Source organism: Suncus etruscus, chromosome 15 (assembly GCF_024139225.1).
Source record: "Suncus etruscus isolate mSunEtr1 chromosome 15, mSunEtr1.pri.cur, whole genome shotgun sequence".
Taxonomy (NCBI): Eukaryota; Metazoa; Chordata; class Mammalia; order Eulipotyphla; family Soricidae; genus Suncus; species Suncus etruscus.
Window position 1 is genome coordinate 77533353 of NC_064862.1, and position 274035 is coordinate 77807387.

At 49.1% G+C, this 274035-nt stretch overlaps 9 protein-coding genes across 9 annotated transcripts; 5 read left to right on the forward strand and 4 right to left on the reverse strand.

Annotated features, from left to right (window-relative positions):
• Nucleotides 1-20466: 20466 nt before the first annotated feature.
• ZNF12 (zinc finger protein 12) lies at nt 20467-29871 on the reverse strand. Its single transcript, XM_049788193.1, has 7 exons — nt 29692-29871; nt 27437-27513; nt 27238-27379; nt 26376-26438; nt 25267-25393; nt 24733-24819; nt 20467-22389 (listed from the first exon to the last, which is right to left on the reverse strand). The coding sequence occupies exons 1-7, from the start codon at nt 29869-29871 to the stop codon at nt 20546-20548; spliced, it is 2520 nt and encodes an 839-aa protein (XP_049644150.1). The 3' UTR covers nt 20467-20545.
• An 815-nt stretch (nt 29872-30686) lies between these two features.
• On the reverse strand, nt 30687-32589 carry LOC126029973 (speedy protein E4-like). Its single transcript, XM_049788194.1, has 6 exons — nt 32487-32589; nt 31839-32135; nt 31623-31681; nt 31154-31239; nt 30841-31009; nt 30687-30746 (listed from the first exon to the last, which is right to left on the reverse strand). Exons 1-6 carry the CDS (start codon nt 32587-32589, stop codon nt 30687-30689), a joined length of 774 nt encoding a protein of 257 aa, XP_049644151.1.
• Nucleotides 32590-34196: 1607 nt separating this feature from the next.
• RBAK (RB associated KRAB zinc finger) lies at nt 34197-45495 on the forward strand. Its single transcript, XM_049788595.1, has 5 exons — nt 34197-34372; nt 35542-35602; nt 41417-41543; nt 41822-41914; nt 43467-45495. The coding sequence occupies exons 2-5, from the start codon at nt 35588-35590 to the stop codon at nt 45362-45364; spliced, it is 2133 nt and encodes a 710-aa protein (XP_049644552.1). The 5' UTR covers nt 34197-34372; nt 35542-35587; the 3' UTR covers nt 45365-45495.
• Nucleotides 45496-72561: 27066 nt separating this feature from the next.
• Nucleotides 72562-76364, reverse strand: LOC126029975 (ATP synthase F(0) complex subunit B1, mitochondrial-like). Its single transcript, XM_049788195.1, is given in 4 exon segments — nt 72562-73310; nt 73313-73388; nt 74100-74227; nt 76280-76364. Coding segments are annotated over 4 exon segments (750 nt in total). The 3' UTR covers nt 72562-72849.
• A 3083-nt stretch (nt 76365-79447) lies between these two features.
• Nucleotides 79448-80416, forward strand: LOC126029976 (olfactory receptor 10AC1-like). Its single transcript, XM_049788196.1, has one exon. The coding sequence runs from the start codon at nt 79448-79450 to the stop codon at nt 80414-80416; it is 969 nt and encodes a 322-aa protein (XP_049644153.1).
• Nucleotides 80417-95152: 14736 nt separating this feature from the next.
• Nucleotides 95153-191770, forward strand: RNF216 (ring finger protein 216). Its single transcript, XM_049788722.1, has 17 exons — nt 95153-95266; nt 95595-95704; nt 102618-102757; nt 103218-103838; nt 107847-107923; nt 111250-111352; nt 114680-114844; nt 119372-119486; nt 122609-122748; nt 125235-125285; nt 126546-126683; nt 128079-128227; nt 129418-129496; nt 173994-174091; nt 179107-179329; nt 189954-190023; nt 191395-191770. Exons 2-17 carry the CDS (start codon nt 95641-95643, stop codon nt 191718-191720), a joined length of 2559 nt encoding a protein of 852 aa, XP_049644679.1. The 5' UTR covers nt 95153-95266; nt 95595-95640; the 3' UTR covers nt 191721-191770.
• Nucleotides 191771-198731: 6961 nt separating this feature from the next.
• Nucleotides 198732-204944, reverse strand: FSCN1 (fascin actin-bundling protein 1). Its single transcript, XM_049788727.1, has 5 exons — nt 204067-204944; nt 200380-200536; nt 200162-200283; nt 199860-200027; nt 198732-199755 (listed from the first exon to the last, which is right to left on the reverse strand). The coding sequence occupies exons 1-5, from the start codon at nt 204893-204895 to the stop codon at nt 199553-199555; spliced, it is 1479 nt and encodes a 492-aa protein (XP_049644684.1). The 5' UTR covers nt 204896-204944; the 3' UTR covers nt 198732-199552.
• Nucleotides 204945-238538: 33594 nt separating this feature from the next.
• On the forward strand, nt 238539-241789 carry ACTB (actin beta). The gene is made up of 6 exons (XM_049788660.1): nt 238539-238615; nt 239406-239534; nt 239629-239868; nt 240276-240714; nt 240805-240986; nt 241077-241789. Exons 2-6 carry the CDS (start codon nt 239412-239414, stop codon nt 241218-241220), a joined length of 1128 nt encoding a protein of 375 aa, XP_049644617.1. The 5' UTR covers nt 238539-238615; nt 239406-239411; the 3' UTR covers nt 241221-241789.
• Nucleotides 241790-246476: 4687 nt separating this feature from the next.
• FBXL18 (F-box and leucine rich repeat protein 18) lies at nt 246477-259791 on the forward strand. Its single transcript, XM_049788596.1, has 5 exons — nt 246477-246568; nt 249341-249523; nt 250265-251817; nt 254967-255185; nt 259278-259791. Exons 1-5 carry the CDS (start codon nt 246551-246553, stop codon nt 259432-259434), a joined length of 2130 nt encoding a protein of 709 aa, XP_049644553.1. The 5' UTR covers nt 246477-246550; the 3' UTR covers nt 259435-259791.
• The last annotated feature ends 14244 nt before the right edge of the window (nt 259792-274035 follow it).

Below are 274035 nucleotides of genomic sequence, written 5' to 3' on the forward strand. Positions count from 1 at the left end.
ATGATGGCGTTGGGCTGTGGGGCACTTTTTTTGGTGGGGGTTACACCTGGCAGCGCTCAGGGGTCACTCCTGGCAGGCTCGGGGGACCATATGGGATGCCAAGATTCGAAACACCATCCGTCTGCATGCAAGGCAAATGCCCTACCTCCAATCTATCTCTCTGGCCCTGTGGAGCACTTTTACTGGCATGTTCGAGGCTCTGAGTTCCATTCCCAGTGCCATGTGGCCCCCAACACCACATTAATAATAGCATCAAGGAGATCAGCATCCTTGCCCAGCTGAGAGTAGCTGCTGCACCCCATATTTCACTTTTGGGAGTACTCTATATTTTTAGTTTTGGGGTCACACCCAGCAATGCCTAGGGCTTCCCCTGGCGATGCTTGGGGGACCCTATGGGATGCTGGGATTGGCCATATATAAATCAAATGCCCCCTACCTGCTGTGCTATCGCTCCAGCTCATTCTCTCCATATTTTGAGGGGCCACACTCCTGGCTCTGCACTTACGATCACTTTTTTTTTTTTTTTTTTTTTTTGGTTTGTTTTTGGGCCACACCTGGCAGCAATCAGGAGTTACTCCTGGCTCTGTGTTCAGAAATCGCTCCAGGCACCATAATGAATGCTGAGGATCAAACCAGGGTCTGTTCTGGTTGGCAACATGCAAGGCAAACATCCTACCGCTGTGCTATAACTCTGGCTCCATGCACTCTGGATCACTTCTGGCAGGCTCAGAGGATCATATATCCATTGAGGATGGAAACTGGGTTGGCCACTTGCAAGGCAAGTGTTTTCCTTACCCCACACATCCAGCACATCCTCTTTCTGTTTCAGTGGTCCACATTTCTGGCACAGAAAGCCCAGAAGCCCAGAAGCCTTTGTTAAAGAGCTACAAAAGGGGGAAAGGCTTTATGCCCTTTTCTGAAATCCTTCTTTGTGGAATACTCTCTAGAAGACTCCTCACATAATCTGGAACTTCTTGCACTCCTGTCTTAAATAGTCTCTTGACTATTTAAGAAGACTGTTAAATAGTCTTGACTGCTGGTGGACAAGAAGCAGAAACCTTCAACCTGAATCTCTGTCCCCATGACGACAACACTCTGGCTCCTTTATTTCAGTTTCATCCGGCTAGCAAAACCCTCCTGAGGCCCTGGAGCCCACATTCCGCACCACTGTGAGCCTAGTTCGAGCTCCAGCACGTAAACAAGACAAAATCCACTGCTCTGGGCTAATTTGGCGAAATTGTTCCTGCGGATTCCAGCTCCTCTGTTGCTTGGCGACTGCCAGGAGGGCCCTCCACCTTCCAGCAGGAGCTGCCCAGAGCTGGGGAGGGGTATAGGGGAAGTAGTGAGCAGGAGTGTAGAGGGAGAAGCTAGGGAGAGGGTAATATAGGTGGGGCAGAGGAGATGGAGTAGCAGGTAGTTGTAGAAAATGGGATGTGGAAAATTGGGGTGAGAGTGCGGTGTCTGGGGTTGGCTAGAGGCGCTGAAGTCTGGATTATGGTGGGTTCCTTAGGCTTGGGCCAGTCGGGACGAGGGTCGCGGCCACTCCTCGGGGAGCCTGGGCAGATTGTGGCCTGTGCAGCAGTGAGGATCAATTCAGTTCTCGCTTCTCCGAGGACACGACGGCCGACGGTGAGCGGGCGGGGAGGAGACCCGGGATCCCGCGCTGTCCGACCCCGGTATCCTGGAACTGTCTCGGCGCCCCACGAGCCCCGGGGCAAGGGGTTGAAGAGGGGTCCCCGGCCGGGCCGCTTGGGCCGCTCCGTCCTGTCCGTGTTGCAAAGGCTAAGCGGAAAGTGCGGGTGAGGGAGCGGCCAGGCGCACGGGCAGCGCGACCCCAGCAGGTGCAGGAGCTGTGAGACACGGGTGTGGGCCGAGAGGAGAGGTGGCGGGGACGCGCCTTCCGTCCGCACCCCCGTGCACCCCGCATCCCCGAGCGCAGGTTCCTTTTTTTCAGAAGTCGATCTGGGAATGGAGGATCAGCTTTTCTGGTCTTCCTCACTCGGGAACGTTGTCCCGGGTAATGTATTTTGTGGCCTTTGGCAGGAGAAACAGCAGCACTCAGGACGGGAGTGGCTTGTCCAGCAGGAAGAGGGAGAGTAAATTGGGCTGGCAGCTCCTGGCCTGGCTCTGTCTACGTTTCCAAGAGCCTTTTGGTTAGAACTTCCTGAGTTGCTGTTCGGGTGGTGGCTTGTTGCATGTACTGTGTGTTGCGATTTTCTCACATGTGCTGATGTGTGTGTGTGTGTGTGTGTGTGTCTGTGTGTGTCTGTGTGTGTGTGGCGCGCATGCACTTCTAATTGAGGCTTACAGTTAAAAGTTGGGGTGCTGGGCCCGGAGAGATAGCACAGCGGTGTTTGCCTTGCAAGCAGCTGATCCAGGACCAAAGGTGGTTGGTTCGAATCCCGGTGTCCCATATGGTCCCCCGTGCCTGCCAGGAGCTATTTCTGAGCAGACAGCCAGGAGTAACCCCTGAGCATCGCCGGGTGTGGCCCAAAAACAAAAAAAAAGTTGGGGTGCTTCTACTGCTGGGGGTTGTGGGCAGCAGCTGGTGGGGCCCAAACAGCAGAGTTCTAGGGACTGACCCTTGGGGCACTTGAGATTGTGTATCTGCTCTTCTTCAGGCAGAAAAGACCCTTTTGAGAAACAGCAGCCACATGGGGTGCAACCGTTTCCTCAAAGCTGAAGCCACCTCTCCAGAGGCATCTGTCCCCTTTCTTAAAGCTCTTTGAGGGGCCGGGCGGTGGCGCTAGAGGTAAGGTGCCTGCCTTGCCTGCGCTAGCCTTGGACGGACCGCGGTTCGATCCCCCGGTGTCCCATATGGTCCCCCGAGCCAGGAGCAACTTCTGAGCACATAGCCAGGAGTAACCCCTGAGCGTTACCGGGTGTGGCCCAAAAACCAAAAAAAAAAAAAAAAAAGCTCTTTGAGGGTTCTCTGATAAGGTCACTAGGGACAACAAAGTGACCCTCTGGGCTGGCTAGCAACATCAGCTTTAATCAACTAACTCTGAAGGGGCCTTGGACATTCCAACAGGGGAAGCATTGCTGGCTCAAGCTTTGGGGGGCACAAAAGGTTTGGGGTGTCCTCCTTCTCTGGGATCAGATGTCACTGTCGGGGTGGGCAGCCACCCTCTCTTGACTGTCCCCCTTTCCTCTCAGGTGTGGCTCACATGTGACCACATTCTTCCATTAGGACAGAAAACAAGTGACTCCCAGGTAAGTCGCTTCCCCACTGTGTCCATTTGCTGTCTGTTCTCTGGACTTTGGTGTCGCTGAGGCCATGGAAGTGGTCCAGGTGCCACCTGAGGGCAATGAAGCACTCACTATGTCCTTGGCCATCAGGTGGAGATGACCATGGGCATGTTTGACCCCACTGGGTTGTCACTAATTACACTAATTACAGCCAACCAGCCAGTGGATCTGGGGGCAGAAAGGCTTGCAGAGGTGCTGGAGCTATAGTAGAGTGGAGAGGGCATTTGCTTCTTTATGTAACCTTCATTCAGCACTGGTAGTAATACCCTTATTTTAATTCTTGCTTTAGGCCGCTCTGGTCATTTTTCTTATTTAAGTAAAGGGTCATCAGTTGTCTGGAGGGAGAATGGCCACAGGGGCCGCTCCTGGTTCCAAGTCAGGAGTGACCTCCAGTGGGACGAGGACTATATGTTATTGCTCTGGAGATTCAGACCTAGGCTGGCTGTGTGCAGGTGTTTTTCTACCTCCTTATTGGCTGTATTTTCCCCTTACCTCCTTCTCCTCCTCCCTCCCAAGGATCATACCCAGAGAGGTGGTATATAAGATAGATGCTGGGGATTGAACCTGGGTCAGCTGCATACAAGGCAAACGCCTTCCGCACTGTGCTATCTCTCAGGTCCCTCATCAAACACTTAACTGACAGTATGATGTGCCCCTTGCTTGCTCAGATTTCAGCTTCCTTGGCCAGAAGACACCTTATTTAGTCTCATGTTCCTAGCAGACTGGGAAGGTGGGTGTATTTTCTGTGACTGCTGCCTTTTCTAATCTCATCTCCCTTGATCCCGCACAGCCATATATTAAACAAGGGCTGGAAGAGGTTCCTATAGCAGATTCATGGTAACTTCCTAACAGCACATCTAGAGCTTCCCTTACTTCCCTTTGTCCTTGGCTCACATAGGAATGTGTTGGTCAGGGACATGTGTACTTCAAGGACGTGGTTGTGGACTTCTGGATGAGTGGCTGTGTCTGAGCAGCCCCTCAGTGGACCCTTTACTGATATGTGATGCTGGGAGAAATTATTAGCATCTGGTCTCCATGGGGGAGGTGGACTTACCTGGTCTCTGTGGAATGAAACCACAACATAGGGTCTTCCACAATCTGGAGGGTGGGTGGTCCATCGAGTCTGCAAGCTTATGGGTCCCTAGATGGTGTTCTGTGGGGTCTTTGTCTCACTTCAGAGCAAAGTGGCACAAAACTCCCAAAAGCAGCATCCCAAGGCCCATTGTCCAGGTTGCTGTCGGAAGTCCTGTCCCTGTGTCTCCCTCACAAGGTGCTAGCAACTACAAAGCCCAAGGTGATCGGCAGACCTGGGAGGAAGGGGGGGAAGAGCCATGGGCAGTGCCCCTAGTGCATGTGTGGCTCAGGTAGTCTGCATAGGAACCTGGGGAAGCCAGGCAGGACCTGAGTTAAAGGTTGCTCCACCCTCCTGTGCACCTTTTCTAGTTCCTCTAACGCTACTGTTTTGTTTCCATCATGCTCCACTCTTTTTTTTTGGTTTTTGAGTACCACCTGTTAGTACTCAGCAGGTTACTCTTGGCTCTGCATTCAGAAATCAAACCTGGAAAGTTCGGGGGCACCGATTAGGATGCCAGAGACTGAACTTGGGTTGGCTGCATGCAAAACAACCTTTGCCATCACTCTGGTCCCCTCTGCTTTCTTTTTGGTCTCTACCCCTCTCCTTGGCATTCAATCACTCATCTATTCATGTACTCTGCCATTATTCAATTTACCTGCCATTTTTATTCTTTTTTTGGGGGGTGTGGGTGTTGGGCCACACCTGGCCTTGTGGTCAGGGGTTTACTCCCAGCTCTAAGCTCAGAGGTCATCCAGCCAGGACTCAGGGACCCACTAGGGTGCCTGGTATGAAACTAGGGATGGTTGTGTGTCAAGAACAGTAGCCCTACTGTCCCCTGTCCTCTCTGCGGTCCTACTTCTGTTCTTGGTGTGGGTAGATGCCACACCACCATCCCAGATCATGTATGCAGGGGAGGAGTTAGATGGACATACGCAGGAAGAACTTGGATGAAACTTAAACTAGGCTAACAGAAACTGGGGGCTATGTGCTTGGAAAGGTCATCAGAACACCTTTGTGCTGCATGGACACTAAATAAAGTGATATGGGTTGTGGATTTGGTGGCTCCAATACAACAGAGCTAAGAAATGTTCCTTGTGGGCCAGTAACTGCAATTGGCAGTGTTTGGTTTTTTCTTTTTTTTTTGGTTTTTCGGCCACACCCGTTTGATGCTCAGGGGTTACTCCTGGCTAAGCGCTCAGAAATTGCCCCTGGCTTGGGGGGACCATATGGGACGCCGGGGGATTGAACTGAGGTCCTTCCTTGGCTAGCGCTTGCAAGGCAGACACCTTACCTCTAGCGCCACCTCGCTGGCCCCCTGGCAGTGTGTTGGTTTGTGCATTGCTGGGAATGAACTCAGGATCAGCACCCTGAAGACAGGTACACTTGCTGTGTGAGAGTATGGGGGTGACACCCAAGAAGAGCTAGGATGCAGAATATCTTTGGATCCAAAGGCAGGAAGCCCCTTTCCTTTCCGTTTCATCATGGTGGAGCCATGGAGGACTCTCAGAGTTTCTCTGGCTGATGGGCAAGGACAGATTTGATAGCAGGTCCTGGCATGAGGGTGGAATTAGTTGCTCTCCACTCTGAGGGCTGAACCCTGAGGATGCTAAAAGGACCCCATGATGCTACAACCGGAGACACTTTCTTTTCATTCACTTGTAGGTTTCTGGGAGGTGGTGGCTGTGTTTTTTTGTTTTGTTTTTGGACCACACTTGGTGTTCAGGAATTTTCCTGGCTCTGCACTCAGAAATTACTCTTAGCTGTGCTCAAGGGATCATATGCAGTACTGGGGATCATACCTGGTTGACCATGGGCAAGGCAAGCACACTACTTGCTCTGGCCCCATGAAATAAAAATTAAGTTTTATAACTTAATCAGCGCTGAATATCTCAGGGTTTTGTTTTTTGGTTTGTTTGCTTTTTTTATTTTTTTTTTTTGCTTTTTTTTTTTTAGAAATCATTAACAAGATAAGTCACTAACAGAGATTTCTGCATTCTTTCTTGTGCATTCAGATTATCTGAAGTGTGAATACAGTGCATGAAGACCTAATGTGGTCTGTGGCCTCATCCCCCCATTCTTCCCTGGTAACTTGATCTTACCTGCAAGACCCCGCCCATTCTGGGAGGAGTCTTGGAAAGGTTAGATAAGGCTTTGACCAGAGAGGATGAAGGTCTTTGGCCTTTTGGTCTTTGGCCAGGATGGAGGTAGGAGGGAACATGGATGAAAGGAGTTAAGATGCACGGCTAGCTAATGTAGCATGCGTAAATGGTTAGCAGCCACATCTGTTGGCTAGGGCTGTACAAAGCTGTGATCTCGGGCCCGGAGAGATAGCACAGCGGCGTTTGCCTTGCAGCAGCCGATCCAGGACCAAAGGTGGTTGGTTCGAATCCCGGTGTCCCATATGGTCCCCTGTGCCTGCCAGGAACTATTTCTGAGCAGACAGCCAGGAGTAACCCCTGAGCATCGCCGGGTGTGGCCCAAAAACCAAAAACAAAAAACAAAAAACAAAAAAAAAAGATGTGATCTCTCTGGAAGCCTGCCTGTGAGTGAGTTCTATACCCATTGCTTTCCTGGACCCAGACTCACCGGTTAATGGGGGATGGAGCCACGTGGCCAGGGCCTAAGAACAAAGGCTTCCATCCACCATCCTAGGCCATCCTAAGAGCTGTTTCGCAACAACTGGCGCCCAAACAGGGACCTGAATCCTGGACCCAAGAAAACAGCAATGATGGTGAGATTTCTGCTTTTCAGTTTGATTTTGGCTCTTTTCAGTTGTAGTCAGTCCAAAGCAGTGGGCCACGTGGAACCATATTCAAATATGGCTGTGACCCCTTCCAAGGGCACATGGCCATTAAAACAGAAGAGGGGAAAACTTGGATCACCCACATCCGTGGCCCAGAACTGAAACTTTGTTGCTGAAAATCCTTTTTCCAGGGGCCGGAGAGATAGCATGGAGGTAAGGCGCTTGCCTTTCATGCAGGAGGTCATCGGTTCGAATCCCGGCGTCCCATATGGTCCCCTGTGCCTGCCAGGAGCAATTTCTGAGCCTGGAGCCAGGAATAACCCCTGAGCACTGCCGGGTGTGACCCAAAAACCACAAAAAAAAAAAAAAAAAAAAAGAAAATCTTTTTTCCAAAGATTTCAGCCTCCTCAGAGACTAATAAAAGGCTTTGGTTGGAAAAGTACCAGGAAGAAAAATCTTCCCTAAACAGACTGACTCCTGACTATGACCTTCAGCCTGAATTTGGATGTCGACTTTGAAAATTTCGACTGGACATTTAACTTGAATAACTTCAAATTTGAACACTCAAACGTGCCCGGTGAAGCTGTGGCCGAGAGCGGCGGCAGTGAAATCTGTTTCCAAAATGCCAAAGCTGCAATCAGCCAACAACACACCAACAACGCGGCAAAGAGCTACACTTCCAAATGTTGCCCGCTTGCAGAGCAGCTGTAGCTGTAGCTACATCACATGTAGCTGTAGCTGGCATCACTCTTCAGCAATTCAGGCTGCTTTCACTGTAGCCTGTGGCAAAGAAAAGCAGCGTGCAGCTCGGCTCCATTCGGCTCTGCTCTGTTCTGCTCCGGTCTGGTAAAGCCACGTGAAAAAAGCAGCATGGAAAAGGCAAAAACTGCGAGCTTGGGACCCGCCCTCCATATCAGGAGAATAAAACGGCTCAAGTCAACCCAGCTGAAACCCCATGGAAGAAGCCACGTGGTAAGAGCAGCGTGGGACAAACCAGCATGGGACAAACCAGTGTCTGGACTTACGGTTTTAGGTGAAGGGTAGTTTACACATAGTTGGTGATGAGATAAGTTTTAGTTAGTTAGTGGCTAAAAAATTTTAAAAAGGGGAGTTATACAGCTTAGCCCAACTGAAAGATCTGATTTCTAACCACCTGCATCTAACTTTAATCTAAGTCATGTTCTTGCCAATTCAATGTACTTTATTGTTTTCCATAGTTTGTTTCCATTGGTATAATGTTCTACTCTGTGTATTTTTATGTATTGAGTCTGTTTTTAAAATGTATGTTATGCATTTATGCTGTAGTACTTGTGTTTAGGGAAGGTTAATAGGAACAGAAAGTTCCCCCAAAATAGTTTAAAAATATAGGAACATGAAAGTTCTGGGATAGTGCTTGGTAAAAAGCATTAACAGAATTTTAAGTTACAAATGTATGGCATATTTTGCAGAAATGTTATTTTTTTTTTAGTTTTTGGAGCACACCCAGCGGTGCTCAGGGGTTACTCCTGGCTGTCTGCTCAGAAATAGCTCCTGGCAGGCACGGGGGACCATATGGGACACCGGGATTCGAACCAACCACCTTTGGTCCTGGATCGGCTGCTTGCAAGGCAAATGCCCCCGTGTTATCTCTCCGGGCCCAGAAATGTTATTTTTAAGATAGGCTAATATATTAATTTTACACTTTAAAGATTGTTGCTATGGAAATATTACCTGTCTTTGGCTACAGGCAAAAGCCACATAACTTATGCCTTTTGTCTTTATGTAAAAAAAAAAGGGCAGAGAAGGATATTGCATTAAGCCCTTAGGATGAAGCTGGATGGTGGATGGAGGCCTTTGTTCTTAGGCCCCGGCCACGTGGCTCCATCCCCCATTAACTGGAGGGTCTGGGTCCAGGAAAGCGAAGGGTATAGCACTCACTCACAAGCAGGCTTCCAGAGAGATAACATCTTTATTGCCCTGGCCATCAGATGTGGTTGCTAACCATTTATGTATTCAGCCCTGCATTCTCGCTTCTCCCTCAGCCATAGCTCTCCATCCAGGTAAATGCCAATTCCTCTCCATCCTGGCCAAAGACCTAAAGGCCAAAGACTTTAATTCTCTCTGGTCAAAGCCTTATCTAACCTTTCCAAGACTCCTTCCAGGAATGGGCGGGGTCTTGCAGGTAAGATCAAGTTACCAGGGAAGAATGGGGGGATGAGGCCACAGTGGTCTTCTTTCTTTTTCTTTTTATTGGAGGCAGGGAACCCATTGTATCATGAATTTACCAGGGGGAAATATATTATTTACCAGTATACTTTTTTTTGGTTTATTTCTTCCTCACACCTCCAAACTTTTCTTCTCTAGTAACTTCAGTCTTATTGTCAATGTTTCCTGGTTTATCTTTTTTTTCCTGTTATCATTTTTATATCCTTATTATATACATGTGTTTAAAAAAAACAGGCCAGAGGAGCTGGAGAGATAGCATGGTGGTGGGGCATTTGCCTTGCATGCAGGATGGTGGTTCGAATCCTGGCATCCCATATGGTCCCCGAGCCTTCCAGGAGCAATTTTTTTTGGTTTTTGGGTCACACCCAGCAGCGCTCTGGAGTTACTCCTCGCTCTACGCTCAGAAATCACTCCTGGCAGGCTCAGGGGACCATATGGGATGCCGGAATTTGAACCACCATCCTTCTGCTTCTAAGGCAAACACCTTACCGCTGTGCTATCTCTCTGGCTCCCAGGAGCAATTTCTGAGCATAGAGCCAGGAGTAATGCCTGAGCGATGCTGGGTGTGACCCAAAAACAAAAACAAACAAACAAAAATAGGCCAGAGAGATAGTACAGTGTGCAGGACATTTGCCTTGCATTTGGCTGAATGGAATTCAATCCCAGGCTCCCAATCCCCAAGCCTTCCAGAAGTGACCCCTGTGTGCTGAGCCAGGAATAAGCCCTGAGCACCACTGGAGTGGCCCCAAACAAATCAAATCCATTAGCTGTGTTTTTTCTTTCTATTTTCCTTCCTTCCTTCCTTCCTTCCTTCCTTCCTTCCTTCCTTCCTTCCTTCCTTCCTTCCTTCCTTCCTTCCTTTACTTTCTTTCTTTTTTTGTTTTTTGTTTTTGTTTTGTTTTGTTTTTTGGGGTTACACCTGGCAGCACTCAGGGGCTACTCCTGGTTCTATGCTCAGAAATCGCTCCTGGCAGGCTCAGGGGACCATATGGGATGCCAGGATTCAAACCACTGTCCTTCTGCACACAAAGTAAACGCCCTTCATGCTATCTCTCTGGCCCTATAGTTGTGTTTTTTTTTATTCTCATTTTAACATTCTGGAGGCTTCATCATGCTCAGAAACTGAAACTGAAACTTCATGACAAAATAATTAAATCATTGTGCTAGTTTATTTGTTTTGGGGACATACTCAGAGGTGCTCAGGTCTTACTCCTGGTTCTGGTGGCCCTGGGGACAATATGAGATGCGGAGGATTGAACCTGTATTGGCCATATACAAGGCAAGTGCCTTATTAATGGTATTATCTCCTCAGAATAAGTATGCTAATTTTAATGCTTATATTTTCTTATTCCTAGATGTTAGGAAGCTTAATAACCTCAAATAAAGAAATCATGAAACCCAAGAGGAGAAACACTGGTGGTGAGTTTCATTCATAAACAAAATAATACTGGCAAAGAAGAGAGAAAATTTCTTAGGAAAATATCTAATTTAGACATAAACCAGGTTTCTATAGGGAAAACACTGTCAGGATGACTTGAGAGAAACAAGTTTGAAACATACCTCAGAATCAGTTATTAGTAATGAGTATCATCTAAGTAAGAACACAGCTGAAATCAGTACATGTGGGGAGTCACCTCTTCCTGATAGGGAAGGAGAGACTAACAGAGGGAGGAAACCCAGTGGAGGTAGCCAGAATAGGAAGCCCCCAAGTCATGACAGAAGACTTAGTGAGCTACAGAAAAAAGCAGATTTTGGGAGCCTCTCTTGAAGGTACTGAGTGTGGAAAAGCCCCCCACCCTATGGCAGCCCTTATCACCTCCAGGTGGCATCAAACAGAAGAGACTGTGGCTAAGCATAAGGCACAAGAAAGAAATATGATGAGTTGAAAGTTAACCTTCAGAGGCCCTCACGGGTTCCTCACACAAGAAAGTCTACTGAGAGTGAGAAGTCAGTCCTCTTCAAATAGGACAGGCACACGATGAGGACACTCATGAATTGACCAAAAACAAGAACACTATTAGCAAGAAGTCACCTCTCACTTATCCCCCTACAAGAGGAGATAGAACCTTTGCCTGTGGCCACTGTGAGAACTCTTCCAATTAGAAATACCACCTAACACTGTGTCAGGAGAAACACAAATGAAAGAAGCCATGATGAAAATAGTACTGTGGGAAGAATGCACAGAAACCACTCCCTGAGCCCCCTTGGACAGGAGAAAACCGAGGAAAACCAGGAAGAGAGCAGAGACCCTGTGTCCTCAGCCCTTCCTGAGCAGTAGAGTAAGTGCCCCAGAAGAGACCTATATATGTGATGAGTACAAAGTCCATCAGAGAATCCACACTGGGAAGAAACCCTATCAGTGTGCTGAGTGTGGGAATCATCAGCATATCCATAAGTTCAAAAACCCTATGAATTTAAGGATTGAAAAGTCCTTCTGTGTGAAATCAAACCTGACGAAACACCAGAAATCTCACACTGGTGAAAGCTCTTCAGATGTGAAGAAATGTGGGAAAATATTCTTCCAGAAGTCACAGTTCGCTGAGCACCAGTGAACCCACACAGGGGGGAAAGCTCTATGGGTGCAGCAAATGCGCTAAATCCTACTACAAGTCAGCTCTACATATACATTAAGCACATGAAGGACAAGCCCTACAAATGCACAGACTGAAAAATCCTTCTAGTACAAGTCTGCCCTGACAATACACCATGTGCCTTACACAAAAAAGAAACCCTACAACTGTAGTGAATGTGGGAAAGCCATCTGTGTTGTCAAATATCACCAATCCGTGGGGAGAAATTCTACAGCTGCGGAGTGTGGCAAATATTTCCCCATGAATTCATTGCTGGTTGTGTACAAAAATGCAAATAGAGGCCCTATGTGTGCACTGAATTTAAGCAGCCCTTTTATAAGATATTAGCCCTTACCAAACACCAGAAGACCCACATAGGGGAGAAGTCACACAAGTGTGAATGTGGGAAAGCCTTTTTACATGAAGTCAACTGTCTTTTTACACCAGAGGATGTACACCGGGGAGAAGCCTTTCAAGTGCACCAACTGTAAAAAGGTCTTCTATGAAAGTTACTTTCTCAACATCCACTAGAGAAACCCAAAAGGGAAAAGACCCATGTATTCAGTGAGTTGCAGCAAAAACTTTTTCCTTGAGGTCTAACCAGTGAACACCACTCAGAAGAGAAATCCTATGAATGTACAGAATGTCTGAAAACTTTATGCCACAAGTACATCCTGATGGCGTACCAGAGAACCCACACTGGGGAGAAACCTTACATGTGTGCTGAATGCGGGAAGGCTTTTTACATTAAATGAAAAGAATCCACCAGAGAATCCACACGGGGGAGAAGCTGTATACATGTAAGAGGTGTGAGAAAAAAATTTCCCCAGAAGTCCCACTGCACTAAACATCAGCGAATGCACACAGGGGAGAAGTTGTATGAAAGTCAGGAACACCAGTAAACCTCCCAGAAGTCACACTTATTGAACACTAGAGAACACATGAGGGAGAATCCCTATGCATTCACTGAACGTGGGAAATCCTTCTGCTATAAGGCAGCCCTAACCATCCACCAAAGGACCCACATAGAGGACAAACTCCATAAGCTAAAGAATGTGATAAGTCTTTTTGCATGAAATTGCACCTCACCATTCCTTTATTTTTTTTGGGGGGGGGTTAGATCATACCCGGAAACACTCAGGAGTTATTTCTGGCTCTGCACTCAGAAATTGCTCCTGTCAGGCTCGGGGGACCATATGAGATGCTAAGAATCGAACCAGGGTCCGTCCAGGGTTGGCCATATGCGAGGCAAATGCTCTACTGCTATGCTATCACTCTGGCCCTGCACCTCATTGTTAATCAGAGAATTCACACTAGAAATAACCCTTCTGAGTGTAAATAATGTGAAAAATCATTTTACGTGAAGTCCAATCTTGTGAATCACCAGAGAACTCACACTGTCAAGAAGCCACACACTTGTAAGCAATGTGAGAAATCCTGTATAGCACACACACACACACACACACACACACACTCAGGAGAGAAGCCCTATGAATGCAATGATTGTGGGAAGTCCTTCTGCAAGAAGTCAACTTTCAACAAACATCAAGTCATCACACAAGAGCAACATCTTAAATTGCAACAAATGGAGGAGTGCCTGTGGAAATTCGAATGTTGGCACAGCAGATAATTCACAGGAAATAGCTTAGGCATATAGAATATGGCAAAATGACTCATTAGCATCAGAAAACACCTATAAAGTAGGGGTCAGAGGGCTTGCCCAGAAAGAATATGAAAGAAGATATTTTTCTACAGTCCTTACTATCGGAGAAATCATGGATTCACTTGTGAACCTGATATGTAATTTAAGTAAGTCATAAGAGAAAAACAGTTCACAATAAATGTGTAAAAGCTTTGTAAAATAATCCTAAAGCATGTGTAACATCATAATTCATTGGATAGAAATATTGGAATGAAACTAAATAGATGTTTAATAACAAAAATTGTCAAGGAGGGTCAGAGAAAGTATAGCGGAGAGAATGTTTGCCTTGCATGTGGCTGACCTGAATTTGATCCCTAATATCTTATATGGTCCCCTCAGGAATAATTTCTGAGTGCAGGGCCAATAGTAATCCTTGAGCATCATTGGATGTTGCTCAAAACAAAAATGTATGGTTTTAGATCTATTTTCTGCAAATAGCATAGGAATAAAACAGGGCATTGTTAGTAACTTAAGTACATTTAGGAAATGATCATAAAGATACAACAACTTATGTAAAACTCCTATGATAAACATGAAATAGCTAGCTACTATTTTAATGAAATTTTTACAAGTTTCCTATTTTTTTACAGAAAGGACAGCACATATGGGTGATTAGCAGATTCTTTCCCTCAACAACAGGCAGGGGAGAAAATGGGCCTCAGAAAATCAGAACTTTAGGAGATTATGAAGTATCCATAGTGAGTCTGAAACCTGTATCAGAAATTAAGGAAGGATTCAAAGATCAATGCAGATATGTCAAAGGTCACAGAGCTAACACAAGGGTCTCCTGACAGCCATATTCCAGGGGACTGATTGGTCCAGCAATCAGAAATCTGGTGGAGGTAAAAATGTGAAAAGTGCCTCCTCACCACTACAGGCAGATATGACACAAATTCCCTACTCTACAGAGGTTTGAGCTTGGCACTCAGTCTGCTTACAGGAGTGGTCATTTCTGTTGGTTACTACAGGGAATCAGCTGCAGAGAAGTCAGGCTCCTATAAACTGGCAACCATTGCTGCCTCCAGGCAAAGACTGTGGTGGCAGCAATCATTTTGCTGCAGAGGAAACTGGTCTGTATAGACACCTCGATGGTGAACCTATGGCATGAGTGCTAGCAGTGGCACGAGGGAAGGGATCTGTAATTAAGATAAGCAGCACGGTGGGAGGCAAGTGTGCCAGTGTCTGCTTTGCAGCTCACCTGGCAACAGGGACAGACTGGCCATTGGAAGGACCGGGCATTGTGCAGCAGTTTGGGCACTCGGGCTCAAAAAGGTTAGCCATCACTGGATAGAGGTAGCGAATCACTCATGGATTAACTGGCTGAAATTGGAACAGAAGTACCTTGGTCAGGATTACTGCTCTAACCAGTCCACAAGTATTTCTCAAATACATTGTCCTCGGATGCGGCCTTAGGTTGTATTGTGAAATATTCGTGCCTACACACTGAATATGAATTTGATGGCATTTTAGTTTACAGAAAATTCAGGACATGAGGAAACAATTTCCCAGAGTTTGAAAATGACAAGTCTAGAAGGGGTCACAAGACAGCTGGCCTGGTCTCCCTGACAAAGACAGAGTCATCTTTTTACAGAGATATTGGGAGGGAACTTTTTGATTTGAAGAGAAGGAAAAGTTATAAGACACGTGCAATGGATGACCCCTAGCTCTGAAAGATCCCCAGAGACTTGGGGGCGATGGGAGGCATGTTCTTCTAAACAGTGCATTAGAGGTCACTTTAGACCTGTGGCTAAGACTCAGCACTTGTCGAGGACTTGCAGGTGGAAGGCCTGCTAAGAAGGAAGGCCCTGCCAAGAGAAGCCACAACTACAACTTGACTCAGGAAATGCCTCCGTGAGCAGAGGAAGAAAGATCAGAATCTTAGCCAGTGTTACACTTAGTGATGGGCACAGGCATGGGTGAAGGGTAGTCTCTCTCTCTCTCTCTCTTCTCTCTCTCTCCCTCTCTCTCTCTCTCTCTCTCTCTCTCCTCTCTCTCTCTCTCTCTATATATAATATATATATATATATATATATTATATATTTGGTTTTTGGGTCACATCCAGCAGCGCTCAAGAGGTTACTCCTGGTTCTACACTCAGAAATCGCTCCTGGCAGGCTCAGGGGACCATATGGGATGCCGGGATTTGAACCACTGTCCTTCTGTGTCTAAAGCAAACGCCCTATCACTGTACTATCTCTCTGGCCCCCATCAATATATATATATATTGGTTTTTGGGCCACACCAGTGACGCTCAGGGGTTACTTCTGGCTATGCGCTCAGAAGTCACTCCTGGTTTGGGGGACCATATGGGACACCGGGGGGATTGAACCGCGGTCTGTCCTAGGCTAGCGCTGGCAAGGCAGACACCTTACCTCTAGCGCCACTGCCCGGCCCCATATATATTTTTTTTTCTTAAAAAATATTTTTTAGGGGCCGGGCGGTGGCGCTCGAGGTAAGGTGCCTGCCTTACCTGCGCTAGCCTAGGAGACGAACCGCGGTTCGATCCCCCGGCGTCCCATATGGTCCCCCAAGCCAGGAGCGACTTCTGAGCGCATAGCCAGGAGTAACCCCTGAGCGTCACCGGGTGTGGCCCAAAAACCAAAAAAAAAAAATATTTTTTAAAAAAATTTTAGAGGGCCCGGATAGCACAGCGGCCTTTGCCTTGCAAGCAGCCAATCCAGGACCAAAGGTGGTTGGTTCGAATCCTGGTGTCCCATATGGTCCCGAATCACCGAATGTGGCCCCCCCAAAAAAAAAGCAAGCAAAAAAATTATATGCAGTCTATCCCTGACATCAGTATATACTTTCATGATCCATTCAGGGTTAGGTTCATGAGTATGAGAACAATACTGATTGTTTCCTGACATAGTTACTCATTTCATGTCCACTACTTATTTGAAGCAGCACAAGAAATTTTTTGGGGATCCAGAGCGGTGGCACAGCAATAGGGCATTTGCCTTGCATGCGGCTGACCTAGAATGAACTGCAGTTTGATCCCTGGGAGTCCAATATGGTTCACAAGCCAGAGGCGATTTCTGAGTGCATAGCCAAGGAGTAATCCCTGAGCATCACTGGGTGTAGCCCAACCCCCACCCCAAAAAAAGAAATTACTTTTGGAAACTATATCTATTGATATAGTTTAAGAGTAAAATTGGGGCCGGTGAGGTGGCACTAGAGGTAAGGTGTCTGCCTTGCAAGCGCTAGCCAAGGAAGGACCGAGATTCGATCCCCAGGTGTCCCATATGGTCCCCCCAAGCCAGGGGCAATTTCTGAGCACTTAGCCAGGAGTAACCCTTGAGCATCAAATGGGTGTGGCCCAAAAAAAAACAAAAAAAAAAGTAAAATGATTTATTTACTAATCTTTTTCTGCACTAGATGTGGCTTGAAGGTTTTGTTTTTGTTTTTGTTTTTCGGCCACACCCGTTTGATGCTCAGGGGTTACTCCTGACTAAGCGCTCAGAAATTGCCCCTGGCTTGGGGGGAACCAAATGGGATGCAGGGGGATCGAACCGAGGTCCTTCCTTGGCTAGCGCTTGCAAGGCAGACACCTTACCTTTAGCGCCACCTTGCCGGCCCTTTGAAGGAGTTTTTAATCTTTCTAACAAATTGCTAGATATCCGGCCCAGAGAGATAGCACAGCAGCGTTTGCCTTGCAAGCAGCCGATCCAGGTGTCCCATATGGTCCCCTCGTGCCTGCCAGGAGCTATTTCTGACCTGATAGCCAGGAGTAACCCCTGAGCACTGCCGGGTGTGGCCCAGAAATCAAAAAAAAAAAAAAGTACAAATTGCAAGATATCTTTATACCATTTTTGCTTTGATTCAGCTAAAAATACAGCTGGCTCTTAAGTAATTCAGGAATTAGAAATTTTGAGCATAATTTTGGACTTCCCTAATTTAAAGTAAAAGCCTTTAACAAGGGGCTGGAGAGATAGCATGGAGGTAAGGTGTTTGCCTTTCATGCAGAAGGTCATCAGTTCGAATCCGGCGTCCCATATGGTCCCCTGTGCATGCTAGGAGCAATTTCTGAGCATGGAGCCAGGAGTTTCCCCTGAGCACTGCTGGGTGTGACCCAAAAACCACACACAAACAAAAAAGCCTTTCACAAATCTTTCACACAACCTAACCTGCATATTCACCCTTAAATGGAAGTGGATTATCATCTAATCAAGAACACACATACCTAGAATACTCTTTGTGCAGTTTACTAAAAAAAAAAAACAAAACACTAATAAGCCAAGACTGATGAAGCTTATCAAAGACTTTACTTAAAGCATACTATTTAAGCTACACTGCACACTAGCCTGGGTAACTTTGAGAGATATCGTTTCAACAAATATTCTATGAATGTAATTTCAGCACAAAACTATACAATCCAACAGATTGCTCTTAACAGACACAACATCTAGAAGAGTATGGAAGGGAAGTGCCACATAAGCAAAACAGGAGGCATAATTTAAAGAAAAACAAGGTTATTTGATTTGATGAAATGAAAAGGTGTGGGAACTCAATTATTCAGTGGAAAATAACTATTGGGCTAATCACTGAAGAAAAAAACCCATATCTTTAGCTTATATAATGTTAGCTACTGTAATAATGTAATATAAGTTAACCTAAACAAAATATACAACATGTCAGGGCCAGAGAGATAGCATGGAGGTAAGGTTGCCTTGCATGCAGAAGGACGTTGGTTCGAATCCCAGCATCCCATATGGTTTCCCAACCCTGCCAGGAACGATTTTTTTTTTTTTTTGGTTTTTGGGCCATACCCGGCGGTGCTCAGGGGTTACTCCTGGCTGTCTGCTCAGAAATAGCTTCCGGCAGGCACGGGGGACCATATGGGACACCGGGATTCGAACCAACCACCTTTGGTCCTGGATCGGTTGCTTGCAAGGCAAAAGCTGCTGTGCTATCTCTCCGGGCCCCCAGGAATGATTTCTAAGCGTAGAGCCAGGAGTAATCCCTGAGCACTGCTGGGTGTGACCCAAAAAACAAAAAAAAAAAAATAAAAATAAAAAAAATATATATATAACATGTATAAAGCTCTGCCCGACAAATCAGGTCAAATTAATTATTCTTGGATCCGTAGTAGAACGTGAGCATACATAGGTTACAAGTTGTTGATATCTAATGCTCAAACTATTTACATGATATTTTACAAAAAACATGAGACAAATGCCTACAGAAACACTACAAAGTAAATGACTTTACCTGAAACCCAATTCTGAATATAGAATTCCTGCAAAAGTACTTTATTATCAGTTGTTATCAACAGAACACCCTACAGTCACTGATTTTAACTTGAGCATTTAGATCAGTCGAGGAATGGAACAGCTACAAGGCTGGTTGATTCAATGGCTTAATATCATATCATCATTCATGCCCCAGTTCTTCCTATCTTTATACTTTTATCTTTATACTGTCATGATTATGACTTAAATAATGATCCAATGTGAAAAACACAATCAGACATCATATTTAGACAGGAAATGGCCAAGCCCCACTCCATTCTGCAGGGTCTCTAATGTCTGAGGACACACTTCCCTACATACAACCCAAAATTTACTATGTCCTTGCTAGAATCTTGGCTGTGGCCATTGTACACAAATTATTGGCAATGAAAAAGAAGCTTTTCATGACTAGCTGAAATACCAGGATCTACCCCTTATTATCAGGAGCAGATACAAACTGGCAAAAATAATGAAAAAGCATGAACCCATGCTCTGGAAAACCATGTGTGTTCTTAACATGTAGAACTAGGAAAGAATAGAGCCTAAAGTTTAAAAATATCAAATAAAAAACACAGACTACACCCATGTTACAAAGTCTGAATGCAATGCACACTTAATCTATGCATTCAACTAAAAAGAGTGAATAGAAAGGATCAGAGTGGAATATTTCATTTTTAATTTGTACAGATTCCAATGAGTCCTGACTCACTAATGGAGACCCCTAGCATTAACAACTACAAATCATCCATGTAGATGTCCTGATTCTATGCATAGAATTCTATCTCTTGCTTACTCAGATACATCTGGAAACATTATTTTAAAACCACTGGCTTCTTATTGGAAGACTTAACTTATTAATAATAATAAAATGCATTTGTAAGCACCAGGCAAGAGTACAAGAAAAAGAAAGCATATACTACACTTAACACTGGTTAGTACAATATATATTAAGCCACTAAAATAGTTTCTTTAGAACAGATAATCTTACTATATGTTTAAAAATTATTCTAGTATGGATACTATGCCCTTTCAAACATGACTCAAGCCAAACATACAATTCTTTTTAATGTAGCATCCTAAAAAAATAAAACAAACAAACAAAAAACCCACCAGCAAAATAAAAACAAAAAACACATCCCATTCATATATAAATCATATATTCTCAGGAATCATATAAATTAGTTTAATTCTTCTTTAGTATTTAATTATCTTGATCTTACAGCTTCTATTTACAAGGATTATTCACAATTACCCTCTTTTTTTTGTTCTATAGTTTGATATTGTATCAGAAATAGCTTATTATTGGGGCTGGAGTGGTAGCACAAGGGGTAAGGCGTCTGCCTTGTGTGTGCTAGCCTAGGACAGACAACAGTTTGATCCCCCGGCGTCCCATATGGTCCCCCAAGCCAGGGGTGATTTCTGAGCACATAGCCAGAAGTAACTCCTGAGCATCACCAGTTGTGGCCAAAAAACTAAAAGAAATAAAGAAATAGCTTATTATTGATCATTTTCAAAGGTGGATTTTTTTTACATTCGTTATATTAAAAAAAAATACCCTTGGTTAATTCCCTGTCAAGTAAAAGCCACATGTATTTAAATTTTTACTCCTGTGAAGTCCAACATCCAAACCAGTAGCTGAGTGATAACTGCAGTCTCTTGCCTTTTAACTTCCAGAACACCAGCAGTCTGATGGATGAGCAAACTTTGCCCACACTGCCAAGTGAACCCTCTGACATCAGTTTAACTCAGGTAAAACTCATTTGAGGCTGGGCCTCAGAGAAGTCTCTCCACATCATGCAAATTCACATTATCTCTCCCATGAATCCTCTGATGGCTATTAAAGGCCGATTTATGGTAGAACTTTTTTCCACATTCCTTACATTCATAGGGTTTTTCTCCTGAATGAGTCCTATAGTGCACAGTAAGATAGGACATCCGAGAGAAAGCTTTTCCACATTCGTTACATTCAAAGGGCTTCTCTCCTGAATGTATCCGATGATGGATAGTGAGATATGACATCTGAGAGAAGAATTTTCCGCATTCGTAACATTCATAGGCTTTCTCTCCTGTGTGTGTTCTCTGGTGTCGATTAAGGGCTGAATTCTGGCAGAAAGTTTTCCCACATTCACTACATTCATAGGGCTTCTCTCCTGAATGAATTCTATGATGTATAGTGAGGTATGACATCTGAGAGAAGAACTTTCCACATATATAACATTCATAGGGCTTCTCCCCCTTATGTATTCGTCGATGTCTACAAAGGGCTGAATTCTGATAGAAGGTTTTTCCACACTCAAGACATTCGTAGGGTTTCACTCCTGAATGAGTTCTATGATGAATGGTGAGGTATGACAACTGAGAAAATAATTTCCCACACTCGTTACATTCGTAAGGTTTCTCTCCGGTGTGCACTCTCTGATGCCGAATGAGGGCTGAATTTAGGTAGAAGGTTTTCCCACATTCAGTACATTCGTAGGGCTTCTCCCCTGAATGGGTTCTGTAGTGCACAGTAAGATAGGAGAGTCGAGAGAAGAACTTCCCACATTCGTTGCACTCGTAAGGTTTCTCTCCAGTGTGTGTTCTCTGGTGTGTGGTGAGAGTTGACTTTCGGCAGAAGCATTTCCCACACTCGGTACACTTGTAGAGTTTCACACCTGTGTGAATTTTCTGGTGGTCATTGAGCGCTGATTTCTGGGAGAAAGTTTTTCCACAGTCGTGACAGACATAGGGTCGCTCTCCCGAATGTGTCCTCTGGTGTTGGGTGAGGTGTGTCTTCTGGCAAAAAGATTTGCCACAGTAACTACATTCGTACGGCTTCTCTCCTGAGTGAGTTCTCTGGTGTTGAATGAGGTGCAGCTTCTGATAGAAGGTCTTCCCACATTCACCACATTCATAGGGTTTCTCCCCTGTGTGTGTGCGCTGGTGCACAGTAAGCGTGCCCTTCTGGCAGAAGGACTTTCCACACTGATTACATTCATAGGGTTTCTCTCCTGTGTGAGTCCTCTGGTGAATGATGAACTTGGACTTTTTACAGAAGGATTTCCCACATGCAGTGCACTCATAGGGCTTCATTTCGATCTGAGCACTCTGATGCACAGTGAGGTCTGACATCTGGATAAAGGCTAGTTCAGATTCATTCCATTTGTAGGGCTTCTCCTTCATGTGGCTAATAAAATCTGCATCTTTCTGAAAGGCTTTCTGGCATTCAAGATATTGACAGGGTTTCTTCAAAATATTAATGCTTTGATATAGATTTTTTCCACTAAGAGTATATGCTTCCCCATTCTGAATTAATTCATCTGATTTACTTGGTGGATTAGGCTTCTTTAAATGGAGAAGTGATTTCCCACATGCACAACATTCATCAGGTTTGATTCTTGCATAGCTTCCATCACTACTAATAAATTCTGAGGCAGATTTGAAACCCTTTCCACATGTGCTGCATTTAAAAGATGTTTTTCTTGCAAGTGCAGGGGTTGATTCTACATTAAATGTTTTACCATGAACATTACCATTCTCTTCAGTCATGGTTTTGTTGCTGATTAATAGAGTCTGCCTTGAATGTTTGTCTCCATTTTCCTGTCTCTCTCTCAGATCATCAACTTTCCAGACTTTTTCTAAAAAAAAAGAGGCAAAAAGAGCAAGGTTTATGTACATTTTCCTATATGGAAAATGACAGACACAGAAACTTCATTCATAGACAGATGACAATAATGTTATATATATTTTGCCCTGTTGTTTCGGTTTGGGGCAAGAATGTGAGTGTACCTCCAGAGATGAGAGGTAAAGGAGAAATAAACTTATAAAAAAACACAAGCATCTTTGCATTTTTCTTCTTTGCAGTATTTTGTTTGAAACTGGGTATAGACAATAAAAGCACAAAATAAATAAGACATAGGATGTTGAGTACATGCTGACAAAGCAGCTATAAAGAAACTCAAGGCACAGAGCATACATAGATAGACAACATGGAAAGTACCAAGGGAACAAGGAAGCTAGAAGATTCTGGGATCTGCTTTGGAGATGGTCTGCACCTGGCGCATCATTTCAAATTGTTCAGTCATATGACCTTTTGTGCTAACTATGCTAAGTATGATATTATGCCTTTTGTGCTAACAAATGACCTAATTCGAGATTCTTCTTTTAGCAGAGTCCACAGAGCAATACCTAGTAAGCTTATACCTAAACTTCACCATGGTTGGAGCTGAGTCCTACAAACAGGATTCAGCAATGGTTTCACTGGGAAGACTGTTCCAGAAAGAGATCTGTCCAACAGAAAGTACATATAGAACAAAGGTGACCTTTCTAAAGCTTCATATTTCTTCAACTTTCCAATGATATTGTTTTTTTTTTTTTTTTTTTTTTTTGGGGCCACACCCGGTAACGCTCAGGGGTTACTCCTGGCTATGTGCTCAGAAGTTGCTCCTGGCTTGGGGGACCATATGGGACACCGGGGGATCGAACCGCGGTCCGTCCAAGGCTAGCACAGGCAAGGCAGGCACCTTACCTTTAGCGCCACTGCCCGGGCCCCTCCAATGATATTATGATTTACACTGATCTCATTCAGGCTATGAAATGCTACCTAGACTCTATTGCACAATGGGGGGCCAGATGGCCTGGGTAAGTGTTCCCTGTACAGAGGTTCAACCTCCAATAAAATGGGGATTAAACTGCCTCAGAAGCTGCTTTGGAATCACAGCACAATAAAGAGAAGTACTCTTTATATTTCAATCAACTGACAATTTCTTTATACCAGTCCTGTCTTTGGCACACTCCCCTGAGTGCGGTCAAAAGTAACCCCTAAGCATTGCCAAGTTTGGTCCCCAAATCAAGTTAAATTAAAACAAAAACCTCAATTATTTTCTATTTCAATCAACTAACAATATCTTTAAACTAGTTCTGTCCTTGACATGTCACTGCGCACCCCCCAACATCCCATTCTGACTGTATAGATACTTACTTCTGACGCCCTATAGTGTACACACTATAGGTTCACCAAACCTGTTCCAAAAGTAGTGGCACAGTATAACCTAAAGCCAGATGGAGGACTCTGCTGAGGCACCCAATATTGCTGCAATCAATTTCAACCAGTTGTTTCACTCAGATGACTGATTTCCACACCTGAGTAGCTCAAAGCTGATTTTGCATAATATTGCCATACCAACAGCAAAATACCTCTAACAATCTTTTTTTACTCCAAATTAGCTCCTTTCCCCTTAAAATTGAAAATAGTCTCTTCAATCCCCTGCAGATTTGGAGGGCAGGGGCTCCAGAAAGGGTTCAGGAACAATGAAATGAGCTGAGTTTAGGAAGGATGCTCTAGAGAGGTGGGAGGATCAATGAGGTATAGTGATTTCTCTCCAAGGTCAGCTGGAGCCCCTTGGCCACAGGCCAAGCACTCAAGGTGCTTGGAAGAAGTAAACAAGAGAGAGGAACATGTGCAAGTGAGGGGCATACCACAGAACTGAAGTGGGGTCAGCTCCAGAGACCAGGACAGCAAGGACCCCAAAATGTCCTGACTTAGGCAAGAGAGAGATCTGAACCAGAATTCTGAAGGAGAGAAAAGGAAAATGAAGACTAGAAATAAGTCAAAGGTGCCTCATGGAAAGGACCAGGGGAAAGACAGCAATAGCGCAGGCAGGCAGGTGACTTAAGAACAGACCTGGGCTCACCAAGCAGAAAGGATCCGGTGACACCAGACAGTGATGTTCATGTTTGGTTATCACCGAGGCAACATTATGGAAAATGAAGGAAGAGGAACTGAACCATTCATGGTTTAAGAGGAGAAGGAAGCAATTGGATTTGGGTTCTGGGTAGCCTTGAGCATAGTAAAGCTCTATAGACTCATTTTCATTTGGAAGAAAGAAGACAGAGGAAGGAGACCCAAGAGTCAAGTGGCCCCTAAATTTGGGGACTCTGAAACAACACCAGCAATGACCAGTCTCTCCCCCAAAACACACCTAGAGAGCTGGGAGGCAGGAAGGCGCCATATGGTTCTTCTCCTTGCTCTAATTTGAGGATCACTTCCGGCTTGAGGATGTGACAGCCTGTTAATGAAAACAAGAGAATCTGAGCCTTGGAGCCAGAGAGATAGCATGAAGGTAGGGCATTTGCCTTGCATGCAAAAGGACGGTGGTTCGAATCCCGGCCTCCCATATGGTCCCCTGAGCCTGCCAGAAGCGATTTCTGAGTGTAGAGCTAGGAGTAATCCCTGAGCACAGCCAGGTGTGGCTCAAAAGCTCAAAAAAAGAGAATCTGAGCCTGGCTGCTGGGTTTCTGTATCCTTTCAGGGGGAGGTTGCTCACAAACTCCCCAGAGAAGGCCCCACTTGTATGTACTGAATGACATCATAGAACCTTGGGGATTCACCAGATGCCCATCAGTTGACCAAATTACAGCACTCCCAATATTCTAAGGAGACTCACTGGAATTCAAACAAGTAAACATGGACCTTCAAAAACATGAGCTTCTGGGGACTCAAGAACTCCACTCACCCACAGAGATAAGGTGGTTGTAGTTCTCCAGCATCACGTCCCTGAAGATCAGCTTCTGCTCAGTGTCCAGCTGCCACCATTCCTCTTGGGTGAAGTCCACAGCCACATCCCAGAATGACATGGGCCCCTGTGACACCAGGAACAGAACTGGGTGATGTGGATAAGACATATGGGATGCAGAGTGGAACAAGCTAAACGTCCAAGCCCATAAAAAAAGCAGTGGCTCCTTCCTTCTATGCTGTCCATGCACTACTGATGGAACTCCAGCAACCTCCTGGCACTGAGTAGCTGCCACCTATATCAACTTTCCCCTGGATCCTGTCACAAGTTCATTTATATCACTCCTGAACTCCCGACATATGTGGAGAGTTTACAAGCTTCAACTCCAGCAGCCTTTTCCATCCAAGCTCCTCCTTCTCCTCATACTTGTGATGTGATATACCACTATCACAAAAGCAGCAAGTGGGCAGGCAGTCACCTGGAGCCATGTTTTCTCATGGGCAGCTAGTCTAGGGCCTGCCCCAGTCCACAAAACTGCAAGTGACAGCATAGTGTGGTACACCTATATCTCCACCAGGGAACCCTGAATTCTTTCTTCCTATCAACCCTCTGTTTGGGAGGAGGGTAATTGCTGGAGAACATGTAAAGCCTCCCTTTAAAAGTGCCCCCTGGAATTAAATCAGTGGCTGGAACTAGCCCTTCATAGCCCACATGGCTACCCCTGAGCTGCTAAGGCACTGGGAACTGTGCAGAGAATGACATGGTCATGTGCAGTTTGGGGTTCACTAGACACAGAACACACTCTCCAATCTGCCCACTACTGTCCCTGATCCCAACTGAGTGTCTGTCCCATGTTCCAGACTACAACAAATACGAGCATCATACAGAGACCATCAACCATAAGGCTGGGGTGTACTTGAAAGAGGAGTTAAGAGGAGGGAGCAGATAACAAAACCAATGAGACAACAAAATCTGGCCACTCAGGCTCCCTAAAACTGGGCTGTTTTCTTCCAAAACATGAAAGAAAAAAAGCTTTCCCTTCCAAAATTTCACCTCGTCCAACACCTCCTAATGTAGAGTCTGTGACAACAAAGCCAAAGGAAACTCACCATGATCTGACTCATTTTCTGACGCTCCTGGAAAGACAGGAAGGCGGGAAGGTAGAGAGGGACCTGTGGAAGGAAAACAGGGCCATGAGACCTTCCACCTTCTGGCAAAGATCCCTGCTACTGTGAAGAAGTAGCCTAGAAATTTCCAGGAGACCAACTATAGGGAAGTTAAGGGCGTGCCTCCTCAACCTTCCAGGACCCACAGGTGACAATAAGGTGGTGCTATTCCACATCAGACAAGGCAAATGCTACTGGCCTAGCAAGCATCCACGAGTGTAAGACAATCGGGGGTAGCGGGGGGAGAATTTTAGGTTCACAGACCCACAAGATGCTGGAGGCCAGGGTCAGCGAGTATTGGCAAATTTACAAATTTACAGATTTGAAGTGCAAATTTACAGATTTTGAGGTGCAGCACAGACCTCGGTGGGTCACAGAAGGGGGTTCAGGTCCCACTCATGACACCTGCAACAAACACGACCCCTTTCCCCGCCGCGGGGTCCAGACGCATCCCAGTTCCAGGGCCGGGAGCTCGGGACCGCATTCACTCCAGGGTCACCCAGGACCCCAGCGCGGTGCGGCTGCACGGCGGGGACTGAAACACGGGGAGCTCGGGACAGCAAACCCCAACCTACCCCGGCGCCGGCCTTGGGGCCCCGACAGGGCGGTCAGACCTGCCCTCAGGGTCGGTCTCTGGACGTCTGACAGGCGAAGTGCCTACGGGGTCCTGCCTTCCCCTAGCATGCGAAGCAGCGGCCGCGAGCTACCTGATCCAATCGCGCCTGCGCGGTTACCATGGCACCGAGCGGAAGCCGGAGGGGACGCAGGCGCAGCACACACTGGGACGCCGACTTCCGGCACTTACCCAGCAGCCTCCAACGGCGGACTCATTTCCCAGCAGCCAACGCGCCCCGCCTAAGGGAAGGTCTGCGAAGTCCGTTTCCGCGTGCTCCACGTTGGCCTCCTGGATTACGCGCGTCGGCTGTTCGCGGGCGGGCTTCCAGTTCCTCGCGGATGGAAGGGATAAACGCGCGAACTGCTGAGCAGGATCCCGACAAGCTTACGCGTCCTCCGTGTTGATGCTGAACTGCAACAGGGCCCCGCGCTGGCTGCGGTGGAGGCTGGAAAAGCCTGATAGTCTCTATGAGGATGCGTCAGTCAAGGCGCAGGGGTCCTCAAACTTTTTCAACAGGGGGCTAGTTCACTGTCCCTCAGACCATTGGAGGGTCTGACTATAGTAAAAACAAAACTTATGAACGAATTCTTATGCACACTGCATAGATCTTATTTTACAATGAAGAAACAAAACATACAAATACAACATGTGGCCCGCGGGCCATAGTTTGAGGACCACTGGGGGGGGGGGGTTTCTTGAAGGAAGGCCCAAGCTATGTAGGAGCGCGGGATGCGCGTCTGCCCGCGCAAGAGAGACCTTCTTCTTCTGGGATGTTTCCCACACACACACCCTAAAATCACCCGGAGTGATCCCTGAGCACAGAACGGGAATAACTGGGAGAGAAATTAAGGAAAACTGGCTGTGGAAGTCTGAGTGTGAAGAACAGCTGAAAAGAGAAAAGATGGGGATGAAGATTGTCACAAGAAGAGGAGAAAACAAAGGGAAGAAGATTTGGGCATAAATATATATATATATATGGAGGTGCTCCGAATCACTAGACCACAGAAACCAACCTAAAGGATAATTAGTTGAGTGCAAAACTCTTTGCTCTTCAAAGCCATACCAACCTTCACTGCAGTTTTGCTTGTGGAAAGCCGCTCGCTTCTTTGCTTCCTCTTTGGAAGATGTAATATGGAGTGGACCCTCCTTGCTCAGGACCGGGCGTTTCTGAAGGCACCTGAACTATGGTCCCCTTGAATAAACTTCTTTCGCTTTCACCCACATAAACTGCAATTTCGATTGTCAGACTTTCCCTGACAATAAGCCCTGAGCATCCAAGGCTTGTGCCCACCCTCCCAAAATGCCTTTTATAAGAGTGTTGGGAAGGTCCTCGCATTCCAGACCCTCAGTCCCATAAATCGAAGTAATGAAGGTTAGGCATTGCTGAAACAACTCTAAAGCCTGCAAACAGTGGAGATTTGCTTGGACAGTGAGGGACCTGATGGGTCACATGTCTGAGTGTGCCCCGAACTTGAGAGGCAGGGGGAACTCATCATGGCTCCCCTCTGGTCTCAGGCTTCTCTCCTAAGACAGTGCTTCCCAGGATGTCATCCCTATCTCCCTCAATATATGATTTTGGGCCACACCTGGCTGTGGTCAGAAGTTACTCCTGGCTATGCACTCAGAAGCCCACTAGCAGATTTGGGGGACTCTATGGGATGCTGGTAATCAAACCCGGGTCTATCTCAAGTCAGCTGCATACAAAGCATATGCCCTACTGCTGTGCTCTCTCTCCAGACCAAACCCCCAACAATATTACTCATGCCCTCAGAAAAAAGATTATTTGCAATAAATAAATAAACTTTGCAATAAAAACTCAAAGACTCTCATGAACATAGAACCAAAATTATCTTCACTCTATAAAAAGATATAAAACAGTCATATGCATTGCACAACTATAATAGTGGCAATTTTTTACATCTATAGATGAGGAAAGGTGGTGTGAATTAAACTTATGAATTGCTACAAAATTACATAGAAAACTTTTTCAAAAATCAATCTCAAACGAAAACCAGCAGGCCTACAGGAATACTGTGGAAAGAAAGTTTGCCCAGATTCTCCCAGTAACTACCTTGTTCAGCAACTTCATCTTCCTAGCAAAAGCCGCTTGAAACAAGCCTCATCTCACACATGACAGAACGAAAAGTAAAATAAGGGAACTTGAAACGGGAAACGTCCAAGTGATTGAACACAAAAAAAAAAAAATGGAGTAAAAATCGCTCCGTGAGCATTATCATGATCCTCTCCCAAACATGAAGCTGCTTAGCCTGAATTCCAGAGCTGGGGCCTCACCTGCTCCCTGCTGAGCCCAGACTGCTCCACAGGACGGAACTTTCCAGGACTCAGCTCTCAGGGGGATGGAGGTTGGTCCCATCCCTGACCGCCCCCAGCAACCCCTTCTCTGAAAGAGCACCCAAAGTGTCTAGAAGCAGGTTCCCTTGACATAGCCCAATGAAAACGCAGACTCTTGTAAACAAGGAAACACAATGAACTTTACTGGAGCAACAAGCTCTCGAACACTCCTGTACATTAGAGAACTAGAATCATGGCATTCTTCACAGCTGTGGCCCTTGAAGGGTGACTCAAATAGTCAAGTGTCCGTGAGGAAACCACATTTTAACAAAAACTTTTTCTCAACTCCACAGTGAAAGCAACAGCGTTTGTCAGGGCCAGCGCAGCAGGACCCGCGGCAAGTGCACCTGGATTAGGCCCGGATTGGGCCCGTTGACCCTGCCCCGCTGGCAGCTTCCTCCTCTTCCCACGGGGCTCGATGGTGTGGGTAGGTGCGTAGCCCTGGCGTTGCTCTCTCACGTGACGCAACATGGACTTCCACCTCCATGCAGGACCTGAAACTGGGCAACTTTCCAAGTCATGGAAGTCCAAGGAAATGGATGTGTGTTGCCCTTGCACAGCCTCCAGAAGTGTCCCAGACTAGCATACCCCCTAACAGGGGTCCTCAAACTTTTTAAACAGGGGGCCAGTTCACTGTCCATCTGACTATAGTAAAAACAAAACTTATGAACGAATTCTTATGCACACTGCATAGATCTTATTTTGCAATTGAAGAAACAAAACAGATACAAATACAATAAGTGGCCCAAGGGCCATAGTTTGAGGACCACTGCACGTGATGGTACTTCTGGGAGTCCCAGGAGGCTGCTGTTGGACAGAGTCTGGGGAACTTGGTGTTGGGCATCCCTGATCGTGATCTGGAGGGACCAGAAGGGGGGTTGTGGGGGGAGGGGACAGCGCTCACACGGGGCCCAGGGACGAATGACAGTCCTTGGTGAGGACTCTGTCTTGGGCAGGCCCCAGAGGGGTCCCCCAGTCTTCGGATACGAGCTTCCCCTGCCTGGGGCGAGCCCTGCACACACCCCCCAGATCTGCCACCCAAGTCGAGTGGATCCACTGGATCTGAGGATGAGCCCAGGGACAGGACCTCATGGGGCAGGGGGCCCCGAAACCCCATCATTCCAGGGAAGCAACACGAGGGTATCGGGGCCCAGAGCTGGGCTGAGGTGGGTGCCTGTTGAGATCTGAGAGGTTGAGCCCCAGCTCAGGGGTCCCCAGGACAGAAGCTGAGGAGCACCAAGGGCCCCACTAACCTCCCCAGGCTCTGGCCTGCTCTGGGCGTGGCTCTAGGTCAGGCGCGCATGGTCCCGGCCCCAAACCCACAGATCGGGATCGAAGGCCTGGATCTGGGGACACAGGAGATGCGGGGTGAGTCCCTGGGCCCCTGCAGCTGGGTCAGCTCCCTTCCCCCCTGCACAACCCAGCCCCGCGGGCACCCACCTCTTCGCATTCGTCCCGGCTCACTAGGGTCCTCCAGCGCATGGAGCGCAGCAGCATCAGGCGCAGGCGGTGGAATTGGGGCCGCTGCAGGTGGCTGTGGCTGTCCTCCATCAAGGAGAATAGGGTCTCTCTGGCCTCCTGGTGGTTCTCTATGTTGCCAGCCAGGTACCTGCACACGGGGCTGGCCGTAAGGGGCAGGAGCGGCCCCACCTCTCTGTCTCCCCAAGACCCTTGAGGCTACCCAGGCCAGGGGCCAGGCTGAAGGGTGCAGGTCCCAGGGTGGGTGCGAGGGCTCCCCGGGGCGCGGACTCACAGCGCTAGGAAAAAGTGGATGCGCTGCAGCTGCCAGCCGAAGAGCCCGAAGCGGCTAAAGTAGGCCACAACCATGGCCAGCTGGTACTGGGGGGACACGGGACAGTCAGGAGGGCCGGGGAGAAGGACCCGTGTGGGGTAGGGGAAGGAGGCGGGACGTGGGATAGAACACTGGGGTCCTACTGACCAGAGGAAGGAACCCACCCAGACTCAGCCCAGGGAGGGTGGGGGTGCCCAGGCCCAGGCCCGGGAGGGGGGGTAGAGCTGGCTCTGTGCCTGGGATCAGGCCAGGGCCCAGATTCGGAGACTGTGACCCGCCTCACCCCAGCCCCTGTTCTCCAAGTTTCACTCAGCAGCCCCTAAAAGAGCAGAGCAAGTCCCAGGACCTTGGGCCAGCAGGCGCGGTCCGGACCCCAGGGTGAGGGAGTTGGGGTGGGGGTTCCCGAGCAGGGAGAGACCCCAGCAGACACCTTGTCGGACACCTCCAGGTGTTGGTCCCAAGCCAGGAACCTCCTCACCACCGGGTCACCTGCAGAAAGACCGGGTTGTGGGACCCCAGTGAGGAGTGCAGGTCCCCAGGGAGGCCTGCAGAGCCCGGGCCAGGCCCTCCCCCAACGAAGCAGTCCGGGATCGCCCAGGGACGTGCCCTCCACCAGCTGTCCCGGTCAGGGCTCAGGAGCTCCTACTTAGCAGCCTGGCGAAGGCGATATGGTGCTCTGGGAGAACCTCCCTGTCCTGTAGCCGCAGCCGCTTCCTGGGGCACCTGCAGGGACCCTCCTCATCTTCCTGCTGCTGCTCCTCTGAGAATAATGCACGGGTGAGGATGGCAAATAATCCAGGGCGGGAGTTGTCCTCTTCGTCATCATCCTCATCTCTCTCCTCCTCCTCCTCTTCCTCAGTTTCTTCCTGCTCCCAGCACAGCCGGGCCCTCCTCCTCTTGCGGCCCTGAGCAGGGAACCAGGGTCTGTGGACCCACCAGTGCTCTGAGGGAGAGACCAGGCACTGTTTGTGAGTTTGCATCAGCCCCTTCCCCAGCCCATGGTCTCAGGGGAATCCCAGCCCCCAGGCTTCTTCTTCCTGCACAGCCACCAGGTCCTGGTTAACCCCCCTCCCACGCCCTGCCATCCACCTCTTAAGCCTCCTCAGGGTAGACTTTCTCTGACTTCTCGGCCCCGCCCCCATTCTCTTCCCCCTCCGTGTCCCGAATGTCCACTTGTCCCCCCACCCACCGGCCCCCGACCTCCTGGCTGTGCCCATCCGCCTTCCGCCCTCTCAGACTCCCACTTCTGCCCTGCTCCAGGCTCAGCCCCCAGCCCTGTGACCCCAGCATGTACCTGGAGGGTCCAGCATCTCTTGCTCCAGGCCTAGGGGGATCCCCGAACTGCTTATCTTGGGGCTCTGGGGCTCAGGGCCCGGCGCCTGCCCCCTGTTGGCCATGTAGCTCCTGTTTTCCCGAGGCCTAGTGCTCCTTTGGCTGTAGCTCAAGGCTCAAGGCTCCTTCCACTAGATGAGTGTTGGAGGCTGTTTGGTCTGAGACCAGAGGCTCCTGTTGTCCTGCAGCAACTGCCAGGTTCCAGAGACCTGGGCCCCTCCAATCGGGGCCACCTGAAGCCCTGATGTCATCGGAACCCACCCCACCCCCGCACCCGACCCAGCCCAAAGTTTGAAAATAAGCAACTGTAAAAAAAGGGGGGGGTGGCCCGGAGAGATAGCACAGCGATGTTTGCCTTGCAATCAGCCGATCCAGGACCTAAGTTGGTTGGTTGGAATCCCGGTGTCCCATTCCCGTGCCTGCCAGGAGCTATTTCTGAATAGACAGCCAGGAGTAACCCCTGAGCACCGCCGGGTGTGGCCCAAAAACCAAAAAAAAAGGGGGGGGCGGTGAGGTGGCGCTAGAGGAAGGACCGCGTCCCATATGGTCCCCCCAAGCCAGGGACAATTTCTGAGCGCTTAGCCAGGAGTAACTCCTGAGCATCAAACGGGTGTGGCCCAAAAAACAAAAAAAGAAAATAAGCAACTGTGTGTGCAGGGTTGGGGACCCAAGTTGGGGTACACATGGTTGCCCTGGGTGACTCCCAAATCAGTGTCCATGCGGATACTTTATCACCCACGTGGGCTATAACACGCCCAAGCCCACAAACTCATGCCTTATTGCTGAAATGAGAGGACAGCACATGGTCTTTGCCAGGTGTGATTACGTGACTGTACTCTGTACCCCCTTTGGTCCCCCAAGTCTCCCTTAAGAGGATATTCAGAGTATTTTATGGTGTGGAGATGGAGCACTGAGCACCCACAATCCTTGTACTGCAGCCTCCTCCCATCTGCAAGAATGTGGGGGGGAGGGAGGAAGGGAGGGAGGGAGAGAGAGAGAGAGAGAGAGAGAGAGAGAGAGAGAGAGAGAGAGAGAGAGAGAGAGAGAGAGAGAGAGAGAGAGAGAGAGAGAGAGAGAGAGAGATTCTATGAGGATGCAAGACTGAAGTTTATGAAGCTGTTTATGATGTGACTGCAAAATTAGGACCAAGAACAGAACTTCCCATTCCAGGCTGCCCTTGAAGCGGTGCTTTTTCACCTGCACTTCTGCAGAATTAGGACAGGAGCCTGTCTGCCAGTCTCATTTCTCATGCACACAAGATGCTTCGCTTCAGTGACTCTATTCTCTTGTAGAATTTTCTTTCTTTTGGAGCCACACCTAATAGTGCTCAGAGATTATTCCTTGCAGTCCTCGGAGGCCCGGGTATCGAACCTATGTCAACTGAGTGCTAGGCAAACACTCTACCTTTTTTTTTTTTTTTTTTTTTTTTGACTAACGCTCCATCCCCTTTGGCCAGCAAATTTTTTCGCCTGCGTTTGGCTTGGCTGACAGACTTTTCAGACGCTCCCTAATTTGCGGCGAGGTGCCTGTTGGGAAATGAAGTCCGGAGGTTGGTGCCGTTCATTTCCGGGGCGCCCTATCCTGGCACTGCGCGTACGTGCAGCGTGTTCACGCACGCGCACAACCGACTCATGGTCCCTCTTCCTGTGTGTGCCCAGGTCAGGGCGCTCAGGGCTCCCAGGCTGTGGCCTCTTGGTGCTTTGGGGCTGAAAAGCGTCCCGCGAGGCTGTGCGGGCTCGCTGTTGCGTGCATCGGGCCAAGCTCGATCGGGCCCCCCCGCCCTGGGTGCGAGCAGGGGCCGGCGAGCGCCCCAACCTGTGAGGCCCCCAAGGGCAGGTCTGCACCGGGGTATGTTCAGGTTCGCGGGCCCGTGGCCACATTCCACCTCCGCGGCCCTTTCCCTCCCGCCCCCTGTTGCTGCGGACGCATCCCTGTGCCTGGGGGCCCTGGGGCGGGAAGGGGATTTGTGCTGGCCCCAGGGGTAGTGAATGCAACCGTGCAAGGATTTCACGGCCGTGGTTTCAGCGCTGCATCGCGAGTTTCTTTGCAAACCTGATGTACCACGTTTTCCAAGTGGACCCAGATGCCCTAAAAGCCAAATCCTGCTGTTCCCATTGTTGCCACTTTTCAAGAGCTCCTATCTGTCATGCATGTGTTCTGGATTGGAAGGAAGATAAAGAGGTTAAGAAAATACAATGGTGTTTAACAGGATTTTAAAACATTGTTGGGGCCGGAGAGATAGCATGGAGGTAAGGCATTTGCCTTTCATGCAGGAGGTCATCGGTTCGAATCCCGGTGCCCCATATGGTCCCCCGTGCCTGCCAGGAGCAATTTCTGAGCCTGGAGCCAGGAATAACCCCTGAGCACTGCCGGGTATGACCCAAAAACCACACAAAAAACAAAACAAAAAAAAAACCATTGTTGGGGCCGGAGAGATAGCATGGAGGTAGGGCGTTTGCCTTTCATGCAGAAGGAGTGTGGTTCGAATCCCGGCATCCCATATGGTCCCCTGTGCCTGCCAGGGTCAATTTCTGAGCCCAGAGCCAGGAGTAACCCCTGAGCGCTGCCGGGTGTGGCCCAAAAACAAAAACAAAAAACATTCTTACAACTTTTTGTTTAAGGGCCACACTCTGTGTTGCTCAGAGTTGCTCCTGTTTCTGCACTCAGGGATCGCTCCTGGAGTGCTTTGGGGACCCTATTGGATGCCTGAAACCTCAATCCCACTTGGCTGAATGCTAGGCAAAGGCCCTACCCACTGATCAATCACTTTGGCCCCTACAACTTCTGTGTACCTGACAGACGCTTTGAAAAAAGGACAGTAATCGCACTCACTTGCCAGCAGCCACTCAAAGCCTGGGTTGCGTTGGAGTTAGGAAGGAGAAATGTGTGTCTTTTCACATCACTCTTACCCTCCCTCGGTGTTGTGCCCAGGATGTCATCTTTTGGGGGCCCTAGGGGAGTGAGATACCTCCAGACACGCCTAATGTTCACGAACTTTTCCTTTGCTTCTCTCTCAGGTACAGTCAGTGAGGGTCAATCTCGACTTCCCCAGAGCTGCGGAAAATGAATCAATCTCAGGTGCGTTTTTTTGTTGATGTACCTAGCTCCGTTCTGTGGTAGTTGAGATGACTTGGATTTCCTTATTTATTTTGGTTTTTGGGTCACACCCAGCGCTCAGGGGTTCCTCCTGTGACTCTACACTCAGAAATCGCTCCTGGCAGGCTCGGGGGACCATATGGGATGCCGGGATTCGAACCACCGTCCTTCTGCATGCAAGGCAAATGCCTTTCCTCCATGCTATCTCTCCAGCCCCTGTATTTATATTTTATTGTTGAATATTTTTGGCTTTTAGGGACAGGTTTGGCCCTTAATTGCTGTACATCTGACCTGCCCCTTTTGTGGTTTTTTTGAAGGTTTTTTGTTTGTTTATTTTTGTTTTGTTTTGACACCACCAGTGGTGGATCTCCGGACTTACTCCTGAGTCTGCTCTGGGATCTCCTGGCAGCTTAGAGAACTAAGTGTGGTGCTGAGAATCAAATATTGGTCAGCTGTGTGCAAGGCAGTGGCTTCCCCCTGTACTGTCTTTCCTACCCAAGGAGTAGGAACCTTGTTTCGTGAAAGCGTGATTGTGGAAAATCTGGTTTGAGGGGTAACTCAGCAGGAGTCTTTCACAGTCATACATGCATCCTTATTTGTGGCACGTGTGTTTATCTGTGTCATGTGATGCCTAATGGGAGGCTGTTTGATTATTACTGTGATGAAAATGGGACCTGTCCATGAGAGGATTCTTTTTGTCACATGAGGACACATATTTGGTAACTGAATTTTAGAGATTTCGTGGGACTTGGAACCTTCAAAGTTGATAGACCCGGGCCAACTTTTTTGACCACCATGCGACTTGTGCTCATAGTTGCTCTGGAGAACTCAGTGTTTGTCCTGGCACCCAACACAATTAATCAGGCAGAGGAAGGCATTTCCAGATTGACTGACTGTAGGGGTGAAAATCCACACCTATATTTAGGAATACAGAGTTTGGAGGCTGTATTTAATTGTTTTCTTGATATTTTCTCCCATTTTTAGCTTTATTTCACAGGGATTGTGTCCCTCGATTCTGTGCTGGAGGCTGGAAGAGGTGTAGAACTAGCCCCCTGATGTGTCAGGTGCCACCTGGGCTTCACCTTTTTGTGCTCAGCCGTCCATGCAGTTATGGTGTTGGAGTTCAGGGGTCAAACTCAGGCCTTCCATGTGCGAGGAAAATGTTCTGTCTCTTGAGATATCTTGTAGGCCTGTTAGCACTCTTTCTTATTTAACATTTTATTTTGAAAAAATTCCTAATTTGCAGGAAACTTGGAAAGGTCCTGAAAATAATCCTTTCTTTTTCTTCCCTTTTTTGCCTTTGATTTTGAGGCTATACCTGACAGTGCTCAGGGTATAGTCCAGGCTCTGTGCTCAAAAGTGACTGCTGGTGGTGCTACGAGGGCCATGTGCAGTGCTCAGAGGAATGCAAGGCAAATTCCTTACCCCCTCTGCTCTCTCATCAGTCTCCTTTGCTTTACCTTATCCCACGCTTGTTTTATCACAATCAGAATGGAAATACTTTTTTTTTTTTTCTTTGAATCATTTAAGAACAGATGTCAAGTTCCCCCTGGAGTGTTTCGGATTGTGCCTCATGAGATTCAGAAGAATTCTTTTTTTTTTTTTTTTTTTTTTGGGTTTTTGGGCCACACCCGGTAACGCTCAGGGGTTACTCCTGGCTATGTGCTCAGAAGTTGCTCCTGGCTTGGGGGACCATATGGGACACCGGGGGATCGAACCGCGGTCCGTCCAAGGCTAGCGCAGGCAAGGCAGGCACCTTACCTTCAGCGCCACCACCCGGCCCCTCAGAAGAATTCTTATCTGTATTCGTGGCACAATTACTTCATGTTCTGTACTAATTTACAGCCATGGGGCTGGAGTGATAGCATAGCGGTAGGACGTTTGCCTTGCATGCTGCTGATGTGCAATGGACCCGAGTTCGACCCAGCATCCCATATGATCCCCCGAGAATGCCAGGAGCGATTTCTGAAAGCAGAGCCAGGAGTAATCCCTGTAATCCCTGAGTGCTGCCAGGTGTGGCTAAAAAAAAAAAAAACCTATGACAACTTTCAACTTTGCTAATGTTCTTGGTAACTTTCTGTTTTTGTTATTAAAGTGGGTGGGTCAATGCAAGGAGCTAAGGATAAGGCACTTCCATTCTTGCCACGCTGAGCATGCTCTGGGCTTCCTCAGTGAGTCCTGGGGTCCTTCTTGGCTGTACCTGAATGCTTGGAAATTCAACACTTGATGCTTGTGGTTCAAGGGATTGAACTGGAGTCAGCCATTAGCAAGACAAACTTTCTTTCTTTTTTTTTTAGTTTTTGGGTCACACCCAGTAGTGCTCAGGGATCACTCCTGGCTTTGCACTCAGAAATCGCTCCTGGCAGGCTTCGGGGATCATATGGGATGGCAGGATTCAAACTACCATGGGTCCTGGATTAGCTGTGTGCAAGGCAAATGCCCTACTACTGTGCTATATCTCCGGCCCCCAAGACAAACATTTTGTTGTTGTTGTTGTTGTTGTTTTTGGGCCACACCCGGCAGTGCTCAGGGGTTACTCCTGGCTGTCTGCTCAGAAATAGCTCCTGGCAGGCATGGGGGACCATATGGGACACCAGGATTCGAACCAACCACCTTTGGTCCTGGATCGGCTGCTTGCAAGGCAAACGCCGCTGTGCTATCTCTCCGGGCCCAAGACAAACACTTTTAACCACTGTATTATCTCTCTGTTCTCTGGCCTCTCTAATAATAAAAAATAATTCTAGGGACCTCCATCACTGTCTTTTTTTTTTTCTTTTGTGTCACCTGTGGCTTGGGAAACTATCTGGGTGCCAGGGATCATACCCAGTTCGGCCTTATGCAAGTACTTTAGTGTCTGGTGGCCCCTGACAGTTTGATGTTCAGGCCTGGTGATGTAGTACTATGTGGTCCTCAGGTTCTGGGGTTCTGGGTTTCACTTCATCCCTCTGGCCCCTGTAATAGTGTTTAATCCTGGTAGAAGATCCTGCCTCTCATGAAAACAAATGGCATTTATCCTGCATGTTTTCATAATCTGTTTAATGCAGGAAAGTTTCTCAGTGTCCTCACAAATTTCACAGCCTATCATTCAGAGGACCCAGGCAGATTATTTCAGTTGCCTGTGAATAAGCGCCCTCTGGTGATTTCTCATAGTTTGCTTCAGTCTGTAATTTGTGCACAGCAATGCTGCCTGAGGGAAGAATCCCTTTAACTGGGGCCTGGAATATCATCTTTGTCAGGAAAGTGTTGGTGCATGGAAGAGAGCCAGTGCTCTAGTATGTGGGATAGTCTAGAATTGTTCATCTGGTGGAACTGTTTGGAGTGTAATTTTTTTTTTTTTTTTTTTTTTGGTTTTTGGGCCACACCCGGTGACGCTCAGGGGTTACTCCTGGCTATGCGCTCAGAAGTCGCTCCTGGCTTGGGGGACCATATGGGACGCCGGGGGATCGAACCTCGGTCCATCCTAGGCTAGTGCAGGCAAGGCAGGCACCTTACCTCTTGCGCCACCGCCCAGCCCCTTGGAGTGTAATTTAAGGGTGTCCTAGCCTTGCCCTTTTTTCCAGCACAGGTCCCTATCTAATCAATTGTAACAGCAAATCGAGCAAATTTGAAAATGGTTGTTTTTTTTCTTGGTCTGGATCTGGTTGGAGTGTGATTTAGGGGTACCCTAGCTGACTTAGGTTTAGTCCCTGTCATACCCTAACTGCCAGGAATGATCCCTGAGCACAACTGGATATGACCTAAAAACCAAAAAAGAAAATGTTTTTGCTGTCCTGATGAATCAGCTCCTCTGCCCTTAGTAGTGGCCTCTTCCTCCCTGGGACTGCTCTGCATGTGGAATGCCCATCCCAGGCATGATGCTCACCCGTAAGGTGCTTCACCTTATCCTTTCACTTCACTGTCTTTAAAGCACATTTGTTGTGAGCAGCACCTCCTAGTTGCTTATTTGGCCCGACAGTTTCTGCCTCTTTACTGTAATGTTGAGACAGTCAACTTAGCTGTAATGCAATAATTGATCTCCCAGTCAGTCAGAATCTATTCTGGGATTTCTGTATGCCCTCTGACTTTCTTCTGATGTTAGGTTTTGTTTTGTTTTGTTTTTGTTATTGAAACCACAGCTTCACATGTCCATCAGCTTAACCACTTCCCTATTTTGCACCCTTATTAGGATCGGTCCCACTAACCTGAACTCGTCACAGTCTATAGTTTCCTGGGGTGTGGTACCAAGTGTCCTTCCATCGCTCTCTTCAGTGCTGTTTCTGGAACAGATGTATTTCCTCCTTGGCGCAGTCTTTGGTTCTTGACTAGTTTCAATTTTGTGTAAGCCTCCTGTGACTGTCTGGGACAGTTCTGCCATTCTCCCTCAATGTTTTCTCTGTATCTTGAGGCTACACCCAGCTCAGTGTGGTGTGTTCACTTCTGGAAGTGCTGGGGAACCGTAAAGCGCCAAAGGTCAAACCTATGACTACTACCTGCAGAGCATGTGACCCTTTGAGCCAACTCCTTTGCTCCCATATTCTTTTTTTTTTTGTTTTCTTTTTTGTTTTGTTTTTGGGCCACACCCAGCGGTGCTCAGGGGTTACTCCTGGCTGCCTGCTCAGAAATAGCTCCTGGCAGGCACGGGGGACCATATGGGACACCAGGATTCGAACCAACCACCTTAGGTCCTGGATCGGCTGCCTGCAAGGCAAACACCGCTGTGCTATCTCTCTGGGTCCTTGCTCCCATATTCTCTGAAAATGTTGAGACAGCTGGTCTTGTTCAGTATCGTTTCCATTTTCTGAGAAGCCTACTAAATTATATAGTCTATTGCATTTGTAATTAAGACTTGCTTGAGTGTGTTTTAAAATTTAATTCAGCCTTTAGTTTTTTCCCTGGCTATTTTATAGCAGAATGTCCTTTTTTATGAAAGGACTATTCTGCTTAATTTATTAAGTAAGGAAGGGGAAAATGGTTGTGAGTTTGGTTTTATGGTGAATTGATCATCCTGTTCCTTATCTTTTAATACTGTTCTTCTCAATCAATAATTCTTGAATTCTGTTTCAATTTGAATTGCATGACTAGAGGATTGGGGGATTGGGGAATGCAGGTCTGGAAGCAACACCAAAACAGAAAATAATCCACACAAGGTTAGGAAGATTTAAAAAAAAAAAAAGGTTCAGGAACTTCCACTATAAGCTATCTGCAAACAGGCAAAGGGTACCAGCAGGCAGAGAGGCTGACTGTAGGACTAAAACTGGAAGAAATCTCTGACCCAAGATCTTTATTAGGAAGAGAAGGACTACCTCCATGGGTGGAGAAAAAGTAGAGATAGGGTTCCAACTTTCTTTTTTTTTTTTTTTTGGTTTTTGGGCCACACCTGGTGATGCTCAGGGGTTACTCCTGGCTGTCTGCTCAGAAATAGCTCCTGGCAGGCACTGGGGACCATATGGGACACCGGGATTTGAACCAACAACCTTAGGTCCTGGATTGGCTGCTTGCAAGGCAAACACTGCTGTGCTATCTCTCCGGGCCTGGGTTCCAACTTTCAGTTGGAGTACTTTCAGTCCAGTTGGGATAAGAACATGCAAAGAAGAGTTATCCTAAATAAAGTAAGACCTAGTTACTCCAACACTCTTGTGTTTGTGTAGCGGATGGTGTCAGACCTGTTAGTCCAAGGGTGGAATTCCATTCTCCAGTTATATATGTGCTATTTAGCAGAGGCACATGGGGCTCATGGTCAACTAGCCCAGGAGCTCAGTCCGCTTTGTATTTCATATGTCTTGTCCACATCACTCTGTTCTGTTCCTGGTGTCACAGGGGGCTGTGTCGTTCTGTGATGTGGTCGTTGACTTCACCCAGGAGGAGTGGCAGCAGCTGGATGCCGAGCAGAAGCTGATCTACAGGGACGTGATGCTGGAGAACTATAACCACCTCATCTCATTGGGTGAGAGGATTACTCAGAGGTTTAAGATTGAGGCCTTCCATGAGAATACTCCCATCACAAGTTGAAATAAAGAATTAATCATGCCATGTACTGCCTTTCATCCATCTAGGTGTAGATTTTTATGATACCTTGAGTTACTGTCAGTGGTTCTAATTCTGATAAGGTGAACAACAGGGAAGTCAAGCCTTACATCATTTCCGCCTCTGCTTCCATGATGTGTGGAGATTCTGATGTTGCTTCTGCTGCTCTGAGATCCTAAAGCTCTGTTTTTCATGCAGGATATGACAGCACCAAACCAAATGTGATTGTCAAGTTGGAGCAGGGAGAGGAACCCTGGGTAGAAGGTGAATTTGTTTGTCTGAATCATGCAGGTAAGTTAGTGGCTATCACATTATAAAAATGTTTGGGGGACCAGAAAGATAGCATGGAGGTTAGGCATTTGCCTTGCATGCAGAAGGACAGTGGTTCGAATCCCAGCATCTCATATGGTCCCCCGAGCCTGCCAGGATCGATTTCTGTGCATAGAGCCAGGAGTAACCCCTGAGCGCTGCTGGGTGTGACCCCTCCCCCCACAAAAATGGAGATGGTGGAAGAGACAGACACACTTGCCTCCATTTACATTGCAAGTTTATATTGAAGTATTCTGGCTCTCATACTATGTATTTCTCCTCTTTCTCATATTACTATTTATCAGTCTAATCCACCTTGTTTCCACATTAAGTTTTATTTCAACATGAAAAAGTCTGATGAAACATTGACTTTCCTTTTCATCATCTTTTATCATCCATTTTCTTTTCTTTCTTTTTTTTTTTTTTTTTTTTTTTTTTTTGGTTTTTGGTTTTTGGGTCACACCCGGCAGTGCTCAGGGGTTACTCCTGGCTGTCTGCTCAGAAATAGCTCCTGGCAGGCACGGGGGACCATATGGGACACCGGGATTCGAACCAACCACCTTTGGTCCTGGATTGGCTGCTTGCAAGGCAAACACTGCTGTGCTATCTCTCCGGGCCCTTCTTTTCTTTCTTGCCATGAGGTGCTTCTAGTGCCCCTTGCCCTCCCTTCCCCTCCTCATTCCCCCCACCCAGGCATCAGTCAGCTGGTGTGTGTGTGTGTGTGTGTGTGTGTGTCTGTGTGTGTGTGTGTGTGTGTGTCTGAGTGTGTGTGTGTGATATCACAAATAAAAAAATGAGGGGTCCTGAAAGATAGCACAACAGGAGGGTGTTTGCCTTGTACACAGCCAATCCAGGACAGACTGTGGTTTGAATCCTGGCATCCCATATGGTCCCTCATGCCTGCCAGGAGCGACTTCTGACTTTTTTTTTTTTTTTTTTTTTTTGGTTTTTGGGCCACACCCGTTTGACGCTCAGGGGTTACTCCTGGCTATGTGCTCAGAAATCGCCCCTGGCTTGGGGGGACCATATGGGACGCCGGGGGATCGAACTGCGGTCCTTCCTTGGCTAGCGCTTGCAAGGCAGACACCTTACCTCCAGCGCCACCTACCCGGCCCCTCGATTTCTGACTTTTTTTTTTTTTTTTTGGGTCACACCCAGCGGTGCTCAGGGGTTACTCCTGGCTGTCTGCTCAGAAATAGCTCCTGGCAGGCACGGGGGACCATATGGGACACCGGAATTCGAACCAACCACCTTTGGTCCTGGATCGGCTGCTTGCAAGGCAAACACCACTGTGCTATCTCTCCGGGCCCTAGGAGCGATTTCTGAGCATCACCAGGAGTAACCTCTGAGCACCATGGGGTGTGACCCCCCCAAATAAAAAAAGAAAATGAAGGTATATGTATACTAGTAAGTGTATTTGTGGAGCTAAGACCTAAAATATGAATCATCTCCACTTTAGGACCCTGAGCTAGTCTTTGATCTTGTGTATTCTGATTTACAAGGTTTAATTTGATTTTTCTTTCTTTTCTTTCAGGAAAAATCTGGGGAGTTGATGACTTGATAGAGAGGACCCAATATAATGAAGACAAACACTCAAGGCAAGCTGTTGCTACCCACAGCAAAATCCCAACTGGAAGGATAGGGCCTGCAGTTGACAAAACATATGTGGAAAGTTCTGTTTCCTCCAGCATAATATCTTATAATTGTGTGACTTGTGGAAAGAACCTAGATTCTACTTCAGCATTAATTATTGGCGACAGAAGCTATGCAAGGAAAAAACCCAGCGAGTGTAGTGAATGTGGGAAGGCGTGTAGAGAGAAATCATATGAATGTGCTCCAAATGGAAAAGCTTGTTCTCCAAGTGAGGAAAACCTTCTCCAGAAAATTAGCATTTTGGAGAGGCCCCTTGACTACAAATGCATAGAAGCCTTAGACAACAAAACTGTTTTCATTACTCGCAAGAGCCCATTTACAAGGAAGTCAGCCTGTGAGTGGAATGGTTCCAGCGCAGACTTCATCCAGATGTCAGATTTTAATGTTTACCAGAGAGCCCAAACAGAAATGAAGCCCTTTGAATGTAGTGAATGTGGAAAGTCCTTCTGTAAAAAGTCGAAATTTATTATACACCAGAGAGCTCACACAGGAGAGAAACCTTATGAATGTAACATATGTGGGAAATCCTTCAGCCAAAAGGGAACCCTCACTGTACACCGGAGATCACATTTAGAGGAGAAACCCTATAAATGTAATGAGTGTGGAAAGACTTTCTGTCAGAAGCTACATCTAACTCAACATCTGAGGACTCATTCAGGGGAAAAACCCTATGAATGTAGTGACTGTGGGAAAACCTTCTGCCAGAAGACGCATCTCACCCTGCACCAGAGAAATCATTCTGGAGAGAGGCCTTACCCATGCTCGGAATGTGGGAAATCCTTCTCCCGAAAGTCTGCCCTCAGTGACCATCAGAGAACACACACGGGAGAGAAGCTCTATAAGTGTAATGAGTGTGGGAAATCCTACTACCGGAAATCAACCCTCATCACACATCAGAGAATACATACAGGAGAGAAACCCTATCAGTGTAGTGAATGTGGGAAGTTTTTTTCTCGGGTATCATACCTCACGATTCATTATAGAAGTCATTTAGAGGAAAAGCCGTATGAATGTAATGAATGTGGAAAAACTTTTCATTTAAATTCTGCCTTCATTAGACATCGGAAAGTCCACACGGATGAGAAATCCCATGAATGTAGTGAATGTGGAAAGTTCTCTCAGTTTTCCTATCTCCCTGATCATCACACCACTCCTTTAGGAGAGAAACCTTATGAATGTAATAAATGTGGGAAAACCTTCCTGGGAAATTCAGCCTTCCCATCAGTTCCAAAGGGAGAGAAATCCTATGAATGTAATGTATGTGGAAAACTGTTCTCTGACTTGACCTACTATACCGTGCATTATAGAACTCACTCAGAAGAGAAGCCCTATGGCTGTAGTGACTGTGGGAAAACCTTCTCCCATAATTCCTCCCTCTTTAGACATCAGAGAGTGCACACAGGCGAGAAACCCTATGAGTGTTGTGAGTGTGGAAAGTTCTTCTCTCAGAAATCTTATCTTAAAATCCATCATAGGATTCATTCAGGAGAGAAACCCTATGAATGTAGTAAATGCAGAAAAGTCTTCTCTCGAATGTCAAATCTTACTGTGCACTATAGAAGCCATTCGGGAGAGAAGCCCTATGAATGTAATGAGTGTGGGAAAGTATTTTCTCAGAAGTCATACCTCACTGTACATTATAGAACTCATTCAGGAGAAAAACCCTACGAATGTAATGAGTGTGGGAAAAAATTCCACCACAGATCAGCTTTTAACAGCCATCAAAGAATCCACAGTAGAGGAAGCATTAATGTGCTTGATGTGGAAAATCTCCTATGAAATTAAATATCACTTTAGAAACCTCTAATGTTAATATGTGAAATCTGGTAGGAAATTGGATATTGTTTGGGAAGGAGATGAGGTATTTGTAGAAATAAAAGGCATTGGGCTCATTTGATTCAATTATCACAGCAAAGCATCCTTAATAATGCAAGAATCAGCTAGATGGTTTGTTTTTTTTTTTTTTTTTTAGCAAGATCCTTCAACTTATTGAGCGAGCACTTGATAACTTAAACAGGAGCTGAAACGTTTATTTTGGAATCAAATTGTATTTATAAATCAGGGAATTGTACCAATCAGAAGTCAAGCGGTAAATGTGGAAAATATGTCTTAAAAATTACAATATCAAAAGCCATATTTCTGTTCAAAAATATTTCTAGGAAATATACCAGATGCTATCAGCTCTGAATAAACCATTGTGTAAAGTTAAGTTTCCAATGCATCAGAAACTGGTATTGAGGACTGTTGCATTAATTAAGTGGGGCAGTTTCTATGAAGTGTTTTTAAAATACAATCTCAACATAGTTCTATGTAATTCTCTGAATTTAAGAAATAGGTGAAAAGCCATTCTACTCATTGACTGTTAAGGTGACGGTTGGATTAACAGCTTATATTATTGGTGAGGTGTTTTCTAGCATACAGTTTTCCATCCTTTAAGAGCATGTGCAAATGGAACTTTAATAAATATCTCAGGGCCCGGAGAGATAGCACAGCAGCGTTTGCCTTGCAAGCAGCCGATCCAGAACCAAAGGTGGTTGGTTCGAACCCCGGTGTCCCATATGGTCCCCGTGCCTGCCAGGAGCTATTTCTGAGCAGACAGCCAGGAGTAACCCCTGAGCACTGCCGGGTGTGGCCCAAAAACCAAAAAAGAAAAAAAAAAAAAAATTAAAAAAAAAATATCTCAGCAATAGAGGAGCCAGTGGTTTTAATAAATGTTTCAACAGAGCAGGAAAAAATAAGTTTGAGGATAATTTTGTAAACCAGGTGATTGGGAATCAGTGGAAGAGGATAGCTGGGCTGCTCTTACCCTATGTGCTTTGCCCATACATTACCCCCTCTAGCCTTTAATGGTGATGCAGTGTGCCTGTTAAGAATCCAGATTGTTTCTGGGGCTGGAGAGATAGCACCGCGGTAAGGCGTTTGCCTTAGACGCAGAAGGATGGTGGTTCGAATCCTGGCAGCCCATGTGGTCCCTCGAGCCTGCCAGGATCGATTTCTGAGTATGGAGCCAGGAGTAACCCCTGAGCACTGCCGGGTGTGACCCCCCCCCCCAAAAAAAATTCAGATTGTTTTTATTTTGGTAGTAAAATACTATCATAACTTATTCCCAGTTTTTTTTAACTGATTAATGTGTTTCCAGCACGTTTGGTTAATTGTTTTCCCCTTCTTTCTGTCTGAAAGAGTTTGGGTATCTGCGTTCACAAAACAGGATGCATTCTAATTAGCCTCGACCACTCAGGACAAATCAATTCTAATTTCAGCAACTTGTTCATAGTAATCTCGTATTTTAATCTTGGGCAGACAGAATGGAGATGGGTATGCTCAGGAAAAGAACTGAAAATAGTTGAGAGCTCATTCAGGAGAGAAGCCCTCTGAATGTAACAAATGTTAAACATTTTGCCAGAAGACACACCTGACCTTAAAGAAATCAAGAGAAGAGGCGGGAGAGATAACATGGAGGTAAAGCATTTGCCTTTCATGCAGAAGGTCATCGGTTCAAATCCCAGCATCCCATATGGTCCCCTGTGCTTGCCAAGAGCAATTTCTGAGCATAGAACCAGGAATAACCCCTGAGCATTGCCGGGTGTGACAAACACACACACAAAAAAAAAAATCAAGAGAAACCATATTTGTGTAATGAAAGTAAAAAGTTCTTTTCAGTTTTTAATATCTGAAGGTCAGTCCCTGTAAATTATGTAGCAACCAACATCTATCTGTGTTCTTTGCAAGCCATAGATAGAAGGAAAGTTATTTGCTTGCATAAAGAATTTTACAAATTGACAGTTGATATCTAATGGGAAATGTTGAAAATTCTCTCCCACCACCACCCCAAGGGAAAAAAAAGGATATTTGTCAACTTTATTTAGTATCATCCATCTCAAAAAATAAATAAAATAAAGAATCAGAAGGCAAGAGGATTAGTTAGGAATGATATTTGCAGACAACATTTTGTACATCGAAGTTCCTGGGCAGTACACATAATTAAAATCACTGGGAGGATGTGTTAAAGTTCTAGCACATACCTGGGTGAAAAAAATCTAAAATTGACATAAAAATTCAAGAGCCCAGTAATAGGAAAAACTACCTTCTATAATAGAGTTTTTATATTTCACATAAAAATATTGACCTGTAACATCATGAAAGCTCAGGTGGAATAAAAGATTCTGACAGACTCATGCACTAAATATTCAGACTTCATTGTAAAAATGCACTGTAGGGCCTGACGAGATAGCACAGTGGTGTTTGCCTTGCAAGCAGCCGATCCAGGACCAAAGGTGGTAGGTTCGAATCCCAGTGTCCCACATGGTTCCCCGTGCCTGCTATTTCTGAGCAGACAGCCAGGAGTAATCCCTGAGCAACGCTGGGTGTGGCCCAAAAACCAAAAAAAAAAATGCACTGTAATGGATGTCCTTTCCAATAACCGCTTTGTTGGGTTCCATGATTTCCTGAAAGCTAAAAATTTATTGAGATGAATTGTATATCTGAATAGAAAAAAATAAAGCTCTGAGATAGTTTCCTGGGGTCAGAGAGTACAGTGGATAAGGCATTTGTCTTGCATGCAGTTGCCCCAGGTTTGATCCCTAGCATCCCATATGACCCTCTGAGCACTGTCAGGAGTGAACCAACTCCTCAAAATATGTACTGTACCCTTATAATAAGAAAAGTTCAGGAGACACCTGGCGATGCCCCGGAGTTACTCATGACTGCACTCCTAGTAGTGCTCTGAAATACCATATAGGATGCTGAGACTTGAACTTGGGTTGGCCACATTCAAGGCAAACGCCCCATGATCTGTGCTACTGCAGCCCCAAGAAATATTTCCTAAGACCCAAAATCACTAAATTGTAACATGTTATTTTGGATATATTTTTAATTAAAAATATACTAAGTTCAGAGAAGTTATGGGCAAAAAAATATTGATGAATTTGTCAGCACTCTAGATTGCAGATTGAGGGTGGTAAGGACCCAGGTGGGACTTAAGACTTCATGAGTCCAGCAGTTGTCAGACATGCAGCTTGGCTTTTGGGCCCAGAAGTATCCTTGCATGATAGTGTAGATGAATAGTGTTGTGTCCCTATGTTCATATGCACAGGCTCCATGTATGGATATGACCAGCCATGCCAACCCCTGATCTAAAACATTTAACGTGAGATCAGTGCAATAGCACAGTGGGGAGAGTGTCTTACAACACAGCCAACCTAGATTCAATCTCCAGCATCCCATAGGGTCCCCTGAGCATTGCCAGGAGTGATTCTTAGAACGCAGAGCCAGAAGTAACCCCTGAGCACTGCCAGGTGTGCACCCCCCCCCAAAATACAAATCAGGAAAGAAAATACATGAGATGCTTGAGCTTTCATTTCATAAAAGAGTATATGGAGATGGCCAGAAAACATGAAGAAAAGTTGACTTTGTCCATTAATCAGGAATAGACATTTGAAACTGGCTAATACCATATAGCCACTGAACAGACTAAAATGGAGGGGTGTGTTGTTTCTCATTTTTTGGGCCACACAGTTGGCTTACTCTTTTTTTTGTTTGTTTTGTTTTGTTTGTTTTTATTTTTTTGGTCACACCAGCGGTGCTCAGGGTTTACTCCTGGCTCTACGCTCAGAAATCAATCCTGGCAGGCTCGGGGGACCATATGGGATGCCGGAATTTGAACCACACTCCTGCATGTAAGGCAACCGCCTTACCTCCATGCTATCTCTCTGGCCCCAGTTGACTTACTCTTGACTGTACTCAGGGATCACTTCTTGCCCTGCTCGGGACCATCTGTAGTGCCAGGAATTAAACCTGGATCATGCATGCAAGACAAACACCTGACCTGCTGTATGATATCTTTCTAGGCCATGGAAGCTAATTTCGGCAAGGATGTCAGCAGTGTGTTCATGACAGTTATTCTGGAAACTGGCACTTAAAGGTGAACCTGTCTAGCAGATGTATATATTGAAGGTGCAGGGACAAGTCCTTCAGTAAACTAGAAATTTTATGGCATAAGATTGAAAAAATGAAATTGAGCTCTAGTGCAGATCAGCACTAGAATGTACTGAAGCTTATATTGGAATCACAGAATGCCGTAAAGCCAGGAGAAGGGGCTAGAAATACATAAATGTGCAACTCAGGTTTATAAAAGTGAATGAATTCAGATAAAAATGTGTGATTCTAGGGGCCAGAGCAATAGCGCAGTGGTACGACATTTGCCTTGCACACTGCTGACTCAGGATGGACCAGGCCTCCATCCCTGGTGTCTCATATGGTCCCCCAAGACAGGAGCGATTTCTGAGCACCTAGCCAGAAGTAACCCCTGCATCACCGGGTGTGGCCCAAAAACAAACAAACAGGATGATTCCAAGTCTGCAAAGTATAGAAAAGGCTAAAACTTGTTCATATGAAGTCAGAAATCTGGCAAGCGGCTAGCATAGGCCAAGAGTGGCTATTGACCTTGTGCTGCTCAGATTCGATTTAACTCTGGGTGCTGGCTGTTGGAGAGTTATGTACATTGAAGAAATTGACCTCTCTGCATGTGCATTAGGAACTATCAAAACTTTTAAAAGTAACGGGGCTGGAGAGACAGCAATCAGGTAAGGCATTTGCCTTTTATGCAGGAGGTCATCGGTTCTAATCCCGGCATCCCATATGGTCCGCCGTGCCTGCCAGGAGCAATTTCTGAGCCTGGAGCCAGGAATAACCCCTGAGCACTGCCGGGTGTGACCCAAAAACCACACACACACACACAAAAAAAACTTTTAAAAGAAAAATGTATCATCTTTGTACACCATGTCTGCCCTATTTCTGTAGGTGTCTGAATGTGCTGCTGAATATATATGCCCCTACTTTTATGTAAGAGATACTTGGGAGCAGTAATTGCTAACAGCAGGTGGGAAGAGGCGGGAAGCCATTACTTTTGAGCACAGCTGTGCAGCACTGAAAGTTTGAGTCAATGATGGGCCATGTATGCTCTGGTGGTGGGCCCAGTGGACCATACCAAATGGCTTGGGTGAATGGCTGTGTAGTACAGTCAGTGCTATTTATGACTGTGTTTATACTCATAACATTCACACAATGCAAAAGGCATCTAGTGACACATTTCTCAGAACATTTTAAATGAATTATGTCCTGTTTTTATGGCAAGTAGGATTTCCTGCACTGTAACCTTCAAATGTAATGTATATTGTAAGTCCTTTTTTTTTTTAAATGTGACACAATTCTAATAATAGAACTGGATCATCCTCCCTTTTTGCATATTGAAATGAGCCTGGGACACTCAATGAGTCTGCCTCTTTGATAAAAAACGGATGTAGAAACATTTCGTTCGTTCAGGTTTTTTTGCATTGCTGCATTTAAGGAGCATCTTATCCTATCATGTCAGCTAATAACTATGAGATTGAGCTAGCAACATTGAATTTCCAAAGTTTTCAGCTCAATCTCTCGTCACCTGTGAAACACCCAGTTAGTAACAGCAGGAGTAATAGGTTATTACGGCTGCACCGTGAAACTTTGAAGCACTCAGCATGAAGAGAGGAAAGAGTGGATGGTTTTCAGTACTGCAAGGATGGATTAGACTCCTTGGTAGATGAGATTTTTTTTTGGGGGTCACACCCGGCAGTGCTCAGGGGTTACTCCTGGCTGTTTGCTCAGAAATAGCTCCTGGCAGGCACGGGGGACCATATGGGACACCGGGATTCGAACCAACCACCTTTGGTCCTGGATCGGCTGCTTGCAAGGCAAACACCGCTGTGCTATCTCTCCAGGCCCAGATGAGATTTTTTTTAATGGAATTGGTTCCTTTGCCCTAGTTTGGATTGAACTGAGTCAGTCTTGCTTAAAGAAATGGGTAGAGTTGGAGGTTTATTTGATCTACTGGATGCTTGTTGTGATGAGGTCAAGCAAGGCTCTGGAGAACACAGGCAGCCAATTCTGCTAGCAAACTCCTCAAACAAGAAGAGAGGTGACATATACATAAGACCCTAAAGAAGAGGAATAGTCACTCTTAACACAATTCAATGGATTAGATCTGCCATAATTAATGAGTCGGGAGTTAATGGTTCACCAAGAGCCTTTACAGATGGCTTCAGTTAGCATAAAGGGAATGGAGCACAAAAAGGGTCAAAGTGGTGATTTCAACAGACCCAGGAGATCTCAACATAAGGAAAGTAGGAAGTGACATGTAGGAAAAGTAACATATTCAACATGTGAAAAATAAAGTCAAAAGAAGTACCGCTATTCCTAACAGGAAAGAAATGGAATTATTTATATATTATGAAAGTAAATGTAAGGGAGCCGAAGAGAGAAAACACAGTGGTAGGGCATTTGCCTTGTATGCAGCCAATCCAGGCATCCCATATTGTCTGTCCCCCCTGCCCAGCCTACCAGGAGCAATTTCTAAGCGCAGAGCCAGGAGTAACCCCTGAGCGCCACTGGGTGTAACCCAAAAATAAAACAAAACAAAAAAAGCAAATGTAAGACTTTTTTTTTTTTTTTTTTTTTTTTTTGTGGTTTTTGGGTCACACCCGGCAGTGCTCAGGGGTTACAACTCCTGGCTCCATGCTCAGAAATTGCTCCTGGCAGGCACAGGGGACCATATGGGACGCTGGGATTCGAACCGATGACCTCTTGCATGAAAGGCAAACGCTTTACCTCCATGCTATCTCTCCAGCCCCAAATGTAAGACTTTTGAAGATAAAAGTTGAAAACTGGCTCAGCTAGAACAGTGGTGAGGGCATTTGCCTTGCATGCAGCAAACTTGGGTTCTAATCCCTGGCACCTTTAATGGTCTCCTGAGCCCACCAAGAATTATCCTTGAATGCGGAGCCAGGCATAAACCTTGAATAGGGGCCGGAGTGATAGCACAGCGGTAGAGCTTGTGCCTGGCACACACCGACCTAGGACGGACCCGGGTTCGATCCCTGGTATCCTATATGGTTCCCCGAGCCTTCCAGGAGTGATTTCTGAGCACAAAAACAAGAGTAACCCTTGAGCGCTGCTGTGTGTGACCCCAAAACAAAAATAAACGTAAACCCTGAACACGGCCAGGTGTGACCCCAAAACAGCAACACATTCTTGAAGGCTTCTCCAAGGAAGCAATCACTCCTATAATGGAATTTCCCATTTGATTTTAGCCAGCAAGAAACTTTGATCGGGAGAGGCGTGGCCACTTGGCCTGGGGGCGTGGTCTATTGTGATGGGCGTGCTAGGTAGGTGGGAAGGTGGTTTTGGGAGTGGGCGTGGCTTATTCTGGACACAGCCGTTTTGTCGGTAGTGGGCGTAGCCCCGTGAGGGCGTGCTCATTGTGACAGTTGTGGGCGTGGTTAGGGAGAGGGGCGTGGTCTGCGGTGGATCTTGGCTAGAGCTAGAGAAACTTCCATTCTCTGGCCGGCCGTGTGTCTTCGCTAACGGTCCTTCAGGTGCTGAGGTTGCGCCGTCGGTCCGTAGGCAGACACAGGGGTGAGATACCGCACATCTGAGAGGTGAGGAGTGACATAACCCAAGTGTGTGTGGAGGAAGCCGAAGGGGGGCACAGGCAGGGGGAGAAATCCCAGTGGAGATCCTTTCTAACCTGCCCTTTCTTGCCCGTGCCCCCCACCCCCCCAGCTGCCCACCTGTCAGGCATGGGCCCAATTTTGGTCCTGCTGCTGCTGCTGCTCCCTGCCAGGCCTCTGCCCTCGGTAACCGCCACACCCATCCGGGATGCCAGATTCCAGGACAACCCCGAGAACCTCATCCAAGGTTGCTACCTCCACCCACTTTGGAAATGGAGAGGGAGGGAGGGAAGAAGGGAGAACGAGGGGGCGTAATCCGAAAAGAGAAGTCAGAGACGTTCCCAAAAAATGGGGCCCCCACTCGGGGACAGACAGCAAAATGAAGGGAGTGGGAATAGAGACAAGGCAGAGGGGACCCCAAAGGACAAATTGTGTGTGTGTCTGTGTGTGTGTGTGTGATAGAGACAAGGCAGAGGGGACCCCAAAGGACAAATTGTGTGTGTGTGTGTGTGTGATAGAGACAAGGCAGAGGGGACCCCAGAGGACAAAGTGTTTGTGTGTGTGTGTGTGTGTGTGTGTGTGTGTGATAGAGACAAGGCAGAGGGGACCCCAGAGGACAAAGTGTTTGTGTGTGTGTGTGTGTGATAGAGACAAGGCAGAGGGGACCCCAAAGGACAAATTGTGTGTGTGTGTGATAGAGACAAGGCAGAGGGGACCCCAGAGGACAAAGTGTTTGTGTGTGTGTGTGTGTGTGATAGAGACAAGGCAGAGGGGACCCCAAAGGACAAATTGTGTGTGTGTGTGTGATAGACAAGGCAGAGGGGACCCCAAAGGACAAAGTGTGTGTGTGTGTGTGTGTGTGTGTAGAGACAAGGCAGAGGGAACCCCAAAGGACAATTTTTGTGTGTGTGTTTGTGTTTGTGTGTGTGTGTGTGTGTGTGTGTTCTCTTGCACCAGGATGCCATTCCTGGGGCCTACATTGGTTTTCCTCCCCAGGGGCTCAAACTGTAGAAGACTCCAGCCTGTTGGGGGTTGACCATCAGCCCACTCACTCTGGCTGCCCGCCCGGGTCCTAACATGGCTGCCGGACCAACGCAGCCCAGAAGCTGGACAGGAGGACCAGATGCTCCGTGAGAAGCACCAAGGCCACAGGCTCTTTATTCCCAGCAGATCAGCCCCGGCCTACTGCACCCATGCCTGCCTGTCTGCTCCAACCCTTTCCCGTCCCTTCCCTCTTCCGAGAAAAATAGGGCTAGGACCCAGAGCACTGGCCCAGCTCCAACCTTCACCCCGCTCAGTTTGGAAATAAAGCTATTCTAAAATAATGGTGCCATTTCATTATCATTAGGGGGGACCCCAAGCCTGGCCCGTGAGGGTGCTTCCCTTAGGACCTAATCCTCTCCAAGCTCCAGGGCAGGAAGGCTCCCACTGACCTCTTCAGATCTTGTTACCCCACACCTGGGGGAGACTCAGGGGGTTCAGTCTCCCCTGGCTGCCTTGTAGCTGTTGCTAAAACTGGAGATCGCCAGGGATTATTTAAATAGTGCTGCCCAGGAGGAAATGAGATTGCTCCAGGGAATAGTGCAGGGGCTCCACTGGGGGCAGTTTCTAGCACGTGCAGGCTCTGCGATCAGGACTGAGTAGAGTCTGGGTGCCCCCCAAATATGGCTAAACTCACCAATTGGGTTTCCTAACCTCTCCAGAAAGGATTTGGAGGCTTTGGGGTGCGAGGAAGTGATGTTCCAAACCACTAGGATAGATTTAGTTATCTATGATTTGACATCTAGGGATCTCCAGCGCACGTTTACATCTGCTTTCTGGTTTTCAGCACATTTTGTTGTTTTTGTTTTTAGGCCATAATTAGGTTATGCTTATGGCTGATTCTGCACTCGGGGAATACCCCTAGTAGTGCTCAGGGACCACATGGGATGCTGGAGTGTTTTTCTATACTGGTAAAATTAGGGTCGTGTTAATTCAAGCTGGTTAACCTTGTGTACAGGCATAATTGCAATCAATTCCAGGAAACACTCCCTAAAACTAGTAAAGGGACAATAAGGGAATTATAGAAAAGATCTTCTGCCCCACTAGAAAAGATCTAGTTGGGCTAGAGAGAGCACAGCAGGGAAGGCAATTACTTGTAAGGCATCTGCTCCATAGACTGCCCAACTCTGTCAGTACCTGGGTTTTAGATCTGTCCTGGAGAAACTGAGGGAAAGTTGCTGAGAAGTACAGAAAACAAAGATCAAATCGGTGGAAAGTTATTTATCAGTAACTACTTTTAAATACAAATAGAGTAAAAACCTCATTAAGAGGTATCAAATGAGGCCAGAAATGTGACTCAGTTCTGTGATACATTGGTTGATGCCTAGAGCAGAAAGAAAAAGAAAGGGGAGAAAGAGAAGGAAAGAAAAAAGGGAGAAAGGGGAAAGAATAAAAGGGGGAAAAAGCAGTGATTGGCATAGATATTTTTTGGCATAGATATTTTAATAGAAAAATTAATTATATGTCTATTATATGTCTCAGGTTAGTAAACACGTGAATCTAAATATTCATTTTAGGTTAAAAGTTAAAGAATGCGGGACCGGAGAGAGAGGGTACAGTAGTAGGGCATTTGCCTTGCGCACAGTGGATCTACGACAGAAGGTGGCTTGAATCCCAGCATCCCATATGGTCTCCGAGCCAGCCAGGAGCAATTTCTGAGCACAGAGCCAGGAGAAACCCCTGAGTGCCACCAGGTGTGACAAAGAAGAAGGAAAGGAGAAAAAGAAGAGAGAGAAAGAAGAGAAGGAAAAAGAAAACTGGGCTGGAGTGATAGCACAGCAGTAGGGCAATTTGCCTTGCACACCTGGACAGATGCCAGTTCTATTCCCGGCATCCCATATAGTCAAATGAGCCTGCCAGGAGCGATTTCTGAGCATAGAGCCAGGTGTAACCCCAGAACACCACCGGGTGTGACCCAAAAAAGAAAGGATGCACATGTAACCATTAACCAAGAGATTGGTGACTATACAATTATTAGGAAAAAATTAATTTTAAGACAAAATTTAAATTATTTTGGTTCTGTTTTGGAGCCACACCTCTGTGCTCAGAATAAATCTTGGTGAGGCTTAGTACCATATGGGATGCCAAAGATCAAACCTGGACTCATGATTTACAAGGTAAGTACCTTACCTACTGCACTATTGCTTCAGCCCTAACAACACTAATTATAATAAAAACCAACTCATTGTGAGTGTACACAATTACAAATATACATCAAGTAACAGAAGCATCAAAGAACATAGAAAAAAAGAAATGAAGCTAACTTAATAAAAATAAAACAATAGCAAAAGTTCTGGTCTACCATAGCAAAACAATATTTAGAATGAAATGACTACAATAGAAAGAACAATATTCTTTCCATATATTGTGTTAGGAAAATCAAATTCACCAAAAGTAAGAAATTAGTCATCAGACTAAGAGAATACATAACTTATCAACATTCAGGAAAGCAATTGATGTAACAAGATTTGATAGATATCAAAATATATGAACAATGTTAGATGTCAATACACTAGATATTATAGACAACTACTAGAAAGAACCAGAGGGTCTGAAGCCATAGTACAGTGTGGGTAAAAAGTAGCTTGCATGTTGCCAATCTAGGTTCGATACCCAGCATCTCATATGGTCTCCTGAGCCCATCTGGGAGGGAAAGAGGGAAGGAAGAAGGGAGGAAAAAAGAAAGGAAGAAGGAAAAGGAGGGAGGGATCAAGGGAAGAGGGAAGGAGGAAGGGAGGAAGAGGAAGGAAGGACGAGAAGGAAGAAAAGGAGGGAAGGAAGGAAAGAAGGGAGGGAAAAAGGAATGCGAAAAGGAAGGGAGGGAAGGAAGGAGGGAGGAAAAAAGGAGGGAAGAGGAATGAGGGAAGGAGAGAAGAAAGGTGGAAGGAAGAGGGAAGGGTGGGAGGAAGAGGGAGGGAAGAGGAAGGAAAGAGAGAAGGAAGACAAAGGGAGGGAGGAGGGAGGAAGAGAAAGAAAGGAAAGGGAAGGAAGAGAGGAGTGAGGAAAGGAGGAAGGAAAGGTAGGGAGGGAAGGACAGAGGAAGAGGAAGGAAGGAAAGGGAAGGAAAGAAGGGAGGGAGGAAGGAAGAAGGAGGGAAGAGGAAAAAGGAAGAAGGAGGGAAGAGGAAGAAGGAAGGAAAGGGAAGGAAGAGGAGGAAGGAAGAGGAAGAAAGGGAGGGAGGAAGGAAGAGAGAAAATATTAAAAATACAATTTTGTTTAGAGTCATATCCAGTGACCTCGAAGTGCCTTGGGGAACCAAAAGGGATGCTGAGAATTAAACCTGGTCGGCTGTGTGCAAGGCAAATGCTCTCCCTGTTCTACTATACTTGACCTTCATCTCATTTCTCTTTCCTAAAGGATAAACATTGTTTATTTAATTTTTTTATCTTTCTATTGCCTATTTTTTTTACTTTTTTTTCCTATTGCCTATTAAGTTTTTTCGTGAGATTTTGTGATTTATAATGCTATTAGTGGATGGTTTCTCATGCTTTGTATTACCTGTTTTGGTGGTTTCTGATCAGAACTCTGTATCTCACTTTTTTTTGTTGTTGTTGTTGTTTTTGGGTTTTTCCTGGCTCCGTGCTCAGAAATTGCTTCTGGAAGGCACTGGGGACCATATGGGACGCCAGGATTCAAACCAAGGTAAACGCCTTACCTCCATGCTATCTCTCCGGCCCCTGTATCTCACTTCTATTTGGTATTTAGTTCATCACTCCTGGCAGGCTTGGGAAGCCATATAGGATGCTGGGGATAGAATCCAAGTAGGCTGCATGCAAGGTGAGTGCTCTAACCACTGTACCATCTCTCTCTGGACCAAAAATATTTAAAAAAAAAAAACAAAAAAAAAAAACAACAAGAGGGGCCGAAGTGATAGCACAGTGGTAAGGCATTTGCCTTGCATGCAGCCAACACAGGATGGACCCCGATTTGAACCCAGCATCCAATATGGTCCCCTGAGCCTGCCCGGAGTGACTTCTAAGTGCAGGGCCAGGAGTAACCTTAGTACTGCTGGATGTGACCCAAAAACAAAAATGAAAAAGAAAAACAATATAAAGAAAAAAATATCAAGAATAAAAAGATAGGGGCCGGGCGGTGGCGCTGGAGGTAAGGTGCCTGCCTTGCCTGCGCTAGCCTAGGACGGACCGCGGTTCGATCCCCCGGCGTCCCATATGGTCCCCCAAGAAGCCAGGAGCAACTTCTGAGCGCATAGCCAGGAGTAACCCCTGAGCGTCACAGGGTGTGGCCCAAAAACCAAAAAAAAAAAAAAAAAAAGAATAAAAAGATACAAGTCAAGTCCTAAGATAGTCATGAACTGTTTGTAGTAACACGACAACTGTCTGATTCAATAAATACTAAACGGAAACCCATGATCAGTAATCTATTCTACACATTGGTATGGAGAGCACCGAAGGTTTGTGATCGTACTTTGGTTGTTTAGCATTTTCAAGAAATTTCCAGTGCTGCTGGTGATGGCAATGATAAAGATCGTGGTGGTGGAATGTGGTGGTATTGATGGTGGTAGGTGTCAGATATGAAGACATCCAAGAAATAATTAAGTTTAGCTGGAGAGTTGATAATCTGAGGAGACTGGCAGAAATAAATGATTTAAGGACTCTTGGATTACCTAAACTCGGGCATCAGCAAAGAACACTTTGCTAATTGGGTCCTGTATTCACTCTTGTCTGCCATCTCTCCCAGAGGAAGACAATCCACAGAGATTTTGCATTAGCAAAAAGATCGAACCTATATCAGCAACATGCCAAACAAATGCTCTACCCTACCCACTGTACTATCTCTCTAACCTCTCACCCACACCTTTTGAAATGTTAATGACCCACTTGGGTTTAATTAGCATTAGATAGGTATTTTATCTGTTAACATCTGCTCTGTAAAATAAATTTCAACATCACCTCACACACCATGTTTTAACCCCCTGGTGGACGTGTCCGTTGCAGGTAGAGAAGCTAAGAATTAATAAACCAAGCCAGTTAGGTTGCCTCATGGTTTCTCTGTGCCCATCAAAACCAAATTGCTCTTTCTTTATTCTCCCAGTGTTGTGTATGTAAATATTTTGGGGGATTACTATGTTGCTCACCCTAATCTGATTAGGTGATTGTGCCCTACCCTAGGGTGTGACCTGGCATTCTGCCCCCACCCTAGGGTAGGACCTGATTCTGCTTCCACCATTGGTTGGTATCTGATCCCACCATTGGGTGGGACCTGACTCTGGACTATAAGAGCAAGGGTCTGTGGAAGGCGAGAGGCTTTTTGCTGGCTGGAACTGAATCGGAGTCTTTGGACTTCAGTTTTGTCCATCCGAATAAAGCAAATATTTCCACGAGCCTGATTGTCTGCGAGCTGTTTACCCGCCGTTTCACCTCAGAACCGTGGGCTAGACAGGGTGGCAGACACGTGCTCCGAGCTGGAAGAAAAGGGCCTCATTCTCCATCCCTCCATCAGTCAACCTCTTCAGGGGCTGTCCTGCTACACCCAGAACAAAATCCACCAGGGTGAGGCAGGGTACAGTGATCCAGGTGGGCTTTTACATATCAAAGGGCTAGATGAAAAGACAAGTGGAATTGGGAAAATGCCTTTGTTTTGAGTTAATTTCCTGACATCTCCCTGTTTCTGCCAGCCACCTTTCTTGCTGAATCCTTTATCCTTCCCAATTCTCCCTTCTGCCTCTCCAGGTGAGCAAAACAGGAAATTGGAGGAGGGGAGTAGCAGTTGTCATCTTATAATTCCACCCTTTCTGTTCAAAACAAAACAAAACAATTTTGGGAGGCTACAAAAATTTTGTTCTACTGTTTTCTCCCACAGGCAGAACTCCAGGAAAAAACTTATAAAAGTGTTATTTCCATAGGTACAGTAAAAGTTGGCTGTAAAAGCATCAAAGCGCAGGTGATTGTGCATACATATTCTCAAAAACTATCAGCTTTAAAAAATGAATAAAGAAAATAAAGAAGAAAAAAAAAAGAGGCCGGAGAGATAGAGGTAAGGCATTCGCCTTCCATGCAGAAGGTCAATGGTTCGAATCCCGGCATACCATACGATCCCCTGAGCCTGCCAGCAGCATAGATTTCTGAGCATAGAGCCAGGAGTAACCCCTGAGCGCTGCTGGGTGTGACCCAAAAACAAACAAAAAAAAAGAAATCATCTTTTTCCAAACCTTTGTCTTTCTTATTCATATCACTTTTTTTTCATAGATTTCTCTGAATATAAACATAACTTTTCTGTAGATACATTTAATTTAAAAAATCTTAAACATACTTACACCAATCACTGTATTATGAACCTAAACTTCTAAGTTTTTCCATAAGCTTCTCTAAACAAAATCACAAGAACATTTCTGCAGATATGTATACAATTTGAAAATAAGCTTGCTAAAACAGTCTAATAATGAGCTCTGTAATAAGAGTCAATAGTATCCAAGTTCACTTTTCATCAACTTCTGTGGACAAAGACATTAGAACATTTTAGCAGACATAATTTTAGAATAAATTGCTAAATAATATACACAATCAAACAGCTCAGCAATTGAGAAACATTCCCAATTGAATAGCTAAGAACCATTAAAAATCTAATAACATTGGGGCCGGCGAAGTGGCACTAGAGGTAAGGTGTCTGCCTTGCAAGTGCTAGCCAAGGAAGGACCTCGGTTCAATCCCCCCGGCGTCCCACACAGTCCCCCCAAGCCAGAGGCGACTTCTGAGCGCTTAGCCAGGAGTAACCCCTGAGCATGGAACAGGTGTGGCCTGAAAAAAAAAAAAAGAAAAAAAATCTAATAACATTATGCATTTTCCTGAAACTGTGCAAACTAATATTAAACCAATAAAATTGGATACAAAATTTTTTTTTTTGGACCCGGAGAGATAGCACAGCAGTGTTTGCCTTGCAAGCAGCCAATCCAGGACCAAAGGTGGTTGGTTCGAATCCCGGTGTCCCATATGGTCCCCCATGCCTGCCAGGAGCTATTTCTGAGCAGACAGCCAGGAGTAACCCCTGAGCACCACTAGGTGTGGCACAAAAACAAACCAAAAAAAAAAATTTTCTTTTTGCAGTGGGGCATAGAACAAAAAAGTAGTTATTACATCCATACAGATAGAACTCACAGTTTAACTAGTGACTGGTGCAATGAGGATGGAGAGATTTTTTTTTTTTTTTTTTTTTTTTTTTAGAAGAAAGTTACAGGAAGTTCAGAAAGCAGCTTCACCTCATCTGGGCTTTCACTGGGCTTGGATCCTCCATTTTCTGCTCCTCATTTCCTCCACCTTCTCTTCTATCTTCTCCTGCCTCTCTTGTAGTGGATTGCTTAGGTCAACTGGGAAGAAAAGGCCTTTAGTTCCTGAGCCAGAATCTGGGTGGAAGGACCCGCTCATCTCTCTCCTGTTGGTCCCCCTCCAATGGAGCTTTCTCTTTGGCTTCTACCCCATCAGTGACCTTGATAAGCTGCTTCAGGCTGGGGTGCTGAACTTTGGTAGAATAAAGGCATAGACCTCTAGGACACTGCTCAGAGTCTTCAACTCTCTCCCCTTCACTGCCTACTTCTGTCCTGCCTAGGGGACCTGTGCTATCATGAGTGGTGGGACAGCTAAGCAACCAGACCAGAACAGCAAATTTATGAATTTGTGCACTAATGTTCCAGTGACAGGCACTGCACAGTCAGTCCAGTTCAAGGATGCCATGATGATTATCCACCAAAGGGTCAAGGCACTCACAATCTTTGGGGGTATTCTTAGGTTCCTGGATTACTGTTCGAGTGCCCGTTGTAAAATATATCCCCACGGTTTGTGATATCACCCCATGCACTGTATTTCTAACCCCAAGGCTGATGGTTTTTTTTTTGTTTGTTTGTTTGTTTGTTTTGTCTTTTGGGGGGGCCACACCCGGCGGTGCTCAGGGGTTACTCCTGGCTGTCTGCTCAGAAATAGCTCCTGGCAGGCATGGGGGACCATATGGGACACCGGGATTCGAACCAACCACCTTTGGTCCTGGATCGTCTGCTTGCAAGGCAAACGCCGCTGTGCTATCTCTCCGGGCCCAAGGCTGATGGGTTTGATGCAGGTTGGATTAATAAACCAAGCCAGTCAGGAAGGAATTATGGAGTCAGTTTGCTTCTCACCAGATGGTATCTCTGAGCATGCCAAAGCACCAAAACTGTTCTTTCTTTATTCTCAGTACCAATTCAACCAGGTAGGAGAGGGTGGAGCAAGATCAAGGTGAATTTTTACATATCAAAGGGCTAGGTTTAAAGGAAAGAGGAAATTGGGGGAACAGCTTTGTTGTCATCTTACACTGCCCTTCTTCACATGTTGACTGACACTGAACAATAAATATTGCATGTGAAGGACAGTCTAGAGTCTAGACACTCGGTCCATGAGGCTGGGAGCAGCTTAATCCCATGCTTTTCTCTATTATTGTCTATCTTGTTTTCTTGAGAGCTTGTTTGGAGGTTCTAACAGGGGAGCTCAACTACTCGTATACCCTCGACCGAAGAACGGTCGTCTCTATTCGGGAAAGGCCATCCTCTTCGACCGAGCATACAGCTTTGGGAGGGACACACATGGAGCGATGAGGGAGGAGGGGACACCCACCTAGACACCCGCCTAGCCAGCCAGATCAGCCGAATCAACCCTGGTGATCAATGGGGTGACAGATGTCGCAGCCAGATCGCCCTCACATCCCTGTCTTGTTTTCTTAATCCTCACTGCACCCCTGCTTCACACCTGTTCACCTGAGGCTGGAATACAGTAGTACTAATGATGAATGTGATGGTAAGGATGATAGTTATGGGACTGGGAAGGTAGTACAGTGGGCAGGATGCTTGTCTTACATGTGGCCAACCAAGGTTTAGTTCCAAGCACCATGCTGCAAGTCAGCCCCTGAAGAGGTTGACTGATGGAGGGAGGGAGGATGAGGTCTTTCCCCTCCAGCTCTGAGCACGCGTCAGCCACCCTGTCTAGCCGACGGTTCTGAGGTGAAACGGTGGGTAAACAGCTTGCAGACAGTCAGGCTTGTGGAAATATTAGCTTTATTCGGTGGACAAGACTGAAGTCCAAAGCCTCAGCATCAGTTCCTGCCAAAAGCCTCTCGCCTTCCACAGACCCTTGTTTTTATCCCCCAGAATCAGGTACCACCCAATGGTGGGAACAGATACCACCCAATGGTGGAAGCAGAATCAGGTACTACCCTAGGGTGGGGGCAGAATGCCAGGTCACACCCTAGGGCACAATCACAGATCAGGGTAGGGTCAGTAACATAATAATCCCCTAAAATATTTACATACACAACAATTCCCCCGTTTGTTTTTAGTAAACAAACAATATTGTCTACAATTATTAAAGGAAAAATTAGTCAATAATAAAAGAGCGGCCATTTGCATAAACACATCACAGGAAAATGTAAAGAAAAACTTCTAACCTAAACACAGGGTGTCTAAAACCAGAAACATGTATCAAGAAATCAACTACAAGCTCCTGAGAAGATAAATCTAAGACGTACATAGATCCTTCGAAGAGACGCCAGAAAGGTTGTGTAGCAGGCAAGAAGAAGCACCTTTTCTTTATTTGTTGTTGTTGTTTTTGTTGGTTTTTGGGTCACACCTGGCAGTGCTCAGGAGTTACTCCTGGCTCCATGCTCAGAAATCGCTCCTGGCAGATATTGGCTTTCGAACCAATGACCTTCTGCATGAAAGGCAAACACCTTACCTCCATGCTATCTCTCTGGCCCCATTTTCATTCAAGTCCAGGTAGACCAGAAAGCCCATCTTTGAGGTCATTGAATTAGGCCCTTATTTTGGAGGAAGAAGCATATACCCCCTGCACAGTGGGGGACACTGCAATGATAATTAATAGGCTTCTGAACTTAATCCAAGTTCTTAATCCAGGCTGAAGTCCATATGATGTCTGAAATTGATGTACCAATAAGGTCGATTATTTATAGATGGGAGCTTAAGTCACAAACCAAAACAAAATGTTTAAGGCAGAGACCCTCCCTGTGTAAATAAACAACTTGAGGATCCATCTAAAATGGATGGAACCTCCTATAAACCTAGTATTTTGCCTATGATGCGCCCATGCAAAAAGCCCTGAGACCAGACAAAAATATCATTTAGGAATTTATAGACAACAACATCTAACCCACTAACTTAAAGTCAAGAAAGCAAAACCCTAATGTAATACAACATCAACTCCTAAGATTAAAAACTAAAATAGAAAAACATTAATTACAATAGTCAAAAGAAGTGCAGTACCAAATATAAATTCAAAGGATTACAATTATAAGAAAAATACAAAAGGTGAAATTTCTACAGAGTCCAATATCAATCTGTAAAAATGAGGGTCTGGAACTCCAAAAAGACCGGCCAAAGACACTTGATGGGTCTGGAAAAGCGGGTTGAAGCCATCATGAGTTGGTTGGGCTTCTACATTTTCTTTGAGATCAGTGCAATCTTGGGGTAGCCATTGTAGAGATGGTCAACAATAGCACTGTGTATGTGGATGGAAAACCAGAGATTCAGATAACACAGTTTAACTGGGATCCAGAAATTGTGGGTCTTATCCATGGATCTTTTTTATGGGGTTTCATTGTGACACAAATTCCAGGTGGCTTCATTTTCAACAAGTTTGCAACAAACGTGGTACAAAACTCCAACAGTCACGGATTTCTTCCTATGGCCGAGATTAGGAGGCTTGTAATTGTGGGTGAAGGAGATGAGTTGCACATGTGAAGGGAATCCTGAGAATTAAATATTAAGAACTAGGAAGGAAGGATAAGGAAGACGAAATTGGGGAAAATAAAGTTAGGAAGGAAGATAAAGTTAGGAAAAAGGGAACTATATACAAAATATGCAAAACAGACACTGAACAAGACATACAAATACAGACTTCACAAAAAATATGGCCATAACACTCATACCAAAAAATATTTATTGGAAAGGATCCAAAATAGAGCAAAAGAAAAGAGAATTCAGCTGAATCAACTAAAAGTGCCTTAAAATGTAATAGCCAGCAACTGTTTAGATAAGTCATTTCAAATTCAAAAAAAATTTTTTTTATGGCAGAGCAGAGCAGATCTGAAAGAGAATTTCACGCATAATGCAAACATGGAAAACTCTACTATAAGTGTATAACAGTATATATACAAAGTTATTGTTTAACAGTAAATCTATGATAATCAATCATAGGCAAGAAGCACTGTGAAGAAAGTCCACCTAAAAATTATCATTATGTCAGCGTCTTAAAATCTAAATTGAGGGAAATAAAGCAATGATGTTAAAATAAAAAGAGTAAAAGTCGTTAAAGAGTATACCTAGAAAGAAAAACAACATTAATATGATGAGAAATTTCTCTTTCAGGTAAACCTTGACTAAATTAAATTGTAAAATTTCATGATTAACTGAGACCTAGAGCAATAATGAAATTAAGACATAAATCCATCATACAAGGAAACACATTGGGGGTCCATGATTTTCTTTTTTTTTTTTTTTTTTTTTTTTTTTTGGTTTTTGGGCCACACCCGTTTGAAGCTCAGGGGTTACTCCTGGCTAAGCGCTCAGGAATTGCCCCTGGCTTGGGGGGGACCATATGGGACGCCGGGGTCCTTCCTTGGCTAGCACTTGCAAGGCAGACACCTAACCTCCAGCGCCACCTACCCGGCCCCGGGTCCATGATTTTCAATCCATATTCATTGATCATGCCTGTGGAAAGAATCCTAGAGCTTTAATAGCAACCGATAAGGAAGTGAAATGATTATCTGGTGTTCACTGTAGATCTTTAAGAAGTATAAAACAGGATGTATGCTGCTGTGGATTTCACCAATGTATTAGGGACTTTTTTGATCTTCTTGTCATCAAAATTGATCCAGTGTTGTTTTGCAGCAATTTTACAGTATGAAGTACAGTGTCCATAGTGAACTTTACCGTAATGGTTTGACACTGATGATAAGTTGTATTTCTTAATCTTGCTTTTAGTCTCTGAAGTGATTCTACTAAATTGAGGTCTTCTAAAGGAAAATCTACATAAGTATGCAATTTTTTTATTTGTTTGCCATCAAAAGCAAAACGTTTCAAGTGTATTATAAGTACTGGTGGCAGTTTCCATAAGTACGTTTTCTTTGAAAAATCCCTTCTAGTTTAGAAGCTGTTGCACAGAACTTTATTGTCATCCCTTAACTTTTCTTCTTTAAAAAATTCAGAGAGGCATTCCTGTAATGTACATTTATCTGTAGATGTAACAGCCAGAGACAAATGAACAAATGTCTCATAAACCTCAGACTTTTGGTGGCATGAGAGACACTGTAGTATAGATTTGAATTGTCCTTGAAAGAGATCATAAATAATGGATTTGTGAGCCTTTTGGTGTTCTGGACTAAATTGTTCATAATTTTCATTTTCCATAAGATGTGTAGTTTTCTCTGTCATTAGATTTACAGTAAGCAAGTCCTGATGTAGTCCCTCTATTAGGAACATCAGTAGTTCATGTGGATCCTGCTGATTGTGTCCAGCAAACTGGTCATTAAGTAAACCAATTGTTACTTAGAAGCTTTCAGGGTTAATATACCTATGAAATCCATTTCCCATGGCTTTGATGAGCCAACCAAATTCTTCGGCTAATTTACCTTCATGCCCCATAGGATTTTTCTTGTTAATATCCTTTTTATAATGATCTTGATGAAAATACTGAGTCAAGTCTGAAATATTATACAAGCATTGCAATATTGAGTTCATGTAGCAATAGTTTCCTATATTTTGAAGCCCAGTTAAGACAGGTTCCTGTCTTTCCTTTTGCATCTCAGAGTGTAAGGGTTTATCACTACCATCAGTCTCACTCAATGTATTGTGTGTGACAGCTAAATCCTTGTTCCCTGCCCAGGGACCTCAGCAATACTACTGCTGTTAGTGTCTGGAGTATTCTGTTTTTGCTCTGAAGGGGAGTTTATAGTCTGAACCTGATCATTTGTGCTAGCCCGATTTCTAAAAAGGCGTAATGGAACCCAAAATTTCTTGGGAGGGTTGTCATTTGTAGAAACATAGGCATAACCCCTTCCTCTTAGGAGAAGATATCCAGCTATCCATTTTTCATCCTCCTTTATCCAAATAGGTTTATGGGTTGTTTCTTGTCTATGAATATCTTCTTTAAAATGTCTTTCCACTGCAGTGTAACTTTCCCGTTGGGGTAAGTTTAAGTAATTTAGTGTGATAAGAGTCAAATATAGCAAATCCTTTGGTAGTAAACTTCTTTTTCTATTTTTTTGCAATTGAGTTTTTTTTGTTTGTTTTTTTTGTTTGTTTGTTTGTTTTTTTGGTTTTTGGGCCACACCCGGTAACGCTCAGGGGTTACTCCTGGCTATGAGCTCAGAAGTTGCTCCTGGCTTGGGGGACCATATGGGACGCCGGGGGATCGAACTGTGGTCCGTCCAAGGCTAGCGCAGGCAAGGCAGGCACCATACCTCTTGCGCCACCGCCCAGCCCCGCAATTGAGTTTTTAAGGTTCTGTGAGTCCTTTCTACAATGGCCTGTCCCCTACAATTGTAAGGAATTCCTTTGAGATGTCTTATCTGCCATTCTTTACAAAAAAATTCAAAAGTTTTGCTAACATAGGCTGGCCCATTATCAGTTTTTATAGAATATGGAATACCCATCACAGAAAAACATTGTAAAAGAAAACTACAAGCAGCCTTAGATTTTTGAGAAGACATGGGAATTGCCCACATAAAACGAGAATAAGTGTCCACCACAACATGAAGATAAGGTTTTCTTGGAAATAATCTGTTTGAGTTATATCCATTTGCCAAAGTTCGTTAGACTGTAAGCCTCTTGGATTTGTTCCTGCTATATGAGTCTTTTTTGTTAACGGTGCACATATGTTGCAGTTTTCTACAATTTCTCTAGCTTGCCTCCATGGAATTTGGTAATTCACATGTAAATGGCGAGCATTTGTGTGTAGGGCTGAATGTTCCTCTACAGGTGATTTAAATATAGGCATTGCTAGCAAGTCAGCAGTTTTTTTTTTTTTCCTTGAGCCATCAGTCCTGAAAGACCTGAGTGGGCTCTAATATGCGTGATGAAGATGGGCTCAGTTCGTTGTTGAAGAAGTTTCTGTAATCGTTTAAGTAAGTTCTGTATGATCGGGTTATTAGCATTAAGGGAAGCAGTGGCTATCACATGACATAAATTTACCACATACAAAGAATCAGAAACTATATTCATGGCTTCAGATACATTTTCTAATAGGTAAATTAACGTTGCTAATTCAACTTTCTGTGCAGATTTATATTTGGTATCTATGGTCATATTAATGATGTCTCCAGCTATTCCTCCTTTTCCATTTTGGGATCCATCGATGTAAAAAATCTTGGCATTGGGAATAGGGGATTCCCGACAATTGAAGAAATTACAAACTGAGTTTTCTTTTAAAAGTCCCAAGTTTTTCCTGCTGGATAATGGGAGGATATTTCTCCTGTGAAATCTGAGAGGGCCCTTTGTAGAGATTCATTAAGAGGCAATATTGACTCAATTTCCTTTTTTGGTATTGGCAAAACTATTATATCTGGGTCAAAACCTAGTAAAGATATAGATCTGAGTCTTGCCTTGATAATAATCTCTGAAATCAGTTGCAAGTAGGGGACAACTGAGTGAGGCTGTTTGTTATGTAAATACACTCATTCCAAAGGTCCTGACTGTTGCATCAAGGCCCCTGTGGGGGTTTCTATAGTTGGGAAGATTAACAGAAATACCTTTTCTCCTGGGATGAATCTTAAGAGAAACGATTTTTGTAACTGCTCAATAAGATGTCCAATTCATTTTTGGCAGCTGTTGTTAAGTTTCTCGGACTATCTAAAGCAGGGTCACCCTCCAACGTTTTAAACAGATTAGATAACTCTGCATTCGGAATTCCTAGTGCAGGGCGGAGGCAATTTACGTCACCTAAAAGTCTCTGAAAATCATTAAGCATTCTGAGGTTTTCTTTTTTGATAGAAATTTTTTGTGAACGTATAGACGTCCGGTCCAAAATAAAACCCAAATATTGATACGGTGGCATTATCTGTATTTTTTCTAAAGCTACTTTCAGTCCTGATGTTTGTAAACAGTCAATAACATAAGAGTATAAGTCCTGTAAATCTGTTTCATTGTTCATTGTGAGCAAGATATCATGGCTTGAGGAAATTTTTCACGAGCAGGGCTCAAAACCTTATCTACAAAAAACTGACAAATGGTTGGGGAATTCAGCATGCCTTGGGGGAGAACAGTCCATTGGAAACGTCTTTGGGGATGGGTATTATTGAGAGAAGGAACTGAGAATGCAAAACTTTTTTTTTTTATCATCTGGGTGGATAGGAATATGGTAGAAGCAGTCTTTCAGATCAATTATAATTAGTGGCCATTCCTTTGGAATAACTACAGGTGATGATAAACCAGTCTGCAATTTGCCCATAGGTATCATGGATAAATTTACAGCTCTAAGATCCATCAAAAGTCTCCATTTACTGGATTTCTTTTAATAGTGAATATAGGTGAATTCCATTGAGTAAAAGATGGTTCAATATGTCCTAAACTTAGCTGTTCCTCCACTAATTCTGTCAGCATCTTTAATTTATCAGTTTTAAGGGGCCACTGACCTGTCCAAATTGGTTTGTCAGATTTCCATTTTATTTTTATTAGTGCTGGTGTTTTTATGGTAGTGGTCCCTACTAAAAATTTTTGGTTTTTAAATCAAAAGCAAGTTCGGGCTCTTCCGGAGCTAATAGGATGTGGAATTCTGCTTTACACTGTTTGTGTAGGTCACGACCCCACAGTGATGGTGGAAATGGGCCCACGTGAGGTCTGATTATTGCTTTTTGATTTTCTGGGCCGTAAAATATCATAGTCCTCGTACTCAACAGACAGGAGCTCAGGCCTCCTATTCCTTCTAGCGAATATGGGATTTCCTGAAGAGGCCAATTTTTTGGCCATTCTTATCAGAAATTACAGTAACCTGAGCACCCGTATCTATCATTCCGTCAAAGGGTTGCCCTTCCAAGTGAAGTTTGATCATTGGGTGTTCATCTTTACATTTAGTAACCAGAGCCACGATTGGGTTTTGAGTAGCACCCAGATCTGTGCTTCCAAAACCTCCAATTCTAGTCTTATCTGAAGTCCCAAATTTGACATAAGGCACTATTACTACCTGGGCAATCGCTTCTCCTTTATTAAAGGTCCATGTAACTGGTACAGTAATAGCTACAATGATTTCTCCCATAGAATCTGAGTCAATGACACCAGTGATTACTGATATACCCTTTATGTTGAGGGAACTTCTGCCAAGAATCAAACCCATAGTATCTGGAGGTGGCGGGCCCACAATGCCAGTTTCTAACATGTAAGGGCATGCTCCTGGGTAAATTGTAATGTCCTCTGGGCATAATATGTCTAATCCGGCACTCCCTGATGTGGAGTGAATTAATTCCCTTATCGTGATGAATTTTCTTGGGCTGGGCTTGGAAGGATTATTGTCTGTGAGCTTTGCCCCTGATTTGGAAGGGCCTGGGGGGAGGACCTGTGGGCGTTTCCCTGCATCTTGTATGTGTGTTCTTGAGGAGCTGAATTTATAAGGAAACGGCAATTTGTTTTGATATGCCCCTATTTTCTACAATGGTAACAGGCGATTTGCCTCCTGGGGACTGTGTTGAAACCTCTACTTAGGTTATTATCAATGAGGTTTCTGGATCTGCAATCTTTCGCCCAATGGCGACCCCTTTTGCATTTTGGGCAAAGACCTGGTTTACAGAAAGTGTCCTGTCCCCGAGGGGAGTAAGGCATCTTTCCTTTGGTAACTGGGAAGGTTTGTACTGAGTCTAAGTGGGGTGGGGGTTGGGGTTCCCCATAGACATTCAGACAGGCATAAAGGTAATTATTCACATCTGCCTTTTCATTTAATGTATTCAATACTAATCTATAGGCAGAATTTGCGTTATGATAAGCCAAAGATTTTACTAGGAAGTTTCTGATCTCCTCATCTTCGACGTGTAACTTCAGAGCATCTTTAATCTTACCTACAAACTCTGCATATGACTCATAAGGGCCTTGGGTAAGTTTTTAAAAAGTTTCCTCTACCAATGCTGTTAGAATCAATTTTTTCCCATGATGACAATGCAATATCCTTAATTAAATTTAAGACTTCTTTAGGTAAAGCTGCTTGTGTCTGAATATTTGCAAATTGATTTTCTGCCATCAATAATTCATACGATAGAGTAACAAAAAAAGCAACTTAATTTTTTGTACCATCCGGGCTATATAATTTGACTTTTACACCTTCTGAATAGTACATTTCCCATTCAGTTCACTGTTTAGACGACAGGCATATTTCAGCAATTCTTTTAAAATCATACAAAGTCCAAGATGAGTTATGACTCCAAAGTCTTAGTAACTCCACACTGTATGGCGATTTTGGCCTATACTCTTTACATGCTTTTTTTAAACCGATCTAATTCTTCCATCTGATAGGGTACATAGTTAGAAACATTTACCCCGTGTAAAGGGGATGAGGCCGGATTAGCAAAATTACTCTGAATAGAGCTGTGAGACCGTGCGTGTGGTTCATCATCTGAATCTGCACTGTTGTGTGATTCAGTTTTGTGAATAGAACGAGGCGTCCCTTCTGAAGTTAGCACTGGAGGTTGATCATTGTCTGAGTCACTACTGTCATGTGATTCGCTAGAATCAGGCTTAACTTTCCGAGTTGTTTTTATTCCAGCAAAAATTTCTATATTGTTGATGGTGGGGCTGGATTCATCAGCCCGCACCTTGGTCTGAGTTTTCATCAGATAGATTTCCTTATTATCCATACTGGTTTTAGCCTCACCATTTCTACACTTTCTATTTCCTAAAAACCAGCCAATACTATGTTCACAGTAATAACGTGAGCCAACACAGAAATTCCACAAACTATGATAGCTGGAGACAATGCAATTTTCATTTGAAATATAGACCAAAACCATCCAGCTGCAGTGATTGTCCTTAGATCAAAACCAATTAGTTTTAAACAAAATGGAATAATCCACTTGTATACTAGAGAACCATTGCATAAGAAAAAAGGTGGCAGAATCCACATGACTAACTACAGAAACCATGTAATGGTCAGCAGAGGAAATTTCCAATGAAGTATTTCACTTACAGTTATTGAGGGTCCAGGTTCAGCCTGTTTGGGCGTCATTATGTTGCAAGTCAGCCCCTGAAGAGGTTGACTGATGGATGGATGGAGGATGAGGTCTTTCCCCTTCAGCTCGAAGCATGCGTCTGCCACCCTGTCTAGCCAACGGTTCTGAGGTGAAACGGCAGGTAAACAGCTCGCAGACAGTCAGGCTTGTGGAAATATTAGCTTTATTCGGTGGACAAGACTGAAGTCCAAAGCCTCAGCATCAGTTCCTGCCAAAAGCCTCTCACTTTCTTTATTATTTTATTCCAATATGGTAGGATTAATTACACGCTAAAAGTATAATTTGGCCATTATAAGTTAGGCACCAAATTTTCCTAAAGCAAATACATATTTAAAAGAGATCATGGAACAGTTCAAAATACAGAGGAAGTAGGATGAAAAACAACTCTATCACTGGCCAATAGATTGCTCTGATTCATTCTTTCACTAAAACTGAACTTAAACTTTATTTTAGGAAAAGTAAAAAGGACAACAAAACAAAGTTTCTGTCACACAGAGTAATTTCTCTTTACTGTCAACTGTCTCTAAGTAGTCTCAGTGGGTAGACATCTTACATGACTGGCTGTGCTTGAGCCTTCTTTGCCAACAGCTTTAGATCAGAAATGCACTTGGCAATTGTCTCCTTTTCCTGTTGTGCAGAAATGCTCTGCACCACGTGCTTCTCAACCCAGTTTATCATGTGCTCTTGCTCTTTGCGACTCATCATATTCTGAACAGAGATTAGATAGTCCAGGGGATTCTTTACCTCCTTGTGTACTCTATGCAGCCGTTCCCGATAAGTAACTTCCAAGGCCATAGCAATGCTATTCCTCTGGACATCGAAAAGGTAATGTCGCTTTTGAACCAGTGCCTGCTGTGCCTTCTCCATTTCAATCGCATCATTGATTTGCTTGATGGAAGCCTGTTTCACTTCTTCCAGCTGGGCAATTTTTTGCTCATTGAGTTTATCAGCAAATTCTCCAACAGAAGCTCCATATTTTTTAACCAGATAGACAAGTAACCCTATTGTTTATATGCAGAGAAAGTTTCTGGAGTAATCACATATATTTCTTTGGATAAGAAATACAAGATTGGGGCCGGGTGGTGGCGCTAAAGGTAAGGTGCCTGCCTTGCCTGCGCTAGCCTTGGACGGACCGTGGTTCGATCCCCCAGTGTCCCATATGGTCCCCCAAGCCAGGAGCAACTTCTGAGCACATAGCCAGGAGTAACCCCTGAGCGTTACCGGGTGTGGCCAAAAATCCAAAAAAAAAAAAAAAAAGAAATACAAGATAGATCCTCTCTCCTCTCCCCTGTCTCCTTTCCTCTCTCCCCTCTCTCTTCTCTCTTCTCTCTCCTCTCCTCCCTCCTTTCCCCTCTCCCATCCTCTCCCCTCTCCCCTCTCCCCTCTCTCCTCTCCTCTCTCCCCTCTCCCTTCTCCTCTCTCCTCTCCCCCTCCCCTTTTCTCTCTCCTCTCCCTCTCCCCTCTCTCCTCTCCCCTCCCCTCCCCTCCCCTCCCCTCCTCTCTCTCATCCTCTCTCCTCTCCCCTGTCTCCTCTCCTCTCTCCCCTCTCTCTTCTCTCTTCTCTCTCCTCTCCTCCCAAAAAACAAAAAAAAAATAAAAAATAAAAAATAAAAGAAGAAATACAAGATAAGCCCAGTTCCAAGCACTTAGGGTCCTATTACACCAGTTTTTGGATAAAGGAACTGGAAAAATTCCTCAGGGATCAGTCCCATTCGTACTTTCCCTCCATATTCAGGAAGTGGTGGTAGAGGAGCAAGGCTTGGCTGCCCAGTGTGAAAGATCCTTGTTGCCTGCAATACCCCGGGTCCGAGCAGGCCTGCATTCTTCTTCAGAGCAGGGGCAGCAGCAGCTGCTGCAGAAACTATGACACAGGACAGCATGGTGAAGGAGGATGAAGGCAGATCCTGTGCCTCAGTCTCCCGGTGACCTGGTCAGTCAGAATCAAGTCAGGGATAAGGGCAAGATGGCCGCTCACCTTCCACAGACCCTTGTTTTTATCCCCCACAATCAGGTACCACCCAATGGTGGGATCAGATACCACCCAATGATGGAAGCAGAATCAGGTACTACCCTAGGGTGGGGGCAGAATGCCAGGTCACACCCTAGGGTAGGGCACAATCACCGATCAGGGTAGGGTCAGTAACATAATAATCCCCTAAAATATTTACATACACAACAGCACCCTATATGATGCCCTCGAAGCCTTGCAAGAAGGAATTCTTAAGTGCAGAGCCAGGAGTAAGCCCTGAACTCCACTGGATATGGCTAAAACTAATGATGTTGTTAAGATGGTTGTGAGAAGGCTGGTAGTGTTGAGGATGATGGTGGTCATGATGAGAATGTTGCTGATGGTGGTGACAATTATGACAATATCTAGCCTTAGCTAGCCAACCCATTTTGGCCACCCCTTGCTTCAAACCTAGGGGAGTGCAGAAAAGAAAGCCATATTTCTTTCTTCCCCAGGAGCTATTTGCCATCCTGCCCAAGGTTGTCACCCCTCTCCAGGTTTAAGTTTCCCCCCAGCTCTCAGTGTACTCTCTGACTTTACTGAAATATGGTCTCTTTTTTCCTTGGTCCAAAAACTTTCAGGCTCTCCAGGGACCCCTCAATTTAGATTTCCCAAGCCTTCCCCCTTCTTGTCCCTCCAGCCCCCAGCCTTCTGAGACCACTGTGCCTCTAGAGGTGATGTGGGGTAAGGTTGTTAATGAGACCCCAGGGCTTTGCATCAAGCCGGTCCCTTAAGTGGGCCCTGGGAAACCTATTATGAACTCCATACTGAGGGTCTCTTGGAACACAAGTTGAAAGATCACAGAGATGGAAAATGTGGGGAGCTCACTTGCCCATTTACTACCAGTACTCTTCTGAACTCTTCTGAGCTGCCCTCCTCACTAGAGGAGGCCATGTTTAAGCCGAGCCTTGAAGAATGACAGCTCTCCAGGTGAAGAGAAAACACTGAGCCGATCTGGGCATGCTCAGGTAGAAAGGTGAGACTGGGACACCAAGAGATTCTGAGGTGTGGAGGAAATGGGGCCAGGGGGTAGTGTCAGGCATGTGTGCTCAAATGATAGACTTCTCTCCAGAACCTTCTCCTTTCTTCTCCCAGGATCTGTGAGGACTCATGTTGTTTCCTGGATGGGGATGGCCAGCCAAGTTACTGAGGAATTAATCTACACAGAATCTTGGTCTAGTAATGCCTGGATATTTCTTTTAAATGAACATCTTGGGACCAGAGAGATAGCACCGTAGGGTGGGTTGCCTTGCATGCGGCCAACCCAAGTTTGGTCCCTGTCATCACATATGGTATCTGAGCCTCCCAGAAACAATTTCTGAGCTCAGAGCCAGGGGTAAACCCTGAGAGAGCTGCTGAGTGTGGCCCAAAACCAACCAAACATAAAAAGAACGTTCAGTTTTACACCCAACTATTGGTACCTTTTTCCTTTAGGGAAGCCCTTATGGATAGTTCTTTGTGATCTAGGAAAGGAGGATGAAATCAATGATGGCTGAATCCATGTAGAAGCCAAGCAGTAGGAAACAGAAGCCTGAGAAGAGGGACATGCTTTTACTGTCTTCTTTTGTGTCTCTTTCTCTTCGGTCTTTTTATTTGGGGGAGGGTACCACATCTGATAGTACTCAGGGGTTACTCCTAACTCTGCACTCAGGAATAACTCCTGGTAGTGTTGAAGGGACTTATAGATGCAAGGCAAAATACCCAACCTGCTGTACTATTCTCCAATCCTTCCCCCCATAGTCTTTCTGTGTGTCTCCTCAATTCTTCCTCCTCTCCTCTCTTGTCTGTTTGGGGAGTCTGGGGACCACCTGAGCTCCTTGGCCCACAAGACAAGCCCCACATTTCTTCTCCTTTGTCTCCATTGTCTGCTTCACTCTCTCCATCGGTCTTGCTCAGGTGCAAGGGAGGGGCAGAGAACATTATGATGAGGGTCGAGGGACACCCACGGCCATCTGATGTTTTTAAGGTTACCTTCCTGAGTTTCCGGGTCCTTGTTTGGAATTTCACCACCATAGCAGGTGTCTACTTCCTCTGAGGTTGGCAAGAGCTCATCCATGGAGCTTTATAAGACCTCCAAACTCTCCAAACTCTAAGACCTCGATGAGAGGTTGAGGAAGAGCAAGTGCTGAGTGAGTGTCCCCTGAGCTCAGTAGGATGGGGGACTGGCCTTGAGGGTTCAATATCCTGGGGAGTGGCCCTGAAAGAGGAAGGGGACCCAAGGCCTGAGGTCTGGGGTGCATGTAAGACTAGAGGTGCTTCTCCTCCTCGCCCTGTAGCTCTTTGCTCTCTGGAAATAATTCTTCAGCCAGGTTTTTCAGTCAGGGTGGAAAGGTGGGGTCCTGGGCAGGGCGTACCCTCCCACCCAGCTCTGGAATCTTCCATTCAGCAACGTTAAGCAGGGTTCCAGCAGTACCCTGCTTTTGAGGAGAGTGACAATAAGTGTCACCTCCTGTATTGGACAGCAGGGCAGAATCAGCATCTTAGTGTGAGGGGGTAGCTGGCCAGCTGCTCCCTTCTAGCCTGATGGGAGCTGAACACAATTCTATGTCTGGTCTCTGTGCCCCTAGAGATGGTTGATGGCTGAGACTGAGGCACTGCCAAGAGGAGCCACAGAAGTTGGGGTCCACCTGGTGTTGGCTGGCAGCAGAAGGGGGTATCTGAAGTGGGGGACTTCCCAATCTCTCCCTCTCCAATGACTTCGCAAACAGAGCTTGATTGTGCTTCTAGTTTCAGGCAAATAGTCTTGAGGGGTGACGGGTGACGGGAGGATCAGTCCCTCCCTCCAGGACAGCAATTCTTGTAACCCAGGGGACAGCCCACAAGTAAATTTTTGCAGACTTTAGGGGAGACCACGCATTGCCCACCCAAGAAAGATGAGTCCCTGATTCTATTGTGTAAGGCTGGGATTGCCCAGTGAGGGTCCCTAGGGCAGCAGGATGCTGGGAGGGGAGTTGGACTCAACCCAAGAGTAGAGAGAGAGAGGGATTTCAGCACAGTGAAAGGCCTGTCAAGGGCCAGAGTGGTGGCACAAGTGGTAGGGTGTCTACTTTGCACACGCTAACCTACGACGGACTGCAGTTCGATTCCTAAGCATCCCATATAGTCCCCCAAATCAATAGCGATTTTTGAGTGCATAGCCAGGAGTAACCCCTGAGTGTCACCGGGTGTAGCCCCAAAACAAACAAAACAACAAAAATAAAGACTCCCATATTCTCTCTCCTCTCCCCTCTCTCCTCTCTCCCCTCTCTCCCCTCTCCCATCCTCTCCCCTCTCCTCTCCACCTTCCTTTCTCCCCTCTCCTCTCCCCCTCCTCTCCCCTCTCACATCCACTTCCCTCCTCTCTCCTCTCCCACCCTCTCCCCTCCCCCTCTCTCCTCTCCCCTCTCCCCTATTCCCTCTCCTCTCCCATCCTCTCTCCTCTCCTCTCTCCTCTCCCCTCTCATCTTTCCTTTCCTCTCTCCTCTCCCATCCTCTCCCATCCTCTCCTCTCCTCTCCCCTCTCCCATCCTCTCCCCTCTCCCATCCTCTCCCCTCTCCCATCCTCTCCCCTCTTCTCTCCTCTCCATTCTCCCCTCTCCCCTCTTTTCTTTCTCCTCTCCTCTCCTCTCCCCTCTTTCTTCTCTCCAAAGAAAGAAAAAGAGAAAGAAAAATAAAGAAAGGCCTGTCCATATGCTTGGCACAAAGGCTGAAAGTGGGGAACTTGAGGTGGCAGGATTACCCTCAATACTACTGCACTTGCTGGGGAGGGGCAGAGCCCTGAGGGAGCTGGGTATGAATAAAGATCCCCGAAGGTCCCCACCTCAGAAGTGGAGGGTTAGAAATCAGGCATGTGACCAGCACTAGCTGAGCTTAAGTGAAGTGGGGGGCCATGTTCCAGGTATGCTGCCAAGAGAAGGGAAGGGCTGGAGGCAGAGGTGGGGTGACCCAGGCCAGTATGTATTGGGGAAAAAAACTCCCTTGGGCCTCTATTCCCCACCCAGGAGCCAGAGGGAAAGGACAGACCAAGAGGATCCTGATTTTGCCTGAGGTCCAGCAAAGGGGAGGAAAGAAAATTTAAATATAAAACCAGAAAGGGGGTAGGTTGGGAAAGTTCAGTGGTTAGGGTGTAGATCCAGCATGAGCCTAACCCAGGCTTGATCCCCATTACCACAAAGTCTACAGCATACCTGGAGATCCCCAAGCAACACTCAGTGACCTGGGTCCTCCCTGGCACCACAGCACCTGAGGAATCCTGAATTCTTCCACACAAGCATTGAACCAGGGGTGCAGTTGTCTGGAAATCACCAGTAGGGAGTGTAAAGTCACCCCAAGCACCATATCACTAAGCACAGTGAAAATGTCTGAATCAGGGTTGCACAAGAAATAATCCAGACCAGGCAGAGAGTGAAACACATATAGTCTGGCAGTCTTCTACCTAGCAAGGTGCTTGCTGCCTGCCAGAACTACGATTTTTTCGTGACTACAGAGGTCACCCCTGGGTGGGGCAGTAAACCCACCCAGGTTTACAAGTAAGACAATCTTTGTTTTGGGTGAAACCAAATTGTAAACAAACAAATACAAAGAAACCAGGGATAAACTTTGTTTTAGGTAAAATAAGGTGTAACCCAACAGGGAGTACTGCTTGTGATGCTCCCCCAAATAAACAAAACATGGAAAGGTTTTGTTTCTAGGTGGGACAGGTGAGCAGCTACAACTGGTTTGTTAGCAGATATTGGGGTGTTCTCAGGGAATAGAGCCTGGCTGAGTACACAACCCCCCCCCCATCCCCGTGTCACTGTCCACAGGAGTGAATGTCTGCCTCTCCAGGACTGAAGTCTGATGCCTGTAGAAATCTTCATCTAATCATGGTTCTTCTTATTCCTGTGGGAGGACCCAGGATGGCTGGCTCTGGAGATGCAAGAGCTCTCAAAGTGGGGGAAGATGTGCAGACCTGGGACACCTGGATATGGCCAGGGGGTCAGTGTGGACTGTGATCTCAGACTCTGGGTGACTGGAGGACTCCAGGGAGGTCGTGGGGAAGTGCTGAGGTAGGAGAGCTTGGGCCAGGCAGGTATCTGAGAAGAGAGGTTGTGGGGTGCAGGGCAGGGACTCAGGACAGTGATTCCTGTCTCTCCAACCTGTGCCCAAGCAGGTACCACTATGAGCCTCTGGCATGAGTCGAACTGGACAGCCCCGCTGGAGTTCATTATCCTGGGCTTCTCAGGATGGCCCTCAGGGGTGCGGGTGCTGCTCTTTGCTCTCCTCCTGCCCCTCTATCTGGCCACACTGGCGGGGAACCTGCTCATTCTGGGGCTGGCTCTGGCTGACCCAGCCCTACACACCCCCATGTATTTCTTCCTGGGGTCACTGTCCGCCGTGGAGGTGGCCTACACGCTGGTGCTGACCCCGCGCATGCTGGCTGGCTTCCTCCTGCCTCCAGGGGGCCAGGCTGTGGCCCCCACTACCTGCGCAGCCCAGATGGGCCTTTTTGTGGCCCTGGGGGGTTCTGAGTGCCTGCTGCTGGCTGCTATGGCCCTCGACCGCTATCTGGCCATCTGCCGGCCCCTCTACTACCCTCAGATTATGACTACGGGGCTCTGCTGGCGCCTTTTGGTGTCCTGCTGCCTAGGGGGCTCGGTCCTGGCTGTGGGCCTGACCACGGTCATCTTCCAGCTGCCCTTCTGCCGCGGGGGCCTGGTCAACCACGTGTTCTGCGACCTCCCAGCCGTGCTGCTGCTGGCATGTGGGGATCGAGCCCTGCAGGAGCATGTGCTGCTGACTGCCTGCCTGCTACTGCTGGTGCTGCCGCTGGTGCTCATCCTCCTCTCCTACACGCGGGTGCTGGTGGTCATCCTGGGTGTGGGTAGTGCTGCCGGCCGCCGCAAGGCCTTCAACACGGTGGCGTCGCACCTCACTGTGGCCGTGCTGCACTATGGCTGTGCCACGGCCATGTACTCTCGGCCCCTGAGCAGCCGTGACCTGGAGGAGGACAAACTGGTGTCACTCATCTACATTAACATCACTCCACTGCTCTACCCCGCCATCTACACGCTGCGGAACAGGGACATGCAGGGCGCACTGCTGCGTGTACTGGGTCACAGGACCTCGGACCAAGATGATGATACCTAAGGCGGGTGGCCCCGTGCACCCATTCCATGCTCTTTACCACTGATGGACATGTGGCACTCCAGAGCCCTCGGCTGCTCCTGAGGCTGCCTGGAGGGCATGAAGATGAAGCACCAGGGCTCAGCCAGACCATCTCACACTGCTTCCACTATGCCATAGTTTGCAGGGTGTTGGGGTGGGTCATTGAAGCCCTGCAGGATATTAACGACAGCGCCATGGACCACTAGAAATCAGTAATGTTCCCCCCATGACCTGGCAGAATGTAATGGTCAACAATGCTGTAGACACTGCCAACTGTTCTTAGGGCCCTGCAGACATCACCCCACGTGAGACCCACTGCTCTGATCTCTGGCCATACAATATCTTTTTGAAAGAATATAGTTAGGTGAGATGTTGAAGGCAGCTCTATGGACAATAAAGGTGGAAAACTCTGCAGATGTTTGCAAACAGGGAAAAGACACAGCCCATGAAGTGTGCATGTGTGAAATATTGCACTACCCTGAAGAGGCATGGATGGTGCTACTGGCAAATAGGAGGACAACCTAGATATAATAGTGGCGAGCAAGAGAGGTGCCAGAGAGCACTCAGTGATAGAGTGTGTGCCTCACAGATGAGGTCTTGGGTTCTGTCTCTGGAATCTCCCTCCCCCCAACACCCTCAAAAAAGCAGAACCAAAGGAGTTTCTATCTAGGCTTCATTTCAATAAAAGCCAGCAGGAAAGTCATGGTTGGTCTAAAGAGAATGTTTTCACAAAGAAAAGAACCTTTGCACAAGGTGGTCTATATTTCCACAGTTGTCAGAACTTGGATACAGCAGATAACGAGATAGACAAATGGTCACTGATTCAGACACTAGATTATTTCGTGGTATTGAAAAATTCACTTTCATGGGGCCAGAGTCATAGCACAGCAGGTAAAGCTTTTGTTTACCTTGCACGCAACCTACCCCGGTTTGATCTCCAAAATCCCATATGATCCCCTGAGCCTACCAGGAGTAATTTCTGAATGCAGAGCCAGGAGTAACTCCTGAGTGCCACCTGGTGTGCCCCCCCCCCCCAAAAAAAAAAAGAAAAGAAAAGGGAAGGAGCTGAATGACAAAGAAACTTGAAACACACATCAATAAGTGAAAGAAACCAGTCTGAAAAGATGGAGGACTGTGTGATCCCAATGGCCCAACGCTCTGAAGAAAGCTGTTAAGATCCCAGTTTAGGAAGGAGTGAGAGATGAGGGAGGGGCTCTGGTTCAACGAAACACAGCATTTTTAGGACTTTCTAGAGACAATTGTAGTCATGACTACATTGCCCAAACCCATCCAATACACACTACCATGAGTCCAAAAGTGAGTATGAATTGGGGGTGATTTTAATAAGCCCTCAAGCGTTCATCCATTGCAATAAGTGTGCCCTAGATGACAGGTGGGGCACCTAAAACAGGGCCCATCCAACCCAAGAACTACAGACCAGAAACTGATCTGGAGAATAAGGTTTGTTACTTTAATAAGTTGTTAGGGGCCAGAGCAATCGTACAGCAAGAAGGGTACTTGCTTTGCATGTGGCCAATTCAGGCTCAATCTCTAGCATTCTATAAGATCCCCAAGCCTCAATAAGACTAATTTCTTTTTTGGGGGGGAGAGTTGGGTCACACCTGGCAACGCTCAGGGGCTACTCCTGCCTCTATGCTCAGAAATTGCTCCTGACGTGCTCAGGGGACCATATGGGATGCCAGGATTCGAACCAGAGTCCGTCCTGGTTTGGCTGTGTGCAAGGCAAACGCTCTACCACTCTGCTTTCTCTCCAACCCCTCAATAAGACTAATTTTTGAGTGCAGCTCCAGAGTTATCCCTGAGCACCTCCAGGTGTGACCCCAAAACAAACAAAACAAAAACAAAAAAAAATTTTGGGCTACACCCTGTGATGCTCAGAGGTTACTTCTGGCTATGTGCTCAGAAATCGCTCCTGGCTTGCAGGGCCATATGAGACCCCAGGTGATCAAACTGCCATCTGTCCTAGGTCAGCCATGTACAAGGCAAACACCCTACCATTGTGCCACCACTCCGGCCCCAAAAAACGTAATTTTTAACACAGGGATAATTAAATTCCCATCATATTCTAAATTTAGTGAAAGGTTAGGAGAAGAGAGTTGCCCAATAGTAGAAGATCATGGGATTTAGTGAAGACTATTTGGTGTCAAATCCATGTTTTACATCATGGAGCACCCTCCAGCCACTCCCCAGTGAAGCTCATGAACCTGCACAGAACACAGCTGCAGTGGTAATTTCTTAGGCTTCCTGGGATGTCATGAACCCCATTTTGCACCTGGAGAAAACACCCAGGAAGCCATGCTCTTGTATTTGAGGGGGTCAGAGACAGATGAGGCACAGAGCCTCATCTGTCTCCTCCTGTCCCTTACACGAAAGGATGTCAAGATTCTCAGGACAGGGTCCGGAGAGAGAGCACAGCGGCGTTTGCCTTGCAAGCAGCCGATCCAGGACCAAAGGTGGTTGGTTTGAACCCCGGTGTCCCATATGGTCCCCCGTGCCTGCCAGGAGCTATTTCTGAGCAGACGGCCAGAAGTAACCCCTGAGCAACGCCGGGTGTGGCCCCCCCCCCAAAAAAAAAGATTCTCAGGACACCCAGATGCCCAAGACTGAGGGGAGGAGAGCAGATGAGACCTGATTTCTCAAATACTGGGTCAGGGAGATCCCTAAGTCAGCTATCAAAGCTGGTCTGGGATCGTCTAGTACCATAGGCTGTGGCAAATGTTCAACTCTCTACATGGAGGGTATAAACTGAGGCAGGCTGGCAGCGTTTAGGAAGCTTGCAGTTGGGCCCTCTGACACCATCCTTTGACTATATCTTCACAAGGCTCTTCAGCCCTAGAAGTTGGAAGATAAACTGGTTGGAATTGGTGGAGTCTAAGATGGTGGTGAGGGCCAGAATGATAGCACAGCAGTAAGGCCTTTAACATGGCCAACCCTGACAGACCTCAGTTCAACTCCAGCAACCCATATAGTCCCCCGAGCCTGCCGGAGGTGATTTCCAAGCACAGAATCAGGAGTAACCCCTAAGCACCATCCACCAGGTGTGACCCCAAAACCAAAAATAAATAAAAAAGATGGTGGTGAACTTGCCAGAAACCTGTCTGGCGTCTTTGCTCCATTCTTTTTTTTGGGTCACACCCAGCAGCACTCAGGGATTCCTCCTGGCTCTATGCTCAGAAATCGTTCCTGGCAGGTTCAGGGGTCCATATGGGATGCCGGGATTCTAACCAATGACCTTCTGCATGAAAGGCAAACACCTTACCTCCATGCTATTTCTTCGGCCCCTTTGCTCCATTCTAATACTACCAATGATTGCAATGAAATGACCACTGTTGAATTAAATATTAAATATAAAGTCCTTGATGGTGGTGGAATATGGTGAGATGGATGAAAAGTGAGACCTTTCTCTGCTGCAGGGGCCATGCGCCTGCAACTCCCTCCAGCCGGCGTGTCTCAGGGTTAAGGGTAGTCACGAGGAAATGATCCACAGACAGTCAGGTTTCAGGAGACATCAACTTTATTAAGGCCCCAGTCACTATGTGTAGCTCCTAAGCTTTTATCCTTTTAAGCAAGCTCTCATCAGCTGCTCTGACATCTCCGTTTCTGTCAGCCACCTCTCTTGCTCAATCCTCCCTCAGAATCTCCCTTCTGCCTGTCCACGTGAGCAAAACAGGAAGCCAAAGACCCTGTCCAGACTGGAGAATTAGCATGGAGGTAAAGCATTTGCCTTGCATGCAGAAGGTCAGTGGTTCGAATCCCAGCATCCCATATGGTCCCCCCGAGCCTGCCAGGAGCAATTTCTGAGCGTAGAGCCAGGAGTACCCCCTGAGCGCTGCTGGATATAACCCCCTTAAGCCCCCCCCCCAAAAAAAAGAAATCTCCACTCAAGGCACCAAGTTCTCTTGGGAAAAAATCCCTCCTTCCTCATGAGTATCCTCCCATGCTTAAAGAAGACTTGAAAACACTCAAGCCTGCCCCACTCCAATTAGCCCTTCTCTGAGTTTCTCATGCTTTTATCTCCCTTAGAGTATCTGCTAAGTCTTCCCTCCCCCTAAATCAAAACAAAACACCCCTCTTTTGGGGCTGGAGTGATAGTACAGCTAGCAGGGCACTTGCATTGTATCTAGTTGCACCAGGTTTGATCCCCAGCATCACATATGATCCTCTCAAGCCCTGCCAGGAGTAGTCCCTGTGCACAACCAGGAATGATTCCCTGAGCACAGAGCCAGAAGTAAGTCTTAAGCACAATCAGATTTTGCCCAAAAAACTAAATGAACGCAAATCTTCCTTTGCTTTACTGTGTATTTCTCACACTGCCTGGGGCCCGCAGGTGTTAAGTGTCTCATGTTGCCATTTCCTGGAGGAGTATGGCGATCACTAACTCCAACCCGGAACAAATTCTCTGGAGACCCCAGCGATACAGGCACTTGTGTGACTATGTTAAGTATGAATATGCACTATGCATGGAAATACCCATGCCATCCATGGAGCTAAGCATTCCACATTTTTGGACATCAGCACTCAGCCACCCAGGTCAGCCCTGAAGTGAAAAGTTTCCATCTCTGCTCTCTGTTGCCCTTCCATCATGCTGATCTTCTGTCCCTTCTCTGAACACCTGAGGTCTGAGCCCTTCTATACCCAGACTCAGATCTGATGGCATGGACCCTGGAGATGGTGGAGATGCCTGTGATTCCTGTGGCATCAGAGTACACTGAAAATTTGAATTGGACAATCTCGTTCCCATGGCAACAGAGATAACACTGAGGTAAGGCGTTTGCTTTGCATGCAGAAGGTCGGTGGTTCGAATCCCGGCATCCCACATGGTCCCCGGAGCCTTCCAGGAGCGATTTCTGAGTGTAGAGCCAGGAGTAACCCTTATCACTGCCGGGTGTGACCCAAAAAACAAAAAACAAAACAAAAAACAAAACAAAACAGAGAGAAATAGAGGCCAGAGAGATAGCACAGCAATAGGGTGTTTGCCTTGCATGGGCTGACCCAGGACAGGCCCAAGTTAGATTCTCAGTATCCCATATGGTTCTCGAAGCCTGCCAAGAGAGATTTCTGAGGGTAGAGCCAGGAGTAACCCCTGAGTGCTGCCGGGTGTAAAACCCCCCCCCAAAAAAAATCTTTATTTAAGCACCATAGTTACAAACACAATTGTAGTTGGGTTTCAGTCATAAAAAGAACACACACCGGACAGGAGAGATTGCGTGGAGATAAGGCATTTGCCTTACATGCAGATGGACTGTGGTTCGAATCCCGGCATTCCATATGGTCCCCTGAGCCTACCAGGAGCGATTTCTGAGTGTAGAGCCAGGAGTGACCCCTGAGCACTGCCAGGTGTGACCCAAAAATAAAACAAACAAACAAACAAAAACCTCACACCACCACCCAACCCCCACACCCTGCTTTACCAGTGCAATATTCCCACCACCACTGGATACACTGGATAAAGTAATTTTGTTTCAAAGTTGTGAGACACTCAGCTTGGAAAGATAATACAAAGGTTATAGTTACTTGCCTTGCATGCAGGGCTCTCAAACTCGAGGCCCCCTAGTTGTTGCAGCCCTGCGTACAACATTTTGTGGCCCAAGGCTGACCTTCAAATATGAGATTTTTATTCCGTAAACGAATAATCACGAATACCACATATGTTCCTCTAGCATAGAGTGACAAGCACCCCCAAGCCTCCCAAGCACTACTGTGTAGAACCCAAATTTCCCTGTCAAATAAAGGTAAAGAAACCAGAAAGATAGTACAGGGGTTTGGGCACTGGCCTTGTGTGAGTCTGATTCCAGTTTGATCCCCGCTGCTGCATTATTTACTAGCACCACCAGAGAGACACCTCAAGCACAGAGCCAGGAATAATAAAGCCTGGGCATTTGTCAGGGTAACCTAAAGCCCCGACCCCTATATAATGTGTCCTTGTCACAAACTACCTTTTTTTTTGTTTGTTCTTTTTTTTTTGGTGGGGGGGTCACACCCGGCAGCACTCAGGAGTTACTCCTGGCTCTATGCTCAAAAATCACCCCTGGTAGGCTCAGGAGACCATATGGGATGCTGGGATTCGAACAACCAACCTACTGCATGCAAGGCAAATGCCTTACCTCCATGCTATCTCTCCGGCCCTGTCACAAACTACCTTTAAATAATATCCTACATATCTCTCTCTAACCTGAGACCCACACAAGATGTTTTTTATTTTTATTTTTGGGCAACACCCAGCGGCTCTCAGGGATTACTCTGCATTCAGGAATCACTCCTGGCAGGCTGGGGGACCACCTGGGATGCTGGGGATTGAACCTGGGTCAGACACGTGCAAGGCAAATGCCCTCCCTGCTGTGCTATCACTCTGGCCCCACAAGATTGTACTTTCATTCCCCTTCCGTTTTACGCTTCCACAAATACAAATAGGCACCTCAATTTTGGCTCTTCCATAATCACGTCCATAATTGCTGGCCACTGTGCTATCGCTCTGGTCCCAATACAAGTTTTTCTTGTCATGTTGTTCAGAGAGGTAACTCCTAGATCTTCTCAGGGATCAAACCCCTGTTAACTGCAATCAAGGCAAGCACCCTACTAGCTGTACTATTTTCCAGTCCTAAAAGGAAAGATTCTGATAAGCTACAAGGTGGATGAACTTTAAGGATGTTAGGCTGAGTAAAACTAGTCGTTCAGGGGGCCGGGCGGTGGCGCTAAAGGTAAGGTGCCTGCCTTGCCTGCGCTAGCCTTGGACGGACCGCGGTTCGATCCCCCGGTGTCCCATATGATCCCCCAAGCCAGGAGCAACTTCTGAGCACATAGCCAGGAATAACCCCTGAGCGTTAGCGGGTGTGGCCCAAAAACAAAAAACAAACAAAAACAAACAAACAAAAATAAAAAAACTAGCCGTTCAGGAAAAAAAAAATCACTTCTCTGTATGATTCCATTTACAAGAAAAACTCCGAGAAATTAAAATCCTAGAAACAGGAAATGAATTGGTGGTTTCTGGGGAGGAGAAGGGCGCTATTTCATGGAGTCTGGGGTTTGCAAAGTAAAGAGTTATGGAAAGAGATGGGCAGCGACGAAGCCCATGTGAATGCATTGATTGTCATTGAAGTATACATTTAAAATGGTTAAAAAATAGTTAAGCGGGGCAGAGTGATAGTACAGTGGAGAGGGAGCTTGTTTTGCAGGCAGGTGACCCAGGTTCAGTCCCTGGAACAGCATGTGGTGCCCCTGCACTGCCAGGAGTGTGTGCAAGGGTGTTTTCATGGACCAAGGATGTCCCCTCCCACAGTTCAAGACTGGGAAAGAAGAGTCCAAGGCTGATGACCAGAGACAGTTTATCCCTTACAACAGTGTGTGGCTCCTAAGCTTTTAACCTTTTTTTTTTTTTTTTTTTTTTTTTTTGGTTTTTCGGCCCCACCCGTTTGATGCTCAGGGGTTACTCCTGGCTAAGCGCTCAGAAATTGCCCCTGGCTTGGTGGGACCATATGGGACGCCGGGGGAACCGCGGTCCTTCCTTGGCTAGTTCTTGCAAGGCAGACACCTTACCTCTAGGACCACCTCGCCGGCCCCAGCTTTTAACCTTTTAAAGAAGCTCCCATTAGCTTCCCTGACATCTCCCTGTTTCTGACAGCCACCTCTCTTGCTGAATCCTCTGTCCATCCTCCCAAAGCATTCCCCTCCGGCCTCTCAAGGTGAGCAAAACAGGAAGTTGGGGGAGGGTAGTAACAGCTTGGGGGGTAGATAAAGCGCTGGGAAGAAGCTCAGCATAAACAATGGAGTTTAGGAGTGCCCTAAAGCAAGGCAGTATTGATGGGTATTATAACCACAGCTGTGAGGGAGCAGAGACAGCCCACAGACAAGCCCAATTAAGTATCTTGGATATGGAGCTGTGGCGCTGGGCATAAGGCGTCTGCTTTGTGAGTGCTAGCTTAAGACAGACCGCGGTCCGATCTCCAGGGTTCCCATATGGTCCCCCAAGCCAGGAGCGATTTCGGAGAGCAAAGTCAAGGGTAACCCTGAGCGTCACCGGGTGTGGCCCAAAAACAAACAAAAAAAGAATCTCGGATATGGAGCTGGAGATATCACAGTAGTAGGGCATTTGCCTTGCACTAAGCTGGGTGGTTCGAATCCCGGCATCCCATATGGTTCCTCGTGCCTGCCAGGAATAACTCCTGAGCACCACTGGGTGTGACTCCTAAAAAAATTTTTTTTTTTGATAATGGCATCCTTCTTTGTGCTTGCCATTTCCATCTCTAGTGTGCTGGTGTCACTGAAGCTTCCAGCCTCAAGGAGAATCCCTGGATCAACTTCTCTACAGTATAGCTTCCCCCCAATCCTTTCACCCTCTACTTTACCTTAATCCCCTGAATACACACCCTACTTTCCCCTGACCTACTTGGCTGAAGTATCCCAGTCTCTAGTAAAATAAATCTAGTGATCTCCCCAAAGTGTTTTGTGCATGGTTTGGATCTTCGGCTCCTGGGCTGCTTCCTGCTGCTCTGGTGCATTTACCAGTATCTCTCACACTCAGACTAACCAACTAAATGCTGTGCCCTGTGCTATCTCTCCAGCCCCAAAAGTAAGAATTTTTAACGTGCAAAACTAGCTGTCGGCGAGGAATTGTAGCTCAGCTCAGGAGCACTTGTTTTCGTGTGTGAAGACCTCAAAAAAAAAAAAAAAGTCGGGGGGGGGGGATAGTACAAGGATTAAGGAACTTCTTGTACACTGCCGACCTTGAGTTGATCCTCTATAGGTGCATTTGGCTTGAACACTAGGAGTAATCTCTGAGACAAGAATAAGTACTGAGCACTGTTGGGTGTGCCTCTACTTAACAACATAACATCACATAACACAACACAACAGGGCCCGGAGAGATAGCACAGCGGCATTTGCCTTGCAAGCAGCCAATCCAGGACCAAAGGTGGTTGGTTCGAATCCCGGTGTCCCATATGGTCCCCCGTGCCTGCCAGGAGCTATTTCTGAGCAGACAGCCAGGAGTAACCCCTGAGCACTGCCGGGTGTGGCCCCCCAAAAAAACACAATACAACAAAACACAAACAACAAAACATAATATAACAACACAACATAACTTCCAGTGGCTTCCTCGAGAGTGAGGCAGAGACAAGCATCTCCATTTCCAAGAGAAATGCTGGAGGCTAGGAGAAAGCTGAAAGGGCAGAGTTTACTCTTATATCTGTGGGAGCTAGGGATGTATCCTTCTTCCGGGACTGGGCAGTGCTTTATCTCCTACTACATTATCTCTTTTGCTACAGGTTATCTTTTTGTTTGGAGGGGAGGCACACCCGGCAGTGCTCAAGGCCAATTCCTATGTCAGTGCTGAGGGATCATTTCTGGTGGGGTTGGGGGGAGAGACCACATATGGGATGCCGGGGTTCAAACCACCATCATTCTGCATACAAGACAAACTTCCTACCTCCATGCTCTCTCTCCAACCAACCCTCCCCTTTTTTTTTTTTTAACATTTCCTAACGGTGGTGTGCCTCGTGATTTATTATTTTTTCCATGTAAAAAGTGTGCCTTTGCACAAAAAGTTTTAAAAACAAAACAAAACAAAACACTGCCGGGGGCCGGAGAGATAGTATGGAGGTAAGGCGTTTGCCTTGCATGCAGAAGGTCGGTGGTTCGAATCCCGGCATCCCCTATACTCTCCAAGAGCCTGCCAGGAAATGATTTCTGAGCGTGGAGCTAGGAGTAATCCCTGAGCGCTGCCGGGTGTGACCCAAAAACCAAAACGAACAAACACAACAACATAAAAACACTGCCAGAGAGGATTCCGGGGAGCGAACCCGCACCAGCCAGCGAGCGGCCTTGCAGCGAGGGAGTGAGCATCTCCCATCCCGCCTCCTGCTCGCCTCCCCCAAGTGCGCTTCTGCAGCCCAGGGACCGCTCTGGGAGGTGCAGGGCGTCCGTCTCTATGGTCGGCCGCTCCCGGGCCCCGCCTCCCTAGCCCCCCAGGCGCACCTCTATGGTTCTTCCCGTGGCCTGTCGGGAGGGGGCGCTGCGCGCAGGCGCGTGGTGACGCCGCGGCGGGGCCGGAAGGAGCGCGGCGGCGGCGGCGGCGGAGCAGGAGCTGGAGCAGGAGCTGTCGCGGCCGCTTCGGGGATCTGCGCTGCGGGCGCGATCCGCGGAGTTGAGGCCGAGGGAGAGAGAGAAAGAGTGGGTGAATGGGGCTCCGGGCGGTGGTGGTGGTGTTTCCCCGAGGCACAGGGCGACGGGGGGCCTGTGAGCACGGGCGGGGGGCGCGGGCTTGGGTCCCGATCACGGGGACCCCCCAATAGGGGCCCGGGGTACCCCAAAACCGGGAGGCGTCGATGCACCCATCGGGAGAGGGTCCCTACCGGGCGGCCTCACACTCTCACACTCACGCGCCTGTGCAACCCCGCTTTGCTGCCAGGAGGGCGCCCCGAGTTTTTTTTTGGGGGGGGGTCCTTGGAGAGTCGATTTTGCACCAGAGAAACTTTTAAGTGGCTTCGTAGCCGGGTTGACGTGATCGATTGCACGGGAGAAACTTCGGGGTTCCACCCCCTACCTTAGTTGCATTTGCACGAAAGAAACTTTGGGGTCCCCCTCTCTCCTAAGCTAGCTTCTCGGGACCGCGCGCGCTCGCGCAGGGGGCTCGCTTTTGGCTGTGTTGGGGTGCATCGGAGAGAGGAAGTGGTCTGAGACTGGAGTCTAGGGGTCCCCTCTCCAGCCCCGGGGATCTTGCGCACCCCGGTATAAAGTCTCGGCGGGGTGGGGAGCAGGGCCCCGGGGAGAGAGGCGGGGTCGGTCGGGAAGCTGGGTTAGTCCCCGCCCCGAACCTTCACCCCAGCGCCGTCCTACCCCGGGTAGCCCGGGGTTGCTCTCTGGTTCCCCAGTGTTTTCCCCCAGGATTGGACGCCTCCTACTCCACCTCCTCCGGCCATGGTTGGCTGGCTGGCTGGCTGAGTGTGGCCGGGAGTAGGCTCGGAACCCCCCCCCCCCAAAGCCCCGTTTGCTAGGACACCTCCTTTCCGCACCCCAATAGATAAATAGGAGAAAACAAAGGGGGACCTAACCAAGGGCTCTGTGCGAAGCATTTCCTACCTATTCGTTCTTTTCGACGTTATGTTGTCATCCTTCATTTAGCCTAGACTTCAAACTCAGAACCTTGGGTCGACATAATTCCTGTCTGTTCTTAGGTTGTTTTTTTTTTTTTTGGGGGGGGGGACCTTTTTTGTTTTTGTTTTTGGGGTCACATTCAGCGTCACTCAAAAGTTACTCCAGTCTCTGCACTCAAAAATGACTCCTGGCAGGTTTGGGGGGGGGGGACACGACCATATGGGATGCGGGGATTCGAACCTGTGTCCGACCTTGGCCACCTGCAAGGCAAACGCCTTCCGCCATGCTATTGCTCCAGCCCCCTTTTGTTGTTTGTTCGTTCGTTTGTTTTTTGGGCCACAGCCGGCTGCCCTCAGGGTTTGGGTTCCTCCTGGTTCAGGGCTCAGAAATCGCTCCTGGCAGGCTCAAGGGATCTTCAGGGATGCCGGGATTCCATCCGGAGTCTGTCCTTGGCCGCTCTATCTCTGTGCTATCTATCACTCTGGCCCCAAGTCCTTAGGGTTTTTAGTGGGATGAAAGTTGCTGGCAAATAAGAGGGCTTGGGGGTGGGGTGATTTTAGGAGAGCACCGGCCTTGCATGCGACCTACCCAGGTTTAATTCCCTGGTACCCTGGATCGTGGTGGTCACCCTCCCTGTCCCACAGCACCACCAGGAGTGATTCCTGAGTGCAGAGTTAAGCCTAACCCATGGTTGAGCACTAGAGAAAAAGCTTGGCAAGTCGATCACATTCTGGTTGTGGTGCTAGTGTTGGTGAAGATCAGGCTGGGAGCTCGAAGGTAAAAGCCTCTGCTGGAGATCTGGAGTTTCTTAGAACTCCAGTTCTGCCCCAAAAAATTCTTCCAGGACTTGCCAGCATAGGGCCAGGCTGTGCACCAATCCCTGGTACTGTGGGAATGGATAACATACAGGGTCAGTGCCTCTTAGAACTTTGCAGCAGAGGGCTTAGATAATAGTTTTCTCAATGATCCTGAGATGGGTTTTGTGGAAGAGGTGAGAACGTCAATGATCCTGAGATGGGTTTTGTGGAAGAGGTGAGAACGAACACTGAGGATTGGTTGCAATCTCTCTTCTCTGAGAGAATGACATTTAAAAAGAACTGAAGGTTGGATAGTTTTAATTTGGTGAAAGAGAAGCAGTGAAAAGTAAGTGATACAATAATGCAGAAGAGCTGGAGGAGGGAAGCTGGCATGCCAGGAAATTGACTCATTGCCAGCACCCAGTGGTGAGTGGGGAAGGGTGCAGTGCAGTTGAGGTTGTTAGGACAGCAGGGACCCTAGGAAGCAACGCTTTGGTTTTACCAAGAAGCTTTGTGGATGAATGGAAAAAGCTTCCACGGTGATCTGAATGTAAGCCGAGAGCTTGTAGGCACTGTTGGCAAGCAGAGGGGCAGAGTTTGTCGTGAGTCCACAGAGGAATCAGCTGTCAAAAAATCACTTAAAACGTTGATTTCTCCCCTTTGTGGATGAGGAAGTGCTTACTTATCTGTCCCACTTCTGAGCTATTTTTCATATAATATGTTAATGCCATCTGCTGAAGGTTTCTTATTTAATCTTTAAACCTTTCCTATTGTTTTTTTTTTGGGGGGGGGCCCACATCCGTTTGATGCTCAGGGGTTACTCCTGGCTAACCTGGCTAAGCGCTCAGAAATTAATTGCCCCTGGCTTGGGTATCACTTAGGCCTTTTTTTTTTTTTTTTTGGTGCTTAAATGTCAGCTGAAGTATCTGGGTCTGGAAGAACTACTTCCAGTACATTAGAGACTGTTGGTGTTATATATGATGATACTTTTCCTGTAGTGTCAGATTTTGCATGTCGTTCCACCAGTAGGGTAGTCAGACTTCCTACTTGTTGCTTGGCTCTGGCCATCCAAGAGCCCCATATGGTAACTGTTCTAGTCTTACAGACTTAATCCTGGCATTGGCACAATATTCAGTATTTAAATACTGCTGACTTGACTAAGCCTTCTGTGACAACTTTTCTCCCTTAATTGAAACAGACTGTTTCTTGTTGTTAGACATTGTAGTATACCTTAATAGTGTTTCTAACTTCTCTCTCAGTTAGGAGGACATTGTTGAAGCAAGATTTGTGTTAAGATTTTCTTTGTGGGGCCAGAGAGGTGGTGCTAGAGGTAAGGTGTCTGCCTTGCAAACCCTAACCAAGGAAGAACCTCGGTTCGATCCCCTGGCGTTCCATATGGTCCCCCCAAGCCAGGGGCGATTTCTGAGCTTTAGCCAGGAGTAACCCCTGAGCATCAAAAGGGTGTGTGGCCCAAAAAATCAAAAAAAAAAAAAAAAAAAAAAAGATTTTCTTTGTGTTTTCCATGGTACATAATACAAATCCTTTATCACATAGCAAGCATGCATTAGACACTTATTTATTTATTTATTTATTTATTTTTGGGTTTTTGGGTCACACCCAGCAGCACTCAGGAGTTACTCCTGGGTCACACCCAGCAGCACTCAGGAGTTACTCCTGGCTCTGTGCTCAGAAATCCTCCTGGCAGACTCGGGACCATGGGATGCCAGGATTTGAACCACTGTCCTTCTGCATCTAAGGCAAATGCCTTACTGCTATGCTCTCTCCAGCTCCTCCTTTTTTATTTTTTATGCTATTTATTTATTGATTGATTTTTAGGTCACACCCGGCAGAGATCAGGGCTTACTCCTAGCTCTGAGTTCAGAAATCAAACCACTGTCCATCCTGGGTTGGCTGCATACAAGGCAAAATCCTACCTGTGCTATCTCTCCATCCCATTGCTTTTTTTTGTTTTTGTTTTTGTTTTTGTTTTTTGGGCCACACCCGTTTGATGCTCAGGGGTTACTCCTGGCTAAGCGCTCAGAAATTGCCCCTGGCTTGGGGGGACCATATGGGATGCTGGGGGATCGCCACCTCACTGGCCCCCCCATTTCTTTTTTTTTCCTTTTTTTTTTAATAATTATTATTTTTTAGGTCACACCCAGCAGCGCTCGGGTTCCTCCTGCCTCTACACTCAGAAATCGCTCCTGGCAGGCTGGGGGGGGAGAGGACGGGACCATATGAGATGCCGGGATTCGAACCACCGTCCTACATGCAAGGCAAACGCCCTGCCTCCATGCTATCTCTCCGGCCCCTCCACCCCTATTTCTTTGTTTTTGTTTTGTCTTTTTTTTCTCATTTTTGGGTCACACCCAACAGTACTCAGGGGTTATTCCTGGCTCTACGCTCAGAAATTGCTCCTGGCAGGCTCAAGAAACCATATGGGATGCTGGGATTCGAACCACTGTCCTTCTGCATCTAAGGCAAATGCCTTACCTCTCTACCTCTCCGGCCCTTGTTTTTTTTTTTTGTATATGCTTAATGGTTCTCCCGGCTCTATACTCAGGAATTACTTCTATTGGTGATCATGGGGCCATATGGGATGCTGAAGATTGCAAGTCAAGCACTCTGCCTACTGTATCTCTCTGACCCCAGCACTTTTTTGGGGGGGGGTCCTCTGTGCTCAGAAATCGCTCCTGGCAGGTTCGGGGGACCATATGGGATGCTGGGATTCGATCCACCATATGTCCCGGATCAGCTGCATGCAAGGCAAATGTCCTGTCGCTGTGCTATCTCTCCAGCCTCCCAATACTTTATTTTAATTTTGGGCTGATTCAGAGTTGCTGAGGGCTTACTCCTGGATAAGTACTCAGGAATCACTCCTAACAGGGATTGTGGGAATTTTTGGAGTGCTGGAGATCAAACCCAGGTTAGTATGTATAAGGCAAACATCCAACCCACAGCTATAGCTTTGGTCCCAAAAATGCTTTTTATTGCCCTGTATCTTGAGTTTGTTTTTGCATGGGTGTTTTCACCATAAACTTAGAGTGCATCTTGACCTGATGTGTGGGAAGAGCTGTGTTAATTTACCCTAATTCTTTGTTTGCTGGGACCACTCTTGGTGAGTATATGGGGACCATTTATAGTGCTGGGAATTGAACTCTGTTTGCTTTGTGCAAGGAACGTGCATTACCCACTGTACTGTCTCTTTGGCCCAATACTTCCTCATTTTTAATTGTTTTTCTTTTGTTTTTCAGGTTGCCATGTTTAAGTATTAGCATTTGTGTACATCTGCATTTGAAAATGGCAGAGGGAAACAATGAAGAAGTGATTCACTTGAACAATTTTCATCGCCACAGAAGGCAAGGTAAATGTTCTCAGCTTGTCGTTGCTATTTTCCTTGTAGTATAGTTATATCTTCTTTGAAATGAACCCATTGTACCATGTAAAATTCTTTAGAAAAGCAGGGAAAATTGGTGCTTGTCATATTGGAATTGTGTCAAATAGTAATACCTGCTGGCTTGAGTAAGATTTAAGAATTCTTCAGGGAGTGGGAATATACTTCAGTGTAGAACCATTTCACTTGCAAGTGTGTGAGACCCTGGGCTTAATCCTCAGGACTGGAAAAAAAATAAAAAAGAATCATCAGTCATAATTAGGTTAATTAGCAATTAGTTAGCAAAAAGAGCTGTGAATGTGCAGCCCTCTTAAGAATGTACTCCTGGGGCAAGAGAGATAGCATGGAGGTAGAGCGTTTGCCTTGTATGTGAAAAGATGGTGGTTCAAATCTCGGCATCTCATATGGTCCCCCAAGCCTGCCAAGAGTGATTTCACAGTGTAGAGCCTGGAGTAACCCCTGAGTGAAGCCTGTTGTGACTCAAAAACAAAACAAAAAAACCCAAAACCCCCCCCCCCCAAAAAAAAGAATGTACTCTTTAAGAGACAGGAGTACTGGGGGCTGGAGAGAGCGTGGAGGGTAGGGCATTTGCCTTGCATGCAGAAGGATGGTGGTTTGAATCCTGCCATCCCATATGGTCCCCCAGCCTGCCAGGAGTGATTTCGTAGTGGAAAGCCTGGAGTAACCCCTGAGCGTTGCTGCGTGTGACCCAAAAATCAAACCAAACCAAAACAAACAAGAAGTGACAGGAGTACAGAAACTCCACAATTCTCTATAAAAAGAAAAGAAGGGCCAGAGGGTAGTAGGGCATTTGCCTTGCATGTGTTCAACCTGGGATGGACCAGGATTCGATTCCTGGCATCCCATATGGTCCCCTGAGCAGACCAGAAGCAATTTTTGAGCCCAGAGCCAGAAGTTACCCCTAAGCACCTCCTGATGTGGCCCAATGATTTGAAGGAAAAAAAAAAAAAGGCAGCAGCAGCCCTGGGAGCATAGCCGGTTAAGCCTAATGTCAACAAAAAGTATAACTTTGTGCCACACCTGGCAGTATTCAGGGCTTACTTCTGGGATTAACCTTCAGGAATCAGTTTAGACCAGCTTGGGAGACAATATGGGATGTCAGGGATCAAAACTGGGTCGGCTGCTTATTATATCTCTGATCCCTCAATTTGTTTATTTTTATTTTGAGGTCATACTCTATTGTGCTCAGGGGTTAATCCTGGCTCTATGCTCAGGAATCAGTCCCAGCGGCCTTAGGGTATCATATGAGATGCTGGGGATTGAACCTGATGTGCTATTGCTCCAGCCTTTCCAGTTTCTTTTTTGACAGAAAATTATTCTTAGTCTGATAGGGGAATTTTAGTTTATGTATTCTTTTAGGGTTTAAACTTCAGAAAATTCATTGATTCAGAAAGGTAAGGGTGTCTGCATTTCTTTAACATTACTAGATAAATACAAATTTTCAAATCATGGTTTATTACTTTTGTACCTGCATCTATTAGATATGGGGGGCACATCCAATCTGGTATTACCTGTCTCTGATGGCACCAAGGAAAGGGGTGTGGTGCAAGGGATTGACCCAGGTTCTTGCATATGCAAACCATGAGCTCTGCCACTGTGGCACATCCATAACCCTAAGTTGAATTAAAATAAAAAAACTCGGGGCTGGAGAGATAGCACAGCGGCCTTGCCTTGCAAGCAGCCAACCCAAGACCTTAGGTGGTTGGTTCGAACCCCGGCGTCCCATATGGTCCCCCATACCTGCCAGAGTAACCCCTGAGCACTGCTGGGTGTGGCCCCAAAAAAACAAAAACAAAAACAAAAATTAAACTCATGCTTGGCTTACAGGGGGGGAAAGGTGTTATTTTGACAGTACAAATTTTGTGAAAGCTGTTTCAATACATTTGTTTCTTTCCCATTGATAATACATTGTGCTTATGAAGATAATTAAATATTTAGCTTTCAGGGCCCGGAGAGATAGCACAGCGGCCTTTGCCTTGCAAGCAGCCGATCCAGGACCAAAGGTGGTTGGTTCGAATCCCGCTGTCCCATATGGTCCTCCGTGCCTGCTAGGAGCTATTTCTGAACAGACAGCCAGGAGTAACCCCTGAGCACTGCCGGGTGTGGCCCAAAAACCAAAAAACCAAAAAAAAAAAAAAATTAGCTTTCAGAGCATTTAAAATTGAACATTTTATTAAGCAAATAAATTGAGGAAGTAAATAAAATTACGTAATTTTGCAAATTATGAGTGCATGAGAAATAGGATTTTTTTTAAAATAGGATGTTACTAGTTTATTCTGATTTGGTAATGATAGTGTCCATAATTTATTTTGATTCATAAGGTTTTAAATCTTAGCTAGAATTTGAGAATATGATCTTATCTAGTTTTCTGTACATATCTGTCAAGTTGTTACAGTTGTTTTTTGGCCATTCCTGGCTCTGCTCTAAGGGATTGCTCCTGGCTAGCTCAGAGGACCATGGAATACCAGGGATAAAACCTAGGTTTACTGCATGCAAGGAAAGCACCCTACCCTTTATACTATTGCTTTGGTCCCTCTGATTCCATTTTTAAGAAATTAGCACAATTTTATTAACAGATGTTTCAACATAGGGTAAGGAAAAATTAGAATAGTTCAACTCATATGTTCTCTTAATTATTCCCAAAATGTCTTACTGTTTAGATGAAGCATAGCTTTTTGTTTGGTTTGGGTTTGGATTTTGGGGGGAGTCACACTTGGTGGTTCTCAGGGTTTATTCTTGATTTGTGCTCAGGGATCATTCCTGATGAGGTTTTGGGGACCATATCAGGTGCTGGGAATCACACACAGGTCCACAACTGTGCTGACCCTGTCAAGGTCAGCTTCATCTGGGATCAATGGAACTGAGAATGTTCTCCCCCCAACTCGTGATGGAGAAAGAATGGGCCCCAGGCTGATGACCAGACAGTTTATTCTCATACAACAAGGCTTATATAAAATGAAAAGAGGAACTGGGATATCTGAAGCTCTCCATCCCCATCTCTGGTCAGGTGATTCGGGAACAGTGTCACAGAGGGCATCCAACATCTCTCCCTTTCCTGTTTGCAAAATATTAATATGGGCTCCGCATGGATTACATTTCTCTGCAGGAGGCAGGATCCCAGAATCAGTAAAACAAACATGATAAGTAGGACAGTACAAGTGCTGACAACAGCATGGGTGAGCAGACCCATTATACCTTTTGGGAGGTTACACAAGGTTGGAACTATTCCAGTCACAAAATAATCCCTTTTTTTTACTCTTTGTTTGGTTTTGGTTTTGGTTTTTGGGTCACACCCGGCCTTGCTCAGGAATTACTCCTGGCTCTAAGCTCAGAAATTGCCTCTGCCAGGCTTGGAGGACCATATGGGATGCCGGGATTCGAATCACCGACCTTCTGCATGCAAGGCAAACACCCTACCTCCACGCTATCTCTCCAGCCTCCATTTTTTACTTTTAAGATATGACCCGCTCCTATACCCAGAACAGAGCTTATTGCAAAGTATCCAATCATTGTTCAATATTGTGATTGACTGGCCTGAACTATACAGAGGTGGTATGAGTCGTTCTGCCATGCTTTGACAAAATTATGCACCTGAACCAAGCAGGGGTCTCAAACATTTTGTGGCCCTGCCCTAGAGGAATCTTGTTTTGTTTTAGTTGTTTGGGACACACCCCCAATGTTCAAGGCTTGCTACTGACTTTGCACTCAAGGATCTTTGCCTCCTGCGTCCCCTAGGTAAATTGAGTTTGAGACCCCGGATTTAGAGAGCCATGCCTGGGACAGCAGCGTAGCAATAACAGGTTAAATCCCAAAATTGGGGCGATCAGAGATCAGATGAATCTGGATTACAGGGAGCATTGGAGTAGGTGTGTCACATCCTCTGACAGTGTCATAAGTCCTTTAGCAGTGGAATGCTGCCACTCTCAGTCAGATTGGCTGGCAGCCATACATGTCACTTAGAAAAGAGAGTTAAAATTCAAGTGAAAAAAAATATTGCTAAGAGGAAGACAGGGAGGAGAAGTACATGAAAATGGGATATAGAATAATCTAGAGAAAAATTAAAAGATCAGGAGCGATTTCTGAGCATAGAGTCAGGAGTAATCCCTGAGCGTTGCCAGGTGTGACCCAAAAACAAAAAAAAGAAAGAAAGACAGAAAAGTTAAAAGGTGCGATTTCTGAGCGTAGAGCCAGGAGTAGCCCTTGAGCGCTGCCAGTGTGACCCAAAAACAAACAAAAAAAAGGGGGGGTCCGAGTGGTGGCGCAGCAGTAGGCTGTTGCCTTGCACATGGCTGACCTAGGATGGAACGTGGTTTGATCCCCCAGAGCCAGGAGCAATTTCTGAGCGCAGAGCCAGGAGTAACCCCTGAGCATCACAGGGTGTGGCCCCCCAAAAAATTTTTTTTAAAAAAGGGGGGGAGTAGAAGGGAAGAACAGTTTATCTAAGCATGGGGCCCTGGCAGTGTCCAGTCAGCAACCTGTACATGAGAGGGCATTTCTGTCTGGTAAAGCAATTACAGCTTAGCAAGACCCCCCCTTTTGGGGGAGGGGCCACACCCGGCAGCCCTCGGGTTACTCCTCACTCTGCACTCAGAAATAGCTCCTGGCAGGCTCGGAAGACCATATGGGATGCCGGGGATTCGAACCTGGGTCTCAAACCTGAGTCTGCTGCATGCAAAGCAAATGCCATAACACTGTGCTATCTCTCTGGCCCCTCCCTTAAATAACTTTAAACTGAACTTAAAATTCTAGAGCTAAACCTATTTCATGCTTTAAAAGGGTGTGGCGGATTTTACATTGGATTCCAGTTGAAGGCTTTATTATCTCTATGGCATAGAAAACAGCTTTTACACCAAAACCATGGTTTTCTCTCAGCCTTTACAATTAGCATAACAAACTGTTTATCTTTAGTAAAAGTGGCTGTTATTTTGCATAGATGCAGTAGGAAAGGGGATAGTAATTTTTTTTTTTTTTTTTTTTTTTTTTTTTGTGGTTTTTTGGGTCACACCCGGCAGTGCTCAGGGATTATTCCTGGCTCCAGGCTCAGAAATTGTTCCTGGCAGGCACGGGGGACCATATGGGACGCCGGGATTCGAACCGATGACCTCCTGCATGAAAGGCAAACGCCTTACCTCCATGCTATCTCTCCGGCCCCGGGGATAGTAATTTTTAACCTTTCCCAGGAGGCATTTGGTCATATTTTTGAGAGTCCTTCTTCTAGGTCTTGGGGGACATAAAGATTCCATTTCCCTCATTTCCATCTAGCTAGTGGCTGTCAACTTTAAAACAGTACCCTTGTAACCAATGTACTTGAGCCCTTGGGCTCTTCCTTACCCCATTTCTTTGCCATGGTGTTACAAGCCAGTTGCAGTGTCCGTCTGAGGCCCTCTGTGGGACCCATGATTTGGGATGTTTTGTTTCTCTTAGCCATCAGGTCAGGGAGACCAGAATGAGCTCTAATATGAATGATGAAAGATGTTCAGAGTTCTTTTGTAAAAGAGCTTATAATTGCTGAAGCAAATCCTGGACCACTTGGTTATGGACATTTAGGGAAAATTACTTTCATTTTTTTTTTTTTTTTTTTTGGTTTTTTGGCCACACCCGGTGACGCTCAGGGGTTACAACTGGCTATGCGCTCAGAAGTTGCTCCTGGCTTGGGGGACCATATGGGACGCCGGGGGATCGAACCGCAGTCCGTCCTAGGCTAGCGCAGGCAAGGCAGGCACCTTACCTCTAGCGCCACTGCCAGGCCCCTGGAAAATTACTTTCTAGGGAAAAGGACAACCACAAATAGGCAGAGTTCTTCACCTCAGGGTGTGGTGGGTCTTGGGGTACACCACATCAGGGTAGTAGGACATAGATAGCCCTGAGGATACATGAGATACTGGGAAGAAGCTCAGCCATATACATTGGGTTTTAAGGGTGCCCTGGAGCAACACTGTGTTGTTTGGTATTATCTCCTTTTAGAGCTCTCTGAGGTAGGAAGGATGACCCAAGGTCAGGCTCAATTAGGAGTCATGGGGAGATGGTGCTCCTCTTTTGTGTCCATCTCCGGTCAGGTGGCTCGGGAACAGTCACAGAAGGCATCCAGCCCATTGTACTACTGTTATAGGTTTATGGAAGTATGGCTCTTACTACAAGAGCACATGTGTCACTTGGAGGAGACAATTTCACACTCTTGAACTTGTCTTAAAGCTTGAATGCACCAAACCCAAAGCCAATGACAACAGACTAGATACCCAATCTACAACAAGCTATAAAGTGGAGACCAGTTACTAGTATTCTGGGGAGGTAAAGGTGGGAGATATGGGAGACATGCTGGGAAAAGGAGTGGAGGGAGGACAACACTGGTGGTGGGAATGCCCTTCATTATCACTATGTACCATAGGGCCCGGAGAGATAGCACAGCTGTGTTTGCCTTGCAAGCAGCCGATCCAGGACCAAAGGTGGTTGGTTTGAATCCCAGTGTCCCATATGGTCCCCCGTGCCTGCCAGGAGCTATTTCTGAGCAGACAGCTAGGAGTAATCCCTGAGCACCGCCGGGTGTGGCCCAAAAACCAATAAATAAATAAATAAATAAAATAAAAATAAAATAAAAATAATAATTCTGTGTAATGCATTCAGTCACAAAAAAAAAAAAAAAGAATGGTGCTTGGAGATTACACTGGCTCTGCACTCCGGAAATCATTCCTGGCAGGCTTGGGGAATCATGGGATTCTGGGGATGAAAACCAAGTCGTCCACGTGCAAGGCAGACTCCCCGCCCACTGTGCTATTGCTCTGGCCCCTGTATTTTGTGTGATTTGATTTAAGGTATAGAATGTGGTTTTGCTGCCTTCCGGTAACAGTTCTCTGCTTACTTTTAGACTGGATCAATGTCAGAGATAAACCCATCACCATATCTGACTCCTCTGATGAGGAAGGGGTTCCGATGGTGATCACCCCAACTGCTCACCAACATGACGACGACGACGATGACCTGGATGACGAGGATATCTTGATCGAAGTGAGTATAGTTAATGGTCTTGATTCTTCAGCTCCTCTGAATGGGTCTTGTCACCTTGGTCTAGAATAAGTTGCAGCATACTTTGTTTGGTCACTGTCCTCATTTTTGAGTTAGAACAGCACTCTGCCTGAGGTTTTTAGAAGCTATATATTTTGGTTTGTTTCTGGACTTAGTCTTGGGTTTTGGATTTTGTTTCTTTCTGTCCTATACCAGACGTTTAGTTCTGTAGTACCTAAGGGGGCATAGGAAAGAAAGAAATTGAATACTCAACTATAATTTCATTTTTCCTTAGACAAATAAACCTCAGACACCACGACCTAATCCTATCAAGCCAGCTGCCCAGTGGCGAGATCTCAAAAGATTGGGAGGACCTAAAAAGTCTAGAGCTGCATTTGAATCAGATAAGAACAGCTATTTTTCAGTGTACAATAATAGCTCATTGTTTAATTCTGGGTCACAGGATGATTCTGGAGATGAATACGATACATTTCTGGATCTTGGGACTTCTGCAGTTTCTGAGTTAATTAAGCCAAGTGGTCAAGCTGAAAGAGAACCTAAGCCTGGACCCAGTCATAACCAAGCACCAAATGTCATCATTCGTCCGAGATCAGAGCAGAAAGTTATTATCTTGGAAGAAAGTAACCTTTTCCCAGATAGCGACACTCTGGAAATTCAGAATCAGTCATCAAGTACTGGAGAATCATCTGCTGTCATCGATGACCAGGCGATCGAGGAAGACTACTGGTTAGATCATCCTTACTTACAGTCTCTAAAGCAACAGCCTAAGGAGAGAACAAACCAGGTTACTCCTCGAGAAAGGCAGCCAGAAGTAGAACTGGGTCCATTGTTATACCAGCATGAACCTCCAAGACCCCAGCAGAATCGAATTCCTGCTCCCCCTTCCACTCATCCAGCCCATCCTCTCGAAGAACTTGAAGATCAGCAATTAGCAATAGATGATGAAGCTCCTGGACCAGCCTATCCGATTCAGGGATCTCAGGAATCCAGTCTGGGAAACTACTGGGATCAAGAAGCTACTTCAGAAGATCAAGAACTTGTTGCACTATTAGTGAAAGAAACAGTAAGTTTTGTTTTATTAAGTAAATAATTGTAGGTACTAAACATAGTTTTCTTTCAAAAGAATGGTATGTGTGAATACTATTTTCCACATTCTATTTATAGATAAATAGAAGAAAATAGGGGCTGGAGAGATAGTATGGAGGTAAGGCGTTTTGCCTTGCATGCAAAATGACGATGGTTCGAATCCCAGCATCCCATATGGTCTCCCGAGCCTGCCAGGAGCGATTTCTGAGCATAGGGTCGGGAGTAACCCCTGAGCGTTGCTGGGTGTGACCCCCCAAAAATATAGAAGAAAATATATAAAAATTAGAGGAGCTGGAGTGAAAGTACAGCAGGTGAGACATTTGCCTTGCATGCAGTTGACCTGGGTTCTATCCCCAGCACCCGTCATGGTTCCCCAAGCATGGTTCCCCAAGCACTGCCAGAAGTAATTCCAAGTGGAGAGCCAGATGTAACACATGCGCACTTCCATTTGCTCAAAAAAAAAAAAAAGTTCTTGAACTTAAGAACTTTTTAAGAACTTGAAAATTTCTAAGATTGTGCTTGTTTCAGTAGCACATATACTAAAATTAGAGCAACAGTGGAGAGAAAGTTAGCAGGCCAGAGCGATAGCATGGTGGGAGGGTGTTTGCCTTGCATGAGATAACACTGGAGAGAGCCCGGTTCAATTCCTGGCATTCCATATGGTCCCTCAAGCCTGCTAGGAGCGGCTTCTGAGTGCAGAGCCAGGAGTAACCCCTGAGCTCTACCAAGTGTGACCCAAAAATAAAAATTAAGAAAAGGAGGGCCCGGAGAGATAGCACAGTGGCGTTTGCCTTGCAAGCAGCCTATCCAGGACCAAAGGTGGTTGGTTCGAATCCCGGTGTCCCACATGGTCCCCCGTGTCTGCCAGGAGCTATTTCTGAGCAGACAGCCAGGAGTAAGTAACCCCTGAGCATCGCCGGGTGTGGCCCAAAAACCAAAAACCTAAAAAAAAAAAAGAAAAAAGGAGGGACAGGACCGGTAGCATAAGTGTTAAGGCATGTAACTATCCTGCGCTAGTCTAGGATTGAACACGGTTTGATCCCCGGTGTCCCATATAGTCCCTCAAGCCAGGGGCAGTTTCTGAGCCACATAGCCAGAAGTAACCCCTGAGTGTCGCTGGGTGTGGCCCAAAAAAACAAAAACAAAAAAAATTTAAGAGAAAATTAGCTTTGTTCTTGTGGGGGGGCCACACCCGGTAACACTCAGGGGTTACTCCTGGCTATGTGCTCAGAAATCACCCGTCTTTGGGGAATCAAAACCAGGTCTGTCCTGGGTCAGCCACGTGCAAGGCAAACAGCCTACCACTGTGCTAACACTCTGGCCCAGTCAAGGCCTTAAGTTCCCAGATGGTAGAATCAGATACATTGTGAATTTTGGGCCTCTGGACAAATGGTGGGCACTGCATTCCTGAGAGCCTTGGAACTGCCTCCCAGTCTCTGTTCCCCACCCCAGTCTTTATCAACCCATTCATTCCACCACAGTATATCTTGCTTCTTTTTTGTTTGTTTGTTTGTTTTGGTTTTTGGGCCACACCCGATACTCCTGGCTGCCTGCTCAGAAATAGCTCCTGGCAGGCACGGGGGACTATATGGGACACTGGGATTCGAACCAACCACCTTTCGTCCTGGATCGGCTGCTTGCAAGGCAAATGCCGATGTGCTATCTCTCCAGGCCCATATCTTGCTTCTTTTTTTTTTTTTTTGGTTTTTGGGCCACACCCTGTGACGCTCAGGGGTTACTCCTGGCTATGCGCTCAGAAGTTGCTCCTGGCTTGGGGGACCATATGGGACACCGGGGGATCGAACCGCGGTCTGTCCTAGGCTAGCGCAGGCAAGGCAGGCACCTTACCTCCAGCGCCACCGCCCGGCCCCCATATCTTGCTTCTTAACCAAAAAAAAAAGTTTAGTAGCTATATGGTGGTTATCACATTGGAAAGAAGAGCTTTATGTTCTGCTTGCTATTTATTGCTTTTTGGGCCATACCCAGTGATGCTCAGAGGTTACACTACTGGCTCTGCACTCAGAAATCGACCCTGGCAGGCTGGGGATCCATATGGAATGCCGGGAATTAAACCGAGTTCTTTCTGGGTAGGCTGTATGCAAGGCAGTCACCCTATCTGTGCTAACTCTCTGACCCTTGTTGCTCTCTTTTTGTTTTTGGTTTTTTTGGGGGGTTACTTTTGGCTCTACGCTCAGAAATCACTTCTGGCAGGCGCGGGGGACCATATGGGATGCTGGGATTCAAACCAATGGCTTACCTCCATGCTATCTCTCCGGCCCCTGTTGCTCTCTTTTAAACAAATTATTTAAACCTATGGAAGATCTTGGGTCAGAACTAGATTGTGTTTTGTATACCTTTAGAGTTCTTTGCCTGGACAAGAGATATGTTCAATATCTTCCTGAAGAATGAGGAGTGAACATGCAAACAGGGCCAGAGTCCAGATGATCTGTTAGGGAGGTACCTTTCTTTTTGTGTAAATTTTTTTGGGGTTTTGGATCACACCTGACTATGCTTAATGTTTGCCCCTGCCTCTGCAGTCATGGGTCTCTCGTGGCAGGTTTCGGGGGTGGTATGTGGTGCTAGGTTAGCCATTGCAAGGCAAGCACATCCAGTGTACCAAAACACCAGCCCTCAAAGTATATTTCTAGACAATGTACTCTGTGTGGGCAGATAAATCTGGGCATCTTGTGTTGAATTTTAACTCAGCCTTTCTAGCATTTTTCTGGCTTTTAGTATTTTATATACTTTTTGTGATTTTGTTTGTTTGTTTTTGGGTCACACCCAGCAGTGCTCAGAGGTTACTCCTGGCTGTCTGCTCAGAAATAGCTCCTGGCAGGCACGGGGGACCATATGGGACACCGGGATTCTTTTTTTTTTTTTTTTTTTTTTTGGTTTTTGTTTTTTTTTTTGTTTTTGGGCCACACCCATTTGACGCTCAGGGGTTACTCCTGGCTATGTGCTCAGAAATCGCCCCTGGCTTGGGGGGACCATATGGGACGCCGGGGGATCGAACCTCGATCCTTCCTTGGCTAGCGCTTGCAAGGCAGGCACCTTACCTCCAGCGCCACCTACCCGGCCCCTGACACCGGGATTCTAACCAACCACCTTAGGTCCTGGATCGGCTGCTTGCAAGGCAAACACCGCTGTGCTATCTCTCCCGGCCCCTGTGATTTTTTTTTTTTTTAACTTTATTGATTGATTGGTTCTTGAGCCATACTCAGCAGCTCTCGGGGGCCACTCCTGGCTCTCTGTACTCAGTAATCATCCCTGGCAGGCCAGAGGACCATATGGGATGTCAGGAGTCAAGCCAGGTCCCTCCTGGTTGAGCCGCATGCAAGGCAAACGCCTTTACCGTGTGCTATCCCTTCGGCCCCTATCATTTTGTTTTTGTAACTATTCTTTTTGTTTGTTTGCTTGGAGGGGGTGGGCCACACCAGGTGACACTCAGGTTACTTCTGTCTATGTGCTCAGAAATCACTCCTGGCTTGTGGGATCACATGGGCCAGGGATCGAACCCAGGTCTGTCCAGGGTCCGAACCCAGGTCTCTCTGGGGTCAGCTGCCTGCAAAGCAAAAGCCCTACCACTGTGCTATTGCTACAGCCTGTTTTGTTTTGTTTTGTTTTGGGACCACACCTGTTGGCTCTGAGCTCAGAAATCACTCCTGGTAAGTCGGGGGACATATGGGGATCCAGGAATTGAACAGGGATTGTTCCCACTCCAGCCCATAATTTGTTAACTATTCTTTTTTTTTTTTTTTTTTTTTTTTGGTTTTTGGGTCTCACCCGGCAGTGCTCAGGGGTTACTCCTGGCTCCACGCTCAGAAGTCGCTCCTGGCAAGCACGAGGGACCATATGGGACGCCGGGATTCGAACCGATGACCTTCTGCATGAGAGGCAAACGCCTTACCTCCATGCTATCTCTCCGGCCCCTTGTTAACTATTCTTGAGTGATTAAAATTTAAATAATAATTTTATTTATTTCCAGGAAGCAAGATTTCCAGATGTAGCAAATGGGTATATAAAGGAAATTATTCATTTGAAGGATTATTATGATTTAAATGAGTAAGTATGCAATATGTCTTTTTTGGCTTTTTTCCTATTGTAAAATAATACATATAAAAATTTACCCTTTTAGTCAATTTTTTTGTTTGTTTGGTTTGATTGGTTTTCAGGCCACACCTGTGGGCACTCCTGGCTCAGGGAGCCAAAGGGGATGGAACTGGGGTCCATCCACAGTTGGCCACATGCAAGGCAAACGCCTTATTGCTGTGCTATCTTTCTAGCCCCTTAGACATTTCTTTTAAACTTAAAGTTCATTGCCATAAAGTACATTTACTTACTTTGGTTTTGGTTTTGCTTTTTGAGGGCCATACTCAGAGGTACTTGGGGTCTCTCCCTGACTCTGCTAAGGAATTCTCTTCTTCCCAGAGGGCCTATAGATGCCTATATGGGCGTCTTGTGTGCACATTCACTTTTGTGCAATAATCACTATAATTACAGAACTTTATGGTTTGATGTAGGGTGATGTGGGATTTGGTTTGGGCCCACACCCAACAGTGCTCAGTGATTACTCCTGGCTCTCTACTCAGAAAGCATTGCTATCAGTGCTTGGGAGACCATATGGGATACCAGGTATCCAATTTGGGTCAACTGCATGAAAAGCAAATTCCCTACCCATTGTACTCTCTCCAGCCTGCTGTTAAGGTGTTTTTGTTTTTTTCTGTTTTGTTTTTATTGTTTTGGAACACACCAATGGTGCTGAGGGATTACTCCTGGCTCTATGTTCAGAAATCACTCTGAATACCACCACACTTTTTATTTCTGTCATTCTGAATGTGGTAATTTTTTGATTTTGACTCATGCTTTTCTTGTGCTTTGCTTGACTACCTGTGAAATTATTTCTTTATAACTCATTGATTATCCTCCTCATGGTATCACTATAGATACTGTCTGAGGTTTACTGAGCTGATTGGTGTTTATGTCTTTGGTGTTAAGATTTTCACTCATTGAACTTCGTGGGCTGCTTCTCTGTGTTTTTCTTATTGGTTACCTCATGTTTTTGCTGTGTTGGAAATGAATCTTTGTAGCTAACCAACCTGGAAGATGCTGAGGGATTCAACTGATAGTTGCTTCAACCTGGAAGATGCTGAGGGATTCAACTGATAGTTGCTTTCTTTCTTCTCTGCCCTCCTCATAGAAGCATAACTCTGAGCAGTGAGTCATGTGCTAAGTAGGTATGCCATGCTGGTGCATAACTGGCATCATACTTTAGTAGGAGCTGTGATGTGGAATTTCCAGTACCCACTAAGTAGGGAGAGTTCTGCCTTCATTCTGGGTCCAATATCAGCCAGAGACAAGCCTCACATGGGATGTCGGGACAGAAAGCAGAAAGAAGGTCATGGTACTGAGTGGCTGATTCTCAGGGCCAGAGTGATGGCAAAATGGGTAGGGCTTTTTTTTTTTTTTTTGGCTGACCTGGTTCAATCCCAATATCCTGAGCCTGCCAGGGATAACTACTGAGCACAGCCTGGAGTAACCCCTGAGTGCTACTGGGTGTGACGCAACCTCCACCCCAATTCCCCCCCCCCCCCCAAGAAAAAAGAGTGGCTGATTCTTGCTTCAACTTTCAAAGAACTTTAACCATGAATAGCGACCAAGATATGCTCAGAACTGTTAGTGGGTGTGTCTTTTTCATATTGGGGGGGGGGGGATACACCCATTTCATCCTGTGTCCCAGTGGACTTGGTTTAAAGAGTGTTAGATAAGAAACATAGGACTGGGGCCGGAGAGATAGCATGGAGGTAAGGCGTTTGCCTTTCATGCAGAAGGTCATCGGTTCGAATCCCGGCGTCCCATATGGTCCCCTGTGCCTGCCAGGAGCAATTTCTGAGCATGGAGCCAGGAGTAACCCCTGAGCACTGCCGGGTGTGACCCAAAAACCACACAAAAAAAAAACAAAAAAAAAGAAACATAGGACTTCTGCAAGTGATAGTAAAAACGTGGTATTAAGTTGTGCTTACTGGACTTTGAGGTAGATGAAGGGAGTGCTTAGCAGTTAAACCAAGACTGATACTTCTGAGGAGCTGAAAGGTTTTATTGCTATTAGCTCCAGTTTTTATCCTCCCAAGTGGGAAAATTGCAAGGCAAGTGTTTTACTTCCTGTGCTGTGTCCAGGCCTTTAACATAGTTTCTTTTCTCTATCCCCTTTCTATTGGACCTGTCTTATTAATAGAGGATTCATTATGGACAGTAGATAGAAGAAACCTGGCATGAAAGAAATAGAGAATTATAAGTGAGAAACCAAGGAGAGAGGGGTTTGGGACTGGAGCAATATCACAGCGATAGGGTGTTTGCCCCATAGACTCCTGTTCGATTTTTGACATCCCATATGGTCCCCTGAGCTTGTCAGTATTCTGGGTGTTTTTTTGTTTGTTTTTGTTTTTGTTTGTTTTTTTTTGGTTTTTGGGTCACTCCCAGCAGCGCTCAGGGGTTACTCCTGGCTCTACACTCAGAAATTGCTCCTGGCAGGCTCATAGAACCACATGGGATGCCAGGATTCGAACCACCGTCCTGCGTGCAAGGCAAATGCCCTACCTCCATGCTATTTCTCTAACCCAGTATTTTGTATTTTTACTCTCATCACTTTCAACATCATTATTTTGTATTTTCTCATTAGTATTTCCCCTTCCCTTTGCTCTTGAATAACCAGAAATTACACACATGCCAGGCTGAATTTTTTAGCTGTGCTTGCTGAGGGCCTTGCATCTGGTTATGGTGGTTGCATGTTCTACCATAGTGCTTACTGAGGTTTTTGTATTCCTTTAGGTGAGCTGCTTGTATGTGCTAACCAGGGGTAACACTCTTAGTTGATGTCCATTGGTTGTGGTTATGGTGTTGCTGAAGGGCCTAACATCACACCCCTTTCTGTTGGTGCTTCCAAAAACATGAAGCTGGCGTAGCCCCCAAATCACACTCTGGTAGTTAAAGACAACAGTCCTACCAGGAGCATATTCAACACGTTTTAAATACAAAAAATTTCAACTTGTGAGCATATGCAACCACTGCACTACAGCTCTTGTGCTCCATTTACCAGTATTTTAATTTTTTTCTATTAAAAATATTTAAGTTACATTTATAGTGCTCTTAATAGTAATGTTTCAGACATACACTTACTGTACCATATCCACCACGATTTAAAACTAGCAAGCAAAAATATAAATTGGCTATTTCGTTTGTGTGTTTTTTCTGAGAAGACATTTTAATTCCTCGACAAACCAACTGTCAGTTCTGACCAACTACTTTTATTTTCCTAATATTGCAGCTAAATGAGTGGGCAAGTATGGTATCTGTACTCAGTACAACAGTAATGTTATTTGTTTTTTTTACAGACTTTGTAATTTTCTTCTGGAAAATCCAGATTATCCAAAGAGAGAAGATAGACTCATTATCAACCCCAGTAGTAGCCTGCTTGCCAGCCAAGATGAGACAAAGGCAAGTGTGTACTCCAGGAAATACTGTTTTGGGGGGAAATACTGTCTTTGGGGGAAAGTAGTGCTTTAGAGGAGCACATTTTTTTTTAAGTCTAGCTGGGGAAACTGGTTTTTAGCATAGACTAGTGGAATTTCCCAGTCCAAGCCACTTTAAATCCTGTGTTAACTTTCAAGTAACTTCTCTTTTCCACAAAACATCAAATTTTCTTTTAACTTTTTTTTTCCAAATTGAAGTGGTGGGGGGGGGTCACATAGTAGACCCATGATCGATCATTGGCATCTCAGATGGTTTGGACATGTAGCCAACCCATGTTCAATCCTTGGCATCCCACATGGTCCCCTGAGCCTGCCAGGAGTAATTCCTGAGAGCAGAACCAGAAGTAACTTCTGAGTCTGGTATTTCTCCCCATCCCTCCCCCCAAAATTTTAAATTTCAAAGGTTTTGTACAGATCACTTGGGTATTCACCAGCAATATTATTTTTGGAGAAGACTTCAAAGCTTCATCCTAGTAGTGCTTAAGGGCGACCACATCTTCAATTAAATAGGAGACTAAATGATATTAAGGATCAGTTTTAGGCCCTTTGAGTGATCTCCCCACCCCCAGCAGTACTAGTAAAAATTTTCACAGTGTCTACTTTGCCACATATCCACTCTCTTTTTTTGTTTGTTTCTGGTTTTGGCCATTGGGTCTCACCCATCGGTGCTTGGGTTACTCCTGGCTCTACGGTCAGAAATTGCTTCTGGCTGGCTTGGGGGGGACCGTATGGGATGCCGGGATTCGAACCACCGTTCTTCTGCATGCAAGGCAAACACCATACCTCCACGCTATCTCATTGGTTCGTATATTCATTCTTTTGTCCATCAACATAGCTTCTGTATTGTATTATGATCCATTTCAGAGTACATTTCCAAAGTGTCAGTACATCTTATCTGCTCCTTCACCAATTTATAGCTCTAAACTAGAGAATTAGTAGAGGTTAACATGTTTGTCTTGCATAATACAGAGACCCCAGTTTGAAAAACCTGCCACTACCTATGATCCCCAAACACTGGAGAGGCACTCCTGAACACAAAGCCAGGAATAGCCTCTGAGCACTGCCAGATGTGTATCTCCCAAAACCTTTTTTTTCCCCTTAATTGTATTTGATTACTGACATCACACACATACACACAAACATTTCACCAAGTTGTAAACACACACACACCAACCCACCAACAGTGGGTTAACTGATCCTGGTTAACCTCCATCTTACCAACAGTGATCCCTGAGTGCAAGCCAGGAATAAGCTTAGAGCACAGCCAGGTGTAGCCTCCCTCCAAGAAAAATAAACTGATTGAAGATAATTTTTTGTTTTTTGTTTTTCGGCCACACCCAGTCAGGCTCATTTGGGGCTAAATTTTGTCTCGATGTTTTTTCACAGTGAATCACTTTTTTGTAGGGTATTTGGTTTTTGCTTGTTTGGTTTGTGGGCCACACTCAGTGACGTTCAGGGTTATTCCTGGCTATGTGCTCAGAAATTGCTCCTGGCTTGGGGAACCATATGGGATACCAGGGGATCAAACCGTGGTTCGTCCTAGGCTAGCGTGCTCAAGGTAGATGCTTTACCACTATGTGCCACTGCTCTGGCCCCTGAAAATAATTTTTTTGTTTTGTTTTTTTTGGGGGTCACACCTGGTTCCACGCTCAGAAATCGCACTTGTCAGGCTCAGCGGACCATATGGGATGCCGGGATTCGAATCTCACTGTCTTTCTGCATGCAAGGCAAAACACCTTATCTCCATGCTATCTCTCTGGCCCCTGAAAATAATTTTTTAAGTCTCAATCTTGATTTATGATCCATACAAGCATTTTTATTATGGTAAAAGAAAGTATGGGAGCCCAAGCTACAGATAGTACAATGGGTAGGGTGCTTGCGGGTAGGGTGCTTGCCTGGTATGTGGTTAATCAGAGCTCAATTCCTAGCACTCCTGATGATCCCTTGAGGCTGTCAGGAATGATGAGAGGAGTAAGTCATGAGCACTGCCTTTGTTGCTCCTCACCACCTCATAAAAACACATATAGGGCAGGAGCGATGGCACAGCGGTAAGGTGTTTGCCTTTGCCTTGCATGCTGCTGGCCCAGGACACCACAGTTCGATCCCCCGGCATCCCATAAAGTTCCCAAGCCAGGAGTGCATAGCCAGGAGTAACCCCTGGGTGTCACCGGGTGTGGCTCAAAAATCAAAAAGATTTCTTTCTAATTTTTTACATAGAGATTTTGCTTTATTAAAGACTATTACTTTATCCTTTTATCTTCCACAAAAGAAAAAACAAAATTTTGTTGTTTGGGGGCCATACCCAGCAATGCCTAGGACTTAACTGCTGTTTCTGCACTTAGGAATCACTCTTGGCAGTGATTGGGGAACCATATGGGATGGCAGGAATCCCACCTAGATTGGGCCTCTGCAGTGCAAGCACCTTATCTACTGTATTTTCTCTCTGATCCCCACAAATTTCCCTTTTTGTGCGTGTGTGGGTTTTTTTGTGTTTTGTTTTTGGCCACACCTGATGACACTCAGGAGTTACTCCTGGCTATGTGCTCAGAAATCGCTCCTGGCTTGGGACACCATATGGGATGCCGGGGTTCAAACCCAGATCTGTCCTGGGCAAATGCCCTACTGCTGTGTTATCACCCACAAATTCCCCTTTTGACTAGTTTCTTACATAGTCTATAGTAGGAAAAAGTTTAATCTGAATAGAAAGAGATGACTAAAGATTGTACTCAAGTCTCCAGCTATAATTTTTGATTTTTGGAAAGTGGTGGCCTACAACCAGCAATGCTCAGGGCTTCTGGCTTTGTGATACCATTCTTGGCAGGGGGCTAGGGACCATATCAGGTGCCAGGAATCGAACAGTTCAATTAATCTACTATACTTTCTCCAGCCCCTTCAGCACTGCTTGTTCACTAGTTCTAGTTTATTAAACTAGCCTCCAGATAGATTTTATCTCTTTTCAGAACTCGTATTCTTATAATGTAGTTATAGAAATGAATGAAATCATGCCAGTCTTTAATAAGGAGTCCTTATGATTTTCCCTGGTGGAAAATGATTCTTTTTTTTTTTTTTTTGGTTTTTGGGCCACACCCTGTGACGCTCAGGGGTTACTCCTGGCTATGCGCTCAGAAGTTGCTCCTGGCTTCTTGGGGGACCATATGGGACGCCGGGGGATCGAACTGCGGTCCGTCCTAGGCTAGCGCAGGCAAGGCAGGCACCTTACCTCCAGCGCCACCGCCCGGCCCTGGAAAATGATTCTTGTGGCCTCTAATCCTGTACTTCTTTGTCATTTCAGTTGCCTAAAATAGACTTTTTTGACTACTCAACATTGGTTCCTCTTGACCAGCGCTGCTTCATCCAAGCTGCTGACCTCCTGATGGCCGACTTCAAAATGCTCAGCAGTCAGGACATCAAGTGGGCCCTGCATGAGCTCAAAGGACACTATGCAATCACCAGAAAGGTGCTCTACCTAGTCTTCTTGTTGGGATTACTGTAGACTTTTTATCCCACAATAACAGAATGAAGAGTACAGCTTGCAGAAATTCGGAAAGTTTAAGATGACAAAATGCTAATTAGCCTGTCGGGGTAAAGATAGAACTATTTTCTGCTCAAGATGAACCGAATGATAAAAAATGAGATTAGAATCAAGAAAATTCTGGCTTTCCATAAAGACAGAGAGTGGACTGAAATTTATGTGGATTGGGATGGCAGCTAGTGGATTAAAGATGTGTGTGTTCTTATACTGTTATTTCCCAGTTTGCTTTCTGGCTTGTAGCAGTCCCATTTTTCCCTAGGTAGTCAATCATTATTAGCCAGCCCTTATATGTATAATTTTAAAATTGCCTTTGGTGGGGAGGGGGCCCAGCGCAAGAGCACAGTAGGAAAGACATTTGTCTTGCACAAAGCTGGCCAAGGTTCAATCCCTGAATCCCATATTGTTCCCTGGCACCACAGGGAGTAATACCTGAGCACTAACAGTGTGGTCCCAAAACATACCAAAAAAATTGCCTTTAGGGGGCTTGAGGGGTAGTATAAAGCTTGCTTTGCACAAAGCTGAGCAGGAATTCGATAAGCCTGGCACCATAGGTAATCCTCTGAGAACTACCACCTTAGGCACAGCTCCAGGAGGAGTAGGCTCTGAGCATAGCTAGTATGGCCCCCCAAAAAGAAGTGAGGGATGGAAGAAGGAAGAAAGATTATGATTCCTAGTGTGCTTAGTGCTAACAACCCCCCCACCCGCTTTTTGCATGTGCTTTAGGAATAGGGTGTGATATAGCCTCAGAATTCTTGTGAATCTTAACAGTCCATCTTTTTTAACCTTTACTTGACATATACTTTTTAGTATTATTATGAAGGTCCCCACTCTCCATGCTTTCTAGATTCATCTGCATTTATTCTTTGTCATCTGCTTCTATAGAGGTGACTCTGCATCTACCCTGTCCATTCCTTCAGTTTTACATTTTTTAGTACGCATAATTTGTTTATTTTTTGTTTTGGGTTGGTTTTGTAGGGAAGGGGTTTGAACCACACTAAGCAATGCTCAGGGGGTTATTCCTGGCTCTGCAACCAAGAATTACTCTTTTTTTTTTTTTTTTTTTTTTTTTTTTTTGGTTTTTGGGCCACACCCGGTAACACTCAGGGGTTACTCCTGGCTATGCGCTCAGAAGTTGCTCCTGGCTTGGGGGACCATATGGGACACCGGGGGATCGAACCGCGGTCCGTCCAAGGCAGGCGCAGGCAAGGCAGGCGCACCTTACCTTTAGCGCCACCGCCCGGCCCCAAGAATTACTCTTGATGAGCTTTGGGTACCATATGGAATGCTGGAGATTGAATCCAGATCAGCCAAGGGCAAGTGTCTTATGTGTTGTACTCTCTGCTAAGGCCTCTATTGTACTTTTTCTTTTTTTTTTCTTTTGGTTTTTGGTTTTTGGGCCATACCTGGCGGTGCTCAGGGGTTACTCTTGGCTGTCTGCTCAGAAATAGCTCCTGGCAGGCTATGGGACCATATGGGACACCAGGATTCGAACCAACCACCTTTGGTCCTGGATCGGCTGCTTGCAAGGCAAACACCGCTGTGCTATCTCTCTGGGCCCCTCTATTGTACTTTTAAACCATCCTGGCTATGTGCTCAGAAATCGCTCCGGGATTGGGGGAGCTATATGGGGTGCCGCCAGAGTATTTATGAATAGATAAAACTTGTAAATAATGATAATCTTGAAACTAAGTGCAATAAGTCACTCTAAGGGTTTGTGAGGAACACCTTGGGTAATGGAAATTTTAGAAGTAAAGGTTGACAGGGAAGGGGAACTGCATCCATGTAGGACAATGATAGAGCAGGTAGCATTGTGGTATTTGTCATCAACCAGCTCATGATTAGTTTCAGGGAATCAACCTATGAGGGTAAATTGATGTTCAAGAGAGGAATTTTGATTCTGGGAATGAACTTTGTTCAAATCCTAGCTTTCCCCGTTTGAGTAGAAAACCTTTACTTTTCCTAAGCCTTGCTTCTTTAGACTATAAAACTGCCACCTCCCTCTTGGAGTCAATCAGAGAGAAAGATTATGAGTAAAAAGGTCTGTGTCTTGGGCAGCACACAGGATGTATATGTAACAAATGATTATACACTCAGAGAAAGGATGATAGTCCCCTCTTCTCTAGCTAAAAAGTTATCTTTTTGTTGTTGTTGTTACCACGGACTCTAGGAATATACATCTATTTTACTAAATAATATGCTTAGGAGTCAGTGCAGTAATATAGTGTATAGGGTTCTTGCTTTGTACATGGCTATCTGGATTTAATCCCCTGTACTGCAGAGAGTCCTCTGATGCCCACCCACAATGATCCCTGAATGCAGAGCCAGTAACATTGCCAGAGTGTGACCTAAAAAACAAATAAAACAAAAACCCAATATGCTCAAAATGATTTCTTGGCAATATTCTCTTAATAAAGATACATCTCTACAACTTAGCAAATGACTTTGAGATAGGGAATTGCAGCTTGCTGGCATCTATGCTGAGCTCTGTGATTATTTCCTGGTCTCTGTGCTCATAGCCTAGTTTAGGAGATGATGTAAAACAACCAAACACATAAATTTATACATAATCTCTGTGATAAGTAATATGAAGAAAATCTCAAAGTGGTTTCAGAAGTATGGTCAGTATACCAGGGTTAGAGTAAAGAGATGTGCAGCAGGTAGAAAACTGGGTATGCAGAGGCAAAGAGTGTTGCTTCCTAAACCTTTGAAAGAGTACTATAGAGGATTGTTCTCCAAGTCCATGATCTCTCTTCAACTTGTATCTCACTTGTTTGCCTCTGATGTTTGTTTGTTTGCTTATTTCCACTCGGGAGAGGCCTCATTTTTCTCTTGAACACACTCTTAGCCCGTTCTCTCACCTCAGATCTTTCTAATAAGTTTCAACAGAAACTATTTTGCTTTACGTAAAATTCATAAAAAAGCAGTACTGTAGAAGGTTCCAGTCTAGGAAATGTTGGATTGCCAACATGCTGGGTAGAACCTGTAAAAAAAAAACTAGTGAAAACTGGCACTGGATGGTTGAGTTAACAAAAACAGTGGGGAATAGATTGGAGAAGGGAAATTTTGAGTCATCAGCATCTGTGACCTCACCAGGTAAAGAAATTCATGTGAAAATGGAGCCAGGGCTGCCTCAAGGACTCTCAGTATGTAATCATCAAGCAGGAAATCATGCTGAGAGTTTGACTGATCAGGAAGACAGAGGAATGATGTAGGAGAGTGGAGCAGGCAATGCTGATACCAAAGAGAGATCACATGAGGCAATGCAGTATGGATATTAGTAGATTTGTAAGTGAAAAAGTGGCATCAGATGACTTGCAGCTGAAAGAAGGACAGTTTTTTATTGTTAAGATTGTCTACTTGAGCATGTTTAAATTCTCGTTTTTAAAGACCTGAAAAAGAGGAGGGAATCCTGAAGACATGAGATAAAAGGATTATCAGTAGGGTAAAAATTTTGAACTCCAGTAATCATTGCTAGGGGAATATAGATAAAAGCAAAGGGGACTATGGAGAGAGGAAGTTAGTGGAGAGGGGGAAGAGTTGAACAGAAAGACAGAATGTCTAAGTATAATTCCTGAGACATTTTAAATTTTCTTTGTTGTTGTTGTTTTTGGGCCATACCTGGCTGTGCTTAGAGGTTACTCCTGGCAGGCTCTGGGGACCATATGGGATGCCGGGAATTGAACCCAAGACTGTCCTGGGTTGGGAGCATGCAAAGCAAATGCCCTGCCGCTGAGCTATCTCTCTGGCCCCTTGAAACGTGACTTAACCTATACTTTCTATCAGTTCAGTGTAGTGAACCACAACTTATCCTAAGAGTGAAAGAAAAGGAGTGAGAATGTTGTCTGGGCCCCCAGTCCCCAACCACCTTTTTATACTAGGGCAGTTGTCCATTACAGGGGCGCATGTCCCAGTCGGATTGCTGTTATCACCCCTTAGAGATACATTGATAGGATAGCCCTTTGGATACATTAACAGTTTTGTTTTCTTATCTCACCATTTTTTTCTCAGCTTGCAAGACAAATGCCGCTGTGGCTGTGGTAGCTGTGGCTGTGCTATCTCTCCCCGGCCCCATTTCATTTTTTTTTTCTTTTTGTTTTTGTTTGCAGTCAGCATTTTGATCCTGCCATTATATGTAGCAGTTTATAAGATTTGGGGAAACATGTAGTTCTATATATTTTACCATTACGTTGGTTTTGGTTATATGCTCAGGGATAATCCTAGCGGGGTTTGGGGAATTGGAGGACCATATGGAGACCAGGGATTGAACCGAGATCCTCTGAGTGCAAGGCAAAAGCCCTACCCACTCTACTATATCACTCTGGTCCCAACTATTATCTGTTTTTTGTAAGAGAGTAGTATAGCAGAAATTTGGATCCAAATGAGCTTTTGAAACAGTTTCTCCTGTTCTATGTCCCATTGTCAATGATAACATCTCCCTTTCTCGATTTTAAGGCCTTTTCTGATGCCATTAAAAAGTGGCAGGAGCTTTCACAGGAGACCAGTGGAAAAAGGAAAAGAAGAAAAGAAATGAATCAATATTCTTACATTGATTTCAAGTTTGAACAAGGTAATGGCAGATTGTGAGTGTTGCTGACTATGCAAAGCTGCTTTGTAGAACTTTGTTTCTGTGCAAATGTGAGGGAAGTTGAGGTACTGACTATGTGGATCCAGGCCCATGGAGTGACTCTGATGTGAAATACTTAACAATACAGTATTTTAGGGGGCCGGAGAGATAGCATGGAGGTAAGGCATTTGCCTTGCATGCAGGAGGTCGGTGGTTCAAATCCTGGCATCCCTTATGGTCCCCTGAGCACTGCCAGCTATGACTCAGAAACAAACAAACAAACAAACAAAAAACAAAAACAAACAGTAAATCGGTACAGTATTTTAGGAATTGTCGTCTTCTTAGAATACACTGAATGGGATTCTCTTAAGCTGGGAGTGGGGTGGGAGGGAAATGAAGTGTGATAAGTTAGCTTATTAGTATAAACTGTCTACATCAGTTTGCTCACTTCAAAATGGTCTCAGACACACCTGTAAGCAGCTTCTGCACAGAAAAAGCAGTTAAAACTGCTCTTGTTTATTTTAAATTGTTGTTCTTAGTAAGAATTGTAAGTGGGCCCGGAGAGATAGCACAGCGGCGTTTGCCTTGCAAGCAGCCAATCCAGGACCAAAGGTGGTTGGTTCGAATCCCAGTGTCCCATATGGTCCCCAGTGCCTGCTAGGAGCTATTTCTGAGCAGACAGCTAGGAATAACCCCTGAGCACTGCCGAGTGTGGCCCAAAAACCAAAAAAAAAAAAAAAGAATTGTAAGTAAGAGATTTACTTGTGTCTCAAAAAAGGCCACTACTACCATTGCCTAAATAGGAATGTTTCCTTTCTTCTTGGGGATTGCCACTATTTTTTTTTTTTTTTTTTTGGGGGGTCACACCCGGCAGTGCTCAGGGGTTATTCCTGGCTCCAGGCTCAGAAATTGCTCCTGGCAGGCACGGGGGACCATATGGGACGCCGGGATTCGAACTGATGACCTTCTGCATGAAAGGCAAACGCCTTACCTCCATGCTATCTCTCCGGCCCCGGATTGCCACTATTTTTAATTACATAACCTGATTTTAGATGTGACCAAATAAAAATATATGAGATAACTATAGAATTGAAAAGTTTTTAGATTGGAACTCTTCCTGTGATACTTCAGTGAGCCCGTAGAACAGTGTCATTGTATTGAGGCAGAATAAAGTTGGCTATGGTGTAGGCAGACACCTTACCTCTAGCGCCACCTCTCCGGCCCCACATAGATGGGTCTTTAGTCAGCTAAATGTGCCCATGGTTTTGACAAGTCATGCTGAGTACATTTTCTGACTTGCAATGAAAAGAAAGTACCAGTTTGTTAAATGATCAGCCATACTTTATAGAGTTCTTCCTTTAAATCTAAGTGTGCCTTCCCAAAATTTCTGGGTTTTGTTCTTGCTTCTGAAAAATCTCATATTTTGTTTTTGGCCACACCTGGTAGTGCTCTGGTTTATTCCTGGCTTTGTGCTCAGGGGGCTGGGGTGGGGGACCATATGGGGCACCTGGGATTGAATCCAGGTTTGCAATGTGCAAGTCAAGTCCCATAAAATTTCCTACCTGCTGTTCTATCTCTCCAGTCCCTCGCCTCATCTAATTATACATCTTTGTGTATCCTTTTGTACATTGTGAGTTTGTGTATTTGTGACAGACTAGATCAGGGGTCTCAAACTTGCGTGGGCCGCAAACGACCCTCCGTATAACATTTTGTGGCCCTGCCCTAGAGGAATCTTTTTTTGTTTTTTTTTGTTGTTGTTGTTTGGGTCACACCCCCCAATGTTCAAGGCTTACTTCTGACTTTGCGTCCTGCGGCCCCCAGGTAAATTGAGTTTGAGACCCCTGGACTAGATAAAGTACTCCTAAGTTCTGCTTTTTACAGACAACAGTTGGGATTTAGATTCTATACTTAAATCCATAGAGCCAACCAACAGAGATCCCTGTAGTGCAGAGCCAGGAGTTAGTCCTGGGTACCACTGGGTATTCGGCGTCCACTCCCTTACCCCCCAAAAAGAGCGGTGGTTAGAGTACAGTGGATAGGATTCTTAACTTTAAACATAACTGATTTGGGTTCAATCCCTGAAACCCCACATTGTTCCCCTAGTTCACCAGGACTTAGTCCTCAACGACTCCGGTGTAGCCAAAAAAATATTATTAGCCCAGAGATGCTCAGGGGTTACTCAAAAAAATTTTTTTTTAATAAGGTGGGAGTGGAGGCCCAAATGATTATGCATTTACTCCCCAAATGGAACTGCAGAGGAATTACCAGGGTTAAAACACACTGCCTTGCATGCAGCCAACCCCAGATTGATCCTCAGTACCACATGGCTCCATGAGCACTTCCGAGGACGGAGCCAGTCAGCCAGTCTGCACTGCTGACTGTGGCCCAGTACACTGAAAAATAAATACCATGCTTCTACCAGATTGGCAGAAATCAAAAACTGATGATGTTGGGGCCAGACAGGTAGAACAGGAGGAGGTAAGGCACTCTTGTCTTGCAATGCACTCTGGTTGGATCACCAGCACCAAATTATGGTCCCCTGTGCATTGCTAGATAAGGCACAGAAATCACAACAATGCTGGTGAAAGTATCATTTGTTTTGTTTGATTGGTTTTTAGGTTTTTTTTGGGACACACCCAGTGGACGCTTGGGCTACTCCTGGCTATGTGCTCAGAAATTGCTCCTGGCTTGGGGGACTATATGTAATGCCAGGGAATTGAACTGCCATCAGTCCTAGGCTAGTGTCCACAAGGTCCTTCCTTGGCTTGGCTAGGGCTTGCAAGGAGACACACCTTACCTCTAGCGCCACCTCTCTGGCCCCGTATTTTCTAAAATTCCTTCATGTATGTGTGACTGCACTGCAGTCATGTTCAGCAGTCATACGTGAACTACCTTCAGTAATGGAATGGGTAATTGTGCCTGCACAAGAGAAGCCCTCTCATTGGAGCACAGCAGAGGTCTCTGTAGACAGGAAAGTCGGATTGTGGATTGTGTGCTAGGTTAGGAAACAACGAGGCACTCAGTCTTCCCATATGAAAGAGAGGAGGGAGGGGATGACAGCTCAGTAGCTTCCTGGGCTTCCTAACAATGTTCTACACGATTTTGTGTTGTGATATATCTTCTAGGTGACATAAAAATACAGAAGAGGATGTTCTTTCTGGAAAAAAAGCGTCGGCATTATAGGTCCTATGAAAGACATGCTCTCCTTCCAGCTGTGCAGCAGGAACAGGAGTTCTATGAGCAGAAAGTCAAAGAGCTGGCAGAGGTAAGCAGGTGGCTATGCTTAGAATATGCCCTCTGGGGCCGGAAAGGTGGCGCTAGATGTAAGGTATCTGTCTTGCAAGCCATAGCTGAGAGCATAGCCAGGAGTAACCCCTGAGCGTCAAATGGGTGTGGCCCAAAAACAAAACAAAGCAAAAGAATATGCCCCCTGGGCTGGAACAATAGCACAGTGGTTGTAATGCCTTGCAAGTGGACAATCCTGGACGGACCCTGGTTCGATTCCTGGCATCCCATATGGATGCCTGGATTCATCCAGGGTCGCTGCATGCAAGACAAACACCTTACCGCTGTGCTATCTCTCCAGTTCCTAAAGTATAGTGAATTTTAATAGTAGATATCTGTTTTGTATTTCTTAGCCAAAAATGGTAGATAAAAAACAGCTTTTATTAGCTCTTTAATTCTTCCAGATAATATTTAATGTGCACATCAACCGTAATATACTTTTTAGAGGTTTTTGTATTGTTTAGTTTTTTTTGGGGGGGGGGGGGTGGGGTGGCTACACCTGTGGTGCTTAGTGATTACTCATGGCTCTGTGCTTAGGAATCACTCCTGGTGGGTTTAGGGGATCATATAGGATGGTGGGGATCTAACCTATGTGTGCTGCCTGCTTGGCAAGCCCTACCACTGAGTCCTGAAAATTAAAACTCCAATACTGTACACAGATTTTTCTCTTTCTTTTTATTTTATTTTATTTTATTTTTTTTGGTTTTTGGGCCACACCCAGCATTGCTCAGGGGTTACTCCTGGCTGTCTGCTCAGAAATAGCTCCTGGCAGGCACGGGGGACCATATGGGACACTGGGATTCGAACCAACCACCTTTGGTCCTGGATCGGCTGCTTGCAAGGCAAACGCCGCTGTGCTATCTCTCCGGGCCCTCTCTTTCATTTTTAAAAGCACCTTGATCCCATTGTCTGCAGTACAAGAGTTGATTCCTTTTTTCCTCTATTGCTGGACATTCAGGTGTTTTCCAAATACTTGCAGTAATAAATTTCCTTGTATGGAGTTCAGATTTGTCTCAGCGTGTTTTTTTTTTTTTTTTTTGGGGGGGGCCACACCCTGTGACGCTCAGGGGTTACTCCTGGCTATGCGCTCAGAAGTTGCTCCTGGCTTCTTGGGGGACCATATGGGACGCCGGGGGATCGAACCGCGGTCTGTCCTAGGCTAGCGCAGGCAAGGCAGGCACCTTACCTCCAGCGCCACCGCCCGGCCCCGTGTTTTTTTTTTGTGTGTGTGTGTTTTTTTGTTTGTTTGTTTTGTTTTTTGGGCCACACCCATTTGACACTCCTGGCTATGCGCTCAGAAATGGTCCCTGGCTTGGGGCCACCATATGGGACGCCGGGGGATCGAACCGCCGTCAGTAGAACCGCCGTCCGTACTGCCGTCCGTCCGTCCTACGCTAGCGCTTGCGAGGCGCCACCTTCCCGGCCCCCCCAGCGTGTTTTGACATAAATTCTCTTAACTGGGATTGATGAATCAGAAGTAAATACTTAGTTAACTATGTCAGAAGGCCAAATTCCTCTCCATAGTGTTTATACTACTATGCATTTTCTGCAGTAATATTTAATCACGTAATACTTAATGACCTGTTTCTTTGCCTCACCAACAAACCTATGCTACTCTTTGATATTCACAAGTTTTGTTTTTCAGTTTTTCTTCATTTTTTCTTAGATCTGTTGAACATCACTCCATATTCCATGATAGATCTGTGGTTTTCTTTTTGTCTTTTGGTTTTTGGGTCACACCCAGCAGCTCTCAGGTTATTCTTGGCTCTGTGCTCAGAAATCCTTTCGGGGACCATATTCGAACCACTGTGGGACAGTTTGCAAGGCAAACGCCCTGGCCCTTGTGGTTTTCTTTTTCTTTTAATTTCCTTTTTTCTTTTATTCTTAGGACCACACCCAGCTTACTCTTTTTTGTTTGTTTGTTTTGTTTTTGGGCCATACCCAGTGATGCTCAGTGATTACCCTTGGCTCTGTGCTCAGAAATCAAACCCAGATCCATCCTGGGTCAGCCGAGTGCAAGGCAAATGCCCTACCGCTATGCTATCACTCTGGCCCTTGTTTTTTTTTTTTTTTTTTTGTTGTTGTTTGTTTTTGGGTCACACTTAGCAGAGCTCAGGGTTTACTCCAGGCTCTGCACTCAGAAAGTGACCTTGGGATGCCAGGAATCATCTGTCCTGGGTTAACTTCCTTCAAGGCAACACTGTGGGTGTGCTATCTCTCTGGCCCCAGGGCTTACTACTCTCTCTGCTCAGGAAGGGAGCTCTATACTACCATAATTTTTTTCTCCTGCCCAAACATTACTTTCTTACATTTTTGAAATACACTTTCAGGTGACGAAGTTACTAAACTATAACTGAAAATTACTATTAATAATAGATTGCTCTTATGTTTATGGAAATTAATTTTAAATGGATTATGGCATCTTTACTGAATTTTTATATGCATGTTTGGTTTCTCTGTTCTCAGCATGAAGACTTTTTGCTTGCCCTCCAAATGAATGAAGAACAGTATCAAAAGGTAGATTGAAATCTTAATGTTATTTCCATGGGCTGGTTTTTCATACATTTTCTTATGATTTTTTTTTTGGGGGGCCACACCCGGTAACACTCAGGGGTTACTCCTGGCTATGTGCTCAGAAGTTGCTCCTGGCTTGGGGGACCATATGGGACACTGGGGGATCGAACCGCCGTCCGTCCAAGGCTAGCGCAGGCAAGGCAGGCACCTTACCTTACCTTACCTTTAGCGCCACTGCCCGGCCCCTTCTTATGATTTTTATGATAAGTTAATTTCCATGTAACCCATTGATCTAATTTCATGGTTTGACCAAGTTACAATCAGAACAATGAACTTGTATAGTCAATCTGTACCAGATTGGATTGGAATTGAAGGGAAAGTAACAATAAAAGTGCTTCCACTAAAGAATGTCATCGAATCTGTTGGATATACATACTCCTTGAAAAAATTCATCTCATACATCATTAGAAGAGGTGTCTGCTGTGTGTGTTTTTTTCTAGCCTTATAGGAGACTGGATCGAAAAACTCTGGGAACTGGAATTTATTGATGTGTAGCTTCAGTGATCTCTTAATACTGAGTTGGACATTTGGCTTTCATTTTTTTATACTCCTTTCTTCCAATAAGTCTAGCAGAATCCAGTTCTTTTTTTCTTTTTTTCAAAATAATATACTTAAGCACCATGATTAAGAATCCAGTTCTTTTTTCTTTTTTTCAAAATAATATATTTAAGCACCATGATTAAGAATCCAGGTCTTTTTTTGGGGGGGCCACACCTGGTGATGCTCAGGGGTTACTCCTGGCTATGTTATCAGAAGTCGCTCCTGGCTTGGGGGACCATATGGGACGCCGGGGGATCGAACTGCGATTCGTTCTAGGCTAGCACCTTACCTCTAGCGCCACCGTGCCGGCCCCAAGAATCTAGTTCTTAAAGTTTTTAAATAATATCCTTCATGTCATTTGTCTCCAACTCGTACATAATAGCATCGAATTATAGAAATATTCCTGTTGGCACCATTGAATATGTAGTTATGGTTACTTTATATATAACATTTAAAGTGTACAAGGTTTCTGTGTCTTTGTATATTTAATATATGTATAGCATCTTCAGCCACATTTGTGTAACATAAACAGCTAATTGTTCGGTGACTTGTCAGGATCACTTTTTCAGTTCAGTTTCAGTTCAGTTGGTGTGGGTCTTATGAGCCGGGACTGCCTTCTCTGTTCAGTGTTGAGAATTGCCTTGTGTTTCTGCTGGCCCGCAGGATGGCCAGCTGATTGAGTGCCGCTGCTGCTACGGGGAATTTCCGTTTGAGGAACTGACTCAGTGTACAGATGCTCACTTATTTTGCAAAGAGTGTCTCATCAGATATGCCCAAGAGGCCGTCTTTGGATCTGGAAAGGTAAGAACTACAATGTGTGCCTGTTTAAAAAACGTTCAGGGTCTGAGTATAATGTTTACAGACAATTGTCAAGCCTCATAGAAGTATCTTTTCTGGGGGGCGGAGAGATATCATGGAGGCAAGGTCTTTCTTTGCCTAGCATGCAGAAGGTCGGCAGTTTGAATCCCGGCATCCCATATGGTTCCCTGAGCCTGCCAGGAGTAACCCTTGAGCGCTGGCAGGTGTGACCCAAAAAACAAAACCAAAAAAAGTATCTTTTCTGGATTGAAGTGTTGAATTCCACTAAGCCATGTAAGATATCTCCTGTTGAGATGTTGCCCATGTGTTTTTAAGAAGCTGCAGGGCACAAGTTGTTGGTTTTTTGGTTTTGTTTTTTGTTTGGTTTTTGTTTTGTTTTGTTTTGTTTTGTTTTGGTGTTTGGGTCATCAGCTGTGCTCAGGGGTGACTCCTGGCTCTGCGCTCGTTGAAGCAACCATATGGGATGTTGGGATTTGAACCACTGTCTGTCCTGGATCAGCTATATTATCTCTCTGGCCCAAGGGCCCAAGTTTTTTTTATCCTGGAATGTCGTCATTCTTCTGTGCTGCCAGGCCTGTTCTGTAGGGAATCACATCTCTTCACTCACCTTTCTGTTAATAATTCAAGTGATGTATGGAATCAGAGAGAGCTCTAGGAGCATCCTTGTGAGAGACTATATTAGTTCTTTCCAATGAGATTTGCAAGGTATTTTATAGCTGGATTTTACTAGAAAATGTTTCTCTATTCAAAGACAGGTTAAAGCATTTGGAAAAGATTTTGGGAGGGGAATCTCCAAATAGTACTCAAAATATCTAGGAGCCACTCCTAATTACACTTGACCAAACCTAAGCTTGCAATACTGGGAACCACCAGGACTATTCCTGGTGGAGCCAAGGAGGTCATAGAGTGCTTTACACTGATTTTGGTTCCCAACACCACAGAACCCAAGCACACATATGTTCTAACATCCCCAGATCCCCCGAACACACCTAGAGAGATATCTTTCCTTTCTTCCCTCCATCCCCACATGCACACTTTCATAGAAACTTAACCAATATCTCTCAGTATCAGCTATTCTGAAGTCAATTCTAGCATAGTCAAGGAGTGAGTTGCAGAGGAGTAAGTATAATCAAGCCCCCTATCTTAAAATAGGGAGAGGGTCTGCAATGTGACTTGGTTGTGGAGCCACATGCTTTGCCTGTGTGATGACACTATGAACAGCCGAAGCAATCATAGGGCATTTAATCACGGAGACTTTCCGTTTGTCCCGAAAACCTTTTTTGCTGCCAGGTAATGCCCTTCCTGTAGCTTTCCTGCTCTGTTGGACAGTGATGTGAAGAGATTCTTTTTCTCCCTTGCTCCCTGACCTTATTCTAGTCAGAGCTTAGCTGCATGGAAGGCAGCTGCACATGTTCCTTCCCGACCAGCGAGCTGGAAAAGGTGCTGCCCCAGACCATCCTGGGGAAATACTACGAGCGGAAGGCTGAAGAAGAGGTTGCCGCAGCCTATGCTGATGAGCTTGTCAGGTGTGTTCAGAGGTGGGAAGTGTCCTGCCCACTGTAGGTGATGAGAATTTGGTACGGAAGAGGCAGCTGAGCTTTGGGAGTTTCTGGGATGACTTGCTGATGAATGAGCACAATTTTATTAATGAAAAAGTCTGCTGCTTATCATTTTACCTACTAAGCATTTCTTTTTTTTTTTTTTTTACTTTATTTTTAATTATGAGAACAGTGATGCAAAGAAACAGGACAAGGTAAAGTTACAGTGTCCTTAGCATTTCTTAATCATTTGCCTTACAAGAAGTATCATGCTAGCCTAGAAATAATGTTCAAGATGTCCTCAGAAAGGTAGGCGGTGAAAAAAAAATTGGGGGGGTTTTTTGGGCCACACCGTTTGATGCTTATCCTGGATAAGCACTCAGAAATTGCCCGTGGCTTGGGGGGACCAAATGGGACGCCGGGGGATCGAACTGCAGTCCTTCCTTGGCTAGTGCTTGCAAGATAGAGACACCTTACCTCTAGCGCCACCTCACCGGCCCGGAAAAAAAAATTTTAATTAAAAAAAAAGGGGGGGGTTGTATGTTAGGAAGTGGGTTATTGAGGCAAGAACTAGACTAGTACGTATACTACCTGGTGAGGAGATCTTGTAATAATGATGGTTTATGTTACAGTTTTGGGGTCTGAACATTGCACCACTGGGGAGATAGTGCTGAACACATTGTTTTTATGCAAGAGGCATGGGTTTGTTCCTTGGCATTGCCTGGTTACCCTGTTCACCACTGGTTATGAACCCAAAACAAATAAAAAACAGAGGGGGGCCAGAGAGAGAACTTAGTGGGCTAAGTATCTAGACCCAGGTTCAGTTCCCAGTACTGAATATTTCCTGAGTAAAAAAGTGAATTGTTCCGAGGCTCAGCCAGGTGTGGCCCCAAACTACCAAGGGTTAAAAAGTTATATAATTTGTCTAGGAGCTGAAGTGATAGGGAGGTCAATTGCCTTATATACATCTGTTCTGGGTTTAATCCCTGGGTTTAATCCCGCAACGTTTCCAGAGATCTGCTCTGCTGGAATCCTGAGCATGACACCAAAACTTTAAAAATAAAAAATGATTGTCTAGATAAAGCTTCATTTGGCTCCATGTCTCAATAATCACATGGAACTAAATCAGACTTTAGTATTATGAGTAATACTTACTTTTCTCTCATTTCTGATGCCAGGTGTCCTTCCTGTAGTTTTCCTGCTCTGTTGGACAGTGATGTGAAGAGATTCAGTTGTCCCAATCCTCGCTGCCGAAAGGTAGGGAGGGAGCCAAGTGTTTAATATTTTAAAACATAGTTCACATGGACTATTTGCTGTTTATCTGCATGCAGAGACGAATATGAATGAATTTCCTCATGAGTGATGTTGGAGTTTCTGTGTTATGCGATCCTCTGGTGAGGATAGATGTCATGGAAATTGTGAGGGGCTTTGCTTTTTGTACTTCTGTACCAGTTGGTTTTTTTTACTCTTTTTTTTTTTTCTCCATCTTGTGATGTTAAACTGTCTCCCCTCTGTGTGTTTTCACATATTTTCATATACACTCATGTTTGTCCTCTGTCATACTCCCCCTGCTATTTTTAGAGTTCAATACTTTTGCTTAAAGAAATATATCCTATCTATTGGTCCCCCAAGCCAGGAGTGAATTCTGAGCTCATAGCCAGAAGTAACCAAAAGAGGCAGCAGCTGAAAGAGAAAAGTGGGCTGGTAGGAAAAGTGGGATCTTTGAAATGTTGCAGGTTGATCCTCACTGGCTCCTGCAACGTGAAAAGGAAGGCCCCATAGTTTGGGGTAACCTAGCAGGGCCGTGTGATTGGTGTCGAGTAGACACTGAAAGATGCATGGCACTGCCACTCTTGGGTCTCCATGAATTACTTGTGGAGTTTGGAAACGTTATCTTATGCTATGATTTGAAATTAGTTTGCCAGTAAAGGTGTTAGGTGTGATTTAGAATGCCAAAGAGAAGTAGATCTCAGAGGGAGGCCGGAGCAGTAGCATAACCAGTAGGGCATTTGCCTTGCACGAGCTGACCTAGGACGGTCCGTGGTTTGATCCCCCGGTGTCCCATATGGTCCCCAAGCCAGGAGCGATTTCTGAGTGCATAACCAGGAGTAACCCCTGAGTGTCACTGGTATGGTCCAACCCCCACCCCCACCCCAAAAAAAGAAAGAAAAAGATCCCAGAGGATCTTCGTGTCCTAGGCACAAAACCAATGTTTTTCTTCTCTGTGCCAAAAGTATCCATGTCTAGTTTTGTTACAGTTGCTTTGTGTTAGGGACAACTGCCTCTGTGCTCAGAAATCACTCCTGGTGGGCTCACAAGACCAAATGGGATGCTACGTATGCTAGGCAACACTGTATTAATGCTCAAGCACCAATTACCTGTGTCTTGTTAAACTTGGAGGTATCCTGTAGCTTTGGCAAATGAAATGTAAATCAGAGCACTCACTTGGGATTTCTTTCTAGCTCTGAGTGCTGTGATGACCCAACTTATTCTAAGAAGGGCAAGGGCTTCTTTTTCCTTTTCTCAGGGAAGGGGAGGAATCTTGGCCGGCCACACCCACCAGTGTTTGAGGACTGCTCCGGCTCTGTGTTGCTGATGTTGGGTATACCTCTAGAGACAAGGCAGTCCCTTGCTTAAAATCAGCCTTGGTCTTCTGCAGGCCAAGCATCTGCTCAGCTCTTTGCACTATCTTGCTATCTCATTGGCCTTGGAGCAGGCCAGAAATACATTGGACATGAGTACTGCCAGAAGCACCTTGCAGTCATGAGGCTGTTCTTTTAAAAATTTCATTGTTGCCAAATTTTTCACAGCTCCCACTTTCAGTTAGGAAGCCAGCTTGTGGAGTTGCAACACAGTTTAAGGAAGATAATAGTTCCAGAAGCCTTGAAGCAGTTGAAAAGGAACAAAAAAGAGGGGAGCAGGGAAGGGAGGGCTACTGTATCTTCAGAGAATCTGCAAAAACTATGTTCAAACACTAGAGGGAGCAGGAGACTGCTGGAATGTCTCAAAAGCAAAAACCTAATTTGGGGGGAGGGAGAGGCATATTGCATACAAATTTTCATATAAGGTACATCCACACGAAAATATTAAAGGCCCCCAGATACCACACCAGGCTCATGAATCTTCCTCAGTATAAAGTTGGTCTGAAAGATTACGAAGAGATGATTTTTCTTTTTTGGGGGTGAGGGAGGCCCAATATCTGGCAGCACTCAGGATTTACACCTGGCTCTGTATTCAGAAATCGCTCCTGGCAGGCTCAGGGAACTATATGGGATGCTGGGGATCAAACCTGGGTCCATACTGCGTCAACCATGTGCTAGGCAAACTCCCACTGTGCTATCACTCTGGCCCCGATTTTTCTTTTTAATGTGGAGGTTCTAACACTAACAAGGCATAAGAGTTTATTTTAGAATCACATTAAATTTGTAAAGAGGTTACCGCCTTAAAAGTGTTTATTAGCCCATGGAATTGGAGTGATAGTACAGTGGATAAGGCATTTATCTTGCATACAGCTGACCTGGCTCTATTTGTGCACTGTCAGGAGTGGTTCCTTATCACTGCCTGGTGTGGCAAAAAAAATTTTTTTGAGGGGTCAATGCAGTGGTGCAAGGGGTAAGGCATCTGCCTTGCCTGCACTAGTCTAGGACAGACCACAGCTGGATCCCCCGGAGTCCCATATGGCTCCCCAAGCCAGGAGCGATTTCTGAGTGCATAGCCAGGAGTAACCCCTGAGAGTCACCGAGTGTGGCCCCAAAACAAAAACAAACAAAAAAAATTTCTCTGTGAGCCCTGGACCAAAAAGGTGGTTTACTTTACTAATTCAAATATTTTGGGGATATGAGGTTGATATGGCTGGGACATCTATCACCCCCATAGATCACCAGGGTTGATTTGGCTGATCTGACTGGCTAGGCAGGTGTTCCCTTCCTCCCTCCCGAAGCTGCGAGCTTGGTCGCTCGGTCGAAGAGGACAGCCTTACCTGAATAGAGACAAACCCTTCTTCGGTTGAGGGTATGCAGTTGCTGCATTCCCCTGCTAGAACCTCCAAACAAGCTATCAAATACTTTGCATGCAGGACAGAGATAGCACGGTGGTAGGGCATTTGCCAACCCGGGATGGATCTAGGTTTGATTCCTGGCATCCCAGTCTCCCGAGACTGCCAGGAGCAATTTCTTTCTTTTTTTTTTTGTGGTTTTTGGGTCACACCCGGCAGTGCTCGGGGGTTATTTCTGGCTCCAGGCTCAGAAATTGCTCCTGGCAGGCACAGGGGACCATATGGGGCGCCGGGATTCGAACTGATGACCTCCTGCATGAAAGGCAAACGCCTTACCTCCATGCTATCTCCCCGGCCCCTCTTTTTTTTTTTTTTTTAAATGTGTTTGATTGATTGGATTTTTGGGCCACATCCAGTGGCACTCAGGGGTTACTCTTGGTTCTGCACTCAGAAATCCCCCCTGGCATGCTGGGAGACCATATGAGATTCCTGGGTTGGCCGCATGTAGGTCAAATGCCCTACTGTGTTCTCTCTCCGGCTCCGCCAGGAGTAACCCTTGAGTGCCGCCAGGAATGGCCTAAAAACAACCAACAAAAAAATAATTTGCATTCATAGGCCCAGATTTGATCAAAGGTACTGTGTGGTCTTCTGGCACAATTGGAAATAGTCCTTGAATACCACCAAGTATGGCCTGAAAAAAAGTGAAAAACAATGTTGAAGGTCAGAAGTTATGGACATGACCCTGGTTTGAGTGCCTAAACTGCTTATGGTCTCCCAAGCACTGGTAGACGTGGCCCCTCAGCACCTCGGGGTGTGGCCTGAAAAGCATAACAGAGCAAAAATAATGAGTCTTCTAAGTTCCAAGTATGTCTTCCCATTGAATCATATCCATAAATCCTTCAGCAGTGTTTATTTAACAGGGATGCAGCATGGACCTACTCCCCATTACAGGGCACTGCAGAACTCGTGGGTGAGGCATTCACTTGCCACTGTTGCCAATGTCTGTAAGGCATTGCCCACTGAGGCAAATGAAGTGGAAACTGTCTCCTGGCAACCTGAGGCCCACACCACTGGGCTTGGGTTGCAGTGCTCCCCGCCCTGCCTTACATTACAAAGGGAAAGAGCATGCCACTAGGTGTCGCTAACACTCTTTTTCTGGGAAAGAGTTTTCTCCTGGGCATTTCCAAAGAGTGTGTGTCAGCAAAAACGGACTTTGGAGCAGTGTTGGCCGAATTCATTTCAGCTTCGTGCTTAAATCACTGCACATACAGAATCTAACATCAGAGGAGCCCTGTTGGGAGCCCATATGCACTACCTTTTTTTCTTTTTTCTTTTTTTTTTTTGTGGGGGGATAGGACTGCAATTGTCCCAGGTAGGGCTCAGCGAGGATCCTAGGGCCAGTCCTGATGGCACTACAGTACTGGTGAAGATTATTCTGGTATTTGGGGGTCCAAATGTGCTGAGAATCATCTCATTACTAAGCATGTGCTAAAGCCACTCCATTCTTTTTTTTTGGGGGGGGGTCACACCCAGCAGCGCTTAGGGGTTACTCCTGGCTCTACCGCTCAGAAATTGCTCCTGGCAGGCTCAGGGAACCATATGGGATGCCGGAATTCGAACGACTGTAGTTCTGCATGCAAGGCAATCCGCCTTACCTCCATGTTCTCTCTCCCGCCCCTATATACATTCTTATCTTTGCCTTCAGCAAGATGGCTAAACCAACAGTCCTTCAGGATTTCTTTTCTTCAAGATTTCTAATGTTTAAGAAATGAGGATGAGATAACTTGGACCTGTGGGAAATAAAGGGCATCTACTTCCTCATTGCAGCCTCTTTGCCCGTAATATAACTCCTGTTAGACTTCCAGGAACTTGTCCCACTAAGATGAGCCTGTTACTTTCAGGCCTTATCTGGAGGAGGCTTTGAATGCTAATGTAACCTCTGAAGGGTAAGGCTGTCTCTGCTGTGTAGGGGGAAGTCTTTGTTCATGGATGGGACTGAAAGCTCTGGGAGACCTTCCCACAGATAAAGTATTCCTCAGGTTGTTTTCAGCTCTCTGCTGTTTTTCCTCATCAATTGATCGTATTTGGTAGGAGATCCCAGAGTAAAATATGAAAAGAGATTGGGAGCAGCATCAGTTTCTCTCTTGAATCTTCTCACTTTCTGAAATCATCACATTGTGTAGCAAACTCAGAACTTTCCAAGGAAAGTGACCAGAGCCTGTGTGTGTGTGTGTGTGTGTGTGTGTGTGTGTGTGTGTGTGCGCGCGCGTCACACACCATATTTGCTACTAGAGCAGTGCACGCTCAACTTAGCTTGGGTTGAGGGAAATGTGTTTCATTCCCAAGAATAGATGGTGTGTTTTAGGAAGGAAGAATGTGTGTGTGTGTGTGTGTGTGTGTGTGTGTGTGTGTGTGTGTGTGTGTGTGTGTGTGTGTGTGTGTGTGTGTGTAAGGTGGAGATTGGAGGTGGTCAGTAGTGAGACCTTCGGATCCCTCTTGAGAACAACCTGCTATCCTGTTGGCTTTTGTGGAACCAAGGTGTAAGCCTGATTCTGATTGTGTGACCTCCCTCCCACCTTTGTGACTTTGTCACTGCTTATGGTCCTGTATTGCCGCCCTTCCCACACCCCATCCTGACCATTGTAGCAATATGTTAGTGACTGGACAGTGGTGAAATAGACCACGTTATGGGTCTGCAGTATAGCCGTTTGTTGCTACACAGAGGGCATCTGTAGCTGCCTGCAGTAGATTAAGTACTGCATGGCGGGAATGTGAATGAGCCTTCACCAGCTGTCAGTGCCAGGGTGGCTCCAGCTGTGACAGTGGACGCTTGGCACTTATTAACAGCTCAATAATTTGATGCCAGCCAGTTAGCTGACTCCGGTGCTGAGCACAGCCTTTACATTGATCTCAGTGTGAATGAAGCTTGAGCCTGTTGTCCTTACTATCAGGGAAGACCTTTATTCAGGAAGCAGTGTTGGCAGGAACCGAATGTTTGGCTAACAAAAGGAATTTTAAGCCCCCAAATGAGAACTCATTTGCTGGTATGGAAATCCATGCTCCATAATCTTAGCCCTCAACAGAATTGGAGGGTGTGGGAATTCTTTCCAGGGGCTCAGCTTGGTTAGTAAAGGCTCCGTCACAGCTCTGCTAGTAGAGTGAAGAACCCATGGGGGAAAACCCCTGCCCTAAAGTTCAGTTACCCGAGTGATTCCCCAAACATTTTTGTACTCCCTCATCCTATCAGTCACTGAGCAGATCTAGCCCCTCTATCACCTATTTAAGGCCAACTGGTTTTTTTGATTATGTTTTTAGTTTCTTCTTAAAATTCCCCTGAGTGAATAGCACAGTGAATCTGTAAATGAACACTTCTAGATCCTGATGTCTTAACACATAATTAGGGTTTCAAGAATCCAAGCACAAAAGCCAAATCTCGTTACCCTTTGTTCCCACTCTGCCTTCCCGGTAAAGGCCACAAACACCACCTCACTCCCTCATTCACAGTCCTCAGTTAAAAGGAAGATGGGAATTACCTGAAACAGCAAAAATTACAAACACGCAGTAAACTATGATGCTGAAAGTAAAGGGGATATTGTAGCTTCACCATAACCTTACGGAAGAAGTAGGTTTTGGGCAGGGGTCTACAACATTTTGTGGCCCGAGGCCGGCCTTCAAATATCACAGTTCCGCTCGGGGTATGCAAATGTTTAATGCGATTTTTTTTCTTATGCGATTTTTATTGCGAATATTCGGTAAGCGAAATCCCTTATGTGGCCCTGCCTCACCCCGACTTTGCCTCCTGCGGCCCCCAGGTAAATTGAGTTTGAGACCCCTGGTTTTGGGGGTTACACCTGGCAGTGCTCAGGCTCTACATTCTAAGCAACTCTTAGTGAGCTTGCAGGACCAGATAATGTACTGGGGGTGGAAACTGGATCAGTCATTTGCAAAGTTGTTTTTATTTCTATAATTCTTCCTCCTGCTCCCACATGCAGGTACTGAATTACAAAAGCTGATGCTCCCACCCGGAGCATGTTCGAGGCACAGACCCAGAGTAAGACTTGAACAGAGGGGTGTGTCCCAAAAGCAAAAAAGTTTCACTTTCTGGAGACAAGTCACCCAACTTCCTGTTCTAAATGAGAGGGCTTTTTTTTTTTCCCCTTTGTCAGCATTGGGGGGGGAGGTGTAGGTGCTAATGCTGGACTTGATTAGTCAATTACCTGCTGGGAGATCATTTCTAACAGTACTGTGAGGACTGGCCCAGGTGTTAATTGCAGGCCAAGCACTATGTCAATGAAGTAAGGCTAAAAGATCAAAAGTCCACAGCTGTTGCTCACATTATAGCTCAGGAAACTGTGGCATAATAGTTAAGATCTGAGATTTTAATGTCTACGCCACACCCTTAATATAGAAGATTTTGAACTAAATCTACTTGTACTTTATTCCAGCTCTTCTATGTGGTTTTGTAACCTTAGGGAAACACAGCGTCTTCCTGAGTAATATTTCCTTTATCCGTTGAATGAGAACACCCCTGCCTGTTACAGAGCTCCTGTGGAAAATACGGGTCTGTCATCAAAGCTCAGTCATCTGGCAGGCAGTGATTTGGGCGTGGTGTCAGCAAATTGCTCACTGCAGAGCTGCTCTTTCAGAGTCTGGAAACAGTGCCACCACCAAGGATGAGCGGGATGGTGGGGACACAGTGGACACAGAGTGGGAGGGTGCTGGTCAGGATCGGAAGGAATTCCTAGAACTTCTAGGGACTCCTAACTTTGAGAAATCTGTGCTAGTGGGTTTCCTCTTGGACTGATGTAAATTCCCCTCAAGGAACAAATGGTTCATCACTTAGCTTAATTTTCTGTTTTCCAGACATTCACTCTTACTAGCAGAGATCCCCGGGCTACATTTGAACTGGGGGCCATTCCTGGAGATACTCAGCCACGTGGCCTGGAGCCAGAAGTGCCACTCAGGCCTCTTGTGCTGGGGCGCTAGGACAGGACTATCAGGACCATACCTGCCAAGGCTCAGGGAACCCTGTGCTAGGGATGGGATATGAGTAGGTGGTCAGACCTGAACTATCTCTTTAACCCTGAAACTTAACTCTTAACTCCTTATGGTAAGCAAGGGATCGAATTAGGGTCGGTCCTGGGTTGGCCACATGTAAGGCAAAAGTCCTGCTACTGAGCTATCACCCTGGCCCCGAAACTAATTCTTTTCATAACTCGTACACCTACGAGAACCCATAAGCTTGCCTTGGTTTGCACTGTGTGGAGCCTGGGAAGGACCCCTTGGCCCTTTGATGAGCTCTGTCCTTTGGAAGGTTTTTTGTGACTTTGCTTTCTGGAATTCAGTGTACTTCTCCTCCAGGGTCTCCTTGATCCTTATCCCTAACCAGAACTGAATAGCATTCAAAGACATGAATGTTGGAATAGCCTAGGAACAAAAATAGTGTTTTTTGCTAGAAAACTAACTCACAATTAGAGTAAAGATGAAAGTCCACGGTTATCTCTGACTCATTCGTGGTGGTTTTGTCCTGGGAGGGCATTGACCTTTACACCCTAACTGTGTGTCTGCCCTCTGTGCAGCAGGCAGGCTTGGACACTGGGACTTTTCTTTCCTTGGAGCCAAGGGCATTAGACCTCCATTGCCTTCCTGTTTTAGACTCTTCTCAAGCACATCGCATGACTTCAAGGAAAGAACTTTGGGTCTTTAACAGGCTGATACGGGCCCTTGATTCAGGCAGAAAGTCTGACCTCTTTTCATGGTTTTTGTGGCCACGCGGACTCACCTCTGTCCAATCTGGTTCACAAACCTCCCAGAGGCCGTAAGCTTTGAGTGCTGCTCATTCCAGAAACCACAGGCTGTTTGTTTAGTGCCTTTTTACATGCTTTGTTAAAAATAACTTAATGGCTTTTTTCTGTGTCTGTGGCTTCATCAAAGGAGAGATGCATTTTGATGCCATCGTCAGAACGCTGCCTTAAAAAGCTCTGAGGATTGGCATGTAAAACATATCTTTATCAAGAACCATTTGCCTCTGTTATGTCTTCACACACAGCATTAATTATGCATTGCTGTGTGTCAGCATCCTCGTTTGTGATAGTGATTTCTGTTGTGATGTCCTTGAAGGAGAGAGCCAGTTGCCACATGCGTGCACGCGTGCACCGTGCTTGTGTGTTAGAGGACAGAGCGGCCGTGTCATCTTTTTGCATTCTCAGCACAGAGCACTGCAGGGTTTCCAGCCTTCCAGGTGGCAGAGAAATGTTGCCATGGTGATGACACAAGCACGCAAACCCCCTGTCTTCCCATGGGGGTGTGTGTCAAGAAGGCTGTGAGCAGAGGGATCACTAGTGAAGGGGATGTTTCAAACAGCCTGGGCTGCACACTGTTGAATTCAAGGTCATTGCCATTGTTGTGTGGTGGTGAGAATTGTCAGTGGTATTTTATTTCGAGTGTCATCCCTGACTTTGAGATAAACAGATGGAGGGTAGCAAGGACCTCTGACACCTTTGTTGTCCCTGAAGGTGCATGCCTCCTCACATACCAGCGAGAGCACATGGACTATCCCAGGTGGGTTCAGCCACCCAGCACTCAAGTCACTACCTTTGGTTTAGTGTAGCAGGTAAACAAGGGGCCAGCCCTGCCACATCTTTTGTGTTGGGCTTTTATAATTTTTTAGGGTTTTTTTTCCCCAGGCACACTCAGTGATGTGTTAAGGGTTTGCTCCTGGTTCTGCACTCAGAAATCACTCCTGGTGGTACACAGGGACCTTCTGTGATGCTGTAGATTGAGCCCGGGTCAGGTATATACAAAGCAAGCAACCTACCCAATGTATTCTCACTCCAGCCCCCTTACAACATTTTTTGAAACCAAGTAACTGCTATGTGTCCGTTAGTAAGTACTACATGCAAATATTTATGAAAATGGTCTCCATATGACCTTGAGGAGTGAATAATGCTGAGAAAGCTCATCTGTGTCCGTACTCCTGCTGCAGGCCTGAGGAAGTGTCAGAAGTCAATGTGCTGTCTAAGGCAGAGCAGCCACAGTCAGGGTATCTGGAGGCCTCCCTTGACCTGGTAGCTCAGAACTTCGATGCTACTGATTATGTCTCACTGGGCCAAGGACTTTCCTCCCACTCAACAGCAGAGCTTTCAGGTGATGTCAGGGGTCCAGTCCTTAGCTTCCTTAACTTGTTACTTTGTTTTTTGGTAGGTGATTCATTTTAAGAGTCCTACTTTTTTTTTTTCTTTTAAAGAAAACAATATTTACAAATTAATTCCTGGGGCCGGGCGGTGGCGCTAAAGGTAAGGTGCCTGCCTTGCCTGCGCTAACCTTGGACGGACCGCGGTTCGATCCCCCGGTGTCCCATATGGTCCCCCAAGCCAGGAGCAACTTCTGAGCACATAGCCAGGAGTAACCCCTGAGCGTTACTGGGTGTGGCCCAAAAACCAAAAAAAAAAAAAAAATTAATTCCTGGTAGCTTGGATTTGTATCATAATTAAACTGGAAAGAAAATAGGAAAATTTATAGGATATAAACTAAGATCGGCTAGAGGTTGGTCATTATTACATGTGAGTGATTGGTACATGGGGTTTATTATATTAACTATTTTTGTGTATATTTTATTACATTTTTTAAAATTTTGTTTGGGTTGTATTGGGAGGGGTTGTTTGGTTTTTAGGCTACACCAGAAATGCTCAGGGCTTACTCCTGACTTTCTGCTTAGGGATCAGATCCCTGCGGTGCTCAGGGGACCATAATAATAAATTTAAATTAGGGGCCGGGCGGTGGCGCTCGAGGTAAGGTGCCTGCCTTACCTGCGCTAGCCTAGGAGACGGACCGCGGTTCGATCCCCCGGCGTCCCATATGGTCCCCCAAGCCAGGAGCGACTTCTGAGCGCATAGCCAGGAGTAACCCCTGAGCGTCACCGGGTGTGACCCAAAAACCAAAAAAAAAAAAAAAAATTTTAAATTAATTATAATTAATAATTTGATTTTTTTTTTTTTTGCCTTTTTGTGGGGAACCACAACCTGTGACAATCAGGGGTTACATATGGCTATGTGCCCAGAAATTGCTCCTGGCTTGGGGGATCATATGGGACGCTGGGGGATCGAACCACAGACAGTCCTAGGTCATTTGCATGTAAGGCACCATGGCTCTAGCCCCAATTTGATTTTTTTTTAAGACCAGGGTAGATAGATCGCTCAACATGCTGGATCCCAGGCTTAATCTTTAGCATGGTCCCCTTAGGTGTGGCTCAAAACAGTAAGGTCAAAGCAACAGTATTGTGGGTAAGGCACTTGCCTTGCATTTGACCAACCAAGTTTGATCCCTATTGTCATAAATGTCCCCTGAGAACTGATGGGTGTAGCTCCACCCCAATAAAAAAAATCAAATGTAAAGAATAATAAATAGCATCACATTTAAAAATAAATAAGGTCTTTAGGTGTATATGATTGGATTTTGTCTTTGTTCCTTTGGTAGGGGTTCTACACCCAGCAATGCTGGCTCAGTGTTCAAGGATTTCTCCTGGTCCTATGCTCAAGGGGCTGTGCCATGATGGGAATCAAACCTATACCTCATTCATTTTTAGTACACATAGTAGCCTTTGGAGCCTCTTGAGTATGTCAGCCTCCTGAGCCATCTGGATCCAGCCCATCAATCCATATTCTTTTTTTTTTTTTTACTTTTTTTTTTTTTATTTTATTTTTTTGCGCTCTCCCCCAATCCATATTCTTAATCAATTTGCTTTGCTGTATGTGGCAGTTCACTCTTGGGAACTGCAAAAAACTACTCAGATAGGGCTGGAGAGATAGCATGGAGGTAAAGGCATTTGCCTTGCATGTAGAAGGTTGGTGGTTTGAATCCCGGCATCCCATATGGTCCCCAGAGCGCTGCCAGGTGTGACCCAAAAACAAAAACAAAAAAGCTGCTCGAATGTCTTAGCCTTGTGGTTTGGTCACATTTTATTTTTATTCTTTTGGGGGGGGAGGTAAGTTGGACTTGGGAGACTATACAGGTGCCTGGAGTCATTCAGGTCTGCCATTTGCCAGACAAGTGCCCTACACCCTGTATTGTCATAGCTAGTCACTTTTTAAAAAATGAGCTGCTGGGGCTGGAGAGATAGCATGGAGGCAAGGTGTTTGCCTTGCAATCAGAAGGTTGGTGGTTCGAATCACGGCATCCCATATGGTCCCCTGGCCTGCCAGGAGCGATTTCTGAGTGTAGAGCCAGGAGTAACCCGATCGCTGCCGGGTGTGACCAAAAAAAAAAAAAAAAAAGGAGCTGCTACTGAGCCCAGCTAGACCACTTACTTTGTATGAGTGATCGCCGCTCTAAAATATCCCTGGAGTTAATCCCAGCACTTTGTATGGCACCCCGCATCATCAGGAATAAGCCTGGACACAACCAGTGTGACCCAGAAATTTTTTTTGTTTTTTGTTTGTTTGTTATAGGGCCATATTCTCAGGGCTTACTCCTAGCTCTGCACTCAGGAATCACTCCTGGCAGTATTCAGGGGACCCTGTGGGATGCCGGAGATTTTACAAAGATCATTGTGGTCAAGACAAGCACCCTCCCCACTGTACTGTCCTTCCGGTCCTCCAAAAATTTTTACAAAGACGAAAATGCCGACATGGGGCCAGAGAGATAGCACAGCAGTAGGGCCTTTGCCTTGCAAGCAGCCAATCCAGGACCGATGTTGGTTCGAATCCCAGCATCCCATATGGTCCCCCGAGCCTGCCAAGAGCGATTTCTGAGCACAGCCAGGTATAATCCCTGTGCGCCACTGGATGTGGCCCAAACCCCTCCCCCCCCCAAAAAATTGCTGAGTTATTTATGGGAAGATTAACAGGGCCTTTCATTCTGTGAGACTGTGTGTAGTCTGCTTGTCCAGGAGTAACCCCTGAATGCTGCTGGGTGTGGCCCCCCAAGAAAAAGAACTTATTTCATACATTCAGAATCGCTCTTCATTCCATCAGAAGCTACTATAAAATTTTTTCTTACCAAAATTTCTTGTGTCTCTGACAAGAGTAAGATAAAATCTTAAGTTTTTCTTCCCTAGTCTGACTACAGCTAGTCCTTTTGCCTTCCTCTCGCCCTTCTTCCTTAAGATTTTGTTGGTAAAAAAAAAAAAAAAAACACTTGCCACATTTCTTATTAACTCCAAAAATCTCTCACGTCTCATAGGAACTGCCTTTTCTTCCCAAAGACAGCCTCCAGTCTGCCCTAACCTCACTTCCAAGTGGTGGCTCTGTCCAGGTCCACGTGCTCTGCTACTGCACCCACCCTGCCTGCAGCATCTCCTTCTTCTTTGCATTCTGATGACCTGCCTCTTTCTGGAAATACTCAGTCCGTATCTGCCCTTATTTTGTTTTTTCCTCTGAACACAGTGTGAGCCATGCCCTAAGTACCATTGTGCCAGTGCTGCTCAGGACTCAGTCCTTTCTCAGCCATTCATTGCTCAGGGAGATGGTGATTGGGAGTGGCACAGAAATGAAATACTTCCTGTAATGGGCTCCACAAAAGTAGGTATTGGGTGCCCAGTACTCTGGGGCCAGGAACAATCAGGTTATGTGAGTAGTTGGCCAAGAGATAGTGTAACAGAGCAGGAAATAGAACCGGAAGATAAAGAGGCCCCAGGTTGAAGAGGGAGGGTGCTGCAGAGAGAACACAGTAATGACAGCAGGACCTCAAAGGAGACTTGAATTGAGTAAAGCCACAAAAGATGGGTGGGTGATGGGCAAACTGAAAAATCTGGTCAGTTCTCTCTCTCTCTCTCTCTCTCTCTCTCTCTCTCTCTCTCTCTCTCTCTCTCTCTCTCTCTCTCTCTCTCTCTCTCTCTCTCCGTCCCTCCGTCCCTCTCTCCCTTCCTTCCTTCCTTTCTCTCTCCCTTCCTCCTTCCCTCCCTCCCTCCCTCTCTTCCTTCGTCACACCCAGCAGCGCTCAGGGGTTACTCCTGGCTCTAAGCTCAGAAATCGTCCCTGGCAGGCTCGATGGACATATGGGATGCCAGGATTCGAACCACCATCATTCTGCATGCAAGGCAAATGCCTTTCCACTGCCCTATCTCTCCGACCATGTTAGTTTTCTTATTCTGGGTCATAGTGACTGGGAGATCCAGTGCCCTGTGGTCCTGTGTTCAGAGCCATTTTTGCAGTGTTGCAGGCATTTGTGTGTTCTTCTCAATCAGTCTTCATGGGATTTGGTTGACTTGAAGAAACTGTTCTTTTAGGAGTGCTAAAGGAAAAAAAGAGGCCCACCCACGGCTGGTACTGGCCACTGAGTTCATATGTCCTGGCAGCTGCCTTAGCAACCTGTTGGCAGGGGGAGTACTGTAGTTGGGGCCGCACTACTGTTGTAGGAGCTGCTGCTTTGCTGAGCTTGCCCAGGCCAGCGCCTCCTGGGCCTTGGGTGCTTTGCATAGGGAAGAATCCATGTAACTAACTCACAGGTTTTTTTTCCCACTCACTGAAAAGATTTGTTTTCTATGTGAAAACATGTTGGATAAGCTCAATTTTTTTTTCTCACTCAGTCAGATAAGCTTAATTTCCCTAACGCCAATGTGCATACACAGAATTGCCTAATTCAGCATTTGCCCAACTACTGGCATGCCTGCTTTTTCGGGGGGGGGGGGGCTCCTGACAAATCAAACAATGGAAAGCCCTGTGATACTCACTTCTGTTCACCACCGCAGGCCCTATATGTTGGTTTTCCTTGGGGGATGTCTTTATTTGGAGCTCCTGGCTGCTCTCCTGTTCCTCTGAGCTGCACAGGAGACAGCTCAGGCTGAGGTCGGCTCCACAAAAACCACAGCCCCTCCCTTAAAGTGAGGTCACATCCCTGCAACTCCCCATGAGCCTGCATCCTCATTGTGCAAGGAAATGAGTTTGGGGCCTTGGCTGTGCCATCTAATGGAAACCATGTTTTCTGGGGCTCCACTGTTAGATCTTTGAGCAGGACACAAAAGCCTTTTGGAATCCTATTTAGAAGTACGTTTGCACACAAGCAAGGCTCACTGCTCCTCATAAGCACGCACCCTTCTGCAGGCTGAGCCAGGAGCGATTCCTGTGGGAGCAGGTTGGCAGGGTCTGAGCTTGCCCCTTGCTAGATGCCTGGCCCAAGCTGTCCATCTGTGGGTTACTGAGAGGCGAGCACTCTTCTTTCCCTGCCAAAACCACAACAAATGACAACTTTCCGTCCTGTCATCTCCCTGGGCCTCACCACTGGGCAAGCGATTCATTTTTCTACCATAAAAGGACAACATGCTTGTATTGAGCCGTGGCGCATCTGTGCTGCAGTGAGAAAGCAGAAGCCGGGCCCAGGCAGGGAAGCGCCACCATAGGAACAACAGTGCTTTCCCAGAGCTGCATCACAGCTCGGTCAGGCTCAGTGAAGGGGAGATGTGTGATGCAGAGGGCAGCAAAGGGCTTGGGGTGGGCATTAGAACCGCAGAAGTCTCACACTAGCCTCACAGGACATACACATTTGTCTCACGTGTTACCAGGAGTTGTGCTGAGTCTGTCACGTAGTTGTCTTGGCATATGGTTCTCTTGATTTGTCCTGGTAGATGTAGGATTTACAGAACATCTGGGAGAGCAGAGAAACCAGACCCCTTTGTTGTGTGGTAAAGGAAGAGGTTAAGTGCTGGGTTCGTGTGGCTTGAGGAAATCATTGAACTTCTGTCTTCTGGTTATATATGGACTTAAGCCTCAGGGAAAGCTCTCTAACCTATATATGTCCTCAGTGATCCATTAGTGTACAGTTCCGGGTGAGCCACAGAAACCGTGACTAATAGAAATATCACTCTTAATTGGTAGCTTTGTGTGCCCATCAACCAGGGTCATTTGGAAAATAGTCTTGCTGGCATTACTGGTAAAAAGGGCCATGCATGGATCCTGTAGGTGATTCTGAATCGTGTTCAGATTTAATACATGGGCAGCCAGAAAGCAAAAGTGTTGTTTCGGTGCCATGTTGAGCATTTTGGAGAGTTGAGCTGTGACATACCTGCCTGCCTCTGGCAACCTGGCAAAAGGATTCAGGATGCAGCTCACCTCTCCGAGAGCTGCCACCCGATGATCTCTGTTCTAGCAGCCCCCGCCATGCATAATCCTGCGCTAGGCCTCTGCTCTCTCCAGAGGGAGTGGAAAGAACAGATTCCTTAGATGGAACCAGGAACAGTGCCCACACCTTTCTCCCTTGAAAGTTTGCTTGTGGAAAAAAATACAACCAAGAATTAGTTTATCCTTTAAAATCTACTTGAACTGCACATGTGACTTCAGAGCTGATACTGGAACTGAACCGAGCACATTCCTAAGGAAATAGAATTGTGTCCAAGAATTTTGCTGATCAGGAGATTTGGGGGAGAAAGCAAAGATTCTCAAGATAGTGCTGGTGGTCAGAATAGATTGTGAACTCAGTGGCTCAGAACCAAAAGTCAACTCAGAAATCATTCCTGTAAGAGAATCACTGAGAGAGGAGGAAATGTGCTGTCTGAATGACTCAGACTCATACCCTGGGAGCTTGTTTGAAACTGGGAGATTCCTCTCGAGCCTTCCTAGTATAACAAAACCACTTTGTACGCAGAATGAAAAGAGTTTCCATGATTCTTTAACCTAAATTTTTTCTTTCTCAGTAATATAAACCTGAGCATCTTATTAACAATTTATCAAAAGAGTTCATTTATTTTTTTTTCCCCTGTGCTTCTCAAAATCATCTTTGCCCTTGAAATAACAACATGATACCCACAGTGAAGTCTGCTTCACTGTGTTCCATCCCTTTCTTCCGTGGAAGCCTTGTAAGTCCACATTTTAGTGTCAGCACCAGCAAGTGAATTTCCCTAGTGTAATTTTTTTGAAAACTAACTTCTCAAGCAAATAGCATTTCCTTCTTGGACTGAGTCTCTCCTTCCCCATCCATCACTGTCTGCACACGCCTGGGTGTCCAGGGCTGTGATAATGGATCAGAGACAGCAGCCTCCTGATTTCCTAATTTGGTCACAGTGTGCTTCAGGCAGCCTTGCCTAATACTGAGCAAAACACACACACACACACACACACACACACACACACACACACACACACACACACACTCTTTGTCAGGCAGCCTTGCCTAATACTGAGCAACACACACACACTTTGATAGAGTGGAGAGGGTTTCCTCGTCAAAGGCCAACAGTTTGATTTCCACTCAAAAGAGGTAGTGGCTAGAGGGCTATTAGGGCTATTATCTTCCTGGCTTCCCTCCTGAAGTATGCTTTCTTCAAGCCAACTTCTTCTATCTAAGTTTCTGTTCTTTCCCTCCTCATTCTTTTCAGTGCCTCTCACATAACAGGGTTTGCTGTTCTCTAGAATGTCCATTTGCAGGCCAGAGAAATAGCTCAAAGGACTGCAGTGAATGCTTTACATGCCGGAGCCCTGGGCTCAGTCCCTGGCACCATGACCTCTTCCAAGCACCACTAGGGTGTGGCTAAAGGAAAAGAAAAAAAGTATATTCATTTCCACTTGAATGTCCAGCTTTTTATTTTTTTCTTCACCCATATACCAGAGCCCATTTGTTCTTTACCTATAAAGAACAAAATAATTTTTAGACCAGAATTTAAGCTGTGTTGCACAGTTTAGCTCCACTTTGTGACTCAGATAATTTTTAATGGGATTTTAAACAAATGGACATAACTGTGATTAAGGAAGTTTCCATTTACAGAACTAGGCAATAGGCCAGGCCTGTGAGCTAGTCTAGTTTGCCAGCCCTGGGCCAGTACTGCAGCACTAAAAAGAGTGATTTGGGTTCTAGTTGTGCCAATGTCAGAGGTTGTCCCTGAGATAAATTAGTTGCACAGGGAAGTTGGAGAATGCTGGGGACACTAGATTTGTATTCGGGTCATAGTGGGAGGAGGAGGAGGGATAACGTGCTGTGTTCCTAGAAACTGGAAGACAAATAAAATTGGTCACAGGGAATTGCATTCGGTATATTCATTGGACGGGCGGGGCATGTATTCTGTTCAAAAATAACTGCACCAATTTATATTAACCTACTCATCTCTACTTTGGGTTTTTTGGTTTTTTTTTTTTTTTTTTTTGGACGGGGAGGTCACCCACCTGGCGATTGTTAGTAGTTTTGCACTCAGGAATTACTCCTCTGCTGCTCAGAGGACCAATGGGGTGCTGGGAATTGAACCAGATGGACTGTGTTCAAGACAAGCGTCCTCCCTATTGTACTATAGCTCCAGTCTCGTAGTTTTTTTTGTTTGTTTTGTTTTTGATTTTTTTGTTTTGGGGTCACACCCGGCAGCCCTCGGGTTACTCCTGACTCTATGCTCAGAAATTTCCCCTGGCGGGCACAGGGGACCATATGGGATACCGGGGATTCAAACTACCGTCCTTCTGCATGAAAGGCAATCAATCGCCTTACCTCCATACTATCTCTTTGGCACCCTCATCTCAACTTTCTTGTTTGTTTGTTTTCGGGCCACACTCATTTGATGCTCAGGGGTTACTCCTGGCTAAGCGCTCAGAAATTGCCCCTGGCTTGGGGGGACCATATGGGACGCTGGGGGATTGAACCGTGGTCCTTCCTTGGCTGGTGCTTGCAAGGCAGACACCTTACCTAGCGCCACCTCGCCTCATCTCAACTTTTAAAACAGATAATATCTTTTTTTGTTTTATTGTTGAAAGAGAACTTGAAAAGAGAGATAGAAATAGATCATTTTGGTTTGGGGTCTCACTGCTTTGGTGTCTTTCCTGTCTGTGCTTGGGAAACCATATAGAATGCTAGGAATTGAACCTGGGTCAGCTGTGCTATTTATTGCTCCAGCCCAAAATAAAGACCTTTTCTTTTTTTTTTTTTTGGCTTTTGGGCCACACCCGATGGCATTTATGGATTACTCCTGGCTCTGAGCTCAGAAATTGCTCCTGGCAGAGGACCATCTGGGATGCCAGGAATCGAACCCGAGTCTGTCCTATGTTGGCCTCTGCAAGGCAAAAGCCCTGCCACTATGCTATCCCTCCGGCCCCAAATGACTTATTATCATTTGAACAATGCTTATAGGGGCCAGAGCAATAGCACAGTGGATAAAGCGTGCGGCCAACCTGGGTCTGCCAGGTGTGACCCAAAACCTAAATAAATAAATTAACAATGCTCATAAATATTCAAGCTTCTCGTAATTTCTCTGAGCTCTTTTGGGAACCTGCCTTATCTAGCTTCTTAAAAGGAACTGTTGGCCCCAGGTTGTAGATTGGTGTTCTGTGGAGAGAGTGGGACTTGAGTTCTGCCTTTCTTGTCCTTGTCCTTTCTGGATGGAGCCAGATCCCAGCATAGGCTCCAGAACTGTTGGACAATATGCAGCCCATGGCAAGCCTGCCCCCCAGAGTCAGAGCCCTATGGGAATAAATACAGCTTTCAGTAATTATGAGTCAAGACTGCTTCCAACTGTTTCCTTTTCCCACAGAGACTCTTTCTGACTAACAAGTAAGGCTAGGTTCTGATTCACCCGGGCTTTTGCAAAGACTGGTTTGTTTTTTTTTAATGTCTGAATTTTGTTTTGAAACCAGCTGATAAAGTTGTTAGTTTCCTAGTATGTAAAGCAGTTCACTTTTGGTATGTAGGGAGGAGTGAAAGTCGATATAAACACTTCGAGTCAGATGGCATCGGCCTCAGCCCACACTTTCATCTACCGCCATTGCAAATCTTTTTCAGAGAGTTCCACCGGTGTTCTTTCAGGCATCATTGGCAGGCTTGTTTGCTGTCCTTCTGTTCTACAAAACTGCAGGAATGTTGGATATGCTCCTTCTAAATTCCCTCACTTGAAAATACTGTGGTGTGAGATTTGCAGAGATGGGGAAGCAGTAACAACAGTTTTCTTTCTGTCTCCCACGGACTGAGTCTGCTTGCCAGGGCCAACCCTATTCTGTGTCAAGTGTCCTGACTTTCAAAGGATTAAGGGGGAAACTGACCGATTCTGCCAAGCAGTGAGACATTGCCCTTCCTTAGAGAAGAGAGGAATCATATGTAAAGTCAAAAACATGAGAGGGTGGGGACCATTAAGTTAGTACAGCAGACAGGGTGCTTGCTTTGCATGTGGTTGATCCCCAGCACCCACATGTTCCCCTGAACCTTGTCAAGGAGTGAGCCCAGAGTAAGCCCTGAACTTAGATCAGTAAGATGGTGTGTTGTTTTTGCTTGTTTTGTTTGTTTGTTCTTTTGGTTTTTGGGCCAGACCTGGCAACACTCAGGAATTACTCCTGGCTCTGTGCTCCAAAATCACTCCTGGCAGGCTCAGGATTATATGGGATTCTGGGAATCAACCCAGGTCCATCCTGGGTCGGCAAGACAAATGCATTGCCCATGTGCTATCTCAACGTGATAGTTTTTGGTTTTGGTTTTTGATTCACACTCAGCTGTGCTCAGGGATTAGTCCTGGCTCTACACTCAGCTGTCAGTCCTAGTAGGATTGGGGATGAGTACAGGCAAACGCCTTACCGCTGCGTTATCGCCCCTTGATTTGTTTCTTTTGTTTTTGGTTCTTTGGTTTTTGGGTCACACCCAGCAGTGCTCAGGGTTTTCTCCTGGCTCTATGCTCCTGACAGGCGCGGGGAACCATATGGGATTCGAACCACCGTCCTTCTGCATGGAAGGCAAACGCCTTACCTCCGTGCTATCTCTTTGGCCTCTTGATTTGGTTTTTGAGTCACTCTTCACTAAGAAATTACTCCTGTGGGAGGCCAGAGCAGTGGGAGGGTGTTTGCCTTGCTCGTGGCCAACCCCAACAGATCTCGGTTCAATACCTGGCAACCCATATGGTCCCCCTGAGCCTGCCAGCAGCGATTTCTGAGCACAGAGCCGGGAGTAACCTCTGAGCACCACTGAGTGTGAATCAAAAAAAAAAGAAAGAAAGAAAGAAAAAAGAAACTACTCCTGTCGGTGTTTGGAGGACCATAAAGAATGAAAGGGTGTCCGGGATTGAACTCTGGTTAGCTACGTCCATGACAAATATCCTGTACTGTACTATCTGGCCCACATAGATCATGTGACCCAAAACAAATGTGTATTTGTAATTCCCCAAAACAAATGTGTATGAGTTCATTGGGTCCCAAGAGCTGGGGTTGGAAGATGATTCAGAAGGATGCGTCACAGGTGGGAAGCCTGGGTTCAACCCCTAAGCACCATACTAGGCTCAGTCTCTGAGCACTGCTGGGTATAGTCCCCCCACCCCAAAAAAAAAAAAAAAACTACTCAAAAGGCTAATGAAAACAACAATGAAATATCAGTGCACACCAGTGTGATACTCTGTATCAAGAGCTGAAACAGTTCTCATTGGCAGTGATGTCTGTAATCTGCTTCAGCCACTATGGAAACAGCATGGAGACTTTGCAACACAACTGAAAGTAGAGCCGCCATATGATCCAGTCATTCCTCTTTTGGCATTTGTCCCATGAACACAAAGCACATAATTCAAAAAAAATACATGCAAATCTGTAAGCATTGCGGTGCTATTTACTCAGATCTCAAAACAACTCAAGAGCCCAACAATAGGTAGTAGATAAGGAAATGTTACATACATTTGAATACTACTCAGCTATAAGAAAAGATAAAATCTCGTATTTCTCAACCAGTTTGGATGACACCGAAATGAGTCAGGAGAGGACCAGTACCAAGGTATCTCATGCAGGTGAAGTGGGGTGCTGCCCCAGGAGCACAGTTATTATCTTGCTGTAGGAATGGGTTTGCTCTCAGGGCCACATAGAAAGAGGAAAGCAGGTCAACCAGAGAAAACCAACCCTGAAATTCTAAGAGAACTGATTTTGTTATGCTGGGGAGTGAAGGGGGCAGGATGGGATCTCAGAACAGTGGTGTAGGGATAGCAGCTTTGAGGTAGGATATGTGGTACAGTAACAGTGTATGTCAAAAACAGGTAGAGATGCTATCGTAAATCCAAAAGTCGGGAAAATCTTTAAGAAAAGGCGAGTGCCTGAAAGATAGTGCAGTGTGCTAAGCCATTCAAGAAACCTGAATTTGGGGCTAGAGAGATAGTATGGAGGTAGGGCATTTGCCATGCATGCAGAAGGATGGTGGTCCGTAGAGCCAGGAGTAACCCCGGAGCACTGCCACAAAAAAAAGGGGGGGGGACCTGAATTTGATCCCTGATACCAGATGGTCCTCTGAGCACCACTGAGTATAGCCCATTCCCCCAAAAGTTAGCGTAGTTTCTCCTCTACTCCTGACTCTGCTCAGGGATCACTCCCAGTGAGCCTTAGGGGGGACCATATGGGGTGCCAGGAACTGAACCCTTGCCGGTTACATGCCAGGCAAGTTCTCTGCCTGCTGTCCTATCGTTCCAGCCCCCTCTTCTGACATAAATTTTAATGTAATAACTCTCCAGAGACAAAGGCTTCACATTGCCCTGCCCTCTGCCAGTGCCCAGAGACACGTATCCCTTCCAGAGGGAGAAGCCACTGTACTTAGTTCCTCCGTGACCCTGAGAAGTGACACAAAACTTTGTGCTCTTAGGGCCCATAAAAGGAAGCAAAGGAGGAATGTTAAAAATAGATGTAAGATGGGCCAGAGAGATAGCACAGAGGGAGGGCATTTTCCTTGCACACAGCCAACCAAGGACAGATGATGGTTCGAATCCTGACATCCCATATGGTCCCCAAGCCTGCCAGGAGCGACTTCTGAGCGCAGAGCCAGGAATAACCCCTGTGCAACGCTAGGTGTAACCCAAAAACAAAGAAAATAGATATAGGAGCTGTTTACCTTGCACGTGATTGACCTGGGTTCGATTTCTGGCATTGCACATAGTCCCCTGAGCTCTGACAGGCGTAATCCCTGAGTGCAGACACTGGAGTAACCCCTGTGCATTGCCTGATACCGCCCAAAAACAAACAAACAAACAAACAAAAATTAGATGTAAAACTCTCTCGCACACATTTTCCTCCTCTTGTACCAACACCAGCTGCACCCACTTCCTACCAGAGGTCTCTCCATTATTGCTTTTAACCTTGAAACCTCTGCTGTACACTCGGGCATTCAGCCCCTTCATGCTCCTGCATTATTAATGGACCTGGAGCAATCCAGCCAGAACACTGACATTACTAATTACTGCTTAGAACCAAGAAGTAAGGAGCAGGGAGTAAAGTGGGTCATAATACAGTGTTGTAGCAATAAAGCACTGCTGTCAGGCAAAACTGCTTGTGTCTGGGCTCTCTTTGCCAGGGTGGATGTGGGTCTTCACCACAGGCCGCCAGGAGGAGAGACTATGGGTGGACGGTGAGACTTCACATTGATCCCCAGGCATGCAGTCAGACCCAGGGTTAGAAAAGAAGACTGTCTGGTTTCTTAGAACTCAAATGCGTTCAGAATCCTCCTGACAGAGGAGCCTCTTTGAAGCCCACCTCTGTACTGCTTTGGTGGGAGCCCCGAGGAAGCTGCTGAAGCCGGATGAGCAGGCTGAGCAGGTGACAGTGCTCAGGTCTAGGTCTGCCCCGCCTCCAGATCCCATCCTTGGGGAGTGTGTGGGTTAGGTGTGCATGCTGCAGCATTACTGGGAGCTGTGTGCTTGCAGAATACCTACTGGCACGCGCTGGAGGAGCAGGAGCTTGGGAACAGCACCTTGAGAAAAGCAGGACTCTAGGCGCTGTGTCCTCTCAGGGAAAGCCAGGGGTTGTGACTAGCACCAGCCCTACCCACTGGAGTAGTTTAAAAGTGCAAATGTTTGGGTAAGACCCTTGGGTTGCCGTGTCAGTGTGTGCTGAAATGATGGCATCTAAGAGTGGGAAGCTCTGCACCTCCTCTCGTAGCATCTGTTCATTTGGAGAACCTTACCAAGATGGCACCTCTATCCCCACCCCACTGCTGGCGACGTCAGTGGGAACACAAGCGGCCAAACGGAATAATATTGCAGAAATGATTACCACACACAAAGAATTGGGGACCCAGAATGGGGACTCAGGTCTGACGAGCGTGTGACAATTTTAATCTTCAGGCAAGGGAGTATATAAAAGGTAAAGAGAGAATCATATCATAAAAGGAGTGCCAACATTTGTTGCTTTCAAAGTACAGGAACTATCAGTATACATTGTTTAATTTTAAAATAAATACACATAGCTTAAGTAACCTTAGAGTAGAATAGGTTTCAGTTAGGAGTCAGAGGATAAAAGGAAGGCTAATTTCTTATATATCAAAGTAGATCCTGGCCCTAGGTGTCATTCCAGATGTAAATTAAGGGATAGCAGGAATCCTGGTTTTCTCCTGATAACAAATTCTTTTTTTTTTTTTTTTTTGGTTTTTGGGTCACACCCGGCACGCTCAGGGGTTACTCCTGGCTCTATGCTCAGAAATCGTCCCTGGTAGGCATGGGGGACCATATGGGATACCGGGATTCGAACCACTGTCCTTCTGCATGGAAGGCAAACGCCTTACCTCCATGCTATCTCGCCGGCCCCCTGATAACAAATTCTTAACCTGAGGGAAATAGTATTCTAGCCAGGGGCTAAGACCCACTTCCTGTGATCTGGTAATAGAAAGAGATAAAACTTATGAAAGGGGTACAAAATTATACCTAGTAAAATAGCTTAATTCTACACTGGCCAAATCTGTTTGTAAGCAGGTATTCTAAGTGACAGGGAAAGTCCCTGAGGCAAAACCATTCTCCTATGGCACTCAAAGTCATGGAGAGAAGACCTTTGACTTGGCCTTAGGAAGCAAATAGGCTGACAGAAAGAGAGGTAGCTGGCTGGGCTTTGAGTTGCAGATATACTTAGCCAGCCAGGAGCAATCCCTGATCATTGCTAGGTGTGGCCCAAAATTTTTTCCTTTCATTGCATGACCATTTCCAAGAACCATCAGCTGACCTAGAAGTACTAAACAGGAAAGCTCTCCAAGAAACACATGGTCAAGTTACACAAACAAGGCAGTGTGTGCTCACTCTATGGATGTTGAACTCCCTTTATGGTAGGGATCTCAAACTTGCAGCCCTCGGGCCGTTTGCGGCCCTCCATACAACATTTTGTGGCCTGCGGCCGGTCTTCAAATATAGCAGTATTTGCGATTATTTGCTTACCTAATAATCGCAATAAAAATTGCATTAATAAGAAAAAATCGCATTAAACATTCGCATACCCCAGCAGTTCTGTTTGTTTTTTTTTTTTTTACTAATGCGATTTTTTTATTGCGAATATTCGGTAAGCGAAATCTCTTATGCAGCCCTGCCTCACCCTGGCTTTGCCTCCTGCGGCCCCCAGGTAAATTGAGTTTGAGACCCCTGCTTTATGGGAATGGAGAGGATTCAGCTGAGATACAAACTGCTAAAGCAAGGGTGATGGAATAATTGGAGGGATTATTAGTATGTCAGTGCAATTGGGAGCACTTTCTATTTGTTCACTTAAGTGGGTAGATTTCTGGGACAGGGCAGAGGGAGGAGTGCAGTAGGCCAGGTAAGTTGGGGGGGGGGGTCTCTACTAGAGAAAGATTCCAAAGGAACAGAACTTTCTGCTCTTTATGTTGACTTTTTAGATTTCTTAGCTTAGAAATATATCAAGCATATGGTTTTCTGTTTTTCCTTGACCAGTGTCAGACTTAAAGACAACAACTCAGAACAGAAATCAGGTTGTAGCTAAACAATATGTCTGATATCTTTTAAAGGAGCTAGTTCTGCTTCCCGCTTCTCAGTCTGTCTTTTTTCTTTTTTTCTTTTTTTTTTTTTTTTTTTTTGGGGGGGGGGTCACACCCGGCAGTGCTCAGGGGTTACTCCTGGCTGTCTGCTCAGAAATAGCTCCTGGCAGGCACGGGGGACCATATGGGACACCGGGATTCGAACCAACCACCTTTGGTCCTGGATCGGCTGCTTGCAAGGCAAACGCCACTGTGCTATCTCTCCAGGCTCAGTCTGTCTTTTTTCAAATGGGGATCACACCCTATAGTGCTGTGGATTTGCCAGGGCCCTCCCCTAATGCTGAGGGTGGATCTCTGGGATCCAGTCTGGGCTCAAACTCAAGCCTTCCTTGGTTAGGCCTATTCTCTTGCTGCTAGTCACCCCTTGAAGCCATCTTCTCAGCCCTTTTCTGCCTCTCTTGATAATTTGTGAACGTGAATGCTACAGTCGACACTTTTGGTTACCGTTTACTTATGCTTTCTATAGGTTTATCTATGTAAGAATATTTGGAAAAAAATTTTAATCCTTGCTAGAATTGCCTTCAGTTTTACATAATTTTGTGGTCTAACAACCAAATGAGAGTCCAGTATCCTTCCCAGCCAGCTGCAGGAATTCAGAGTTTGAAATAGGAATATATCCCCCTTAGGATTACTCAGAGAGTCTTCCAGGAAGTCTTGGCAGAATTCTCTGCAGTTTAGCTAGTAAAATTCCATGTGTGCATTGGAACGGAAGCATTTCCTCCATCTGTTAGACCTCGAGGAGTTGTGTCAAGGTCTGTGTTTGTAATTGTGGAGAAGTCATTGAAATTCACTAAATGAAAACTTTGATGTTAAAATAAGTGCCTTGAGTTTTCTCAATGAGGGCTCTAAATCAGTCCATGGACCATCAGAACATATTATGTCCTGCTGAGATGTTTTTTCTGCCCTGGGCACCTTGAGCTTCATTTCAGAAAGCCAGTATCTTCCACGGAGCTTAAGCAAAATAGTCAAAACAGCTCCCCACACACACACTAAAATACAGAGGAAAGAGAGGTATGATGTTAATTATGATGAATTAAAAATTCTGGGTAAGCTAAGCACATTTTTCAACATCTTGTAAGTTGGTTTTTCTCACCTATGAAATGGGAATGGCAAGATTCTGAATTGTCTGGCTATTAAGGGAAAAGATATTTGTAAAACTCTTAGACAAGTGCTTTTAACCTATAGGCCTGTATTTCCCCAAGTGGACCATAACCTCCCATTGCCCCCAAGCTGGAACAGAGAATACACTTTCTGTTCCTTTTGCTTATAGGAGGAGATTTTCAGGGCATTGCTAAGTGGTTTTTTTCCTGAAAATGGGGGAGAAGGCCAAATTAGTTTGGGGAACCTCTACAATAGAGCCTAGAAAATTTAGGTATTTTTCGTCTCTCATCCCCAACCCTTTCTTGTCAAGGAAACATTTGACATGTTGGTTTTCTCCTGTAGACTGACATCTAGTTACTTCAGAACCTTACAGGGGGTAGGTGGCATGCCTTAAACGTGACTCACCCAAGTTCCATCCCCAGCTAGGAGTGATCCCCGAGCATTTTTTGTTTCTTTTTGTTTTGTTTTTTTGGGCCACTCCCAGTGGCAGCACTCACGGATTACTCTGTGATCAGAAATCTCTCTTCTGGCAAGCTTGGGGGAGGACCATATGGGATGCCGGGAATCGAACCAGGTTTGTCCCACATTAGCAGTGTACAAGGCAAATGCCCTACCTCTGTGCTATTACTCCAACCCCATGGAATACTTCATAAATTCACTTGACCATGTGGCTCTCTAATTGATCCAAGTGGAATAGTCTGGGTTTCTGCTTCTATTTACTGCAGGTAGTATTATCACTACATGTATCAGTGACTCTGAGCACCATGTGGACAAGTTTTTCCAATGCAGCCAAATGATAGTAGACTGAGGAGCATAAACTTGTTTCTTTCTAGTGGTCCTGGAGATTGAGAGAGGTACTTAGCAGGTATCATTCCTGATTTGTCCTCTTCCAAATGTCCTCTTAGGATAGGAGCAGCTCTGTCCCTCCCTTACCAAATCTTGTTGAGATACAGGATCCTCACTTTATAGAGGCCCCCACCTCCTGACACCAGCAAATCACAGCTTTTAGTGTTTCAACATACCACTTGTACACGAATACAAACAATTGCTTCAGAGCCCCAGTTCATATCTAATTTTTAAAGAAATAGTTGATAACTGCACTTGTCACACACACTACCCCACCACCACCCCCATGACAGGCCTGTGTGGTGACAGCTTTTCCCAAAGGCGATGAGGACTCTGCAGCTCTGCATCAGAGAACTTATAAGACGTGGCCTCACCCCACACTCTACCAGACCCTATTCTGCCATCTTGGCCAATTCCCACTCCTTGCCCCTGTGGCTTCCATGTGCAGTAGATGTGGTTCTGAGACAAGGGCTCTTTCAAGGACTCATCAGAGGCCCTGTGGTGGGTGGAGTGTCCTTGAAATTTTTGACAAATGCTAACTGAGGTACTAGAAATTGGGCTGCTTTCTTCCAATACAAGCAGCATTTGAAGGTCTTAAAGTTTCTCTCATAGTTCATTCCAGAAAGAAGGTTATCTTTTGAGTATGACACAAGACCATGCTATTCTGAACTGAAATAAAATAGAAGAGCCGGGCCAGGGCAGCAGGAGCAAAGGGCTTCCCAGATGTGATGCGTCTGCTGCTTGGGCCCCAGGGGATGAAGAGCAGTGAGAGGGATGGAGCAATAGCACAGTATGTAGGGTGTTTGCCTTGCATGTGGCAGACTTCTGTTTAATCCCTGGCATCCCATATGGTCCCCCAAGCCTGCCAGGAGTAATTTCTGAGTGCAGAGTTAGGAGTAACCCCTGAGTGTTGCCAGGTGTGGCCAAAAAAAAGGCAGGGAGATTTCTGGTGAGTAAACATGTACCATGAGAGAGTGAAGATGTTTATCAGGGCACATTTTTGAAAGCTCAGTTTGGTCTGAAATTGTGTCCGCATTCTTTCTGCTATGTTGCTACAGTGTGTGCATCCCTGGATTTTTTACATAGTTTTTATAAGATTAATGCTTACAAATGAGTTTTGGGGTCAGAGCAATAGTACTGTGGATGGGGCACTTGCCTCTCCTGAGGCCACGGCCAACCTGTGTTCAATCCCTGGCATCCCAAGCACATGTTCCTCCAGGCACTGCCAGGAGTGATCCCTGAACACAAAGACAGGAATAAACTTAAGTGCCACTGGTACGCCCCAAAAACAAACTAAAAAATCATGAAAATTATTAAAAATAAAGAATAAATTAATGAAAGAATTATAGTGCCTTGAATGTAAAGAATTTACAGTTTGAAACTGTTCTTGCCTTTTAAGACTATTTTTTACATATGTATTTAATTACAAGGCCTAAGGATTAATGGGCTTTGAATTTTTAAAGCTCTTTTCCTGCGATTAGTTCAATTTAATTACTCCTGAGATGGATGCTTCCAGCCTTGGTGACTAGCCATTTGGCTGTGGCAGAGAGGAACAGGATTAGGCCAGGACTTAGTCCAAGTCAGCTCTTGGCTTGGGGCTGCCCCGCCGCTCCCGACCTCAGCGTTTCACTTTATCCTTTGATACAGGAAACATCATGACATTGATTTCTGATTTCTTTGGAGTCCATTGTGTAGCTTGTGTTTTCAGAGTAATAGTATTCATGTGTCTGTCCTGATGTATCCAGAGGAATTTGAACTAAATCATTTCTGTAGACTTCCCTTCTCAAAGATTCAGAGTATTTCTTGAGCTGGAAAGCTAGGACAGTGGGTAAGGTACTTGCCTTGCCTTGCACAGAGCTGATTTGGGCTTTATCTCCTGGAATTGCTGGGTGTGGCCCTTACAGAGAAAGGGTTCTTGGCTGCTCCTTCTCTGTATGAAAGAAGTGGGCTTGGACCGATGGAATAACTCCAGAAAGGGCCACTGGGAAACCCCGTCCATGATATTATTAATCACACTAATCCAGGGGTCTCAAACTCAATTTGCCTGGGAGCCGTAGGAGGCAGTCGGGGTGAGGCAGGGCCGCATAAAGGATTTCGCTTACCGAATATTCGCAATAAAAAATCGCATTAAAATTAGCATACCCTGAACGGAACTGCTCAGGGTATGTGAATGTCTATTGCAATTATTCGGTAAGTGAATAATCGAGGATACTGCGATATTTGAAGGTCGGCCTCGGGCCACCAAATGTTGTAAGGAGGGCCGCTAGTTTGAGACCCCTGTACTAATCCATCTGATTTCTTAGGTGGAGGGAGGCCAAGAGGATGTAATTTTCCTTCTGTTGCCTGCCGCTGCCTACCGGGCCATTGCCCCCATGCCCACATATGTCCAGTGGGTGATGAACCTTTGGGGAAGCTCCTATAGTCTGAATCCAAGGACAGGGGCTCATCTCTTGGAGAGCGATCCCAGAAAAGGGGTCTATCACTTTCAGAGCAAAGGGTCCTCTCAATAAGAAACTCCTGTGTCGGGGCCGGAGAGATTGCATGGAGGTAAGGCGTTTGCCTTTCATGCAGGAGGTAATCAGTTCGAATCCCGGTGTCCCATATGGTTCCCTGTGCCTGCCAGGAGCAATTTCTGAGCCTGGAGCCAAGAATAACCCCTGAGCACTGCCGGGTGTGACCCAAAAACCAGAAAAAGAAAAAAGAAAAGAAACTCCTGTGTCAAATTGAGAAGCAGTTGTCCTGTGTTGTCTTGATATAAATTAATGAGTCCAAGAGTTGGTAGGGGGATGGAGAGGCCTTTCTCAGCTTGGCCTGGCTCCTGCTGCCCCTTATGCCCACAGGCCTGAAAGCTGCAGGGTAATGGCGGAGAAACTCACAAAATAGATGAAGTTCCAGGAGTCAGCCAGCTTTATTTCTTTTCTTTTTTTCTTTTTTTTGGGGGGCCACACCCGGTGACACTCAGGGGTTACTCCTGGCTATGCGCTCAGAAGTCGCTCCTGGCTTGGGGGACCATATGGGAAACCGGGGGATCGAACCGTGGTCCATCCAAGGCTAGCGCAGGCGAGGCAGGCACCTTACCTCTAGCACCACCGCCCAGCCCCCAGCCAGCTTTATTTCATGGTCCCTACCACCATGCACACCTCCTCACATGGCCTCTACGCTAAGCCTTTTTCTAGCATCTACTTCTCTATTCCTTCTGGCTCTCTTGGCCTCTGTCTCCTTTTCAGCTGCTTTTTCCAGGCTTCCTAACTGGCTTCCTAGCTGACTAACTTCTTTTGCTGAAACTACTGCTGCTGCTTTTTTGATGATGCTCAATTGTCTCACTTCTCTCTCTGACTCGCCTTAATCCCTCTCTCTCCCCATCCAGACTCCTCTACCCGCCCATTCCAGGTGTGGACAGTTCTGATCATTCAGGTGGGATAAACAAGAAGTTGGGGGAAGGAATACCCACAGACCTAGGCACTTAAGAACCCTTACTGGATGACTGTGGAGAGAGAGAGTCGTGTGGGGTTATTGGTTGCAGTGAGATTGGTGGTTGTATTAATAGCTGGCTGGACTTTCTGAGCATCATTGCTGTAAGACCCTGGCCTCTCTTTCTACCTGTTTTGTCCTTTTAAACCCATTACAGAGTGACAACAGGAGGAAGGCGTATTTGTTATGCTCACCCTTCTTTTTGGTTACAGTTTTGCCAGAGATCAGGGCCTTGTATCCTGCATGCAACTCACATACTTTGCCACTGAGCCCTATATTCCCAGCCACTCCCTCTTTCTGTCTTGACCCAACAACTAATAGTAAAGCTGGTGGGCTCAGGGGGGCTTAAGTCGGCATGTCACCCATCAGCACCCTATAACTCCCCAGTCTGCGCCATTCTTGCACTTGGCAAAAACAGAAGCAGTCACTGGAGGTGACCCAGCAGCAGCTCCTTTCCCTCTGGCACAGTAAACTTGGCCATCCTCTCCTTGAACAGCCTCAGAAATTGAGGCCTGTCTGACTTTTTTTTAGAAGAGAAGATACCAGAATCACAGGTTGGAGCTGCTGCTTAGGGACTGTAAGAGTAGGGAAAGTTTGCAAACATCCTTTGCTCAGCATCTTGGGAACAAGCTTCTGGGATCTGGGGCAGCAGGTTCCTTGGGGCTATTTTACTGCCTCAAGTGACATAAGCCAAGTGTGTATTTCCAGAAACCCCAGGGAGAATCAGCCACAGGAACGGGGCTGGAGCTTCCTGGAGTAGCTGGGTAACACACCTGCCCATGGGAACCTTGGGAATTGTCTCTTTTCTTGGTCAGAGATATGACAAACCCAGCTCATAGAGCCTGTGTTCCACCGCCACAAACCAGGCCAGACCCTGGTCCCACTGAATTGCTTTTCTGACCCCACCCCCACTCCCGTTCACATATCCCTGCCTACTTTTATCTCCTCCTTAACTAGGTCATAACCAGCCTTCATGAGACACCCAAGCCACCCTCCCTCCATCAGGCACAAAGCTGGTAACACCCGTTTCTCCTTGGCTCCTCCTGAGATACTAGCCTGCTAGAATAATATCGTGGGCTTTTTATGGATTTTTATCCCAGGACACTTTCCATGCTAATTATAGGACTGGGTGATTGCCTACTACTGTATTAATCACTTTTTGTTTTGTTTGGAGCCACACCCGGTGGTGCTCAGGGGTTACTCCTGTCTCTGCACTCAGGAATTACTCCTATCAGGCTCAGGAGACCACATGGGATACTGGGGATTGAACCCAGGTGACCATATGCAAGGTAAATGTTCTTCCATCTATATTGTCTCTCTGAGCTTTGGGAGGACTTGAGAATTTCTGCTTCAGGACTATTTGCTCTGACACTTGGAGACCCAAGTGGAACTGTTGAGTAACCAGCCGACATACAAAATAGCCAGGGTAGATGGGGCGGTTGGAAAGGGGCCAGAGGGGTGTGGTTAGTGCTTCCACAGATCTGGAGGTGACAGGCTTAAGTGTTGGCTGCTGTGCCAGGGAAGTCCCAGGAAGAGTCAAAGCGAGTTTCAGATATCTCTGAGTGTGGGGTGAAGGTGGCAGCTTCTGGGCCCACTGGTAAAAGAGGGGTGACCCCTGTTGGAAGAATATAGCCTTCATCCTGTTGGTGATGGGAGCCCAGTTTCCAAGTGGAAGATGGAAAAGATCTGGAAACAGGAAACTGTGGCAGAGAGCGCAGAGGAAGGCAGCAGTGTTGTGCTGCACACTCATAACCCTGGTTGTTCTTCTAGTGGGGTTCTTGGCCTCATCACGTCCTTCACCGGTGCAGCCTTCTGGCAGATGTCATGACAGGGATGCTCTTTCTTTCAATTGTTTCATTCCCATGGTTTGAGTTGTTGCTGTGGTGCTGGCACTAGGACCCAATTGGATAACTGACACCCCAATGCCCAAAACTCTTGGTCAGGGCTGCTGGTTTTCCCATATATCTGTACATCAGTGGTCCTCTGAGGTTGATCAGGCCAGTTTTTCCCAGGTACCTCTGGGAATTTAGGACTTGCTAGACCCTGTGGCACATGAAGGCCTTGCAGCTGGCACACGGGAAGGTCCGCAATTAAGATAGGTGGCACGGTAGGAGGCGAGTGTGCCGGTGTCTGCTTTGCATCTCACCTGGCAACAGGGCCGTACTGGCCATTGGGAGGATTGGGCATGTGTGGCAGTTTGGGCAGGCGGGCTCAAAAAGGTTAGCCATCACTGGGCTAGACCCTGGTAGACAGGCCATTAGTAGCCTGTCTCTGAGCAGGGCTGCCAGGTGTCCAGGACTCTGCCCTCCTCAGGCTCCTCCATTAACCCAAAGGAGAGCAGGGTGAGAGAGATGTCTGCATCTAAGGTGTTCCTCTGCTCTGCAACATACTCTCACCACTCTCACCCTTCACACCCTTGCCCAGCATTGGTTTTCCTTGTTGCCCTTCTAAGACCATTTCACTCGTATTCAGGCATTCCGTATCCCTATCCAAGCTGTGGAGGGTTTTGAAGGTGTTCCTTATTCTAGAGAGGAGGTAGTAGTTACAGTAGGCAGACAGCAGGGGGCCCCCAAACCTCACCAGTACAGGCTTAGCCCCCATTGGGATGGGTGGGGATCAGGCTTTAGCAAACGCTTCTGAGGGAGAGGAAATGCCAGCCCTTTTGAGAAGGGGGGTGGGGGGGTGACTGTTAATCATGACAGTTGCAGGATCTGCTGACCTGATAGGTATCTGGTGAGATAGCTTAGTGAGTGGGGCATAGAATTATGTATGTAAAAAGGAAACCGCTAAGAGTGGGAATGGAGCCACGGGTTCTGTCTTTTTCTGCACTTGGCAGCCCCTGCCCTGCCCTGTGTTTGGGTCCTCTTGAGGGTCTGTAGTCAAGTGCTACCCTCTTCTTCCCGCTCTCCACCATGACTCTTTCTGAGCAGCCCTCCAGAGTGTGGAGAGTAAATGCCCTGTGAGGACATGACAAACACACCCAGAGAAGGGGGCTTTTAACCCCAGTGTTAGCAGCTGAATGACAGATTCTATACTGAGCCTTAGTCATTTTTTGTCCAAGCTGAGAGAGGAGGGATTCTTGGATGCCTTTGTAAGTGCTTGTTGTTATACATTCTACTAAAAACTGTAATCATGTCAGGATCTTATACTTCCTCCTCTTTCCCCCCCCCCCCCCCGCCCTTGGTTTCTCTTGTATTTCTCCTGTCTAATAAAAAAAGCTTGGTTAAGGGAGAATTCTAAGAAAGTGAAAAGAATGTGGTTCTAGGGGCCAAAGAAATAGTACAGTGGGTAAGGTGCTTGCTTGAACATGGCCATATTCGCTCTCCATCATATATGGTCTGACAAGCACAGTCGGGAGTGAATCCAGAGCACAACTCAGTGTGGCCAGAAACATTTACTGAAAAGCAAACAAGAAAACAAAACAAAAAAACAGAGGGCTGGAGACATAGCATGAGGGTAAGGCATTTGCCTTGTATGCATGTATGCATATGACCTGGATTGATCTTCAACATTGCACATGGTCCCAAGCCCCACTAGGAGTATTCCTGAGCACACAGCCAGGAGTAACCCTTGAGCACACCCAGTTTGGCCCTCTTTGTTTTTTGTTTTTGTTTTTGGTTTTTGGGCCACACCCAGTAACGCTCAGGGGTTACTCCTGGCTATGCACTCAGAAGTTGCTCCTGGCTTGGGGGACCATATGGGACACCGGGGGATCGAACCTCGGTCCGTCCAAGGCTAGCGCAGGCAAGGCAGGCACCTTACCTTTAGCGCCACCGCCCGGCCCCAAGTTTGGCCCTCTTCCCCCAAATAAACCAAACCTCAATAGTTCACCAGGCGAGTCTTATATATTGCACGACATCACTGGTAAGGACATATTCTCTTTTATTTTATTTTATTTTATTTTTATTGTTTTTGTTGTTTTTGGGCCACACCCAGCAGTGCTCAGGGGTCACCCCTGGCTATCTGCTCAGAAATAGCTCCTAGCAGGCATGGGGGAGCATATGGGACCCTGGGATTTGAACCGACCACCTTAGGTCCTGGATCAGCTACATGCAAGGTAAACATTGCTGTGCTATCTCTCCAGCCCCAAAACAAAATTTTTAAATTTGATCACTTGTCCTAGGAAAGTCTGATTAGTAGAGAGGTAGTACAGCAAGTAAAGCTCTTATCTTGCTGATCTAATAATTGTACCCCAAAGTCTGGCCAAATGGAAAATAAGAGCAATTGGTATTTAAAACATTACTCCAATGTTTAGAGTGGTAGCACAGCAGTAAGGCGTTTGCCTTGTACATGACTGACCCAGGGAAGACGCTGATTCGATCCCTGGCATCCCATATGGTCCCCCAAGTCAGGAAGGATTCTGAGCACAGAGCCAGGAGTGGCCCAAAAAACAAACAAGAAAAAAAGCATTACTCCATGCAAATTGGTAGTTTCGATGTGGTTATTCAGATATAGGTAGGGCTCTTGTTTTGTCCACAACCAACCCACGTTTAATCCTTTAGGAATATTTGGTCCCCTGAGTATTAACAGGTATGACCCAAAATAAAGCAAAAGCAGAAACAAACAAAAACAACTGGTAGCTGTGCCTGGCCCTGCAGGGTAACCCTGGGGCCTTACCATTTTCTATCTGTAGGTGGCAGCATTAGCTCAGAAACCAAATTGGAAGCCTACTCTTGATTTGTCACCTAATAATCCTGGTACTTTTAAAAGAAAGGAGTGCTTGATTTTTCTGATCTGCAAAAGTAAGGTGCAGATTCCTCTTTTTCAAGGTCTGTTTCTATACAGAGAATGGTATTAAAAAAAAAAAAAACCTCGCTATTTAGTACTTGTATGACCATGGAAAAATCATTATGATCTGCTTATAATTCCCCCCATAGAAATTTCCCCATCCTTTCTATCAGAGAGCTGGGATCTCTGTTTGCTAAAGGCTTGAAACTTTGCCCAGATTGACTTCTGTATTAGGAAACCAAAAGGTTCTCCTGCCTCCAAGAAATAATTTTAATTGAATTATCAGAAGAAATTCCAGGGTTGGCAAGATACAACAGGGAAGGTGTTTGCTTTACATACAGCTGACTTAGGTTCAATCTCTGGCACATCTGAGTCTGACAAGAATAAGCCCTGAACACCACCAGGAGTAATCCCAAAATCAAAAAAAAGAAAAAAGAAAAAGACAGCTTGCCTGTAGGGAAATCTTGGCTTCTTGTAGAAATCTGATATTTCAAATTATTACAATATGTGACTAAAAGATGAGGGTAGCAAAGAATATGGATGACAGCAATGTCTCCATCGTAGCCTGAACCAGAGGTTTTCACAGGCACATTTTCCCTTTCTTGTGATACTGCCTTCAGAAATAAAAAGACCTCTAATTCTCCACCCTAAAACTTGGAGAACAAATCCACAGAAAACCCACATGATTTTCCCTGAACTCCACCTGCAGACATTTGGACAATAAATTTTGGGTAATAACTGGTTTCTGAAGTTCTATATGTTAGATTGGGAAAGAAACCTGGATACATCTTCAAGAGTTAAAGTAATGAAAGTGTGAAATACATGATACGACCAGAGAGCATACAGAGCATACAGAGAGCATGCCTTGCATGCAGCTAACCCAGGTTCTATCTCCGGCACCACCTACAGTAACCTGAATAGCACCAATGTGGCCCAGAAATCAAGAAGAAAAGGCAAATAAAAAGGGAAAATGTGGATTGCATATGTATATAATCTTGATCTCATAAATGATCTTTTGGAAGTAATTTGGGGGGTGTTGGGTCAGTACACTAAAGTTTCATGGTTTTTTTCTTGCCAAGTAAAAATAAAAAATTCATAGGAACAGAGCTGGACTATGTCACTCTACAGAGAAAGGACTATGCCTTGTCTTGTCTCAGCCATAGATAAATTTTCATACTTTAAGCCCCTTGGAATTGGGACCTTGAGATCAGGGATTTCTAGTAGGCTTATTATCCCCATGTAGCATAAATAAGTTCTGAGGGATGCAGGAAGGATGAGTTGAAACCCCCATTTAAACCTGTCTGGGCTGCTTTGAAAGTGTAGATATTACTTTTTAGTGCAGGCCTCCTTGGAGCTGGGACATAATCATTTGATTATAGGAGACTATTAAAATCACCAGAGTACTGGGCCAGAGAGATGGCATGGAGGTAGTGCATTTGCCTTGCTTGCAGATGGACGGTGGTTCAACCTCTCAGCATCCCATATGGTCGCCTGAGTGCTGCCGGGTGTGACCCAAAAACAAACAAACAAAAATATCAGAGTAGAGCTAGAGTCCAGTGCTCCAGGAACCCAGCCTTTAGTTTCCCCAAACTAGCCTTAGATAAGTCCAAAAAGGAAAGGATATCTGGAGGGGTGTGTGGTTGAGGATTTCTGGCATGTAGTGCTGGCAGGAAGCCAGCCCAGCTGCCCTTGAATTCCAGCTTGGGGCAGAGGAGGACCCCAGTGCACCTTGGAGTCAAGTGACACCTCCCTCCACATCCCCAACCGCATACTAAGGGGATGGGGATTCCTCCAGCACCGATAGAATCTATGTGCCCAGGATAACTCTGAACAGAACTCTGTCCCAGGACAGCCTGGCTTGGTATCATGGTCTCCTGGTCACCTTTGACCAAGCGAGGGAAGGCCAGAGTCTAGTTGAGGAAAAGACTGAGCAGCTAGCACTGGGTAATGAAATGGGAACTGAGCTCTCTTCTTCTAAGAATGGAAGAAACCAGGGTGTTCCTTTGCAGAAAAAGCGGCTGCCACTTCCTCACTCTGACTAACAGGTTCCTGTCATTATTATTAAGAAATGGCAACCTGGGGTGAATCCTCCTCTCTCAGGCCTCTTTCTGGATGATTCCCAGCTCTTCAGGAAGCTTGGGACGCAGCATCCTGCACAGCTGCAGCTGTGCCTGGCCTTTGTTTCCCCCTGTCATGCTGCAGCCTCCTGACTCATCTGGGGTCTCCCTACACAGGTTGCCATTGTAACCCCAAGCCTCTCTCAGACCCTTGTGCCCTCCAATCTTTTCAGGAAACAATGAGCTTCTCTCGCAGGCGAGCACCCTGCTGGCAGGCAGGCAGTGAGGAGCAAGTAGGCTTGAGTTCATTTGTCTCTCTGAGCCTTGCTTTTTCCCATTTATTTAAAAAGTGGGGGGCAGGGCGGTGATGCAGTACTTCCTTCCTTCCCTTCCGAGATTTGCTCTGAGAACTGAATGAGGTGTGCCTGTGGAATCCTTGATGGAAGGATGTCTGGGCGCCAGGGCTACAGGGAATGAATGGGAGGAAGAGATGAGCCCAGGATCCCCATTAAAGATGCTTCATAGGAACCAGAGAGATAATACAAGGGCCAGGGCACATGTCTGGCCTGGACCCCAAATTCAACTCCCAGCCCTGGTGGCCCTTGCACTGCTGAGGATACCACCCACGATGTCTGAGAGTGCCCATACCAACGTTCAAAAATTACTCCTGGGGGTCCGGAGTGATAGCACAGTACAGGACAGACCTTGGTTGAAATCCCAGCATCCCATATGGACCCCCGAGCCTGCCAGGTGTGACCCACCCCACCCCCAGAAAAAAAGAAAGAAAAATTACTCCTGGAAGGCTCAGGGGACCATATGGGTGCTGGGGATCAAACCCAGCAAGTGCCCTCCCTGCTGTTCTATTGCTCTAGCTCCATTGGTGACATTTCTGTAGGACATTCCTCCAAATACAATCTACTTTAAAAGAATAATTGGGGGGCCGGGCGGTGGCGCTAAAGGTAAAGTGCCTGCCTTGCCTGCGCTAACCTTGGACGGACCGCGGTTCGATCCCCCGGTGTCCCATATGGTCCCCCAAGCCAGGAGCAACTTCTGAGCGCATAGCCAGGAGTAACCCCTGAGCGTTACCGGGTGTGGCCCAAAAACCAAAAAAAAAAAAAAAAGAATAATTGGGGTGGGGATGGTGGAGAGATACAAGAGTTAACATCTTTACCTCTCATGTAGCCACTCATTCAGTTCCCGGCACAATATATCATCCCCTGAGTACTGCCAGGTGTGGCCCCCAAAATAACAAAGTCATAATCGTCCCGGAAGAGCAGCTCTGGGGCTTATGGCTGGCCTTGCAAGTATGTGGTTGTGAGCTCTCGTTCGCAGTATTCCGCAGATGCAGAACACCATTCTGGAACTCGGTTGTCAGCCACAAGCAGTTTCTGACCACACTGTTTGAAACCACCACAAAAAGGGGTGCAGGTGCTACAGCCCTAAATATTGTGCCTTGACTAGATTGCAACCCTCAGTGAGCAAGCGCCGATGCCAGGTCATTCGCAGCCTGCTGCCAAGGGAGGGGAGAATGGAGGGCAGGAAAGTGGCCTTTATGAAGCCACATCAGAAAGGGTGCTCACCCTCAGCACAGAAGGGATACACTGCTCGGTTATCAGGGCCAACCTTGCCCCTGCCCATCTCAATGTCGGCAGAACTTATTTCAGGAAGTAAGTCAAGGCCGTATTTGTGGAGGTTTATTGAGGAAGTTTGGCCAAGAATCTGATCCAGACTTGCAGACCTATATCTGTCTCTTAGGAGCTAACGATTGCCCCTGGTCAGAAGGCACTGCTGGCCAGCCTGTGTCACGAACTGACCACGATCCTCTCAGTCTTCTCCCTCTGGCTCCACCATATCAGCTTCCTCTAAGCAAGGCCCCACATCCTCTTCCCCTGCCTCCCTGCCTGCCCTGCTGGGGCAGTTTCAGTGTCACATCCTCAAACAGGAATCTTTGGATTAAGTGCTTTCCTGGCCTGCTGCCAACCCTGGTTTCATTCACAGCACCGTGTGGTGCTCGTCTGGTCTTCTTAGCAACTCTGGGGATCATTCCCAGCCAAGGACAGAAGTGGAGATATTCCTGTGATGAGTGAGGGTGGGCTCTGAGTTACTCCTTTCATATTGCACAGTTCAAACCTGAAGGAATAGGCCAAAGCACAGTAGAACAGGGAGAGAGATGCTTACCTTATATGTGGCCAACCTGGGTTTGATCCCTGAATAAGGCTTCAGCACTGCTGGATGTGAACCTAAAACAAAGACAAAGACTTTTAAAAATAAAGGGAATGGAGCAATAGCACAGCGGAGTAGCCATTTATTTACCTTGCTTGTGGCCTATCCAAGTTTGATCCCGGCTTCTTATTGTCCTCTGAGCCTGTTAGGAGTGATATCTGAGCACAGAGTCAGGAATAACCTGAGTGCCCTGGGTGTAGCCCCCCATAAAATAGAGCACTTTAATGCAGCTTGAGCGCTCAAAGCAATATATAACAACTGGAAACATGTCAGAAAGAACATGGACTAAGAGAAGCTCCCAGGGGCTGGAGAGATAGCATGAAGGTAAGGCGTCTGCCTTTCATGCAGAAGGATGGTGATTTGAATCCCGGCATCCCATATGGTCCCTCGGGTTTGCCAGGAGCGATTTCTGAGCATGGAGCCAGGAGTAACCCCTGAGCATTGCCAGGTGTGACCCAAAAACCAAAAAAAAAAAAAGAGAGAGAGAGAGAGAGAGAGAGAGAGAGAGAGAGAGAGAGAGAGAGAGAGAGAGAGAGAGAAGCTCCCCCTTCCTTGTGAGTTTGAGCAAGGCAATCAAGCAAGTTGGGTTTCAGGCAGTCTAGTGAGGGAACTAAAATGTGTGCGTATGAACAACTTGACCCACAGAACCTGGTCCTGGTTACTGACAAGGGCACAGAGCTGAGGGGCTGGGTTCTGGTCACCCCTTCACCAGCTTGCCAGTGTGAGCCTTCCATCCTGAGAACAGACAGCCAAGGGTAGGAAGTCCTTCTTAATCCTCAAGGCCTTTTTTTTTTTTTTTTTTTTGGTTTTTGGGTCACACCCAGCAGTGCTCAGGGGTTACTTTCTGGCTCTATGCCCAGAAATCGCCCCTGGCAGGCACAGGGGACCATATGGGAAGCCGGGATTCAAACCACCATCCTTCTGCATGAAAGGCAGACGCCTTACCTTCATGCTATTTCTCCGGCTCAAGGCCTTTTTAATAACTTATCAGAAGGATACGGTGGATCTTCTGCGTAATACTGTTGTTTAAGCATTTGTTGAGTTTAGGGACTGGGCCTAGTGTGCTTGAGAAGAATCACAATCTATAGGACTCACTAGATCTAGAGGATGATACCACATTGAGCCAGGATGCTATGTGCTGGCTTTAACTGTAGCTTTTGCGACTACCATCTCCAGAAGCTATTCTTGGGGCCTCGACAAGTACAGTGGCCGAGAACCATACCATACTTGGCCCTACAAGAGAGCTTTTGTCATAGGGAATGAATGAAGGTGGCCTCATGGTGACGTAGGGTGGCCAAGTCAGCTTCCCTCTGACCCTGTGGCCCACCTACCATCCAGGTCTCTGCCCTAAGGAGGAATGTCCCATTAATTAATAACTGGATCCCCAGGCATGCTGAAAAGCACTATTTAAATGCCATGCATTGTTTTTCAAGTTGCTATTCCTGTGGGCGGGTGGGTATTGTTCGAAGGTTACAATCCAGATACCAGCCCATCTATTCTCCAGCTGTTGTTTATCCTCCAATTTCCCAGAATAGTCAAGCACCAGGGCTTTTCAAAACAGGTTTATGCTGCTTTACATTTGGGTGTGCAATAATTGCTACTACTGATAAAGACATGGGTAAGGGGCCCAAGAACATTGTAAGCAGTGGCATTTAGGCATGAATGCTGCTGTCCGCCTCCTCACGCCTTCACTCCTGTTTCATTCAGTGATGCCTCCTTACAACTTTGCTCAGGCTTTACTCAGGTTCTCTGGTGTGTTTTGTTTGCTTTGGGGCCATACCTGGCGGTATTAAGGAATTGCTCCTGGGTCTACACCCAGGGATTACTCCTGGAGGGCTCTAGGGAACTATGTAGGATGCTGCAGTTCAGACCCAGTCTGCCATGTACAAAACAGAATAACACAGATACTCTGACCCCTTTCTGTCTCTTTAAGCTGTATTTATTTTTAATTAGTACACCCACTTAGCATATGATTTATAAGAGCTAATAGGGGGGCCGGAGCAGTGGCGCAAGCCTTGCCAGCACTAGTCTAGGACAGACCACGGTTTGGTTCCTGGCATCCCATATAGTCCCCCAAGCCAGAAGCGATTTCTGAGCACATAGCCAGGAGTTAAGCCCTGAGCGTCATCGGTAAGGCCTGTCCTGGGTTGGCCATGTAGAAAGCAAACGCCCTACCGCTGTGCTATCTCTCTGGCCCCATCCACCACCTTTTTAATGTAAAAATAGTCATTTCTGTTTTAGTCACCCGTTCTGTGCTGTGGTGGAATCCTCTAAAGAGAATGTACAGTCACAGGTCAGTGGTGCACAGAGATGTTTCTAGAACTGAGATAAAGATAGAAGCTAGTACATTTAATAGCAGCCTCTAGCCCAACTCTCCCCTGTGTTGAGCAGTTACACCAAAGTCCTTGCCTAACCCACCTCTCCACTAAGTTCCCATAGCACCTCCCCTGATGCCCCAAGCCTGGGCAGTTATCCCCTGTGAATTCCTCTCTCTGCCCTTTTCTCCTTTTCCTTCTGTCCTACTCCTCAGTCTCCCTCCAGTTTCCCCCACAGGAGTTTCATAAAACCGCATCTAATCGCTGTTTTCATGCGTGATGCCTCTTACTTTCCTATTGCTCTCAGAATAAAGGTCAAACTGGCCTCAGCAGACCTTTTTTCACAGTGTTCATTTTGGCTCCAGGAACCAGATGTGCCCAGCTTTGTCTCCAGATTCTTCTTTCACTGGTTCTCTGTTAAATGCTCTTCTCCTTCCCATCTCTGACTTATTTTTGTAACAGCAGGTGTCCTGTTCTCAAGTCTTCGTCATTCCATAGACTAGGTTAAGTTCCCATACCTGTCTGCTTGTGGCGGAACCATCCTTCCGTGTACTTCATGGGTTGGAATTTCCATGGACTAAAGTTAGGAGTCTGAGCTAGTATAGCAGGGAGAAAGTTTTTCTTGCATGTAGGACCTCATATGCCCTAATTTCAGAGCCACAAGTAAGCACTGAGCATGACAGGGTGTAGAAAAAAAAAAAACAAGTGCTGGGCCAGAGAGATAGCATGGAGGTAGTAGGGTGTTTACTTTTCATGAAGAGGGACGGTGGTTCGAATCCCGGCATCTCATATGGTCCCCCGAGCCTGCCAGGAGCAATTTCTGAGCATAGAGCCAGGAGTAACCCCTGAGCGCTGCCGGGTGTGACCCTCCCCCCAAAAAAAAGTGTTAACATTAACCCTTAATTGTATGTATGCATGTTGCCAAAGGGTCAGACTCAGGGTATTAGATATGTAAGGCATGTACTCTACCAACTCTACCATTGACTCAACCACTGACTCACATCCCTGGCCCCGCATTGCTTTTTATTATTAATATAAATTCTTCTCTAGCCTATATACAAATGTTTTATAAATTACAAACTATCTTTAAAAAAAATTTAATGATGGGGTGCCTGGCCATACAGACAGCTGAGTCTAGTGGATCAAGAATGCAATTCTGGGGGCCAGAAAGATAGCATGGAGGTAAGGTAAGGCGTTTGCCTTTCATGCAGAAGGTCATCAGTTCAAATCTGGCTTCCAATATGGTCCCCCCGTGCCTGCCAGGAGCAATTTCTGAGCATGGAGTCAGAATTTCCCCTGAGCACTGCCGGGAGTGACCCAAAAAAACACCAAAAAAAAAAAAAAAATGCAATACTGTTTGGGGATTCCAGGGCTATGTCCAGTGGCATTCAGGGGACCATGTAGTGCCAGAGATTTAACTGGGGTCAGCCATGGACAAGGCATGCTCCCTAAAGCCCTGTACATGAGTCTGCCACACACACACTTTTTTAACCTGTGTTTTAGAAGTGAATGTAAGCTAACCTCATCTCTGTGAGTGATGAGTGAGGCCTGTTTCCTTCAGGGCCCTTAGTGGGCCAGGCCACTAAGTGTACTAGTCTATGCCAGAGCAAGATGCCAATGAACACTAAGCATAGAGAAGACAGAAATTATTCAATTCCAAAATGGCGGGGACCGAGGCTCATGGGAGAGCACCCTCCTGCCTTACTTTTGGAGGCCTGAAGAAACCTGGGTTCCATCCTAGCATCCCATAATATCTTCTGAGTCCAGGAGTGATCATCCCTGTGCTCAGTCAGTGGTAAGCTAGCCCTGAGCACCACCAATTGTGACCCTCCCAAAAAAAATGAAAGAAAAAAAATCTAGTTTGGATTCTGTTGAGATGGCTCAACAGATTGAGTACATATGTGCTTCTCCTCCAAAAAGAAAAGAAAGTCACACAAATTGTGTGTCTGAGAGCAGTGGTTTCCTTAGATGGAAGGCATGGGGGAGGGGGGACATTTCTTCTGCCAAGAATCATTGGGAAATTTGTAACTTCACAGGCCACACAATACTGGCAGACAGGCATGGGCAGCCAACAAAAGCATAGATGTCTGGTCTGGTACCACGGCCAGACCACCTGATCACTGGCCTTCTATGGCCAGGGTCCAAGTATTCCAACCCACCAGAAGAAAGAATTTCCCCATGCTTTTTCCTGATGATTCTTACTTCTTTTGAGAGCTATCTTTAGAGCTAGCCCTGATGAAAGTAATAGGTACCCGGGGAAGAATTCAGGTCAAGAGAAGCTTGTTTTGTATGCCCTGTTGTTGCACAGAAATGTGCACGTCATCAGCTCTCCACAGACTCTTTGTGTTTTTCCTTCTCCCCAGGAAACCTGTAGGAAGTGTCAGGGACTCTGGAAAGAGCACAATGGCCTCACCTGTGAAGAGCTGGCTGAAAAGGATGACATCAAGTACCGAACGTCTGTGTGAGTAACCCGATGGGCCTTTAGCAAATAGGCCATCTAGATGGATATTGTAGGAAGAGCAGATTCTTAAGCTGCCCTACCCTGCAGTGGTCTCAGGAAGTGGCCTGGCTCTTTAACCTCTGTTCATCTCTGTAAGGCACAGAGCTGTGCCTCAGGTCACTTGCAGCATATTCAATGCCTTTCTCTCACTATCTAAGTAATAATGGTAGTTCAGAAATTGCTAGTGGCAGGCTCAGGGCAAACACCTGGGGCCAGTGAGATGGTGCTAGAGGTGGGGCCAGAGGCTGTGGTTCGATCCCCTTCCCATATGGTCCCCCCAAGCCAGGGGCAATTTCTGAGCCTTAGCCAGGAGTAACCCCTGAGCATCAAACGGGTGTGGCCCGGAAAAAAAAAACAAAACAAAACAAAAAAATACGCCTTACCTCCATGCTATCTTTCCAGTCCCAACAATGGTTTCTATAGATTAAATTGTGCTAAGGATGGTGCCTGAGCAGTGGTGTAAGTGGTAAGGTGCCTGCCTTGCTCATGCTAGCCTAGCCTAGAACTGACTGCAGTTCTATCCCCCGGTGCCCCGTATGGTCCCCCAAGCCAGGAGCGATTTCTGAGCGCATAGCCAGGAATAGCCAGCCCGAGTGTCCCTGGCTCTGCACTCAGGAATCACTCCTGGTAGTGCTTGGGATGCAAGGCAATTGCTCTACCTGCTGTACCATCTCTCCGGCCCTTATGTCTTTTTTTTTTTTTTTTTTTTTTTTTTTTGTGGTTTTTGGGTCACACCCGGCAGTGCTCAGGGGTTACTCCTGGCTCCATGCTCAGAAATTGCTCCTGGCAGGCACAGGGGACCATATGGGACGCTGGGATTCGAACCGATGACCTCTTGCATGAAAGGCAAACGCCTTACCTCCATGCTATCTCTCCAGCCCCATGGCCCTTATGTCTTACATGAGATATTTTGCATCCTTCAGCCTGTAAATAATAACAGTAACATTAAGAACCAGTTCTCTGTACTACTGGTATGTAGCTAAATATTTTCCCATAGATAAATACCAGTTTATTACAATTACTATTCATTGACTTTGGAGTCAGAATAATAATACAGCTGGGAGGGCATTTGCGTTGCATGCAGCTGACACAGGTTCAGTCCCTAATACCCCATGTGGTTCCTCATGTACCACCACGAGTTATTCCTGAGCTTGAAGTAACCCCTGAGCATCACCAGGTCTGACCCCCAAACAAATCATACAAAACATGTATTGACGTAAATAATACAGAAATCTATTTCTGCCCCCATAAACTAACCCAGCCTTCCCAGCATGATCGCACAGATCTGTTCTATCAGGTCATATGTGGTTTTTCTCGTTATTTCACCCATCACTAAGGTGATATATTGTTCTGCCTGGTTTTAACTGGAGTGCATCCACATTTATACTCTACTTGAGAGGAAAGTAGAAAGATGGGTTAAGTTTTAAGAGATACATAAATTACTTAAATATTACGTATGTTCTTGCCTCTGTATGAGTCACTGGACCACAAGGCAGACCCCTTACATGAGCTCTACCTGAATGATTTCTTTCTTTGTTTTGTTTTTGAGCCATACCCTGTGATGCTCAGGGGTTACTCCTGGCTCTGTGCCCAGAAATCTCCTGGCTTGGGGGACCATATGGGACACCAGGAATTGAACCAAGGTCTGTCTTGGGTCAGCCGTGTGCAAGGCATATGCCCTACCACTGTGCTATCGTTCTGGCCCCTACCTGAATGATTTTTATCTGGACTAAGTTTGAAGGGGAAGAAGCAGGTTTTACTACTAACAGAAATGGGAAAGAATGGGGCTGTTAGCACCTCCCAAGTTACCATAATTTCTGTTTTACCTTGATTTGACATACAATCCTGCTGAGGCAAAGGGCCCAAATATCTTTTTTTTTTTTTTTTTGGTTTTTGGGTCACACCCGTCAGTGCTCAGGGGTTACTCCTGGCTCCACGCTCAGAAATTGCCCCTGGCAGGTTCCAGGGACAATATAGGATGCTGGGATTCGAACCAATGACCTTTCTGCATGAAAGGCAAATGCCGTACCTCCATGCTATCTCTCCGGCCCTGGGCCCAAATATCTTGCCCATCCATCAACACAGAGGTAATAAGTGACATAACAAGAATTGGAACCTAAGCAAAGCCTTCCTTATTGTGCCTTTTTTTGGGGGGGGGAGGGGAGTTTGGGTCACTCACATCCAGCAATGCTCAGAGGTTACTCCTGGCTCTGTGCTCAGAAATCACCCCTGGCAGGCATGGGGTACCTTATGGGATGCCAGGATTTGAACCACCATCCTTCTGGATATAAGGCAAACGCCATGCTATCTCTCTGGCCCCTATTTGCTAAGCAGAATAATGGCTCCCAAAATGCCCATGCCCTAATTCTGAACCACTGAACCTATGAGTTAACACTCATAGATGTTTTACATGGTAAGATGGACTTTGAGATCATCCATGCAAGTGCGGTTTTTACACTTAGCTCCTTCAGAATTGAGAACTTCTCTCTGGTCAGATGGAGATAGGGATGTTGGTGAACTTGATCACAAAATACCTACCAGGAGATGAAGGAAGGAAGAACGCTGAAGAATGTAGTAGCTTCTAGAAATGGGAACTGCCTTTAGCAGACAGTCATCAAGAAAATGGCCCCCTGTGTTCAAGTCCTCAAGGAACTGAATACAGCTGACAGTATGAGAGCAGCTCTTGTTCCTATCAACCCCCGGTGCAGCTGCCCATCACCTTGAGTTCAGTCTCACGAGTTGCATGCTGGGATTCTGGCCTAAAAAGCCATAGAATAACAGGTTTGGAGTGGAGTGATAATATAGCAGGTGGAGTCCTTGCACCTCTGATGGTCCCCTGATCTCTGCCAGGAGTTTTGAGCCCTGTGCATATAGCCAAAAGCAAGTACTTAGCAGCACCAGGTGTGGCCCAAAACCACCCACATACACACATCAAAAACAATCCTCCATAAAATAAAACTACAAAAATTGTATTGCATTAGGAGAAGGAAATTTTGGTAATTAGTATCAGCATTAGAAAACAATTTTGTTGTACTACAAATGAGGTCCCACTGTAGTAAACACCTAAAAGTAGAAGTTTGTTTGGAATCAGTTGTTGATTTGATTTGGCTTTGAGTTCTGTAGGCATACCTGGTAGTGCTTGGGTCTACTCTGACAGACCATATTGAACCAGGAGTTGAACCCAAGGCCTCACATATGTGAGGCAAGCACTATATCTGAGCTATGTCTTGAATTCTAGTCTGTCTGGAATTGGACCCATGGGCAAGACAAGAGAATTTGGGTAAGTGTGCTAGAAAGCACCCTAGCCTATCTTGAACAGGCTCTTAGATAAATCTAGACATTCTATAGCCAGCACCATTGGTAGCATGTGAGGAGGTGAGCAGTCTGGGCAGAACTCTTGCGCCTGGAGGAGTCTATAAATCACTGCAAACAGGCACTGGTGGTGTGTGGGCAGTCAAGGCGTGGCTGGCAAGCAGAGATGGCTTAAAGCAGTCTCTGTACCCAATGGGCTTCTCTTTGGGGGGTGATAAAAATATCATGAAACTAGATGGTGTTGATGGTTGCACAACTCTGAAAAAACCAAATGTCCCTGAAGGTATACCCTTTAAAATGGTGTTATTTATGAGCATTTCACCACCATAAATGATGCTTACATATACCTACTTAAGATTTCAAGTAGTGAGGGCAGTAGATATACAGCAGGTAGGACACTTGGCCTTGCACGCTGCCAACCCAGGTTCAATCTCTGTCCTTGTTACAGTTCCCAGAAACTCTCTATGAGTTTAATATATGTAAGTACTGCCAGGTATGACATTTTAGGGGCCCGCGATAGCCGAGGACGGACCTTGATTCAATTTACCCCGGTATCCCATATGGTCCCCCAAGCCAGGAGTGATTTCTTAGCGCATAGCCAGGAGTAACCCCTGAACATCACCAGATGTAGCCCAAAAACAAACAAAAAAATACATCATTTTAAAAAAGTTCAAATAAGGGGCCGGGTGGTGGCGCTAAAGGTAAGGTGCGCCTGCCTTGCTTGTGGTAGCCTTGGACGGATCGCGGTTCAATCCCCCGGTGTCCCATATGGTCCCCCAAGCCAGGAGCAACTTCTGAGCGCATAGCCAGGAGTAACCCCTGAGCGTTACCGGGTGTGGCCCAAAAACCAAAAAAAAAAAAAAAGTTCAAATAGGGGGTCCGGTGAGATAGCATAGAAGTAAGGCGTTTGCCTTGCATGCAGAAGGATGCTGGTTCAAATCCCGGCATCCCATATGGTCCCTTGTGCCTGCCAGGGGCGATATCTGATTGTAGAGCTAGGAGTAACCCCTGAGCGCTGCTGTGTGTGACCCAAAACCCCCCCAAAAAAAGAAAGTTCAAATAACATTTGGCTAAAATCAAAGACAGCTCCTCAAGAAGCTTCCATTGTGATAAGTGGCGATGAGCAGCTGAGGTCAGGTGGAGCCAGCAAGCCTTCCTTGTCAGGGCATTGTTAGCAGCTTAACTGCAGCTCAGGCTGCCTTTCCTGCTCTGCCCAGGACACAGGACACATCTGCGGGGCTGTGTTTTTCCTGCCCGGCTTAGAATCCAGTTGCAAGCACCCTTTTCTCCAAAGACTCATCTCTGGCTTCTCCCAGTCCCTCTTTGCCCTGTGGTACTATCTGGCACACATCTCTGCCCCAGCCCATTTGGTGGTGGAGCTGTGAATGCCAAAGCAGAGGGCTGGAGTGTTGAATAGCTGGGCAACACCAGAGCCGTGAGTCCTACGATCCCTGTAGGGGCTCCATATCTTCTCACATCCTAAGTGTTTCAACCCCACCACCAGGAGCTTGCTGGAACCTCAAGCGAATATTGCCCTTGTACCAAGCCCCAAAGAAAGATTCATTCATGTGGCCTTCTTTCTTTGTCCCTGGCTCTCGCACCACATCCTGAACCACCGCCACCTGATCTGTCTCAGGGTCTTTCAGCCAGGTTTTCTTTTTCAGTGAAGAGAAGATGACAGCTGCACGCATTAGGAAGTGTCACAAGTGTGGAACTGGCCTCATCAAGTCTGAAGGCTGCAACCGAATGTCTTGCCGCTGTGGCGCCCAGATATGCTACCTCTGCCGAGTGTCTATCAATGGCTATGATCATTTCTGCCAACATCCTCGCTCACCTGGAGCACCGTGCCAGGAGTGTTCCAGATGTTCACTGTGGACTGATCCCACAGTAAGTAAATACAGGGCAGGATGTCTGCACAGCAATGCAATCAGAACTGGTGTTTTAATTTATCTCCTAAGGCCTCATCTAGGGCAGGGCTCAGTGGTGACTCCCATGAAGTTAGTTGGGGATTGGAGCCAGAGTGATAGTGCAGTAGGTAGGGTGCTTGCCTTGCAGGCGGCCAACCCAACCTTGATTCCCAAACCCCAAATGGTCTCTCAAGCACCACCAGGCATGATCCCTAAGCACAGAGCTTGTCCTAAGCCCTGAAAACTGCCAGGTGTAGCTCAAAACTTGAAGGAAAAAGGGGCTGGAGAGATAGCATAGCCATAGGGCATTTGCATTGCAAGTGGCCGGAATCCCATATGGTCTCCTGTGCCTGCCTGGAGCGATTTCTGAGAACAGAACCTGGAGTAACCCCTGAGCGCGCTAGGTGTAACCCTCCCCCCAAAATTTTTTTTTGAAGGAAAAAGACGTGTTTGGGCCTTGCTTTTAGTAGTACTTGGTCAACCATGTGATGCTAGGGGATCAAAGCCAAGGGCTCCTTTCCACTGTCTGTCATCTAAAAAGAGATTTGAGAGGCAGGGCTGTGATTCAAGCAGTGGGGAAGTAGGGAGGCCTTGGATTCTCTCCTGCACCCCTGCCTCAGCACTCCTGGACATGAGCCTAATGGCCACCAACCATCGTTGAGGGGGTGGTCTTTTATCCCCCAATTACTGTCACGAGTTGGCCCCACAAAGATTTGGGGGGGGGTCACACTCAGCAGCGCTTGGGTTGCTCCTGGCTCTGTGCTCAGAAATCGTTTTTTTTTGGGGGGGGGGGGTTGGGGTTTTTGGGCCACACCCGGTAACGCTCAGGGGTTAACTCCTGGCTATGTGCTCAGAAGTTGCTCCTGGCTTGGGGGACCATATGGGACACCGGGGGATTGGACCCGCGGTCCGTCCAAGGCTAGCGCAGGCAATGCAGGCACCTTACCTTTAGCGCCACCGCCCGGCCCCTCAGAAATCGTTTTGAAGACAATATTTTAGAGCTACTTAACAATCTTCAAATCTACAAAAGGTAAAATAATTACATAGGTCAGTGAGTTCAGTGGTTAAGGCACTTGTACACGGCCAACCCTGACCCAGTCCCCAGCATCACATATTGTCACCTGACACTGTCAAGAGTGATTCCTGGGCCCGGAGAGATAGCATAGTGGCGTTTGCCTTGCAAGCAGCCCATCCAGGACCAAAGGTGGTTGGTTCGAATCCCGGTGTCCCATATGGTCCCCCGTGCCTGCCAGGAGTAACCCCTGAGCATCGCCAGGTGTGGCCCAAAAACAAAAAAAAAGTGATTCCTGGGCCGGAGAGATAGCGTGGAGGTAAGGCATTTGCCTTGCATGCAGAAGGACGGTGGTTCGAGTCCCAGCATTCCATATGGTCCCCCGAGCCTACCAGGAGCAATTTCTGAGAGTAGAGCCAGGAATAACCCCTAAGCACTGCCGGGTGTGACCCAATAAAACAAAAAACAAACAAACAGGGGCCGGGTAGGTGGCGCTGGAGGTAAGGTGTCTGCCTTGCAAGCGCTAGCCAAGGAAGGACCTCGGTTCGATCCCCCGGCGTCCCATATGGTCCCCCCAAGCCAGGGGCAATTTCTGAGCACATAGCCAGGAGTAACCCCTGAGCGCCAAACGGGTGTGGCCCAAAAACCAAAACCAAAACCAAAAAAAAACAAACAAACAAACAAACAAAAAAAAAGAGTGATCCCTATTGGACCAAAGTGATAGCTCAGTGAGTAGGATCCTGGGTTCGAACCTCAGCAACCCATACTGTTCCCCAAGCCAATCAGGAATGATCCTTCAATACAAAGACATGAGTGATCCCTGAGTATCGCTATGGGGGTCAAAAGAAGTAAATAGGGCCGGAGAGATAGCATGGAGGTAAGATGTTTGCCTTGCATGCAGGAGGACGGTGCTTCGAATCCCGGCATCCCATATGGAACCCCTGAGTACTGCCAGGTGTGACCCAAAGCCGAAAAAGAAGTATATAAAAAGCAAGTGATCTTAGAGGTCAAAAGGAGAGTACAGGAGCGAAGGGACTTGGCTTGCATATGTCCAAGCACCACATATTGCCCCTAAGCCACCCCGTGGCACTCTAGGACCCCTCAGCATGAGAAAGTCGTGCTCCTGTTGAGGAAACAAATGAGATGAGGTCTTGGTCTGAGGGAGTGACTGACACGGGTATTCCTTGCCTGGAGGTTTTCCTGAGGTGCTCTCCTTACAGGCATGCTGGCCTATGCTGGTCTCCGCCACCTGTCTACCAAGGACCCCCACCTCTCTCAATTGTAGGGCAGCTCTGGAAATAGTAGCGTGAGGGCATTGCCCCACAGATAGGTGGGCAGCCTCCCTGTTCTCGGCACCAGTCCCTCTTCCCTTTTCTTCCACTGGCCCCTACCCCCCTGCCCTGGAGTGGATGGTGGAAACTCTCCTGCCCGAGTTGTGTTACCGTGTTTGCAGTTGTCCCCTTTTGTTCTTCATCAGGTGTCATCTTCTATTCTGAGGAAGGTTCTGTATTTACTTAAAGTTCGAGAGGAAAGTCAGGCCAATACAGATCGCTCTAGTTTCCTTGGTTAGCTGCAGCCAGAGATTACATTCCATTTGTCCTGTTCCCATCAAAACTAAGATCAACCCTGTTTCCTTGGTTCTCACCAGGAGCCTGATTGAATTCCAGCCCAGCATCTGTTGAGGCTTCTGAGAACACAAAGCCATTCAGCAGTCAGGGAAACAAAGCATGCCCTGTCATTTGAGCCTGCTCCCTGGCTTCCTTAACTGACAGGGCCGGCGAGATTCTCATATTTGTCAGTGAAGGAGTTCTCCCTTGGTCATTTGAAGACAAATTGAGTTTTTATCGTAATGGCTAGAAATTGCGCAGGAACCCATGATAGCCCTTATTAGCTGTAATGGTGACTAATAACTGTCTCTTAGATACCAAGAATAAGCAAAAGGAGGACTGCACACAGCAGGTAGGACATTTGCCTTGCACATGGCTGACCTGAATTCTATCCCTAGTACCCCAGGTGGTCCCCCTGAGCACTGGTAGGTATGACAACCCCCCAAAAAATTTTTTTTGATTTTTGGGTCACACCCGGCAGCGCTCAGGGGTGACTCCTGGCTCTCTGCTCAGTAATCGCTCCTGACAGGCTCAGGGGACCATATGGGATGCTGGGATTCGAACCACTGACCTTCTGCATGAAAGGCAAACTCCCTACCTCCCTACCTACTCCGGCCCCAAAGATTTTTTTTTTTTTTTACGGAGGAAGAAGGAAAAGAGAACAAACTATTGTAGGGGCCAGAGTAGTGGTGCAAGCGTAAGGCGTCTTCCTTGCCCGCACTAGCCTAGGACGATCGAACTGTGGTTGGAATCCCCAGCATGGTTGCCCAAGCCAGGAGTGATATTTTTTGAGCGCATAGCCAGGAGTAAACTCTGAGTGTCACAGAGAGTGGCCCCCTCCCCCCAAAAAAAATAGTGAAACTGTTGGAGTCACATACAGCGAACCAGTTTTCTGGTTTAGGGAATAGAATGCCCAGCCAATAAACATTCTTTTGCAGTGGGAAGGATTATCCTGGGATTTTATTGGACCCAGTATGCTAGGTCTGTTTTTAGTTGGTTTGTTTTTTATTTAGGGATCAAAACAAGTGCCCTACCCACTGTATCATTACTGAAGCCTAATGAATCTTGTTTATTTCTTTTTTTCGGGGGAAGTGGGGAACCATACCCGGCAGTGCTCAGGAGTTATTCCTGGCAGGCTCAGGGGACTATATGGGATGCCAGGGATCGAATCTGGGTCCGTCCCAGGTCAGCCGTGTGCAAGGCAAATGCCCAACCGCTGTGCTCTCACTCCGGCCCCCAAATCTTGTTTGTTTTCTGAATAAGAGTTTGCATTTTATTTCTTCAAATATATCCCAAGGCTTTTAGAGCCAGTTTTCAATTTGGTGTCATTTTCACCCTCAGTATGTGGTCTGTGAACTGCTCTGCTGAGAGGTAGGATTCTGGAACAGTACCATAAGGTAGTAGCCTCAGAGACTAGAACAGTTGTTTGGAGCGGTAACACATCTGCCTTGCCTAGTGTCCCATATGGCCCCCCAAGCTAGGATGGATTTCTGAGCTCATAGCCAGGAGTAACCTTTGTCATAGGGTGTGGCCCAAAAAAAGACAAACAAACAAAAAGGCAGTAGCCTCAAACGGTCTCACCAACAGTGAGTGCATGGCCTGCCCAGTGAAGGGGACCCAGGCTTCCACCTGCCTCAATTGTTCTCATTAATCCTCAAAGAATAGCCCATAGCCAGTGGCTTCCTGAAGGGACAGGCAGGCCAGCATTTGACTCTCTGACTTGGGTGACAGGAATGGAGGGATAAGGACATAAAGAGAAGAACAGGGAGGACTGAGGTGGGAAGGCAGGAACCTTAATTGGAAAGTGTCCACATTTAGATAGGTAAGTCCTATTTTGGCTGGAATCTTTTCCTGAACTCATCATTGATCTTCTACAAAAAATAAAGTGAAGGAGGACCAGTGTGACACTTCCATGGCCTCTTGTTTCCATCACCCTGCTCAAGGACACTGTGCCTGGCAACACCAGGAACTTGGCATCATGGTGTGAGGGGCAATCCTGTCTTGGAGCACATGCCAGCAACAGCTGCTTAATAGAGTTCACGCCTGAATCAGGCTCCCAGAGATAGGCACCTGGGTCAGAAACATCTACAGAGTTCTGTCTCTGGACTTCTTTCCCTTTGCAGGCTGTAGTCGGTAGGAAAAGGGCCTGGGAGACCAGTGCCAGGTTCTCACCTGAGCTGGGTGTCACTTGAGGTCACCTAAGGAGGGTGGTCGCATGGCTCAGCCATCAGCCTGGTGGCATGTGCATTGTCAGCAAACAGAGCCAGCCAGACGTGCAGGATTCCCCACCACCTCCTGATCCCTGCAGAGGGGCTTCAGAAAGAAGACCTGGGAGTTCTCCCACTAAAACTGGTAAAGTGAGAGCCTCTGGCCAGCTAGAGCACGTGGTCCAGACAGACCCCAGTATGGCCCAGTCTGGTTGGCTGCACCTTCAACAACCCCCCTCCTGTTTCTTGTTGGAGGAGGACAGCTGGGAACGGGGCTGTTGCTCATCGATCTGTGGCTGATCTGGGAATAATTTGAAACTAAATCCTCAGCTCTTTGAAAGCAGTAAGGGAATCATTGCAAGTTTATTAGCAACAGCTGTGACCACACATGACCTGGATCTCAGCCCCAAGCCCAGCCTCGAAGAAGGAAAGTAGGTTTACCGTTCCCAGTCACCTTTTTAAAGGGAGGAGTTCAGGAAGAAGAAATGTTGCTTATGGTTCCCCCATTGAGGAGCTCTGGCCAGAAGAGCCTTGTGGCAGGCCCTGAGTCTGTCAGGGCCTCCAGCCACTGGCTCTGGTCGCTGCTGTTATATGTCTTTGGTTTGAACCGCTGGTTTTATCTCTTTCTTCATTTCCTCCTGCCCAGGCACTGCTGCATGGGTGGACTGCAGTGTTGAGAGAGTAGTTCAGGAGTTAAGGTTTCCTTTTTTCCCCCTCCCATAAGCCTCTGAATTCCCCCCTCACTTCCTGCTGCAGCTGCTGTGCTGAGTTGGTGCTTTGGAAAGGCCTCATGCTCTCGCCTTACTCCCCGCCCAGCCCAGCCAGCCCCATGTGCAACAAGCATGTCTATCTTCCAGCATTTTCTGTGGCCTGCTGAGCTCAAAAGAGATGAAGGAAGGAAATAACCTGTCAGATGCCCCTGCTGTCACTGTTGGCCCACTCCTCCCACATCTAGAAGGGCCCAAGACTATTTCACATTCACTACAGTCCTTTGGCCTCAGCCCTATGTGCACCAGCCTTCAGGGTGCTTCTCCCTTCTGGTCTGCTCTGTTCAGATTGGTTTTGTTTTGTGCCAAACCTGGCAGTGTTCAGGTCTTACTCCTGGCTCTGCGTTCAAGAGTCATTCCTGGTGGAATCGGGACTATATAAGATGCCAGAGATTGAACCCAGGTCAGTTCTATGCAACGAAGACACCTTCCCCACTGTACTGTCACTCCAGCTCCCCCTTTTCCTGGTCTGTGGGGAACGAGAAAGTATTGGGGCCACTCTGGGCTTTTACCTCAGCCTCCTGGGGTACTTCTTTTTGGGGGGTGGGTCACACCCAACAGCACTCAGGGACCATATAGGATGCCGGTAATTGAACTTGTGCCCATCCTGGGTTGGCTGCATGCAAGGCAAATGCCCTACTGCTGTGCTATCACTCCAGCCCCTTCTCTTTGTCTTATAACCTGCCTATCTCGGGACATCTGAATCCCTAATCAGCATTCATTCCATCCCTTGGCCTGCCCATGCTTTAGTATGTTCTGTGCATGTTTGAACATTGCACTGTGTTAAGGCAGCAGGGCCAAGAGGGGCAAATGAGGGGTTTCATCTAGACTTACTGGATTTGGGAGCTGGCAGCCCCTGCTGTGGGGCCCAGACCTGCAAAATGAGGTGAACCCTGACACTAGGAGAAAAGACATATCTTCAGCCCTGTTGGGGCCGGTCTATGGTAGGGGTTTGGTGCCTCTGCTGGGCGCGACAACCTCATCTGCCTTTAGACAACTAGCCAGGCCTGGGGTGGAAGCTGAGGAAGGGCAGGGAAGGCTCTGTCTGTTCACCACTGTGATGGGAGCCTCATTTCCTGCTGGATAAATCCCATCACACTACAATGCATCAGGAAAAAAAAAAAAAAAACAGGTTTCTGTGAGCTCTTCTGGTCCACACGTAGATGTAAGACTGAGGTGAAGTTTTTCTGAAAGTGAGCTTAGGGTACAAGCACCACCAGTGTCATATGCTACACACCAGCTCAGAAGACTGGAATGCGTGCAGCTGGGAGGGAAAAGATCAGACTGTTCCCAGGATTGATCCCAAGTGAGAAATTATAGCTCACTTGGTGGTGTTCAGTTAAACCCTAACCCTAACTTTGTCACTAATACTGTTTTACTGTGTTCGAGCTCTGGTTTTTTTGGAAGAGAACTTTCTCTGCATTCCCACATGGTGCATGAGTGATTTGGGGGACCCGTTGCGTTTGTCACTGAAATGAGCAGCCCAGGTCATATGCATTGGTAACTAAGCCTGGCTCAAATGAGCTTGCCAGGCTGAGGTGTTGCGGCTCCATCTCAGGGCCCGCAATCTGGGGGGATTCTCTCAAAGTCTACCTTCCTGTGATTCTGAGGGTTGGTACATGTATTTACAGGTTGGTTGTGGTGCCAAAACAGTAAGAATTTTCTAATAATTTCTGACCGGACCTCCTCACTGATAGAGGGGGGAGTTCTACCCCATTCTCTTACTTAGTGGAGAGAGATTTCAGAGCTGTGCCCATCCCAAAAGAGATGGAGCCCTCTATATCTCCCAGAGAAGAGAGGTAATCTTTCTAAAGCACAGCAGTCACCTGGGTGTGCCAAGGGGATTCAGACTGCACTGTGCCTTATCTGCGAAGCAGGGATTCTTTAGGATCCTTTTGAACCTGACTTCGAATTATTACTGAGATTCCATTCCTGTGAGGTTCTCTAGGGAGGGAAGTGCTGGTTTCTTGCAGTGAACCTGCTGTGGGTGGGATGGAAACCTTAGATTTGGGCTGTAAGGAGTGTGGCCCAAACCCAGTGCCATGGCAGCCTGGAGCTGCAACCCTCCTCCTGTGTTGTCTGCTCTAATCCAGTCCTGTGTTTCCTGTGTGATTCAGCTGCTAGGAGAGGAGGGTGCTGGGGCCTAGCAGTCTGGAGCCGCCCCCACGCCCGCCCACTCTTCAACTTTCCTCCTATTGTTCCCCATTTCTAGCAGCATAGGTATGTCCTAGATTTGCAGAAAAGCAGGCCTTCTTCTCCCTGTCCTTATTCACCAGAGGTGTCCAAAATGTTCCCCGGGGACTCGACTCACCTCCAGAGAAGTGTCAAATAGCCCGGCCGTCTCTCGGCCCAGACCCCAGAACCGTGCTGCTGAGACTGGTCTTCGGGTGGAATCTCAAGATCTGTCTTCATCCTGCCTTTGCACCATTCTTTCAACAATATCTTTTAATCGTGGTAAAATAAGATTTGCTCTTTATAAAATATAATTCTGTCTACTTTGACTTTAGGAATTTACATTGCTGAAGAACTTGTGCCTCAGATGAAGTTTAAAAAAAATAACCTTCTCTACAGAGTCTAATATTTTTTTTGGGGGGGGGAATGGTTTTCCAGCAGTGGTGGGGATCCCCAGCACAGCCAGCTGGCTGACTGTGCCAGACAGTCCAGCAGTGCTAGGGAACTCGGGGTGAATGGACATTCAGTACAAGGGATCAAACGTAGGACCCCTACACTGTCTTCCTGGTCCTAAAAAACATGGGTTGTTTCCGTTCTTAGTTTCTAAACAGAGCTCTGTGATTCCTGCACAGTAACATCCTGGCTCAGGGAGTTCAGCGCTGACATTTCCTAGTGAAATCATGTTGACACGAAGGTCATTCCCTGGTGCTTCGAGAGGAAAGAAGGGAAACAGCCTTCCCCATGAGCCTGCTCTGCTCCCCCTCTCACTTCCTCTTTTTCCCCTGAAGCCCACCTACCCCTGGACCTGGCAGTACCTTTTTTTGTTTTTGTTTGGTTTTTGGGCCACACCCGGCGGTGCTCAGGGGTTACTCCTGGCTGTCTGCTCAGAAATAGCTCCTGGCAGGCACGGGGGACCATAATGGACACCGGGATTCGAACCAATCACCTTTGGTCTTGGATTGGCTGCTTGCAAGGCAAACGCCGTTGTGCTATCTCTCCGGGCCCTACAGTACCTTTTTGGCCTCACCCTCAATAGTACTGGCAGGTCTCTAGAATCTTCTACCCAAAGAAAAACTTACTATCCCTGTTCTTGGGTCCTGACAAAAAATACCCTCAGAAGGATAGTTTTGGAGACCACAGCAGCAGTGCTTGGAACCAAGTCCACGGCCCCAGCGTGCAAGATACATGCCCCAACTCTTTGAGCATCTCCTTAGCTTGTGTAACAGATGTCAGCTCCAGCAGAGGGGAAGCTGGGGTCTGGGTTTGCCTTTGAATGAACGGAGTCAAACAGGCCAAAAAGGACTGGAGTCCTCTGGGCTACTTGTGTGGCTCTTCCCGGTGGGCACATTGAGTGGCACTGTGCGTGGGTAAGGAGTGTTTGCCTGTCACTGCCAGCAGCCCCCGCACCCTTGAGACCTTGGCTTCAAGCATCCTGAGGAGGTGGGCCAAGTTATGGTTGTTCATAATTGTAATTTCACTTACCAAGGTCTTCCCTTCACTAAGAAAACATCAAAGGAACTACTGAGGATCAACATCTTCCAGGCTGTACCTCTTTCTTTTGTCCTTTGTTTTGTTTTTGGGCCATACCTGGAATGTTTAAATACTTACTCACTCACCTCTTCACTCAGGGTCACTCTTGGTAGGACACAGGGGACCATTAGGGGGTGCTGGGAACTGCATCCAGGTTAGCCGAGTATGCGCCTTACCCTCTGCTATCACTCTGACCCTGAAGTGGTTTTATCAAACAGGACCTTGTGACAAAATTGATTGCTCTGTTTTTGGTTTTGTTTGGGGGCCACGCCCAGCATGCTCTGTTGGGGAATTTCCTTCACTCTGGTATTCAGTAGATCAGAAATTCAACCTGACCTGTTCCAACCCTTTTAGGTAGTTTTGTTGTTGATCAGAGGTTTAACTGGTCAACCTTAGGTTTGGTTTGGTTTGTTTGGTTTTGGTTTTTGGGTCATACCCGGCAGCACTCAGGGGTTGTTACTCCTGGCTCTATGCTCAGAAATTGCTCCTGGCGGGGCTGGAGAGATAGCACAGCTGTAAGGCATTTGCCTTGAATTCGGAAGGATGTTGGTTCGAATCCCAGCATCCCATATGGTCCCCCGAGCCTGCCAGGGGCAATTTCTGAGCCTAGAGCCAGGAATAACCCCTGAGCGTTGCGGGGTGTGACCCAAAAATGAAAAAAAAAAATCGCTCCTGGCAGGCTGGGGGGGGGGGGTCATATGGGATGCCGGGATTCCAACCACCATCCTTCTGCATGCAAGGTAAATGCCCTACCTCCTTGGTATCTCTCCGGCCCCTTGGTTTGGTTTTTTTGTTTTGTTTTGTTTTTTATATTTTATTTGGTTTTTGGGCCACACCCGGCATTGCTCAGGGGTTATTCCTGGCTGTCTGCTCAGAAATAGCTCCTGGCAGGCACGGGGGACCATATGGGACACGGGGATTCGAACCAACCACCTTTGGTCCTGGATCAGCTGCTTGCAATCAAATGCCGCTGTGCTATCTCTCCGGGCCCTTGGTTTGGTTTTTAATTGGAGGCCACTCTTACTTGTTGCTCAAGGATTATTCCCAGTGGTGCTTAAGGAACTATGTGAGGCCAGAAATGGACCACGGGACCTCACATGTGGAAGGCACATCCCCAACCCAGTAACCTTTGAACATTGTCTAGAGTAGACACCTAATGCAAGAAGGGTGAATGAGACTCAGAACTAGACTGAAGGAAATGGGGTTCCAGGTGTTGCTCCCAAGTTCCCCTTGGAATGCCAGAGGAGCAGTGCCTGCCTGGCCCAGTGCAGGCTGAGGGCAAACCTACCTGCTGCTGCTTCTCTTCTAGGAGGATGATGAGAAGCTCATTGAAGAAATCCGGAAGGAGGCAGAAGAAGAGCAGAAAAGAAAGAATGGAGGTTAAGTACGGCCCAGTGTTTTGTTTTGTTTTAATTTTAATTTTATTGAAAATGTTGTAATCTGGGGCCGGGCGGTGGCGCTGGAGGTAAGGTGCCTGCCTTGCCTGCGCTAGCCTAGGACGGACTGCGGTTCGATTCCCCGGCGTCCCATATGGTCCCCCAAGAAGCCAGGAGCAACTTCTGAGCGCATAGCCAGGAGTAACCCCTGAGCGTCACAGGGTGTGGCCCAAAAACCAAAAAAAAAAAAAAAAGAAAAAAAAAGAAAAAAGAAAATGTTGTGGGGCCGGGCGGTGGCGCTGGAGGTAAGGTGCCTGCCTTGCCTGCGCTAACCTAGGACGGACCGCGGTTCGATCCCCCGGTGCCCCCTATGGTCCCCCAAGAAGCCAGGAGCAACTTCTGAGTGCATAGCCAGGAGTAACCCCTGAGCGTCACAGGGTGTGGCCCAAAAACCAAAAAAAAAAAAAGAAAAAGAAAATGTTGTAATCTACAGAGTCCTTCATGGTAGATTTACAGATAGATAGTGAGTCAGGACCATTCACGCCACCAGTGTCAACCTCCCTCCACCAGTGAACCCAGAGTGCATCTTATATTACCACCCTTTCCCCCCTGGCCTGCCAGTATAACAGACCCATTTAAGTTTAGATTGTTAAAGTTTAGGTTTCTTGATTGTACTGTCGTTGACTTTAGCTTGGATATTTAGTTCTGTCCTTAATTTTTCTCCACCACTTGGCCCCTGGCCTGCAGTCTGTCTTTTTTCCTTCCTTCTTAATTTTATAGAAAAATGCAGAATAGATAGTAAAAATAAGTTTAACCCGGTTTCTGTTTCACTTTGATGGTGAAGAGTGCCCTTCCATTACCAAGGGAGCATGTAAGGGGGTTCTGTTGAGCACTCTTCAAGGCAGAGCTTCCTTGCTGGCCAGGCAGATCTCACAAAGAACCCCTCATCTGTGTCCTCCACCGCCACCGCAGCATGGGAACGGGGGACTCTGCGCACTTTTAATGGCCTCTATTGTGTACTGAAAATCCTTCATGGAGGGGGAAAGGAGAGGAGAGAGAAAGATCCTGCATGTAGCTGACCTGGATTCAATCCCCAGCACCCCAGATAGGTCCCTGAGCATCGACAGGTGTGGCCTCAAAACCAAACAATAGAAAGATGCACATCAGAGTTTTTGGCTGGTGCCAGGCACTGGATTTATTCGGAGGTTAACACCATCAGTGACCCAGAGATATGCCTTCCAAGCAGGTGTTCCGGTTAGCAGGTGATGCTAGGCATGGGACTGAGCCAGCTTCCCACCAGGTCGCATAGTCCCTAGCTGTCCTGTTGGTGGAGCAACCTGTCAAGCCACTAACTCCCTGCTGTATCCTGTTTAGAAAGCACCTTCAAACGCATCGGACCACCCTTGGAGAAGCCTCCAGAGAAAGTCCAGCGGGTGGAGGCCCTGCCCCGACCTGTCCCACAGAATCTACACCAGCCGCAGCTGCCCGCCTATGCCTTTGTTCATCCGCCCTTTCCTTTGGCCCCTGTCCGGCCCATGTTCAACAACTTCCCCCTCAACATGGGCCCCATCCCTGCACCCTATGTGCCCCCACTGCCCAATGTGCGGGTTAACTATGATTTTGCTCCTGTTCACATCCCCCTGGAGCACAATCTGCCCATGCACTTTGGTCCCCAGCCCCGGCATCGGCATCGCTTCTGATGGCCAGGACTCCCCAGGAGACAATACGCAGTACAGCCCCAGGCCCTGAGGCAGGTTCACAGGGTCTCTTTATCTATTCAGCAGCTCTGCTCCTGCCTTTTCTGTAGGGCTAACAGACGAACTGACCCCAAAAAAGGGCATCTACGAAACCCTGTAAACAGTAGCTGGCAGGCCAGGAACCCCTCCTACAAGGTTTTGCCAGCTCCACTCACATTTGCTCCAGTACCCTCCTCACTATGGCTACTCTGGCACTCTGACTGCTGGGAACACATGCCTTGCTCCACTGTTTAATCTGTTAAACCAGGCTGAGAGATGGAGCCCCCCCCCCCCCATTCCCTCTAAAGCCCCTCATGAGCCAATAGAGAACCTTTGGAGTTCATCTAAATCATTCATGTTTACTCAACTTGGAAGTGACCCAATTTCCTGTGGTCACATAGATGGCCAGAGCGTCTCCCATCTCAGAAACTGCTCTCACCCACAGCACCTTCGGGCCTGACACCAGGTACCGTTGAGGGTCTTAGATGGGCTGCCCACTCATTCCATGGCCACCAGGCTTCCTGTGCTGTCAGGTACAGCTGGGCGACAGTGGTCCCCATAGGGCCCCATCCCCTAGAATGCCGTCCCATTGGGAATCCTTAGTGCCCACCTAGCACAGTGACTGCAGACTTCCCCACGTGTCGCCTTCTCTGCGTGGCTCGACCTGTGCTGGCTGATCCCTTCTGTTCCATTTCTCTGGGCAGCTTCCTAGCAAGTCATTGTAAGCTCTCCAAAAGGTGCATCGTACCCTGATACTTAGCCACATTCCTGGCAACCCTAACTCCTGAGATTGGGAGGCAAATGATATTTTGTGCATGGCACAGCTACCTGGCCTTACTGTGGGAAGTCAGACTTGGCCCTGCCGTGCTATGCCCAGCACATTGCTGGCATGTGGCAAGATGGGTAGGTTAAGCCATCCTCGTGTCCCCCACCCCCATCATCTGTCCCACTGCTCCCAGGCCCCTCAAAACACAGATCTCAATCTCTTTAACTGAGCAGATCTGCCAAATGAATTTGTACCACTTTGCCCGTGGCTCCATATTGGGAGCAATCTGGGGACCCCACAGGTCTCCCAAGAGAAAATAGGACGTAGCCTCACTGAAGGCTGCAAGTATTGGTGCCCGATTCTCTGCCAAGCTGGCACCCACAGTAGCAACATTTGAGGGAGTCACTGCTGAGTTCTCAGACAAGCAGCCCCACATGGGGATGAAGCTGCCTCCCCTGGCCATTGTGCCGGCACCCTCAGACAGTCCCTTCTACTTGCCTTAAAACTGGAGAGAGGAATCTAGTATTTGCACTCAGCAAAGGATCTCAAAACTTCAAATGTTGCATGACTGACTGCCCGTCACTTTGTATAAGAATAGCAAAATGATTAGTTTATTAAGATTTTCCTTACAATAGTAAAGATAAAATGATTGTTTAAACTGCTGTGTGTAAAAAGTCTGTACAATATGTAACTTGGACTTTTGTAAATAAATTTGCACTCCACTACCTCCAGTTTCCTTTCTCCAGCCACACAAGCGGCCAGAGGTCTCAGGTGCAGATTCCAGGGTACACTGCCAGGCTCTGCACAGACACACAGCAAGGGGCAGTGGGAGCCCGTGTGTGTCTCCAGAGAAACCAGGCCCAAGACCAGTCCCGCAGACCCTCTGTTCTCTGGGCACCTTCCCAGGAACTCTGAGTCTGAGTTGGACCCCACCTTCATCTTTGGTTTCCAACATGGCAGACGGTCAAGTATAAGGAGAGACTCTCCTAAACGGATCTGGCTGCCCAGCCCAGACCTGCCCCAGTCCAAGTTCAGAGCTGACCAAGGCCACTGGGTGAGGTTTCTGTGCAATTGTCTAGCCCATGCGCTGGTGGCATGTACTGTGCTATCTTGGCTCCTTTGCAGTCTGTGACAGGCAGGGTGGCAGCTTCCAGGGACTATTGTCTGAAGGGAGAGGGAGGCTTAAGCCCTGCCAGCAGCACAGTTCCACAAGACTAGTCAGTTATCCATCTGCAGAAGACGGCCCCACCTAATGGTTCCCACCTAATGGTTGCTGCATCCTCTCACTGTGAGTGGGAAATTAAGCTTATGCTGACTGAAGGAGCAGAAGCACTGGCCTTACCCTAATGTGCATGTGCTGGAAAGGGAGTGATTGGAAGTTATGCACCCCATTGTCCCCTCAGCAGTCAGCAGGACTCCTTAGGGACAGTGTTTGCAGATATGGTGCCACTCTACTGGGCCCCCAGCATGCAACAAAAATAGATTTGGGGGGCCAGAGTGATAGTGCAGCAGTAGGGCGTTTGCCTTGTATGTAGCTGACCCAGGACAGACTGGGGTTCAATACCTAGTGTCCCATATGGTCCCCAAAGCCAGGAGCAATTTCTGAGTGCGTAGCCAGGAGTAACCCCTGAGCATCATCGGGTATGGTCCAAAAACAAAATAAAAATAGATTTGGGGGGTTGAAGAGATAGCATGGAGGTAAGGTGTTTGCCTTTCATGCAGAAGGACGGTGGTTCGAATCCCAGCATCCTATGTGGTCCCCCATGCCTGCCAGGGGCGATTTCTGAGCATAGAGTCAGGAGTAGCCCGAGTGCTGCTGGGTGTGACCCAAAATCAAGAAAAAAAAGATTTGGAAAGGTCCCCCAAACCAGGTTTGCCTGGCCCCCATCACCAGGGCTACTCCAGACAATATAGGGCCTGAGACCCTGAGTCCCAAGGGGCCTATGCTCTCTACCAGCCCCCACTGCTGGAATCATTCCTGGTATTTAGGGGATCCAGAGACAAAGGACCTAATAGCAGCTGCTGCTTACACTGTGGGTAGGAGCTGAACAGGGGCCACAGGTAGGAGCACTCCTGAGGGAGGCTCAGGAGAGCCTCAGGACCTGCATCCATGGAAGTTTAGGGTCTGGGGGGAAGCACCCTTAGCACTGTGGCCTCGGTGAGGCCCTTGGTTGTCAACAGGTCCAGGGACTGGTCATTGGCTAACAGCAGCCCAGGAGTGAGTGAGGCAACGTCTCTTGACCAAGGGTCTTATAGAAACCCAACAAGGTTCCAGGGAGCAGCACCCCAACATCCACCTCATTAGGGCACCCTGCAACCTCACCTAACTACAGCTTCAATTCAGACATCTTGGACTAAGGAGCCCTAGATGCCGCCCACTAGTAGGATTCTGGGGAACTTGATCAGAGAGGTGACCTGGTCATCCCAAGCCTGCGTGGCAGCCCCACAATCGCCGTCTCTCTCCCAGCGGGACACATGGGCTGGCCTGCTGGAGGGAACAGCTCAGCTGCTGCTGCCTGTGCACCTCGTTTCCACCGGCTTCCCTAGCCCTCCCTCGGCCTCCTTTCCTTGCCAGGCCTGACCAGCTTCTTCACAGAGCCTATATGAGCGGCTCTAAGTGTAAGGCCACTTAGCTGTGCCCACCGTGCACCCAGTAAATCAATAGGAACAAGGAATCTAAAGAGGCCAAGAACTGCCCACGAGGAGGGCATTTTAGGAGGCAGTAAGAAGTGATGGATATGAAGACTAGGGGTCCCCAACACTGATGACAGTGGTTCTCACAAATAAGCAAATGATTAGCTTTATGGAGCTGGGTGACCTTGAAGCGTGCACTGCAGAACGCAGAACTAGGATTCTAAATACACCAGAACAGCTTCCAGACAGGTTTCCTCAGGAAGGTAGAGGCCTGAGCCTGGAAACGAGCTCCATGGGCACCTCCAGCTGACACTGCCTGACAGGGTTGAGATTGAAGCTAGCTCCCAGGACAGTGTGGCAAGTGGGCCCAAGAGGGAATCAATGTTCAGCTGGCACTGCCCAGCAAGAGGGACTGGTACCCATACCAGGTAGAGTGCTGAAAAAGACACAGGCTCTGGAAGTGTGGGAGCCAATCAGACCCTAAATGGACCCAGAGCTCAGTGGGGAGAACTGAGTATATCTTAGGTGCCAGAGGAACTTGAGCACCCAACACCACCACCCCTGGCACCGACTTTTCCAGGGGCACCCAGGGACTGGCTCAGCCCCCGAGGCCTGTTTGCCCATCCCAGAGATTAAACCTGGGTTTCCTGTATTGGGTGCCCATGCTCCAGCCTAGTCCGAATGTTAAAATTCTTTTGTTAATTTTGTTTTGGGGTCACACCTGGCAGTGCTCAGGAATTACCTCTGAGGTAACCTGAGATGCACGGGGAAGCTTCACTGGGTCCTTTCTTCTCTGTCCTGCTCTGACTGTTCTTGGTACCCCCTTTTAGTGGAGGAGCTCTAATTCTAGCTCAAAGCCACCATGTGACTTCATCAGCAAGATCCCCTATTTAAGGCAGTCCCACTTCAAGATATTTGGGTTAGCACAGCACCAGAACTGGGGGTGCAAGTAGCATGTTGAGAGGACTGACTTCTTTGGGCCAGTATCTGCACTTTATTTCAACATGAAATGGGAGTTGGAGATGGGACAGTGGGGAGGGCATATGACTTGCACATGGCTGACCTGGGTTCAATTCCGGGCATCCATATGGTTCCAAGTCTGCCAGGAGATTCCTGAGCACAGAGCCAGGAATAATCCCTGAGCATCACTAGGTATGCCTCCCCTCAAAATGAAACTACCTGTCCAAAGAGTTAGCTTCCAGCATCCTTATATTCAGCTAGAAGTAGGATGCCCCTCTCATCCTTTTGTTCAGACACCATGAGCCTCTTTTTCTTTCCCTTGTGATCGTTGCAGTGTCTGGGTTTGGTTCAAATGTGAAGTGGTGTTGCACACTTGGTTGTGGTTCTCACCAGGCAGCACCGGGAACCCCCAGAATTATAGAGCACTGGGGTCCCAGCAGCAGAGCCCCCCTGGACACACTGGGCATGTGGGTGGTGCTGGGATTCAGTTCACAGCCTTTGGCTCGCAGGCCTTGCAACTGACCAGGGAGTCCCCCTCTTGGTTCCCACAGGTCCCCACAAGGCCTGTCACAGTAGGAAAGGTGGGACTCATTGAAGCCATATGCTGAGTCTCTCCTCCCATCTGTCCCATCCTCAATGAGCTGAGTCCCCCACCACCACCACCAAGAGTCCTCAAGGCTAGGAGCCTTCTGCTGTACAAAAAGGTGAAACTGGGGCCGGGCGATGGCGCTGGAGGTAAGGTGCCTGCCTTACCTGCGCTAGCCTAGGAGACGGACCGCGGTTCGATCCCCCGGCGTCCCATATGGTCCCCCAAGCCAGGAGCGACTTCTGAGCGCAAGGCCAGGAGTAACCCCTGAGCGTTACCGGGTGTGGCCCAAAAACCAAAAAAAAAAAAAAAAAAGGTGAAACTGGGCTGGAGAGATAGCATGGAGGTAGGGCGTTTGCTTTGCATGCAGAAGGACGGTGGTTCAAATCCCATACCTTAAGCCTGCCAAAAGTGATTTCTGAGTGTAGAGCCAGCAGTAACCCCTGAGCACAGCCGGGTGTGACCCCCCCCCAAAAAAAAAAAACCAAAAAGGAGAAACTGAGACCAGCCTTTCCCCAGCCAGTCTTAGCCACCTTCCTCTCAAGAGGGCACTTAGCCTTTGAGGGCCCTGCAGTCATCTTGGTACAGTGAGGCTGCCTATGTCGATGAGCAAAAAGATACCTGGGGGTTAGTACTGCCTGTGTTGATGTTTGTGAATGTACTTATGAGCACGTGTGTGTGTGTGTGTGTGTGTGTGTGTGTGTGTGTGTGTGTGTGTGTGTGTGTGTGTGAGTGTATCAGATGCATGTTATCTTGTTTTTGTTTTGAGGTCACATCTAGCAATGCTCGTAACTATTCTGGACGGGCTCGGGGGCACCGTATGAGATGCCAGGGATCAAACTTGGATGGGCCACATGCAAGGTAAAGGCCCTCCCCACTGTGCTACCTCTCTAGCCCCCAGTATGTGCATGACCCTCAGTACATGCCTAGCCTGTGTACACACACACAACGGCAAGGAATCATAAGGATGCAGCCTGGAAGACTCAGAAGCTGGTCCCACAGGTGGGGTCCAGCAGGCAATTAGTGTTTCCCCCTTAACTGCCCACCATTTGCACTATGGGGTCCAAGATGCTGCTTCCAAAGGAGGCAGCACAAAGCCCATCATCCCTCTGGGACTCCCTGTGGAACCCTCAAGCAGCTGCAACTCCCACTTCTGCCACCACCACTCTCCCTCCACCATCCTGCCTGATTGGAAACTTCCCCCCTAACCCCAGTGAGTTTGTCCCCAGTGTGAGGTGTGCAGGAAGAGAGGCAGAGCTGGAAGGTCCCACCAGACCATATGTGGTGTCTTAGCCAAGCACTGGTATTTTTGGGGTTTTTTTGGGGGGGGTTTGGTTTTTTTGGCCACACCCATTTGATGCTCAGGGGTTATTTTGGCTATGCGCTCAGAAATCGCCCCTGGCTTGGGGGGACCATATGGGACGCCGGGGGATCAAACCGCAGTCCTTCCTTGGCTAGCACTTGCAAGGCAGACACCTTACCTCTAGCGCCACCTCACCGGCCCCAACCACCAGTCCTTAAGGCAGAAGGCCCCAGCACTGAACCAAGAGTAGCCCCTGAACACTGGGTGTGGCTGAAAGAAAAAACCAACTCACATGCTGGTCTGAAAGGATTTGGCTCAGAGGCTCTGATTCATCCATGACCCTGAGATTCTTCATGCTCCCAGCTTAGCTTTAATCAGGGGGAATGCAACAAGCCCTGATACACACCTTCTCCAGGCTTCCACCCCCAAGGCCATCAGTCATAGCCCAGACGGCCAGTCAGCACACAAGGTGTAGGAAGCAGAAACCTGGCGCTGCTCACCCCACCTCCGCACCCCGCAGCACCCAAGTCCAGGGTAAGCAATGACCCACACATACCCTAACTTAGCCCTCTAGCCATGCAGGGAAGTCTAAGCAGATTCCACTCCTCACACCCTGCACCCCAGGCTCCAGCAGGGCTACAGGAGACCCAGACTACTCCAGAAGGGGCACACACTGCCTCATCCCCCCATCCGAGTGCCCACTGCCCCCCAGACACACGATGGCCGGGGCTAAAGAGTTTATTGGTTTGCACTTTTCCAGTCTGAAGCTAAGATCATGGGCGCATAGTTATACAAATGACACAAAAAAATAGTCCAGAATACCCAGAGTGAGATGCATGGAGATGAGAGGATGGGGGAGCTGTCTGGGGTGGGGCTGGGCACCCCCATCTCCAGTCTGGAGGCTACCCCTGGTGATCCTGGGGGTGCAGTGAGGAGCACCTGCCCTGTGGGGCTTGGGCTGGGGGAGGAGCCTAGCACCAGCGGGAGGGGAAGACTCGGGACCACCCAGATTCCTGCTACTCTTCCGCCAACCAGGCAGGATTCCCCGGAGATGCATCTGGACACAGCCCCAACACACACACACACACACACACACACACACTAGCACCCCTCAAAGACCACATGCGGCTACCACCAGGCACGACTGGGGTCCCTCTAGTAACGGGCATTAACAAAAATACTGATTTGGTCATTTTCCGGCTTCCAGTTTGGCCAGGGGGAAATGAGACAGGACCAGATGTGGGCAGGCCCCTCCGTGCTAAAGGGGGCCCCAGGGCCTTGCTCCTGCAGGAAGCGCAGGGAGGGCACCCACAAGCCTGGGGCAAGGGTGGAGGGCATGGGAAGTGGGGGCAGAAGTCATGGGAGGGGAAGGAGATTCCAGTTACCCACCTCCCAGCCCCTTCTCAGCCCGCAGGGAGAATAATAAGGCTCAGAGTTGTCTGAGGTCAGAAGAAAGGGGGACGGGGACCCACCCCACATGATTTCCAGTTTGCCAGGCCAGAGTGGCCCTGAGAAGTGGAGGTGGGGGCTTCGGGGGTCCAAGGGGGCTAGTACTCCCACAGAGTGGCTGGCTCAATGGTGTCGGCACAGGCCTTGAGGACCCCCGCGTGGTCCCCCTTCAGGTAGCGGCCGCCCGCCTTGATGGCCACCTTGTTGTAGTCTCGGAACTCCAGGAAGAAATCCACAGGTGTGTCGCTGCTGCTGGTCACCGAGCCATCATCCCCCACCATCCAGTACTTGCCAGTGGAGTCTGGGGATAGACAAAAGTCAGGCCTGTACAGTTCTCAACCTGTCCCAGACTCTTGGGGCCCCCGGCAACAGTGGCAGCATGGGGGGCGGGGGCAAAGAACCTGCCTTTGATGTTGTAAGCGCCATCATTGAACTCCAGCTGGAAGACATCATAGCTGGAGCGGTTGGCATCCAGGGTGCCCGTGACCTTGCGGCAGCCGATGAAGCCGTGCTCACCCCGGAATACGATGATGGGTCGGTTTATGAGCTTCATGAGGAACAGCTCCGAGTCCCCTGGGTCAAGAGGAGCAGTGAGCCTTGGGAGGGGAGGGAGGGAGAGCGGAAACCCAGCACCCAGCCACAACTGCAGTCAGGAGTAGGATCAGAGCAGGCCCTACGGAGGACGGGGGTTCCACCCAGGCACCTACCTGCGGCCTCCACAGAGGCAGCAAGCTGCCCGTTCTTCTTGGCCGTCACGAACTTGCCATTGGCCCCACGCAGGGTGATTCGCCGGTCACGCCACTCAATGTCGAAGTAGCAGCTGGCGTTCCTGGGGGCAGGGGGCAGGTGAGGGGGCCCCAAGGGGCGGGCAATGCAGGGCACGGGAGGTATATGAAGGTATATGCAGGGCACAGGGAACACTCACTTGGTAGAGGCAGTGCTCTGCACACCCCCTGTGGCCGTCAGCGTCCAGTATTTGCCCGTGTAGGTGCGGAAGGCGCCCTTTCCTGAGTCGCCGTCGATCTCCAGCTGGAAGGTCTCCTGGTCTGTCTCCTCGTCTTGATTGGCTGAAAGATCCATGCCTGGGGGACAGGAATGGGCGAGAGTCACCCCATGTCCATGCTGCGAACACCCCAGCCCAAGAAGCACCCATCCCCGCTGGTTTTAGAAGGATCCAAACTCGGTTCTGGGACCAAGCAGGTTCCACTGTCAGGAGGAGCTTTGAACGCCTGAGAACCAAGCCCTCAAGTGCCAAATGGAGCCGGAGGCAGGAGGCACAGGAAGGGGTGCGGGTGGCACCCGCTGGGTGCCCACACAGCACCCACCCCTTCAGGGACCTTCGTGGGCTGCTCAGCCAAGAGCTATTGGGGGGAATTTTGGCTCCCTGGGACACACTCTCCCCCCAGTGACTCTGTGCAGCCTTGGGGCTCAGAGCGGTTGATGAGATTGCGCCTGCACGCCAGCCCCCAGCACAGCCCAGGGTGGGCCCCCTTAGGACAGCGTGGAGCTGGTGTCCTGAGTCTCCCAGGGTCATGGGCCATGCTGGGCTGCCACTCCCAGAAGAAGCTCTGCCCTGGACCTCAAGGTACTGAGGGCATGCCAGTCATGAGGAAGAGCAGTCTTCCAACTCAGCACAGTCCCCCAGTCCTTAGCGCCAGACCCGCCACCTCAGAACAAAGGCTGAACGTGGGGCTCTGTCCAAAGTGGGGCTTGTCCAGTGGTCCTGTTAGGAGGGCCAAGCTTTAAGAACAAAGGGACCCCTGGGAACCCTCACATTTTCTTTCCTCCTTTCCTCCTCCTTCTCTTCTTCCTTTTCCTCCATTCCTTCTCCCACTCCACCCTCCCTCCTCACAGGGCCTTGGTCTATCCCTTCCCACCGAGGGTCACAGTGGGATCCCCACTCCAGGTCAACACTGTGCAAGACAAACACCCTCCTGCTGTCCTGTGGTCCCTATCCCATCCCGGAATTTAGTGGGGGGTGCCACAGGGCCCCTCAGAGGCTCAGAATTGCTGGTCTCTATGGGAACAGCTGGTGGGATCTTCCTTTCATCAGCCTCTGAGAAAACCTGAGTCACAGGCCTTCAGGGACAGAGTGGGAGATGACAGGGGGGCCAAGGGTCTCAAGAACATCTGCCTGACAACCCTGGTGACATCCTGGGGTCCCCACCCCATCCTCATTCCAGTCTGGAGGTGTTCTCTACGTCCCTGTCTGACAGAAAGGTTCTCTCTCCCTCTCTCTTCTTCCCCCCTCCTCTCCAGAGTGTTCTACTGCCTACAAAGCTCAGGTTGATCAGTGCCTTCACCTGAGCATCGTGGGGTCCCTGGGCACTCAGGCCTCATGCAGGTGGGCCCAGCTTTGCCATGGCTGCCCATCCAAGCCCCAGGACAGACAGACACAGGCAGGCTACCTCTCCAACTAAGCCTGGGGAAGGGTGTGGCCAAGCTGGAAAAGCAGATGGATGGGCTGACAGGATGGGCTGACGAGCTCAGCTCCCCTAGCTAGCCTGCACAAGCCTGCAGTGACTCACGCCCATCGCCCCAACTGGGTGCCAGCTCAGCTGAATCCCAAATCCTCCAGCTCCCGCTGCTGCTGCTCCTCCCTCCTCCTCCTTCCTGGCTCCAGGCCTCAACATATGTCGGAAGCAGCAGCCTTGGGTGCCACGCAGGCCTGGAAAATGCATCCCCCATCTCTCCCCCTCACGCTCCCTCTCTCTGCTAGGGACCCCGAGTGACCATCCAGACCCCTATGTAAAACCTACAGAGGAAGTACAGACTCTACAGCCCCCTTAGTCTGAATCACCCTGCACCCCAGATAGGGAGAGGTTCTCTGCCCAGCCCCCCAAGACATGGCCAGGAAAGGCACCAACCCCTCGGATAGGAGGTTGCTAGGGTGGAACCACGCCCATCCCACTAGACTCAACTTCCTGCCTCAGGGCTTTTGCACAGCTAGGAGCTCTGCAGAACTAACCTGGGGCCCCCTCTCTCAGTGTCCTCCTTGGAAAGAGCCACCCCCATTGACCAGGAGACCCTGAAGGAAGAGGATCTGCCTGCACAGACCCCCACTCCCAAGCAAAAGATGCCACCTTGGGGATGTGGATGTGTCCCAAGGTGATAAAGGACATTCGCCCATTTCCTGCCAGTTTCCGCAGGCTTATTGTCCGCAGCCAGGTGGGGAAAAAGTCCCACCCAGGACCGGAAGGGAAGGAAAATGGGGGCCCATGAGACCCATCTCTGGGGTCAGTGGCTGGGCCCAAACCATCTCTGGGCAGCTGGGGAACCCCACCCGCAATGGAGAGCCACCAACTAGCTGCGTCTAGACTAGAGGCTGGGGTCCAAACTCCCCCCCAGGCACAAGCCACTCAGTCCCCCTATTCCTTCCAAAGGTCCAAGAGGAGGCCTAGAGGAAAAGCTTCAGTGGGGAGCTGTAGGGAGGGAAAGGGGGGAGCGGAAAGGCTGCGGGGCTGCAGCCAATTGTTCCAGACGCGAGACAGCAGGGGAGGGGGGCTCCTTTTCGGGGAAGGGGCTTCCGGAGGCCTAGTCTGGGGTGTCCGGGGGAAAGCGCGCGCAGGGCGGGGTGTCTCCGAATCTCTCCGGGCGTGAGAGGGGGTTTGAGAGCTTCCTGGGGGGCCCTGGGACCCCAAGAGCAGGCAGCAGCCCCTCCCCTGCCCGCCGCCTCTGGTTTCGCCCTCGGCGGGCCACTGCAGGACAAAGGGGCAGGGGAGCCCGCCCCCTGCTCACAAAGGCCGCAACCGCGGGTGGGGGTGGGGGTCGTCGGGGGCGGGGCCACGGGCGTGCACCCCGCAGAGATCAAAGGGTTCCCCAAACCTCCCCTCCCCAAGCCACCCGACCCCGTGGAGGAAGGGCGGGTGGGGACCCTCCTGTCCACTTGGTGCTTCGAGGCTGACTGCAGGGTGGTGGTGGGAGGGAGGGTCGAGCCCCTTGCCCAATTTTCCCTTCACTGGGAGCACCCGAAATGGGGCGGAGGCGCCTTGGGGGGGGGGAAGACCCCCCCAAGTCCCGCCCCTCGTCCCCAGCCCGCGGTGGGCGTCACGTCTCGCCGCAGCGCAGCTGGTTGGGGTTGGGCGCGCAGGGCCCCGCAGGGCGGGGATAGGGACAGTGGAGAACTGCGGGGGCCTGGGCGAGGCCCTGGACACCGGGGCTCTAGGGGGCGGGGAAGGGGGCTCCTTGGTGGTGCTGTTCCAGAAGATGGGGGCGCGTGTGGCCCGACAGAGTGGGAACTGGGATCCCGGGATGGCCTTGGGGTGGGGACCAGAACCCCCAGGAATCTGGGGGCCTAGAGGCGGGGACCGGGGATCTGGGGGCCTAGGGACGAGGATGGAGGGGCCTGGAGGCGGGGACTGGGACAGGGACACCGGGAGGCCTGGGAGCCCCGGGAATCTGGGGACGGGGACCGGGGGTCTTGGAGCCAAGGGGCCAGGATGGGGGGCCTGGAAGCGGGAACCGGGATCCCCGGGGATCTGGGGGACAGGGACACGGGGGGGGACTGGGGGCGGGAACCAGGACCCCCGGGGATCTGGGGGCGCACGGAGCACCAGAGGGTCGGAGCGACGGGGGCACTCGGGGGTCCACGCACGCACTCACACGCACTCACCCTGGCGCGTGGACACGTTCCGCTCGTTGGCCGCCCGCAGCACCACCTGCGCGCAGCTCTGCTCGAGCGCGAAGAGCTCGTCCTTGCCCACCTTGGTGGCCTTGCCGGCCTTGAGCGTGCCGCTGGGCCCGGACGGCGCCAGGTAGCGGCCCTGGCAGTCGCGGAAGGCCACGTGGCCAGAGCGGAACTCGAGCGTGTAGCCCGTGGCGGGCTCGGGGCTGGCCACCAGGCGGCCGTCGTGGCGCAGGAGGCGGTGGTCGGCCGTGCGCACGCTGTAGCGCTGGTCCTGGAAGGCCAGCGTGACGAGCGAGTCGACGCCCCAGGGCACGTCGCGGTCCACGGCCAGCTCGTCGGCCGGCCGCGCGCTGAGGTGCGCGTAGCGCTTGCGGGTCAGGCTGTAGATGTTGACCTGCGGGTGCATGGCGAGGTGCACGCTCCACTTCTCGGCCGGCGACACGCTCTGCGCGAAGCACGACAGGCGGTCCTCCGTGCCGCCGAAGAAGCGCCGGTGCGCCTCGGACTGCAGCGACCAGCGGCCGTCGTCGTGGGCCACGATGACGAAGCGGCAGTCGGCGGCCGGCGTCTCGGCCTCGCAGCTCACGTTGCCGTCCTTGTCGGCCGCCAGGTAGCGGCCCAGGTGGCTGCGCAGGCACACGGCCGCCGCGCCCGCCTCGTCGGGCGGCTGCTCCAGCGTCCAGATCTGCTTCTTCTTCAGGCTGCTGGCCGACGCGTTCACCTTGAAGCCGAACGCCTCGGCCGTCAGGTACTTGTTGCCGCAGTTGATGAGGCCGAACTGGATCTGCACGGAGCCGGGGCCGCTGCCGCTCATGGTGCCGGCGAGGGATGGAGGGACGGAGGGATGGATGGATAGACTGGGGGCCTGGCCTGCCTGTGCGCGCTCGCCCGCTCGCCCGCCCGCTCGGCTGGGCTTTGTTTGTTCCGCGGAGGAGGTCGGATCGGAGCGCGCGCGCGGCGGCCCAGGCCCGCGCACCCTCGCTGCGCGCCCTCCACAAAGCCGGCCCCGCCGCCCCGGCCCCCTTTTTAGCGAGCCGCCGCCGTGACGTCGGAGCCCCGCCTCCGGACCCGGCCGGACCGCCCCCGGCCGCCGCCACCGGCGCTCCCCCGGGGGTCCCCCGCGCCGTGCGCGCAGAGCGCCGCGCGCAAAGCCACGGGGACGCGCCCCGGCGCTGCAGGATGCGGTGGCGGGTCTTGGAAGGAGCCTGCAGGGCGGGTGGAGCCCACCGCCGCCGTGCACGGTTGCGCGGGACTCGGAGCCTTCCCCCCACACACCCACACACACACACACACACACACACACACTTCAACCAGCACCCCACCAAGCCGGCCCTCCGCCGCAGGCACACGAGTGGTGGGTCCGACTGATGGCCCAGCCGCTATTGGCCACGTGGCCACTGTGGGTGACAGAAGCAGCAGGTTCTGGTCTAAGGACAGTGGGGTTGGGAGTGGGGGTGCAGGATCCGGTTGGGGTTGGGGAGTCAGGCAGGCGTGGGGGTGGTGGGTCATCTCTGGGATGAAGGGATGAGGCCTCCCCACCCTCACCCTGCTCCTCCTGGTCCCCACAGCCCACACTCGCCTTTTTCCTAGCCTCGCAGAACTTGGCTGGCACATTCCCTGCGTGCCAAGCGCCCTGGGAATGCTCTCATGCCCACAGCTGCACCTCGAGGGGGCTTCTGTGAACACATACGCACGGGGCACAAAGGGGTTCCAGGACCACCTCGTCTGGCCCATCACAGGCTCAGGATTTGGAGTGCTCTGGGGTCCCCTAGACTCAACCCAGCCCTGAAAGGGGCCTGAAAGATGAGGCTACAGGGTGAAACCTAGTCCCGAGTCCTCTTTCCTACAGTCCACCTAGAGTTCAGGGAGGGACAGCCCAGCCAGGGACCTAGTGGGGGGACATAAGGGGCTGTGGGCTCACCACAGGGATAGCATTGATGGAGGAAGGACTAACGGACAGATGGGATGGAAAGGGGTGGTGGCTGTGCTTGAGTGAGTCCTGGCTCCAGGCCTGTTGAGGGCAGCTGTGGAGGTCAGACCCCAGAGCCCTCCCACATGCGTTTTTCTTCCTTTGCAGAAATCAGCCCACAGGCCAAAAGCAATGCTGGGTTGAGGGAGAAGCCATGGCCACCCAGGAACTCCTTATACCACCGACCAGTCCCCTCAAAGACCCCTGGGACTCCAGACACCGCAGTCAAGTCCCCCAACAGACCTCCAAGAGTTCACAAAACCCCTGATACTGCAGACCAAGCCTCAGCCTAGCAGGGAGAAATGCTGGGGGCACCCCAGACCTCCTGAGCACTAGAGAGATGTTTCCCCAGGCTCTGCCTCCTCTGCCCTGTGGACCCTCAGCCCTGGCCCTGCTATGGCCCTGCACAGACACTGTGACCCGGCTTGGGGTCACCCTCCTGCCTGAGTGAAAGGAGGGAGGAAGGGAAGGAAGAAGGAGGGTATCACACACACAGGCAGCAGCATCCGGCCTTGCAGGGGCCAGATGGGCAGGGGCCTCTCTAAGTAAAGCTCCCAAGGGACCCTGGAGGAGAGGTCAAGGAGGAAGCACTGAGGTCCTATGGCCTGGGTGTGTCTTGCCCAGGGGTTACAGCACCTCTCTGCTTCACTTTCCCTCCTGTACAGTGGAACAGACAGTCCAGGCAGAGTGTCTTAACCAAACTCTGCGTTTGTTTTGCACACAGCAGCATTTGTCTTACACCAAACCAACCTGGCTTCCATTCCTGGAATCCCATACGGTTCCCAAGCACCACCAGGAATGACCCCTGATTATAGAACCAGGAGTAACCCCTGAATACCAGCAGGTGTGGCCCCTCAGCACAGCAGGGAGGGCATTTGCCTTGCATGTGGCTAATCAGGGCTTGATCCTGATCCTCAACATCCCATAGGGTTCCCTGAGACTACTTGGAGAAATTTCTGAGCACAAAGCCAGATGTAACCCCTGAGTGCTGCCAAGTATGCCCGTCAAAAAAAAAAAAAAATCATGGTGCATACTCAAGATTGTTGTTAATTCAACTTCTATGATCACCTGGGATTCAAATATTCCAGAGAGGACTAAGCAAGAGCACAATCCGACCTGGTACAATCCCCAGCTCCTCATCTGGTCCCATTAGCATCGCCAGGAGCAATCCCTGAGTACAGGGCAGAACTAAGCACAAACAGGTGTGGCCCCCCAAAAAAAGTTCCCAAGAGGAATGTAGGCACCACATGGTCCCTCAGTACTGCCAGAGATCACTCCTGAGCACAGAGCCAGAAATAACCCTTTCTGGTGTGGTCCCCAAAATCCAAAAATAGCAAAATATAAATGAAGGTTAATAAATACTGAATCAGAGGCTGGAGTAGTGGCACAAAGGATAAGGCATCTGCCTTGCCCGCACTCACCTAGGAAGAACCGCAGTTTGATCCCCCAGAGTTCCACATAGTCCCCCAAGACAGGAGCGATTTCTGAGCGCATCCAGAAGTAACCCCTGAGCATCACTGGGTGTGGCCCCAAAAACAAAATAAATACTGAATTAAGTATAGGTTGGAGAAGACAGTACAGCAGCAAAGGGGGTACCATGTATGGGATCAGTAAAGAGATAAGACAATATCAGAATAAGGGATGTAGTGGATGGGTCAAGAGGAGGGTAAATGGACAGATGGGAGGACGGGTGATGAATAGATTGGTAGGTGCTATGTGGATGGGTGATAGATGAATGGGTGTTTGAATGAATAGATGGATGGGTGGGTGGGGAGATAAATTTGTGTATGGATGGATAGATTGGTGAGTGACCCACCAGGATGGATGAATGGATTGGTGCATTCTTTTTTTGTTTTTGTTTTTTTTGTTTTTGGGCCACACCCTGTGACGCTCAGGGGTTACTCCTGGCTATGCACTCAGAAGTTGCTCCTGGCTTGGGGGACCATATGGGACGCCGGGGGATCGAACCGTGGTCCGTCCTAGGCTAGCGCAGGCAAGGCAGGCACCTTACCTCCAGCGCCACCACCCGGCCCCGGATTGGTGCATTCTTGGGTGAGTGAATGGATGGAAGGGTGGGTGGACGGTGGTGGATGTGTGATAGATGGGTGGATGGATCGATGAAAGAAACTATGGATGGATGGATGGATGATGGATAAATGGGTAGGTGAATTGGTGGGGATGTAGATGGATGGAAGGATGGATGTCTGTGTAGATCAGTGGGTAGATTGATGAATGAATCATGGATGGATAGTGAATGGATAAGTAGATAAATAAGAGCTGGGGCCAGAGTGATAGCACAGTGGTAGGGCGTTTGCCTTGTATGCAGTCAACCCTGATTCCCAGCATCCTATATGGTCCCACCCCAGCCTGCCAGGAGCGATTTCTGAGTGCAGAGCCAGGAGTAACCCCTGTGTGCATCTGGGTGTGACCCAAAAACCAAAAAGAAAAAAAGAAAAAGAAAAAGATAAATGAGAGCTGAATGTTAATTTTTTTGGATCATAGACCCATAGGATATGGTAGGACATGGAAGGACACACATTCCTGTGGGAGGTGGTGGACAAGTGCCCAATTCTTGGATACATGACTTTCCTTCTGTGATTTTATTTTATCTTTTTTTTTTTTTTTTTTTTTTTTTTGGAAAAGGCAGAGGGGAGAGGAGATAGGAAGAAGAAATCAGGAGCAGGGAAAGGCAGAGAGGAAACAAGAGAGGAGGGGATAGGGAAGAGATAAGAGGAGAAAGGAAGGGAGAGGAGGAGATAGAGGAAGGTGGGGAAGAGAGGCAAAAGAAGAACAGGAAAGAGGAAGAGGAGGAGAAAAGAGGAGAAAAACGAGAGAAAAGGAGGTGAGGGGAAAGGAGACAGTAGGGAAGAGTAGAGAAGAGGAAAGGAAAGGGAGGAGATGGGAGGGGAGAGGAGATAGGAAAAGAGAGGAGGGAGACAGGGAATGGAAAAGGAGGAGAAGGGAAAAGAGATGAGGGAGGCAGGAAATCCCTTCTATAAATCTGTGTGTTTTTTGTTGGTTTTTTTTATGAAATGTTTTTTTATAGACATCCCATCTATAAATCCCAGTGACGTTCAGAGTTTACTCCTGGCTATGTGCTGAGAAATTGCTCCTGGGCCCAGAGGGAGGGAGAGATAGCATGGAGGTAAGGCGTTTGCCTTTCATGCAGAAGGTCATCGGTTTGAATCCCGGTGTCCCATATGGTCCCCTGTGCCTGCCAGGAGCAATTTCTGAGCGCTGCCAGGTGTGATCCAAGAAAAAAAAAAAAGAAGAAATTGCTCCTAGCTGTGGGACCATATGAGACGCCAGAAGATCAAACTGCCCTGTGTCCTACGTCATACTTGTGCATAGCAAACGCACTACCCTTGCGTCATCGCTCAGGCGCCACCCTTCTATAAATTTGTTTCTTATTTTCAATCCTCAATTATTTGCCTCTTGAGATTTCCTGTCCCCAAGGCTGCCTCTGCCCTTTCTTGCTGCCCATGGGGGTCAGTAATCCATCCTATCCACTCTATCCATCATGTTCTCCAACTGCCCAGGGCAATGATGACCCAGCCTTGGCGCACCCAACTTTCCCCCAAAGCTAGCTGTGTTCCCTGCTTATTGTCCTCAGCCCCCCTCATGGCTCTCCAGAACTGGGCCCTTCTGAGTTCTGCCCCATTTTGTAGGGAGGCTAATAGTCATTAGTGAATAGTGGAGGGTGGATGGTGGTGGATGATAAGAGGATAGTTTTCTTTGCTTTGGGAGGAAACCTCTCAATTGGTGCCTGGCCCCCTTTCACAATTCTCAACCAATTAATTGCTTTAACATCCTCACATTAAAAAAAAAAAAAAAAAAGATAAGGGCCCGGAGAGATAGCACAGCGGTGTTTGCCTTGCAAGCAGCCGATCCAGGACCAAAGGTGGTTGGTTCGAATCCCGGTGTCCCATATGGTCCCCCGTGCCTGCCAGGAGCTATTTCTGAGCAGACAGCCAGGAGTAACCCCTGAGCACCGCCGGGTGTGGCCTAAAAAACAAACAAACAAACAAACAAACAAAAAACATCCTCACATTAGAGCTGAAGTTCCCATGTGCTTTGGGATGTGGTACCAGCTAGTCATCTCCACAGCCTCAGTTTCCCTAATCAGTCAGGGCCTAAGCCCAGGGCTCCCGAGCATGTGATAGGCAGCCAGATGTGAGTTCAGCCACCCCAGAGCCTGGTTTGGAGTCAGAGATGTGAATACGGCTTTGTTCTGCCCCCACTGCCTGGTACATGCTGGCCCCGAGGTTCAGTGGGAAAAGCCCAGCCAGGCAGGGGGGAGCCAGCCAGCTGGATGGTCAGGGGCTCAGGCCCTGCCCCAGTAAGGAGGCAGAACCCGGCCCCCACAAGCAACAAGCCAGAAGTCACAGACACTTAGGGAGGGGTTACAGGCCGATAATAGTTTGGAAACTGATGCCTGCACTTAATGGGGATACAGGGTTTGTGGGAGTCCAGGAGCCTAGCTCTCATCAGAGCCTGTCCACACTCCAGGACCAATCAGGATGAGCTAGTTCTCTGTATGCTGACACCCGGGTCTAACTTCCCCCTGCATTGCATGGGGCATACCTGAGCACTGCTGGGTGTGACTCCCCAAAAAACATCCTCTTCCAGCCAAACTGTAAACATATGATGGAATCTAGTATTTCTACATAGTGAGCTGGCAGGAGAACACAGGAGGTCCTCCAGGAGGAGGGGCATCTGCTTGGTACCTAGGTTCTGCAAGGTGCAGCAGGCTCCTTGGGCTGCTCCATGTCTGTTCCCTGGAAAAGCAGCCCCTTGGGGACCAGGCATGCGCCCCACCTGGCCAGCTGCCTGATATGACAGATGTGGGTCTGACCTGGACAGGACCTGCCTCCCAGGAAAGCAGGGAGACTGGGCACTGGGCTGGGAGCTGGCACAAGCCCTGCTAATTAAAAGGCATTAGTGCCCTGCAGAGCCCACGCCTGCCACACAACCTTGCCAGGGCCAGACCTGCTTTCCAGGCCATAGAGAGGCCTCGGGGTTTGGTCCTTCCTAGGAGCCAGGGCAGGCTCCTTACCGCTGTAATATCTCTCCAGCCCCAAGTTCTAGAATTTTTATTGAAGTGCATGATAGGGGCCGGAGAGGTAGCATGGAGGTAGGGCATTTACCTTGCATGCAGAAGGACAGTGGTTTGAATCCCGGCATCCCATATGGTCCCCCGAGCCTGCCAGGAGCGATTTCTGAGCATAGAGCAGGAGTAACCCCTGAGCGCTGCCGGGTGTGACCCAAAAAATAAAAAAATAAAGTGCAAGATAGCACAGCGGGGAGGGCATTTGCCTTGCACACAACTGACTTGCATCCTCTGCATCCCATAGCCCTGAACTCTACCAGATGTGGCCCAAAATAAATAAATAAAGCACACATGGCTGTGAACCATGGACTGAGCTATATTACAAGGCTCTTTATTTTTTGTTGTTTTATGCTTCTTTGTTTTTGGACCACACTCAGTGACATTCAAGGGTTACTCCCTGCTCTATGCTCAGAAATCGCTCCTGGCAGGCTCGGGGGACCATATGAGATGCTGGTGATCAAACCCAGGTCTGTCCCAGGTTGGCAGCATGCAAAGTAACCGCTCTACTATCTCTGTGCTATCACTCCCAGTCCCATGGCTCATTTATTATTCTGGATTTGGGGGGAACACTTGACAATGCTCAGGGTTACTCCTGGGAGGACTCAAGACCATTTGGGATGCTGAGGATCAAACTCTGGTCAGCCACATTCAATGCAAATGCCCTCCCCATTGTTCTATGGCTCTGACCTTTGGCTTCTCATTCCCAGGGGGAAAATATCCCAGGCTAAAAGCTGCAGGGAAAGACTGGAGTCTGAGGAGAGCATGGGGGTTTGGGGAAAGGACTGGGATCTGAGGGAAGGACTGGGGATATGCGGTTTGGGATCCAGGCCTGGGCTTCTGCAAAAAACAGATGGATTTGAAATTAGCAGGGCTGGCCCAGGAGGTCACCCCAGCCAGGTTTTGGTGACCCTACCCCAGCCCCACCCATGGGGGGCTGTGTCTATCTGGTCATGGCAATATCATTTCTGATTAGAGTCTCCCCCATCTCCAGATTCACCAGTACCCCAAGTTCCCAGCAGCTTCCCAGGAGGCCCTCACAGTTGTTCATGCTTTCAGCTGCCACCAGTGCCTAGCACAGGGGTCTTCAAACTATGGCCCGCGGGCCACATGTGGCCTGCAGAGGAGTCTGATCTGGCCCACCAGCAGTGAGCGCTGTTTGGTTGCCAAGATACCTGCCAGCATATACACTCAGTGTATATCCAAATATCAGGAACCATGCACTCAAAATGGTAACCATCTTTGGTAGCACTTATGCCTGTGAACAGACTTTTTCAAGAATGAAACATCTGAAATCTCCAACCAGATCAAGATTAACTGATGCTCACTTGCATCACTTGTTAAGACTGGCAGTGACAAATATGGAACCGGACATTGACCATCTCTTTAGCCAAAAGCAGGCCCACAATTCCCATTGAAATACTGATGCATGATCTGTTTATTTATAAATGGTTTTCATTTTATTTATATAAGATATGTGCAGAGTGAGTAGGAATTAGTAGCTCATATAGTCCGGCCCTCCCTCTCTAAGGGACCGTAATCCAGCCCCCACTTTAAAAAGTTTGAAGACCGGGCCCGGAGAGATAGCACAGTGGTGTTTGCCTTGCAAGCAGCCGATCTAGGACCAAAGGTGGTTGGTTCAAATCCCGGTGTCCCATATGGTCCCCCGAGCCTGCCAGGAGCTATTTCTGAGCAGACAGCCAGGAGTAACCCCTGAGCACCGCCGGGTGTGGCCCAAAAACCAAAAAAAAAAAAAAAAAAAAGTTTGAAGACCCCTGGCCTAGCATGACCACTGACAGTCCTAGGGGTATGGGTGTGGTGGGGAGCAGGTCTCCCAAGGGTCTAGGACCTGGAGACCTGGTGTCTTCCTCTAAGGTGTCCCAAGGATGTGTCAGCGGGGCCCTGCCCATCCCTGGAGCCCCAACTCTCCTCAATTGGAAGTCTCTCTCTATCTCTGTGGGGGACACAGGCTGCACCCTGGAAAAAGCCCCCCACAGTCTGGGCTGTATCTGCTAGAAAGTCCCCCTGGGAGCCCTCCAGGGAATGACCCTCTCTGGAGTGACTCAGTTTCAACTGGTGAATAGATGAGGTGAGAAAAGAGAAGCCCAGAAGGGGAGTTCCTGGGTTGGAAAATTCTGGTAAGAAAATGGGAAGGGAAAGGAGCCTGATTATCCCCCTCCTGGATTTCCCTTCCTGGGTCTCCCCACCTCACTCACCTGTATGGGGCATCCCCTCTATCCTAAGGCTGAGGCCCTCAGAGTCACAAGGCAGCTGCCAGAGTTTCAGACGTCACATCTTCCAACATTACCAGAAGTAGGTGTTTGACCACTTCTTTGGGCCACACCTGGTGACACTCAGGGGTTAACTCCTGGCTATGTGCTCAGAAATCACTCATGGCTTGGGGAGCTTGGGGGGGGGGGGGATTGAACCTCGGTCCTTCCTAGGCTAGCACAGGCAAGGCAGATGCCTTATCACTTACACCACTGCTCCAGCCCCTGTTTAACCACTTCTAAGCCCCTGAAAAATGTTTTTATTATTTGTTTGTTTGTTTATTTACTGTTTATTTTGTGTGCTAGCTCCTTAACAGGAAACTCCTACTGAGGCTCAGAGGTACTCAGGGTTTTCTCCACGCAGTAGTAGTACCCTGCATCCTGGGATGGAGGCTGGGGCTCCCACATACAAAGAATGTGCTGCATTGGGGCCAGAAAGATAGCACAGCAGCAGAGCTTTTGCCTTGCACGCAGCTGACCAGACAGACGGTGGTTATAATCCCATCCCAGCATCCCATATGGTCCCCCGAGCCTTCCAGAACTGATTTCTAAGTGCAGAGCCAGGAGAAACCTCTGAGCACCACAGGGTATGACACACACCCCCCCATAACAAAGAAAGAATGTGTTGCATCCCCCTCTGAAATATTTCCCTAGCCTCTTTATTTTTGTTTTGGGGCCACACCCAGAATTGCTTTGGGGTTACCCCTGGCTCTGTGTTCAGAAATTACTTCTGGCAGGCTCTAGGCTCAGAGGACCCAAACCTGGGTGGATGAGTGTAAGATAAATGACTGCTCTGCTCTGCTCTTTGGCCCTGACCCATTTCTTGTCTGTTTGTTTGTTTTGTTTGTTTGTTTGATTATGAAGAAATCCATCCCATTTCTCCCACGGTATGTGTCTAAATAAATGTGTTCACCTTTGAGAATGAATGATGTTTCTTCATTTTATCAGTTTCTTTGTGGGCATTAAAGTTTTCGTTTATTGTTCACCAGTTCATCATCTGCCCTAACTTGCCCAGTTCCTAACCCATATTTTTAAAATAAGATATATGGTGTGTCTCAGGATAAAAATGCTCATGAATTTTCTTAGGTAGCTAACTCAAAATCTCTGTGAGTGGTGCTCAGGCATTTGTGGGGAGACAGAGGATGCTGGGGATCAAACCTGGGTGGATGAGTGTAAGTACACTTTATCTTACACTGTAAGATAAATGACTGCTCTGCTCTGCTCTCTGGCCCTGGTCCACTTTTTGTTTGGTTGTGGGCCACACCGGTTGTGCTGGAGGGGGGTTGTATTCCTGGCTCTGTGTTCAGGTCTCAAGGGGCCTCTGATGGTTTCAAGGAGCCCCAGGGATGGAATCTGAGTCAGCTGCCTGCAAGGCCAGTGCCCTCCCAGCTGTCTCTGCCTCTCACCTGGGTTCTCTAAGGCCCAGAGGCTCAAAGGGCACTTTACAGCTCCCAAACTTCTAGAAGAATGGAAATTGGGGCTATTATTGAATGTGGGAAGTGGATTATCTCAGAATCCACCGCTGTCTTCAGGGCAGGGGTGGGAAGAGGAACTCTCTTTGTCCTTCTCTGTCTCCTATCAGCCCCAGGAGGTGTTGGGTGGGTGAGAAGGGGGAGGGGGGAGTCTCTGCTCCCAAAACTCCAGTTGATGTTTTCAGCTGCTCCTTGCACTGGGACCCCCCCCCCCACCAAGATAACAACAAAAGAAACTCATTAAAGGCATCTCCTTGGGACCAGAGCTATAACACAGTGGGAGGGCATTTGCCTTGCACAGGGCAGATCCAGGTTCAATCCCCAGCATCCAATATAGTTCCCCAACATCACCAGGAATGACCCCTGAGCGCAGTCAGGAGTAAATCTTGAGTACTTTGGCCCCCCAAACAAACAAACAAGGCACTCTGCCCCATACCCAGCTAGTTCAGGGGAGAAATGAAGGAGTTAGAGACCCCAGAAGGCTAAAAAGATTTCAAATCTGGGACCAGAGCGATAGCACAGCGACATGGCATTTGCCTTGCATGCGGCCAACTCTGGAGGGACCCGGGTTCAATCCCAGGCATCCTATATGGTCTCCTGAGCCCACCAGGAGCAATTTCTGAGCCCAGAGCCAGGAGTAACTCCTGAGCACCACTGGGTATGCCCCCCCCCCCAAAAAAAAAAAAAAAACACAAAAGCAAAAAGAAGACAGAGATTCCAAATCTTCTCTTCCCAGGACCATCCAGGGCCTGTCAGGCGCGGAACCCCACGGTTGGAGGCGGGAGGCAATAGGAGACCCCATGGTCATGGGGAGATCCCATGTTCTGGTGAACCCTAAGTTCGGGAGGGGAGACCCCAGGGTTGCAAGTGAATGGTGAGTTAGCAAGGAGGGGAGTGAATAGTCCTGTCAGAGAATCCAGAGACACTGAGGCAGGACCTTGTTCTCTACAGAGGTATCTACAGACCTGAAACCTCATGGCTCCAGCTCCAGCGGCCACATAGATTGTTAGAAGCAAGTTTCTTTGCGTTTTGGGCCACACCACTCAGGGGTTACTCATGGCTATGGGCTCAGAAGTTGCTCCTGGCAGGCTCGGGGACCATATGGGATGCCGGGATTTGAACCACCGTCCTTCTGCATGCAAGGCAAAAAGGCAAATGCCTTACCTCTATGCTATCCCTCCAGCCTCTATCCTTTTTTTTTTTTTTTGGTTCTTTTTTTTTTCTTTTTTTTTTTTTTTTTTTTTGGTTTTTGGGCCACACCCGTTTGATGCTCAGGGGTTACTCCTGGCTATGTGCTCAGAAATCGCCCCTGGCTTGGGGGGACCATATGGGACGCCGGGGGATCGAACCGCGGTCCTTCCTTGGCTAGCGCTTGCAAGGCAGACACCTTACCTCCAGCGCCACCTACCCGGCCCCTTTTTTTTTTTTTTTTTGGTTCTTTGGGCCACACCTGGCGGTGCTCAGGGGTTACTCCTGGCTGTCTGCTCAGAAATAGCTCCTGGCAGGCACGGGGGACCATATGGGACACCGGGATTCGAACCAACCACCTTTGGTCCTGGATCGGCTGCTTGCAAGGCAAATGCTGCTGTGCTATCTCTCTGGGCCCTCCAGCCCCTATCTTGCACTTCAATGAAAAATCTAGAACTGGGGGCCCGGAGAGATAGCACAGCAGCATTTGCCTTGCAAGCAGCCGATCCAGGACCAAAGGTGGTTGGTTCGAATCCCGGTGTCCCATATGGTCCCCTGTGCCTGCCAGGAGCTATTTCTGAGCAGACAGCCAGGAGTAACCCCTGAGCACCGCCGGGTGTGACCCAAAAACCAAAAAAAAAAAAAAATCTAGAACTAGGTGCTGAAATTTATCAGATACTTTTTCTGCATCAATCAAAATGAGTATGTGTTGTGTTCTCTCTCTCTCTCTCTCTCTCTCTCTCTCTCACTTTTTGTTTTTTGGGCCTCACCCAGTGATGCTCAGGGGCTCAGGGGGTTACTCCTAGCTATGCACTCAGAATTCGCTCCTGGCTTGGGGAACCATATGGGACACCGGGGATCGAACCAAGGTTCGTCCTGGATCAGCCACGTGAAAAGCAAATGCCCTACCACTGTGGTATCACTCCGGCCCCTTTTTTAACAAATAGTTTTTGTTTGGGTCCCTTTTCTGGCAGTGCTTCTTTTGGTGGTGGTTAGGAGTTACTCCTGGCTCTGTACTCAAATCAATCCTGATGGTGTTCAGGGGACCATAGAGGGACACTGGGGTTGAATTCAGGTCACCTGTGTGCATGGCAAGTGCCCTCATCATTGTACTATCACTGCTGCCTTTTTATAAGCAACATCCTTCCTCCTTCTCTTTCTTTTGTTTTTGTTTTGGGGCCACACTTGCGCTCAGGAACAGAGTTGGCGTCTTGTCTCAGTGTTTTATTGGTTCCTTTTCTTGGGTTTTAGACCACAGCTCTCAGTCCTGGGGGTCTTCTCCTAGCTTAATGCATGAGTCCTCCTGCTGAACTCAGCCTGTACCAGCTCATTGCTCTTTCTGGCCTGTTTATTTTTTTTTTTGTGTGTTTTTTTTTTGTGTTTTTTTTTTTTTTTGGGTCACACCCGGCAGTGCTCAGGGGTTACTCCTGGCTCCATGCTCAGAAATTGCTCCTGGCAGGCACGGGGGACCATATGGGACGCTGGGATTCGAACCGATGACCTCTTGCATGAAAGGCAAACGCCTTACCTCCATGCTATCTCTCCAGCCCCATCTGGCCTGTTTATTTTTAAAATTTGTTATCGGCCAGATGGATAACACAGCAAAGGGTGTTTGCCTTACATGCAGCTGGCCTGGATTCCATCACCAGTATCCCATAGGGTCCCCTGAGCACCATCCAATGTGGCCCAAAAACAAAAGGCAAAACCAAAAAAAAAATTATTTTTATTGTGTCCCACCTGGAAATGTTCATAGCTTATTCCTGCTCATCACTCAGGAATCACTCCTAGCAGTGCTGGGGGACCATGTGAGATGCCAGGATAGAACCCTAGTCAGCAGTGTGCAAGGCCAATGCTCTCCCTGCTCCATTATCTCTCTGGCCCTCCTCTTTAATTGTATTTAGGAATTTTATCTAGGGTTTTGATTGTGTCCCTGGAACCACATCTGGCTCTTATCCTACTCAGGCTTTGTATTTTTGTTGTTGTTGTTGTTGTATTTTTGCTTTGGGCCTCCCTAGTAGTACTCAAGCAGCCTGAGGGCCCCACCTGCTCTCATTTCCAGATTCTGGCCAGTTTGATGGGTGCTGGGTGCTTCTGGAAGATTTAAGGATAGTACTGGAAGGGGCCTTTTCTACTGCTGGATTTGTTTTGTTTTGCTTTTTTGGACCATACCCTGTGTTACTCAGTGGTTACTCCTGGCTATGCGCTCAGAAATCACTCCTGGCTTGGGGGACCATATGGGTCACTGGGGGAACGAACCATGGTTTGTCCTAGGTTAGCACATGCAAGGCAAATATCTTACCTCTTGCACCACCACTCTGGACCCTGGGTTTGCTGTGGGACTCTGGAGATTGAAACCAACCCAGGTCTGTCCCAGGTCAGCCAAGTGCAAGGCAAAGGTCCTACAGCTGTACTATCCCTCCAGGCCCTGAGGTGTTTGTTTCTTTTTTTCTTTTTTTTTGGTTTTTGGGTCACACCCGGTGGTGCTCAGGGGTTACTCCTGGCTGTCTGCTCAGAAATAGCTCCTGACACGCACGGGGGGACCATATGGGACATCGCTCCTGGCAGGCACGGGGGACCATATGGGACATCGGGATTCGAACCAATCACCTTTGGTACTGAATAGGCTGCTTGCAAGGCAAACGCCGCTGCCGCTGTGCTATCTCTCCGGGCCCAGAGGTGTTTGTTTCTAACAGTACAATATGTGATGTGCAAGGCAAATATCCTGCCCTCTCTCCTATGCTATCATTCTGGCCCCTGCTTTTGGTGGTTTTTTTGTTTTGTTTTTTTTTGGTTGGTTGGTTTGGGATCACACCTGACCATATTCAGGGGTTACCCCTAGTTTTGTACTCAGGGATTAATCCTAGCTGTGTTTGGGGGACTTTATGGGGGTGTTGAGGGTCAAACACAACTTAACTCCATGCAAGACAAGGTCCTCCTATCTGATCACTGACTCTTGTTTGGTTTTTTTTTTTTTTTTTGGTCAAATCCAACATATGTTCAGGGGTCATTCCTGGTGGAGTTTGGGAGATCCTATGGAGTCTCTGGGGTCATAGTGGATCTGTGCTTGCAAGGCATATGCCCCATCCTCTGTACTCTGTCTCTCTTGGTTTCCACCTACTATTTTTGTTTCTTTGGGTTTTTTGTTTGGATGGTTTTGGTTTTTGGGCCACAGGTGGGCAGTCCTTACTCTTAGCTCTGAGCTCAGGGATCACTCCTGGTGATGCTTGGGGGATCCTATGGGATGCCAGGGATCGAACCCTGGTCAGCTGCTGTGTGCAAGGCAAATGCCCTCCCTGCTGTGCAATGGTTCCAGCCTCCCTTTGGCTGAGTCAAACTGGTTGTTTTGTTTTGGGTCATACCTAGCAATGGTCAGGGTTACTCCTGGACCTGTGCTCAGGTAACTCCTGGCAGTGTTCTGGGATATGAGGACCGTTGGCTCAAACCCAGGTCTGCCACATGAAAGACAAGCGCCTATACTATTGCTCCAGCCCCTTTGTTTTTTGTTTTGTTTTAGGGGGTGGCTACACTTGATGGTGTTCAGGACTTACTCCTGGCTCTGAGCTCAGAGATCACTCCTGATGAAGTTTGGGGGTCCATATAGGGTACTGAGGATTGAACTTGGGTCAAACACCTTGTACCATCTTCCCAGCCCCCATATTTCTGTTTTCAGATCAGTACTCCCAGTCCTCTTTCTTAGGGGGCCGTGTTCTGCTGGATCTAATCTGGGCTTCTCCACAAGCAAAATCTGCACCCAGACCCGCTGCCCGTACTATAGTGAGTTTGCATTTGCATTTTTGCTGTTTGTTTTGCGACTACACCCGCCTGTGCTCAAGGGTCACTCCTGGCAGTACTGGGTGGGGGGGACGCGTGGGGACGCAGGGGATGGAACCCGAACCCGGATCAGCCACGGAACAGCCAAGCACCCTTCCATTGTGCCGCCGATCTCAGTCCTTTTTATGCACCTTTAGGAGCCATCCGGGACAGGCATCCCACGCCCTGACACCCTTCAAAATATAGCCCCGCCCAGCTCTGCTCGGCAGGCGCCTCTGCAGTGCCACCTGGTGGTCAGAAGCCGCCACTGCACCACTACGTGGCGGAGACGGTGCTGGGGTCCACCCCCCACTTCGAGTGAGACCGGCCCCTGGCACTGGCTGGATCTGTCCTGGCTAGTCAGGGTCCGACTTCCCCAAGGAGAGCAGGTTGGGATCTGGGGGGTAGTGAGCCCTGAGCACAGTCAGGCGTGAACCCTGAGCAAAGTTGGGTGTGGTCATTTGGGCCTCTCATGGGGCCGGAGCAGTGGCGTGGAGCGGTAAGGCGTCTGCCTTGCCGGCACTAGCCTAGTCTAGCCCGTGGTTCAATCCTCTGGCGTCCCATATGGTTCCCCAAGCCAGGAGCAACTGCTGAGCGTCACTGGATGTGCCCCCCCCAAAAAATATATATATAAATATATAAATAAAAATATATAGGGGCCAGAGAGATAGCATGGAGGTAAGGCATTTGCCTTGCATGCAGAAAGATGGTGGTTTGAATCCCGGCATCCCATATGGTCCCCCGAGCCTACCAGGAGTGATTTCTGAGTATAGAGCCAGGAGTAACTCCTGAGTGTTGCCGGGTGTGATCCAAAAATTAAAAAAGCCATAAAAATAAATAAATAGGGCCCGGAGAGATAGCACAGCGGCGTTTGCCTTGCAAGCAGCCGATCCAGGACCAAAGGTGGTTGGTTCGAATCCCGGTGTCCCATATGGTCCCCCGTGCCTACCAGGAGCTATTTCTGAGCACAGAGCCAGGAGTAACCCCTGAGCACCGCCGGGTGTGGCCCAAAAACCAAAAATAAATAAATAAATAAATAAATAAATAAATAAATAAATAAATAAATAGGGACCAGAAAGATGGCATGGAGGTGGGTGTTTGCCTTGCATGCAGAAGGACAGTGGTTCAAATCCCGGCATGTCATATGGTCCCCCGAGCCTGCCAGGAGCGATTTCTAAGCGTAGAGCCAGGAGGAACCCCTGAGTGCTGCCGAGTATGACCAAAAAAAAAAAAAAAAAAAAAAATAAATAAATAAACAAATAAATAAATAAATTGGGCTTCTCAGGGGACTGGAGCGATAGCACAGCAGTAGGGCATTTGCCTTGCATTCCGCTGACCCAGGATGGACGGTGGTTCAAATCCCGGCTTCCCATATGGTCCCCCAAGCCTACTAGGAGCCATTTCTGAGTGCAGATCCAAGTAACCCTTGAGTGCTGCCAGGTGTGGACACAAAAACCAAAAATAAAAAAAAATTGGCCTCTCATCTAACTATAGGGGAGTGGGTGCAGAAGATAAAGGTATAGAGTACGCTGTGGGGTATAGAAGACATCAGGGGTGTAAGGGTGTAAGAGACACAGTGGGCTATAGGGGACAGTGGATGTAGCAAGACATAGTAGATGTCGGAGACACAGTGGCCCCATCCTGAATTCAGTGAATTTGGTGAGCAGGTGCATCCTGCCCTGGCAGTGAGCTACTCCGATTCTTGCTCAAGTCCCCCAACTGAGGCCCTTACTGGGCACCCCTAAATCCTCATCATCCTGGGAACCTTTACTTAGCACTGAAATTCTCTGTAGAGGCCTGGCCACAAATGATCCATCCAGTCACTGAGGGGCCAGTCAGGACCAACCCTGCTAGCCCAGAGCTTGCACCCTAAGGTGACTGTCTCCACAGACCCCTGTTTCCTCCAGTCACCCCCCACCAAGGGCCAGGCAGAGGAGCCAGACTGAGGATGCACCCCCTACCGCTTAGATGTCTCCACACACAACCACACAACCGCATGTGCAGACACACCCACACTGCAATACTCTCTCCCTGTAATACGCACACAAACACAAAAACACTGCAACACATAGACACTGTGGGGCCGGAGCGGTGGCGCAAGCAGTAGAGCGTTTGCCTTGCAGGCTGACCTAGAATGGACCACACACACACACACACACACACACACACACACACACACACGTGTCCAGGTGGGCCTGGGTGAAGCCTCGCCCTACATGCCCCTACCTGCCTCCCCTCTACCTACTCTGCACCCCTGCCTGACCCTCACTGCCCCCTGCATCCCTGCCCGCTGAGCCAGCACTCCTGTGTCCCCCCCCTTGCACCGCTGCCCGCTGCACCCCACACCCAGGAATTCCGCTGAGTCACTTCCGAGGCGCAGCTGCATGATGAGAACAAAGCGTGTCATTCAAAGCCTCAAGCGCCAGGCCCCTGGGCACCCTCTGACCCACAGGCTGTGACTGGGAGACTTATGAAGAATGCGCCAACCAAACTTGGGTGCTGGGAGGGGCACCTGGCTGGGGGGACGGGGTTTCCCGAAACACCCCCAAACACAGCCAGTCAGGGTGTGGCATCTGCCTGCGTGTGCCTCTCCCAGAGCCTCATTCTCACGAGTGTGCCTGGATCCCAGAGCACCCTGCCCTGCTGGGGACATCCTGTTCCCTTTCTACCCTACTGTGGTCCTGATCTCCCATTGCTCCAAGAACCCCGGGGGTCCTGGTTTGGCCATGGATGCTGCCAGGGCCTGTGGGAGGGGAGGGGAGGGAGGTATTTGGACCACACCTGCAGCTGCCCAGGGCTCACTCCTGACTGTGTTGAGGACTCACCCCTGACTCTGCTCAAGGCTTACTCCTGGCTCAGGGATCACTTTTGACTCTGTGCTCAGAGTTCACTCCTGACTCAGTGCTCACCGCTCAGTCCTGACTGTGCTGAGGATTCATTCCTGGTTCTTTTTGTTTTGTTTTGTTTTGTTTTGTTTTGGGGTCACACCCGGTGGCGTTCAGAGGTTACTCCTGGCTCTGCGCTCAGAAATTGCTTCTGGCAGGCATGGGGAAACCATATGGGATGCTGGGATTCGAACCATCGTCCATCCTGAATCAGCTTGCATGCAAGGCAAATGCCCTACCGCTGTGCTATCTCTCTGGCCCCTCATTCCTGGTTCTGTGCTCATGGCTCACTCCTGACTGTGCTTAGGACAGCCTGTGCAGTCATCAAGATCTCTCTAACCCTCCTCTGTGCTAGGCAAGCGCTTTATTCCTGTACTCTCAAGGTCAGAGAGATAGTACGGCAGGGATACATTTCCCTTGCACAGATTCATTCCCCAGGATCCCATATGGTCTCCCAGGCATCGCCAGGAGTGATTCCTGATTGCAGTAGAGTCAGAACAGGAGGAAGCCCTCAGCTTCACCAGGTGTGGCCCCCCCAAAACAAAATCCTATGTATACGCTGTCTATGGCCTCTAAAATCCTGATAAAAAAAAAAAACATTATTGTGTATGTTTTGGTTTTGGGAGTCGTTTCTGGCAGTGCCTCAGAGATTGTGTGGGACCAGGAATTGAGCCAAGGGTTCTCTCGAGAGTAAAGCCTGTTCCTTTAGAGCTGCTCCCTGGCCTTTCAGTTGGGCTTTTATCACATCCTGAAAATTTAGAATACAATAAAAATCTATGTAACCTAAAATTGTGCTGTTTTACAGTGGTAGGGCATTTGTCTTGCAAGTGGCCAACCCAGGACATTGGTTTGAATCCTAGCATCCCATATAGTCCTCTGTGCCTGCCAGGAGCGATTTCTGAGCACAAAGCCAGTAGTAACTCCTGAGTGCTGCCGGGTGTGGTCCACACCCCCCCCCCAAATTGTGCTGTTTTACCTGGCTTTACTCTACAGTTAAAGAGTAAGAATGGGGGCTGGAGAGATGGGTGTTGTTTACCTTGCAAATGGCCAACCCAGGACCAATGGTGGTTCAAATCTCGAATTCCGACATCCCATATGGTCCCCGTGCCTGCCAGGAGCTATTTCTGAGCACAGAGCCAGGAGGAACCCCTGAGTGCTGCCGAGTGTGACCCAAAACCAAAAACAAACAAACAAAAAAGAGTAAGAATGGAACTGGAGTGATAGCACAGTGGGTATGGCACTTGCCTTGCACACAGCTGATCCGGGTTCGATCCCAGCATCCCATGTGATCCCCCAAGCCTGCCAGGAATGATTCTTGAGCCAGAGCTAGGAATAATCCCTGAGCACCTCCAACCTCCAGGTGTGGCCCAAATCACAACTAAATAAGTAAATAGGTAGGGACTGAAGCAATAGCACAGTGGGTAGAGCCTTTGCCTTGCATGAGGCCACAGTTTGATCCTCCACATCCCATATGGTCTCCTGAGCCTGCCAGGAGTAATTTCTCCTCTCTCTCTCTCTCTCTCTCTCTCTCTCTCTCTCTCTCTCTCTCTCTCTCTCTCTCTCTCTCTCTCTCTCTCTCTCTCTCTCTTTTTCACTCTCCCTCCCTCCCTCTCTCTCTTTTGGTTTTGGACCACACCCGGCGACACTCAGGGGTTACTCCTGGCTCTGTGCTCAGGAGTCACTCCTGGCAGGCTTGGGGGACCATATGGAGTTCTGGGAATCGAAACAGAGTCCTGCAGGGTTGGCCTCCTGCAAGGCAAACGCCCTACTGTTATGCTATCACCCCAGCCCCAGGAGTAATTTCTTTCCTTTTCTTTTTTCTTTTTTGGTTTTTGGGTCACACCCGGCCATACTCAGGGGTTACTCCTGACTCTACGCTTAGAAATCACTCCTGGCAGGCTCAGGGGAGCATATGGTATGCTAGGCTTCGAACCACCATCCTTCTGCATGTAAGGCAAACGCCCTACCTACATGCTATCTCTCCACCCTCCTCCCCCCCCCCAGTAATTTCTGAGCACAAAACCAGGAGTAACCCCTGAGCACCGCCGGGTGTAGCCCCAAAAACAAAAACAAAGAAACAAATAAATAAAGAGTAAGAAAATTCACATGTCTTCAAACCATCCTATGGAAACTTTGGGCTTTGTAAATCTAGTCCCCAATCCCCCAAGAATTTCCCTTTCCTGTGAGTTTGCTTTTTTTTTCCTTTAGTGAGTGGGACCACTTCCACAATGCCTTTTGTGGGTTTGTTTGTGTGTGTGTGTGATTTTGGGGGGTTAGGCCCCATCTGGCAGTGCTCAGGGATTCCTCCTGGCTTTGTACTCAGGAATCAGTCCTGGGGATCCTGTGCATGGCAAATGCTCTCCCCATTGTCCTATGGTGTCAGCCCACCCCCCCATCTGTCTTTTGTGACCTTTGATTTTATTTTGCATTGTTCAGGCTATAAGAAGGATCAAAATAGCTTCCATCTCCCGTGGTCAGCGGAACCACGCTCCATGGTGGGGGTATACCCCAGTGTGTCTCCCCACTGCCTGAGCATGTGGGCACAGTTCCTTTAAATGCATCAAATTACAAAGGAAACCAATTATCGATTATGGCAGCCAATGAAAGTACAAATACGATAAGGCATCAACATTTATTTTTATTTTGGCCATGCCTGTCAATGCTGGGGCTCTGCGGTTCTAGGGCACTGAAACCCAGAGTAATGCATGTGTATGCATGTACTCCAAACCCCAAAAATGCACATTTCTTCTTTTGTTCTTTGGCTCAAGGGAACCTATGGGATACTAGGGATCAAACCTGGTGGGGTCAGCATCTTGCAAGGCAAATGCCCTCCCTGCTGAATGATCTCTACAGCCTCCCTCTCAACATTCACACTTTGTTATGAATGCATTAAGTCATATTGCTCACGCCTAGACACTCTGGCAGCCTGAGTTTCACCATTACACAATTCAGAAAGAATTATCGGGGCCAGAGCAACAGCACAGCTGGTAAGGTGATGGCCTTGTTTGTACACAGTTGACCTGGGTTCAACCTCCGGTATACTAGTTGGTCCCCCAAATTCCACCAGGAGTGACTCCTGGGTGCTGCCGGGTGTGGCCTGAAACCAAAAAGAAAGTTTAAAAAGGAATTGTAGTGTGAGGGACCTTTTATTTTCTTCCTAAGAACAGTATTAACTTCATCAAAGGGCTGGAGCTATATAGCACAGCAGGGAGGGAGTTTGCACAGGACTAGCTTGAATTCAATCCCCGGCATCCCATATGTATGCCCAAATTCTTTTTTGTTTGTTTGTTTTTGGGCCACACCCAGTGACACTCAGGGGTTACTCTTGGCTATGCATTCAGAAATCGCTCCTGGCTTGGAGGACCATATGGGACGCCGAGGGAATGAACCGCAGTCCATCCTGGGTCAGTCGTGCAAAGCAAACGCCCTACCACTGCACTATCGCTCCAGCCCTGATGATCCCCCCAAGTTCTGCCAGAAGTGATTCCTGTGTGATTCCTGAGCATTGGTGAATGTAGCCTACAGGAAAAAAAAAAAAACTAGAATCCTGGCTGGGGTGCTGGAACAATAGTATAACAGGCTGGGCGCTTACATAAAGTTTACCTGTGTTTGATCCCTGTCATTTCATGACTCCTAATCCCCACCAGGTGTGCTCCCTGAGCACAGAGCCGCTGAGCACTGCCTGGTGTCTGACACAGTAGAAAATGTAAATAAAAGGGGACTGGGCTGCTGAGCACAAGGAGGACACCTTTCTTCCAACTGTTCCTGGTGTTCCCTCTCCTCGACCAAGCCTGTGCCACCAGGGGGCGCCCGAGGCAGCCTCACCAGTTGCCTGGCCCCGCAAGGCCTGAAAAGGGGGAAGGAGACACCTCCCTGCCAGGCTGGGGGTGGGGGAATACTGCCTGTCTTCCCAGGGTCCTTACAGGCCCCCAGTTCTGCCCTCACCATGCTGTATTTGAGTCTGAATTTCTCCTGGGCCACGAGGGGGGGGGGGCTTTCGCCAAAACTGGTGTTGGACCCACCTGTGGGTGCTCTGGCTCTGTCCTCAGAAATCACTCCTGGCTTGTCCAGGGAATCTATGGGTTCCTGGGAGTGGAACCCAGGTCTGCCACTCGAAAGGCAAGTGTCCTCCCTGCTGTGCTATTGCTCAGACCCCTTTTCTCTGTATTTTTTTCCTCTTCCCCCTTTTTTCCCCTCCTCTTCCTCCTTCACTTTCTCTTTCTTCTTCTCTTCCTCCTTTTTCTTCCTTTTTCTCCTTTCTCCCACCTTTTTCTCTTCCTCTTCTTCTGCCTTTCCTTGCCCTGCTTTTTTTTTTTTTTGTTTATTTTAGGGCCACGCAGGGCAGTGCCGGGAACAACCCAGAGCTGCTTATCCAAGGTTATTGCCTAGCAGGGCTCTGCGGTGCCCAAGATCAAACCCAGGACTGGACAGTGTGCAAATCTTGTACTTTGGCCCGTTGTGCCACTGGACCAACCCCTTTCCAACTTCTTTTTCTTTTTTGATGGGGACCACACCCAGCATTACTTAGGGGTTACTCCTGGCTCTGTGCTCAGAAATCACTCCTAGCAGGTTCAGAAGACCATATGGGATGCCAAGAATTGAATTCAGGCAGGCCTAGTACAAGGCAAACACCCTCCCTGCTGTGCTATCACTCTGTCCCCACTTTTTTTTTTTCTGGTGCATCCCACCCAGCTCACTCTCAGAGGACTTGGGGACTACATGGGATGCCTGAGATCAAACCCAGGTCATTGTGTTCACACCAAGTGACTTTCTATACTGTGACCCACTCCCCATTGTACTGTCCCTCCAGCCCCCCAAGGCCCTTCCTTACCCCACACCTTCCTCCTTTTCTTCCCAATCCCCTCCTCCAGCCCTCTCAGACCCTGCTCTGCCAATAGTGCTCCTAGCAGAGGACTGGTTGGCTGAAACCCACCGTTCAAACATGTCCCCACTCCTCCCAGAGGCAACCTGAGCAGCCAGCCACTGGGACCTGGGTCTCACCTGCTGTGACCCAGGCCGGGGACAGGACAGTCTGGACAGGGCAGGAAGGAGGACACAGGGTTGGCGGCTGTGTTTGTTGGAAACACAAGCTTTCCGGGCCAGGCCATGCCAGGCCGCGAGCCTGAAGAACCAAGGACTAAAAGTTCTCCTGCCCTGGTACCCCCTGTCCTGGGCCAAGGAAGGGGAGCCCCATTCAGACCCTCTGTTGGACGCTGACAGAGAATCAGGCTCAACCTTGGACTTCCTGTGGACTATTCTAACTGAACATGCTCAGAGATGGTCTGGAGGCCCCTCAGAATGTTGGAAAAGCAGCACCACTTGATTCAGTTTGGTTTGTGTTTTTGGGGGGCCACACCCGGCAATTCTCAGGAGTTAATCCTAGCTCTGTGCTCAAGAGTCACTCCTGACAAAGCTCTGGGTCCCAATGTGGTGCCGGGGAGGGAACCCAGGTCAGTAGTGTGCAAGGCAAGCGCTCTTCCTGCTGTGCAATCTCTGCAGGCCCCACATGAACTTTTTTTTCCTTCCCGGTTTTGTTTTTGACTAACACCCTGAATTGCTCAGGGCTTCCTCCTAGTTCTGTGCTCAGGGGTCAGTCCTGTGGAGGGGACTGAACCCGTGTAGACCGCGTGCAAGGCAAGCACCCTCCCTGCTGTGCTCTCCTTCCAGTTCCTGTGAACATTTTTTGCCTTTTTTGGTAGTGCTAGGGATCAGATCTGGGGCTTTACACATGCAAGGCATGTGCAAGGCTTGTGCAGGACCACTAAACACATCCTTGCTCCAGCAAGTCTGCAGAAAGGATCAGAGTGAACTGGAGCAGCCCCAGAGACTTCGCCCTATTTTCTTTCTTTCTTTCTTATTTTTTCTTTTTCTTCTTCTTTTTTTTTTTTTTTTTTTTGGTTTTTGGGCTGCACCCAGTGACACTCAGGGTGACACTCCTGGCTATGAGCTCAGAAATCATTCCTGGCTTGGGGGACCATATGGGATGCAGGGAGTGAGGTGGGGAATCAAATCACGGCCCTTCCTAGGCTAGCACTTGTAAGGCAGAAGCCTTATTGCTTGACCCACCGCTCCGGCCCCTGCCCTATTTTCTTTGTGTCTGTTTTCTCAAAGAAAAGAGGGGAAAGAGAAGGAAGCAAGGGAGGAAGTAAGTTAAAAAGGGGCCAGAACCCAAAAAAAAAAAAAAAAAGAAGAAGAGGGCCTGGAGAGATAGCACAGCGGCATTTGCCTTGCAAGCAACAGATCCAGGACCTAAGGTGGTTGGTTTGAATCCCGGTGTCCCATATGGTCCCCCGTGCCTGCCAGGAGCTGTTTCTGAGCAGAGAGCCGGGAGTAACTCCTGAGCACCGCCGGGTGTGGCCCAAAAACCAAACCCCCCCGACAAAAAAGGGGGCCAGAACAAGGGTACAGCGGGTAAGGCGCTTGCTTGTCTTGCAAGCAGCTGACGACCCGTGGCAGAGCCAGGAATAACCCCTGAGCACAGTTAGCCCACAAGCAGAGAGAGATAGACCGATAGACCTGCCCCCCACGATTCCATTCTGCTCCTTGGTTACCTGTAAAGACAGACTAGACCCCTGAGTCCTCTTTGGGTAAATGATGGGGGTGCTTACCTACCATGTCCTAAGCCCCTAGTGGTCTCACATGTATTTATTTATTTATTTATTTATTTATTTATTTATTTATTTATTTATTTATTTCGTGGGCGCATGGGGTGGCCAGGATGGATCCTGAGCAGGGCAAGGCGTGCTAGAGACAGTCTAAGGCTGTGGGACTGGGGTGCAGCCCCCCACTCCTAGGAGACAACGGGGGTGGGCTTCTTGTCCCTTATCCTGACAGAGCCAAGCTCCAGGCAGTGTGGCCGAGCGGGGGTTAAAGAGGGGGGAGCGGCGGCTGGTCCCTCGGGCCCCGGGACCCCTCCTGGGGCCCGACCCCCACCAGGGCCTCGAGAACAGAACGGGAAGTCGGGGAGGAAGTGGCCGATGACTAAGTTTGGAGATGCGACCCGCCACCTTTGCCTTTTAAGGCCTCCTCCCCTTGGGCGGCGGACGTGGCCGCCCCCTTCCCCCCTGCAGGCTGGGTCTAGCCCTTCCCCGGGGTTCACGGGGAGGGAAACTGAGGCTCCGGGCCGCCCTAAGTCTCGAGGCTAAGTCAGGCCGGAGGAGGTGCCCGGGCGCGCGCAGAACCGCTGGGGAAACTGAGGCCCATCGCGTTGTGCAACAAGGCCGGGGCCTCCCCTGGGTCCACGGGGGCTGGACCCCCAATGCCAGGCCCCGCGCGCGGGGCCCCGTGGCCGCTTCCGGGCACCCCCCAGGCCCGGCCCGCAGGGACTTGGGGCGGTGCCGGGCGGGGGGCGTGGGATGATCCGGCCGCGGCGGGAGGAGGGGCCGGGGCGGGCGGGCGCGGGGTCCGGCCCCCTCCCCGGGCGCTCCCCAAACGTCGCCTTTTATGGAGAGGAAGCGGGGCTAGGGGGGCCGGGCTGGCCGCGGGGCGGGGTGTGGCTCTGAAGCTGGGGGGTGGGGTCCTGCCAGGGTCCGGCCCGAAGGGGGTGTCCTGCGAGTCCATATGACCCCCCCCAGCCCGGGAGCACCCGAGCACCAGGCGCACCGAGGTCCCTCACCCCTCCCCGGGTGAGCCCGAGGCGCTGCGCCCCCTCTTTGGTGAACTGAGCTGAGCGCCTTGGCAGCCCCTGGGCTAGGCCTCGCCCCTCACCCTTCACTCCCCCACTCACCCCCTCCAGTCTGGCCTCGGGGCTGCCCTGCTGGGTAACCTAGAGGGTCACCCGCCCAACCCCACCCGGTGGTCCTGAACCCCAGTAACTCAGCCTGGCATCCTGAGGGTTAGCTCCTGCTTCTGGGACCCTGGACCCAGGAGCAGAGGCACACCTCCACCCCCAGATAATTCTGACCCCACTGATTGCCTGAGGTCACTCATGAGCTGTGCCACCCTGGGATTTGTAAAGTTTGGGGAGAGGGTTTGGGTCACATGTGGTCACATCAGGAGTTACTCCTGGTTCTGCACTCAGAAATGACTCCTGGCAGGCTCAGGGAACTATATATATATATATATATATATATATATATATATATATATATATATATATATATATATATATATATATATATATATATATATATATATATATATATATATGGGATGCCTGGGATCCAACCCGGGTTCGTCCAGGTGCAAGGCAAATGCCTTACCACTGTATATATATTATTTGTTTGTTTATTTTTGGGCCACACCCGGTGGCAATCAGGCGTTACTCCTGGCTCAGGAATCACTGATGAGAAATCACTCCTGGCAGGCTCAGGGAACCAGGATCGAACAGGGTCGAACTTGGGTCCACTGTCTGTAAGGCAAACACCCTTCCATTGTGCTATGGCTCAGGCTGTAATTTGCAGGGGCACCTCTCTCTCTGGCCTTGGAGGGGCTTGGATGGACAGCCACGGCACCACCACCCCCTTCCTTAGGGCTAGAGACAGTCTGTGCTTGTCCTTTCCACTCCTGGGCTAGGACTAGGCTCCACCCCCTGAAGTAGGGTGCTGTAGAGACCTTTGACCTCAGGGTGCGGCTAGGTGTCATCAGCTGCTCTCAGGCCCTGCACCCCAAGTGCCCTCTGCTCTCCTGGACAGGTGGTGTCAGGACTGATCCCAATCTAGGAAGACAGGAGGGGAGCGGCCTGCCCTCTGCCCTCTGCCAGGGGCTGGGCAGGAAGCTCAGGTCATCCCTCCGTCCCTCCTCTTTCCCTTTTCAGGTGCCAGCTCTAGGAAACTTGGTGCCATCTTTCTCTGGCATCCTGCCTACCTCCCACAACCCAGCCGCACCTCCTCAGAGACTCTTCTCTGCCCTCGGGGCCCCTGTCCTGTGTCACCAGGTGGGATTGAGCAGGACTCTAAGTTGCAGAGCTTGTGGGGTCCCTGCCAGTCCCCCCAACTTTCCTGCCGAGAAGTGTGCAGTGTGTGTCTGGCCTGCGTGGGGCTCTGCCCATGCCAAAACACACCAACATGCCCGCCCCCAGCAGGCCCACAGGGGGGGCAGATGCAAATTCAGGAGCCAGGAAAGCAAAAGGCCTCCAGACAGGGTCACAAGGGGGTGACATGCCCAGTACCCAGGTCTGCTACAGACCAGCCCCCCAGCTCCACCAAGCCTCTGTCACCTCCAAGCCAGCTGCGATCACTAGGGGACAAAGTCCCCCTTGCCCAGCCCTGTGTCCCTGAGACACACCTGCCCCAGGCATCCAGGCTGCACCTGATCGCCTGCCCCTGGCTGCCAGCCACGTTCCAGGCCACATTCCTGCCCTGCTGGGGCTTGGAGTGAGGCAGCAGAGCACCAGGTTCTGGCAACACCCCCAGGCGCCAGGCTCCCGGGACTGACTGAAGAATCAGGGAAAAATTAGTTCCAGATTCTTTCTTTTTTAGTTTCTTACTGAAACTGAAATGTGACTATCTGATCACATTTTTTTTTTTTGGGCCACACCTGGCGGTGCTCAGGGGTCACTCCTGGCTATCTGCTCAGAAATAGCTCCTGGCAGGCATGGGGGACCATATGGGACACCGGGATTTGAACCAACCATCTTTGGTTCTGGATTGGCAGCTTGCAAGCAAACTCCGCTGTGCTATCTCTCCGGGCCCCTATCTGATCACATTTGATAGTGCTCAGGGCTTACTCCTTTCTCTGTGCTCAGGGACCCATATGGAAAACCTATAGGGATTGAACCTGGGTCACCACTGTGCAAGGCAAACACCTTCCTAGCTGTGCTTTGCTTCAGCCCAGGTTTCCCATTCCTACTGCCCCAATCCCTGGTCCTGAGCAGGCCTAGATCTGTGTCCACCCAACTGCATGGTCTGGTCTGTCTCTGACTTTTAGGAGCTACAAAAGAGTCACTGGGGACTCATGGTGAAACCTACTCCTCTCATAGTGGGGCTCACTCCAGGCCCAGCAGGGGAGGGGAAGACTGAGGCCACTTGATCTCCTGAGAGGGAGCCAGGCAGTGAGGTGGGACTTGAGTGGGTGTGGCCCCAAACTGAGTTACAGACCCCACAGGCCTCTCTCTCCGGGCTCTCAGACCTGACTCCCATACTCTGCATCCCACAGGCTTCTATCCAGCCCCTTCACAGGTCTCCATGTCTCTCATCCCCTGACTAGGATTTGAGGTAGACGATCAGACCCTCCTCTGCAGAACTGGCCAGGGTCTTCAAGGCCAGTGCCTGTCCCCCCACCACCGCATGCACTCAGCCAGGTTCCCTGACCCTTTGTCCCTGCTGGTCTCTGCAGAAAGGACTGGACATGGCCATGACTGCTGGAGCCCAGGCAGAGGGGCCCCCTGGGGGTCCCTCCTTGCCTTTCCTCTTCCCCAGACACCTGACTAATGCCTGACAGGCACCCACAGACACCCAGAGTCATCCCTTGTCCGCTGGAGCTAATCTGGCCCCTCCTTCCTCTATGACCAGCATCAACTCCAGGTACAGTAAGGAATGCCAGCAGGGGCCAGGGCCCTAAGGTGATAAGTAGCACATGTGAAAGGCCAGAGTGAGAACAAAGTAGAGAGGGCATTTGCCTTGCATGTGGCCAACCCAGATTTGATCCCCAGTATCCTATAGGATCCCCCAGGCTATCAGAAGTGATTCCTGAGTGCAGTCAGGAGTAAACCCTGAGCATTGCTGGGTGCAGCACAAAAAGAAACATACACGCCTGCACACCCTCACACAATGTCCATCTGCACAAGCATGCTCTTGCACACAGGTCTTCTCTCTGCTCTCTCCTCTGCAACCTGTGAGGACAGCCTGTGGGAATCCAGGGCTCCTCCTCCAGGGAGCATTTGCCCCCCCTCCAAAACACCCACCCATCCCTGCCCTTCTCAAGCCCCTCAGGCACCAGTCCAGAGTTCAGGCTCACACAGACCAGGAAGGATCTCAGGGTATGAGGACAGGGTCCATCCAAGTGCAGGCAGAGGGTCCCAGCAGCTGACAGGGCCAGGAGGGGCCCAGAAGACCATGCCTGGTATCCTAGTCCCCCATCCTGGTGCTGAGATTTCTGCTCCCAGAGGCCTGTTTCCAGGAGGTAGGAGGTTTGTCTGGACCAGGACTAGTTGGGGGGCTTGGGAAGAGTGGCCTAGAGGTGGGCTGGTTTTGCCTCAGCCTCAGTTTACCCATCTGGAACAGGGTACTGGGAACTTAAGTGTTCTCAGGAAGCTGAGCTGGGCAAGGGCAGCCCTTGCCCCTCCTGGGCTCAGACATCCGGTGATGCCCACATACCTGGCACTGGCCTGAGCTGGCTGCAAAATGCCCGCTATGAGATTCTGCCAGGAGCAGGGCTGTGCCCGGTGAGGGGTTTGGGGGTGTGACAGTGTTGGGGAGCCAGGTTGTGCCTGGTGACTGTGTCTGAGTGTAGGGGGCTGGGCTACACCCTGGGGGTGAGTCACAGTCCCCGCCCTCTTGCACTTTCCAACCCTCCCTTCTGCCTCTGGGTCCCCTTTCACTTCCTCAGACCTGTGGGGCACTCCTGCCCCCTCCTCCAGCACTTCCTGGGCCAGACAAGAAAGTGGGGGGATGGTAGAACCCCTAGTACTGAGCCAGATCCCAGAGATGAGGCTTCAGCCCTTCCATGGCAAGAAAGAGCTGCCTCTCCTAGCCATTTGAATGATCGAGATCTCCTGTCTGTCTATCCGTCTATTGTCTGCCCCTGGTGGGTGACTGTCCCACTTGGCCTGACTTTGCCCCTGCCCTGCTTGGCCTAGCCTGCCACTGTCCTGGCCCCTCCAGTAGTCCCCCTCCAGCCCAAGTGCCCCAGAGAAGTCATCATACACAGACATACATATAAACACATGCACACACACAGGGCGCACACATGCCTGTGAGGGAACAGTGAGCAGATAGAAGGGTGCCAGGCACGGGGCACTGCTGTAGCACAGACCCCGTGCTGGTGCTGTGCCTAGAGTTGGGGCAGGTCCAGGCCCCTGCTTGGGGCATTTGACAGGAGATCCCCAGCTGGGGTGGGGAGGGGCAGGCACCCTGAGGCAGGGCCTCAGGGTGAGGGAGGGCATAGGTCACTGGTGCAGGACAGGATTTGCTCCCAGGCCCCACCTGGCCCCCCAACACCTCAGAATGGACCCTGGGGCTCTCAGCTCTGGCCCCAACACTGATTACCAGCCCAAGTGGTAGGAATCACCTCCCTTCAGGCCCTGGGCCTTTGGAGCACAGCCTAGGAATCTAAAGAGAAAATAAACCTGGATGAGTCTGAGAGATAGTCCAAGGGTTGAGGTGTTTGCTTTGCACGCAGGTGACCTTGTTCCATGCCCAACACCAGAGATCCCCGGAGCACTGCTAGGACTGAGCAGAGATCACAGAACCAGGCATTAAGCCCTGAGCCCAGCTGGGTGGGGCCCACAAAACAAACACAAAAATCCAACAGAAAGAAATAAACAAACCAATAAACCAAGTGTTGGCCAGAAAACATTTCCCCCTGTTCCTCCTGAACATATTCCTTGCCCTGCCCCTGGGTCCCAGCAATGAATGACCTTGGATCAGAAAGCGCTGCCAGGCCAGGACAAATTCTTACTAGGGGTTACTCCTGGCTCCTCTGCACTCAGGAATCACTCTTGGGGGGCTTGGGAGGTCAGACAGGATGTCGGGGATCAAATCTAGTGGGCCCTGTGCAAGGCAAACAGGGCAAACACCCTCCCTGCTGTCCTATGAGCCCAGCCCTAGTTCTTAAGAATCTCTAACAACACTCCTCTAATAACACCCCGTCTTTCCTGCTTCTCCCTGGGAATGGCACCAGTGATAGAGGTGCCTGGTCAGACCTTGAAGACTCAGGCTAGGGCTGCAAAGGGCAGCATTTGGCTTCTGGCCACCTCCTGCAAAGAGTTTTCCTTGACTGCTTTCCTTCATGAACCTAGGACTGAGTGCTCTGTCCTGCTGCTAGCTCTGAGCCCACCATATCTAATCTCTTAAGGTGCCCCCCCACGGGAGAGCCCAGTGCGAGTCTGATTTGTGGGTGCATGCATATGGGAGGTAGGGCCAGTGTGATGCCCATTCTGGGAAAGGGGGTCCTAACTGTGCCTTTGCTATATGACTCTGCTTGGGGCCCCTCTCTTCTCAGAGCAGACTCTGGAAGGAAGGGAATAATCTGGCAAACTTCCTAGAGGGGCAGCCCAGACACTAACCCTGAAGGCAAACTGAAAGCTGGGAATGAAGAACCACAAATTCAGTGCCACCAGGATGGACCTCAGGAATTAGGGGTCTGGGAGGTCCTCTTGAGACCATTCTGGGAGTAATAGAGCAGAACCCATTATGGCAGGAGACCTGGGAAAGGTGGAAGGTGTCTAGCTGGGTCTTGGGTGGGGATAGGTGGGGCCTGGACTTTGAAATGGGGTTGGGACCCAGTGCCCAGCAAGGCCCTGGGGACCTTCTAGGGAACCCTGGTGCCCTGTCGATTAGTCCTGCCTCAGTTTCCCCTCTTTGAAACGGGACTAGGGCTGGAAGATGCTCAAAGGGCTGGGACACAGTAGAGCATGTGAGACTCTGAGCACTTCAGGCAGTGCCCCTATATCCCAATATTGGGGGGCACTCACTCACACATTGTGGGAGCCTTCTGAAAGAAGGTGCCTTCCATTTGGAGGATGTCACTGGGCAGGCAGTGATGGTGTTCCCACCCCCCACCCCCCTGGGCGAGGGGCCTTGTGTGGGCTACTTCCTGGAGGGAGTGGAGAGTCTCAGCTGGACTGTCCGTGGGGGTGGGCCCTGTGGGCTGCCTGGAGAGGGGAACCACAAGAAAGTTCCCCCAAGTCAGGTGAAGTCCCCATTGGCCAGTGGGCTGGGGGGGTGCCTGCCTGGAGCAGCTCGAAAACTCCCCTGTAAGGCTAAAGTTCCCTGCAGGACAGGCCACTTCCTCTCAGCAGGGGCCTGCCCCTTCCTCTGCACCTCCACTTCCTCTTTCCCTTCTGGAGGGCTCGACCCTCCCCCACTGACAGCCCAGCACCCTTAGGCAGGCAGTGACTGATTCTAAGGAGCTGGGCTGCTGGGAGGAAGGACCCCACCCACCCCAAAGGACACAGAGTGGAGGTGGGGGAGGCCCAGGACAAGGGTCTTCAATAGGAGGAAGGCTGCTATTGCAGATGCTTCAATAAAACCTACCCAGAAAGGGGCCTGTTGGGATGGGCTTTGAAGGATGCACAGGAGAGCTCTAGATACTGGGGTACTACAAATGGAGACTGGGTTGTTCCTACCTGCATTTAGATAGGGCTTATGTTGTTGGCCCCCCTGAGATGAGGAGGTACAGTGGCAGTACAGGCCCTGCTTGAGCACTCAGGAGGGGGGGGGTTGCTGTGTCCAGGCTGCTGCCAGGCCCTCCCATCTGCCCTGCTTTAAAGCAGTCAGGCCCTGGCAGGGCTAGTCCTTCACTAAGGCAACTGGCTAGGGGCCCAGAGTTAGAAGCATCAGGCCTAGAACTGGCCCGGGGAGGCCAGAGCAGAGGGGCGGGACCCTCCTTAGGCCCTGAAGGGGTCACCCTCCCACCTGGCCACGGCTACTACAACCTTCCCAGAGCCCCAACAACTGCCTCCAGCGCTGGGCTGGACCTGTGGCTTCTGCCTGCATCCATATATGGGCAGATGAGCTTCCCAGACTCTGTTCCCTGAGCACCTACTGTGTGTCTCAGAGCCCTGGCAGGCAGCTCCAGGCCCAAAGCTGGTATGTATAGCCAGGAGGCCTGTGCCCACTTCCTTCGTGTGAAAATGCAGCCTTGGACTTCCCCAGGGCCCCAAGTCCTGGGTTTCCATCTATTGAACACTGGGAACAGCCTGTTCCAGACACATCTGAGTTCTGGGCAGGGTCCCCCCCACCCACTCTCCCCTCATAGGCAATCAATGGGTCTTGGGGGTTACCCAGAGCCCTGAAGTTCCTTAGGAGAGCAGCAGGCCTTCAGCTGGCTTGCTGCCCCGCCCCCTCCCTGTGGGGGGCCTGGTGTCCTCACATGCATCCAGATGGGCCCCAAGGAAGTTCTGGGGAGAGAGGGTGGGCAGTGCGATGCTCAACCTGCACCCTGATTTTGGGCAGTGGCTCAGTGACAGGTTAACAGCCTAGAGTCTAGGCACTCCTAGACGTAGGCCATGGCCGGGTTTGACCAGACCTCGTGCCCTTGCATTTCCCAGCTCTGAGCCCACCTGTCTCCAGGCCTGAAGCTGGGCTGGATCTGAGTTTCCTGCACACTCAAGCTTTAGGGGGGCACTTCCAGTTCCTGGCTCTGAGCATTGGCCCATCTTATAGCTGATATCTCCAATACTGGCTCCTCGCCCCAGGGTCTTGAGTAGGCAAAACTCCCTTCACTTTGCAACGTGAGCTTTCCCCCCCACCCTGCATAGGCCAGGAGTAAAGAGAAGGCCTGGCCCACTCTGGTCCCCACAACTGCTTTTCATGGGTGGGAGCATGCAAAGCCCGAACCAAACCGAACCGCGGGAGGGAGTTCATAGATTTGGGGGGACATGGGCCTGCAGGTTGCCCAGCACCCCAGAGAGGAGGGAGGCCAGCTTGGCCAAGCCTTTCTCTGCTCTTCCTCAATCTCTCTCTCTCACTCAGCCCAACACTTGCCTTTTTTTTTTTTTTTTTTTTTTGCACAAGGGGGTGAAAAATGCTGCACTGAACGGCGAGGCGGGTGAGTGAGCGGCGCGCAGCCAATCAGCGAGCGCCGTTCCGAAAGTTGCCTTTTATGGCTCGAGCGGCCGCGGCGCCGCCCTATAAAACCCGAGGCGGAGCGCGCAGCCCCAGCAGAGATCGCGTCCAGCCCGCGAGCATCTTCAGCTTCCCTCTCCTCTCCGTCGCTCCGCACCGTACCAGGTAGGGCTCGGCCCCGGCTTCTCAGAATCGAGGCTAAACTCAACTCAGCTCGGCTCAGCTCGGCTCAGCTCGGCTCAGCTCCTGCTTCCGTCCCTGCTCCTGCTCCCGCAAAGCGGGAACGCTCCGACTCCGGCCGAGTTGCCCTCGCGGGTGCGGTCGCTGGAGCTGAGCCGGCCTAAGCTAAGGGGGAAGTGACTTGGGCGCCTTCTGGGGCTACATTGGAGTCTTTGTGCGAGCGGACGTTAAGCTCAGCTGGTCGGTTCTGCTGGGCTGCCGAACCGAACCGAACCGAACCGGGCTGGGCTGGACTTATCCAAGCCGGGTGGGGGCTGGGATAGCAGCCGGGGCCAGGCCTGGCCGGTACTGCGCGTGCGCGCAAGTACGCGCCTGCGCGTAGGCGCCTTGGTGCTGGAGGCGGGGCGCGGTGCCCTGCCGGAAGGGGCGTGGTCTCGACCTCGCGCAGGCGCTGTGCGCGCATTTACCGGCTGCGCGGGCGGGTGTGGCTGGGGCCGCGGCGCGCCCGGCGCGGTTTGAACGCGGCGGGGGCGGGGCGAGGGAGAGGGCGGGGGCCTGGCTTCCTGCCGCGCGCCTCGGGGCCGCCTCTTACCCGCCTTTGCCTTTTATGGTAATAAACGCGGCCCTGCCCGGCTTCCTTTGTCCCTGGTGAGCGCGCGCCGGCGCCCCCTGGCGGTCCGCGGGCGCGCGGCGCCGGAAGTGAGGAGGGCGGGGGCGGCCCCACCCGCGCCCGGTTTGGGTCTTGGCTCAGCTCTCTTCCCTCCCCACCCCGCAGCCCGCCATGGATGACGATATCGCCGCGCTCGTGGTCGACAATGGCTCCGGCATGTGCAAGGCCGGCTTCGCGGGCGACGATGCCCCTCGCGCCGTCTTCCCCTCCATCGTGGGCCGCCCCCGGCACCAGGTAAGGCCTGCATCCAGGCACTGCTTCGTCTAGGGGGTGGTGCGTGGGTGGGTGCCGGGCCAGTACCAAGGGCGCTTTTCTTGTCTTCCTGCAGGGTGTGATGGTGGGCATGGGCCAGAAGGACTCCTACGTGGGCGATGAGGCCCAGAGCAAGAGAGGCATCCTGACCCTCAAGTACCCCATCGAGCACGGCATCGTCACCAACTGGGACGACATGGAGAAGATCTGGCATCACACCTTCTATAACGAGCTGCGTGTGGCCCCCGAGGAACACCCCGTGCTGCTGACCGAGGCTCCCCTGAACCCCAAGGCCAACCGTGAGAAGATGACCCAGGTTGGTGACACCCAGCCAGGCCTCTCTCACCCCCCCTCCAAGTCGCTTGCCTGTCTCTGTGCCACCCTGCCCTTTCTCATTTGTTCTCTCTCTGCCATTCTCCAGGACTCTTCCTCTCTGACCTGAGTCTCCTTGGGAACTCTGCAGGTTCTGTTTGCCTTTCTCAGGCGCGATCTCTCTCTGTGTTTGCCATTCTGATAGGGGTCTAAACTCAAAAGTGCTGTGGTTGTAGGTACTAACACTTGCGTGGCAGGCCCGAGCAGTGGGTGCTCAGTGGCTGGCGTGTGCATTCAGTAGGCACCTTCAGTCTGGAGTGACTCCCCCTGCACTTCTCTGCATGTCCCCAGTCCGGCCTGACTGCCCTGCCCTGTGGCTTCCCAGAGCTAACAAGGCTGTTCCTCCCACAGATTATGTTCGAGACTTTCAACACCCCGGCCATGTATGTGGCCATCCAGGCTGTGCTGTCCCTGTACGCCTCTGGCCGCACCACAGGCATCGTGATGGACTCCGGCGACGGAGTCACCCACACAGTGCCCATCTACGAGGGCTATGCGCTGCCCCATGCCATCCTCCGTCTGGATCTGGCTGGCCGCGACCTGACCGACTACCTCATGAAGATCCTCACGGAGCGCGGCTACAGCTTCACTACCACGGCTGAGCGTGAAATCGTGCGTGACATCAAGGAGAAGCTGTGCTATGTGGCGCTGGACTTCGAGCAGGAGATGGCCACGGCCGCATCCTCATCCTCTCTAGAGAAGAGCTATGAGCTGCCTGACGGCCAGGTCATCACCATTGGCAATGAGCGCTTCCGCTGCCCCGAGGCACTCTTCCAGCCCTCCTTCCTTGGTGAGTCTTCCCCAAAAGCCCACCCTGGCCTTACTGGGTTTTCCCATGCCCTGGCTCCAGAACTTAAAGGAAGCTTTGCTTGACCCTCAGGTATGGAGTCCTGTGGCATCCATGAAACCACCTTCAACTCCATCATGAAATGTGATGTGGATATCCGAAAGGATCTGTATGCCAACACAGTGCTGTCTGGAGGCACCACCATGTACCCTGGCATCGCTGACCGCATGCAGAAGGAGATCACGGCCCTGGCGCCTAGCACCATGAAGATCAAGGTGAAGTAGCTGACACAGGAGCGCTCCCCCCAGGCCTCGGTCACTAATTGGCCCCTCACCCACTAACTGGGCCCTCTTCTCTCTCCACAGATCATTGCGCCCCCTGAGCGCAAGTACTCAGTGTGGATCGGAGGTTCCATCCTGGCCTCGCTGTCCACCTTCCAGCAGATGTGGATCAGCAAGCAGGAGTATGATGAGTCGGGCCCATCCATCGTGCACCGCAAATGCTTTTAAGCTGAGGGACTTCGCGTCACGCCCTTTATACAAAACCGCAGATCGAGATGAGATTGGCATGGCTTTATTTGTTATGTTTTTGGTTTTGTTTTTTTTTCCTTTTTTTTTTTTTGTTTTGGCGCTTGACTCAGGATTTAAAAACTGGAATGGTGACGGTGACAGTCGCTGGAGCGTCCCCAAGTTCTACGGTGTGGCCAGGACTTGATTGTATGTTCTTTTTTTAATAGTCATTCCAGATACCTTCAATGCATTGTTACAGGAAGTCCCTTGGCCTTTCGCAGGCCTCCCCTGGGTCCCTACAGAGGACCAGTCCCCGCCCCAGAGCTCATGGGACTGGGAGAGCATCTTTGTTGTGTAAATTATGTGATCCAAATTTTTTTTAATCTTCGCCTTAATACTTGTTTCTTTGTTCCGTTTTATTTGGGGTGCTCAGCACTGGCTCCTTTTTCTCCCCCCAACTTGGATGAAGGCTTTGGTCTCCCTGGCGGGCAGGGTGGAGGCGCAGCAGCCATGGTGTTCCCCCTGTCCACTGCCAGACCAGTTCAATAAAGTGCACCTGAAGAACCGCCGCTGGACTCCTGTGCTGGGCAGCTTGGGGGGGGCAGTGGTTTGGGCCCTGACTTCTGGATCTCACAGGGTGCCAATGGGAATATCTGGGCTTTGGGAGGGTGGCCAAACTACATGTGTCCGAGTAGGGGGTTCAGTAAGCCTCTGACAGTTAGAAAGGCGAGCCCAATTCACCTGCCCCTTAGGTCCCCATTTCCTCTTGCCACTCTTAAGCTCCTCACCTCCCTTTGAACCAGTTTGGCAGGTTCCTTAGTGTTAGTGTCCTTTCCCTGGGCTGATTTCTGGCAGGTGAGGAGTAACTTGACTGTCCCATGGCCCAAACTGGATTTGGGCAGGCCTTTACCTTCTATAGCTCCCTACCTCCTACTCTGGGGCAGTATTGGTGCTGCTGGGGGCGTGCAGGGGAGCAACCAAAAGTTGGCTGAGTTTCAGCACAACTGCAGATGACTTGACACATTTGGAGTTGAGGGGTACTCACCTTGAAGGCTGTTGGCTTGTGCTCAGTCTCTGGTTTTCCATATGGTCCTTTGAGCCAGTGGGCCATAATAAAGCAGGCTACTTCATTCCAGTAGTATGAATTCTAAGGAATAAGCTTAAGAGCCTAGTGCTGGGTATGGCCTCAGAAACAAATGTTGGGACTGGGTCAGATGGGAGATTCCACTCTGCCCCAGGCAGTGGGTGGTCTGGGGAGTGCAAGGCACCCAAACTTGCTGCTTGGGCCTCAGTCCTAAGAATGAACCCTTTGATGCTCAGGGGTTACTCCTGGCTAAGCCTCAGAAATAGCCCCTGGCTTGGGACCAGGGAATCCAACCATCCTCTGTTCCTTGGCCTGAGCTTCCAAGGCACAGACAACTTAACCTTACCTCTAGTGCCACCTCACCAGCCCCACAAATGAACCATTTTTGTTTTGTTTTAGAAATAAAGTTTTATTCAAACAGGCTAGAAGGTGGTTTTTTCTGTAGGGGCCATACCCTGTGTTTAGGGGCTTCTTCCTTGGCCCAGATCACTCCTGGGATGCTAGAGATTATAGACGTGTCTGCTGTGTTCAAGGCACACATATGAATCTGCTGCATTATCTATCTAGCCCCTGATAATTTGGGTGACCATATAGCAGGGATTGAGCTCCAGCCCCCAGATCTCGGTTTAGCCCCTTGAACCAGAAAGCAGGCAGGGGTATCTCCAGTCAGGATGACTGGGAGGGGTCTTCTCCCCACTTTCCAGACCCAGCCTGCACCCCACTATGCCTGGTTGCAGACAAACTTCCCAGGTGTTTGGCTCTCCTGTGAGGGTCACTTGCATAGGTCAAGAAGCCCCTACCCCACTGAGCCCATGCTTACTCAGAACTCCCACCCCTAAGCAGGCCACACCCCAACCAGCCACTCAGCAAATGGTCTCGAGCTCAGCCGGCCTGTGGTGGGGACCCAGCTGATTCTAAACGACACATTTTCCTAGGGAAATGGGGTCTCAGGGCTGGAGATGTGCCAGGATTCAAACACTGGTCTGGAGTTGGATGGAAGCCTCCTCCCCCCATGATTTGTCCACACTGAAGTGCTGTGTGTGTGTGTGTGTGTGTGTGTGTGAGAGAGAGAGAGAGAGAGAGAGAGAGAGAGAGAGAGAGAGAGAGATGCATGTGTGTGCATCATTGGTCCTACACTCCACTGGGATTTTAATTCTGGCCACATCCAGTGATGCTCATGGCTTACTCTTGATTCTACACTCCTGGCAGGGCTTAAGGGAAACATAAGGGTGTGTGCTAGATATTGAAGCTGGGTTGGCCATGTTCACATGTTCAAAGCAAACACCCTTCCTTCTGTACTGTTGGTCTGGCCCCTAGACTTTTTTTTGCTACACCCAATGATGCTAAGGGGTTCCTCCTGTCTGTACTCAGGAGTCAAGCCTGGTGGTGCTCAGGGACCATATGGAATATTGGGGATGGATCCAGGGTCAGCCATATGCAAGGCAAATGTCCTCCCCTCTGCTATTTCTCTGCTCCCTAGAACCCATTTTTTTTTTTTGGCCACACCCAGTGACACTTGGGTTACTCCAGGCTATGCGCTCAGAAATCACTCCTGGCTTGGGGAATCATAAGGAACACCGGGGTATCAAACTGGTCCATCCTAGGTTAGCATGTGCAAGGCAAATGCTCTATCGCTTGCAAAACCCAATTTTTTGATGTTGGGTTTTGGCCACATCTGGCAACGCTTAGGCTACTCCTAGGGGCCGGAGCAATAGCAGTTGACCCAGGATGGATCTGGGTTCGATACCCAGAGTCCCATATGATCCCCCAAGCCAAGTGCAATTTTTGAATGCGTAGCAGGAGTAACCCCTGAGCATCACTGGCTGTGGCCTCAAAACAAAGCAAACCAACAACAAAAAAATTGCTCCTGGCAGGTTCAGAGACTATATGGGATGCTGGGAATTGAACCCAGGTCCTTGGGAGGGGGGGCGGGGCTGCATGCAAGGCAAACACCCTACCACTGTGTTATCTCTCCGGCTCCTAGAAACCAGCTTTATTTTATTTTACTTATTATTTTGAGAGGGGAGCTTGGGTCACACCCGGCAGCACTCGGCTTTGTGCTCAAAAGTCACTCCTGTCAGGCTCAGGGGACCATATGAAATGCTGGAAATCAAATTAGTGTCTGGGGTTGGCTGTGTGCAAGGCAAAATGCCATATCAGTATGCTATTGCTTTGGCCCCTAGAAACCATTTATAAATGAAGGGGACTCTGAGTCCACTAGTTGTGAACCCTGAGTGAAGAGCCAGGAGTAAGTTCTGAGCATTGCTGGTATGGCCCTAAAACAAACCATAAAAGAAAAGGAGTTAGACAGGACCCTTTACCTTCACCTGCAGTTTTGGATCACCTGAGGCCCAGGACTGAACCCATTTCACTGCTAGCTCCCTCACACACAGTCTAAATGGTTTAGAACTGACTGTTCACTCTTCCCCCTGGTCTTCCGGAGCCTCCACTAAGGATTTCCCACACAAAGGCTCCAGGATAGAGACCCCAAGAAACATGGGGCTCCTTCCTCCTCAGGATATAACATGGGAGGCCTCCAGTGAATGTTCTTTGGCTGGCATCTGGCCTCTTTCTGACACCATCTTCAAGCAATCATTTACTTGGCTTGGGAACGTCGTGGGTGAGGACGGAGGGAGAGGCCAGGGCGCCATGTGGGGCTTCATTATGAACCTTCTTTTAGGCTTCAGGCTGCTCCCCCAGGAGCCCACAGGCCCGCAATATTGACAGTGAATGCAAAGTGGGGGGAGTGGAGCGGGCCTGGGTGGAGAATGTGCTCCAATTTTGTCCATCCAGCCTTAGAATGGGAGTGACCTCCTTGAAAGGAAGCCCTGATTTGCGCCATCCACAGGGATGAGGTCACAGTGGCTGAAAGGGGTCCCGAACCCCCCAAAACACACAAAAACACACACTGAGGTGGGTCCTGACCCTCTCTCCCTTTCTCTCTCTGGTCTCTGAGGACTCAAAGGCCTTGGGTCCAATACAATCTGGAAGTGAACTGGGAGAAGGGGCAGCCCTGAGTAGGGCCTGATGGAGCTTCAGCTCATAGGAGCAGACCCTGCCTCTCCTTTCTTGCCCTTCATCCTTCTATCCTCTTCTTCCTCTATCCTCCCTCTCCCACCTCCTTCCCTCTTCCTTCCTCCCTCCCTTCCTTCTTTTCTCACCCAGAGGACTTAGTATATTCATTCAATGTTGGTGATTTCTTTTCACTTTATTTTTTTTGGGGGGGAGGCACATCCCTGCAACTCAGGGCTTACTCCTGTCACTCCTGGTGCACCCAGAGGGACCACATGTAGTGCTAGGATGGAACCTGCCCTACCCGCTGTACTTATCCATGGCTGAGACCAGTATTTAGGTTACCCCCAGCCGAGTTCAGGGTCCACTCCCGGTTGGACTACGTAAATAATAATAAATAAACCTGGTTTTTCAGATACTCCTCTGACCCACCAATAAGTCATACCAAGGGGACTGGGCATGACATTCGTGTCCACTTTGGCTCAGCAAATATCTCTCATGGCCTCTATGCCAGGGATTTTTTGTTTGATTTGAGATCAAACCGGGCAGTGTTCAGGGGTCATTCCTGACTCCATGCTCAGAAATCGCTCCTGGACCATATGGGACGCCGGGATTCGAACCACCGACCTTCTGCATGCAAGGCAAACGCCTTACCTCTATGCTATCTCTTGGGCCCTCTGTACCAGGGATTTTAGAAGTAAAGGGGATCCTATAGCCCTGCTGTAACTAGTGGTGGGTGCGAGGGACTCCCAATACAAAAGACTGGATGGTGCAAAGTCATGGCTACGGGGTGGGGCAGACTTAAATTGAGGGGTTGTGTGAAGGCAAGGGGGTGCCCCGTATTCTGCAGAAATCAAATTGGTCTCTGGGGCTTGATAACACAGGGTTAACTAAGGGCGATTGCTTTACACGCGGCCGACCAGAGGTCGATCGCGGGCATCCCAAAGGATCCCCGGGGCCTGCCAGGAGCGCTTCCCGAGCGCAGAGCCAGGACTGAGGTCAGAGGGCAGCCCGGCCCTTTGGAGAGCCACACCAGGCCCAGCCGCGCCACACCCAACATGGCGGCGGCGAGGCCACGCCCCGGCCCGCGGAAGTGCGCGGCGTGGGCGCCGGAAGTGGCGGCAGGCCCCGCCCCGATGGGTCTCTTGGGCGCCGCGGACGCGCCGGCTTTGAGCATCCCCAACCGGCCAGGTGCGAGGCCCCGGGGCTGCGGCTCCGGCGGCCGCGGCTGGACATGGCGAGCGTGGGAGAGGTGGGTCGGTCGCTCCCGGGGCCCTGCCATGCCCTCGCGGCGCCCGGGCCTCCCTCCCCATCCCTCCGCCCCGGAGCCCCCAGCCCCGGCCTCGCCCCACCTTCCTGACTCTGCTGTCACCCCCAATCTCTCCTCCCTGTCCCCCCCACCCCGGGGTTCTGACCGCCGGGATTGGGCCCTGTTTTCCCGGCCCCTGCGTGGCCAGCTCCCACGGCGTCCCCCAGCTCCCTTGTCCACCCCTTTTCTCCAGAACCCCACCCCAACCCTCTGCCCTGTGATCTGGGGTAGAGGGTAGCTTTGGGGGCGCTCCGTGCATCACCCCTGGTGGATGGAGGAGGCCGCGCGCGGTCTTCCCAGTCCCAGACCCAGGAATGCACATTTGTGGGGCCTTGTGTTGGCTAGCGCCCCTCCTTTCCGTGTCTCGCTCCCCCCCCACCCCAAGTCCTTTTTTTTTTGTTTTTCTTTTTTTTTCTGGGGACCTTGGTTAGGGGAACTGAATTGATGATGAGGTATGCATGGGTCAAGAAACACCCCTCTGAGCTAGTGGGCTGCGGTACATGTTGTGTTTGGGATTGGGGCTGTCGGGAGGCTGGTTTGGCTTTAAGGGGTCAATGTCCCTCTGTTCCTTTGAAGCTGCTTGTGTTCTCCATACCAATGAGGGCTCTCTTGTTACTTGTGATTTCCTCAAGAGGAGAGAGAGGGAGGTCTCCATTGCATTCCGTGCAATTCCTTTCTAGAATATTCTCTCTTGGTTTCGGGGCTGCACACAGCATGTTCAGGGAACCTTACGTGGAGACAACCACATGTGGGGGTGCTTGGAAGGGTGTGCAGTGCTGAGGATCAGAGCCAAGGTCTCTAGTGTGCAGAGCATGATCTCAGGCTGTCTGTTGTCTCTTTATTTATTTATTTATTTATTTATTTATTTATTTATTTATTTATTTATTTATTTATTTTTGTTTGTTTTTGGGTCACACCCGGCGGTGCTCAGGGGTTACTCCTGGCTGTCTGCTCAGAAATAGCTCCTGGCAGGCACGGGGGGATCATATGGGACACCGGGATTCGAACCAACCACCTTTGGTCCTGGATCAGCAGCTTGCAAGGCAAATGCCGCTGTGCTATCTCTCCGGGCCCTGTTGTCTCTTTCTTAACTCATAGTGTATTTCCTTGTATTTCTTTGGGGCATCTCCTGGCAGTGCTCAGGGGCCACATGCAGTTCTGGGGATCAAACTGGTATTAGGATTTGAATGAGCTTGGTGCAAACACCTTAACCTGATGTTCTCTCTCTTTTTCTCTCTCCATTAAAAACATATATTCCTGGGGCTGGAGCAATAGCACAGCGGTAGGATATTTGCCTTGCACGCAGCTGACCCAAGATCAATCCTGAGTGCACAACCAGAATTAACTCCTGAGCCAGGAGGTCTTTTTTTTTTTTGTTTGGTTTTCGGTTTTTGGGTCACACCCGGCGGTGCTCAGGGGTTAATCCTGTTTCTGCACTCCGAAATAGCTCCTGGCAGGCTTGGGGGACCATATGGGATGCCGGGATTCGAACCACCATTTGGCTGCATGCAAGGCAAACGCCCTATCGCTATGCTATCTTTGCTATCTCTCTGGCCCCGCTTGGAGTCTCTGAGACCTTGGGTTCAAATGTGTCCCCGAACGCTACGAGGTTTTGTTCTCATGCCACCAGCATCACTGTGCCAATCATCAAGCTGGCAGGCCCACTGCTGGGGTAGCCCCCTTTTTGTTTCATTTTGGAGCTACACCTGGCAATGCTTAGGGGTTTTTCTTGGCTCTCTGCCCAGGGATCACTCCTGGCAGACTCGGATACCAGGGAACAGAAACGGGGTTAGCCGCATACAAGGCAAATGTCCTCCCTGCTGTACTATTGCTCCAACTCCTAGTCCTCCTTTAAATATTTCTTTGGGGGAATTTGGGCTCAAACCTGGGAGTGCTCAGGGACTGTTCTTGGCTGGCTCTGTGCTCAGGCATGACCCTTGGCCCCACTCAGTGGTGCTGAACTGTGGATTTGAACCCAAGTGATAGTGCCGCAGGCGATTCATTTGGCTTCCTTGATGCAGCCAACCTGGGTTCTATCTCCAGCATCCCATATGCTTTCCCCCAGCACCAGCAGAAATCAGTCCTGAGCACTGCTGGGTGTGGTCCCCAAAGCAGACAAAGGTCTGAGCCAGGTGGAGGGGGACCATGCAGTGACAGGAGTGAACATTTGTGGGTTCCTGTGTTTCTGTCTCCTTTCCAGGCCTCACACCCCACTTTATGGGGTCTCGATAGAGTGATGCAGGCAGGAGGGCAGCGGAAAGGTAGATGGGATTGGTCTGGGGGCCACAGCTTTTCATCTCTGATGGGGCCTGGTGGTACCATCCCCATAGGAATCCGGATCTTGCCCTGTGACCAGCGGAGGAACGTCCTGTCCCAGCGGCGACTGGGACTCCCCGGGCTTGCAGGGTCCCCTCTTATTATGGAGGGAATGTCCTGGCTCATCGCCTGAAGGGGGGTGAGGAAGGTGAGGTTTCACTCTGCTGGGAAGATCTTTGGTAAGAGGCCTCCCCCTCTATTTGGGGGTACACTCGGTGGTGCTCAGCAGCCCCTCAAGTCTGCTTGGGGGTCACCCCTGGTGATGCTTGGGAGCTGCCATGGTACCTGTGTGCAGAGCTTGTGCACCCTGTAGTCAGTTCCTTCCTGAACCCCTTCTTGCCCCTGGAACGAGGTGTGGGGTGTCAGGGATCCCAGCCAATGCTGGCATTTCCTTTCCAGGATAGCGGTGCTGGGGACGGCGCCCACCTGCTGGGCTTCTCCGATGAGATCCTGCTGCATATCCTACGTCATGTGCCCAGCATAGACCTGGTGCTGAGCGTGCGGCGCGTGTGCCAGAGGTTATCAGCTCTGTGCGGCGACCGGAGCCTCACACACACGGTGCTGCTACAAAAGGACTATGAGGTGAGCTGTGTGGTGCTACTGGACTGCTTGGGGACTGGATGGCAGGCTGGTTTTGAACTTGCGCCTTTTTCTTGCAGGGCAAGTGCCCTTCCCTGCTGTATTACCCCTTTAGCCTTCTTTTTATTGTTTTGGAGCCATACGAGGTGGTACTCAGGGATCTCTCCTGGCGGGCCTGGGGGACCTTATGGGATGCTGGGGTTCAAACCCAGGTCGGTTGTGTATAAGGCAGACTCCCTCCCTGCTGTGCTATCACTCCGGCCCTCTACCATTTTTTTTTGTTTGGGGGGGCCACACATAGTGGTACTAAGGGTTACTTCTGGCTCTGTGCTCAGGAATTAATTCCTGGTGGTGCTCAGGGAGCCGTATAGTATGTGGAAGATTAAAACCTGGGTCAGCCATGCCATCCCTGCTTTGTTATTGCTCCAGCCCCTCAATCCCTGTTCTGGATACACTGGGCTTTCAGAACTGGGCCACAGATGGGCAGGCACCCCTGGGCACAGCCAGCAGCCTTCACCTGTCAGTGCTCACTCCTTAGCTGAACTGCCTCCCATGGGCTGGCTCAGTCTCTGCTCAGTTCAGCTTATGTGCCTGCAGCTGCCTGGAAGTACTAGCGGAACTCTAAGTTTGTGGAGGGGCCCTGCTGGATGTGGGTCTGGGGCCAGCTGGAGGTGGTGCAGGAAGATGGGGGGGTGGGAATGTGCATCTCCTGCTACTCAGCCTCTCCTGCCCACCCGCCCGCAGGCTACTGAAGACAAGGTGAAGCAGCTGGTGCGGGTCATCGGCCACGAGGTGCAGCAGCTGGACATGACCGGCTGCTACTGGCTGTCAGGTGCCACGGTGGAGCATGTGGCCCGCTGCCACCGCCTGGTGAAGGTAAACCTGGCCGGCTGCCACCTCACCTCACTGCGCCTCTCCAAGATGTTGTCAGCACTGCCACTCCTACGCTCTCTGGCCATCGATGTAAGCCCTGGCTTCGATGCCAGCCAACTGAGCAGTGAGTGCAAGGCCACCCTGAGCCGCGTACGGGAGCTGAAGCAGACGCTTTTCACGCCCTCGTACGGCGTGGTGCCCTGCTGCAGCAGCCTGGAGAAGCTACTGCTCTACTTTGAGATCCTGGACCGCTCGCGGGAAGGCGCGGTGCTCTCAGGCCAGCTGCTGGTGGGCCAGAGCAATGTGCCGCGCTACCAGAGCCTGCGGGTCTTCTATGCGCGTCTGGCACCGGGCTACATCAACCAGGAGGTGGTGCGCCTCTACCTGGCTGTGCTCAGCGACCGCACGCCCGAGAACCTGCACGCCTTCCTCATCTCCGTGCCAGGTACCTTCGCCGAGAGTGGTGCCACCAAGAACCTGCTGGACTCCATGGCCCGCCAAGTGGCGTTGGACGCGCTGCAGCTGCCCCGCTCATGGCTCAACGGCTCGGCGCTGCTGCAGCAGCTGCGCTTCCGCAAGCCTGTCCACGTGAGCTTCAGCCGCTGCGCGCTCTCGGGATCCCACCTGCTGCATCGCCTGCTGGATGGTGGAGGCCATGACCTGTGCAGTCTGGCTAGCCTCAACCTCAGTGGCTGCGCACACTGCCTGTCCCCCGAAGCGCTGCCCCGGAAGGCTGAGGACGACATTGACAGTACCCTTCTGGAGGCACTGGTTACTGCCTGTGGCCAGCTACGCCACCTCAACCTGTCGGCCGCCCACCACCACAGCGCTGAGGGGCCAGGCCGCCACCTTTGCCAGCTGCTGGCCAACCTGCGCCACCTTCGCTCCCTGGCACTGCCCGTCTGCTCCGTGGCTGACTCTGCGCCACGGGCTGACCGCGCCCCAGCCCAGCCGGCCGCCATGCATGCAGCACCCCGCGGCTTTGGCAAGAAGGTACGCCTTGGCGTGCCCACCTATCCGGGCCCCGGCTCCTGCCCTGGCCCGCAGCCCCAGCCTGCCTCAGTGTTCTGGTCGCTGCTCAAGAGCATCCCCTTCCTGGAGCGCCTGGAGCTCATTGGCTCCAACTTCTCGTCGGCCATGCCCCGCAACGAGCCAGCCATTCGCAACTCGCTGCCACCCTGCAGCCGCGCCCAGAGCGTCGGTGACTCCGAGGTGGCTGCCATCGGGCAGCTGGCCTTCCTCCGCCACCTGACGCTGGCTCAGCTGCCCAGTGTGCTCACAGGCTCCGGGCTGGTATGCATCGGCGTGCAGTGCCAGCAGCTCCAGTCGCTGTCGCTAGCTAACCTGGGCATGCTGGGCAAGGTGGGCTACATGGCCGCCCTCGCTGACATGCTGCGGCACTGCTCACGGCTGCGGGACCTCAGGTGAGGGTGAAGAGGGGGTTGTGCCTCAACACTCCAGGGCTGGGGGTGGGGAGCCTGGCTCTGCCCCCTGTACTGCAGCCCTGTAGCATTCAGCCTGGGTAATGTGCAGGGTAATGGAAGGCAGAGAGGTTGGGGGCCTATCTTAGGGCTAGGCAGGGCTAGGGATCTGGGTGTCTGAGAGAACCTGGACTTGGCAGGCACTGTCCTTCTGGGGAAAAGGCCCCCCATGAATGCTGAGCTTTGCTCTGGGTCTGACCCTCATCTGGAGGTACTTCTAACTGGAGACCCCAGGGTGTGGGGTGGGGGCCAGGAAGGGCTCTGGGATGTTCCTCATGACCAGCCATGTCCACGTGATACCTTGCTGGTCAATCTGACTCATCACTCCCCATTTTATGGGGGGAAAATCTATCATGGAACCATTGCAGTCCTGAACCCCCAGTGGCCTGTGTGACCAAGCCCTGGTCCCTGCAGGAGCCATGGAGGCAGCTGCTCGTAATGGTCATAATCTTCCAGAGTTGATTCCCAGCATGTGGGGAGCCATCAAGGGGGTGGCAGGAGCTTGCGGTACTATGGGGACACTGAGTAAGGGCCCCTCAGTATGTCCAGACACCACAGCCCCCTCCCAGCCCTTTGCGTTTTTGCTGCAGTCCAGTCTGTTTGTGTAGGGTTCTGTATGCTGCTGAGTGTGGCTCTAGGGCAGGGGTTTCAAACTCAATCTACCTGGGGGCCGCAGGAGGCAAAGTCGGGGTGATCCTTGAGTGCAAAGTCAGTAGTAAGCCTTGAACAGTGGGGGGTGTGACCCAAACAACTAAAACAAAACAAAACAAAAAAAGATTCCTCTAGGGCAGGGCCACAAAATGTTGTACAGAGGGCCGTTTGCGGCCCACGGAGTTTGAGACCCCTGCTCTAGGACCTCAGCTGCCCCCTGTGCAGGGCCAAGGCTCTGCCTGTTCCTCCTGGCTAGAGCCCTGTTGCAAGTCAGCCCCTGAAGAGGTTGACTGATGGAGGGATGGAGGATGAGGTCTTGCCCCTCCAGCCTGGAGCACGCGTCTGTCCAGCTGACGGTTCTGAAGTGAAACGGCGGGTAAACAACTCGCAGACAGTCAGGCTTGTGGAAATATTAGCTTTATTCGGTGGACAAGACTGAAGTCCAAAGTTTCAGCTTCAGTTCCAGCAAAAAGCCCCTTACCTTCTACAGACCCTTGTTTTTATTCCCCAGAATCAGGTACCACCCAATGGTGGGATCAGATACCACCCAATGATGGAAGCAGAATCAGGTACCACCCTAGGGTGGGGGCAGAATGCCAGGTCACACCCTAGGGTAGGGCACAATCACTGATCAGGGTAGGGTCAGTAACATAATAATCCCATAAAATGTTTACATACACAACAGAGCCCCTCTCTGTGGGTGTGAGGACACCCCGACTCTGTGCTTCCTAGGCTCACACAGTGGCTCTGGTCAGGACCCAACGAGGATCCCCGCAAGGGCTCCAAAAGTCTGATCCCATGTCCCTGTGTCGGCAGGGCAACAGGGTCACAACCTGCTGCTCAGGGTTACCACCATATCAGGTCACGCTGGCAGAGGTGATTCAGCCTGAAGGGGGCAGGAAGACTCTAGGTGGTCTGGACACTGCCACAACTTCTGGTTTCAGCAGCCAAGTCAGCACAGTTGTTGAGGTGAAGGGAGATGGAGTCTGAGACCACAGAGGATGTGATGGTCCTTGTGTTTTAAGGACACCCAGGACAGTTGTCAGGATATGCAGGAACCTTAGCAGGGCCAAGATGGGCAAGATGGCTGCTGTTGTAGTCCAGGCGAGGTACCCGGGGCCCAGATGGCATCAGGTGGCTGCTGGTGGGATACTGAGCCAGGTCACGGTGGCTGTGTGCCGGGCAGGGGAACGCCCCCATGTAGTTTGTCTTGTGGGTGACTAATCACACTGGCATTTGTGATAATACCCCAGTACCCCAATATTGTGACCAACTTTGTTGGCACTGCATCTTCCCAACAGATGGAACAAATTCAGTGTTGCTGGGCCAGACTGCCCTGGTCCTTGCAACTGCCTGCCTCCCCTGAGCTGCTTATGGGCCAGGTGGACCCTGGGAATAGGACAGTTAGGGGGCTCCCCTGAGCTCTTGTACCCTGACCACAGCCCTGACCCTCCAGGCCCCTGAGTCTGAACTTTGTTTTTTGTTTGTTTTTGTTTTTTGTTTGTTTTTTAGGGCAACACCTGGTGACGCTCAGGGGTACTCCTGGCTATGCTCTCAGAATTTGCTCCTGGCTTGGGGGACTATATAGGATCCGGGTGGATTGAACCTCGGTCTGTCTTAGGTCAGCCATGTGCAAAGCAAATGCCCTACCGCTGCACCACCACTCTGGCCCCCGAGTCTGAACTTTGTTTGACTATGCTGACTGGGTGTCTTTCCAAGGTCGAGCAGTCCCTCTGGTGACACAGGGAGGGACAGTTACCAGGAGGCTGGACCAGGGCCGAAGAGATAGCATGGAGATAGGGCGTTTGCCTTGCATGCAGAAGGACAGTGGTTCGAATCCCGGCATCCCATATGGTCCCTTTAGCCTGCCAGGAGCGATTTCTGAGCCTAGAGCCAAGAGTAACCCCTGAGCGCTGCTGGGTGTGACCCAAAAGCCAAAAGCCAAAAAAATACCAGGAAGCTGGGCCAAGAGTGAGAGGTGACCACTTTCTCTCCAGGCCTATCCTTTCCTGAGGTTATGTTATGAGGCCCTGTCCCACGCTGTGGGCCCCTCTGAGGGGGCACTAGGGACCTTGTCCAGCTTTGGACCCTCTGCTGCTTCCTGCATGGGCCACAGAACCCCTTGGACTGCCAGCCCTGCCTCTGTCCCACTTCTCCCTGGAGCTGGACCATGTTCGTGCACTATTCACCCTTCTGGAGGTGCCTATACCCACAGCACCCTCCAGCACCCCTCAGCCTCAGGCCCCTCCTGTTCCAGTCTGTTCCTCTGAGCACAAAATCCTGCCTGTTTCCATTTCACCAGAATCCGGGGGCGGGGGTACTCACCATGGGCACCCTCGTCTTGTGACACCCCCACATTGCCCCAATCCGCCTCTCCCAGACTCCTATACACATAGACCTATCTCTCCTCTCTCCCCCATACATGCCCATCTCTCCTGCAGGCTGGAGCAGCCATACTTCAGCGCGAATGCCCAGTTCTTCCAGGCGCTGAGCCAGTGCTCGGCCCTGCAGAGGCTCTGCCTAGTGTCTCGCAGTGGCACGATGCAGCCCGAGGCTGTGCTGGCCTTCATGGACCGCTGCTTGCACGTCATCATGTGCCACATGTTCACTGGGGAATCCCTGGCGACCTGCAGGAGCCTGCAGCAGTCTCTGCTCCGGAGGTGAGTGGGGTAGGAGAGAGCTGGGGGCTAGGGTGCAGTGAGGGGGGAACAGCTGCCCCGTTTGAGTTTGGTACTTATACCCAGGGGGTTCTGGGCATTAATGGCGGGTGGAGGCTGGTTGGCACTGTGGCCGCCACTGCAGGGCATAGCACTGGCTCAGTGGGATACCAGGCAGGACTCCCAACTCTGTAAACTGAGCCCTGAGCTCTTTGTCCAGGCCCTTGCTTGGCATGAGTTTTGTTTGCTTTTGGGTTTTTGGGTCACATTGGCTGTACTTCAGGGGTTACTCCTTGTTCTGCACTCAGAAATCACACAGGATGCTGGGATTTGAACCACAGCCTGTCCTGGACTGACTGTGTGCAAGGCAAACACCCTATCTCTGCCCCCTCCCTTTTTTTGTGTGTGTGTGTGTTTTTTTTTTTTGGCCACACCCGTTTGATGCTCAGGGGTTACTCCTGGCTATGCGCTCAGAAATCGCCCCTGGCTTGGGGGGACCATATGGGACGCTGGGGGATCGAACCGTGGTCCATTCCTTGGCTAGCACTTGCAAGGCAGACACCTTACCTCTAGCACCACCTCACCGGCCCCTCCCTCCATTTTTTTTGCCATGCCCAGCAGTGCTTACGAATCACTCCTGGTAGGCTCAGGTAACACTATGGGATGCTGAGGACCAAACCCGGGGCAGCCACATGAAGGCAAATGCTCTATCCACTGTGCTATTGCTCTGGCTCCCGTAGAATGATTTCTTTTTGAAAAGCTCCCCTTTCTCCCCCCCTACATTTATTTCATATCCTCCTGGCTGCCACCAGCCCTGACTGGGACCTCATGAGCATTTCTCTGACCATGACAGCTGTACTCATTTCCCTTGGGACGAGGGGACCAGTGCTCCCCCAATCATCTCTTGCCTATCTCTTTGGATTTGGAATTTGGTCCTGTGTCCCCTATTCTTCTGGGACTCGGATGGACCCAGATGGCCCAGGACTAGACACTCTCATTGGGCTTTTCTGGGAAAGTGGCAGGTTTGTGGGTGCAGGGTTGGGTGATAGCCCCCCGTGCTAGGACCTTCCAGCATCTCCATCATGTCTGTCCAGGGTGGTCCAGGCAATTCCTGGGCTGGAGTTGTGCTTCCTAGGGGAAGCCTGGGCAGGGCCTGAACTAGGGCCTCCCCACACCCACACCCCGCTTCTCAAGGCTCCGCCCATTTGTTTATGCCTGTTCTGATAGCGCTCTCTGCTGTGTGCGCGGGGCCTTGGCCTCTGCATCTCCAGCTTTGCAGCCAGCGCTGAAGGCCTGCATCCTGTCTCTGAGGTCCCCCAGGCAGTGACGAGTGTTTTTGTCCCCCAGGATCTAGTGTCCTCAGCTTCAGTGCTGGGCAGAGGGACGTCCTGTCTATTTTTTTTTGGGGGGGGGGGAGCTTGAATTTTGCACCACATCTGGCAGTGCTCAGGGCTTCCAATGGATCCTAGCTTCATTGGAGCTCAGGGATCATTTTCAGTGATGGTTAGAACTTACTCCTAGCTCTGCACTCAGTGATCATACCCGTTGATGCTTGGGGGGACCCTAAGAGGTGCCTGGGATAGAACCCAGCTTGGTTGTGTGCAAGGCCAATGCCCTCCCTGCTGCCCTATTGCCTGCCACTCCAGCCCTGCTTGCCAGTGTCAGGAGCACAGGGGACCAGCCATGTGTGTGCATTTCTCTGTGTGTCTGCATTTCCTGCTGTGGCGTGTAGGATTGTGTCTGTGTGCAGTGGGATGTGTGAATGTGTTTGTGAGCCTCTGTGTCTACTTGTGTAGTTGTGTGAAGTGTGTGTGCCTATGTGTCTTATGTGCCTATGCATATGTATATGTGTGCATGTGCCTATTCTGTGTGTCATGTCTTTCCTGTAGTAGGGTGTTGGGTGTGTGTGTATCTGCAGAGTAGACTGGGGCTTTCTGATCAGGAGGGCCCCTTGTACATGGATCAGGGCCTCATAGACATTGTTCAGGGTCTTGGGACTACTGCAAGCATCACTCGGCCCAGCAGGTTAAAAGGTTTTTGTGGGGCCGGGCGGTGGCGCTGGAGGTAAGGTGCCTGCGCTAGCCTAGGACGGACCACGGTTCGATCCCCCGGCGTCCCATATGGTCCCCCAAGAAGCCAGGAGCAACTTCTGAGCGCATAGCCAGGAGTAACCCCTGAGCATCACAGGGTGTGGCCCAAAAAAAACCAAAAACAAAAAACAAAAAACAACAACAACAAAAAAAAGGTTTTTGTTTGGTTTTTGAGCCACAGCTGCTGGCGGTACTCTGCTCACTCCTGGGATCACTCCTGGCTCTGTGCTCATTGGCCTCTATAGGCACTGGAGATGGAACCCAAGTTTGTCACTCTGGCCCACAGGCTGAAAGTTTCATTCTAAAACTAGAGGAGAGGTAGCATGGAGGTAGGGTGTTTGTCTTGCATGCACGAGGACAGTGGTTCGAATCCCGGCATCCCATGTGGTCCCCCAAGCCTGACAGGAGCGATTTCTGAGCATAGAGCCAGGAGTAACCCCTGAGCACTGCCGGGTGTGACCCAAAAAACAAAAAAACAAAAACAAAAACAAAAAACCCTGGAAGAATGAGAACTTTGGGGGGGCACTAGGCATATCCCCCAAGATTACTTGGCAGCCTCAGGCCACACCACAGCAGTGTTGGGGATTGGCCCAGAGCCTGTGCCTTTACTATGTTTTGTTTTATTTTTGGGTCATACCTGGCTACGCTCAGGAGTTACTCCTGGCTCTGTGCTCAGAAGTTGCTCCTGGCAGGCTTGGGGGACCACATGGGATGCTGGAATTTGAACTGGGGTCTGTCCTGTGTTGGCAGCGTGAAGGCAAACGCCTTACTGCTGTGCCTGTACTCTGGCCTGAGCAGATTCTTTTAACTTATGGCTCCAGCCTAGAGGGTGGCCTGTAGCCCCTCTGGCTTTGGAGTACCTGTGCCTGAGGATGGTGGAAGCAGCTGCCCAGCGTCTGGAGCCAAACTGTCCCCTTCCCCCTCCCCACATGTGGGGGCCATGTGGGGTTGTGTGCCTAGTCCAGGAACCCTGTTCCTCACACTGTGCAGCCCTGCCCTGGATGCCTGTCAACATCAGTTATTCAGGCTGAATACTGGAACAGGCTGAGGCTGGATACAGGTCTCTGCTGCCCCCTGGTGGGTCTCAGATGCTTTACTGTGGTTTTGCCAGCAGGTGGCGCTGTGGCGCAGGGAACCCCATAGTGTGGCCTGGAACTGGATTCGGCCTGGCCCACTATCCACTGCTGACACCGGCTCTGGCCTTCTAATGCTTAAGGGGTGGCCCTTGGTGATCATTTCTGGGCCCTTCTGCATAGGGATGTCACTGGGTCCCTCACAGGCCCTCTGCTGCATAGGCTAGCCCCACCCCTGTATGTGTCCATGCAGCTACACACGTGTGTCTTAGGGCCAGGAGTAAGCAAGCGTTGAGCACTGCTGGGTAGGGTCCCTAAACAGAAAAGAGGGGCCAGCGTGATAGCACAGTGAGAAGGGCATTTGACTTGCATGCTGGTGACCCCAGTTTGATCCTCAGATCCCATAGGGTCCTCTGAACCTGCCTGCACTGATTCCTGAGTGCAGAGCCAAGAGTGATTCCTGAGTGCTGCCGGGTGTGGCCCAAAAACAAAACAAATGGGATGGGGACACAGGTCTAAGCCTCAGCTCCTGCCAAAGAGATAGCACAGTGGTAGGGAATTTGCCTTGCACACAGCCGACCCGGGACAGGCATCCCATATGGTCCCCATGCCTGCCAGGAGCGATTTCAGAGCTCAGATCCAGGAGTAATCCCTGAGCGTCACCGGGTGTGACCCAAAATAAAAATAAAAATGAGGGGCCAGAGAGATAGCATGGAGGTAAAGCATGCAGAAAGAAGGTCGGTGGTTCGAATCCCGGCATGCCATATGGTCCCTGGAGTAACTCCTGAGTGCTGCTGGGTGTGACCCAAAAAACAAAACAAAAAAGAGCCTCAGCCTCATGACTTGAGGAAGTGCATGGTTGCCTATGGGGACCCACCTCTGCCCAGCTGTGTCTCCCAGGTGGGGGCCCGCCCCTCACTGTGTCTGTTCAGTTTCCAGGCCAAGCGGCCGGCGCTGAATGTGGTCATCTTCCCGCTGCTGCACGAGGGCCTGGCCGATGCCATCCGCGATGTCCCGCTCATGCACCTGGACGAGATCACCCTGTTCAAGAGCCGGGTGGCCGAGGAGCCTCCCAACCTGTGGTGGTGATAATCGTGGAGGGGCCCCTGTGTACCCCCACATCTGGGGCATTCCTGTTTTCTCATAGAGCCCCATCTGCCGCTCCCTGCAGGGCTCTTCACACACATGGGCGCCCAGATATCAGCTGAGGCGTGACCAGGGTCCCTCTGCTCTTGGGCCCCATTGCCCTTCCTGTGGCCTGTCCTTCGCCACCAGTGCCCCTTGCAGGTCTGGGGCTCTGGTGCCCATCAAGTGTCCTGTCACTTCGGTCCCCCACTGTGCCAAGGACCACAGAGAGCAGGCTGGGGTGTTGGGACCCAGGCCAGGAAAGTACCATGTGTGTCTGCCACAGGGTCAGGAACTATTAAACACAGGTGACACATGACATATCCTTCTGCTCTCGTGACTTCATTCTTAGCCCTTCGGGGCTCCAGAGCCCAGTGCCCCTTTCCCAGCATGAGGTATCTGAGTGCCTGCAGGGCACAGGGGCACTTGTGGGGGACAAGGATGACAGGTGGGGCCTTTTATCTTCCAGGCAGGGCTGTGGCTAGGCTTGTCCCCTCGTTGCTCCCCCCAGATCTGGTGCATTTCATAGGTGGGGTGGGTGGCCCTGTCCTCAGTTCTATGCCCCCTTTTCCTCAGTGGAGCAGCCTGAGCAGCTCCCCTATAAGCCCTTCTGCCTTAATGGCAGTTTCTGTTTCACATGTTACAGCCACAGAGGCCCCTCCCAAGGGTCCCTGTCGGTGGCCTCGGCTGCCCACCGAGGGCCTGGTCAACCTGGCATGCAGTGTGAGTGCGGCATGTTAGCTGTGTGCTCGTGAGTAGCATGTGGCCCTCGGTGTACATGTGGGATCGCACACCAGTGCTGGTTCATGTGAGTACTGTCTGTGCTGTGTGCAGGTGAGCGTTGCATGTGTGGTGTGGGGTTCATGGCGTGGGAGGGGAGGATGTCCCTAGGGAGATTCCCACCAGGACTGGGGTGCACAGCCCAATTTGACTCCCAGAGTCGCATAGTCCTGCACACCATGGGTCCCCAGGGACTCACCAGGCAGCAGCTTGGAAGCTGGGTTTTCTGCATCCAGAACCCCAGAGGGTACCTGCCCCCCCCCCCCCCAGCTACTTGCTACACCTCACGCCTGGGCCATATTGGACTCCCTGGCAAGTGCATAGGATATGGGCACTGGGCACTAGGCCCTGCAGGCAGGCAGGAGGCCCCAGTGGTTGGGCAGTGTGGGTAGGGGAGCTCATAGCTGGGATGATGGCCTTCTGACCCCACTAGGGTGCCCTAACTTTTTTCTTTTCTTTTTTTTTGGTTTTTGGGTCACACCTGGCAGTACTCAGGGGTTACTCTTGGCTCTATGCTCAGAAATCGCTCCTGGCAGGTTCAGGGAGTCATAAGGGATGCCGGGAATCAAACCAATGATCTTCTGCATGAAAGACAAACGCCTTACCTCCATGCTATCTCTCCAGCCCCTCTTTCTCTCTTCTTTCTTTTTTACTTTCTTTGTCACACCTGGTGGCGCTCAGGGGTTACTCCTGGCTCTATGCTCAGAAATCGCTCCTGGCAGGCTCAGGGGGTCATAAGGGATGCTGGGATTTGAACCACCGGCCTTCTGCATGAAAGGCAAATGCTTAACCTCCATGCTATATCTCCGGCCTGAGCCCCAACTTTTAAAGTACAAGGTGAGAGAGATAAACGTAGGGCACAGCTGACCTGGAGTCTACTCCAGCGCTACACAAGGTCCTGAAAACACCCCTGCTCCCCAAATAAATTATTGTAAAACGCTCATTGAGAAACCAGGTGAGTCTCCCCAGGAAGGGGCGGAACCTGCCCAGCCCAGGATTAGTCAGAGGGTGCCCTGACACTCCGCTGCTTCCTGCACAGTGCTCAGGGGACCATGGGGGTGCTTCCCTCCTGTTTGTAGCTACTTGTCTTCTGGACTCTGGCCAACATTTTTATTTTTATTTTTTTGGTCACACCTGGCAGCACTCGGGTTCCTCCTGGCTCCACGCTCAGAAATGGCTCCTGGTAGGCTCGAGGGACCATATGGGATGCCGGGATTCGAACCACCGTCCTTCTGCATCCAAGGCAAACACCTTGCCTCCATGCTATCTCTCCAGCCCCTTTGGCCAAGTTTTTACTGTGAAAAGCAACTCCTGAGTGCTGAGGAGCCTGAGCTCTGGGTCTGACCATGGCTCTGTCCCTGACCCCTGAACCCAGCCCATCCTCCCTAAGAGGCTGTGTCAGGAGCTGCTGCTCCTTGAGTACTTGATGACAGGATGTTCCACTGAGGCTGTGGACAAAGCATGTGTGGACTGTATTTTTTTTTTTTTGGGGGGGGGTGTCACACCCAGCTGCACTCGGGTTACTTCTGGCTCTGTGCTCAGAAATCGCTCCTTGCAGGCTCGGGGGACCATATGGGATGCTGGGAATTGAACCCAGGTCTGTCATCTGTCCCAGGTCAGCCACATGCAAGGCAAATGCCCTACCGTTGTGCTATCTCTCCGGCCCTGTGTGGACTGCTCTGATCCACACAGGGTGATGGGCTGGGACAGGAGGATCCATTCTGTCTCACGTGTGTTTCTCCCTTCAAAGCTCCTCTCTGGGGGCCAGAGAGATAGCATGGAGGTAGGGCATTTGCCTTGCATGCAGAAGGATGGTGGCTCGAATCCCGGCATCCCATGTGGTCCCTTGAGCCTGCCAGGAGCGATTTCTGAGCGCAGAGCCAGGAGTAACTCTGAGCGCTGCCAGGTGTGACACAAAAACAACATAAAAAGCTCTTAGACACACACACACACACACACACACACACACACACACACACACACACACACACACACGCTCCTCGTTCTTTCCTGCATTTTTCACACACACACTTGCGTGCGCTTGTGAACGCTCCTCACTCTTTCCTGCACTTTTCTCTCCATCTCTCCTTTCTGCTCCCCACTTTTGCCCTGGCAGCCCTGGAGGGAAGGGACAGGGACAGGTCCCATTTTGGATGTTGCTGACATGCCCAGTCTGCTGCTCTGAGAATGGCCCTTCAGCCCACTGTGCACTCTCTGTGGAGCCCTGAATCTCACACCCCCACTTCCTACTACCAGACTGTGACCACCAAGCCCAGGAAGACCTTAGTGCAGCTGGCAGAGCAGAGCACAGACCAGACAGACCCTAGATGCTCCTCTTCCTTCTGCCCTGGATTCAGGGCCCTGCAGACACAGAGCCGGGGATACTGCTTGGTCCTGCAACCCAACCACCTGGGGGGCTACCTTGACTTAATTTCTCCATCACCCTACACACTGAAGGGTCAGCCTCTGTGGAGTAGAGAGCAAGAACATTCTGGTAGCCTGAGGGGAGCCTGTGAGGTAAGCACCCCCCCCCCCCAGCCAGCAGCATTGTGCAGTGAGGAAGGGTGTGCTCAGGGCTTCCAATTGGCACCCTACAAATAGTAGCACCTAACTTCCTAACAGCCACTGCCGGAGGGCGCAGCTCTTTCTGGAGAATTTGAGTAGAAAGGGGGTAGGAGGGCCCAGAGAGATAGCACAGCAGCGTTTGCCTTGCTAGCAGACAATCCAGGATCAAAGGTGGTTGGTTCGAATCCCAGTGTTCCATATGGTCCCCCCATGCCTGCCAGGAACTATTTCTGAGCAGACAGCCAGGAGTAACCCCTGAGCACTGCCGGGTGTGGCCCAAAAATCAAAAAAAGAAAAGAAAGGGGGTAGGAGGGACCAGAGATGTGGTGCAAGCAGTAGGGCGTCTTGCCTTGCATGCGCTAACCTAGGATGGACTGCGGTTCGGTCTCCCGGCGTCCCATATGGTCCCCCGAGCCAGGAGTGATTTTTGAGTGCAGAGCCAGGAGTAACCCCTGAGCATCACCGGGTGTGATCCCCGAACAAAAAAGAAATGGGGAGGCCCACAGCTACAATGCAGAGGACTTCCTGGTGGATGCAGCACTAGAATGGGAAGTGGCCCTGTGTGAGGTGACTGGAGTGTTGCCGCAGAAGTGGAGGGATGCAGGGGCCACTGTTTGTCGTGGGTTTGAAGCCACTCAGCTGTTCTGGTCACTCCTAGTGGTGCTGGGAGCCCACCAAGTCTTGAGGATGGGACCTAGGTCTCCTGCATGCAAAGCCTAAGCAAGGCCATTCCAGCTTCCTCCCTTGGGCCCCTGGTAGCCTTTTTGGGGTCATTTCCCTCACAGTGCTTAGGAGACCCAAGAATCACTCCAACTGCTCTGCGGTGAGGTTCAGCATCGAGGTGGGTGACTTTTTTTTTTTTTAATCTTCTTTTGGTTTTTGGACCACACCTGGCATGCTCGGGTTACTCCTAGCTCTGCACTCAGAAATTGCTCCTGGGAAGCTCAGGGGACCATATGGGATGCCGGATATTGAGCCCAGGTCCATCCAAGGCAAACGCCCTACCGCTGTGCTATCACTCCAGCCCCAAGGATGATGTGGTTCTTTGGGGCTATTAGGGCCATGAGGTGGCAGGACCCAGCTGGAAAGCCTTGGTCATGTCAGGCTTGTGCCTGCCCCATTGGTCCGCAGGTCTGTGCCTTGGCCAATGTGGGTGGCCCTTACCCTGTCCCGAGAATGTCCATCTCTCAGTCCCACTCTGTAGGGCAATACAAGTCCTCTCCTGAGGGATGTGAGTGCAGGAGGGCCTCCCCAAAACTACCCTTTCTTCCAGGTGCTCAGAGATTGGGGGCTGACATGGCCTAGTGAGGTTTCCAGGACCTGTGTCAGGGGCTGGTACCCCCTACCTTCTGGGGGACCCGGAAATCTGGAGCCCTGGTACCTCTTCCTGTGGGGTCTGGCCAGCCACCAGCTCCTCCTTATCTGCTCCAGATTAATCCTGAAGGGGACCCCAGCTTTCAGTTGGTGGTTTAGGGTTTTTTTTTTTCCCCTTTTAGGAAGTAGAGTAGGCAGGTCTCTCTGGCTGCAGGAGATAAGCTCACAGTGTTGGGATCTCTTACCCCTCAATTTTCCAGCTGCTCCAAGGTGGGCACGGGCAGTAGGCTTAGGGCTTAGGCTCAGTCTGGGAATCTGGGCTGGTCTGAGCTAGCTGGGATGTTCTGTAGCAGGTTGAGGACGGGGCAGTTTGTTCTCCCATGAGACCAGCTTCCCTAGCCAGCTGAGGTTCCCCATCCTGCTCAGAGCAGGCACACAAGACCTAATGCCTAACCCTCCTGGTTGACCCCCCCCCCCCAGCCCACAGTGCCCTGGGCCCCTATCTTCCAAGGACCCCAGGTCAGGGAAGGGACCCTGAAGTCAGGGGTCTGATGATTTCTTTCGTGGGGGCTAAGGGGTTGTGGGCTGACCAGGGTCCTGGAGGGATGGGTCGGGACAGTGGAGAGAGGAGGGTAGTGAGGGAAGCACTGTTCCCCACTTCCCGTGCTCTGACCCCACCTGTACCTCTGGGTCTGGGAGGCCAGGGGAGGTGCTGGCCAGCAGGGGTCAGCAGAGCCTGTAGCTTCTCAAGGCAGCTCCTGGGTCTCTGAAGTGGCAACCTCTGAACTGCTCTCCAGTGTCTGGGACCCCCTACTGCAGGAATGGGAAGGGGCAGACATGTGGAGGGAGGAGGCCTAGGGTGAGGAGGGACAAAGCTGAGAAGAGAGGAGGGGTATGGGTGAGGAGGGGCAGGGGTGTGGAGGGAGAAGGGGCAAGGGTGAGGAGGGAGGTGAGGAAGGTGGAGGAGAAAGGGGGTTGGGTGCTAATCTTCATTGGGGCACTGTCTCTGAGATTCTCATGTCCCTCTGTCATAGAGATCTGGAGGTGGGAAAAGGAATCTGCAGGTTAAGTTGGTCTTGCATATGTTGATCCCAGTTCCACCCCTGTCTTTGAAGGGTCTCCCTGGCCCCCAAAAGAACAAAGAAACTGAACTCAGTGGGGGGCCCAGGATGGAGTATGTGATCCATAGTAGAGAACTTGCTTCTGTGAGGTACTGGGTTTGATTCCCCACTGTCCAGAAACCAAATAACCAACCAGAAAGGGCAGGGCAGGAAGAAGGCTGATACAGCTCATCATACAAGGGCTTGGCACAGCCAAGGAGGGAGGGTGTAGAGAGGGAGGTCTGGAGGTTCAGCAATAGTCTTGTGACCATGAGGCCATGGCCAAGAGATGGATGTAGGGCCCGGAGAGATAGCACAGCGGCGTTTGCCTTGCAAGCAGCCGATTCAGGACCAAAGGTGGTTGGTTTGAATCCCGGTGTCCCATATGGTCCCCCATGCCTGCCAGGAGCTATTTCTGAGCAGACAGCCAGGAGTAACCCCTAAGCACCGCCGGGTGTGACTCAAAAACCAAAAAAAAAAGGAGATGGATGTAGAAGGCGGATCTTGGTTAGTGACTAAGCCCTGTGTACTGGTTCTGCTGGGGTCCCATGCTGTGGGGGCTCCCTGGTGCCTCTTTTGCTGAAGCCATCTCAGGTTTCTTTTCCCTGTGCTGAGAGCACCCCAGGGATGAGGAATCCCAAGAGAGTGGAGACAGTGGAAGAGGAGGTGACCCTGAGTCAGCCCTGGGGAACCCTCCTGGCTCAGCCACTGGCCAAACACCTCTGGCTTCTCCCCTATCTGTCTTCTGCCCAGACCAGTCATGATCCCTGGGGACTACTGTTCCCTCTCCTTAGTCCTTAGTGCCCTGTGAGGTCCCATCCTGAGGCTCCTGTGCACAGTGGCCTGCCTAGTCAGTTTCTGTACCTCCTTATAAGGAGCAAGATCCTTGGGGCCAGAGCAACAGCACATCTGGGAATGCCTTTGTTTTGCAGGCAGCTGACTGGGGTTCAACACCCAGCATCCCATATGGTCCCCGAGTCTGCCAAGAGTAACCCCTGAGTACTGCCAGCTATGACCCCAAAAGCAAACAAATAAAAGGTTAAGACACAGCCCAGGAGGCGGTTGGTGCTGGGTGCTGGGTTTACATCCTGTTCCTATTGCCCAATCTTGGGGTACGGGGGGACCCCAGTGGGGCAGGTTGAGGGGACTGGCCAAGCTGCTTCCACAAACAGCTCAGACAGCAGCAGTGACCCCTGAATTACACCCTGGGCCTTTTGGAAGTGGGGGCCTGTGTGTCGCAGTGAGTGGGAACAGGGGTCCCTCCTATGGAAGTATAGGGTTTCTCTGCTCATTGTGCCTTTGGGTACCATGCAACACCCCCAGTGCACAGAGGAACTGCCTCGGTCTAGCAGTTGGCAGGTGAGGAGGGCACAGGGGCGAGGCTGGGCCATGTGGCCTGGGCTGGATGGACTATGTTTGTCCCTGCTAAGACTTGGCTCTGAGACCCTCTTTTTTAGTTTTTGGTTTTTTGGGTCACAACCAGCAGTGATCTGGTTACTCCTGGCTCCAGGCTCAGAAATTACTCCTGGCTGGCTCGGGGGACCATATGGGATGCCGGGATTCAAACCACTGTCCTTTTGCATGCAAGGCAAATGTCCTACCTCCATGCTATCTCTCCGACCCCCAGAGACCCTCCTGGTTCACACACAGGGTCCAACCCAGGGAGCCAGAGCCCAGCAGAATGCAGAAGGGATGATCCATGGATGGGGTTATAAAAGGAAACTGAGTCAGAAGTAGGAGGGGAGATACTTCCTGGGTGGGATACCCCAGTCTGGCCTCCCCAACCCAAGCCCCCACCCAGGTCTTGCATGTCTGGTTTTATCTGGGGCCATATCGGGATGAATTGGGTCTCCTATATCCGGGCTGTGCTTACCCACACGTCTAGCAGCCTCTGAGCACCCTTCACACGTGGCCAGAATAAACCCACACATCTCCTATTTTTGATGGGACAAAACTGGCAGCATTCTAGGGGTTACTCCTGGCTCTGCGTCCAGAAATGACTCTTGACAGGCTTGGGTGACCATATGGGATGCTGGAGATCAAACTTGGGTAGGCCACGTTAAGGTGGCCATACTCACTGTAGTATCGCTAAAGCCCCCCCCCCCCCCGGTCAATTTTTGAATTATTTTGGATTTTGGGCCCCATCCGGTTTACTCCTGGCTCTCTGCTCAGAAATCACTCCTGGCAGGTTTCAGGGACGGAACTCAGGTAAGCTGTGTGCAAGACAAACGTCCTACCCACTGTGCTTTCGTTTTGTCCTTATTATTTTTGGGTCTGGGCCACACCTTGCAGTGCTGGGCATCAGGAACCAGTGCTTTAAAGGCAAGTGCTTTAACCCCAGTACCATCTCTATGGCTCAAGTTTTTTTTTTTTTTTCTTGCTTTCATTTGTTTTGATTTTGTGCGGGTCACATTGGCAGTGCTCAGGGGACTATGCAGTAGTGAGGATTAAACCTGGGCTCTTGTATGCAACTGGCCCTCCTCAGGGGATCATATGGGGTGCTGGAAATCAAACCCGGGGTTGGCCACATGCAAGATCAGGCCTTCCTCCCAGTGCTTTCTTCTGCCCTGGGTTGGGTGGGGGTGTTTGCTTGCTAGGAGAAAGGACACGGACAAGAGGGTGCCTGAGAGGAAAATGTCTGGAGCCCAGATAAGGGGGGAGATGGCCCATCGGAGGCTGGGTGGGGTGGCCTCTGCCGCAGCTGCTTTTAGTCTTCCCTGTTTACAACGTGCTGCTGGCCCAGGCCTGCCCGCTCAAGGGGGACCCACCGCAGGCTGTGTCTGGTCTGGAACAGGCCCTGTCTCGGCTTGGGTCACCCTGCAGGGTTGAGATCAGAGCACAGGGGACAAGGGTGGGGAGGGGGTCCCACAAGGCAGGGCTGAGATGAGGCCTAGGGGGTGGAGACTCAGGCAGCCCCCAATTCCCAGGAGGGGCCCTGTGAGCTTTTCTGACATGGGCTTCTCTAGAAGGTTCTCAGACTCCCTGTGGTCACAGTTTGCTAATCTGTGTCTGTGTGTGCATGTGCTGGTGTGTGCACACGTGAGGGGTATGTGTGTGTGTGTGTGTGTGTGTGTGTGTGTGTGTGAGGGGAAGCTCCTCATTTCTAGGAGACAGAATGAGACACAGAGAGAATGAGGGGTGTGTGTGGGGGCCTGTCAGCTTCCATCTTTGCAGGCTGTTTTTTTGAGTTTCTGCTGACTGGGGTGGGGAAAGGAGGGGGGAGGGATTGGGGGCTTCAGGCTGCAGCCTGGGGAATGTTGTTATTTTCTGCTTGAAAGAAAATGCCAGAGTGGGATTAAAAAAAAAGGAGGGAGGTGGGGGGGGAGAGAGAGAGAGAGAGAGGAGAGAGAGAGAGGAGAGAGAGAGAGAGAGAGAGAGAGAGAGAGAGAGAGAGAGAGAAAGAGAGAGAGAGAGAGAGAGAGAGAGAGAGAGAGAGAGAGAGAGAGAGAGAGAGAGAGAGAGAGAGAGAGAGAGAAGACGACGATAGCACAGCAGTAGGGTGTTTGCCTTGCAAGCGGCCAACCCAGGACCTGCGTCGGTTCGAATCCTGACCATATGGGTATGGTCCCCTGTGCCTGCCAGGAACGATTTCTGAGCAAAAAAAAAGAGTGACGGAGAGCATGTGCATGTGTGTGATGTGTCCGAGGGAGTGTTGAGTTTGAGGATAGTGTGTTGTTAGAAGGGAGTGTGTGAGAGGGAGACTCTAGGGAGAGCATGTGATGTCCTGTGTGTCTATGTAAGTTGTGTGATATCCTGTGTCTGTGAGAGCGTGTGAGTGTGATATAATTAGTGTATATGATGTCTACATGGAGTGTGATGTCTGTGCGTGTCTGTGTGAATGTGTGCATGATGTCTGTGTGTGACGTCTGTGCGAATGTGTGAATTGAGAGCATGATAGTGCCTATGTGTGCCTGTGTCTTGAGGGAGGAGACCCCTGGGGGCCTGGAGCAGTGGGGGGCAGAGAGGGTGGCAGTTCAGGTTGTGTGATCATAGAAGTGACCTCTCTTGTCTGCTTCCCAGGAGAGAAACCCTTTAGGAACAGGGGCATGAAAGAGAAAGTGTGTGTGAGTGTGCGTTTGTGTCCACATTTGTGTATGTGAATTCAAAGGTCTGGAAGGACTGAACATGCCACTTTGTGGGAGCATCTGCAGCAGGAATAGGGGTGGGATCCAGGTCAGGCTTTCAAGTGCCCTGGAATGCAGCCCTGCAGGTGTTCCAGTCTCTTCAGGCCCAGCAGGCCTCGGGCTGTGGACTCCTAGTGGCCTCTGACCGGACACCTCCCCGGTTGCAGGTCCTGGAGGATGTCCCTGTGGCCAGTGCCTTACGGTCCAGCTGGACCGGTTAGTTTATCTGGCCCCCTGGCTGGGCCCACCACCCCCCATCCCACTCTGCATTCCTGCCCAGGGCAGGACAGACCCAAGGAAAGCAAAGCCTTGGGGCAGCACCAGGAATGCTGGGCCACAGCAAGGGGGACAGGGGAGTGGAAGCGCCCCGAGGCGCAGCGGGCTGGGGAATGGGGCCCGCAGCACGCTCAGGCCTGCCTGGGCAGCTGGCAGCCGTCTGGGAAGGAGAAATCCTGGGGCGGGCACCCCTTCCCAGGCGGCCCCACCCCCCACACGTGCCGCCAAGCCCTCTCTTAGTCACCCCGCTCCCACATACATAAATCCCATTAGTCACACCCGCACAAAGTCGCCAGTACACACCCCAGCACTCCCAGACAAAGGAGGCGCCCCAAAGAGGGCCTGTGCGAACCTCCAGGTTTCCCCCCACCCGAGACCCCCAGGCCCACCTCCCTGAGCCCCGAAGCCGAGCACCTCCAGTCCTGTGCCCACCTCCTCCCCTCTCCCGTGCTATAATAAACGCCCACAAATGCCCTTGACCGTCCCCTTCCGGGCCTACTTTGGAGGGGGCGCGGCTGGCACGGGCCCCCTTGCACTGACGTCCCCAGGACCTGGGCTCTCAGCGTCCCCAAGGTCAGCCGCGCTCTTGGCTGATTTATTGGCGGTTTGTTTGGAGAAACGCGAGCGCTCTTCGATTCCATGGGGAAAGAGGGAGAAAAAAAAAAACCTAACACGAGCCCGCGGTGGACTTTAACCTTGGGCGGCTTGGCAACCTTTGGAGGCGCTTCCAAGGAGCCTCCAGGGTGGGGGTGCATGGCAGGATAAGGCTTTAAGGCTACCAGGCCCGGTGCAAAAAGTCCTGGGTCCAGGAAACCCGGGCCCTCCATTCGGTTCTAGAAATTCTATGAAGGAGCTCCCCCCAACCCTGAGGTTTTTAAATCTCTCGGGCCCGGGTAGTGGCAGCTGCGGGCTGCAGCCTTTTGCGCCCGATTCCAACCAGACTTTTGGGGTGACCGATCCTGAGGGCGCAGGGGGCCGGCTCCCTTCCTGCTCCAATTCCAAAGCCCAGGCCTGCCGTCCGCCTCCTGGCAAACCCTCAGAGCAGAGCCCGGTCCATTTGTCTTACTGGGGCAAAAAGAACCTTCTCTGGGTCTGCGAACCCCCAGCCCCAATTATTTGGGGAGGGGGGAAGAAACGCCGCTTGCCCCAGTCTCCAACCCATTGCTCCCAGCGCGGTTTTGAGTCTGTGCCGAAGCGGGCAGCGGTGAAGCAGGGAGAGGAGACCGGGCTCGGTGGAGGGGGAAGGGGCTTGGCTCAGGCTGGAGAACGGCGGCCACGACGAGTTCCCTCTCCTGGTTCTTCCTCGCGGCGGGGCGGCGGTTCCTCCCGCTTCCTGCGCGGGAGCTGGGGACACACGGCTAGCTGGGAAGCCGGGCAAGGTGCTGGGTCGCGGGTAGGAGGCCTCGCCGTTCCAGGCCGGTCTCAGCGGTGTTCGCCAGCTTCACCGCATGGAGAGACCACCGCAGCAGGCGCTTTGTGAACTTGGTGAGGCCCAGACGCGGACGTCCAAGACGTCGGGATCTCCGGGGCTGCAAGGAGGGGAGCGCACCGCCCCTCTTTGGCAACCCCAAAAGGTCCTGGCTTGACTCCACGGACCCGATCTCCAAGTGCTCAGTTGCTCCTGGTGACCGGAGCGACCCAGGCAGGCAGCCGAGGAGCAAGCAGAGGGAGAAGGAGGCCGGCGTGAGGTTGAGAGCACCGAGCGGGCGTGTCTCCTTTTGCAGCGGAGCAGCGCACTGGAAGACCCGATCGGGCCGGGAGAAAGGAAGAGGCCAGGGCCGGAGGCATCGGGATCAGATAGGACCATGGCCCTGGCTCGCTTCGCCTGGTCTCGCCGTGTGCTCTGCTCCCGGAGGCACGGCCGCTGCGTCCTGGTGCATCCCGGGCGCTTCACTGTCGCAGTCTCCGGGGCCGGTGGAATCTCGAAGGTGGTGGCCGGGCCGGTCGGGGCTGCGGGGGTGGCGAGTGGGCCTCCGGGTGCCGCCTCTCCGGGTTTTTGCGGCACCCGGGCTGGAAGCGCCTTCTTGGCCGATTGGGGCTGTCGCTCAGCAAAAGGCGTGAAACGCTCGCGGCTCCCTTCCCGAGAGGCTGGTGGAGAGAGGACTTGGGTGCCCGCGGGCAGAGCGGTTCTGGACACGCCGAGGTGACTCGGATGCCTGATGAAAGACTTTTTTTTTTTTTTTTTCCTTGTGGGGGAAGGCCTCCACGCGGCCAGCCTGAGCACCAGGGTTCCCGGAGGGGAAGCAGGAAGGGTTTGGAATCGGAGGTGAACTGTCCGAGGCTGAGAGCAGAGCCTGCAAGACAAAGGCGGGCCTGGCCGGGCGCGCAGGGCGCAAGGTTGGCTCGTCTTTTCCAAGGAAGACAAAGGGGACTGGAGTCACGCTGGCCGCTTCCCGGGTTCGGATACAGCAGCCCGGCCGGCCGGGACACCACGGCGCCCTAGGCATGGAAGTTGGGGTGCGCGAAACCTCCGTCCCACAAGGCCCCCCAAACACCCCGTCTACATTTCCTAAGGCGGATCCAGCCGGGACGCAGCGTGGGGGAAGGGACGGGAGAGGAACAAGCTGGAGCGCCTAAGTCTGCCGGGCCTTGGGCCTGCATTGCACAACTTAAATGTGACCCTTTTGAGGGGGAAAAGGACACCCCGAAACCTGGCGCGGGGCGCTCCCCATGCAGAGTAGCAGGGTCCCTAGGAGCCGACTCAGCGTCCCCCGCCCAAAGATGGCTCCCGGCTGCTGTTTGCGCAGCGCCTGCGGGGGCCTTGGGGCGCAGGCACCCGGAGGAGATGGGGGGCGGCCATAAAGCCCCTCGGGTAGAGCAGAGCTTGGTCCCCGACCTGGGAGAACCGGCGTGGGCCTCGACTGCCCAGTGCGCTCAGAACCACGGGGAGCCGCCGCTACCCTACCCGGATCCAGGCGAGTGCGGGGGAGGGTACCCAGAGGCCAGTACTGGGGGGCTAGGGCTCACAATGACTCCAAGTGGGGAGCTGGGCGGGGGAGGGGCTGCCTCCACCCCAACCGCGGCCCTAATGAAATGCAGGCCGGGTTCCTGCGCCGCGGAGGGCTGGGCGCGTACTTGGAAAAAAATGCAAACGCCATTGGCAAATCCGGGGCGAACTGGCAGCATTTTTATTAGTAACTAAATGATTTATGGCTGAGACCCCGCCGTCACAATTACGGCGTCTTGGAGCATCCAAGGATGGAAACATGAAACATTTATAAAAATAGGATCCCCTCCTCATCCTGCAAGCCTTTTGTACTCCCCACCCCAAACCTCTCAAGTATCATACTTTTGGTTTGTATATATTTTTTTTTCTTGGGGAGGGGGAAAGCTCTATTAAAATAGCAACATTCCAGATGCAGGGAGGGCGTCTGGGCCTGGATTGAATATTGGGGAAGGCTCATGGGGGGGGTGAGTTTGCGGGCGATTACTAGGAACTCACAAAAGTCTCTGGAGGAGGCTCAAAAACGCAGGGAACCCAGCCGGGCTATGGCCCTCTGTTACCCGGCAGCAAATTCCTGCGGTACCCCATATCCCCAGGGCAGACACAATACCTCCTTTCTCTAAACCCCCCTCTCCTTTCTCCGTCTTCCGTCCCGGCGCTGCCACCGGGGGGCCCCGGCCGCTACCGACACCCGGGCGCGCCCAGCTTGGAGCTCGTGGCATGGCCGCTCTCGGCCCCGATCTCCGGCTTATCTTCAGGCCTCTGTTCTGTATCCGCCTCCCTCCGGCTTCCAAACCCTCGAAACCAGCATTGTCCTGTCCCCTTATTTTTAAATTTCCACAGGAATTGAGTTAGACACCCCTCGATCTCTCTCCAAGCATACCCTCCCTTTATTTTGGTCAATGCACAAGAAAGAAAAGCAAATAGAACGGTGGAACGCCTATGTAGCTTAACATCACCCCCCCATCCCAAAATCACTTTAAAAAATATATTATTTTAGCCAAGGAATTTTGCGTAAACGCTGAGTCCGCAGCAGCGGGCCCAAATGCGGGCTTCTCTCTCGTTTTAATTAAAATCCAATCACCGCGGTGGCTCTGGAGGCCGGATCCGCCAAGGATTTCTGCCTCTCCGAGTTGCCTTTGGAGAGGAGGCTACGTAATGTAATGCGCAGCCCGGCACGGGTCCCTGCGGAGAGAGGGAGAGAGAGAGAGGGGGCGCCCCCACCCCTTTCCAACCGCACCCGCGCTCCCCCCGTCTTCGCCCCCCAGCCAAGGAGCTTGCCGCGGGCAGCTCCCGGCGACTCAACCCAGAAAGGATTCTGCTGAAAGTGCAAAAAAAAAAAAAAAAAAAAAAAAAAATCAAAAAGTACAAAGTCTGGGGGATTGCGGCCTGCCCTCCCCCAACCAGCCCGCCGTGGCCAGCCAAGCACTTTTTTTTGGGGTTTGGCTGTCGCTTCCTCTGA

Coding starts and splice junctions, on each gene's coding strand:
- LOC126029976 (XM_049788196.1), top strand. CDS start 79,448: ATGAGCCTCTGGCATGAGTCGAACTGGACAGCCCCGCTGGAGTTCATT.
- FSCN1 (XM_049788727.1), bottom strand. CDS start 204,895: ATGAGCGGCAGCGGCCCCGGCTCCGTGCAGATCCAGTTCGGCCTCATC. Junction 200,284..200,379: donor CAGAGCACTGCCTCTACCAA/GTGAGTGTTCCC, acceptor CCCTGCCCCCAG/GAACGCCAGCTGCTACTTCG. Junction 200,028..200,161: donor TGCCTCTGTGGAGGCCGCAG/GTAGGTGCCTGG, acceptor CTCTTGACCCAG/GGGACTCGGAGCTGTTCCTC.
- RNF216 (XM_049788722.1), top strand. CDS start 95,641: ATGGCAGAGGGAAACAATGAAGAAGTGATTCACTTGAACAATTTTCAT. Junction 111,353..114,679: donor CCAGCCAAGATGAGACAAAG/GCAAGTGTGTAC, acceptor TTGTCATTTCAG/TTGCCTAAAATAGACTTTTT. Junction 179,330..189,953: donor CACTGTGGACTGATCCCACA/GTAAGTAAATAC, acceptor CTTCTCTTCTAG/GAGGATGATGAGAAGCTCAT.
- ZNF12 (XM_049788193.1), bottom strand. CDS start 29,871: ATGTTGCGTCACGTGAGAGAGCAACGCCAGGGCTACGCACCTACCCAC. Junction 25,394..26,375: donor AGAAAATGAGTCAGATCATG/GTGAGTTTCCTT, acceptor CTGGTGTCACAG/GGGCCCATGTCATTCTGGGA. Junction 22,390..24,732: donor CCTGCCTCCCAGCTCTCTAG/GTGTGTTTTGGG, acceptor CTTTTTTTTTAG/AAAAAGTCTGGAAAGTTGAT.
- LOC126029973 (XM_049788194.1), bottom strand. CDS start 32,589: ATGGCCAACAGGGGGCAGGCGCCGGGCCCTGAGCCCCAGAGCCCCAAG. Junction 31,240..31,622: donor ACCTGGAGGTGTCCGACAAG/GTGTCTGCTGGG, acceptor GTGTCCCCCCAG/TACCAGCTGGCCATGGTTGT. Junction 30,747..30,840: donor GCCGGGACGAATGCGAAGAG/GTGGGTGCCCGC, acceptor CTGTGTCCCCAG/ATCCAGGCCTTCGATCCCGA.
- FBXL18 (XM_049788596.1), top strand. Junction 249,524..250,264: donor TGCTACAAAAGGACTATGAG/GTGAGCTGTGTG, acceptor ACCCGCCCGCAG/GCTACTGAAGACAAGGTGAA. Junction 255,186..259,277: donor CAGCAGTCTCTGCTCCGGAG/GTGAGTGGGGTA, acceptor GTGTCTGTTCAG/TTTCCAGGCCAAGCGGCCGG.
- ACTB (XM_049788660.1), top strand. CDS start 239,412: ATGGATGACGATATCGCCGCGCTCGTGGTCGACAATGGCTCCGGCATG. Junction 239,869..240,275: donor ACCGTGAGAAGATGACCCAG/GTTGGTGACACC, acceptor TTCCTCCCACAG/ATTATGTTCGAGACTTTCAA. Junction 240,987..241,076: donor CTAGCACCATGAAGATCAAG/GTGAAGTAGCTG, acceptor CTCTCTCCACAG/ATCATTGCGCCCCCTGAGCG.
- RBAK (XM_049788595.1), top strand. Junction 41,544..41,821: donor TAACCACCTCATCTCATTGG/GTGAGAGGATTA, acceptor TTTTTCATGCAG/GATATGACAGCACCAAACCA. Junction 41,915..43,466: donor TGTTTGTCTGAATCATGCAG/GTAAGTTAGTGG, acceptor CTTTTCTTTCAG/GAAAAATCTGGGGAGTTGAT.